General features: G+C 39.6%; 1 protein-coding gene across 1 annotated transcript; it reads left to right on the forward strand.

The window, feature by feature from the left end:
* Positions 1 to 146,623: 146,623 nt before the first annotated feature.
* On the forward strand, positions 146,624 to 148,812 carry LOC129766662 (uncharacterized protein K02A2.6-like). The gene is made up of 2 exons (XM_055767249.1): positions 146,624 to 147,226; positions 148,303 to 148,812. The coding sequence occupies exons 1-2, from the start codon at positions 146,624 to 146,626 to the stop codon at positions 148,810 to 148,812; spliced, it is 1,113 nt and encodes a 370-aa protein (XP_055623224.1).
* The last annotated feature ends 139,546 nt before the right edge of the window (positions 148,813 to 288,358 follow it).

Genomic DNA, 288,358 nt, shown 5'->3' on the forward strand with positions numbered 1-288,358 from the left:
AAAATGCCATTTTAATAGCAATTGTTACTCTCTGTGACTCTTCGAATTCGATTGAAATCAACTCTTTTCATTTACTGTGCAAATAAACTTTCCGATTTCTTTTAATAGCTTCTTAGGGTAAGGTGACATTGGCTCGGAGTACGCACGAAAATTTGATTGTACGAATAGAAACAAACAATTTTGTTCGATAGAAGCTGACGAATTCGAACGAAGCAAGGAGGAACCAATGTAACCACACCAATACAACTCAATGTGGTTGTGTACTTTCGAGATGAAGAATAGAAGGTGGGGAGATTCACGGGTTTTGGTTGTGTTGAACTTTGATTGTGTTAGTAGCCAGGAAGATAGGAAGTTCACATACCAGGCATACCAGTCAGTTACTCAAATGGTACAAAATTGAATGTGTCAACGAATAACGTTGAAAGAGGATGTACAGAAGCTAATTACAGATTTCCAAATCATGTTTTTCGAATTCTGAACAAAAAAAAAACAGAACATATCACGAACTAAAATGTTTATTTTTTTCTTTGATTTCAGAGATAGTATTCTAATGTCTACTATGTTTGAATTCTAGAGCAACTTCATGGAAGTTTGACTTTTGTCAGCAATTGGAATTACTTTTTTCACAATAAGGTTGCTGAAAATTTCACTCGTCTAAAACTAAGGCTCAAGCGGAAAACTTTTCGTTTCAATCTAAGTCATACGGAGTCAATTAAATTTATTTTTGAAGTTCATTTTACATGAAAAAAACTTGCAACCTTTTTTACCATGCACTGTCAAATGTTCAGCCGTCAAAGGAACAAAAGATTGTGTGACTCTGACTTTGTTCGTTTACGTTTTTGGTCGACGTAACGAGAAGTAAAATAGAATTAAATTTAAGTTTGGAACACTTCAAAAATACTGAAATTTCAGTTTCTGTTAAAACGTCGGGCCCTTATGATTTTGAACGCTATCATTGATTTAAAAAAAAACTAGTTCGTTCATTTCATTTGCTTATTGTTACTTTTAATAATAACACTTTTCCTATGTATTGGACTATTATAAGAGAAGTAACATACATTAACAAAATCTGTGACGTCATAGATTTAAAAAATCTTCCCACCTTCCATTTTCCATCTCGGTTTACTTTCACTATTGCATACAATTCGTACGACCACTTTTCTGCATCCAGTGTCATCGACGCCTTAAACATACAGACCTGACGCAGACCAAAACGCAACAAACCTGAGAATAATTTTGAAAAACTTTGGGTCCGTTCTCAAGCTAAGCTACGGATTTAAATTAAATGACGGACACCAAATCCTTTTTAGGGAGCCTCCGTAGCCACATTGGTTGCGCGTTCGCTTAGTAAGCGATCGATCGTGAGTTCGAAACTCAGGGCCCTCATTGACCATCTTTGTGTTGTTACAGAATAACTACGTCCACGCAACAATCATCAGCGATGGAGATCGATCCACGGTCGAAATATGATCGATTCATCCATACAACTGCTCTGCTCTGCGAGACACATCGCGCTGCTGTTCTATAAATAACTCAACAATGATCAATCAACTGTCTCCGCAGTCCGGTCTAACTGGATAATGGAAGAACAGATAGAAAACTCTTACGCCTAAAAATGGCTGGTTACTGTGTAAATGTGTACCATATGGAATGGTATAGAAGGGAATACTCTAACGCCGAAAAATAGTAACTGTGTAATGTGCTAATTATAGATATGATAAATATGTGACATGTACACGATTAAAATTCGGCTCTGTTACAGCTAAAATGCCAATGAGCCTAAAATAAATAAATGGGAGAAAAAAAAATCCTTTTTATTTATATAACGAGCTAACCCGGCGAACTTAGTTCCGCCCAAACTTTTTTTTTTGTTATCAATACCTTTAAAGTGCAGTTCCAAATGAAATCTAACTGAAAATGCAGATTAAAGTTTTTGTTAATAACAAAATTTTTTTTTTCTTTGTGTATATTTTTTTCACAATTGGACATCAATACTTTATAACTCTTTCTAAGACTCATAGTTTTTGACATATAAATTATCCAATATTTATCTTACTTAAATCGATATGCCCTTTTCAAAGGTACACTTTAGTCAAAACATTCCCAAATGCTGTGGAAAACTGATATTTCCTCCAACCCAAACGGAATACAAACTTTCATTCGAATCAAAAACACTCATGTTTTGTCATTTGTCGATTTCATTTGGAATTGCTCTATATAAATCAAACACTTGTCAATCTTACCAGCACCACCTCTATATTAGGTTGGGGAAAAAGCAATCCATTATTATCTCGGTAGATGGCTGTAGTGATCGATATCTTTTCGAACAAATTTTTGCTCGTTGTACAGGTGACATTTCACACCAAAAAAATCTTTTACTGATTTCGTTTCATCTATTCAGTTGTGAGTTACAGGGTGCTAACAATGAATGCCAACAAAGAGAAAATTCGGTACATTTTACAGACTTTCCAAGCCGCAGATATTGTAAATGGTGTTTACGGTGCCGATACTGTGAAAACTAATTACGTGCAATCGATTCCGTTCATAAATTTTTGATGTTAAAGATGCACCTCACACAGGCAGATCCATCGGAAATGTCGATAAAGTCACAGAAAATTCGAAGTTGACCGGCATGGCAGTAGTCGTAGCATCGCCCAGAAGCTAAAGATCGACATTTGCGCAAAGCTGGATTCACTTAAAAAAGCTGGATATTTTGGGTGCCACCCCAATTTACACCAAAAATCATGGTGGATCGAATTTTCATTTGCGAAGCCTTGGCCAAACGGAATGAAATCGACCCATTGCTTAAACGGATAATGTAGCGGACCCGGGCAGTCCAAGGCATTTCCTTTCTCAACTAAAAAATCTGAATTCTTTCAGAAGGTGGATCATATTTGATGAAAAAACATCCTTCTACGCCTATATTCGAAGTTCAACAATGACAGAGATATATAACTTTTTCTCTGTTTCGAGCTCTGTTAGCCTTTAACTGGCTTTAATTCAAAAATTACGCTACGTGGGACAATTCTGTTGCTCCCATTTGAAAGATGAGAAAATATTTCATTTTCGCTTGAAATAAGTCTAAAATTGTATATAATCGAATCATACATAATCGAGTCCGACCTGTATTAATATTATTATTATTAGGAGCCCTTCAATAGTGACTGGGGATGTGAAATGAGTCATATACGATAATATTGTGCGAATACAATATTGTGTTACATTTCTTATATATTTTAGCAATCACCGAAATAGATTCAAGTCTAAGCGTATAAAATGATACTCAAGTAATAGGAATTATAATGAGTATACCCAGGTTTTTTTACGCGGGGATACGTACCTCGTAAAAAACCGCTTTAATTTAATTCAATGATGATGGTCCCACCTCTTTCCCCTGCAAAGGTTTGAGCTGAACGAGATATCTCATTGATAATAATTATATTACGGTATTTATATTTTATTTATATTTTTTTTCAACAACTAACCAGTAGGCAAACTATATTGAAAAGAAAACGGGCTGGTTATCTCACAGGCATAGATTATTAATCGAGAGAACAATTTAACCCGTTATATTAACGTATTTATTCAATGGCATGTCTTGAGAATTTCCAATCCGGGAAGACCCTATACCGATCGGGAATTGAACCCTATACCTATGTCAGTATTAGCCAAGAATTTACAAGGGAATTCTCGCTTTATTAGATCACCGGCCACGATGCATCTTTTCCGAGTTCAAGCAGCTAAGCAAACCCAAGCCTAACTCTAGCCGATACTTCAGGCCCATTACTTATCTCAAGGCATGTGAAGAAAATTTCCAACCCGAAAAAATCCTTGACCGATCAGGAATTAAACCCAATTCCTATGTTAGCATTAGCCTTGAATTTACAATGGAATTCTCGCTTTACTAGATACCCGACACCATTCCGCAAATGCGATTGAGTTACAGCTGAGCAAACCTAAGCCGAATTCCAACCAATACTACATTCAACCTGGAGTATAAACGTATCAACCAGAATCTTCAAAGAGATTTGCCACAACACAGAAAAATCTCGATATAGTTATCTGTTGAGAAGATGAATTTACGAGTATTCCGGTTTAGCTATCCCTAGCTTCGCTCTGGTTTCCACATTATACCCCTTGGAATGCTTTATTTTTTTTCTGCTTTGGCTTATGTTCGATCTAAAGTATTTTTATGTCCATCAACGCGTGCGGGCTCAAACTATTGCAGACTTCACAATTATTTTATTTTTTTAATTAATTGAAAAACTAAAATGAAATAAAAACCAAATCAATCTATACCATCATCAAAGTCTTGAAATAAAACAAAATAAAATTTTAAAAAAAATACACAAACACAGAAGAAAATAATTTACAATATGAAATCATGATGATAGTACCTTTACAAAAGCTTGAGTTGAACTAGTTCCCTTGTTGACAATTATTATATCCGCTTTACTAGATATCCGATAACGACCTGCTAATGCGGTCATTTTCGAGACCAGACAGCTGAGTAAACCTAAGCCTAATTTTAGCCGGTACTTCAGGCCCTACATTCAACCTGGAATATAAACGTATAAACGTGACTCTGCAATGAGATCCGCCACAACACAGAAAAACCTCGTAATAATTATCAGTTGAGAAGATGAATTTACAAGTATTCTGGTTGAGCTATCCCAAGCTTCATTCTGGTTTCCATATTAAGTCCATTGGAATGTTTTTTATTTTATTCGAGAGAAATTGCTTTTACTTATGTTGAATCTCATGCTTCTCTAAGTTTGTCATGTCTGTCAACGCGCGCGGACTCAAACTATTGTATGAAGTTAAATTTGGGTCTACGACCAAAGGAAAAGAATATATTGCAATTAACATACCATCATCATCATAGTCTTAAGATAAGAAACACAAATATCCATTATAATTTCGTCATCTTACACACTAACATTGATTGGCATTGATCACATACTGGGTTAAAAATCTAGATCATGCTTCAAAAACTCTTTACAAATACTACGCAACGTTCGAAGGCTTGTTGCTGTCTTTGCTTCATTTGGTAATGTGTTGTATAGTCTATATCCTTTATAAAAAAGTGAATTTGACATGACATTCGAAAGTTCATTGTTCTGAGGTCGCTTGTTTGTCTTGCATATCTCTTCCATACCTTATCGTGTTTTGTAAATAATTCTGTGTCATCCCGTTAGTCATCTTATGTATGAACGTAAGTGTGCAATATTTAATACGCTTTCCCACTGACATCCACTGCAGGCAATCGAACATAATTCTCCGTGGAGTTAGTCTATCACATCTCAATAGACCGTATGAATAAAAACAAAATTCACCTTTACTTTACTTGATTCGAGCAGTCGAGCAGTGAGATTAAGTTTTTACTACATTTGGTATGAATAAAAGAAACAACAAAGTATTTACATTTCGAAAATGGATCTTTAGCTGATTTCCTATGAATAAAACAGCATTCATCAAGTATTTACTTCGTTATTATCAAGTATGCTCATGAGCATACTTTGGATCTGAAAACACTATCATTCGTTTTGATGTCATATCCGATTTATGTTTAATGCTGCTATCTTGCGCTTGAAGTTAAACAAGTTAACGATCCGCATTGATGGCATTGAGCTTCGTTTACTAGTTTAGGGGAGCGTAAAAAAATTGATTGATTTTCAGGCGGAATGAACACGTTTTTAAAATTTAAATCATGAATGAAAAATAATCTTTACGTACCAATTTGGCATTCTGTTTAAATGAAAAACACTTTTGTTTGCAAGTGGTGAAAAAATCTTGTATGAATATTGTTTTTGAAAACAACTTTATATAATAATGAAAAATTTCAGTAATGATGTTGGAAATGTATAGACAAAGGGTTAAATAAAAGTCGGAAAAAAGTGTTTTTAAGTGATTAAATAACATGATGTGAACATTTTCATTCAAATTTTAACATTTGAAAACTGGCTTCGTGTCTTCTAATATGATAGGTATTACACTAACGAGATAGGGACCCAAACTATGGTCCCTAATAGAAAGTCGTCACCAGACGTCGACACTTTTTCATCGCGAATTCACGCTTTGTCCAAAAAAACGTTTTGAAACGGAACCTAAACAATCAGTTGATAGATGTTTGACAAAGTAAAAACTATGTTCGAATTCGAAAATCAAATTAGTAAAGTGAACTTTTATTCATACGAATTCAAGTAAATACTAGGAAAGTTTACTTTACTTGGAAACGGGCAGAATAAGTAAATACTTTTTTTTATTCATACGACCTAATATCAGGCGCATTGCCTTATTTTGCACAATTTGCATTCTTTGCATTTGCCTCTATTCGCGAGAAATAGCACAATAATCAAAATGTTGAGCGATCAGCGCTTTGTAGATCGTGATTTTACTTTCAAAAGTCAAGAATCGATTTATTCTACAAAGCACTCCATATTTTTTAGCTGCCTTCTTGATACATGCCTGTCCCTTTGGCATGCTCGGATTTCGGATTTAAAAAGACATGCACTAGTCGATGTCTGTCACAAGAGTGTATTTCTCTTACCAACTAACTTACGAGCTAAGTTCGCATATGATATTACATGTTTATTTATTATTATTATTGTTGTCTACAACAAGCGTCGAGCGGGGCGGTATGTTATTGTTGTTAGTTGTTGGAGGTCGTATACAGGGAAGTTTGTCGTGCCATAATAGCGTTCAGCCGATGTTATGAAATCAGTTGGTTTGGGGGATTTCCGTAAGGAAATCAAAAGTTGCAGACGAACAGGTGTTAGGTAGAGATTATGTAAATGTTGTTAAATATGGTATGCGGAAAAGTGGTTATTTGATTTATTTTGATTTATTGATTTATTAATCCATCTGACTCATAGTCTTAATGAAAATAACTTAACCTAATGATGTGGAGGATGTCTAGAGCGGAGGATTTTCTGTCTAAACACTGTCGAAGACATATCGAAATCAAACAAATGTGACACTTCGTTGAATGCTCTTGTTATAGTGGACATCGGCTCAAAGTAACCGAAAAACGAGCGGTGGAATGGAACAGCCAGCATCTGATCCAGAGTTCGTCGTTGAATCCGGGTGGGAGCGTTCAGTGACATTTTCGCAAGTAGGCTGAGACAGTCAGCTTCTCCATTCAAAATCTTCGCTGCAAAGACTGCTTGTTGAACAGAGCGTCGTTGTTCAAGGGTATCCATTCCCAGCAGGCGGCACCGATCAATATAAGGAGGGAGATTAATGCGATCCCTCCAAGGAAGCAAGCGCAGGGCGAAACGAACAAATCGTCGTTGTATGCGTTCAATCCTGTCGATCCAAATAGCTTGATAGGGACTCCAAATCACTGACGAGGATTCAAGGATTGATCGAACCAACGAACAGTAGAGCGTTTTGAGGCAATGCATGTCAGTGAACTCTTTAGTTGTCCGCATGATGAGTCCTAGCAATCTATTGGCACGATCAATAGCTATGGAGCGATGATCATTGAAGGTCAGCCTAGAGTCAAGCCGAACTCCTAAGTCTGTTACTTGATGCATTCGTTCAATAACTATATCATCAATTTGTACTCCCAGTGGATCGGATTGGCAGAGCGACAAAATGTTATCTCGGAGCATTTGTTAATACTGAGCATCATGTTGTTCAGTTTACACCATTCGACAAACAGATTTAACAGGCATTGTAGGTGAACGCAGTCAGCTGGGCTGTCGACTACGTTATAGATTTTGAGGTCATCAGCATACATCAGTCTACAACCAACACCCAATAGAGCTGAGACATCGTTGATGTAGAGTGCGAATAGTAGTGGTCCGAGGTTACTGCCCTGCGGGACGCCGGAATGGTTTTGAAACCATGTTGAACTATATGAGCCAATCTTTACACAAAGCTTCCTGTCGTAAAGGTAGGATTTGAGCCAGTCCACATAAGCAGCCGAGGCACCAAGTTTAGAGAGCTTACATAGCAAAATCCGGTGGTCAATTCTATCGAAGGCGGCTTTCAGATCGGTGTAGATGGCATCAACTTGTTTGCCATTCTCCAGGTGGTTAATACATTCGGAAGTGAATTGGAGCAGATTTGTTGTCACTAACCTACCCGGGTAGAATCCGTGTTGATCCGTAGAGATGTAAGCTTTCGATTGAGAAAATAGATGACCGTACATGATAGTCTCAAACAACTTAGAGCCAGCACATAGAGATGTGATTCCCCTGTAATTGCGCACGTCATGTTTATCGCCTTTCTCATAAACAGGGAACATATAAGATTCCTTCCAGAGCGTGGGAAATTTCTTCTGTTGTAGTGAGAGATTTAATATGCGACACAGTGGCGAAGTTAGAATTTTAATGCATTTTTTGAATACGACAGCTGGAATTCCATCGGGTCCGGGAGCTGTGGACGATTTTAATTTCTTTGCTGCAGTATGTAATATTTCCTCGGTTATGACCGGTAGACTCAAGTCACACATACTACCCGGAACAGCGGATGCAGCAGACTTAGCTTGGCCCATTGTCGCGCTAGCAGTATTGAAAACGCTTACAAAATGCTTTGCGTAGAGTTCACATTTATCCGAAGCATTAGTTGCAACTTCATCAAACAGAGACACCGTAGCAGGCACACCATCGTTACTTTTGCGTTTAGAGTTGAAAAAGTTCCAGAAACGTTTAGGATTTCTATGGAGGCTACTTTGCGTTTTGGCAACGTATTGCTTATAAAGAAAACAGTTGAGAGTCCTGTATGAATCGCTAGCGATTTGGAAACGGAGCTTATGGACCGGGGTTCGTAGTCTCCGGTAATGATGCTGACATGCATTCTTTTTGCGTTTTAGAAAATGAAGATTTGCATTTCCCCAAGGCGGTTTGGCAGGCAATCGCTTTTTTGGAACGTTAGAAGCAAGCCACTGTAAAATAGGATTGCTAAACTTCTCCACGGCAAGGTCCACATCAGTGCAAGACAAAGCATCTGTCCAGTCAATATCGGCCAAAAAAGCATTCAATGCAACGAAGTCAATGCGATTGAAATCCAGTTGGGGAATGTCTTCGTGCTCAAACAATGACTCGCTGCTGCTAAAGACGAGTGTTATTTCTAACGGTGGATGAGGACGATCGATTTTCACTATTGCAACAGCAGCTTCGTGAACAATACATGAATCAGCATTGGAAAACACGATATCAAGAATGTGATTCCAAGGATTCAAAATTCCGCAAAATTGTTTCAGATTCATCAAGGCCATGTTATCTAGCAAGCAGGCACTTGCCGTTTCCACGCGGTTGGTATCAGCAGTTACAAAGTTTGACTCTTCAGATTTGCACAGGAGATTAGCTTGATTGAAATCACCGCATACGATAATTGTATCACCATCGCGGGTACAATCAAGAGCGTTATTGATTGCATCGACAAAACGCCTCATATATAAAACGTTAGCACGCAGTTCGGGTGGGATGTATCCGGCACAAATGAGTAGGTTCGTGTCATCGATTTGGACTTTTGTGAACACTAGTTCGAAATCTAACTCAGCGCTGCACATAGGAGATGAAGCCAATTGACGACGAACGGCGATGAGAACACCTCCTCCAGATTTTTTAGTGCTATTATGCATGTTCCGTTATGGGAAATAAGTAAGAATGCGGAATTGAGGATGAGAAAGAATGTGGGTCAGGATGTTTTGTGTTTAATTGGAATTGAGGTTAGTTAGTATGCTACATAGTTTATATGTTTATCGAAGTGCAGCGTTTCGTCAAGAATAACGCCAAGTTTTGTTCATCTTTGTGTAGCAATCTTGCAATGTCTCAGCAACAACGAATATTACAGTGTCGTCAGCAAATAAGTTTACGTCACTGTCATTTAGCACCTGTTTGATGTCATTGATATAAAGCAAGAAAAGTAACGGACCCAGAACACTTCCTTGAGGCACACCCAGATTCACTGGTCCCGCGGATGATTTACTGCCCCTGCAAATAGTGATTATTTGTGTTTGTCCGTTCAGGTAACTTTCAAACCAGTTCAATACAGGTCCAGTAACATTGTAATTGTAAAGCAAATTTAGTAATTTAATTCGATCTATTGTTTCAAAAGCCCATTTCAAGTTAATAAATACGGCCCATACCATTTTCTTCGCTTCTATAGCCTGTTTCCACTTCAGGAGCAACAAATTGAGAGCCGTTTCACAAGAGTGGTTTTTTCGGAACCCAGATTATTCATCAACCAGTATGTCGATGTCTTTGCCGCCGCCTGGATTACACAATGCGTTGATTTCTTTCAATAGCTTATTCGGATCATGTTGCATTGCATGTATTTCATTTAGGATGAATTTATTCTTAGAATTTTTCAGTTCACGTACATAAATATTCTGTACGTGCTCAGATTTTCAATAGTTTTTGTGCGTTTAGCTATTATTAGGTAATGATCTCGTCTTCCCCTGATGTAAGCCAATGAAGAGTTATACCAGACTTTGTTGCCAATATGTCTGAGTACTGAAATCCCAGTGCGAATACCAGCAATTATCTGGTTCATTGAAGAGCAAAGCGCTTCTTCAAGATTTTTCTGCAACAACATGAAGAGAGATTCGTTCACTAACCGGAGTTATTTTGTTCTAAAGAAAATAAAACCGCTTAAAACGCAATTTTTGGAAAAAATGGGAAAAAATAATTTTTCGGACCACCCTAAATCTGCGAACCACTATATCGATATGGCAGGGGGAGGCTGCATACTCAAATTCGTATAGTTTGGCTAACTCCTTCGCGAAAGAATTGAACACATTTTCATCCAAAAACTTGATGTAGTACGCATGGTCATTTTCGTCTTTGTGTACACTACACGCGCGAATCTCCAGACTACGTGCGCAAAAACGCAGAACACCCCAGTGTTCGGAACTTTTGCTGATAAAACGAAGTTATTTTCAAAGTATTTCTCCTAACGATACGAATCCGGTTTTCTCAATCATAAATCACTGTTCGTCTTCTACCCCTTGCGTTCGAGTTAAACAAAATAAAACGCTGTAAAATCGAGCATGAGTACTTGCTGTAATATATTTGTTGAACTTTAATTAAGAAGACAATAAAATCGGTCGACAATTCAAATGTTCTACATCGAACGTGCCATGAACGCAACACTAAGCAGACTTTACTGAAAAGTCAGCGCACTATTTGTCTTGTCAACAGAACTGAATAAAATTTCATCTGATGCATTCGTCAGTCTTCTGCTATCACCATGTATTACAACCAAATGTAGAGCATGTAAAGTGTTAAATTTACAAGGCAAATATGGCTCCGGGAAACTCTAACCATACTATCGAAACACGCATTCATCATAAACTAACCGAGCGGTGTGTAATAAAGTAACCAAAAACTGAACCATCCTGACACGCACAAATTATGTTCATGCTCTCAGTGATCCAAAACTTTCAATTTTCCGCTCCACGTGAAAATCATCGAACCCAACAAATCCCTTCGTCCGCTCGGACAGGGGCGTTTCGGCGTGGTGTGAAAATGTACACTAGAGAGCCGAAAAGTTAACACAAAAGGCTACCGAAATACACCGCCCAGAACATAGAGCATTTGCATAACAATCATGGCGTCGTCTCGTTCCATCGGGTCCGAGCGAACGTTGCAACCAAAACCGAATAATGAATTTGTACAAAAATGTAACCTTGTTTACGATACCGTACACTCGTCTTTTGTTTGGTCCCGGTTTCCCGAACGTACGTTATTATATCTCAAGGCATCGGAAAAACCGGGTACGAGCTTGGAAATATAGGTTTACATGGATAGCAATCATCTGCAGTTGCAGTAAGCAAAATTGCGAAAATATTTGCTTTCCTGTCCGAGCGCGTCCGTCTCGTTTCTTTGAGCTTCACCGGAAAATTGCACTCTACTGGAGGGCAGACTTCCGGTCCGGATCGGCGCAGCTATAGCCGAGACTGCCACAGAAAGGAAAATCAGTAGTTATCTTGCTGTGTGATGTATAAATAACGATTCTTTTTTATCCAACTTATTTTTCAATGCCGATCCATACTTTCTCGAGAATCAGAAGCATGCAAGCATCCAGGACGAGCGAGGAGGAGATTAAAATGGTATGTATTTACATCGAAAAGTCGAGAAAATGTTGATTTAACAAATACTAATATTTTCGTACGATAATTATGAAAACGTTAAATGCTTGCATGATGTCTCCCGAGGACAAATTTTTAGAAAAAAGTGAAAATGAAAAATAACAAAAAAGATCATTATGATGATGATGATACAATAATCTCTTAATATAGAGCTTCAGAGCTGAGATATTGCTACAAACAATGAATCAGCGGTATAAATTTAGTTATTTTAAATACACAAAAGATTTTTTTTGACGAGATTGAAACATATGATTTCCAGATGAATGACTATTTCGAGTGAAATGTTTTACGTTATATGTTATTATGTTATTAAAAGAAGAACCATGAAAACCAATTCTTATCGTCGGTGCCTCGAAATACATCCATCCATCACCCGATTCGCGCGCAGTTCGTAAACACAACTTCCACACGGCTATTAAAAATAATTATAAACTCAATTTCCCGTAGCAGCTTACTAATTAATTTAAATTAAGTACAGTCCTAAATACTTGATGATCAATTCAATTCGAAACGCAATATGGCATCACCCTTCACCGCATCTTGTGTGCTACCTCCATCCGAAGCGCTTCGGACGGGAAGCTGCTGTCCCTGTTGCTCCAAAATTGAATTTATCTATTTCCCGTCCAGAGGGCGGACCGAAAATTCCCTGCACCGGAGCGCTTTGTCAGCATAAACAATTCAAACTCGCCGAATTAATTGAATTCCATTAGCATTTCACAAATGACACAACGGGAAATTGAATGTCCCATGGAACCTCTCGGTGTGCCCTTTCGATCGCTCCCTCTCTCTATCGTGTTCTTATCGTGACCACTCACTCACTACCGGATATAAATGTGTATTCAGTAAGAATAGCACTCTGTTGTTGATAATCCCTGCACTACACATGTCGGAGAATTAATTTCCTGCTCCGCTGTACTTCTGTACACTCATCAAATTTTCAAAGCCACAGGCATCGAATCGTGTTATTTTTATTACCAACATTGTTGGCTTTATGCGGCTTAGAAAATTACATAATTGCTGGACAGCCAGATTGGTTTGATGCAATGCTAGTAGAATGCGGGATCGGAGCCACAATGACGAAAGTGAGGAATACTCCGATCGTTGGATCTACAGTTTTGCGAGGAAGGTTTGCCCAGGTTCCGTTCCAACACAAAATATCGTACGTGACATTCCGCTTCAAAGCGATTATGAAAAATTTTCAATGGTAGAATTCTCATTTGCCCTTCTTTCGTGTAACAACTCGGCTCCTGGAGTGGATAAGATAAAGTTCAATATATTGAAGAATCTTCCCGATTCCATCAAAAGACGTATGCTGAACTTGTTCAAAAAATTTCTAGAGCTAAATATTGTTCCGCGCGACTGGAGACAAGTTAGAGTTAAGGCCGTTTTATATTATCAGGCACGTAGCGTAAACGGCACGTACCGACACCGGCAGACAAATACATGATGTATTCATATCATCAGGCATAGCAACTTCTCTGTACGGACCGGCAGCGCAGACGGAGCGGAGAAATGCTACTGGTGATTGAACCGATGTCGTACCGAAGAGCGACGAACGCACCCACACCACGAACTTCGACGTTGGGTTTGTATGTATGGTGATACTCGCCCATGTAGTTCGTGCCCGGCACCGGCAAAATATTCTTTTCGAGAATTCCTTCATGCATTTGTCTGAAGCGTGCTGTGTATGCCCGGAGCCGTTCCGCTATATATATGCATGCACATTTGAAACACACGCAATAATATTTGTCTTGCATGAAACGTGCCGTGCCGGTTACGCTACGTGCCTGATAATATAATATTACCTTTATAGCCATACAAAAACCCAACAAGCCAGCCTGCGACCACAATTCATATAGGCCAATCGCAATGCTATCCTGCATTCGTAAATTGCTGGAGAAAATGATTCTTTTTCGTTTAGACCAAGGGTTCTCAAACTGTTTTGGGCAAGAGACCCCTTTTCCTGAATTAAGTCATACCTTAGACCCCCATATCCAAATTTTTTTGAAAATCCTATCTTTAGTTTTTTTTTCTTACTGAATAATTATCACATTGAAAACATTGCGGTTGGTTAAATGAAAAAACTTTACATTATTTTCTCACGGAGGCGGTCTGACGTAATGGTAACATCCGTACTACTCACGCAATAGGTCACAAGTTCAATTCATACTCCCGACATTCTTTCAAAAAATGGATGTAATGTGACAAACCAGCCAAAAATGTTGAAAGTCAGTATCATTCAGAAAAAAAATTACGGTTCAATATTGGCTAGTTAAAGCCTTAAATCTACGCGTTCGTTGATTTTCAAATGGTTTCTTCGGTTTCGCGTTGTTTGTAAACTGAGAGAAAGGAGCCAGCTGAATGACAGATAGTTTGTTTTCTTCTTATTCTTTTTACGCTTACTCATCAAGAAAATTTAAATCGGACAATTTCAATCAAGCTAGTTGTTGTCTTGACTTGAATCTTTGTTTGTGAGCACATTTGTGGGTTTTTTATCCCCGATTTGATTTTTGACGTAGGAATACGTCTAACAGGAATATATGGGGGGTAAACCGAAAATTTGAACACTGATCATGTAGGAATTAATGAAGAATGTGCCAGGTCAGCCCACATCATGACTTCCAGCAGCATCGGCCCACTCAAACAAGTTTTTTTTACTTCTGAAAATTTCCGGATAGCGGTTCTTAAGAATTTTTTCGATGATTTCTAAAAGAATATCCGAAATAATAAGTAAATTTATTTTTATGATTTGTTTGCCTGTAGAGATGTGAATTTATGGGTGTTTTGGGCTCATTTGTGTCTTTTCAGTGTGACATTCAGTTTTCGCGAATTCTTTCATTGTTTCCGATTTAAAAATCAAGCTGGACGCAAAAAAGGCATTTTCCAGCGGCGAGAGCATTATGTAAACATAATGAAGCCTTGTTCGACAAAGAATGATGATGGAAAAACGAGAAGATATTGTTCAGCAATGTCTCACATCGCAGGATACTGTTTTTCAATGTTTCATTTTAACACATGACAACCTTGGTTGTACTCCTGCCTCAGCTGTGCTGATGATAATCAACTTTTCTTGCATTATAACCTTGGCTCATTCCATGAATGTTATATAGTACTGATTTATTATCCATTGAGGAATTATAAAATTTTGAAGATCTAAAAACATTTTAGTAAAATCCTTGTGTAATGCATCGAAGTGAGTGACATATCATAATATAACATGGTCTTGAAGCTTTTGTGATAATTTTGACAAATGCGGAAACTGTGAATGTTCTCTTCTGCTTAAATTTTGTTTTGAAAGTTTTGTCAGAAGGCCAGAAGGTCAAAATTATTGATATTGTTTCAATCAAGTTGAAATCGTCACCCTGCAGCTGAAATACAAATTCAAAAAAAAAATTGAAAACTGAAAATTTTGCTATGCAACGGACTCTTGGTGGTCAGCGAACTTCAGGCTGTAGAAGTAATCGAGTAAAGATTTTGTCGTTTGTCTCATATTGCTGAGCAAATAATCGAGTGTTCAAAGAATTGCTTCAAAGGTTTTTGATAGCACACATAACATATAGTAAGGACTGATACGATCTAGGGTTCAGATTTTTTGCTACTAAATGCTGTCTGTGAATCACGCAGTGAATGGCCAGTACCTTTCGCAGTTGTAACGTTGAGTGAGCTGTAAAACCACGATGACGACCAACAAATAATGGTCTCAATGTTCTTCCATGGAATAGCTTTTTCGATAAAAAAAACCGATCGATTCTTTTCTGGTATCAGTCTTCATATATGTAGCAAAAATAATTTCTTTGCACATATTTTCTTCTTTAATATATCGAACATACAACAGTGCTTCATTGCTGGGTAATGTAGACTCGTCCAGGTGGAGAGAAAATCTGTTGGTGTATAATAAATTGAACAACATTTTTCCCTCTTCGCGACCCACCTCAAGTTTCCTGAAATAGTTAAAAAAAAATTGTTGCGCCATGCACATAGATGACCAAGCATTTTGTAAATTCTTTTGACGTAGGACTACGTCTTTCATTTCTATACCGGGGTGTAAAACCAAAGTTTCGAGAACGAAAGCGTTACGCTGGAGACCGAGATTTTGAGCGTTAATAGCTCTTAAACAACTGAACGAAATGGTATGATAAACACTTCATTTGAAAGATAAAATGTCTACGCGTCATATACTTGTTACTTTTTGATCCAAAAACTTGTTTCAATAGTCTTAAAATTGCTTTCAAAACAGGCTATTGAAATCACCAATCGGTATATAAGCGAGCGCCGCTCGTAAACCCACTCAGTTATGATTGAACAGCGATTGGAGCATGTTGTCGCTGTTGTTGTGAAGCTAATTTCGTTTATCATGAAAACGCTGATGAACGGTGTCACCAAGAGCCTGTTTGTGCACCTAAGGCCAAAAGGGAATCCATCAGGAGGAGAGTGATGCCACGGTTCCGCTTGAAACATCGGAGCAGCCGCCACACACACACACACATACACACATACACGCGCGGAATTCTCGTTGCTATCATCGTTGCTGAAAAATAATCTGCCAGTTCCCCTGGGAATTGAAAAATACATTCATGCGAAAGAGTTTATTTTAATGTTTTCTATCCATATAACACTGCAACCAAATACATTTGGTTTTGTTATTTTTCAATCAATCGCAATTAACAGGAAAGCTTCTGAATATTTTTTTCCCCATCAGTGGAAATTTTCGTATCCAATATTAGATGCATAACATGAAAAACGGAAAATGTTTCACATCGCGAAAATCAAGTCATTTTCGAGCGATTATTTGCTTTCTACTCATATAATGCTGCGAACAAATACATTTCGTTTTGGATTTTTTCAATCAAGTGCGATCAACGTAAGAATGTAAGAATGTAATGAACGTAAGAATGCGAATGTCTTTCTGCAATTTATTAGAGGTGCAATGAATCTTTAGGAATTCCCGCTCTACGCGCACTGGCAAACAATGATTACTCAACAATTTCTCAAACGAGAAATGGGTGTTGTGAGACAGCATTAGCGAACGCGAAAACGACAAACGGGAGAAAGATACGTTTGGAGGTTGAAGGAAATTGGCAGAAAACTTCTTCATTCTATCATTCAAATAATGTGATTCATACCACATCGTTTTGCCAGAAAGAGATTATTAATGTTCAAAGGAGGAATCGAGTCCTCCGAGGAAATTACCCAGCGCAAATTAGAGTCGACTATCGATTGCGGCATTCGTACACAAATAATTTTATAGTGCAGTTTCACCAAAGTGATTTCTTCGGATATATTCACTACATCATGTCATGTATTTCATATTCTTCATTAAGAAATCCATATCCATGGCACCTATCGGTAACGAATTATTATCGAAACCACGATTTTCGCTAAATGCTCCTTTCAGTTCGGCCTGTAAAAAACTTTTCTGTACTCTAATCCATCAAATTTGGAGCCCTGAAAAGGGCCGTTGATTATATGCTAAGCTAATATAGCACGCTCTCCTCGGATACGATGGGCCAGCTGGATGTCCTTGGGCATGATGTGACGCGTTTTGCATGGATAGCACACAAATTGGTATCTTCGAATAAGCCTCCTGCAGCGTCATAGCCGCGGAACTTTGGAAGCGCAAGTCGGTTTTGAAGTCCTGAGCAATTCCACGATCCAAATGCTGCAAAGGTAGCTGCGGATCAGCAATTCGGTCGACTTCTGATAGCGATGAATTTCACGCAAAGTTCCCGGTCGATAGCGATGTGGCTTCTCCACCTATCCTGCTACTGGTGCGCTTATCCGAGCTGGCTTCGTGTGCCTTACCACCGAATGACTAACGAGCTGTCTGCGAAAGACTAACGAGCTCGAGTCCTCACGGTGCGAGAGTAGAGTAAGAAATGAACGAAAGCAAAGGAAGCGTCATTTTATAAACCATAAAAGTATAGAATCTAAATCCCACCCTTATTATATTCGTGAGTATACAGTAAGCTTATACAATAAAGAGGGTGGGGTTTACATTCGATTCTTTTATGTTTTATAAAATGACACTTCCCTTGCTTTCGTTCATTTCTTACTCTACTCTCGCACCGTGAGGACTCGTTTCATCGGGACTAAGCAGACAGCTCGTTAGTCCTTCGGTGGTAAGGCACCACGAAAGCAGCTCGGATAAGCGCACCAGTAGCAGAATAGGTGGAGAAGCCACATCGCTATTGACCGGGAACTTCGCATGAAATTCGTCGCTATCAGAAGTCGACCGAATTGCTGATCCGCAAGCTACCTTTGCAGCATTTGGTTCGTGGAATTGCTCAGGACTTCAAAACCGACTTGCGCTTCCAAAGTTCCGCGATTATGACGCTGCAGGAGGCTTATTCGAAGATACAAATTTGTGTGCTATCCATGCAAAACGCGTCACATCATGCCCAAGGACATCCAGCTGGCCCATCGTATCCGAGGAGAGCGTGCTATATTAGCTTAGCATATAATCAACAGCCCTTTTCAGGGCTCCAAATTTGATGGATTAGAGTTCATAAAAGTTTTTTACAGGCCGAACTGAAAGGAGCATTTAGCGAAAATCGCGGTGTCGATGATAATTCGATACCGATAGGTGCCATGGATATGGATTTCATAATGAAGAATATGAAATACATGACATGATGTAGTGAATATATCCCCATATCGAAGAAATCACTTTGATGAAACTGTTTACCGTTTGTCGTTTTTAAGTGTTGGGAAAGGGCATTATTTTTGCTGAGTAAATTCCAAGAAAAAATCCATTCCTTCTTTAAGCGTGATTCATTCTGCTTCGGATCAACGGAACAGTGATAATCATTTCATACAAAAGATAAAATGTCCAAGAGTTATATGATTGCTATTTATTGAGTCGGAAAATTGTTTCAATAGCTTAATGATAGCTTCGAAAACAGGTTATAAAATGACGCTTCCTTTGCTTTCGTTCATTTCTTACTCTACTCTCGCACCGTGACGACTCGTTTGTTTGGGACCAAGCAGATAGCAGGTTAGTCTTTCAGTGGTAAGGCACACGAAGCGCACCAGCCGCAGGATAGGTGAAGAAGCCACATCGCTATCGACCGGGAACTTTGCGTGAAATTCATCGCTATCGGAAGTCGGCCGAATTGCTGATCCGCAAGCTACCTTTGCAGCTTTTGGTTCGTGGAATTGCTCAGGATTTCAAAACCGACTTGCGCTTCCAAAGTTCCGCGGTTATGACGCTGCAGGAGGCTTATTCGAAGATACAAATTTGTGTGCTATCCACGTAAAACGCGTCACATCATGCCCAAGGACATTCAGCTGGCCCGTCGAATCCAAGGAGAGGGTGCTATATTAGCTTAGCATATAATCAACGGCCCTTTTCAGGGCTCCAAATCTGATGGATTAGAGTTCAGAAAAGTTTGTTGCAGGCCAAACTGAAATGAGAATTTTCGTTTGGATCCCATACAGCATCGAGAAAATTCCGGAAAGATCTAATCGTTGCTGAAAAATAATCTGCCAGTTCCCTGGGAATTGAAGAATACATCCATGCGAAAGAGTTTATTTTAATGTTTTTTAATTATATGGCGAACACAGCGACCAAATACATTTGATTTCGTAATTTTTCAATCAAGTGTAATTAGCTGGAAAGCTTCTGAAGATTATTCTTTCCCATCAGTAGGATATTTTCGTATCCAATATTGGATGCATAACATGAAAAACGGAAAATGTTTCGTATCGCGAAAATTATATAATTTTCAATCGATTATTGCTCAGTCGCCGAAATTTTCATACTCAGAGAGTTCATTCTCCTCTAGTTTGCCTTCCAAATTGCCATCGTAAACCACACCTTCTCTCGATTCAATCACGCACGAAAAGCATACTGAAATGATATTGTGGTGGTGAAACCGATTCATTTTTCGTGAGGCGTCGTGCACAAATTACGTAACGTGATAAGGGGGGAGGGGGTAGATGTTGCGTTACTTTCTGTTTATTAGAGATAGGAAATTGCGTTACGAAAGAGGGGGAGGTTCAAAATCCGGATTTTTGCGTTACGTAATTTGTGCACGGCGCCTGAGGACATCGACAAGACAACATCGTTACTGAACGAGCTGAACGGCGAGGGATCGAGGTATTCATTACCTGGCTTGACCTGACCTGAAATGCAATCAGTTTGTTTTAACTGTGAGGAAGCGCAGAAAAGCCGATCGATCAGAAGGAGAAGAGAAGGTGACCAAGAGAGTATCAGCATCGAAATACGGTTCCTCGGGAAGACATAGAAGCAGCCGCCACACACACACATATACACGCGCGCAACTCTTTTCGTTTGCTGGTTATCGAGAGGAAACCTGGAAAGAAATGATCGTTGCTGAAAAATAATCTGCCAGTTCCCCTTGGAATTGAAAATTACATTCAAGTGAGTTTATTTTAATGTTTTCTATCCATATAATACTGCGACCACATACATTTGGTTTTGTGATTTGTCAATCAAGTGCAGTTAACAGGAAAGCTTCTGAAGATTATTCTTCAGAACAAGGTTTTTTGTATCCAATATTGGATGCATAAAACCTTGAGTCTTCAAAGTAACACTCTCGTTTTTGAAGTCACCCAAATATTTATTTATTCATTCATTCAGGATGGATTTAGATTCAACTTCAAACAAATGATCTCTAAATCAACGATAGTCCTACGTCACCCTTGCGGTTATACCATAGATATAACCCACTTCCTGTTTTTCAATCAATTTATTCTAATTCACTTCATTTAGCTATGTAAATACCTTGCAATCTCTTGAATTAAATTAGAAGTTGAGTACATTATCATTCGAGCTCCAACGTATTTCAGAACGCAGATGAACTTGCAACCTAAGAGCAAGCTTGTTATACAGTAAGATATCAAGAGCATGTTTGGAAATCAATTTGATGATGACTTCATTCGTGTTAAATCGCGTATATGTTTAAAATACAGAGAAATGTGCCTGTGCCATGCCTGAAGAACTCGTACGCTCAAACACATTATCTTGCACGAACCTGTTCACGTTTTTTTGCTTGCCGAATTTTTCATCTTGCATATTTGTGCTTTTTTATTCTCATCTTGTGCACACTCATCGTCTTGCTGAGTTTTCAAAATATACAGAAATAATATTTTCTACTAAGATATTAGTCATTCTCAGGGTTGCCATATATACAGAATATTCTGTATTTTACAGATTTTTCGCCAAATTTCAGATACAGAATCTGTATATACAGAATCACTGATTTTCTGCAAAGATACGTAATATAAAGATATTTTTTTAAATTCAAATTTAAATGTTAAATTAATTACAATAATTACATTTTCTCTGTCTACCTTCTTACTAATAAACATAGGTATTTCGTTGAGTCATGAAGATATGTACAGTGGAACCTCGATAATCCGCGAGCGGATGATCCGTGGTGCGGTTTATCCGTGAAAGCGAGTTCCATAGTAATGCTATGGACTTTCTCGGAAATTATCAGTGGTAGGATTTTGCTTTTTTGTTTTGGTCATGGCTTTCACATTATTTGACTTCTGGTGTACACGAGCTTATAGATGGATAGTTTAATAATTCCTGCTTCGATAAAACATTGTTATCACGCTGAAATATCTTTTTTTTTGTGTGTTTGCATCTCTTTTTTAGTCGTTTATTGCGTTATCCGCGATTTTCGTGATCCGCGGGGACCTAGCCAGACTATTCCGCGAATAATCGGGGTTCTACTGTACCTTGATTTATTATATTTGAAGAATTACATCGTTAATCTCTTTGATAATGATTTGTTTTTGATGTCTCTGTTAGGAAACAGATTTCGGTAGGAACAAAAGTTTCCCCTACTTCCATGTATTTGCAATACCGATTTCCCACAGGCAGCTTAGTTTTGATGTTTCTGTTAGGGAACACATTTCGGTAGGAACAAAAGTTTCCCCTACTTTCATGTATTTGCAATGTCGATTTCCCCCAGGCAGCTTAGTTTTGAGATCTCTGTTAGGGAATACATTTCGGTGGGAACAAAAGCTCCCCCTTCTTTCATGTATTGGCAAAGCCGATTTCCTCTGGGCATCTTGGTTTTGATGTCTCTGTTAGGGACCCGCCGAATGTGTCGTCAATGTCGACCAATCAGTAGTGGGTATTTCCGTTAGGATAGCGGTTGAGATTTTTCAATTGTTCGATAGTTAGTTTCATGAAATATATTATTTTCTTCAATATAAAAAATTGTTATGGAGTGACGAAATCGATTGACGCAAAAATTTCATCAATCCATCATGAAATGACTGAGCAATAAGCGTTTGAAATTGGACATTTTTTACTATGTGCTCGATTTTCATTTTTTAATTTGTACCCCAATATGTTCCCGAAAGACGTTATCCTGCGTCAAAAAATGGAAATTCCGCCGTCGCCATGGCCAAATTGGCGAATTGCGCTGCAAACTTCTGCCCCATCCACCGTATTCTCCCGATTTGGCCCCGTACGACTTTTTTTTTTGTTTCCAAACTTGAAAAAGTCACTTGCCGGGCAGAAATTTGAGTCGAATGAGGAGGTCATCGCCGCCACAGAGGTCTACTTTGCAGACCTTGAGAAAACGTATTTTTCAGATGGATTAAAGAAGTTGTAGCATCGCTGGGTCAAGTGTATCGAGCTAAAAGGAGACTATGTTGAGAAATAAATCGCCACTTTTCCAAAATTTTTGTTTTTTTTTGTAGGCTAAGTACTTATCGGACTGCCCTCGTATGCAGCTAATTTACAAATCCCAAACGAGGGACTAAATGCTCAACTATTACAGTCAGTGAACAGTTTTAATAATCATGGAATTTTTTTTTTTGAAATATCAGAGTCAATAAAAACGATATGATTTACAAAAAAAAAACTAGTCGATGGACTTCTCCAGGGGTCCACTTATAAAAATCAACACAAAAAAGTGTTGTACCGTGTTATTTCTATCATAATTTAGCCAGTATATGGAAAAATGTACACTAAAAACAGAAATTAGTTTGTTTTTTAAAGTTGGTCTATGATTCCGTCGAGTACGAGGAGCACTTGTAAAGCTTCGTGGACCACCATTCAAAAACCCTTTGGACTCTCTCATATTTCTAGGTATGTAAATCCAAAGTTTGTTTTATCCCTTTTGTTTATTTAAGGGTCATTAGCATTTTAGTTGTAACAGAGCCGAATTTTAATCGTGTATATGTCACATTGTTTATCATATCTATAATTAGCACATTACACAGTAGCCATTTTTCGCCATTTCTATACCATTGCACATGGTACATATTTACACAGTAGCCATTTAGGCGTAAGAGTTTTCCTTCTGTTCTTCCATTATCCAGTTAGACCGGACAGCGGAGACAGTTGATTGATCATTGTTGAGTTATTTATAGAACAGCAGCCCGATGTGTCTCGCAGAGCAGAGCAGTTGTATGGATGAATCGATCTTATTTTGACCGTGGATCGATCTCCATCGCTCATGATTGTTGCGTGGACGTAGTTATTCTGTAACAACACAGAGATGTCAATGAGGGCCCTGAGTTTTGAACTCACGATCGATCGCTTATTAAGCGGACGCGCAACCAATGTGGCTACGGAGACCCCCCACAAGCTAAGTTGAATAAAATAAACTAAATCGGTGTTGTACATAGTCACGAGGAGGACAACATTTGTTGAGTGCTAGCAATTTTTTTTGAATGTTATGTGAATGTTCATGTTTTTCGGGAAGAATTGCAATACAAATGATTTTCATTCATTTGTTCATTTTATTCCGGAAGAGATTGGTGTGTCAAATTTGCATATAGGGCTACATTTACACATCTAACAGTCGTAGAACAAGTCGTATGTGCACTCTATAAAAACTTGTTCTAAAATGCAGCATCAATGAATGGAAATCTCCTTCATCATTTGTCTTTCTGCTCCAGTAGCAACAGATGAATTTACGCTGCATGATCTACAACTCCCCAAAAATCCATTTACTGTATTAAGCTGCTAGCAGCTCATTTGAATAATTAATAGGAACACTCTCACAGTTTCCCAAACACTCTAATTTACAAATCCCAAACGAGGGACTAAATGCTCAACTATTACAGTCAGTGAACAGTTTTAATAATCATGGCATTTTTTTTTTTGAAATAGATATCATCCGTTGAAATATCAGAGTCAATAAAAACGATATGATTTACAAAAAAAACTAGTCGATGGACTTCTCCAGGGGTCCAGCATTTTTTAAAATCAACACAAAAAAGTGTTGTACCGTGTTATTTCTATCATAATTTCGCCAGTATATGGAAAAATGTACACTAAAAACAGAAATTAGTTTGTTTTTTAAAGTGGGTCTATGATTCCGTCGAGTACGAGGAGCACTTGTAAAGCTTCGTGGACCACCATTCAAAAACCCTTTGGACTCTCTCATATTTCTAGGTATCTAAATCCAAAGTTTGTTTTATCCCTTTTGTTTATTTAAGGGTCATTAGCATTTTAGTTGTAACAGAGCCGAATTTTAATCGTGTATATGTCACATTGTTTATCATATCTATAATTAGCACATTACACAGTAGCCATTTTTCGCCATTTCTATACCATTGCACATGGTACATATTTACACAGTAGCCATTCAGGCGTAAGAGTTTTCCTTCTGTTCTTCCATTATCCAGTTAGACCGGACAGCGGAGACAGTTGATTGATCATTGTTGAGTTATTTATAGAACAGCAGCCCGATGTGTCTCGCAGAGCAGAGCAGTTGTATGGATGAATCGATCTTATTTTGACCGTGGATCGATCTCCATCGCTGATGATTGTTGCGTGGACGTAGTTATTCTGTAACATAGTCACGAGGAGGACAACATTTGTTGAGTGCTAGCAATTTTTTTTGAATGTTATGTGAATGTTCATGTTTTTCGGGAAGAATTGCAATACAAATGATTTTCATTCATTTGTTCATTTTATTCCGGAAGAGATTGGTGTGTCAAATTTGCATATAGGGCTACATTTACACATCTAACAGTCGTAGAACAAGTCGTATGTGCACTCTATAAAAACTTGTTCTAAAATGCAGCATCAATGAATGGAAATCTCCTTCATCATTTGTCTTTCTGCTCCAGTAGCAACAGATGAATTTACGCTGCATGATCTACAGCTCCCCAAAAATCCATTTACTGTATTAAGCTGCTAGCAGCTCATTTGAATAATTAATAGGAACACTCTCACAGTTCTTTCATCATGACAAGCGCGTTCCCAGTATTTCAGGCTTTGAGTAGTGCTGATTTATAACGTAAAACCTTCAACCCGAACATAACAACACGAACCTCCCTCCCAGAATTGCCGACTACCCAAATTTCCTTTCGTCGTTTGAAAGTTGGCTACCGAAGAGCAAAGTGTAGAGAGTGTAGTTTTCTCTCTATTAGATGAAATCTCGTAAACCACAAAACATAAATAAAACATTAATCCTGGAAGTAGAGCAACGTAAAGCGAGCCACCTCCGACTGTGTGGATTGTGTGGGCGGTAGTGGCGTGTCGACGGGTGCCTTCCCGTCTAGGCTCGCCCCCCTTTTTGCCGAGAGTGTGTTTTCAGATGAGCGATAAGATTTTTCGGTTTTATTTTCTCAACTGCTGCAAAGTTATTTGGGGATGTCGGTTCTAGACGAATTGAGGTCAATGAAAAAGTAGTTTTTAAGGATTGAACGGTAACCTTGACTCGGATAGAAAATCTTAAATTGTTATTTTGGTTTTCATGTAATAGTATTATGATATTATATTACACTAGAAATTTTACAACCATTTTCATAATAATTCAATACAAAAAAATATTTAATTTTCTTCAACTTCAAATGAAAGTTCCTCTAAAAATGTCTTCTTCGTATTTTCAGCATCTTGAAATAGTCTTCGCGAAGTCGTCTTCCGGAAAAGATCTGCTGATATTGTAACATTTCATTTTCTAAAACCATGTTTGTTTAAAATGTTATTGTTGAACATTTGAAAGGAACATATTTCATGTTTTTAGTTTTCCTAATTTGTCTTAAATTATTTTATTTTTCAATCTAAAAATGAATAAAATCCTAAATAGATTTAAAAAAAACCAAAAGACCATCAAAAACTATAAAAATCTTATCTTCTTTATTGGAAAGCGTTGTATTTCTTTACAAGAATATATAAAAATTAATAAATTATAATAAAATATGGAAACTTTTCGGTCTCATTGTAAAATAGTGTTGTTTAGTTCGAATCGAAAATGATCGTTAATACGTTACACGCTAATCGGCAATTTGAGCATCTCTGAACAGAAAACACCAAAATAAAAACAACCTCAGCTGCTACTCGGAACTAAAGCCATCAGGCACCTCTCGTTGGTAACTGTGAAGCCGAAGGAGGTGCACCTTCATTCTCTCTCTCTCTCTGAGTGTGTACTTTTTTATCAGTTCACCAAAAACTGAAAATATTTATTGCTTCCAAGATTTTCCCCCACGAGTGTTCAGGCGTTTCTGTTTCTTTTCAGTCAACACGCAGTTCAGGGCTGTCGGCGAACTCTCCGAACTAGTATGTGTATGCTTCTGTTGTTGCGGGTCTAATTTTGGGGAAGGAATCGTGTGGGAGGTAAACTACTTTCCTATGAGCTATCGGCGCTGCTGCTGCTGCTACTATCGCTGATTTCATTTATGTTTTCTTTTTCGCGGCTTTCCGCGGTGGGAGGCGAGGCGAGGTGGTGAAGTGACGTGGGTAGATGGCATGAGCAAGCTTGTAAAAGTGGTGATGAAATTTTAAAAGTATTTACGCTCTTTTCAAAGTACACTTGGGTATAAAGCTGCCTCCGCTGCTCGATTCGTTGCCCATTCACTCTGTGTTTGGCTTCCGGTTTCCTATTTATTAGCGAGTTCGGAAACTTTTCTGTTGCTTTTCACTAATGGAGTTTGATGTAAAGAGAGTTGAATTTGAAAAGGCAGCAACTTTTAGTTAAATACGATGAATGCATTAAGGGTGAGAGCATGGAATGAAGTGAATAAATAAGCAGCGTATACTTTTGCTAAGTGTGATTTTGTTTGTTTGGTCCGATGTTGATCTCTGTGGATGCTTCTCTTTTGTAATTCTTGGTTACATAACATTTATATGGTGCACCATAAGTCACGAAAAAGATTAATTGCAGAATAAAAGTTCTGTTGTTTGCTAGTGGCTTAAATAAGCAGGATGCTTCTAGAACTATAGAAAATTAAATTGAAATAACAGATGAACTGTGTTTAGTACCATGAATTCTACTTTATTCTAAAGATATATCTTCGCCATTTATATTCGAATATTCAAATGTATGATGGACACCTCAAATGAGTCAAATGTGGAAATTAATTTTCAATCTCTTTTTGCAGCAATGTAAGTACCTTATACCAGCCATTACATATGAAACCGATATAGTGGTTCTCAGACTTTCGTCAAATGTGGTAATTTTGTTTTTTATCGCAAAACATTAGACCCGTATTTTTCTATTTTTTTTATCAGGGGGCCCAATTCTATTTTAGGGTGGTCCGAAAAATCAAATTTTTCGACTTTCTCCCAAATATGAGTTTTTTTGACGTAGGACTACGTCTAACCGGAAGATATAGGGGGTGAAATGGAAATCTAGGCACTGAACAAGTAGGAGAAAATGCAAGATTTGGAACGCTTATAACTCGCGCATTGCTCAATAGATCGCAAAGGTTTTTGCATCAATTGATAGGAAATATATCTACGCATCTATCATAACGAATAACATTTCATTTTTCTTGAGATAAATAATTGAATAATTGTGAAATATCAAGCATTGTCAAGATGCACTATGTGCCCATTTTTGATTGGTCCATTTTGTGCTCCTCAAATCGTACCGACCAAAACGGGCAACCAGAGCAGCAGCGAAATAGAATGAAGCACGATTGGAAAGGAAAAAGAAAAAAATGAACGAAACATTGGTCGTAGTCTCACACATGCGTAATTCTCGAGCCAGCCAGTCAGCAGCGCGTTAGTACCAGTGCACTAGTCCACCTAGCAGGCGACATATAGATTCGGCCGCCGATGTTATCGAGTTAGCTGGCAAAGCACATTCGGTTCGGTGGACATCAAGACAACAGGCAGTTGCAGCGAGTGACGAGTGGCAAACGCAATCGCAAAACGGCAGCAGGTAGTAGAAGAAAAAAGTTTGTTCTTTACACAATCTGCTTTGGTGGCAAATCCAGAACAAGGCGGCATTGAGGGCGTTCGAAATGGTTTTTTTAAAAACCACGAGTACTAAGTTTTCTAAATTGGAACCATTCCATAAAACAAGGCGCTTTTCAGGGCCCTTAAACCTTCCAAAAAAGAGTTTAGGAAATACAGTTCAATGCTTTCTAAAACATTATCCAAAATAATAATAAAACACAAATTGATTTTTTCATCATTTGTTTGCCAGTATCTGATGAGTATGCGAATTTGGCAGTTGTTCTGAGCTTATTGATAGTTGGGGACTTTCCTGATTATTCAATTTTCATCAATTCTTAAATTGTTTCCAGATTGAATGTACAGTAATTTACAATTAGTTCGACATTTAGCTAATTGGACGGACATGTAATGCGACTTATTTAGTTAGACATTTTTGTAAACATAGAAATCCAAATTATGACCCCACATTGAAAGTCGACACTGTACCACTGTCTTCGCAAATGTTCAATTACAGGTTAAAATCGCCTCCAATGCAACACTGAGTGGCGCTTCGGCACGTCGCATTGAATGTAATTTACTGTACAACATGTCACAAAGCTGGATGGGAAGAAATTTTCCAACTGTGAAAGCTGTGGCAAGTGGCAACAAATCGCTAAACAGGAAGGTTTAGCCGAACAAGATGGGAATATCGAGTGATAACAAAACAATAAACTCTTTAGATTGAAGATAATTTTGTGATCCTGGAAAGGACCTTTTTTAGCCTTCATGTGAATCCAACGAGCGAACAAATCGTAATGAATGTATTTTTTTGCCATCGCTCCCTTTTAACGCTCATTCGTTCGTCTCGTTGGACTCGCCCCTCTGGCTGAGTCTGCCGATTTGTCTCTATCCTGTGAGTGTGTACCGCTAGAGTATAAAACACGCGGACCCCAAAAAAATATCTTATTTTCTTTCAAACCGTAAACCCGTGTGGTTGTACGGCATCGGCATCGTGGACGTAACAAAGGAGGACAAGTTAAGGGAAAGGCAAAGTCTCACTCGAACCGTGCAGGTCTCCAGTTCCCTGTTGGTCGCATTCACTGATTGCTCCGCAAGGGTAACTAGGCCGAACGGATTGGTGCCGGAGCACCAGTATACTTAACAGCGATTATAGAGTTTCGGCCGTCGGAGTGCTTTAGTTGGCTTGCAAAGCTGCTCACGACAATCAGAAAACCCGCATCAAGAACAGAGCAGCTTCGGTTCGGCGCTCATCAAGGCAACAATTAGTTTCAGTGAGTGGCAAAGTGTTTCTCCGGCAGGTCGCATTAAATGTAATTTACTGAACAACATGTCACAAGCTGGATGGGAAGAAATTTTCCAACTGTGAAAGCTGTGGCGAGTGGCAAACGCAATAGCTAAACAGGAAGGTTTAACCGAACAAGATGGGAATATCGAGTGATAACAAAAACACAACAACAGCAGGCGATTTTTTTCAGCGAACATGGTGGTTTGTGTATCTTTATAGTGCTGAATTTAAAGTGTTTTTTGTGGGAAATAGACGGCTGGAATTAGAACAAATTTGTTCCACCGACGGCGAATTTTAAATATTATCAGGATAAGTACCTATTGAGTGCATGCTGATAATTGTTGTGCGTTTTTAAATCAAATTTATATCACGGCTCTACGGCTCGCTATCGCTCAGGATAGCCACCGTAGCTGCTTGAGCTGTGTTGTGTATCGTTGTATTGTTTTTTTGTTGTCTCTGCTTTTGCCATTGCTGCCGCGCAGGGCACTCTCGAGATGAGCGAGTGCAAGGCGTGCGACGGCAAAGTAATGATCAGTGATGATCCTGTTGTTTGTGTAGGTAAATGCGGTGTTCGATTTCATCGGCGCTGTACTTCGCTTACAAAAGCAACAGCGAAACTGATAACAGAGAATCCGAACATTCAGTTTATTTGTGATGAATGTTTGTCGGACCAGAAATGTGGCGTGCGAGGTGATGCTTTAGACGTTGGTGGATTGCAAAGGGAGATGGAAAAGATCTCACTTTCGCTCTCTGATGTCCGAGGAAGCTTCACCGAGCAAATAAACATCGCGTTTGAGAATGAGCGAGATAAGCTTATCAGATCTTTCGACGAGCTTTTCAAAGAGAAGATGGCATGCTTCGAGAGCAGTGTTGCCAAAAAGTTGGAAAATATGAAAAGCTTACTCTCTGAAAAAAATAATGTTGACAGAAATTTAGCTGTGATGAACAGGAAGCGACAGGTTAGTCCGAGCTCAATTAGTGCTAATTTGGACACTCCGAGCAAGAAAATTATGTTAACGAATAAAAATAATGATTTGAAAGAAAAAATGTTTAGAAATAATAATAATAATATTGAAAGTTTCGCTAATGTCGTGGCTCGTAAGGCTCGTCCAGTCATTGTGGTAAAGCCAATAGAGTCTGACAAGAAAAATGATGATACAAGAAAAATGTTGAAGACTAAATTAGATCCTAAAATACACAAAATAGAGAATTTCAGGAACGGTAAAGATGGCTCGATTATTGTTGAGTGTGCAGCAGGGGATAATATTGAGCAAGTGAAAAGTGGAATTGAAAGCAATCTTGGAAAAGGGTTTAGTACTTTTATTCCAAAGCCAATAAAACCAAAATTAAAAATTATTGGGATGAGTGATCGATATTCCTCTGATGTTTTCATTGACTACTTAAAGAGTCAAAATGAAAACATTCCGATCAAGGATGTCAAGGTCGTTGTTGAATATGAAAATCCACGCTTGAAGTATAATAAATACAACACGATAATTGAAGTTGACCATGATACTTACAGAAACCTGATGACTGCTAGTAAAGTAAGTGTCGGGTGGGATAAATGTAGCGTGGTTGAGGCCTTTAGTGTTTTGCGCTGTTTTAAATGTGGAGAATTTGGGCATAAGAGCACAGATTGCAAGAAAGAACAAACATGTTCAAGGTGTAATGAGAAACATAAAACATCTGAGTGCTCATCAACTGAATTGAAATGCATAAATTGTATCAAAGTTAATAATGAACAGAAGTTGAATTTGGATGAAAATCATCCAACTTATAGCACCCAGTGTCCTGTCTATCGGAGACTGCTGGAGAAGAAAAAAAGCGTCATTTTTCAAACCAAATAGCAATCCAAAAAAAAAAATGTGTGAATAAGTTAGCAATAATTTATCTGAACATAGCTGGGCTTTCTACAAATTACGCAGAAATGCGATATCTTGTAGAAAGCATGCGTCCTCAGATGGTTTTTCTTTCTGAAACTCACATAATCGATGGAGAATCATATGATCAGTACAAAATTCCGGGCTATAAAGTTGCTTTTTGCTTGTCGCACTCCAAACACACTGGAGGTGTTGCAATTTATGCAATAGAATCAGTCAAATTCAACACTCTTTCAAACGAAGCTGTTGAAAATAACTGGTTCTTGGCTATTTCAGTTGAAAGAGGCATGCAGATGGGAAATTATGGAATTATATATCATTCCCCCAGTTCTAGTGACCAGCGTTTTCTAGATATTTTGGAAAACTGGTGGGAAAGCATTGTTGATTGCAGTAAGTTAAATATAATTGCTGGTGATTTTAACATTGACTGGCTTAATGCCCGAAGTTCGAATCAATTGAAACAATTATCACATTACTTTACCTTAAAACAATCTGTTAACGAAGCCACTAGAATATCTAAATATAGTAGAACTCTAATAGATCACGTGTATTCTAATTTTGCCACTGTCCATTCTTCTACACAGGCCAAATTAAAAATAACTGATCATGAGACAATTTTTGTTTACATTGAGAATGGACAGTATGACCGTGACGGAAATAGAATAAAAATTAAAAACTGGAATAGATATTCCAAAGAAGCCATGTCTCAGCTTGTTTCGACAAGCCTGGATTTTGAAGCAATGACGGGACACCTGAATGATAAAGCAGCTGTTCTGACCGATATTCTGAGAGAGTGTACCAATAAATTAGTGGTTGAAAAATATATTGAATTAAACAATTCGAACAGCTGGTACTCTTTTGATCTGCTGCGTCTCAAACGCAAAAGAGATAAAAAGTACAAAAAGTTTATAAAGACTAATTTAGAAAATGATTGGAATAGGTACACCTTCGCGCGGAATATATATTCACAGGTCTTGAAAAGGACTAGAAGTGAATATATACAGAGGAAAATCGATGAACATCAAAATAATAGCAAAGAACTATGGAAATTATTAAAAAAGTTATTAAATTCTAAAAATAGTACACCGCGATCCATAGTTTTCGAAGGGTCAGAAGAACAGTCAGACCAAACTATTGCCGATAAATTCAACAGTTATTTCGTCAATAGTGTTCTGCTGATCAACCAAAGTATTGACTTGGTCAGCGAACCTGACGAAATAATACAGCCGATTAATATCAATTGTAGACTAGATTGTTTTTCACCCATCACTTTTGCTGAGTTAAGAGATATTTGTTTTTCATTGCAAAAATCGGCTGGTATCGATAATGTCAACGCAAAAGTGATACAAGATTGCTTTCATGTCATTGGACACGATCTACTGGACCTAATTAATGAATCTTTACTAACTGGGCACGTGCCAACGGTTTGGAAGGGATCCCTTGTGATTCCGATCCCCAAAGTTAATGGGACGGATAAAGCCGAAGAGTACCGCCCTATTAACATGTTGCACACATTAGAAAAAATACTAGAACTTGTTGTGAAAGTCCAGCTGATGCATTATGTAGATAACAACAATTTGCTAATACCGGAACAGTCGGGATATCGAGAGAGACACTCTTGTGAAACCGCTCTGAATCTGGTGTTAGCAAAATGGAAAGAGAATATCGAAGCGAAAGAGACTATATTTGCGGTATTTCTGGATCTTAAACGCGCTTTTGAAACAATTTCTAGGCCCTTATTGTTACAAACATTGGAGCGCAATGGAATTGTAGGAATGTCGTACAAATGGTTCGAAAGCTATTTGTGCGACAGAACTCAAAAGACTCGTTTTAATGATTCTATTTCCGATCCCATCGGCAACTCACTCGGGGTGCCGCAGGGAAGTGTCTTAGGGCCCATTTTGTTTATTTTATATATAAATGATCTGCGACGGGTTTTACGATATTGTGATATTAATTTGTTCGCGGATGATACTGTCCTGTTCATCGCAGCTAAGGATATAAAAGAAACCGAGGATCACATAAACGAAGATTTGCATTCTCTGGCTCAGTGGCTTAAATTTAAACAATTGAAATTAAATGTTGGCAAAACAAAATACATGCTGATTTCTTCAGTGAACTCCAGTATTGACGTAAATTTTGAAATAGATGGTGAGACATTAGAACGCGTGAATGAAATCAAATACCTAGGAGTTATCATTGATGACAATTTAACCTTCAAGTCTCACATTAATAATGTCATCAAGAAGATTGCCAAGAAATACGGCGTTTTGTGTCGTTTGAAAAAAGAACTGACGGTGAACAGTAAAATTAAATTGTATAAATCATTGATCTCACCGCACATAGACTTTTGCTCGTCGATCCTATTCCTTGCAAACAATACACAATTAACGAGATTGCAGCGTTTACAAAATAAGATTATGCGTTTGATTTTAAGATGTAGTAGATACACTTCCTCTAATTTGATGTTGGACGCGCTACAGTGGCTATCTGTGAAGCAAAGAATTTATTACTTGACAATGGTGTTCGTCTTCAAAATTTTAAACGGTATGCTGCCTCGATACTTGTGTGATCGAATTGAAAGAGGAAGTGATGTTCATAGATACAATACTAGAAACGCGGATGATGCAAGAACACCTAACTTTATATTCAGTAGGTCGCAGAACTCGTTGTTATACAAAGGAATACATTTTTTCAATTCGATGCCCAGAGAAATAAAACGTGCGGCAACAATGGCAGAGTTTAAGAGAATGTGTATTTCCCACGTAAAATCTGTTTTGTAAACAGGTTCTCGTAATTTTTTGTCAAATGATTTATTTATGTTTAATATCAATTGAAATTAAAAAAATATTTACAGGTATCTCAAACTGCCATGTTCGTACTGATGATGATGATGTTTTTTTTTGTTGTTAAATTTGTATTGTTAAATTTGTTAAAATTGTAGATTATTATTAAAAAAAAAAAAAAAAAAAATTAGCGTTGTCTACGAAAGTTTGAGCCTCGCGCGCGTTTGGTGGGTCTGGACAAATGTTAATAATGAACACTGGCAGAAAACTGACACATAATGAAATTTTTATATAGGGTCTGGAGTGGAAACTGGAATTGGGATAGCTCATTCGGAATTGTCGTAAACTATCTTTCATCAGATGGTTATATCGATTATTTCTGATTGTAGCAGATCTCTTTCATGTTCTAAGTAGAAACTTTTAGATATTGGGTTCAATTCCCAATCAGTCAAGGATCTTCCCGGGTTGGAAATTTTCTTGACATGCCTCAGAAAAAACATTGGGCCTGAAGTTGAGACTATGACTATGGCAATGTCAATATGGATAGGAACATTGTTTGTTTTTTCGCAGTTTGTGCCTATTTTTACTGTTCTATTAATAGATATTTATGCCTGCAACAGATCCAGTTCGCTTCGTTTTTTTTATAATACTGGTCTCTTGATATTTTTAAACTTAATTATTATCTATAAGATAAATCGTCCTGCTCAAACCTTTGTAGGGGTATGAGGTGGGCCATCATCATCATCATCATCATCATCAATCATCAACAACAAAGGTTCTTTTCAGAACCATCAACATATTCATAAAGAGTAAACAGTAAACTAATCCATTTTTCAGGTAGATAGGTAGGTATTCACGTAGGAGTAGAAAATAAAACAATATATTTAAAATATATATTTAACAAAAGCTGTCCCCTTTGTATAGTCCTACGTCACTCCGGTTATGTCCCCGACATTACCCACCCGTCTTTTTAATTCATAATTTTTGAACCACTGAACCGATTTAGATGATCGAAATATCAAATTGAAGCCAATGAGCTAGCCTCTTATCCGGACCACCGGTTAACTTCGAAAAATCATAGAGTAGTGTGGGGCAAAGGTGCGCACCTAACTGTTGTCGTCCAATAACTCTTGAAATAAAAGCAAATAAAATTTAAGTTGCTTACCAAATTGTAACTATATATATAACCTTCGAAACGTAGTACAAGAATTTCTCGAGTTTTGTTTGTAGTTAAACAAAAGCCTATTTTAATACAAAATGGCAAATACGTACTTTTGCCCCATAGTGGGGGCAAAGGTGCGCACTTATTGAATTGTACTTCTGAGGTGACTTGTAACAAAGATAAATTCTTTATCATTACCAGCGGAAGAAGCATCATTACCAGAGTGTGTAGACACCATCCAGTGGGGAGGAGGCGGGGTGCTGTATGATATTTTATGGGTGGAGATGAGTGGATGTTATGGTCGAAAATACCACTTGGAAATTATTGGGAGGAAGGAGACTGACAATAAGAGATATTTGAAAATGTCCAACATTTGAAACAGAATTATTTTTATTAACAAACTGGCTGACCCGGCGAACTTCGTCCCACCCACAATTGATATATTGATATAAATCATTTCGAACACTCAAGTTCCCACAGAAATTATTTCTATAATAATAATACATAATCTATACTCGTGGTATATAATTTATTTTTTGACATATAAACCTGATGCAGACTAAGGCGCGTCAATCCTAATACTGACTGTTTCCGTTGCTCCGTTCTTGAGTTAAATCGTGAAGAACGGACATCAAATCATTTTTATTGTTATAGATCAAGTTTATAAATATATAGTTACCTTCACTTGATTTATTAGAAACTCGTTGTTGAAAAGACAAACAACAGAGAAACTGGTACAAATTCGGTACCCCATTTTGTACTCGAATTCGTTGAAGAACATCAATTTATTGATCCAAATCAGTTTGAGTATTTAAAATCGGCTCACTATTCGATTTTGAATGATTTTTCAAAAGAGGCACATGAAAAATTTTCGAGATTTCAAAAACAAAACTTGATATTTTTCAAAAACACAGATATTTTGGGTTTTTGGCATCTGACGTTTGTTACTACATTACTAGAACACTTTTTTTTATTCACCACCAGAGTGCGTTAATTACCGCCGGAGATCCGGGTGGGTACCAAATTACCCACGGGGTACCGAATTACCAGTTCCTCTATTTATTTGAAGGTCATTGTGAAAACATAAACATAAACGAAACATAACCGTTATTGAATTGAATGCATGATGAAAATAAAAACATTTTTCATTTGGAATTCATTTTGAATTATTTTTAAGCAAGTGTTTATTTTTCTTCCTCATCTTGGATTCGGTTCTGAGGATACCGACGCTTTGCCTTGGAGCGCTGTTGCTTCGTTGTGCTGTTGTGTGGTTCGAAGAGACAGACGATGGTTCCTCGTGCAACTAGAATCCCAATCTCTTCCTGACAGTTTAGCAACTTGATTGAATTTGTGCTGGAGGTTGTTGGCTTCCGCTAAATCAAACGTCAGGCGCCGTCAAATAAGTTTTCTTCTTGTGGGTCCCGTTAAATTTTGGTTGAAAATATTTTATAATTTTTTTTTCAGAGCAAAACACTATTGCGAACTTTTACCCCACAGCCACTGCGCACATTTGCCCCAGAAACAATTTTTGAACTAATCGAATTTTTTCAAAAAGCTCTCAAACTTTTTCACAAAAACGAATACTAGAATAAAGTTTTCCTTGACAGTGTAGTTTCGAACTTTCCAGTTATTTTAGATAAGTAAATCGTCATCTCCAAAACTAAAAAAATGGATCAAAACATCGCAAAACTCTTTTAATTTCATAACTTTATGCCACTTTCATGAAATTTGTGTGAGCTGCTGGTGTAATAATGTATCAAACTAATACACTGTTGCCGAAATTTAATGCTCGTTTGCTTAAAAAGGCCAATGCGCACTTTTGCCCCGTGCGCACCTTTGCTCCGCACTACTCTATCTCAAAAACGAAAAATCATAAATAAGAACAAAATTACCATATTTGACGAAAATCTGAGAACCACTATATCGGTTTGGCATGGAATTGCTGATACGGTAATGTGGTCAGTTGCTTGTTCGGTAATTTGACCATTGACTATTGATACTGTATTTTTTTCATTTGACCAGCAACCTGCACTTCTAAAGTTATATGAATTGATGCTGTATTGATAGTCATCTCACGTTTAAAGAGTTTTATGACTTTTGAACCACCCTGTAGAACTATAACTCAAAACAGATATCACTCTCTCGGTAGCCAATCGGATTTAGTTTTGTGCGCATATTACATGGGGGACCACTAGTACACCCAGGTTTTTTTTACGCGGGGGATACGTACCTCGTAAAAAAAACCGCGTTAATTGGAAAATCCGCGTAAAAAAAACTGCGTTAATTCGAAAATCCGCGTAAAAAAACCGTGTTAATTGGAAAATCCGCGTTAATTGGAAACTCCCCGTAAAGAAAAAAAGGTCACATAAAAATCCTCTTGAGAATCGTGGTGGGGTGCGGCATACGCTCTGAGGGGAGATATGAACTGAGAGAGAGAAGTGATGTTGCTCAGGTTTACGCGCAAAAATAGGAAAATCCGAGAAAAAAAAACCGCGTTAATTGGAAAATCCGAATTCGAGTAAACATTTATTGTAACTCATTAGATGAGCGATTTTAGGGGGTATGACGAAGCGAGGTGGTGTGTGACAAAGTAGTTGTCCAGCCTAAGTTAAATTTTATGGTTTAAATGCTCAAAAAGGTGCGCCTGAGGGAGAGATGTGATATTGCTCAGATTAAAAATAACATAACAAATTAATTCAAAAAAATCCAAATGTTTAATATCTTTGTTTTTTAAATTAATAGAACACAGATTCAACCAAAAACTGATAGAATGTATCGTACAATGCTTAATCGCTATCGTAGATAACACCACATCGTCGGCGTTTCAACGGGCTGTCGACAACCCATTCTTGCACAAGCTTTATGCTATCTCGAGATACTTCTTCTTGCGCTTGCAGATTCATCAGCTAGCGACCCAGCTTGTATTTCTCCTGGAAATGCTTTCTCTGCAGCGCTAATTGCCTCTGTTCCAACTCTAACTGCTTCTGGTCTAATTCTTTCTGTTCTGTCAGGCATTTGCGTTGCAAAATCTGTCCTCCGACTTGACGTGGTCGTACCCATCGAACATGGCATGGGCGGTGGTGAACAACGCGGGCAAATTGAATCTGTGTTCGCTACAGATGCATCGAACCTGGCACATAGGTGCGGCACTAATATCCGTCAATAGCACTAAGTTCCGTCATATGGTCTCAGGAAGCATGAGGGACAGATTTGATATTGCTCAGTTTTTTTTACGCGGTGACCGCGTTAAAAAAACCGCGTTAATTGGAAAATCCGCGTAAAAAAAACCGCGTTAATTGGAAAATCCGCGTAAAAAAAAACCGCGTTAATTGGAAAATCCGCGTGAACCAAAACCGCGTTAATTCGAAAATCCGCGTAAAAAAAACCTCGTAAAAAAAACCGCGTAAAAAAACCGCGTAAAAAAACCTGGGTGTACCAGCTATAAGGTAATGGATGTTCTCTTACGAGGCAAATGGATCGATTCGTGGTTAGCCGACAAACCGGCCGATTATTTCCGCAAAGGGATCCGTGAATTGCCAGAAAGATAAGAAAAAGTTGTGACTAGCGATGAGCAATACTTTGAATCGGGGTCCGAAATCTTCGAAGGTGAAAAAAGAAGACCGACTCTGCTCTCAGTAGCTTCGCTTCGACTAGAATTGCTTCGGCAGTCGCACACAACAAAAAGTGACTTGACTAGGAAATGAATTGACTAGCGTTGACTAGCGAGGATGACTGGTGAACTAGTCCAGTCAGTGGTTATTTTAACTGACTCGACTAATGAATACAAATCTGTCTCCTCATTCAACTGACTTCAATCCCAACTTCCATTTCCCCCTGACACTAATTTTGTACCCGCGTACGCAATCTTAATTTACGTTCGTTCCTTCCAATTGTATTTAGGTACCTGAGAACCTGAGAAGGGGAACGAGATAATTTCTTTAAAACCTATATTCCGTGCGATATGTCGCGCGTACTCTGTATCGAACTTCAATCGCGATGGCGGAGAGTTATCTTTCTTTGCGTACTAGCTATAAATAACAGCTGTTAAAAACGTCCTTCTTGGAGGCTTTGGACCCTCTGCTCTGGTTGTCAATAGTTTCAAGTTGTTTTTCGGGCATGCTTCTATAGAGATCCGTCATTCGCAGGTGGAGTTTTTTTATTACACATCCTTCGTAAATGCGAAAAACATAACAACGAAGTTGTCAAAACATACATTACAGAAATGTTAAAACTCGAGCTTGAATGAAAAAAACAAAGAATTGAGGTTTGGTTTGGCCATGCACCTTTATTGTCGAGCAATAAATACGATTCTTTTCAAGTTCTATCCAAATTTAACCCTATTATAAACCCTATATTTCTATAGAGGTTCTAGAAGAAAAGATCCTAAAATATTGTTTCACGGTAATGTTCGAGTGGTGGGAAACGTTATTTTGATTTGCTCGAACGGTTGATGAATGGTTTATTTCGTTATTCTACATATAAATACTACACGAAGTTTCGAAGGAAGTTCTTTTTCTCAAGCATTGGAATAGGTAAAAAAAAATCATTTTAGAAAAATCAAAGCCAAACTTCTTAAAATAACGATTTTACAGGATCCAGTTTTCTTCCAGTTTTTTTAAGAGCAATCTTCCAGTTTTTTGGAAAAATATTAATGACAATCCTGTGATATAGTCGTGTCGGTAGAGAGAGATAGTGACTTAACGCCCGACTGACTGTTTAGTCGTTCTGGCGGAGGAACTGCGTGAAGAAGCTAAAAGTCATTACTAAATGAATACGGATATAGTCAGTCAGATAGTCAACTGGCTATCCTCAGTTGACTATGACTATGCAGAGCCCTGCTTTGAATATTAAATTTGTAACCATTTTTGCAGAATAGAGCCTTATTTTAAAAAACAGGAAGTGGGTTATATCTATGGTATAACCGCAAGGGTGACGTAGGACTGTCGTTGATTTAGAGATCATTTGTTTGAAGTTGAATCTAAATCCATTCTGAATGAATGAATAAATGAATAATTGGTGGCTTCGAAAACGAGAGCGTTGTACGTTGGAAGCTCAAGGTTTTATGCATCCAATATTGGATACAAAAAACCTTGTTCTGAAGAATAATCTTCAGAAGCTTTCCTGCTAACTGATTGACAAATCACAAAACCAAATGTATGTGGTCGCAGTATTATTACTCATTATTTTTCAGCAACGATTACATCTTTCCGGAATTTTCTCGATGCTGAATGGCATCCAAACGAAATTACTCCTTTCAGTTTGGCCTGCAAAAAACTTTTCTGAACTCTAATCCATCAAATTTGGAGCCCTGAAAAGGGCCGTTGATTATATGCTTAGCTAATATAGCTCGCTCTCCTTGGATTCGACGAGCCAGCTGAATGTCCTTGGACATGATGTGACGCGTTTTGCGTGGATAGCACAGAAATTGGTATCTTCGAATAGGCCTCCTGCAGCGTCATAACCGCGGAACTTTGGAAGCGCAAGTCGGTTTTGAGGTCCTGAGCAATTCCACGAATCAAATGCTGCAAAGGTAGCTTGCGGATCAGCAATTCGGTCTGCTTCTGATAGCGACGAATTTCACGCAAAGTTCCCGGTCGATACTGATGTGGCTTCTTCGCGCTTCCTGCGGCTGGTGCGCTTATCCGAGCTGCTTTCGTGGTGCCTTACCACCGAAAGACTGACGAGCTGTCTGCTTGGTCCCAACAAACGAGTCCTCACGGTGCGAGAGTAGAGTAAGAAATGAGCGAAAGCAAAGGAAGCACCATATTATAAGCCATAAAAGTATAGAATGTAAACCCCACCCTCTTTATTATATAAGCTTACTGTATACTTACTTCGATGTTATTCGTTTCTCTCCCAGGGTAAGCAACGAATATAATAAGGGTGGGGTTTAAATTCTATACTTATTTAGAGGCGAATGAATTGAAAAGTTTAAAGCCTCTTTAATCCAACATCATCATCATTTCTTTGTGTGGACACCGACTGGACAACATCGTTGCTGGACGAGCTGGACGGCGAGGGATCGAGTGCCTTTCTTAAGGCAAGAGAGCGGAGGTGGTAGCGCTGGAGTAGAGTAGTAGAGTAGAGTAGAGTTTTCAAAGGGCCTTTCTCAAGGCTAGAGACGAATGAACTGCAAAAGTTTAAAGTCTTTATAATACAAGACCTTCCTTCCTTTCATCATCATCATTCTATACTTTTATGGTTTATAAAATGGTGCTTCCTTTGCTTTCGTTCATTTCTTACTCTACTCTCGCACCGTGAGGACTCGTTTCATCGGGACTAAGCAGACAGCTCGTTAATATTTTGGTGGTAAGGCACCACGAAAGCAGCTTGGATAAGCGCATCAGCCACAGGAAGCGCGAAGAAGTCACATCGGTATCGACCGGGAACTTTACGTGAAATTCGTCGCTATCAGAAGTCGAGCGAATTGCTAATCCGCAAGCTACCTTTGCAGCATTTGATTCGTGGAATTGCTCAGGACTTCAAAACCGACTTGCGTTTCCAAAGTTCCGTACCAATTTGTGTGCTATCCATGCAAAACGCGTCACATCATGCCCAAAAACATCCAGCTGGCCCATCGTATCCGAGGAGAGCGTGCTATATTAGCTTAGCATATAATCAACGGCCCTTTTCAGGGCTCCACATTTGATGGTTTAGAGTTCAGAAAAGTTTTTTACAGGCCGAGCAGAAAGGAGCATTTAGCGAAATTCGTGGTGTCGATGATAATTCGATACCGATAGGTGCCATGGATATGGATTTTATAATGAAGAATATGAAATATATGACATGATGTAGTGAATATATCCCCATATCGAAGAAATCATTTTGATGAAACTGCATTATAAAATTCTTTGTGTACGAATGCCGCAATCGATAGTCGACTCTAATTTGCGTCCTCCGAGGAGGACTCGATTCCTCCTTTGAGCATCAATAATCTCTTTCTGGCAAAACGAAGTGTTTTTCAAAAGAAGTTTTCTGCCAATTTCCTTCAATCTCCAAACATCTCTTTCTCCCGTTTGTCGTTTTTGCGTTCGCTAATCCTTTCTCACAACACCCATTTCTCGTTTGAGAAAGTGTTGAGTTGACATAGTTTGCCAGTGCGTATAGAGCGGGAATACCTAAATATTCATAGCACCTATAATAAATTGCCAAAAGACGTGGTCTTACGTTGATCGCACTTGATTGAAAAATCCAAAACGAAATGTATTTGGTCGCAGCATTATATGAGTAGGAAGCAAATAATCGCTCGAAGATTACACGATTTTCGCGATGTGAAACATTTTCCGTTTTTCATGTTATGCATCCAATATTGGATACGAAAATTTTCTACTGATGGGGAAAAATAATATTCAGAAGCTTTCCTGCTAATTGAGATTGATTGAAAAATCACAAAACCAAATGTATTTGGTTGCAGGGTTGTATGGATAGAAAAAATTAAAATAAACTCTTTCGCATGAATGTATTATTCAATTCCCAGGGGAACTGGTAGATTATTTTACAGGAACGATGATAACAACGAGGGTTCCGCGCGCGTTTGTGTGAGTTGCTGCTGCTCCGATGTTTCAAGCGAAACCGTGGCATCACTCTCCTCCTGATGGATTCCTCTCTGGCCTAAGGCGCACAAACAGGCTCTTGGTAACACCGTTCATCAGCGCTTTCAAGATAAACGAAGTTAGGTCCACTACAACAGCGACAACATGCTCCAATCGCTGTGCAATTATAACTGAGTGGGATTTCCGAGCGGCGCTCGCTTATATACCGATTGGTGATTTCAATAGCCTGTTTTGAAAGCAATTTAAAGGCTATTGAAACAAGTTTTTTGATGAAAAAGTAACAAGTATATAACGCGTAGACATTTTACCTTTCGAATGAATTGTTCATCATACCATTTCGTTCAGTTGTTTAGGAGTTATTAACGCTCAAAATCGCGGTCTCCGGCGTAACGCTTTCGTTTTCGAAACTTTGATTTTACACCCCGGTATAGAAATGAAAGACGTAGTCCTACGTAAAAAAAACGAAGAAACTTACCGGTACATTGAAATTTTAGAATTTAAGAATTTCAATATTTAAGAGCTTAATATTTGGGAGATGTGCTCCCGTGGCCGAGTGATTAGCGTCCCACACTATCATGCCGGGTGTTCGGGTTCGATTCCCGTTCTGGTTGGGGGATTTTTCGTCAAAGAAAATTCTTCCGGCTTGCACTGTGGTCACGCGTATTCTAGAGCTTGCCACTTTAGAGTACATTCAAGGCGTGTTATTCAGCATAGAAATCTCAACCAAGTATTAATGAACGACGCTAGTTAATGAATACGTTGAGACGGCAAAAGTTCCACAGGGAACGTTAACGCCATTCAAGAAGAAGAAGATATTTGGGAGAACGATTTACAACTTTCTCGAAATTTGGTCATTTTGTTTACTTGACACTGAGTTTTTCACACTCCATACCTTTCCTCTTCATCAGAGCGGTTTCATGATTACTGTTGGAATTTCTTGAATACCCTTCTTCACAATTATAGTACGAACATATGTAATATCTAACAAAATGAGAGTAATTTTTATCCAAAAACATTAATAGAAAGATAACGAGAGATTGACGGGAGAATGTGATTGATGTATTTAGTCTCTATTCTATCTCTATATTTATTCATTTATTATTCAGCATGTATCTGGAAACTAAAGCATGGAATCGATTTCCGAAATTTACAAAAACCCGTGATTTGAAAAACATCTCTGAGAAGAGCAGTGATACATCATGATGCAAAAATTAATATTTGCCCGAGTGTCGTATTCGTTTCACTTTCAATGGGTTTTGAACGTAAACGTAATAAAACAACTTATCTCGCAAGGGTATTCCTGCAATTCCTTCCTCATGGTGATATGTTCACTGCGGTATTCACACACAACACAGATATGTATTTCGCAAACCGCGTCATTTCATTATGGTAGAGAGAACGAAATTCTCCTAACCACCGCACTGCTGCACAAAAAGCCGAAGTTCAAAGTACAAAGTATCAGTCCCGAGCGCGGAAACTTTATTTCACACATACTCGGGCAAGAGAGAAACCCGTCGCGACATGAAACCGAGAGCAAACGAAGTACGACATATTGAAACCAGCGGAAAAAATCGTTAGAATATACAAATGAAAGGGCAAAACTAACTGAACGACTGTTTTCAGTAAATTTATTCGAATAAATGGATAACTTCACTAATAACAGGAAGCACTATTTCATCACGAATCACGAAATAATTCTACCGCCTTAAAACGGGTGACGGAAAAAAATGAAACGCAGAGCGGAACGAAGTAAAATTACATCCGCACCTGACGGCTGTCCGATCGCTTCTCCACTTCCAACGTTCATCAATTTAAACCATTTACAGAATAGGGAGTTGTAATTAAATAGTTAAATAGTTAGTTGATTTCCTAACAACTTTGCTGCATATCATATTTCAATCGAACGTCTTGATTTCGAGTTATGTTTTTTCTATGAAAAAGGTCAGTGATCCTGGATATGCTCTTATAAAACTTTTTCTCATCCCAACAATTCATTTTTCATTCTTTTGAGATTTTTTAAAACGATTAAAGCTCTCGACCCTATTTAAAAATCTTTGGTAATTCACCATTAAGAGCCGTTCCCAATGCATACGCCGAGTCGTCTCCCTTTCGATGCGGCGAAAAGGAACACGACGACCACTCCGACAATACAAGTACTCTATTACAAAACTCTATTGGTTTCGGTTGGTGTCACGACTAACCACTAAACTTTTAAGGTAGCATGTTTTACCTTGACCTTGAACCTAACACTTGTTCCCACACAATAAATAAATAAACAAAAAATCTCTGTACAAACAAAACGAGCAATTGTAAATAAACTTAGGGTATATAAATAAATAAGTAAATAAATAATTGAATAAATAAGTGAATAAATAAATAAAAAATAAATAAATACATAAATAAATTAATTAATAAATTAAATAAAACTAACCTACGAAAAAAATACTCTGTGAAACACGAACCGGGGGGTCTTTTCCTATGACAGTTAATCACAATACCTTTTTCCAATACTCTCAATCAGAGATACTAACCATCCTTATTTTGCAGTATTTTCGGCACGTTCCCTGATATCCTGAGAAACACTCAATTTTAGCAGATTTTATAAAATGATCCTGAGTTTTCCTGATTTTTGTACTTTTTATTTTATCAGAATGAGAATAGGACTATGGACAAGAGACAGAGTGTTGTTTTTTATATTTTTTCTTGATAGCTTACATAACATATCCAAAAATCAGGTATGTGATTTTTGTCGTTTTTTAGTGATGATTTTTCAAAGTTAATATATTTTCAACTTGGGGTGCTCCCTTGGCCGAGTGGTTAGCGTCATAACTAACATGCCGGGTGTTCGGGTTCGATTCCCGTTCTGGTCGGGGGAATTTTTCGTCAAAGAAATTTCCTCCGACTTGCACTGTGATCACGCGTATTCTAGAGCTTGCCACTCAGAATGCATTCAAGGCGTGTTATTTGGCATAGAAATCTCAACTAAGTACTAATAAAAATGAAGCAAGTAATACTACGTTGAGACGGCGAAGTTCCTCTAGGAACGTTAGTGCCATTGAAGAAGAAGAATATATTTTCAACTTCTTTCAATATACCTATGCTCATTCATTTGTGGTTTAGCTTCACTAGTTTATGTTTTTTGACGTGGGACTACGTCTAACCGGAATATATGGAGGGTAAAATGAAAACCTAAACACAGAACATGCAGGAAAAAATGAAAGATTTCGAATGCTTATAGCTCGAACATTTCGTACTGGATAGGAGAGATGTTTGCATCACTTGATAGGGAGTATTTCTACGCATCTATCGCAACTAACAAAATGTTGTTTTGACGTAGGACTACGTCTTTCATTTCTATACCGGGGTGTAAAATCAAAGTTTCGAAAACGAAAGCGTTACGCCGAAGACCGAGATTTTGAGTGTTAATAGCTCCTAAACAACTGAACGAAATGGTATGATAAACACTTCATTCGAAAGATAGAATGTCTACGCGTTCTATACTTGTTACTTTCTGATCCAAAAACTTGTTTCAATAGTCTTAAATTTGCTTTCAAAATAGGCTATTGAAATCACCAATCGGTATATAAGCGAGCGCCGCTCGGAAATCCACTCAGTTTTAATTGAACAGCGATTGGAGCATGTTGTCGCTGTTGTGGTGAAGCTCCTCATTTATCATGAAAGCGCGGATGAACGGTGTCACCAAGAGCCTGTTTGTGCACCTTAGGCCAGAAGGGAATCCATCAGGAGGAGAGTGATGCTACAAACGGTTCCCCGGGAAGATCTCGAAGCAGCCGCTACACACACACATACACGCACGGAATTCTTTCCGTTTGGATCGAGAAAGATCCGGAAAATAATCTGCCAGTTCCTCTAGGAATTTAAAAATACATTCATGTGAAAGAGTTTATTTGAATGTTTTCTATCCATGTAACACTGTGACCAAATATGTTTCAATCAAGTGCTATTAACAGATGGTTATCGAGTTAGCATTAACCACTGGTGGGCTTCCAGTATCGAGGAAAATGTGGAAATATCTAATCGTTACTGAAAATAATCTGCCAGTTCCTCTGGGAATTTAAAATTACATTCATATGAAAGAGTTTATTTTAATGTTTTCTATCCATGTAACACTGTGACCAAATACATTAGGTTTTGTGATTTTTCAATCAATCGCAATCAACAGGATAGCTTCTGAAGATTATTCTTCCCCATCAGTAGGATATTTCCGTATCCAATATTGGATGCATAAAACCTTGTGCCTCCAACGTAACGCTCTCGTTTTCGAAGTTCTCCAAATATTCATTCATTCAGAATGAATTCAGATTCAACTTCATACAAATGATCTCTAAATCAACGATAGTCCTACGTCACCCTTGCGGTTATACCATAGATATAACCCACTTCCTGTTTTTCATTAGATAAACAATTGAATAACTGTAAAATATTAGGCGTTATCTAAACGCCCTAACTGCATCGTTTTGATTGGCCCGATTTACGGTTTCCCTAACACAGCCATCAAAACCAAGCAGCCTTGGGGAAATCGGCATTGCAAATACATGAAAGTAGGGGGACTTTTGTTCTCATCGAAAAATGTTCCCTAACACAGACTTTAAAACCATGCAGCGAAATCGGCATTGCAAACACACGAAAGAGCCTAGAGGCGAGTGAACTGAAAAGTTTAAACCCTCTTAAAGCCAAAAAGAAGAAAAAGAACACACGAAGGTAAGGGGAGCTTTTGTTCCCACCGAAATGTGTTCCCTAATAGAGATTTCTAAACCAAGGTGCCTGGAGAAATCGGTATTTCAAATTCATGCAAGTCGGGGGTATTTTTGTTCCGACTGGAATGTGTTTCCCTAACACAGACTTCAAATCCATGAAGCGTGGGGAAATCGGCATTGCGAATTCATACAAATCGGGGGTATTTTTGTTCCGATTGAAATGTGTTTCCCTAACACAGACTTCAAAACCGAGGTTTCTGGGGAAATCGGCTCTGCAAATAAATGCAAACTGCGAGTACTTTTGTCCTCGCTTGCCTTTGTGCAGAGTGGAATATGTCTGTCCTAACATGATCTTCTAAACTTAGGAACCTGAGAAAATCGTGCAGCCACTAGAAGCGAATGACATATATTTTACACATATATTTTGTTCTAGTCATCATACCAAACGTAAAAGGTCCGTCATTAAATTTACTTGTAACGAAGAACAATCAATCACAATAAATGAATTGACTTTACACGGCATTTGTTCATTTTTTTCACTCACAGAGCAAATATATTGAACTCAATTGAATTTGGAAACTGTTTCATTCAATCAAGAATTTAATCAATACAAACGAATGATTGCTAAGCTAAGGTAGTTCCACGTGAACCTTGCGGTTATATCATAGATATAACCCACTCATTTTTTTCTCCATAAATTGAAATGTTTTTTTCTATTTTGGATCTAGTACAATAAAATCAAATTGAAACTGAAAGTAAAAGCACTAAGATTTCATCCCCACAATTAAAAAGTATTTTCTCTTACAACGAATCCACAAAGAAAACTTCATATTCCCCGCCAACTGTAATCAGATGAACGGTGGAAACTTTTCGTTCCACTGAGAGCTTTGCCTTCGCTTCTCCTATCGCCCCGATGAGAGCATGCGTCACGGAGGCTGTGAGTTCATCCGAACGAGCGCAATCTGTAATGATTGGCAACTGTCGGACTGAAATTGGTACCCGCCGAATGCCGCTGTCGGAGTTGAGACGCAGCAAACCACGTGGAGTTCGTCTCCAGCGGAACAACCGGCCCGCCAGAGAGCCGCTCAGCTGATCGCGAACGCGAAAGGATGTCCGCTCTCAGTTGTTTACAAACACGGACTGGATGGCTTCCGTCGGGGAATGCCTGCCCGTGTGCACAGTTACTGCCGAAGAGTGGGTGAATGTTTTGTGCATCTCTGCGTGGGTGGGAGGCCATAGGTATCAAGAAAAATCTGTACACATCGCTTGCGCTCAAAAAGGTGATCTTAGTGACATTGAATATGAAGCAAAGAAGCCACTGTAGCACGTCTGAACGGCAAGTCGCACTGATCCGATGGTAATACACCGTTCTCATTCAAATATCCGAGTGCATTTTGACGTGGGACTACGTCTAACCGGAATATATGGGGGGTAAAATGAAAACATAAACACTGAACATGCAGGAAATAAATGCAAGATTTCGAATGCTTATAACTCGAACATTTTCTACTGAATCGGAAAGTTATTTGCATCAATTAATAGGGAATATTTCTACGCATCTATCGCAATTAGTAAAGTGTTATTTTCCATTAGGTAAATAATTGAATAACTGTAAAATGTTAAGCGTTATCTAAACACCCTTACTGCCTCGTTTTGATTGGCCCGCTTTACGGTTTCCCCACCACAGACTTCAAAACCAAGCAGCCTTGGGGAAATTCGGAATTGCAAATACATGAAAGTAGGGGGACTTTTGTTCTCTCCGAAATGTGTTCCCTAACACAGACTTCAAAACCAAGCAGTAATGGCGAAACCGACATTACAAATACATGAAAGTAGGGGGAGCTTTTGTTCTCACCGAAATGTGATTCCCTAACACAGACTTCAAATCCAAGGAGCGTGCATGAAGTTGGCATTGCAAATACATGCAAGTCGGGGGTATTTTTGTTCCAACTGAAATGTGTTTCCTTAACACAGACTTCAAATCGAAGGAGCTTGGGAAAATTTGCATTGCGAATTCATTCATTCGGGGGCATTTTTGTTCCGACTGAAATGTGTTTCCCTAACAAAGGCTTCAAAACCAAGGTGTCTAGGAAAATTGGGAATGCAAATTCATGCAGGTCGGGAGTATTTTTGTTCCGACTGAAATCTGATTACCTATGAAGACTTCTAAACCAATGTGTCTGGGGAAATCGGCATTGAAAATACATGCAAACTGCGAGTACTTTTGTACTCGCTTACCTTTGTACAGACTAGAATGCGTTTCCCTAACACGGCCTTCTAAACTTAGGTACCTGGTAAGATCGTGCAGACACTAGAGACATTGCATTTGTTCAAATTTCTTCTCACAACGCAAATATATTGAATTCAATTGAATTCGGAAATTGTTTTATTCAATCAAAAATTTAATCAATACAAACAAATGATTACTAAGCTAAGGTAGTCCCACGTCAACCTTGCGGTAATATCATAGATATAACCCACCCATTTTTTTTTAATTATTAAGTACTTCAAACATGTGCCCCTGCCAGAGTGGTTAGCGTCCCACATTATCATGCCGGGGGCTCGGGTCCAATTCCCGTTTTGGCCGGGGGAGTTTTCGTCAATGGAATTTCTTAGGACTTGCGCTATGGTCACTCGTGTTCTAGTACTTGCCACTCCAGAATACATTCAAGGCGTGTCATTTGGCATAAGAAATCTTGACTAAGTACTACTAATAAAAAATGAAGCAAGAACGTTGAGAAGATAAAAGTCCAGTTAGAAATCAGGGTGTCAAAGAATAAATTGTATAGCGGTTAGAAAGCTTTACTTAGGTTGATAGAAACAAATTATGATTTTTCGGAATAAAATTAATAGTTAAAAACAAATTAATTATATTAAAATGAGTTTTCAATTAACATTAAAAACCACAACTTTTTAAGTTTGTTACGTCAAAACTGTTATTTATATCCACAAATTTAGATATGTCACAACAATTCTGTATTAGATTTTTTAATATTTCAAATGGAAGCAATTGAATTGTCCTACTACGTTTTGAAATAGAGCCAGTTCGAGGCAAACAGAGTACGAAAGAAAAAAAAAGTTCAATAACTCTGTCATTGTTGAAATTCGACCATATGCATAGAAGGATTTTTTCCATCAAAAATGATCCCCTTGAAATATTCCGGACTGTTTTTTTTATGCGAGAAAGGTATTTTCTGATTTTAAGGAAATGAATCAAAAATTCATAACATTAATGTTTTTTTCAGTATCCCATTTTCCGGAAACTGGCTTTTTGAAGCATCTACCATTTACTCAAACCTGAATGTTTTCCTGTGGGAGGTTCAATCGAATGGAATTAAAGTTATACAAAATTAAATGAGATTGTAAGTGAAAGTGTATTCTAAGTTAAATTTAAGAGAAAAATTGAAAGAAAAAACAAGAAAATTTATGAAAATTGCTGTTCGATTTTTCGAACAGCTAGCCGTCAATGGATTAATCATTCTTCGCATTATGGTGGAAATTTCCATCATAATATTGAATGTCCGAAATTATATAAAAGAACAAGTTCACTTTAAGTTGATCGTGTCTAGACCTTGATTTAATTCCCCAATAAAGGAAAAATCATACAAAGAAGGGTTAATATAAAATTTGAACATGTGTTTCTCTTTGATAATATTCTATTCTGCACATAAGCTGCTCGATAAGTTTTGAGTGTACGTTAATGGATGCAAATTATCGTTTAGATAATTAAACAATAAATTTCTCTGTGCTTGTTAATTGTTTCATCGAGAAAATGAAAGCTTTCAAATTGCAGTTAATTAGATATCCTCATTTGGAATATTGATATTAAGTTAGGCTGGATAAGGAAGCTTGGTCAATTTTACATAATTCGTGGGAAGTTCGACAAGATCGTCAAAAATATCCTTTAAATTTTACTTTCACAAAAAAAAATAAAAAGTGCCAAACTAGGTGAATAAAGCGAACTACTTGAGAAACAATTCCTATTGGGACCCAGAAAATGAAATTTCGAAATTTGAAAATTGACAGTAACCTGGCATGTTATCGTGTACAAAAGACAAACTTTCAAGGTATATATTTTTGGAGTTTATGATTAGTTGAAAGTAGCACTCAAGAATTCCAAATTCCCGGCTGACTGGAGATTCAACGTAGATAAAAATGCTGTCTGCATTGTGAATAGTTGGTTTTTGATAGCTGATAATCAGAAAACTTAATTCAATCATATTTTTAGAAGTTCCCAAACCAAAGCGGAAGATTGCAGATTTGAAACAGATATCACACATCTAGAGAAACTATGCATTAATGAATGGGGAAAATCCGTTTGTAGTTCTTCAGGTTATTTGAGGGTTTAAATCGGTTTTTTTTCTGTATTATAGTGACTTTCAACGCTTCTGGCTGGTTCGTCACTTTTACCTTCCATTTTGGAAGAATGTCGGGAGTGAGAATTGAACTCGTGATCTTGAGCGTGAGAAGTATGGATGTTACCTCCACGCCAGATCGGCTCCACAAATCGGTTGTCTATTTTCTGGAATAAAGGGTGTGTCACATCAAATTGCATCACGGAAAAAACGCTGTAGAAATTCGCCCAGTAGACCGATCCTTTTGAAAATTTTAGACAGTAAAATAAAAACTATTAAACAACTTTTGGCATTTTCTTTTTATTCATACTTCGAGCCCAAGCCCGTATGCTCGCAACTTCCTCTTTACCCCGTCCATAAGGTTCTGTACAACGTCAGATTGTAGTTTTTTTGAACAGAAATCCATTTTCTCTTGAAGTCCGCCTCCGATTTGACAACTTTTGGGTTCTTCCGGAGGGCCTGCTTCATAATCGCCCAATATTTCTCTATTGGGCGAAGCTCCGGCGCGTTGGGTGGGTTCATTTCCTTTGGCACGAAGGTGACCCCGTTGGCTTCGTACCACTCCAACACGTCCTTTGAATAGTGGCACGAAGCGAGATCCGGCCAGAAGATGGTCGGGCCCTCGTGCTGCTTCAATAGTGGTAGTAAGCGCTTCTGTAGGCACTCCTTAAGGTAAACCTGCCCGTTTACCGTGCCGGTCATCACGAAGGGGGCGCTCCGCTTTCCGCAAGAGCAGATCGCTTGCCACACCATGTACTTTTTGGCAAACTTGGATAGTTTCTGCTTGCGAATCTCCTCCGGAACGCTGAATTTGTCCTCTGCGGAGAAGAACAACAGGCCCGGCAGCTGACGAAAGTCCGCTTTGACGTAGGTTTCGTCGTCCATTACCAGGCAATGCGGCTTCGTCAGCATTTCGGTGTACAGCTTCCGGGCTCGCGTCTTCCCCACCATGTTTTGCCTTTCGTCGCGGTTAGGAGCCTTCTGAACCTTGTATGTACGCAGGCCCTCCCGCTGCTTGGTCCGCTGGACGAATGAACTTGACAAATTCAGCTTATTGGCGACATCCCGGACCGAACTTCTCGGATCACGTCTAAACTGCTTAACTACGCACTTGTGATCTTTTTCACTGACGGAGCATCCATTTTTGCCGTTCTTCACCTTCCGGTCGATGGTTAGGTTCTCGAAGTATCGTTTTAGTACTCTGCTGACCGTGGATTGGACGATTCCCAGCATCTTACCGATGTCCCGATGTGACAACTCCGGATTCTCGAAATGAGTGCACAGGATTAATTCACGACGCTCTTTTTCGTTCGACGACATTTTTCCAAATTTACGAAAAATTGACAGTGAAGCATGGCCAACATGATCTATACACTCTTATCTGATTATAAGCGAAAGCTGAAGATATAATTCCTAAAAATTAAATTTCTACAGCGTTTTTTCCGTGATGCAATTTGATGTGACACACCCTTTATATGCGACTATCTGATAACTCATTGGCAGGTCATTGGGAATGTTTTCATTACAATTTTAATGTTGTAACTCCATTGCAGCAATAAGTTGCTGCTACTGGACGTGCCTTTTATGGCACATTAGTTTATGTTTCTTTATATCTGAATCTTATTATTATTATTTTTTTTTTCCCAAAATATATTTTTTATTAAGGCACATGTGGCGTTAGCCTGACAGGGCCGGGAGTCCAATATTTTGACAATTTTTGTCTTACAACTATGTTAGTAATATGTAACCGATTACTCGCGGTTGGCTCGAGGTTAGTATTACAAGTGTTCTCATAATTGGTATGTTGCAGTCTTCGGCGCTCTATACGTGTGCCCGACACGGGCTACTTCCTATTGGGATGCAGCTCACCATTAATCAGCAACGCTCCCTAGTCTGTACCCCATATCTAGCGTGGTGCGTCTTTCTCGACTCGAGGAATCCATGATAGAATGGTCACTAGCCGGCGCAATCATCAGTTCGTGTAGAGTTGTCATGAGCGGTACAACCTTTGGCTCTTGTTGAATGATCAGTGGACTGCACAACCTTTGGCCCGTGCATCTGTAAAGAGTGTGTGTATGTATTGCCGCGACTAAGTAAAAGTTTATCGATCGGATAGGAGGGATATGAAACGGGGACACAACGAAGGAAACATCATTAAACGTTGACATCGGCGTTTCTGAGGAACAGGTATAGATGAAGCAGAAGATCAGGATCCCGGCTACCTAAGATATCCCGGACGGGGATATCCGATTGTCTGCCTTTTGCTCTCAGTGCTCTAGAGAGCTGAGAGCGAGCAGCATGGAACCGGATACACGACCAGACAACATGCTCGATGTCGTGGTAGCCATCGCCACAATCACAAAGATTGTTTGCTGCGAGCCCAATGCGATAGAGATGCGCGTTTAGGTTGTAGTGATTGGACATAAGCCGAGATATCACGCGAATGAAATCACGACCTACATTCAATCCCTTGAACCATGCACTCGTCGAGACCTTAGGGATAATCGTATGTAACCAACGACCGAACTCATCTTCACTCCACATGCGCTGCCAACTAACGAGTGTGTCCTGACGAGGAATGTGAAAAAATTCATTATAGGCAATTTGCCTTTCAAAAAGTGTGCCTTCTGAAGCGCCCACCTTAGCTAGCGAGTCCGCTTTCTCATTCCCCGGAATCGAGCAATGAGAGGGAACCCATGCTAAGGTAATCTTGAATAATTTTTCGACCAAAACACTCAATAGTTGTCTTATTCTTGTTAGGAAATAAGATGAGCGTTTATCAACTTTCATTGAGCGGATTGCCTCTATTGAGCTGAGACTGTCTGAAAAAATAAAATAGTGGTCGATGGGCAATGTTTCAATGATCCCTAATGCGTAATATATCGCACCCAGTTCAGCGACATACACGGAACAAGGATCTTTGAGTTTGAAAGAGGCACTGGAATTTTCATTGAAGATGCCGAAGCCAGTGGACCCGTTTATGCATGAACCGTCAGTAAAGAACATTTTATCAGATCCAACTTTCCCATATTTTTCCGAAAATATCGACGGAATAACATTGGAGCGTAGGTGATCTGGTATTCCATGGATTTTTTGTCGCATGGACAGATCAAAAATGACAGAGGAATTGCAAAAGTATGCGAAGCAAACTTGGTTGGAGATCCTGGTGAAGGGTGCACGTCGTGGGTTAGGTTATGGTATAAAGACATAAAACTTGACTGAGGAGTCAGCTGGAGTAGATTTTCGAAGTTATCAATCACCAATGGATTCATGTTCTTGCAACGGATGAGAAATCTGTAGGATAATTCTGTGAACCGAAGAGTAAGCGGGGGTACTCCTGCCAAAACTTCGAGACTCATCGTATGTGTCGAATGCAAACACCCCATGGCTATACGCAAGCAACGATATTGTATCCTCTCTAGCTTGAGAATATAGAATAGGCGCATCTTATTATCTTAGAATAGGCGCATCTTATTATCTTAAATTATGCGATTCCTGCAACCACATTTCCGTTACCAAAAATGGTTACTGCGAGGTCACCTAGAGAAACATAAGGACAAACAGCCCATGAGAAAGCAGTAAAAAGGAACGATCGTCGGAGAAACCAACCGGTCACTTCAGATGATAGTTTTTGTAGAAAATGTGATTTTCAGATGCTGTTGTGCTTCGTGTTCAGTCTGTTCTCATACACTTTTTAATTTCACTGTGTACTGCAGCAGCGCATACACTATCTTTGATTGATGGAACCTTGCATCACGATTACACAATCCATTGACGGATATGTTCGATTATTTTCATTCAGTTTCCGTTGTTTATCAACGATGAAAGTGTTTCGTGCTGTGGTGATTCAGCATACAGTGGAAATGGGGGCATAGTGGTCACCCTATGGAATATGCCCATTTACAGCGTCCACAAACCGCTTCAATTCCCGTTTTTCGAATAATATTATAGTTAAACTCATTGTTGTTCAAGATAGCATTCGGCTTTACTATAAAAATTCAAAATAGTACATTTTTCATCATTAGAAAAAAAGGTGAAAAATCGAACTTTTTTTTTTTTGCTTGGAAGTAAAGTGGTCACCTAGTGGGGGCAAAGTGTTCACTCGCACATATCAAGCTAAATGGGACAGATTTATGCATTTTTGTCGTCCAAATTTGTTCAAATCATACTTGATATAGTAGGTACATGTATGAAATAAGCTTGGCATGTTCACCTAGAGTCTCAATTCATGCATACAAAAATGTAGAAAGAACACATAACGTTCCACATAATAAGGCTTCGTTTAGTTGGAGTGGCATATTTTTCCATGTTCAATGCCACAAAAGAAACCTCTTCAAGAGCAGAATGTGACGAGATATAACAGCTTTAGTAAACAGAACATTGTAAGTGAATAACACCTATGACCACTTTGCCCCCCAACACGAAAGAAAATTCTGTGCTGAGATTGAACAAAATATCTGTTCACCTCTCCTAGAATAGGTGAACAGTTGTTCAAACTGATGATTTGTCCAACATATCAGATTAAATATACTAAATTTCGCGTGAAATTCCTTAGATACCATGCGCACAGAACTATGGACCAAAGGCTATCGGGAGAGGAATTTTTGTTTTAATTCATATTTTGACATTTTGAAAGCTCTACTTAAGTACAGGGTGACTCAAAAGTCATTAAATTCTTCAAACATAAGGTGACTATCAATACGGTTTCAATAGTCAATAGTTATACTGCCAAACAAGCAGGTGACCGCAACATGACCAATTTGCCCCCATTACCTCTATTCTAAGGATATGTTCCTGCTCTTGACCGGCTTATTAGCTTCTGTTTTTTTAGCTTCAACACCGACGTAGGCATGATAGGCATAAAAAACTCTACCTTGGATGTTCAGAAACTTTTCTCAATTTCTGGACTATTTTATCAAAAACCACTTCCGTAATAAAAATCAGTTCAGGGTGCTAAAAAGCCAATTCTATTTATAGAAATTCGGTAAAAGAAAATAGTAGTCTGAAAAAGATAAACGTTTATGATAGCACTATCAAAGTAGAGCTAAACAAACCAAAATTTGGTTGAATCGACGTGTTTCCATCAATATTGGAGTTGGATAAACATTTTCTAATTGACTTTAAACTGCACTTACCGAACAATATAGAGTCCGATGTGCAATGATTTTCGACTTTGTTTCGTATTAAGCTTCTATGTCAATGATACAGCAAAGTCGATATATTCTGTCAGAGAAAAACCGACACCCTCTGATTTTTTCAGCTAGAAACATTTTTTTTGAAAATTTTTCGATGTCCCCTGTACATACTTGTCATTTCTTACGTTTCGAGTCACCCCACAGCTGCGGAAGTCGGTTTGCTGTCAAAACAAACAACAGAACAAAACCTGTTAGCAAACAGGAGACAATCAGTAGGGGAAGATCTTTCGGGACAGTTACTGATTTTTGTCTTAGTTTATATCGGGGACGCTACAAAAGTTTTTTTTTAATAAAACTAAAACGGTTTCGGATATCAATGAAATTCTTCATTCATGTGAAGTACATTTGATGCCATTATGTGTGGACCATAGGCACGCTTGCAGGTGTCCAGGCGCTGAAACCAATTTTCGACGGTTTTCAATCATAAATTGACCGATACTGCTGGAATTTCACGTTCGATATTCGTACGAAGTTCATCAATGACTTGTTGGCATAGACCATAGACTTGAGGTAGCCCCACAGGAAATAGTCTAACGGCGTCAAATCGCACGACCGAGGGGCCAAATGATTGGGTCATTTCGTAGTCAGCACGCTCATCAAACTTGGTTTTCAATAAATCGATTGTTAAATTCGCTGTGTGGCTTGTGGCGCCGTCCTGTTGCAACCACATATTGTCCAAGTCCATAGCATCCAATTTGGGCCAAAACTATTCGGTTATCATTGAGCGGTAGCGAGCGAGATTGCCTGTCTTGATAATCACGGAAGAAGTATGGCTCAATGACGTCGCCGGACCATAAACAGCACCAAACCGTATTTTTTTCGGAATACAATGGTGACTCATGGAGTACGTGTGGATTGCTGCTTGACCAATTCTACATCGTGTAGAAATTTCACTTACATTCTTTTCACTTAAAGAAATGGTTATATCTCGAGAACGGTTAGTTCTAGGATAAAACGTTATAATATATAGTTTTTTCATGTAGAATCGCATGTAGATTCCATTTTTCATGTTACCTTTCTTGCATAGCTTAGATTTAACGAAGTATTGAAACTTCTAAATTTTTCAAAAATTCATTTCATTATTTTGGTGCGTTCACAACGGCACCAAATAGGATTTCCCCTATTTGTTGTGCTACGTATCATTGAGTACATAATAATCTACTACTAAAAAATGTGTAACTTTTGAATGTATAACTTTTTTGGCGTTTTTTCATTAATTTTCGAAATGATAGAAAATACTTTTTATTTTGCTGGCGGGGTAAGAAGGACCACCCGCGGGGTGGACGGATCGATACTATTTTCAAACAGTTTAGTCTAGTAAACATAACAGGAATAGTGTCGTCTAAGGTACTAAATGTTTAGGATTGTTCATAAACTACACACAAACTTTTGAAAAGGCAATCTATATTTCAAGCGCAGAGTATTCAAAAAAATCGTGAAAATTTACCAAATTATCGGACGATTATCTACGTGGATCTGAAATCTCTCAAAATTTGTTCGCGTGAAGTCCTAATGACGCCGAAGTAGATATTTCTAGTTCCGATTCGATATGTTGATATCACAACGTGTGGCCCTTTTACCCCGTCGAAAATGGTCCGTCTTCCCCCCAGAGCACGTTTTGAATTATTTTGCACATTACACGCATTTTATATTATATTTCACATACCTTTTGACGCAGGCAGAACCGGAATAATCTACTGATGGACTGGGATACTGGCAACTAACGGAATATACAGTTTTTGCTGGAGAAATGCTTATTTCGGTTACTTCGAAATTAGATCGCTTGCAACCGTAATAGACGAAAACTTTGTTTTGTTTACAATTTTGATATTTCATGCGCTCAAGTGTTGCAAGGTGTTTCGAAATGACAAAAAATATGCTATCGATGTTTTTTTGCGTAGCATATTTGCCAAAATACTGAGCAATTCTTATAAAACTAGAAGTGGTCCATCTTACCCCGACGGCGGGCTTACCCCGTCTTCCCTTACATTTAAAATGTTATTTTTCCCAAATGGTTCATTTATTTTCTTACAGCTTAGTCAAACATCATATTTTAATCGGACATCTGGATTTTGAGTTACGATTTTTTGAAAAAAAGCTCAATGCTTCTGCATACGCCCCTTCAAAAAATCAGTCGTTATTAAAATTTGGTCATATCGTAATGAAAATTGTGATTTTTGGTAGCTTCCATCATTTGTACCAAATTTCAATAGAATCGAAGAGGGTCGCGTTAAATTTTGCCGTTTTTCGGCTGATTTGGGGTGAAATTGCTCTAATAGATGATAAAGACCCGATCCGGGCTTTCGGATTTAAAGAGTACTCTACTCTACGACATTAAGACTAGGACTAATTTATTTACAGATTTGCTACAACGTTCAACCTTTTCTTCTCTTGCCACGCCAACATGCTTATCTCCGTCTCCTCCGTTTTTGTGGTATTGTGCTTCTGTTTGTGTTCCTCCAGTTTCCATCTTCATCGGTTTGTTTAGGATTCCTGCATTCTCGCTTTCGTCGTGGGAGTCCTTATCGCTGCTGCTTAGATTGTTGTTGGCTATTTGCAATCTTTGGCCTATCTCATGATCCTTGTCATGAATGCGTTGAGAGCATGCATCTTCTAATGTTCCCATTCTTTGTTAACAGCCAGTTGCACAGATGTTTCCTTAACTGATGTATAATAATAAGTCCGATAATATTGTGTTTAACATAGGCTTTATTCTTTCACAATTTTTGTATTAACGATTTAACGCTAAGGAGAATCGGTCTCAACTGAGTCTGAGAAAAAAACTAAACTGTTGTTCCCTACATGTGGCTATGGAAATGGTGCGCGGCTGGAGGTCTATTGACTGGCATCTGTTTATCCTTCAATTGGTTGCGGTCCGTACGCTGCATGCTCGGTGTAGGTACTTATGTTGTTGATTTATGTTTCCTCGTTTATAGGTTCTGGTGCACTTATAACTATATAATTAAGAATATGACTCACTAAAACTAAACCCGTAGAAATGAATGAATAAAAAAAACATCGATCACTTCATCTCTGGAATTCTTCTTCTCCACCACTGACATCAAGCGTATCCACAATGAAATGACGACCAACAAAACCACAAAACTGTGCCAAAAAACAGACTCGCTTCTAACGGTTTACCCACGTCAATTTCCAATCTGCCCTCCATCCAGCGGTCATCCACCGTTTCCGGTCTCTCGCGGGTAGAAGTACGGAGAAAAAAAAATCATATTACTGACAAACTGTTCCAAAATCCACCGAAAGTGGGCCATGGAAGCGCCCAATGAAGAGTCTTTGCACGTAATTGTCACATGCGAATGGCACCGAAATTTAATTCAGAAGCGTCATTAAAATTAAATTAAAACATGAAGGCAAACATGTTTTCGTTCTGCGCTGTGTTCCATTCTCTCCCCCTGTCCCGCCATTCGCCCACACCTGACATCCAATCATGTTGCCGTGGCTGCTGCTGCCGTCTCCCGGGGTGTATGTCTTTTTCCGTTTATCTTGTTTCGGTCTCTTTTCTCTGTTTAAATTATTCACATGAGTTTATTTGCATTTGGTCGCAAAAAGGTGCAAAGAGGATTGCGCTGAGTTGGGGCGAGTAAATGAGTTGATGGGTGGGGGGAACTGTCCCGCGAACTGTTTGCAATTCCAGCAGGACATGCGGCGGTACGGGGAGGGGACGGGAAAATGTTTGCATTTGTCCAAATGCAACGCGTGCGGCGTGGGTGAGAACAAGCATAACAGGACGACGCGGCACACCTTCAGCATCCCAAGTGCAGGCAGGCGGGATAGCAAATGGGTTTGTGTACAACAGCGATGCCACGTGAGCAATCAGGTGCCGCTTCGAAATAAGTGAGACATGTCTGCTGATGGGGGAGTGTAAAGAAACTAGCACCAAGAGAACCACTGCAAAGTGCCATAAAGGATTTAAGAATTATCATTAACGTGACAGGAATTGGATTAGCAGAACGTAAGAGCGCTCGCGGTGACACGTTGTATGACGTGGGGTAGGAGCTCTCGGCTAAATTTGCCACTGTCAGCTACTCTTCACTGCTCTATTAGTTTTTCGATGGATAGAATAAAGTGGTTCTACCACAATATTAATGAAGCGCAATCATTCGTTCATTTTTCCATAGCATCTGAAGATTGTGAATAACTGACGCATAGTGACAGGATTAAATCAGTATGAAAAACACCTACTCGATGTTCGGACAATGAAGTGCTGAAAGCACATTTGCCATTCTAGCTTTTATTGGTTCAAAGTTTCGATTTGAGTCATTCAATCACTGGATGTTTTAAAATAACATTGGATACTCGATTATTTTATTTACAAATTTACACGAGGGACTGTCTTTATGTGAAGAATAATGTGAATTGATAATATTAATATGGACAAGCAGTGACCGCATCTGCGATTGATTATAGAGTGATAATTGCTTCATTTTCCTCCATAGTAAACATAGCTTGTAACATAAACAAACCCGACATCCACCGTAACCCTCATCTCAATTGTTCGATATTTCGGTGCTTATAAAATTAATCGTCTATCAGCAGACCGCCAGATGCGGCATCAATTCTTCTTCGCCCAGTTCCCATCACCCCCTTTCGAACCCTAATCCAAATCAAATTCCCCCCTCACACAGCAATCCACAGCGGCTAATCCGATCGGAAAAGATGCCGCAACCCTCTTCCATCTTGCGTACGCCTGAAGGCACGACCACCGCAGCAGCTGTTACGGGAAAGCCACTTTCGAATAATTCGAAACGTAATCGAATCAACTTGAGCGCACAAGCAAACACACGCGGCTTTCCCGCCCATCCATGGATTGATTTCAATGACCCCTATAAAGCGGAAGTAAACTCGGAAGCTGTATGAAGCAATACCCGACGGGAAGTGGAACATACAATATGGAACCGGTCGGCAGCTAACCAGCTATGATGATTCGTTTAAATTGATCCCGATGTCGATATGATGTTGCGTAGTTACACTCAGAAGAAAAGGAAATCTGGTTGGATACCAACAATATCAGTATCCGGTAAGAGTTTCGTGAAAATGAAAAAGACATGGTTTATTTATGCGATATCAAATCACATTGCGTGATGGTAAGACAAATTGATAACAGAATTCGCTCTGAATACGAGGATGAAACTATGCAGTATACAAAGGACATCCGCAAAGAATAAGATAAAGAGCTTGAGAGAAACTATACGTTTGCATGTATGTCAATTTATGACGGAAAAAAAATGTCCAAGGCAAGCAGCAGCCAACGTGAGATCGCAGAGCACTTGGGACTTTCTACTTGAAAATTCAAATGCAGAAATTTAGGTAATTATAACAAACAAAACACAATTGCTCCTCTTTGTTCAGCGCAGTGCAGCATACAGAAAATGGGAATTATATGAGCAGCGTATCAATGGTTTCTTATATTCATCTATTAGGAAACACTAAGTAACAAGACGCTATCGTGACAGGCATGTTTGGACTCTACAAAAAAATGTGATTTAAATGTAGATTTAGCTTATAACACATAATACAGACAATTGTTGATTTTCGTACGATGTATGAAAGCTGTATGGCATGACAGTTCAGAGATAATACCGTGATCCCAAAAAAAAAAAAAAATAACTGGGATCGGTATTCCCTTGAACTCGAGTCAAAAACTCCAACCTCAAAAATAAGGTCGATTCAGCAGCTTGAACCAGCTTCAAAAGAATAAAACCAAAACGATAGTCTCTGCCTACAACAGCAATTGCCCACTAAGAAAAGTTTCTTCAACAAGAAACGTTCCTTGGGGGAGTAAAAGGCTTGAATAGTTTCGCAAAACAGCGCGGAAACTGTTCAACAGAGCAAAAATTACCTCGGGCTGGTTTCAATACAAAACGGCTCTAACTGAGTACAGCAGAGAACTGAGACGATAAAAAAATCCTGGATATATAACTGCGAAAGCATTGAAAATACTCCAATCGTTGCTAGACTCAATAAGACTCTGGCAAAAGACCACTCGAACTGGCTGAGTTCCCTTAAAAAGGACGACGGAGTAGTAAACGCGGTGAGATCATTTCTACCTTACAAATGTGCAGGTGCAGATGGGATTTTTCCAGCCCTGAATCAAAATGGAGAATCAAACTAATTCCACGTCTTATGGAGACTTTTAAGGCAAGTCTGATACTATTTAGAGCACATTTCTTCGATATGGAGACTAGTTAAAGTAGTTTTCATTCCAAAAGCGGGCAAACGTGACAAATATTTCTGAAAACTATGGAAAGAGTTTTATATGAATACATAAAGTCTGTATTCATGTCCAAATGCCCATAATCTAAATACCAGTTTGCCTATCAATCAGGCAAATCCACATTTGCAATTTCTTCAAAAAAATGTCAGTGAATGTTTGAGTAAGGGCCGTGGTCTGCTGTTCGACGCAACTTTGTCGCGATGCTCTCACAAGAACGTTGTACGGCACTTACGTCCATTTTCCGGAGATTGCCAGACCGCTCGGCTTAAACAAAGGCTTTGAAATACCCAGGTCGGAAATGGCGATGTACAACATAACCTTTTTTTCAAACTTGTGCTTGAACTTGTATTTTACTTCAGGCGGTGTGGATGACTTGTCGCTGGAGTAGTAATTATCATTTCCTGGAATATGCGTTTTGGACAGCGGAAAATAGCTTTCGTCGTCCAGAACGAAAGACGTCCCGCGGTATTTTTTGGTCATCCACCGACACTGTGATTTAACCGTCTCAATCTGCTCCTCCGTGTACTCCGTCGACCTCGTCTTCTTCCTGCAGACGATTCCTTCCATCTTGAGGGTCCGATGGATCAATACGTGGGAGCAGCCATATTTCCGACCGGCGTTTCGTCCTTGTTGTCAAACAGCTTCTTTAACGATGTCTTCCTCTGCTTCGTCATTATCGTCACCGGATGACCACTTCCGACCTTCCGCTCTACGTTCAGGGAACCCAGGAAACGATATACCGTACTGACAGGTACATTTTCTTCCTTAAAATGTGTCACCGTGAACTTTTTTCTTTGTTGGAAATGCGTTTCGTAGAACCGTACAATACGTTCGCGGAGCACGTGCTGTTTCGACGCCATCTTTGCTTTGACTAAATTCAAACTAGCAAAACCAAACACGCCTACTGTTTCTAGGGAGCCCAAAGAGCAATTTTCTTGGAGAAAGAACATTTTACGCTCTTTATTTGAGTTACTAAAGGTATTGAAAAATTTTCATTTTTTATTTAACACCCGTTATTTTACATTTCCTTCTGACATTAATGCACATCTCATGTTTACGCAGTTCTCGAACCGTTAAAGTTCATTCGCCTCTAGAATATGAAATGGCGATTTTCCCAGGCTTCTCAGTTTAAAAGTACGTTTTAGGAAAACGTATTCCGGTCTGCACTACGACAAGCGGGTCCAAAAGTACTCAAAAACGTATCAATAAATACCCCCGACTTGCATGTTTTGACAGAGCGGATTCCCCCCGGCACATTGATTTTGAAGTCCGTGTTGGAGAAACACGGTGGGAACAAAAATACCCCCGATTTGCATGTATATTCGCAAAGCGGATTTCCACAGGTACATCGATTTTGAAGTCTATGTTGGGGAAACCGTAAGTCGGGTCAATCAAAACTTGGCAGTTAGGGCGTTTAGATAACGCTTGACATTTTACACTTATTCAATTGTTCATCTCATGAAAAATTACATTTTATAAATTATGATAGACGCGTAGAAAGGTTTCCTATCAATTGATGCAAACATCTTTCTGATCTGTTAAGAAATGTTCTAGTTATAAGCATTCGAAATACGGATAGGGTTAGCACACAAATCGGCAGAACAAATTTATGAAAAAAAAGGAAGTTCTTCCAGTTTTCATGAATTTAAACCGTTTAGAGATTAGCGAATTGTAATGTATAGCACATCAAACAAATCCTAGAGAATTTCCGATTCGATTGGTATGCAAATCATGAGAACTCGTTCACAGTGAAAATAGTTATGAACGTTAGCTTTATTTCATAAAAACGTGACCCGTTTTCTGATTTGGCACCCTTCCTGAAAGACGTAGTTCTACGTCAAAAAATTACAGGGGGTTGTGTCCAAGATACGACCGCATTGTTGACGTAGAACGACGCTGTTATTTTATATAAGTCGCTTGTATAAGACTTCGGATATTATTCTATAATGCTGTGAAATTTTGGAAATATCTGATTAGCAGAATGGTATGATCGCCCTGAAATAGATTTTGTATTGACGATTGAACGACGATTTTATTGAATTGATTGATGATTCATTCTTGCCCTCGCTAAAAAAGACACTAGCAGATCGTATGTCGCAAATTGTGTTATGTTAATGCATTGTAAATTTACCTCGAACGTTATTCCGGTGGCCTTTTACATTGCAATTTACATATACTCAGCGATTACACACTTGTTGCACCAGCACCATTATTCCACATTTCATAATTACATCAATATATCTTTGGCACCGCATGGAAACAACAACAATGACAATACTTCGCTTCTGTTAATATTACTGGTCTCGAAAAACAGGAAGTGGGTTATATCTATGGTATAACCGCAAGGGTGACGTAGGACTATCGTTGATTTAGAGATCATTTGTTTGAAGTTGAATCTAAATCCATCCTGAATGAATGAATAAATAAATATTTGGGTGACTTCAAAAACGAGAGTGTTACTTTGAAGACTCAAGGTTTTATGCATCCAATATTGGATACAAAAAACCTTGTTCTGAAGAATAATCTTCAGAAGCTTTCCTGTTAACTGCACTTGATTGACAAATCACAAAACCAAATGTATGTGGTCGCAGTATTATATGGATAGAAAACATTAAAATAAACTCGCTTGAATGTAATTTCCAATTCTAAGGGGAACTGGCAGATTATTTTTCAGCAACGATCATTTCTTTCCAGGTTTCCTCTCGATAACCAGCAAACGAAAAGAGTTGCGCGCGTGTATGTGTGTGTGTGTGGCGGCTGCTTCTATGTCTTCCCGAGGAACCGTATTTCGATGCTGATACTCTCTTGGTCACTTTCTCTTCTCCTTCTGATCGATCGGCTTTTCTGCGCTCCCTCACAGTTAAAACAAACTGATTGCATTTCAGGTCAGGTCAAGCCAGGTAATGAATACCTCGATCCCTCGCCGTTCAGCTCGTTCAGTAACGATGTTGTCTTGTCGATGTCCTCAGGCGTCATGCACAAATTACGTAACGCAAAAATCCGGATTTTGAACCTCCCCCCCCCCTTTCGTAACGCAATTTCCTATCTCTAATAAACAGCTAATTACACTTGATTGAAAAATTACGAAATCAAATGTATTTGGTCGCTGTGTTCGCCATATAATTAGAAAACATTAAAATAAACTCTTTCGCATGGATGTATTCTTCAATTCCCAGGGAACTGGCAGATTATTTTTCAGCAACGATTAGATCTTTCCGGAATTTTCTCGATGCTGTATGGCATCCAAACGAAAATTCTCGTTTCAGTTTAGCCTGCAAAAAACTTTTCTGAACTCTAATCCATCAAATTTGGAGCCCTGAAAAGGGCCGTTGATTATATGCTAAGCTAATATAGCACCCTCTCCTTGGATTCGACGGGCCAGCTGAATGTCCTTGGGCATGATGTGACGCGTTTTACGTGGATAGCACACAAATTTGTATCTTCGAATAAGCCTCCTGCAGCGTCATAACCGCGGAACTTTGGAAGCGCAAGTCGGTTTTGAAGTCCTGAGCAATTCCACGATCCAAAAGCTGCAAAGGTAGCTTGCGGATCAGCAATTCGGTCGACTTCCGATAGCGATGAATTTCACGCAAAGTTCCCGGTCGATAGCGATGTGGCTTCTTCACCTATCCTGCGGCTGGTGCGCTTATCCGAGCTGCTTTCGTGTGACTTACCACTGAAAGACTAACTAGCTATCTGCTTGGTCCCAAACAAACGAGTCGTCACGGTGCGAGAGTAGAGTAAGAAATGAACGAAAGCAAAGGAAGCGTCATTTTATAACCTGTTTTCGAAGCTATCATTAAGTTATTGAAACAATTTTCCGACTCAATAAATAGCAATCATATAACTCTTGGACATTTTATCTTTTGTATGAAATGATTATCACTGTTCCGTTGATCCGAAGCAGAATGAATCACGCTTGAAGAAGGAATGGATTTTATCTTGGAATTTACTCAGCAAAAATAATGCCCTTTCCCAACACTTAAAAACGACAAACGGTAAACAGTTTCATCAAAGTGATTTCTTCGATATGGGGATATATTCACTACATCATGTCATGTATTTCATATTCTTCATAATGAAATCCATATCCATGGCACCTATCGGTATTGAATTATCATCGACACCACGATTTTCGCTAAATGCTCCTTTCAGTTCGGCCTGTAAAAAACTTTTCTGAACTCTAATCCATCAAATTTGGAGCCCTGAAAAGGGCTGTTGATTATATGCTAAGCTAATATAGCACGCTCTCCTCGGATACGATGGGCAAGCTGGATGTCCTTGGGCATGATGTGACGCGTTTTGCATGGATAGCACACAAATTGGTATCTTCGAATAAGCCTCCTGCAGCGTCATAACCGCGGAACTTTGGAAGCGCAAGTCGGTTTTGAAGTCCTGAGCAATTCCACGAACCAAATGCTGCAAAGGTAGCTTGCGGATCAGCAATTCGGTCGACTTCTGATAGCAACGAATTTCATGCGAAGTTCCCGGTCGATAGCGATGTGGCTTCTTCACGCTTCCTGCGGCTGGTGCGCTTATCCGAGCTGCTTTCGTGGTGCCTTACCGCCGAAGGACTAACGAGCTGTCTGCTTAGTCCCGATGAAACAAGTCCTCACGGTGCGAAAGTAGAGTAAGAAATGAACGAAAGCAAGGGAAGTGTCATTTTATAAAACATAAAAGAATCGAATGTAATGTAATGTAATGTAAACCCAACCCTCTTTATTATATAAGCTTACTGTATACTCACGAATATAATAAGGGTGGGATTTAGATTCTATACTTTTATGGTTTATAAAATGACGCTTCCTTTGCTTTCGTTCATTTCTTACTCTACTCTCGCACCGTGACGACTCGTTTGTTTGGGACCAAGCAGATAGCTAGTTAGTCTTTCAGTGGTAAGGCACACGAAAGCAGCTCGGATAAGCGCACCAGCCGCAGGATAGGTGAAGAAGCCACATCGCTATCGACCGGGAACTTTGCGTGAAATTCATCGCTATCAGAAGTCGACCGAATTGCTGATCCGCAAGCTACCTTTGCAGCATTTGGTTCGTGGAATTGCTCAGGACTTCAAAACCGACTTGCGCTTCCAAAGTTCCGCGGTTATGACGCTGCAGGAGGCTTATTCGAAGATACCAATTTGTGTGCTATCCATGCAAAACGCGTCACATCATGCCCAAGGACATCCAGCTTGCCCATCGTATCCGAGGAGAGCGTGCTATATTAGCTTAGCATATAATCAACGGCCCTTTTCAGGGCTCCAAATTTGATGGATTAGAGTACAGAAAAGTTTTTTACAGGCCGAACTGAAAGGAGCATTTAGCGAAAATCGTGGTTTCGATAATAATTCGTTACCGATAGGTGCCATGGATATGGATTTCTTATTGAAGAATATGAAATACATGACATGATGTAGTGAATATATCCGAAGAAATCACTTTGGTGAAACTGCATTATAAAATTATTTGTGTACGAATGCCGCAATCGATAGTCGACTCTAATTTGCGCTGGGTAATTTCCTCGGAGGACTCGATTCCTCCTTTGAACATTAATAATCTCTTTCTGGCAAAACGATGTGGTATGAATCACATTATTTGAATGATAGAATGAAGAAGTTTTCTGCCACTTTCCTTCAACCTCCAAACGTATCTTTCTGCCGTTTGTCGTTTTCGCGTTCGCTAATCCTTTCTCACAACACCCATTTCTCGTTTGAGAAATTGTTGAGTAAACATTGTTTGCCAGTGCGCGTAGAGCGGGAATTCCTAAAGATTCATTGCACCTCTAATAAATTACCAAAAGACGTGGTCTTACGTTGATCACACTTGATTGAAAAAATCCAAAACGAAATGTATTTGGTCGCAGCATTATATGAGTAGAAAGCAAATAATCGCTCGAAAATGGCTTGATTTTCGCGATGTGAAACATTTTCCGTTTTTCATGTTATGCATCCAATATTGGATACGAAAATTTCCACTGATGGGGAAAAAAAATATTCAGAAGCTTTCCTGTTAATTGCGATTGATTGAAAAATAACAAAACCAAATGTATTTGGTTGCAGTGTTATATGGATAGAAAACATTAAAATAAACTCTTTCGCATGAATGTATTTTTCAATTCCCAGGGGAACAGATTATTTTTCAGCAACGATGATAGCAACGAGAATTCCGCGCGTGTATGTGTGTGTGTGGCGGCTGCTCCGATGTTTCAAGCGGAACCGTGGCATCACTCTCCTCCTGATGGATTCCCTTTTGGCCTTAGGTGCACAAACAGGCTCTTGGTGACACCGTTCATCAGCGTTTTCATGATAAACGAAATTAGCTCCACAACAACAGCGACAACATGCTCCAATCGCTGTTCAATCATAACTGAGTGGGTTTACGAGCGGCGTTCGCTTATATACCGATTGGTGATTTCAATAGCCTGTTTTGAAAGCAATTTTAAGACTATTGAAACAAGTTTTTGGATGAAAAAGTAACAAGTATATGACGCGTAGACATTTTATCTTTCAAATGAAGTATTTATCATACCATTTCGTTCAGTTGTTTAAGAGCTATTAACGCTCAAAATCTCGGTCTCCAGCGTAACGCTTTCGTTCTCGAAACTTTGGTTTTACACCCCGGTATAGAAATGAGAGACGTAGTCCTACGTCAAAAAGTTGCATTAAGTGCGATTCACATACAACATACACGTCACGTTCACGTCCCGTCACGTCACGATACGTCAATGATTCTACCATGCAATTCTCATGAAAACATTCACATACACCAGCAACGTAACGACCCGTCAGCATACGTTCAACGAAAACGACCGGCAGGGTTTGTAGAAAAGAATAATTGACTGAGACGGACGGCTCGTTTGGTTTTTGTCTGGGCTTTGTGTCTCGGCTTTTGTTTTGATTTGGTTGTACAGTAATTTACATCTACATCGACATTAGGCTAATTGAACAGATCTGTGATGCAACACGTTTAATTAGACATTTTTACCTCTAGTTGGACATTTTTGTAAACATTGAGTTCGAGACCCAAATTATGGCCCCACATTGAAAGTCGCCACCAGTCGCAAATGTCCAATTACTGGTCAAAACCGACTCCAATGCGACACTGAGTGGTGCCTCAGCATATCGCTTTATAAGCAACTTACTGTACTTTTCATGCCAACATATCTCTTAGCTCCAAATTTCGGAGTGAAAATCATTCGCGACTAGTTGAAAGAATTATTCTATTTATTATTATTGTTGCATGAGGGTCGGACTACGGGGTTTAAGCATTTAAATAATTGAATTCAATGATTCTCATTGAATTTTTCAAAATTTAGAACTGATTCTAGGCATGCTGATTTGAAAGAGGACATTGCAATTTAAAATTGTTGTAGGTGGCGACACCATGAATAAAATTAAATAAATCATTCGTTTGGCATTTGACGGGACGGTGCTGGTGGAAGCATTGACTGCATGTGTGAATTGGTGGAGACGTTGACGGAACGTAGACGTTCTTCTCCGTAACGTGCTATGTGAATCGCACATTACTTTCTCATGCTCATGATAAGCGCAGCTGTCACCCTTGGTGGAGAAAGTTTTGCTACTGGAAAGCGAAACCAAATCACATACAACATTCAAGAACGACATTTACTCTCTTGTTGACTAAGTTGCGTGACTACGGGTTATGAAGCACGGGTTATAATTGCCGGTCTAGATATGTTTAGCTTTCATTCTTTGTGGAGTTTTGCTACCGTTATGCGAAATCAAAATTCCAGAGTATTTATTTTTTTGGTGAGCCGACGATAGCCTAGCTTGATGATTTCTCACACAATTGTGTAGCTCGAAACATTGAAGCAATGGCGTCAGTATTATGCAGTGTTTGCAATGCCAGAGACATCTGCGCGTGAGTAATTTGGTCGCGTCCTCAGCTCGATCCGAAACGAAGACATGTGATCACGCAAAACAAGTAAGAACAAGCGATGTTCATTGCTTTGATTACAGAACTGAAAGTTTGCCTCAGCGAGATCCACTGTTTATACTCTAGGCAAATATTCCCCTCCGTTCTTCTTCTTTTCCTTCGTTCACGGACACTTTAAATCTTACGATTTCCCCTTCTTTGCTCGTCGATAAGTTTCTCGTTATTGACGGCTCGGGTAGAAACGCTCATAAATCAGCAGAACAAATGTATGGGAAAATGGAAACGCTTATAGTTTTCATGAATTTTAACCATTTACACACCAGGGGATCGTAATGTATGCATATCAAACAAATCTTAGGGAATTTCCGATTCGTTTGGCATGTAAATCGCCAAAATCCGTTCGCGGCAAAAATAGTTATTAACGTTAGCTTTATTTTAAAAACGTGACCTGTTTTGTGATTTAGCATCCTTAATGAAAGACGTAGTTCTACGTCAAAAACTGACACATCTTGGTGGAGGGAAACAAAAAGCAGCGCTTCACTGCCCATGATTGCATAGGAGACGTAATCGACAACACCATTAGTGTTGGGAAAACGCATTATTGTTGTTTTTTGGCCTACAAGCATAACCATGCAAATTTCCGATGAAATGATCTGTCCAGTTGAAGGATATTACCGGCAAAAAGCGGGCCTAGGTGATTTTGCGGATTATAATATATTTTTTCCATTTGGAAAATGCTTGCGTCTATTTATGCGGACAATCAATCGTTTCAATGAACATTTGTCCACATAGCTAGACGTAAAAACCAGGTTGCCTGTTTGTACCATTAGTATTTACAATTCCGATAAAGGTCAAAACCTCTTCGTCGGTAGTTTCAGTTGTTATAAGGTTTGGAAGAAATTTAGTGAAAAGTCTGGAACAGGTGCTCTTGATTTGTTGCGAGTCTATGATAGTACTTTTTTTCCTGAAAAATACTCTGGGATATGAAAAGAACAACAGGTTCGTGTTTTTTCAATTAATTGAATTTATAAAAGCAATCTGCAATGTTGGTAATACTAGCAACATGATTTACCGATATCACGATCAATCGCATAAAGATGGTGGAGTGACTTACTCCAACGGTATGAGTAAATGCTGAGTATGTGGAATAATTCAAAGTTGAATCCGAGAAGGTGTAATGCTAAGAACCAATATTATTTTAATTTTACTACTGATTTGATTGTTTCATTATCTACTTGAAGATTCAAATGCAGAAATTTAGGTAATTATAACATTAAAAAACACAATTGCTTCTCTTTGTTCATCGTGTACAGAAAATAGTAATTATTTGAGCAGCGTTACAATGGTTTCTTATATTCATCTATTAGGAAACACTATGTAATAAGACACTATCGTGACATACATGTTTGGACTCTACAAAGAATGTGTTTCAAATTTAGATTTAGCTTATAGCACATAATACTGACAATTGTTGATTTTCGAACGATGTATGAAAGCTGTATGGAACTACGTCCGTTATGCGGACAAACAGTGATTTTTCGAAAACGTTTTTTCAAAATTGCTAAAATGTTTTCGAACAAAAAATGTTTGTTTTGATGTTGAGCAAACGTATTACATTGCGTAGAATGCATAACGGTGAAGAAGTCGAGTTTGTTCATTTTGTCGCTTACGTCTCCTATACAAACATGGACAGAGCAGACATCTCTTTCGTTTTTCTTTTTTCATTTCAATTGGGATTGTACCAAAAAAAAATCGATACTATGTCAATGGGGATCGAACCAAGGCCGGCTGGAATGCGAAGCTGTTTCACAAGAACACGCTACCCATATAGCTACTAGTGCTGTTGTATAAAAGCGTGATAATATTACACCTCATTATAAAATGAAGCTGGAAAGTATTTTCTAAGAGGAGAAAAATGAGTATAAACGAGAATATATATCTTTCTCCGTCTGGGCCGTTTAGTTGGCAAACTATACGAATAGCTTTCCTATGCTTGCATTCCAATGTGTTTCCTGTTTCGCTCGCTCATATTGGCTGAAATTGGCTCTAGCATATATAGGGGGAAGTCGGGAAAGACGGACACCCCTGTATAATTGATAAACTACATTTTTATTTTAAATTTTGATGATGTACAAACTTGCAGTACACCTTTCACACTTACCGTATGCACCTAGCTGGCTTTCTGTTAAAATTGTGAATAAAAACAAAAAAGTAGTCTACAAAGAGCAGCTCGAAGTAAATTTTCGCCTACAAAAAATAAGGTTCACATTGTTATCGAAAAATTGTTTGGGGTATTTTTCGTTACATGAATGTTTTACCATCACTTCTCTTCCAGTTTATCGAATCAGCGGTGAAGTTTTCTCATTTTTACTCCAGAAATATTGTCGAAAATAAAATACTAATCAATTCGGGTAAGACGGACACTCCACCGACAAAAGACAAATATTTTGTTTTGAAAACAATTATCTCCTCCTTCTTTTATTAACAGATGTCCACTAACTACGCCTACAAGTGCAATCACAAATAATGGACGAATCAGCAGAGCGGTTTCTAAAACGTAATCCGAATTTGTCATTCCGAATGCCGGAAGCTATTTTAGACATGAAAAAATGAGAAAAATAAAATAAGTAAAAAAAACTTTTTAAGTTAAATGGCTTAATTGTGATTAAAACTAATAATGTACTAAAAGCTAGAACATAATTAGGCAAGTAGCAGTCACACCTCTCCTTTATTAGTCTAGGGCATTGATAAGTCTAAAATAAAATCGACAAATGATGAAGTCCCTAATTGTGGATAATGGAAATCCAACGTGCCCCACGATTTTATTTTAGTCTTATCAATGCCCTAGACTAATGAAGAAGAGGTGTGATAACTGCTAATTGCTACTTGTCTAATTATTTTCTAGCTTTTAGTACATTATTATGTTAATCACAATCAAACCGTTTAACTTAAAAAGTTTTTTTTACTTATTTTATTTTCTAGTTTATAGTACATTATCTGTTTCATTAGAATATTTCTCTACAATAAAACCATTGTACTGTATTGTATCAGTCAAAAAATTTCATTTGATACCTATATTGAGTGGATTGCAGAAAATGCATAGTGTATTCTCCAAGTCAAATTCGTTCTTGTGATACACATATCTCAATCAACCTTTTTTCGAGATGATACGGAATCAGCTTTTTTGTAGCGGCGGCCAAATTGGATTTTTCAAGATAAGCAGTTTTAAAATGACAGCAGAGATAAAGGTATTTTATAAATTCGGTCAGTTCATATCGGTAAAATTTCTGTTAATGTAGGACAACCCTACAAACATACAAACATACATACGAACAGTTCAAGCTAAACAAAACCGTTTAGTAAAGTAATTTACTATTTTGTGTGTTCCTACTAGTCAAGCCGTGTTCTACTAGTTAATACCGTGTTCCGTGTTCTACTAGTCAAGCCCTTCCATTTGATACTCATATTCATGAGGTTTTGAGAAAATATGTAGTCCACCATTTAGTAGTGGCAGCCATCTTGGATTTACATTTATCATAAATAACCGTATTCTACTAGTCAAGCCCTTTTCATTTGATACCCATATTAATGAAGTTTTGAGAAAATATATGATCCGCCATTTTGTAGCGGCCGCCATCTTGGATTTTCAAGATCATGAAATACGCAATTTTATAATGACTACAGAGATAAGGGTGTGTTACAAATTTCAGATCAATCGGTCAACAGGAAGGGGGTCAAATTTCTATTAATGTGGGTCAGCGCTACAAACAAACATGTTACAAACATACAAACAGATTATAGGATAAGCTAAATAAAACCGTTTAATTACAAGCCCTTCTAGGTGATTATTTTTGTTAGATACTTTTAGTTTTTTTAGAGGCTTTTTGTTAGATCATTGGATTTTTCAAGATAAGCAGTTTTAAAATGACAGCAGAGATAAAGGTATTTTATAAATTCGGTCAGTTCATATCGGTAAAATTTCTGTTAATGTAGGACAACCCTACAAACATACAAACATACATACGAACAGTTCAAGCTAAACAAAACCGTTTAGTAAAGTAATTTACTATTTTGTGTGTTCCTACTAGTCAAGCCGTGTTCTACTAGTTAATACCGTGTTCCGTGTTCTACTAGTCAAGCCCTTCCATTTGATACTCATATTCATGAGGTTTTGAGAAAATATGTAGTCCACCATTTAGTAGTGGCAGCCATCTTGGATTTACATTTATCATAAATAACTGTATTCTACTAGTCAAGCCCTTTTCATTTGATACCCATATTAATGAAGTTTTGAGAAAATATATGATCCGCCATTTTGTAGCGGCCGCCATCTTGGATTTTCAAGATCATGAAATACGCAATTTTATAATGACTACAGAGATAAGGGTGTGTTACAAATTTCAGATCAATCGGTCAACAGGAAGGGGGTCAAATTTCTATTAATGTGGGTCAGCGCTACAAACAAACATGTTACAAACATACAAACAGATTATAGGATAAGCTAAATAAAACCGTTTAATTACAAGCCCTTCTAGGTGATTATTTTTGTTAGATACTTTTAGTTTTTTTAGAGGCTTTTTGTTAGATCATTTTTTAAGGGACAAAGGCCTTCAAAACTTATCGAGTACATACACTTGAATTTTCAGTTAGTGCCCGTCTTTCCCACCCCAGGTGTCCGTCTTTCCGCCCAATGTCTTTCCCGACTCAATCTAATTTTTTCAAAGATACCGGACACATTCATTTTGCAAAATTTCTGCCTCAAAGACAAATTTTATTATAAAAATAGGCCCAGACAATCAATTTGTTGTGAGATAGCTATATATTGGGGAAATAGAAATGCCGTATTTCTGATCGAAATTTGACGCTTTATTTAACATAATTAAAATTATCCAATTTAACTCAAATATGCGCCGTTTTGTTCGCAAACTTGTTGCCATTTAGAAGGCAACTTCACCATCCCCCCTTATAAACCACCCCCTTATTTGCAAAAAACTCAGACAGACAGTTTTCGCAAGCCTCTTTTGAGGCCAACTTAGTATCACCAAGAGCGTTTTACATGGACCGGAAGAGATGATAATCACTTGGAGCCAGGTCCGGACTATACGGTGGGTGCAATAGGACATCCCATCCGAGCTCCCGTAGCTTCTGGCGGGTCATCAAAGATGTGTGAGGCCGAGCGTTGTCCTGGTGGAAAACAACACCATTCCTATTGATCATTTCTGGCCGCTTCTGGTCAATCGCCTGCTTCAAATGGTCAAGCTGCTCACAGTAGAGAACCGAGTTGAGGGTCTGGCCATAGTTGAGCAGCTCATAGTAGATGATTCCCTTCCAATCCCACCAAACACACAGCAAAACCTTCCTGGCCGTCAATCCGGGCTTGGCGATGGTTTGGGCCGACTCACCGCGCTTCGACCACGACTTTTTTCGCTTTAGGTTGTCGTACGTGATCCACTTTTCATCACCAGTTACCATCTTCTTCAAAAATGGGCGAGTTCGTTCCGTTTCAGCAGTGCATCGCAGGCGTTGATTCGGTCTAAAAGATTTTTTTGCGTCAACTCGTGTGGCACCCATACATCCATCTTTTTTTGGAATCCAATCTTCTGCAAATGAATCCAAACGGTTTTATGGTCTATACCCAGTTCTTGGCCAATCGAGCGAGTGCTCACATGCCGGTCTACTTGGATGATTTCAACGATTTTATCGGTTTCCACGACGATTGGCCTACCAGTAAGGGGTGTATCTTCGACAGCCACTACACCAGAATGAAATCGATCAAACCAACGCTGTGCTGTGCGAATGGTTACAGTATCGGGTCCATAAACTACAAGATTTTTTTCGGTCGCCTTCGTTGCAGTTTTCCCTCGCAGGTAGTAAAAACGTAAAATATGGCGAATTTGTTGCTTGGTGGACTCCATCTTTGACGCGCTATAACTTGAGACTGAAAAGGACAATCATAACACTGTCAAAACGATACTTGTAGCACAGATTGTTGTCTTTGAATAGCCGTATAGTATGACCCGATACGATAAGTACAACACAAGATATGTTTGAGTGTTGCCATATATTGACAATATACGACATTTCTTTTTCCCCAACCCAATATTTGTTTGTAAAATTCACGAAAAAAATCAACTTTTTCTTAGGCTGTTCATCTTTACCATCCTTCCCCTATTATACAAATGATATACACGTATTGGGGAGTAGAGCATTTTCTGTTATTTTTCGGCTCATTTAATGTAATAAAACGGGATGCCATAACATGTGCTAAAAATTAACTTCGGGTGTACGGTGATCGACATAGGGGTTCAAAAATATTTTTTACAATATTTTCTGTAGAGTTGTTCATTTGGTTCGGGGCACTTTTAACTTCCTTACCCAGCCAGGCCCGTTACGAGAACAGTAAGTCACCATTTCGGTCAGATCGAGCCACATTTTGACTTCTGACGTCTGTGTGTACCACATAGGAACAATATGCAATATGCTCGCCGCTTAGCATACTTATCAAATTCGACTAATCCTATTTCTAGCAATCAGCAGAGCGCTTGGGACTGGTAATTGAGGGATGAACGGAAAATAATGACGCACTGGATGTTGTCGTTATTGTCATTCCTGCGAGCATTCCCGAGGAGTGGAATGGGTTGCGTTGGGTGGGTGCGTCCGTGCGTTTCGTATAGCAACATCATAATACGGGGCCGTGGCATCCGAAGGGCCACGTGAAGCATGATGACAACGACTCTGGCTACCACAATAGCATGCAGACTATGCGCCGATTTTATTGTGAATTAATTTATTCGCAAAACACGACTTCGAATCCAACAGGCGGCTCCGCGTGGATTGGCTTCCGTCGAGTCGCACTGGTACTGAATTTGATCGGATGGAACGACGGCAATGTCCGCTTATAATTATATTGCATAATTGCGGACTGCCGCAATGCCATGCGATGTGTAAATGAGAGCTGATAATGCTTGGTCGTTTATAATGGCACTGATTACCGAATCGAAATCGGGAAATCGTCAGAAGAATGATAGCAAGAATCTGAAATACATTTCAAATCCACAAAACAACAAGAATTATTACCAAACCACCAGCTTAATTTGTTTTCGCACACATAACTATGAACCGTCCAAGACAGTGTTTGCTGTGGATAATCTTCAGCAACTTTAAGTGTCAGGTATTCAGTTGCAATCACACTCTTCGTAGATGTTGCAGACAACAGGGCACATATTTTAGCATGAAGAAGACGTTGCTCTGTGTTCCGTACGTTGTGCGAACATGACCGGTTCCTAAAAGCGGAAGCGATTATTTGGCCGAAGATTTTACGTATAATCTAGGTGAGGGATGCAGAAGGGTGGCGAGTGAGAGAGGGCAAATGTGTGGGAGGCAAATTCATGCCTGACCCAAACAACTATATCACCGGTGCGAGAAATTTGAACTCTTGCCCTGCTTCGTTTCCGGGCTATCGGGACGGTACGATGTGCCTCTATGTTGGCCGGTTGTGCAGGGCTTAGGTGTGACTAGGAAAGCGGAGATGAAAAGAGAAATACGAATGCTGCTGATGCATCTCTCCTGGAAATGTTTTCTACTAAATGCACAAAACATAATTTATCATACTGCGCACTGCAAAAGGACGTGAAATACGGCTGGATAACTCGGTGTGTGGGACAGAGAGAAAAAGCACCACTTGTTGTCTTACGTGTGTTTTTGCAGTTCCAAATTCTCCAAAGTTGAGTGGATATGAACACATTCGGTTCGGAATCTGCACCAGCAAGGGAAATTCTTTCGGTAAACACACTGCTGCAAGGGAGAGTCGCCACGCTAGGTGAGGGTAAATGCAAACATTGAACTTCATACAACGGTCAACAGCGTCTGTGCTGAGTAAGCATATTCCGGGGAGTGCGATAGTCGCATGAAATCGAAATTCTATTTGATGCTGTTGTGTGACAGCATATAAACATACCAGTTTTAACTGTTGGTTGTAAGCAAACCCTCCATGTGGGATATCTGGCGGTTGTCGGTCACTAGAAATACTGTCGTCTCCCCTCGGTGCCACGGCGCCACTGAAATTGTTGTATCACTTGGCACTCTGCGCTACAACGATGGATGCGATGCTTTGGCCTTGTTGTTACGGGTTTGCGTCAACATACCCTATTTAGGTTACAATTTTAGTTCAAAGCTCAAGTTATCTTCATTCAATTATCATTTCAGAAGCACCGTATGCAATAACGGATGATTGTAGGAAGTCTTGTATGATAATTTTGAACATGCCTTACTGCTTCTTTCCATTTCAATATAATTTCTTTTGCCGTAAATTTACGTTGTGGAATGAAAAACTATTATAGTTAATACGTAACGACACAACTGAATATTTTTAACGCTCATTACTGCCCATTTTTAGTACATCGCAGAGATCTGTTGGCGCTAACAATTTGTGCTCCCGGTGAGGCAAAACGACGATGATCCGGAAGTAGGAATCAAAGTTCCGCCGAGGCTCTATAGAGATCTCTGCAGAGAACTCGATTTCCTCGAATGCTAACGAGCTGAAATGTATCATCAGCCTCAGCTCTGCCATAGAAATGAAATACAAATTACAGGGGGCACACAAACAAAAACTTTTGCATAACTCGAGAACAAATCAAGCACAATTTGCGATGTGAGAGATTTTTGGAATGAGAAATGTTTCTATGGTGGTATGACACCCCTTCCTCCCCTGGAATGGAGAGGGGGTCCCTTAAAAATATTACAAATTTTTCAACCAAAAATATTCCAACCAAACATGACAATTGAAAATTTTCAGAAAACTCTGAAGGAAAAATGATGATGATGATGATGGTCCCGCCCCCTTCCCCTACAGAGGTTTGAGCAAGACGAGTTATCTAGAAGCTATTATTTTTTCTAAGTTTTGAAATCAGTTTAACAAAAAAAAACGAACTGATTTTACCTACAGATATAAATTCAAAAGAAATTATTTTATTACATTATCAAAAGAGAAGCAAATACTCAGTCTTGTCCTCCACAGAGCCGATACGGTCCCGACAAGGATTGTGTCACATTTACCCGAAACCCACTCACCCGAATGACAGTTACCCGAAAGACATCAAAATGCATGACATGCATAATTAACCGGGCAAACGTAATGTACCAGGTAAACGTATGCAGTCCTGACTAAAGGATCGTCTCCTATGTTTCAAACAAACCGGGCAATCGGTGGAACACAGGTTTGCTAGTGAGAGGCCGCCGCTTCCGACGGCGGGTCGGCGGCCTACTCGGATTGCGTCACCATGGCGGCTTGGTGCCGCCTCGATTCCTTATCCTCGTTAAATGGGGACTTCGCCCCCATTACATTGATCTCAAAATAAAATTCATCACGAAATAATAAACTCATTATAAAAATTGCGCTGCGGCGGCAAATACGTAAGTACCATTTTTTCTTGTCTATTCTTTTCACATTTTCATTCAAAATTTTTATGTTAAAGTTACCTGTTTAATTTTCGGAATATTTCATAACCCATGCTCATTTCTGAATGATCTTTTGGTTTTAAAGAGCAATACGGAAAGGAAAGAAAACAGCATGTCAATTGTGCCTACACTAATATTCTAAAAATAACACAGCGAAGTCTTCAACATCTTTTTCGAATTTCCTCATTACAATTTCTCAGTTTACTTCGTAACTTCAGATTCGACAAAACTCATAAACTGATTTGTCGGAATTTTTCCTTCTTCGTTCGGGTAAACATCCTATTCGGGTAAATGTCGCATTCGGGTAAACGTTGCATTCGGGTAAATGTTCATTCGGGTAAATGTCCATTCGGGTATATGCTGCATTCGGGTATCTGTTACATTCGGGTATGCGTTACATTCGGGTAAATGTGCTTCGGGTGAATGGGTCACAACCCCCGACAAGGCCCTTGCAGCCAATTGGTCCACCAGTGCACAATGAGTCAATGAGTATCCCCATTCAGAGAAGTCGAGAAATTTTCCTTTACGAAAAAATCCTAGATCGGCTCTCACAAAAACTTTTATTTTATATCCTTTATATCTGTGCGACGCGCACGAGACTCAAACTTTTGTAGACTGCTTTTATTTTTGTATTAAACTAATACAAAAGAAAACAACAAAATAAAAAATAAAAATAGTCCATCATCACCAAGATCATGACAGACATAATACTGATAAATACAAATTTTAAAAAATAATAATAAAAAGAAAACAAATTCTACACTATATAATCCGTTAAAAAACATCGTCAGGTAAAGTATTCATTGAAAAAAAAATATTTAAAGAAAACTGCAATAAACTGTCCACACAAAATTATCCGTTCGTAAAAAACTTCGTCAGTTACTATTTTTCGTCAAAAATTTAAAAAACATTAACTCAACTTTAAAAAAAAATACAGTTCTAATGTGTGAAATACAGTGCCTCTTGAATTCTATAAGTGTTGTAGCGCATTTAATATGTCTTGGCATCGAGTTGAAAACATTTATTCCTTTGAAAAACAGCGAATTTTGTAAAGCACATGTCAAGAAATTGGGTATTCTCAATTCATTCGCGTTTCTAGTATTATATCAATGAAAATCACTTCCTCTTTCAACTCGATCACTCAAATATCGAGGCAGCAAACCGTTAACTACTTTGAAAATGAACACCATAGTTAAATAAACAATTCTTTGCTTCACGGATAACCATTGCAGAGCGTCCAGCATAAAAATATGAGGAAGTGAACCTATTACATTTAAGAATCAATCGCATTATTTTATCCTGCAAGCGCTGTAACCTCGATATTTGTGTGTCATTGGCTAAAAATAGAATGGAAGAACAAAAGTCTAAATGAGGAGAGATGATTGATTTTTACAGTAGTATTTTGCTGTGAAAGGTCAAATCGTTTTTCAATCGACATAAGATTCCATACTTTTTGGCAATTTTCTTGATGACATTGTCAATGTGAGTGTCGAACTTGAGTTTGTCATCAATAATCACGCCAAGATATTTAATTTCCTTAACGCGATCAATAATCTCATCATCAATTACAATAGAGACGTTTTCATTAGAACGATTTCGCGAGATTACCATATATTTAGTTTTACCTATGTTCAATTTTAGCAGCTTATACTTTAACCATATACTTAAAGAATGTAAATCTCAATTCAAATGTACCACGACCTGATTTAAATCATTAGCTGCAATGAATAACACAGTATCATCTGCAAAATGATTGATGTCACAAAATCGTAAAACTCGTCGCATGTCATTGATGTACATAATAAATAAAATGGGCCCTAATACACTTCCCTGAGGTACTCCAAGATTATTCCCTAGGGGACTAGAAATGAAATCATTAAAAATAGTCCGTTGAGTTCTGTCATACAAATAACTTTCAAACCATTTATATGCAGTACTCGCAATTCCAAAGCGCTTAATCGTATTCAACAACAAGGGCCTAGAAATAGTTTCGAAAGCGCGTTTAAGATCCAAAAAAACAGCAATGATGGTATCTTTACATTCTAAATTCTCTTTCCATTTTGTTAACACCAAGTTCAATGCGGTTTCACAGGAATGACCTTCCCGATATCCCGATTGTTCTGGTATTAGCAAAGTGTTAATATTTAAATATTCTAACAGCTGGCCTTTAACAACTAGTTCCAATATTTTCTCTAATGTGTGCAACATGTTGATGGGACGAAACTCTTCGGCTTTAATCGTTCCAGCAACCTTTTGAATAGGAACTATTAGGGATTCTTTCCACGCCAGAGGCACATGCCCAGTTAGCAACGATTTATTAATGAGGTCCAGCAAGATGTAATCAATAACATGAAAGCAATCTTGAATAACTCTAGAATTAACATTATCTACTCCAGCCGTCTTTCTTAAAGAAGAGCAAATAGTCCTAAGTTCGTTTAATGTAATAGGGTGAAAACTTTCAAATCTACAATTACTATTAACCGGCTGTTTTATTTCATCAAGTTCATCGACCAATTCAATAGATTGATTGATCAATGAAACACTATCGACAAAATAATTGTTAAACTTAGCTGCTGTCGCCTGTTCAGATTGTTCAAGAGTGCCATTGAAGGTTATGGACCGCGGTTTGCTGTTACTAGGTCTCAATAAAGTTTCCAAAATTTTCCATAACTCTTTGCTGTTGTTTTGATGCTGATCAATTTTCCTCTGAATATATTCACAACGAGTTTTCTTAATCGATTGTGAATATAAATTGCGCGCGTTCGTATACATATTCCAATGATTTTCATTACTAGTTCTACGAAACTTGTTGTACCATTTGTCTCTCTTACGTCTCTTATGTACCAGCTGTTCGAGTTTTTCAAAGAAACAAACTTTTGCGTAACTAATCGATTTGTACACGTTTTCAAGGCATTAGTTAGAACAACTGCTGATTCGTCTGAATTATCGGCCTCGAGTGGAAAATCCAGGCTTCTCACCACAAGATTCGAAATAGCATATTTCGAATATTTCCTCCAACACTTTAATTTCACGAAATCGTCGTTATCAACGAAATGATCTACAATATTGATAACTAAAGTCTCATGATCGGTTATTTTCAAATTGGTATCTGTGACTGTACTGATAGTTTCAAAATTGGAATAAACATGATCAATTAAAGTTTTACTGTGCCTGGAAATACACGTAAATTCGTCTACTGATTGTTTTAAATTGAAAAAATCTACTAAATGCTTCAAATGGTTTGAATTGTGATTATCACGCCAATTAATATTGAGATCACCAGCTAATATATTTAATTTACTACAATCAAGGAATATTTCGAGCCAGGTTTCTAAAACTGCAATAAAACGCTGGTCGCTAGAGCTGGGAGAGTGATACAAAACACCATAGTTGCCCATCTTCATGCCACGTTCAACTGTAATGCCCAAGAACCAGTTTCCTTTAGAGGTGTGCAAATCAGCTCATCATGATGAACAGCTCTGATCATATCAGCTCATCTAAATGAGCTGTTCTTTATGAACAGCTCTTCAGCTCAGTTGTCAGTGCCGACTTTCAATTTGTTTTCCCAACACGATAGCCACGAAGCCAGTTTTAAAATGTTAAAATTCAAATGAAATTTTTCACACCATATTATTAATTACTTGAAACACGTATTCCAGACTATTATTTACAACAGACTCGGCGAGTACAACATTTCCGACATTTTTACTGAGGCTTTACATTACAATAGAAAGTTTTCTTCAAAAAAAAAATTCTTATGAGATTTTTGCACCGCCTGCAAACAAAGTGTTTTTCATTGAAATAGAATACTCATTTGATACACAGAAGTTAATTTTCATTAATAATTTGAATTTTAAAAACGTGTTCATTCTGCCTGAGAGTCAATTATTATTTTTGGCGCCCCCTAAACTGGTAAACAAAGCTCAATGCCGTCAACGCGAATATAACAGTTGAAAAGACGAGGGACAAATGAAACTAAACTGATGTCTTAACACGAAGAGCGAGAGGCGGTCAGTTCATTTGAGTGTTACAGCTCACACACTCTCTGCAATTCCACAGCTCTTCTCCCTTCTGCATCATTATCATAGTGAGCTGAAGAGCTATTTGTTTTTTTTTGCGAGCTGTTCCGTGTCAACTCACTTCAATGAGTCGATTTTTCGGAACAGCTCATGAGCGAATATCACATCTCTATTTTTCTTCAATAACTTCGTTGAGGCGAAGATTGAATTGAACTGATTCTTTGACATAAATAGCAACACCGCCAGTATGCTTAGAATGTGATAAACAAGCAGCAACATTGTATCCCGGGATACTATACTGATAAAATGACTCAATTTCAACAATGTGTGTTTCCGATAAGAGGACTAGAAGTGGACGCTTTTCTTCAACAATCTGACGCAAAGCTACGTAATTTTTTGACAGTCCCGCAATATTCAAATACAAAATATAACATTGGTTCACAATTCTTCTGGAACCTGGTTAACACATTTCAATACAGTTGACCTGCACTCAGATGTCTTCTGTTTCTGACTACACCTAGAACACGTTTCACAATTTCGTTTGCAATCCGTGCTCTTATGTCCAAATTCTCCGCATTTGAAGCATCTTAACACACTAATCGCAGGAACTATGGAGCACCGATCGAACTCCACATTTACTTTTTTCGCACTCAATAAATATATGTGTCAACATCTACTTCAATTATAGCGTTATACTTGTTGTATTTAAAGCGTGGATTTACGAACATGTTTAAAACTTTGACATCTTTTATTGTGATGGTTTTCATGTTGACTTTTTAAATAATCAACGAAAACATCGGAAGAATACTGATCGCTTATACCCACAATGTTTAATCTAGGGCCCGATGTGGGAACAACAGCATGGTATTTTTCACCCAGATTGCTTTCAATATCATTTTTTACATCTTCAATATTTGCTCCTGTTTCACACTCAACAATGATGGAGCCATCTCTACCATTTCTAAAATTACTAATTTTGACGTAGGATTACGTCCTTCGGAAACATATGGGGGTACAAATTGAAAAACGAAAATCGATCGCATCGTGAAAAATGTCCAATTTCAAACGCTTATTGCTCAGTCATTTCATGGTGGATTAATGAGATTTTTGCATCAAACGATTTCGGCCCTCTATAACAATTTTTCACCTTGAATAAAATAATATATATCATGTAACTAACTATCGAACAATTGAAAATCTCAACCCCTTTCCTAACGGAAATACCCACTTCTGATTGGACGAAATTGACGACACATGCGGCGGGTCCCTAACAGAGACATCTAAACCAAGCTGCCTGGGGGAAATCGACAATGTTAATACATGAAAGTAGAGGGCATTTTTATATTGCAAGTAAGGTGAGTGATACGATTAATTCTAGCAAATAAAATTTAAATTTGGAACTTTAAAGTTGGTTGCTTCGTGAAATTTCATTTCAATGACCGATCGTGTATTGTGAAAAATATAGCACAATTGTAAGTGTACAATTGTACATGGTAGCATTTGTGTTAAAATGACTTGATATATGAAACGATTTATTTCAATTTTCATGAATAAAAACCAAGGTGTGTTCCCGCACAAGAACGGGTCGATTGGGAAAGGGAAAGGGAAAGTTTATATGACGAGAAAGAGTGGAAAAGTGAAGAAATAGTAGAAAAAGTGATTTCCCATATGCTCTACATATAGTATTAGGTGATGTTCGCCCAATTAAAATTTGCATTGGGTTGAATAAACACTCAGAAAGTAAAAATTATAAAAGAAAATTACTTTTCCATTTCAAATATGATTTCTCTATATTAAAGTAACATGTTTTTACTGATGAGAAAAAATGATAATTGTGTTCGGTATTGGTAATTATCTTATGTTACATTGGTGAGTTTTTTTTTCATTATTTCATCCATACATAACACAGGAGGCATCTCGTCTAGGATCACAGAGAGCGGTTCTCATCATATCTCGTTCCACTTTGGTATCTTTTGTCTGATACGTACCATCCAACGACTGTTTACCATCCTTCTGTCATCATTACTCGGTAAACACTGGTGGAGTGAACAAACAATACCCAACAACCAAACAAAACGACCTTTTTTCAGGGCACCGAATCATTATCAAAGAGTTTAACGATGTAATTCTTCAAACATACCCAAAATCAACAGATAGCCTAACGGAATCCTACGTCAACTATGCGGTCGTGTCTCGGACACAACCCTCCTGTGTCTTTTGTGTGTTCTCGGATCTAGTTTTGTTTTCAAATGCTTACGAGTATCCTCGCAAGCTTGTTTGGACTCTTTGGGTTTTATTACAATCACCAACTGAGTCTTACGATTTTTTGCTTGATACTATTACTCGTTACTTTATTGTCGATAACAATGTTTGAACCTTTAACTATATCCGCGAAACTTATGTTATTTTGAATGACATCACCATTCTCATTGTTTTGAAATTTACGTTCCTTTCGATTAGGAACATTTTAGTGCGATTCAGAAAGAATTGTACCAGGTTGAATGAGTGAATTATTCTTTGCAGCTTAATTATTTTGCGCGTTAATTGTCAAAACTGAACTTGTCATAGAATCCAATTTCACACATATCAATCTTTCAAGAGACCCATTCAAATTCTGTCTCAATTCTTCCATACCGCACTTTACCGCGCTGTCAAACTGAGCAACAATGTGATCTCGTATATCCGTAAGCGAGGCCGAGAGTGAGAACAATTTCATCATCTCTTTCTTTATCTTTCGCATATCCGAGATAACATCACTTTGCTCACCACAATTCTGGTCTGATAGACAGTCAATACCTTTGAAAAAAACATTCACATTCTACGTGATAAGTTTTGCCGACGCTTTAGTAAGCGAAGTACATCGGTAGTGAAATACACCGCTACCCTTGCCAATACAGGAAAGCGGCAGATCACTTACCACTATCCCCATTTTACACGTGGTACATTCCATTGCCAACACAGATTAAGGTGAAGGTGGAAGCTAGCCACAAATGGCTGCCACAATGGCGCTCATTTCTTTCATCTCCCTCCCTCGCCCCTCGCCCGAATAATTTTTCGAAACAGTGTGAAGAAAATGATCGTTTTCGCACACTTTCCATCAAGTAATATCAACCAAATTCTAATCGATTAATCACAAGATGTTAAATTTTCATCTGCTGTCTCACTGTATAGTGAAAAACGTCGGAAAACTCGACCAAGTGCTCTGAAAGTTAAATTTTCGTTTTTCAATCTTCGGCAATGGTTTTGTTTGTATTTGTGAAAGCATCGTTATTTTTTCGACTCTGATGCCAGACAACATCATCGCAACAGCTATAAAAACCACTCAATAAAATGTTATCCCTGAGTCATATCGTTCCTTGTCATGAAAATCAATAGAATAAAATGGTGTTGATATCAATACAATTATTATTTTTACGTTTGATGGGTATATAATGTAAGTTTTAGCAACTTTAACATTGGGTAAGAAAATTGTATTGCAGAGCTCGGAACACTGCCACGGCTGCCTATGCTTTCAAAAACAGTAAACGGAAAAGTATTACATTCAATCAAAATGCCTCGGCCAACGAAGAGAAGGGTTAAGGCTCCCCAACGTGAATGTGTGAAAACAATACGATCAACGAAGGAAAATATTAAGGAATTATCAACATCGAGTTACTATGCGAAAGAACTTTTTTTTTCCAAAATATATATTTTTATCAAGGCTCATATGGCGTTAGCCTGACAGTTTTTTTTATTATCTATGTTAGTAATATGTAACCGATTACTCGCGGTTGGCTCGAGGTTAGTATTACAAGTGTTTCCTATTGGGATGCAGCTGACCATTAATCAGCAACGCCCCCCTAGTCTGTACCTCATATCTAGCGCGGTGCGTCTTTCTCGACTCGAGGAATCCAGGATAGAATGGTCATTAGCCGGCGCAATCATCAGTTCGTGTAGAGTTGTCATGAGCGGTACAACCTTTGGCTCTTGTTGAATGATCAGTGGACTGCACAACCTTTGGCCCGTGTGTCTGTAAAGAGTGTGTGTATGTATTGCCGCGACTAAGTAAAAGTTTATCGATCGGATAGGAGGGATATGAAACGGGGACACAACGAAGGAAACATCATTAAACGTTGACATCGGCGTTTCTGAGGAACAGGTATAGATGAAGCAGAAGATCAGGATCGCGGCTACCTAAGATATCCCGGACGGGGATATCCGATTGTCTGCCTTGTGCTCTTAGTGCTCTAGAGAGCTGAGAGCGAGCAGCATGGAACCGGATACACGACCAGACAACATGCTCGATGTCGTGGTAGCCATCGCCACAATCACAAAGATTGTTTGCTGCGAGTCCAATGCGATAGAGATGCGCGTTTAGGTTGTAGTGATTGGACATAAGCCGAGATATCACGCGAATGAAATCACGACCTACATTCAATCCCTTGAACCATGCCCTCGTCGAGACCTTAGGGATAATCGTGTGTAACGAACGACCGAACTCATCTCCACTCCACATGCGCTGCCAACTTACGAGCGTATACTGACGAGGAATGTGGAAAAATTCATTATAAGCAATTTGCCTTTCAAAAAGAGTGCCTTCTAAAGCTCCCATCTTAGCTAGCGAGTCCGCTTTCTCATTCCCCGGAATCGAGCAATGAGAGGGAACCCATGCTAAGGTAATCTTGAATAATTTTTCGACCAAAACACTCAATAGTTGTCTTATTCTTGTTAGGAAATAAGATGAGCGTTTATCAACCTTCATTGAGCGGATTGCCTCTAATGAGCTGAGACTGTCTGAAAAAATAAAATAGTGGTCGATGGGCAATGTTTCAATGATTCCCAGTGCGTAGTATATCGCACCCAGTTCAGCAACATACACGGAACAAGGATCTTTGAGTTTGAAAGAGGCACTGGAATTTTCATTGAAGATGCCAAAGCCAGTGGACCCGTTTATGAATGAACCGTCAGTAAAGAACATTTTATCAGATCTAACTATGCCCCCATATTCTGCCGAAAATATCGGCGGAATAGAATCTGAGCGTAGATGATCTGGGATTCCATGGATTTTTTGTCGCATGGACAGATCAAAAATGACAGAGGAATTGCAAAAGTATGGGAAGCAAACTTGGTTGGAGATACCTGGTGAAGGGTGCACGTCGTGGGTAAGGTACTCATGGTATAAAGACATAAAACTTGACTGAGGAGTCAGTTGTAGTAGATTTTCGAAGTTATCAATCACCAATGGATTCATGATCTTGCAACGGATGAGAAATCTGTAGGATAATTCTGTGAACCGAAGAGTAAGCGGGGGTACTCCTGCCAAAACTTCGAGACTCATCGTATGTGTCGAATGCAAACACCCCATTGCTATACGCAAGCAACGATATTGTATTCTCTCCAGCTTGAGAATATGAATCCTGGCAGCTGATCGGAAGCAAAAACTGCCATATTCTAACACTGATAATATCGTTGTTTTGTATAACTGAATGAGGTCTCCTGGATGGGCACCCCACCATGTTCCGGTTATTGTTTGGAGAAAATTGATTCTTTGCTGGCATTTCTGTTTCAAATACGCAATGTGTATTCCCCAGGTACATTTAGAGTCAAAATATACTCCAAGGTATTTGAAAAACATCGAGTGCTTGATCGTTTTGCCGGATAGGTGAAGCTGGAATTGGGCGGGTTCGTGCTTCCTAGAAAAAACGACCATTTCGGTTTTCTCCGTAGAGAATTCGATACCCAGCTTGAGAGCCCACGTGAACAGGTTGTTCAGGGTATCTTGCAAGGATTTTTGCAGAACGGCGGGATTAGTACCCGTGATGGAAATAACTCCATCGTCTGCAAGTTGTCTCAACGTGCAGTCTCTAGTTAGACAATCATCTATATCATTGACGTAAAAACTGTACAAGAGGGGGCTTAGGCAGGAGCCTTGTGGTAGACCCATAAAACTGTATCGAGAAGATTTCAAGCTGCCATGATTGAAAAACATGTGCTTTTCTGACAGTAAATTGTACAGGAAATTATTCAGAATTGGTGAAAGTCCACGATTATGAAGTTTCTCTGAGAGAATTTCCATGGAAACTGAATCAAATGCCCCTTTGATATCGAGAAAAACGGAAGCCATTTGTTCTTTGCGAGCAAATGCGATTTGGATTTCAGAAGATAGCAGCGCGAGACAATCATTTGTCCCTTTACCTCAGCGGAAGCCAAACTGCGTATTTGACAGCAAATTGTTCGCTTCAACCCACTTGTCCAAACGAAGTAGAATCATTTTCTCTAACAATTTACGAATACAGGATAACATTGCAATCGGCCTATACGAGTTATGATCGCAAGCCGGCTTGTTGGGTTTTCGTATGGCTATCACTCTCACTTGTCTCCAGTCATGCGGGACAATATTCAGCTCCAGAAACTTGTTGAACAAGTTCAGCAAACGCTGTTTCGCCAAGTCGGGAAGATTCTTCAACAAGTTGAATTTAATCTTGTCCAACCCAGGAGCTGAATTGTTACATGAGAGGAGGGCAATTGAGAATTCTACCATCGAAAAATTCTCATAATCGCATTGGAGCGGAATGTCGCGTACGACGTTTTGTGCAGGAACGGAATCGGGACAAACCTTTCTTGCAAATTTGAAAATCCAACGGTCAGAGTATTCCTCACTTTCATTTGTATGGTTCCAGCCACGCATTCTCCTAGCAGTATTCCAAAGAGTGCTCATAGCTGTCTCCCTTGACAAACCATTGACGAATTTCCGCCAATATCCACGCTTTTTTGCTTTAATCAGACCTTTTAGTTTGGCTTCTAGAGCTTGGTACTCTCGAAACCATTCCACTAATCCAGTTTTCCTGAATTTTTTGAAAGCGGATGATTTTTCAAGGTAGACCTTTGAGCACTCCTTGTCCCACCAAAGTGATGGAGGACGACGTCGGAAAGTGGTAGCAGGAACACGTTTCTTTTGAGCTTGAAGTGCGCTTTCGTAAATCAAACTCGATATAAAGTTATACTCTTCCAGTGGAGGAAGTTCATGCATTGAAACAAGTGCTTCAGATATTGTTTCTGCAAATTTTCTCCAGTCAATATTTTTCGTGAGGTCATACGCAATATCGACTGACTCACGAGAACCTGATTCATTGGCGATCGATAAAATTATTGGCAGGTGGTCACTACCGTGGGGATCTTGGATTACCTTCCACGTGCAATCCAGGGATAACGAAGAAGAGCAAAGTGATATGTCTAGCATACTTGCCGTGCAGGAGGGTTGGCTATCCTAGTTGCTTCCCCTGTATTTAAAACTGTCATGTTGAAGTTGTCGCACAGATCATAAATCAACGTGGGACGGCTGTCATCATAGTGTGACCCCCATGCTGTTCCATGGGAGTTGAGGTCACCTAAGATTAGCCGCGGCTCCGGCAGTGCCTCGATGATATCAAAAAACTGATGGCGGCCAACAATAGTTCTTGGAGGAATATATATCGAGGCAATGCAGAGGTCTTTGCCATTGATTTGCGTCTGGCAAGCGACAACTTCAATGCCTGTCATCGATGGGAGAGTGACTCTATAGAAGGAGTGACATTTTTTGATCCCCAATAGTACGCCACCAAACGAGTCATTTCGATCGAGGCGAATAATGTTGAAATCGTGGAAATTCAGTTCGTCGGCTGAAGAAAGCCATGTTTCACAGAGGGAAAATACATCACAGTTAGAACTATGAATTAAAAATTTAAATTGATCTAGTTTAGGGATGATGCTTCTGCAATTCCACTGTATTACAGTGGTCAAATCCTTGACCTCTTGCACTGAATCAGGCATCGAGGGAAATGAACGCTGCTAAAAAACCACATTTTTCTTTCAAAAATGTGCTCACAATCGGAAGCAAACATAATACTATGCTTTTAAGAGGGTCATTTATATTTAAAGCATTTAAAATATTGTCCACCAGGTCAGAAAGCGCAAGCAAGCCAGATTGTGGCTGTTGCCCCGACCGCGAAAAAGGAACAGACGTGTTGGGCTCTGCCCCGGCTGAGGACCCCTGGTGCGTAGAAGAACCGCTTAAACCAGGAGGTACTTGCTTCGGTCTATTCTCAGCACGTTCGATACGAGGTTTCATTCCAACTTGGGAAGTTTCGGTCTTCTTTCTGGGGAGTGATGGAAAAGAAGTAATTTTTCTTTTCCTAATGGTACCCTGCGATGTACCGGAACTTCCTGCATTGGGAGCGTCTGCAACAGGCTCGTCGTACTGCAGAATGGAGTAGGGATTGTCCTGAGTCGTTGAAGCGGAACTCTTAAGCATTTCTGCATAAGTCCGCTTGGAACGTTCCTTTAAGGAACGCTTGAGTTTTTCCCCTCGTTGTATGTACACCGGGCATTGAGAAAGATCATGGGGGGCCCCGTCGCAATGAAGACACTTGCGCTCTTTTGCGCAAGAAGTCCCATCATGACTCTCTCCACAATCTGCGCAACGTTGTTTATTGCAACAATAGGCGGCCGTGTGACCGAGTTGCATACATTTGTTGCATTTCATTACCCGGGGTACAAACAACCGAACAGGTAAACGAAGAGCACCTATTGCAACGTAGTTTGGAAGAGCGGAACCCTCAAATGTCACTCGAAAAGAGTTTGTCCGATTGAGAACTCGTTTGTCATTTTTAAGTGACACAGACTTCAGTCGATCGCATTCAAGAATCTTCACACTTTTAAGTGAGGAATTCTTGAAGCGACCGACACCATCGAGTATCTCTTTTCGAGTCAAACCGTTTTCGTTTATTACACCGTCTATTTCAACGTTGCAACAGGGTACGTATACGCGATACTCAATCGCAAAGAGATAACAGCGCGTTATTGCATTCGCTTGGGTCCTGCAAGAGACGACAACTCGTAATTTGTCTGGTCCCATCCGAGTAATTTCAGTAACTTTGGAAAATTTCTGCGTTAGTTTTTTTGAGATGCGAATGACATTAAGAGGTTTTGATTTTCGTCTAAAGTATACAATGAATGGACCTTTGAATCCCTCCGGGTATTCCTTTAGACGAAAATCATGTTTTTCATCAATTTCCTCATCTTCAGAACTTTCTACTTCATACACAGAATTTTCCTCCTCAACGTCTGCTTCATCCTCCTGCTCTTCAGGAGGTGGGTCAGCATCAGAAACATTCAATGACGTGGATGGGGGATCCTCCCCACCCTCAGCCATAATAATGAATTAGTCACCTGTTCGATGTGAACAGTGTAGAATAATAATAAAAAATAGAAAAAAATAAATGAGTAAATAAATTATATTTGTATTCAAGGTATATATAAATTATATTTATTTAAATTTTTTATTGTATAAAATTCAAAAATGAAAAAAAGTTTCAACAAAAGTTCAACGGTAATGTAAGAAAGATGTACACCCCTAATGCCAACGCTTGCCGATTTGGTAAACACAATGTTGGACAATGGTGTAAATCGTACACAGGAGGTTGAAGGAATGATATATGGAACAATAGAAAAATAAACTTCTACTTGCCGCTGCTGTGTAGCGTGTGATGAATGTGTGTTGATCTGAACTGGATCCTCAGCGTCTCGATCGTGCACCACTTTTAATTGAGCTCGCTTCACTCGCAAGCACTGATGAAAAAAAAGCACAATATAGATCTGCGTGAAAAAAAACACCGTTATCGGATCGATTCTCAAACTTGTCCGATCAGCTCGCGAGTTCTCGAACGAATCCCCTATACTATTGTTTAAAGTTAAATTTGTATGTTCGACTGAAAGAAAAAAAAAGTACGACTAAAGTTCCCCAAACGAATAACATACCATCATCATCATAGTCATAAGATAAGAAACACAAATATCCGTTATAACTTCGTCATCTTACATGCTAACATTGATTAACATTGATTCTATACTGGGTTAAAAATCCAAATCATACTTCAAAAATCTTTACAAATACTACGGAACATTCGAAGACTTGTTGCTGTCTTTGCTTCATTTGGTAATGTATTGTAAAGCCGATATCCTTTGTAAAGAAGTGAATTTTGGGTACAGGACATTCGGAAGTTCATGGTTCTGAGGTCACTTGCTTGTCTTGTGTTATATCGGTGAATATCTCTCCCATACGTTATCGTGTTTTGTAGATAGTTCGGTGTCATACCGTTAGTCATCTTATATATGAACGTAAGCGTGCAGTACTTAATACACTGACTCACTGACATCCATTGCAGGCATTCGAGCATAAATCTTCGTGGAGTTAGTCGATCACATCTCAATATCAGACGCATCGCCTTGTTTTGCACAATTTGCATTATTTGCATTTGCCTCTTATTTGCAAGAAATAGCACAGATGCACAATAATCAAAATGTGGAGCAATAAGTGATTTATAGATCGTGATTTTACTTTCAAAGGTCAAGAATCGATCAATTCTACAAAGCACTCCATATTTTTGAGCTGCTTTCTTTATAGTATAGTTTATATGCTCGTTGAAGTGCAGCGTTTCGTCAAGAATAACGCCAATATATTTGATCGATGATGCTCTTTCCACCGTTTGCCCATCAATAGTTATATTAAGACCTTCGCTGTCAAGATTTCGTGTGGATACTACCATGTACTTCGTTTTGTTTATGTTTAACTTAAGTTTCTTCCATTTCAACCATTCGTCTAAGTTTAGCAGTTCATGGTTCATCTTTATGTAGCAATCTTGCAATGTGTCAGCTACAACGAATATAACAGTGTCGTCAGCAAACAAGTTTACGTCACTGCCATTTAACACCTGTTTAATGTCATTGATATAAAGCAAGAAGAGCAGCGGCCCCAGAACACTTCCTTGAGGCACACCCAGATTCACTGGTACCGCCGATGATTTACTGTCCCTATAAATAGTGATTTGTGTTCGCCCTTTCAGGTAACTTCCAAACCAGTTCAATACAGGTCCAGTTACATTATAATTGGAAAGCAAGTTTAGTAACTTATGTCGATCTATTGTTTCAAAAGCTCGTTTCAAATCAATGAAAACACCCAGTACTACTTTCTTCGCCTCTATAGCCTGTTTCCACTTCAAGAGCAACAAGTTGAGAGCCGTTTCGAATAGTTTTTCCAGCACTTATAAAACTTTTTATTCATTTCGGTAAAGTTAACAAAGTCATCCGAGAAGATAGAGATAAAACCAATTCAGAAATTTTGCTGTCATGAAGAATCTCGATAACACCATCGTCAAAATTAGTAAAAACTAAATCAATAGTCGTCGAAGTTGTTCTTGTTATCCTGGTGTGATCATTGATTCTTTGTCTGAATCCAGCAGCTTGGGTGATAGCCTTTAATTCATGAGACTTCCGATGTTCAATCCAATCAATATTAAAATCCCCGGTAATGACGATTCTTTTTTGTTCATGAACTTGTATATGTTGCAACCAAACATCTTCCAGAAATTCTAGGAAATCCTTGTCGCTACTACTTGGGGAATGGTATATTCCAGCACAGATTCCAGATATTTTCGAACTTCTAATTTCTACAGCTAGAAACCAGTTGTCCCTGTATGTATCATTGTGAATTTCTTTAAACTTCAAAAGGCCGGAAATGTACATAGATACGCCTCCAGTATGCACAGACCTCGACAAGCAATTTACCATTGTGTACCCAGTTACATTGAATTCATTTAGATCAATTGATTCCGTCAAATGTGTTTCAACCATTATTAATATTTTCGGTTTTTTGCTAGATATCAAGATTTCTATTTCATCGAAATTAGTGCGTAATCCTGCCACATTTAAATAAACAATATCATATCCTTGATATGCTCCTTTCTTGGATGGCTAGACCCGTGTATCTGTTAAGAGTGTGTGTATGTATTGCCGCGACTAAGTAAAAGTTTATCGATCGGATAGGAGGGATATGATACAGGGATAGAACGGAGGAAACATCATTAAACGTTGACATCGGCGTTTCCGACGAACAGGTATAGATGAAGCAGAAGATCAGGATCACGGCTACCTAAGATATCCCGGACGGGGATATCCGATTGTCTACCTTTTACTCTCAGTGCTCTAGAAAGAGCAACGACCGAACTCATCTTCACTCCACATGCGCTGCCAACTAATGAGTGTGTGCTGACGAGGAATCTGAAAAAATGTGCCTTCTGAAGCGCCCATCTTAGCTAGCGAGCGCTTTCTCATTCCCCGGAATCGAGCAATGAGAGGGAACCCATGCTAAGGTAATCTTGAATAATTTTTCGACCAAAACACTCAATAGATGTCTTATTCTTGTTAAGAAATAAGATGAGCGTTTATCAACTTTCATTGAGCGGATTGCCTCTATTGAGCTGAGACTGTCTGAAAAAATTGTCCGATTTAGGGCTGTCTTTATTCTATCATATTTTCTGTATAAAACATTTATTCCCTGTAACGGAGGAACGTGTTATTTGCAAGTGATTGAAAAATCTTGAAGGAGAATTGTGTCTGAAAATAATCTGATATTATAATGATGAGATTTGTTAGAAATACTAGGAATTTTATAGTAAAATGTAAATTCAACGGGGTCGATTAGAAGATCAATCAATGAACAGTTCTGCGATTAAATCCATGCACTTGCTCATAGTAAGAAAACGTGAATTTTTGAAGATATTGATAACAAAAAATAAATGTTGGGCGGAACGAAGTTTGCCGGGTCGGCTAATAACCGAAATAGCGCTTTTTTTCGAAGTTGCGTTAGGGTTACCGTGAAAAAAAAAATAGTTCGACAATGTTGTAGGCCCAGTTATTTTGATCAGAACAAAATTTTGTAGAACAAATCTTTTCTCTATCTTTTAAAACAGGGTTTTCCATTTCGGGCTTCCGAAAGTATACAGCCCTGCGCTGACAACCGTTTGACATAGCTGTCAACCAAAGCGTCATATCGTTAGTTGAATGACTGCCATTTTACAATATGGATCGTTTTAGCATCACACAACGTGTTAATTTTGTTAAATTATACTATAAAAATGATGAAAAGCCGGCAAATGTTTTTCGAGCATTACGGACGGATTTTGGTCGTCATGGACGGCCTACAGAGCACACAATCGCTAATGTAGTGCGTAAATTCGAACAAACTGGATCCGTAGCGGATATTGCGAAACCTGTGCATCATCGTGATGTGCGTTCGGCCGAAAATATTGCTGCTGTTGCTGCTAGTGTGAAGGATGACCCGAATGTTTCGATTCCACGGCGTGCTCAGCAATTGGGCTTGTCAAACACATCATTGTGGCGAATTTTGCATTTGGACTTGCACCTACATCCATATAAAGTCCAACGGGTACAAAAATTAGATCGTGGTGACCATGGAATGCGTCGGGCATACGTTGATTGGGTGAACGAACAACAGCAGCAAAATGCTGAATTTTCGCATCAAATTTTCTTCAGCGATGAGGCACATTTCGAGCTCGGTGGCTATGTGAACACCCAAAATTTCCGTATGTGGGGCTCAGAAAATCCACACGTGATTGTTGAGAGGCCATTGCATCCGCCAAAAGTCATTATTTGGTGCGCATTATGGTCTGGTGGAGTCATCGGGCCGTATTTCTTTGAAAATGAGGACGGCGAGACGGTAACTATGAATGGTGAGCGCTATGGCCGAATGTTAACCGATTTTTTTTGCCACAAATTGAGTGGTGCACGATCGAGACGCTGAGGATCCAGTTCAGATCAACACACATTCATCACACGCTACATAGCAGCGACAAGTAGAAGTTTATTTTTCTATTGTTCCATTTATTATTCCTTCAACCTCCTGTGTACGATTTACACCATTGTCCAACATTGTGTTTACCAAATCGGCAAGCGTTGGCATTAGGGGTGTACATTTTTCTTACATTACCGTTGAACTTTTGTTGAAACTTTTTTTCATTTTTGAATTTATACAATAAAAAATTGAAATAAATATAATTTATATATACCTTGAATACAAATATAATTTATTTACTCATTAATTTTTTTCTATTTTTTTATTATTATTCTATACTGTTCACATCGAACAGGTGACTAATTTATTATTATGGCTGAGGGCGGGGAGAATCCCCCCTCCACGTCATTGAATGTTTCTGATGCTGACCCACCTCCTGAAGAGCAGGAGGATGAAGCAGACGTTGAGGAGGAAAATTCTGTGTATGAAGTAGAAAGTTCTGAAGATGAGGAAATTGATGAAAAACATGATTTTCGTCTAAAGGAATACCCGGAGGGATTCAAAGGTCCATTCATTGTATACTTTAGACGAAAATCAAAACCTCTTAATGTCATTCGCATCTCAAAAGAACTAACGCAGAAATTTTCCAAAGTTACTGAAATTACTCGGATGGGGCCAGACAAATTACGAGTTGTCGTCTCTTGCAGGACCCAAGCGAATGCAATAATGCGCTGTGATCTCTTTGCGATTGAGTATCGCGTATACGTACCCTGTTGCAACGTTGAAATAGACGGTGTAATAAACGAAAAGGGTTTGACTCGAAAAGAGATACTCGATGGTGTCGGTCGCTTCAAGAACTCCTCACTTAAAAGTGTGAAGATTCTTGAATGCGATCGACTGAAGTCTGTGTCACTTAAAAATGACAAACGAGTTCTCAATCGGACAAACTCTTTTCGTGTGACATTTGAGGGTTCCGCTCTTCCTAACTACGTTGCAATAGGTGCACTTCGTTTACCTGTTCGGTTGTTTGTACCCCGGGTAATGAAATGCAACAAATGTATGCAACTCGGTCACACGGCCGCCTATTGTTGCAATAAACAACGTTGCGCAGATTGTGGAGAGAGTCATGATGGGACTTCTTGCGCAAAAGAGCGCAAGTGTCTTCATTGCGACGAGGCTCCACATGATCTTTCTCAATGCCCGGTGTACAAACAACGAGGGGAAAAACTCAAGCGTTCCAAGCGGACTTATGCAGAAATGCTTAAGAGTTCCGCTTCAACGACTCAGGACAATCCCTACTCCATTCTGCAGAACGACGAGCCTGTTGCTGACGCTTCCAATGCAGTAAGTTCTGGTACATCGCAGGGTGCCATTAGGAAAAGAAAAATTACTTCTTTTCCATCACTCCCCAGAAAGAAGACCGAAACTTCCCAAATTGGAATGAAACCTCGTATCGATCGTGCTGAGAATAGACCGAAGCAAGTACCTCCTGGTTTAAGCGGTTCTCCTACGCACCAGGGGTCCTCAGCACTTCCCGGAGCAGAGCCCAACAAGTCTGTTCCTTTTTCGCGGTCGAGGCAACAGCCACAATCTGGCTTGCTTGCGCTTTCTGACCTGGTGGACAATATTTTAAATGCTTTAAATATAAATGACCCTCTTAAAAGCATAGTATTATGTTTGCTCCCGATTGTGAGAACATTTTTGAAAGAAAAATGTGGTTTTTTAGCAGCGTTCATTTCCCTCGATGCCTGATTCAGTGCAAGAGGTCAAGGATTTGACCACTGTAATACAGTGGAATTGCAGAAGCATCATCCCTAAACTAGATCAATTTAAATTTTTAATTCATAGTTCTAACTGTGATGTATTTTCCCTCTGTGAAACATGGCTTTCTTCAGCCGACGAACTGAATTTCCACGATTTCAACATTATTCGCCTCGATCGAAATGACTCGTTTGGTGGCGTACTATTGGGGATCAAAAAATGTCACTCCTTCTATAGAGTCACTCTCCCATCGATGACAGGCATTGAAGTTGTCGCTTGCCAGACGCAAATCAATGGCAAAGACCTCTGCATTGCCTCGATATATATTCCTCCAAGAACTATGGTTGGCCGCCATCAGTTTTTTGATATCATCGAGGCACTGCCGGAGCCGCGGCTAATCTTAGGTGACCTCAACTCCCATGGAACAGCATGGGGTTCACTCTACGATGACAACCGTGTCACTTTGATTTATGATCTGTGCGACAACTTCAAATTGACAGTTTTGAATACTGGGGAAGCAACTAGAATAGTCAACCCTCCTGCACGGGCAAGTATGCTAGACATATCACTTTGCTCTTCTTCGTTATCACTGGATTGCACGCGGAAGGTAATCCAAGATCCCCACGGTAGTGACCACCTGCCAATAATTTTATCGATCGCCAATGAATCAGGTTCTCGTGAGTCAGTCGATATTGCGTATGACCTCACGAAAAATATTGACTGGAGAAAATTTGCAGAAATAATATCTGAAGCACTTGTTTTAATGCATGAACTTCCTCCACTCGAAGAGTATAATTTTATATCGAGTTTGATTTACGAAAGCGCACTTCAAGCTCAAAAGAAACGTGTTCCTGCTACCACTTTCCGACGTCGTCCTCCATCACTTTGATGGGACAAGGAATGTTCAAAGGTCTACCTTGAAAAATCATCCGCTTTCAAAAAATTCCGGAAAACTGGACTAGTGGAATGGTTTCGAAAGTACCAAGCTCTAGAAGCCAAACTAAAAGGTCTGATTAAAGCAAAAAAGTGTGGATATTGGCGAAAGTTCGTCAATGGTTTGTCAAGGGAGACCGCTATGAGCACTCTTTGGAGTACGGCTAGGAGAATGCGTGGCTGGAACCATACAAATGAAAGTGAGGAATACTCTGACCGTTGGATTTTCAAATTTGCAAGAAAGGTTTGTCCCGATTCCGTTCCTGCACAAAGCGTCGTACGCGACATTCCGCTCCAATGCGACTATGAGAATTTTTCGATGGTAGAATTCTCAATTGCCCTCCTCTCATGTAACAATTCAGCTCCTGGGTCGGACAAGATTAAATTCAACTTGTTGAAGAATCTTCCCGACTTGGCGAAACAGCGTTTGCTGAACTTGTTCAACAAGTTTCTGGAGCTGAATATTGTCCCGCATGACTGGAGACAAGTGAGAGTGATAGCCATACGAAAACCCAACAAGCCGGCTTGCGATCATCACTCGTATAGGCCGATTGCAATGTTATCCTGTATTCGTAAATTGTTAGAGAAAATGATTCTACTTCGTTTGGACAAGTGGGTTGAAGCGAACAATTTGCTGTCAAATACGCAGTTTGGCTTCCGCCGAGGTAAAGGGACGAACGATTGTCTCGCGCTGCTATCTTCTGAAATCCAAATAGCATTTGCTCGTAAAGAACAAATGGCTTCCGTTTTTCTCGATATCAAAGGGGCATTTGATTCAGTTTCCATGGAAATTCTCTCAGAGAAACTTCATAATCGTGGACTTTCGCCAATTCTGAATAATTTCCTGTACAATTTACTCTCAGAAAAGCACATGTTTTTCAATCATGGCAGCTTGAAATCTTCTCGATACAGTTTTATGGGTCTACCACAAGGCTCCTGCCTAAGCCCCCTCTTGTACAGTTTTTACGTCAATGATATAGATGATTGTCTAACTAGAGATTGCACGTTGAGACAACTTGCAGACGATGGAGTTATTTCCATCACGGGTACTAATCCCGTCGTTCTGCAAAAGTCGATGCAAGATACCCTGAACAATCTGTTCACGTGGGCCCTCAAGCTGGGTATCGAATTCTCTACGGAGAAAACCGAAATGGTCGTTTTTTCTAGGAAGCACGAACCCACCCAATTCCAGCTTCACCTATCCGGCAAAACGATCAAGCACTCGATGTTTTTCAAATACCTTGGAGTATATTTTGACTCTAAATGTACCTGGGGAATACACATTACGTATTTGAAACAGAAATGCCAGCAAAGAATCAATTTTCTCCAAACAATAACCGGAACATGGTGGGGTGCCCATCCAGGAGACCTCATTCAGTTGTACAAAACAACGATATTATCAGTGTTAGAATATGGCAGTTTTTGCTTCCGATCAGCTGCCAGGATTCATATTCTCAAGCTGGAGAGAATACAATATCGTTGCCTGCGTATAGCCATGGGGTGTTTGCATTCGACACATACGATGAGTCTCGAAGTTTTGGCAGGAGTACCCCCGCTTACTCTTCGGTTCACAGAATTATCCTACAGATTTCTCATCCGTTGCAAGATCATGAATCCATTGGTGATTGATAACTTCGAAAATCTACTCCAACTGATTCTTCAGTCAAGTTTTATGTTTTTATACCCCTTACCTTACCCACGACGTGCACCCTTCACCAGGCATCTCCAACCAAGTTTGCTTCCCATACTTTTGCAATTCCTCTGTCATTTTTGATCTGTCCATGCGACAAAAAATCCATGGAATCCCAGATCATCTACGCTCAGATTCTATTCCGCCGATATTTTCGGCAGAATATGGGAAAGTTAGATCTGATAAAATGTTCTTTACTGACGGTTCATACATAAACCACTGGCTTCGGCATCTTCAATGAAAATTCCAGTGCCTCTTTCAAACTCAAAGATCCTTGTTCCGTGTATGTTGCTGAACTGGGTGCGATATACTACGCACTGGGGATCATTGAAACATTGCCCATCGACCACCATTTTATTTTTTCAGACAGTCTCAGCTCAATAGAGGCAATCCGCTCAATGAAGGTTGATAAACGCTCATCTTATTTCTTAACTAGAATAAGACAACTATTGAGTGTTTTGGTCGAAAAATTATTCAAGATTACCTTAGCATGGGTTCCCTCTCATTGCTCGATTCCGGGGAATGAGAAAGCGGACTCGCTAGCTAAGGTGGGCGCTTCAGAAGGCACACTTTTTGAAAGGCAAATTGCCTATAATGAATTTTTTCACATTCCTCGTCAGGACACACTCGTTAGTTGGCAGCGCATGTGGAGTGAAGATGAGTTCGGTCGCTGGTTACACACGATTATCCCTAAGGTTTCGACGAAAGCTTGGTTTAAGGGATTGAATGTAGGTCGTGATTTCATTCGCGTGATATCTCGGCTCATGTCCAATCACTACAACCTAAACGCGCATCTCTATCGCATTGGGCTCGCAGCAAACAATCTTTGTGATTGTGGCGATGGCTACCAGGACATCGAGCATGTTGTCTGGTCGTGTATCCGGTTTCATACTGCTCGCTCTCAGCTCTCTAGAGCACTGAGAGCACAAGGCAGACAATCGGAGATCCCCGTCCGGGATATCTTAGGTAGCCGTGATCCTGATCTTCTGCTTCATCTATACCTGTTCCTCAGGAACGCCGATGTCAACGTTTAATGATGTTTCCTTCGTTGTGTCCCCGTTTTATATCCCTCCTATCCGATCGATAAACTTTTACTTAGTCGCGGCAATACATACACACACTCTTTACAGATACACGGGCCAAAGGTTGTGCAATTCACTGATCATTCAACAAGAGCCAAAGGTTGTACCGCTCATGACAACTCTACATGAACTGATGATTGCGCCGGCTAGTGACCATTCTATCCTGGATTCCTCGAGTCGAGAAAGACGCACCACGCTAGATATGAGGTACAGACTAGGGGGGCGTTGCTGATTAAGGGTCAGCTGCATCCCAATAGGAAGTATCCCGTGTCGGGCACACGTACAGAGCATTGGAGACAGCAACATCCGAATTACGAAAACACTTGTAATACTAACCTCGAGCCAACCGCGAGTAATCGGTTACATATTACTAACATAGATAATAAGAAAAATTGTCAAAGTATTGAACTCCCGGCCCCGTGAGGCTAACGCCATATGAGCCTTGATAAAAATATATATTTTGGAAAAAAAAAACACAAATTTTTGCATTACCCGAGAATTAATCAAGCAAATTAAACCAAATTAGGCATATGGAAACTTTAGGGTACAATGAATGTTTCTATGGTGGTTAGATACCCCTCCCCCCTCTCTTAGGGGTGGTTGCCATACAAATAAAACACAAATTTCTGCATTACTCGAGAATTAATCAAGTAAATGGGCGGGACGAAGTTTGCCGGGTTAGCTAGTATATGTATAAAACTTCCCCTATAATTTTGGTTTGATTCTAAACATTATAAGGAAATTGGCATGACATTTTTGGTGTCGCAATAATTTCGTGTTCGCCCTTTATAAAGATAAAAAAGATTGATTTTTTATCTCATTGAAAATTTTGGTCACCCTATTTTGGACAACATAAAAATGAGCGCTCTATCATATGCAACAACTTTGTTGAAGACAGTTTGTGTCTAGAGAATAAGTGTCGAGCTCTAATTGCCACTTGAATGCACCTCTTGGACCATGGAAGCTACTGAATGGGAATTGACAAAAATTGAAAACGAACCAAAACAGGTGCAAGCAAAACAGCTGTCAAAAAAGTAATAACATGTAGAATTGCCGAATTTGTCAGCATGAGCGAGAGACATAACAACATAACACCACAAAAAAATCGAATATGCGCAACGTCGCGATACATTCTTATCAGACCTCGTATTTTTCGACCTGGTCAAAATTTGTACAAAATTTAACATGTTAGCAATAAAAACTTTTAACAAAAATCAGGAAGCCACAAATTAGACGTTTTGTGTTTACAAATTAGAATGGGCATTACGAATCAATTTTTAATCTCATATCGAACAATGACCAGCACTTTTTTTAGTTGTAACAACTGAACAACTAAAGCACTGGCAAACTGGAATGGAATTCCAAACATAGCGCAGCAGCAGCTTCCAGCTCGGATTCTTGCAATAACACTTCACATACATTGGATTTGATTAAATCAAATAAATTTGCTCCAATTATTTTCTATCAGAAGCCCATCGCTGCCTTCGAGCCGTTTCAAATTAAATCTCAATCCTAATTAAATTATCCCCTTTTCCCTAACTTACTGCCGCCATAAAATTAATCGGCCATCAACAACCCATCAGGAACAGTTCAGTGTTTACAATCACGATTGACGTGGGCTGCGGTGACTGAGGGAGGAGTTCTCGGATCAGCGTGAAACCAAATCTAAATCGAGTTTTCAATATTTTCACCCTCCCGAAAACCAGACGGCAAACCGAAATTGACAGCAGCTGTTGCTCCTGTTCTGTTCTCTCCCTCTGTTTCGCTCTCTTGTTCGCTCGCCTTCCGGAAATCTACTTCCGGCCGCTCAGCCGTGGAGCTGTGTAGCTGTCGGAATGTAATCGAATCAAACGCACTCCAACTTAACATCCAACTCACACACAAAGTCCTTACCGCGTGCTGACTCGAGAGGCATTCACAAAGTTGAATGTGCGGTTCGAAGGTTTAAATTTCGTTTGGCACGGTTCGTTTTTTTCTCGATTTTGTGTTCTGCTGTTGAAGAAATGGTCTCAGAAGGTCTCGCTGAGTTTGGGGATCATTTCGATTGGATTTTATCGCGACAAGACGCAAAACAAATCGGACAGATTGTGAGAATGTGGGAAACGCTTGCGAAGGACACACAATACAAATTCACAATTTTATTTCATCTCGACATCCGACTGGTTTCCTATGGTGCACACAATTTAGAATGTATGTTACCTAGCTATCCCTTCAATTAAGAGGTGCACAAATTTGGTACTGTGGTACTCGACAAAAAGCTGCAGTTACTGGCATCGTTTTTCGAAGGACGGAATTCCATTCTGTTTTGGCCAAAAGTTTGATGGAATTCCCATGACAATCATGAATTCTGTATTGCACTAGTAAACACAACCCGGATGCTGGAAAAGGCAAAATTTTAGTTACTGCTCAGTAAAATGTTTCAAATGGATGCAGTTTTAGCATGAACTGCGGATAAATTTCAATTGTATGGTCGGAAATTTAGTTGCAATATACAGGTAGGCTTAGCAACAAAAATACCTGTACAAAAAATGTCAACAACGAAAACCACTTTAACAATGACTACCGATTGTTTGAACCATAACAACGTTCGGGAATAGTCTGCCCTACGCTCTACGAGAGCTACAAAGTTTCATTTAATTTCACAACGCATATCGGTGCTCCCGATTTGGTTCGTAGCATTCACTACAATTACTGTGGCAGTGTTGAAATGGATACGTGATTTTGAAATGTGTCGTTATTCGCAATATTAAACTTCTTATTATATCGCCCAATCACTTCAGTAGTAAAATCTGATGTGATCGGGTATAAAATAAAATCGTTGACACTCAATCATCGAAGCAGGGACGAATGACCATCAGATTAAAGTCCCTTAAAACCAAAAACTGAAAACTCTATAATCGAATTATGAAGACCCAGAAAAATGAATTTACGTATTAACAATCCTTTTGTGACGTTCCTAAACCTAAAATAAATATTTAGCACATTTGACATCCTTATTTATTACATCAAATGAACTTAAAAGTAACAATGGTGCTTGTTGCACAAATGCTGCGATTCTTCTTGTTCAAGATTTTTCAACCTCTTGCAAATAACATGTTTCTCCCATACATGGAATAAATGTTTGATACAGAAAATATGATAGAATAAAGACAGACCCCTCCGCTCTTCTCCCCTTAGAGAGGGGGGAGGAGTGTCTATTCACCATAGAAACGTTTCGTGTCCCCTAAAATCTGCACATGCCAAATTTGGCTCCAAATTTGGCGAATTATGCAGAAAATTGTTTTTCATTTGTATGACAGCCCACCCTAAGAGAGGAGAGAGGAGTGTCGAACCACCATGAGACATTTATTGCATCCTAAAACCTCCACATATCAAATTTGGTTTCGTTTGCTTGATTAGTTCTCGAGTTATGAATAAATTTGTGTTTCATTTTTATGGGAACCCCCCCTTAGAGAGGGGGAGGAGTGTCGAACCACCTTAGAAATGTTTCTTCCTCATAAAAGCTCCACATGCCTAATTTAGTTAAGTTTGCTTGATTAGTTCTTGAATTATGCAGAAATCATTTGAACGGCAGCCCCCTCCTCCCTCAGAGAGATGGGAGGAGTGTCTATTCACCATACAAACATTTTGTGTCCCCTAAAACCTTCGCATGCCAAATTTGATACTTTCCTGGTTAGTTTTTGAGTTATGAGAAATTTGTCTTTCATTTGCATGACAGCTCCCCCTTTGAGAGGGGGGTGGAGTGTCTAACTACCGTGAAAACATCTATTGCGCCCTAAAACCTCCATATACCTAATTTGGTTTCGTTTGCTTGATAAATTTCCGAGTAATGCAGAAATTTGTTTTTCCTTTGTATGGCAGCCACCCCTTAGAGAGATTTCTATATAGGGGGAGGGGGAAAAATGTAACGATTCATTAAGAGTTTTCAAATGCATATTACGCAAAATCGTTATTGCGACATATCTCGTGATACACTGGTGGAAATATATATATAACGCCACAATCATTTTTGATGTTAGCTTTTGCATCAGTGTAACTGTCAATTCCGTAGGTTTATTATTGTACGCACACTAGTATACACAGCCAAATAATGGAAACCTTTTGAGCTTTAACTGTGTGTGAGCAAAGAGCACTTGTTTTGTGATTTTTTTTTTAAATCGTTTATTTTTACAGGCTCAGTTACATAAGTTTAAAGGAGCCAAACTCCTATCTGTATAGTTACAAATATATATATACATTTTTTATTAATTCTAATGTTAAGGAAGTAGAGAACCGATTACTCGCGACTTGCTCGAGTTTAGAAGGGTGACATTTTGTTTCAGGAAAATGATGGGATATAAGGATATGTTGACAATGTTCACACTCACATTCGCACTCACATTCATCATACTCAATTCTTAAGCCTATCTTATATCTAACATGTATCTACATTTCACCTTATTCTATTGTTAGTAAGAAGGGATTTGATTTCTCGCGAAGGAAAAGGAAAAGGAGAATATAAGGATATAAGGACAATCACACACGAAGATCGATAGCTTTTAGGAAGACATATATTTGGGACATGTAATCAAGGTCTAACCGAGCCAACACATCTCTCACCGGCATATGGGCTGCCTTCCTCTAGCCCGAAGAGAGTTTTCTAAATTCAATCTGGCAACAAGATACTCCTCGCACGACCAAACAACGTGTTCGATGTCGTGGTAACCTTGGCCACAAGCACAGATATTGCCATCGGCAAGATTAAAACGAAAGAGTAGCGCGTCTAACGAACAGTGATTGGACATGAGTCGAGAGAAGGTGCGAATAAAGTCCCGACTTAAGTCCAGACTTTTGAACCATGGTTTGAGGCTAACCTCAGGGATAATCGAGTGAAGCCACCGACCCAATTCATCTTCGTTCCACTTACGTTGCCAGTTAGCGATGGTATTTTTACGGACTAAAGAATAAAATTCATTGAAAGCGATTTGACGCTGATAAATATCGCCTTCAATTGCGCCTACCTTTGCCAATGAGTCAGCCCTCTCGTTACCCGGAATTGAGCAATGTGAAGGGACCCAGACAAAGGTAATGACATAACAGCGTCTGGTTAAAGCACTCAAATTTTCTCGTATTCTCTCAAGGAAGTACGGCGAGTGCTTTTCCGGCCTCACTGAACGGATAGCTTCGACAGAGCTAAGACTATCCGTTACAATGTAATAGTGTTCAGCAGGTCGTGAGGCGACGCTGTCCAGCGCCCAATGTATTACTGCCAATTCAGCAATATACACAGAGCAAGGATTCTGAAGACTGTGGGAGGTGCTAAAAATTTCGTTGAACACTCCAAATCCTGTGGACTCATTCATAGAGGACCCATCAGTAAAGTACATATTATCACAATTGATATCCCCATACTTTGCATCGAAGATCGTTGGAACGATCCTCGATCGAAGATAATCTGATGTTCCATTGATATCCTGCTTCATGGACAGATCAAAATGCACAGAGGAATTGATGTAGTCAGGAAAACAAACACGGTTGGGAATATACGAAGAAAGATCAACCTGCATGGAGATGAATTCATGATATGGACTCATGAACCCAGATTGAAAATTTAGCTCGATCAGCTGTTCAAAATTTCCGATCACCAATGGGTTCATAACCTTACACCGGATGAGGAACCGAAGAGATAATAAATTGAAGCGATCTTTTAGTGGGAGTACGCCTGCCAAAACCTCGAGACTCATGGTATGCGTTGAGGGCATACATTCCAACGCAATACGGAGACAAAGATACTGAATTCGCTCGAGTTTAATTAGGTGTGTTTTGGCAGCTGATTGAAAACAGAAACTGCCATACTCCATCACTGAGAGAATAGTTGTTCGACACAAAATTATAAGATCTTCGGGATGGGCTCCCCACCATGTGCCGGTAATTGTACGGAGAAAGTTTATTCTTTGTTGACATTTTTTACTCAGATACCTAATATGGGCCCCCAAGTACATTTGGAGTCGAACCAAACCCCAAGATACTTGAATGACATAGCATGAGTGATCGGTTTACCCAAAAGTTGAAGCTTTGGTTTTGCTGGTCTATGCTTCCTAGAAAAAACCCCCATTTCTGTTTTCTCCGTGGAGAATTCGATCCCTAGCCCAATGGCCCAGGTTGAAAAATTGTTCAAAGTATCTTGTAAGGGTCCTTGCAGGTCGGATTCGTTTGATCCTACGACAGACACCACTCCGTCATCTGCAAGTTGTCTTAGGCTGCAATTTTGTGTAAGACAATTGTCGATGTCGCTTACATAGAAGTTGTACAAAAGGGGACTTAAACATGAGCCCTGGGGGAGGCCCATGTAGGAGACCCGATTTACTGTCGAATCCCCGTGAGAAAAATTCAACTGTTTCTCACAAAGCAAGTTATATAACATATTATTCAACAGAGGCGGCAGACCCCGAGAGTGTAATTTGTCTGACAAAACCTCTATTGAAACAGAATCAAAGGCCCCCTTTATGTCCAAGAATACTGAAGCCATTTGTTTTTTTCGGCGTAAGCCATTTGAATTTCTGAAGAAAGCAACGCAAGACAATCATTCGTCCGCTTGCCCCTGCGGAACCCATATTGTGTATCTGAGAGTAAGCCATTCGTTTCAACCCAACGATCAAGGCGAAACAAGATCATTTTCTCCAACAATTTCCGTATACAAGACAGCATTTCTATTGGGCGGTACGAATTGAAGTCGGACGCGGGTTTTCCGGGTTTTTGAATAGCTATAATTCGCACTTGTCTCCAATCATCTGGAACAATATTATGCTCCAGAAACCGATTGAATAAATTCAACAAGCGATGTTTCGCCACATCAGGGAGGTTTTTTAACAAGTTGAACTTAATTCTATCCGTTCCTGGAGCCGAATTGTTACAAGAAAGGAGAGCAAGAGAGAATTTTACCATCGAAAACTCGGAATCAAGATCGCACCTATCTTGTGGTATATCTCGAACAATTTTTTGCACAGGAGCGGAATCGGGACAAACCTTCCGTGCAAAATTAAAAATCCATCGATGTGAATATTCTTCGCTTTCATTCGTTGAAAAGCTTTAAATGCGTTCGATTTATCCTGATAAAGCTTGGAACATTGGCTATCCCACCATAGATTGGGAGGCCTTTGACGAATAGTGGAGCCTGGGATGGGTTTCGTTTGAGCGCGAACCGCGCTGTCATATATCAAACGAGAAATGAAGTTATACTCCTCCAATGGAGGCAAACCATCTCTGGAATTGATGGCTAGAGCAATTGCGTCCGCATATTTTTTCCAGTCAATGTGTCTTGTGAGGTCATATGCCATGTTTATAGATTCAGAAGAATTCGAACCAATGGTGATGGAAATTTTGATTGGCAAGTGGTCACTGCCGTTGGGGTCCTGGATTACATTCCACTTGCAATCTAACGATAGTGAATTCGAGCAAATCGAGAGGTCAAGAGCATTTGGGTTAGCAGGAGGTTTAGGTACACGTGTTGTTTCCCCAGTGTTCAAAACGGTCATATTGAAGCTGTTACAAAGGTCATATATCAACAATGAACGATTGTCGTCGTACTGTTCCCCCCAGGCAGTTCCGTGAGAGCTGAAGTCTCCCAAGATTAATCGTGGCTCAGGAATGAGTGAGCACATGTCAACAAGTTGATTGCGGCTAACCGCAGCTCTCGGAGGCCAATACAAGCTGACAATACAGAGGTCTTTGCCTCTGATGTTTGCATGACAAGCAACAGCTTCGATCCCTCCAATAGATGGAAGGTCAGTTCGAAAAAATGAGTGGCACTTATTGATACCCAATAGCACCCCTCCGTATCTGTCATCACGGTCCAAGCGTATGATATTAAAATCGTGGAAAGAGAGATCATCTCGCGAAGAAAGCCAAGTTTCGGACAGAGCAAAAACATCACAATTGAGCTTATGAATTAAAAATTTGAATGTATCCAATTTAGGGATAAGACTACGACAATTCCACTGTAAAACAGTGATATCTCCGACCTCTCTATTTAAATTAGACATCAAGAGAGATAATCATTGCAAGGAGGGGCCATGTTTGCATCAATTGTTGCAAAATTGTCTTTAATACTGGAAGCATTGAAATGACAATGGTTCTGATGGAGTCGGAAACATTAAAACACTTGAAGATTTGGTCCAAAAGGTCAGACAACTTTATAAATCCCGATTGGGAAGTTGAACTGGACGGAAAAACAGGGACAGTTGGGGTTTTTGATGTCCCCTCGAGTGCTGGGCCATTCGAAGGTGAATTATTCCCACGGAAACCAGGAGGAACCTGATTTTGCTTGTCCGCTGCACTCGATTTTTTAGGCATGCTAACACCGGAGGTATCATCGGAGGGGCTTGTCCTTGAACTTTGGGAGTGGTCACATTTTTGCGCCGGGGATTCCCTTGGAAAATGAACGGTGTGCCCCCGTTAGCTGTGTCCGCTTCTATTTCGTCAACGGGCAACGTGGCGAAGACATTTTGTGTGTTGATTGGTTGTTGTTGTTGGGCCAGTGGAGAAGCGCCCTTTAAAATATCCGCAAAAGTGCGTTTCGAGCGTTCCTTCAAAGAGCGCTTCTGTTTCTCCCAGCGACTCTTGTAAGTTTCACAAACTGAGAGCTCGTGTGGGGATCCCCCGCAATATGGACATTTATGCTCAGTCGCACTGCAGGATTTCCCCTCATGTTGCTCTCCGCAAGTGGCACAGCGCTCCTTGTTGGCACAATAATCTGAAGTGTGACCAACTGACTTGCATTTTGGCAAGTCATGGGCTTTGGCACGAAGAGTCGCACAGGCAATCTCAATTTGCCCACCATGACGTAGTCAGGTAGAGCGGAACCAGCAAAAGTTACTCGAAATGAGTCTGACGGCGTGAATTTAGTTTTTCCCTCTTCTTGGGATACTTTTCCTAGTTGGCGGCTGTCCAAAATTTTAACACCCACCAACGGGAGTCTTTTAAATTTACCAACTCCTTCTTTTATCATTTCGCACGTCAGACCAGTTTCTGTTACCACCCCCGAGATTTCTACGTCATGGGAGGGCACGTAGACGCGATACTCTAGGGAGAATCTCTCGTCGATCACAATTGCATTCGCGTGTTTCCGATCACTCACGACAACACGCAGTTTGTTCGGTCTAACCTTAGAGATTTCGACCACGGAGGAATATAATCTTACCAGATCTTTCGAAACCTGAATGACATTAATTGACTTTCCTTTTGGTTTAGGCCGGAAAAAAACAACCCATGGACCAGCTCCAAGTGCATCGTCTGGATAGACCTTGACACGAGGAGAGGAAACAACTGAGGGGGAGGACGAGGTCGATTGTTGAACGGGAGCGGGATCAGTAGGGCTGGGAGGCAAGTTCGGTAGTAGAGCGGAAGCTGGAGCGGGGGATTGAGGGGGCGAAGAGGAAAAGTTTGCCAATTTTCTTGAGGGGGGCTTGTTAAGGTAGATTACCTCTTTCTCTGAAGAGACATCTTCTGAGGGGGGAACGCGTTTAAGCGACTTCCCAGCCCCCGTTGTATCTAGTGAGGAGGAAACAGTAGTTTCAATCTCCATGTCAACATGACCTTCTGCCATTACGGCAGATATAAAATAATATAATTTTTTTTGTATTTCTAAACCTAATATATATTATACCTAAATCGCACACCAATGCGAATGAAATGAAACGGTGTCCCAATCGAACCGCGTGGCAATCGCTCGGCACAGATGCAACGGTATATCGCACCACAACACGATGATGGAATCGATGACGATGCTAAAGCACACACAGCGATGATACGGCACACGCACCGTGTCCGCCGTGGAGGACTTCTTCCTCACGCTGGTAGTGATTACTGCTCTCCTCACTCGCGCAATAAAGAGAACCCCGTTAGGGCGAAATAATTTCACCAGCCACGAACTGATAACGGTATAATCTCCACTCTATAATAGACGCGAACAAATTTGCGACCGATGTGTTCGGACTGCGTGAGCTGAATCCTTTTGTGTATTTTGAGATGGAAATATTTATAGCGCCACCATGTCGTTTACATAGCTTAGCTCGTTTACTTACGCTTAACGTTAGTGTGATTCGAAAATAACTGGGAGTCAAGTCAAAGGTTGTTAGCAATTTGAGAAAAGCATAGGCACATTTTAAGTAATATATTTTTCCAATTTTCAAGGACCATGCCGAAGGGAACGATTTTAACGGAGAAGGAGGGAGTTAAAATCGATGTTTTGAAGGAGGAAGGATTTTCTCTCCGCGATATAGCGCGTAGAATTGGAAGGAGCAGAGATGCCGTGACAAACTATATCCGGTTGGGTGCTCAGTACGCCACAAAGAAGCGTCCCGGACGACATCCTCGCTTAACAGATAGGGACAAACGACATATCAAGCGCCTCGCTGTTGAGTCTAAACTTTCATCAGCAAAAATAAAAGCTGAAATGAATATTCCAGTAACCAGTCGTCGTATCCGTCAAGTTCTAAGCTCCGACACGAACCTTTCGTACAGGAAATCCATACCTGTACCGCGACTACTTCCTCCGCATTAGAAGGCACCACTGAATTTCGCCGAGAAATTCCAATTCTGGGATGGAGAGTGGTCTAGAGTGGTTTTCAGCGATGAGAAAAAATTTAATTTTGACGGTCCTGACGGTTCTGCTGACTGTTGGCAAGATAAACGAAAGAAAAAACCAACAAGAGAATCTCGCAACTTCGGAGGAGGAACCGTAATGGTTTGGGCAGGCATCAGTGACGCTGGGAAAACATCAATCTGCTTCATATTAACAAGAATTAATTCCGAGAAGTACTGCGAATTGTTGGAGGTTTTGATTCCTCTTATAGAAGACGTTATGGACGGAAATGCTATTTTTCAGCAAGATAACGCTTCATGTCATGCAGCAAATAACACCAAAAACTTTCTAACGGCCCATAACATTCCTGCTCTTGATTGGCCACCGTGTAGTCCGGACTTAAATCCCATTGAGAATGCTTGGGGAATTTTGTCAGCAAATGTATTCGCACAGGGCAAGAAATTTGAAACTGCTGGACATCTGAAAAAAACTATCATCAACGAGTGGGCTAAAATTACTCCGAACACGGTAAAATCCCTCATTCAGTCTATGCCAAGGAGGCTGCAAGAGGTTATTGTGAAGAAAGGCGAAGCATCACACTACTAATTACATTTGTTTCGATTTTAGACTGGAAATAAAGTGAATAAATACTTACTTTCAAAGTGGTGTGATATTTAATTCCACCTCAAAATAACGAAATAAACCAACACTTTATGCATAGCCAATTGCTCAACCGGATCCAAATGATAGGTAATCGTTCTAAGATTCTAAAAATACAATAACAAAATATCGTTGATCGTGAACTTTGCAAAAAAGCACTATAACAGGGATGGTGTTATATATATTTCCACCAGTGTATATACCATTAGACAGGAAATTTATCTAGCTTTTTTTTTTGCTTGAAACACGAACAGGATATATAGTAAAATAGTTAAACTATTTGACGATTGAAATGAGTATGTTTTTCCGATCGCACTAACAGCTCGCTTCCCTCCCAGACGCCTACATACGGGCGCAAGCTCACATTGCGAGTCGTTACATGTTATGAATTATTTTCCATTTGCCGAAAATAGACATTAAACCAGTGTTTGGATTTCGATCAAAATCGAATGATACACAATGTGTCATGCAAGTAAACTTTCACGAACATATAACCAAATATGAGAGGATCATTCAGATACTTGTATGAATGTCAGTAATCACTTGTGTAATATTTAGTGATTAAACTGAGAGAGGAACGAAGACTGTTGATTGCATATCCGATCTGTATCAAACATCGCATACCATTTTCGAAGCCTGCATACAAGTTTGAACCGCATATATCGTCCCATTTTACTATAGCGAAACCCACTGCACAGACAAGTGCAAAGCAATAAATGATACAAGAAAAATTACGTCATCATTACGTCACCATTTGCGGAGAGCAGCGAATGGGAAAAGAGATAAAACGCGAGAGTTTTTGCTTCTCACTGGAGCGGTGTTGCTAGTAAAACTATGCGGTCTATATGAATATACACATTTCAAGGGATAGAAGCGTTAAAAATGGAAAATATAATCTGACTACCCTTCCCTTAGCCTCTATCGAGCTAAATAATCATATAAAGGGTGTGTCACATCAAATTGCATCACGGAAAAAACGCTGTAGAAATTTAATTTTTAGGAATTATATCTTCAGCTTTCGCTTATAATCAGATAAGAGTGTATAGATCACGTTGGCCATGCTTCACTGTCAATTTTTCGTAAATTTGGAAAAATGTCGTCGAACGAAAAAGAGAGCCGTGAATTAATCCTGTGCACTCATTTCGAGAATCCGGAGTTGTCACATCGGGACATCGGTAAGATGCTGGGAATCGTCCATTCCACGGTCAGCAGAGTACTAAAACGATACTTCGAGAACCTAACCATCGACCGGAAGGTGAAGAACGGCAAAAATGGATGCTCCGTCAGTGAAAAAGATCACAAGCGCGTAGTTAAGCAGTTTAGACGTGGTCCGAGAAGTTCGGTCCGGGATGTCGCCAATAAGCTGAATTTGTCAAGTTCATTCGTCCAGCGGACCAAGCAGCGGGAGGGCCTGCGTACATACAAGGTTCAGAAGGCTCCTAACCGCGACGAAAGGCAAAACATGATGGGGAAGACGCGAGCCCGGAAGCTGTACACCGAAATGCTGACGAAGCCGCATTGCCTGGTAATGGACGACGAAACCTACGTCAAAGCGGACTTTCGTCAGCTGCCGGGCCTGTTGTTCTTCTCCGCAGAGGACAAATTCAGCGTTCCGGAGGAGATTCACAAGCAGAAACTATCCAAGTTTGCCAAAAAGTACATGGTGTGGCAAGCGATCTGCTCTTGCGGAAAGAGGAGCGCCCCCTTCGTGATGACCGGCACGGTAAACGGGCAGGTTTACCTTAAGGAGTGCCTACAGAAGCGCTTACTACCACTATTGAAGCAGCACGAGGGCCCGACCATCTTCTGGCCGGATCTCGCTTCGTGCCACTATTCAAAGGACGTGTTGGAGTGGTACGAAGCCAACGGGGTCACCTTCGTGCCAAAGGAAATGAACCCGCAACGCGAAAAATATTGGGCGATTATGAAGCAGGCCCTCTTGAAGAACCCAAAAGTTGTCAAATCGGAGGCGGACTTTAAGAGAAAATGGATTTCTGTTCAAAAAAAAACTACAACCTGACGTTGTACAGAACCTTATGGACGGGGTAAAGAGGAAGGTGCGAGCATACGGGCTTGGGCTCGAAGTATGAATAAAAAGAAAATGCCAAAAGTTGTTTTATAGTTTTTATTTTACTGTCTAAAATTTTCAAAAGGATCGGTCTACTGGGCGAATTTCTACAGCGTTTTTTCCGTGATGCAATTTGATGTGACACACCCTTTAGTTTGCACTCTCTGAGACTTAAAAATCAGGATCTGCTACATTAGCTGAATATGAATCTTTCGCTTTGCGTTATCCGTACGATCCTGCTGTTTCATGATGCATGGAGAGGTCGGTATGCATATGTTAGAGGCAAAGAAGAAAAAAAGCTTTCTGCACCGAAAGCGTATATGATAGCTTTGCTTGCATGCTGGTGTGCAATGAAGTGCGAGCCGATGCAGAGTTGTCTCGTTCTCTTTTGTGTCGTGATTTGCAGCACATAACAACAATAGAATACCGCTGGGGGAAATGTTTCCTGAAAGATCATATTTGAACGAACGAAAGCGATTTTGACGTGGGACTACGTCTAACCGGAATATATGGAGGGTAAAATGAAAACCTAAACACAGAACATGCAGGAAAAAATGAATGATTTCGAATGCTTATAGCTCGAACATTTCGTACTGGATAGGAGAGATGTTTGCATCACTTGATAGGGAATATTTCTACGCATCTATCGCAACTAACAAAATGTTGTTTTTCATTAGATAAACAATTGAATAACTGTAAAATATTAGGCGTTATCTAAACGCCCTAACTGCATCGTTTTGATTGGCCCGATTTACGGTTTCCCTAACACAGCCATCAAAACCAAGCAGCCTTGGGGAAATCGGCATTGCAAATACATGAAAGTAGGGGGACTTTTGTTCTCATCGAAAAATGTTCCCTAACACAGACTTTAAAACCAAGCAGCGAAATCGGCATTGCAAGCACACGAAAGAGCCTAGAGGCGAGTGAACTGAAAAGTTTAAACCCTCTTAAAGCCAAAAAGAAGAAAAAGAACACACGAAAGTAGGGGGAGCTTTTGTTCCCACCGAAATGTGTTCCCTAATAGAGATTTCTAAACCAAGGTGCCTGGAGAAATCGGTATTTCAAATTCATGCAAGTCGGGGGTATTTTTGTTCCGACTGGAATGTGTTTCCCTAACACAGACTTCAAATCCATGAAGCGTGGGGAAATCGGCATTGCGAATTCATACAAATCGGGGGTATTTTTGTTCCGATTGAAATGTGTTTCCCTAACACAGACTTCAAAACCGAGGTTTCTGGGGAAATCGGCTCTGCAAATAAATGCAAACTGCGAGTACTTTTGTCCTCGCTTGCCTTTGTGCAGAGTGGAATATGTCTGTCCTAACATGATCTTCTAAACTTAGGAACCTGGGAAAATCGTGCAGCCACTAGAAGCGAATGAACTTCCCAGTTTCAAGCAAATTCGAGATTCGAGAAGTATGTACACTTTTGGGATGTAAACTTCAGAGGGAAATGTAAAATAAAATAATCGTTTGATAATTTTGTTGTTGTCTTTATTGGAAAGATTTTCAGCCTTAGGCTGGTTCATCAAACGTTTGATAATTCTTCCGTACATATATTTTGTTCTAGTCATCATACCAAACGTAAAAGGTCCGTCATTAAATTTACTTGTAACGAAGAACAATCAATCACAATAAATGAATTGACTTTACACGGCATTTGTTCATTTTTTTCACTCACAGAGCAAATATATTGAACTCAATTGAATTTGGAAACTGTTTCATTCAATCAAGAATTTAATCAATACAAACGAATGATTGCTCAGCTAAGGTAGTTCCACGTTAACCTTGCGGTTATATCATAGATATAACCCACTAATTTTTTTTCAATGAGTGGATCATTTGGCAAACACTGCATTAAACAGATGACAGAATCAATGAAGGTGTGATCTCGAATGATGTTTTTGCTCTATTATCCCCAAAATTCAATTCGGGCTCATTCACGTCTTTATCGTGTCGGTCTTGCTACTAACAACTTATGTATTTGTGGTCCAGGACGTCATAATATCGAGCATGTTGTTTGGTTAAGTAAAATGCACTTCATGAATATAACTTTTTTGTGTACATTTTTGAACAGAATGTGGTTCCGGATTCTATCATGTTATCTCATCTAACTCGTTTAAAGGATACAAGTTTAAACAGGAAACGGTTTTTCCATGGTTTCTTTTTTATGTATCAAAAAGAGAAAAAAATTACAGATTTTGAACAATGAAAACACTCAATTCAAATACAATTACTACACATATCAGTCCTATATCAAAATCCCGTCCACGTTCCTAGGCTCAGACCCATTAACTTTTTAGGCATCAACATTTTGTCCAACAATCCCACACACGCTCGTCTCCTGAATCTGTGATTTTCTTTACGGAGTAATTTTACCTTCTCCATCTCTTGTATATTCCCATCGTAGAACACTCGAAACACCATTTTCCTGAGTAACCTCGCGGACTCGATTATATACAGTTTGGAAAAAAATATTTTTTCTGACGTAGGATTACGTCTAGGATTACGATTACGTCGGGAACATATTGGGGTACAAATTGAAAATCGAAAATCGAGCACATCGTGAAAATTGTCCAATTTCAAACGCTTATTGCTCAGCCATTTCATGATGGATTGATTCAATTTGTGCATCAATCGATTTCGGTACTCCATAACAATTTTTTATATTGAATAAAATAATATATGTCATGAGTCTCTAACAGAGATATCAGAATCAAGGTGCCCGGGGGAAATCGGCATTGCAAATATATCCAAGTCGGGGACATTTTTATATTGCAAGTAAAGTGAGTGATACGATCAATCCTAGTAAATAAGATTTCAATTTGGAACTTTAATGTTGGTTGCTGCGTTAAATTCCATATCAATGACCGATCGTATATTGTGAAAAATTTAGCACAAGTGTAAGTGTAAAATTGTATATGGTTATGTTAAAAATGAAAAATGTTAAAAAATGTTTTTCAATTTTCATAAATAAAAACCAAGGTGTGTTCCCGCTCGAGAACAGGTCGTTTGGTTTAAGCTGTCTGTTTTGTTGTGTTAAACTTTCCTTGCGCATGTGCATGTAATGCGCAAGGAAAGTTTATACGGCGAGAAAAATTGGAAAAGTGAAGAAATACTAGAAAAAGTGATTTTCCATATTCTCTACGTATAGTATTAGTTGTTTTTAGTCCAATTCAAATTCGCATTGGGTTAAATAAACACTCAGAAAGTAAAAATTATAAAAGAATATAACCTTTTCTATTTAAAATATGTTTTCTCTATATTTAGGTAACATGTTTTCACTGATGAGAAAAATAGATTATTTTATATTACATTGGCGAGTTTTTTTTTAGTTCATCCATACATAACACAGGAGGCATCTCGTCTAGGATCACAGAGGGCGGTTTTCATCATACTTCGTTCCATTTCGGTATCTTTTATCTGACACGCACCATCCAACGACTGTTTACCATCATTCTGTCATCATCACTCGGTAAACACTGGTGGAGTGAACAAACAATCAAAGCAAAACGGCCCTTTTCAGAGCCACCAAATCTTTATCAAAGAGTTTAACAATGTAATTCTTCAAACATATCCAAAATCAACATATAGCCTAACGTAATCCTACGTCAACTATGCGGTCGTGTCTCGGAAACAACCCTCCTGTGACTTTTTTATATTTCAAATATGACTTATTTCAAGAAGAAATGTTACCTTTCAACGTTAAGGTGAAATTTAAGTGGCTATTACATGTGGGGTAAAAATCGTGATTTTTGAAGATTTTACTTGAATTTTCACCAGGGATAGTTTATATCGATATTGCAACGAAATTAAGTGAGATAGAAGTTAAGTGTCAAAAAACAAATTGTAGATCAATTAGAGAGCTTCAATTTAACACATAGAAATAATCTAGTTTAATGCAATTTTTAGGATAAAATGAACAATAACACATTAAAAATAATTAACTTAGTTTAACTAAGCTTTTCACTTCCAAAATGTTATTAAAATCCACTAATTTAGTTGTTTAACTACTATATCATGCACTAAATTTTCTCATCTTTCAAATAAAAGCATTAGAATCGTCTTCTGTAGCGTACTTTTTAATGTAGAGCCAGTTTGAAGCAACACAGTCCGAAACAAAAAAAAGTCCTATAACTCTGACATTGTTGAAATTCGGACATATGCGTAGAAGTTTTTTTTTCATCAAATATGATCATCTATCACCTTCTGAGAGAACCTTTTTTTTTCATGAGAGAAATGCGTTTTCTGATTTTAAGGGGATGAATCAAAAATCAAATTTCTCTTTTATATTCAAAAAACAAAAAATACATGCAAAAAAACGAATAAAAAATATTTTTTGACTCGATTATATACAGTAAAAAGAAATCAAAAACTATGTATAATCGAGTCCGTCCTGTATAGGTATTTGTGTCCCTCAAAAAACGCTTAAGATAGCCAGGGATTCTCTCACATGCATAACTAGCACACAAGACCAGTGAATGCCATGTACATTTGACGACTAATAAATCTGGGCAATCGATTTTTATCAAGCGCATTACGGAATTAGAAACCCCCATCATCACGGTCCCGCCGTCCGATGCGAATCCTTCAGACGATTCTTGTAAGAAATTCCGTCCTAATGAAACTGATCAATTATTGCATTGTAAATACTTCTATGATCGGCCGCATCAAGCGATACTGCGGCGTAAAAGTCGACATGTACCTTAATGTTGCATTGTTCAAATGTAAGAAATTTCACATGCGTAAAAAATCTGTACCAATCTGTACTTTTTGACGAAAATCTGTACCGTACAGAATCTGCACCAAAATAGCGAGAAAATCCGCACCTTTCCAGATAAATCTGTACGTGTGGCAACACTGGATGCAACCATCTCCGCGATCTATCAAGGAATGATCGGCTTATAAGCGTTTGGATTTTTTGACGTAGGACTACGTCTAACCGGAAGATATAGGGGGTGAAATGGAAATCTAGGCACTGAACAAGTAGGAAAAAATGCAAGATTTGGAACGCTTATAACTCGAGCATTTCTCAATAGATCGCAAAGGTTTTTGCATCAATTGATAGGAAATATATCTACGCATCTATCATAACGAATAACATTTCATTTTTCTTGAGATAAATAATTGAATAATTGTGAAATATCAAGCATTCTCAAAATTCACTATGTGCCCATTTTGTGCTCCTCAAATCGTACCGACCAAAACGGGCAACCAGAGCAGCAACGAAATAGAATGAAGCACGATTGGAAAGGAAAAAGAAAAAAATTAACGAAACATTGGTCGCAGTCTCACACATGCGGAATTCACGAGCCAGCCAGTCAGCTTAAAAATCCCCGCTCCGCTGCCGTAACGATCATTCTCATTCAAACCGTACACCACATCGGTTCGCATCACAACACATCAACAAACCAACCCAAGCACCCATGTCTGGACATGGTAAAGGAGGAAAAGTGAAGGGAAAGGCAAAATCCCGCTCGAACCGTGTTGATATGGAGTTCCCCGCAAGGGTAGCTAGGCCGAGCGCGTTAGTACCAGTGCACCAGTCCACCTAGCCGCCGTTATATAGTTTCGGCCGCCGAAGTGATCGAGTTGGCTGGTAAAGCTGCTCGCGACGATAAGAAAAACCGCGTTCAGAACAGAACACATCAAGACAACAACAGGCAGTTGCAGCGAGTGGCGAGTGGCAAACGCAATCGCAAAACGGCAGCAGGTAGCAGAAGAAAAAAGTTTGTTCTTTTTACAATCTGCTTTGGTGGCAAATCCAGAACAAGGCGGCATCGAGGGCGTTCGAAATGGTTTTTTTTCAAAACCACGAGTACTAAGTTTTCTAAATTGGAACTATTCCATAAAACAAGGCGCTTTTCAGGGCCATTAAACCTTCCAAAAAAGAGTTTAGGAAATACAGTTCAATGCTTTCTAAAACAATATCCAAAATAATAATAAAACACAAATTGATTTTTTCATAATTTGTTTGCCAGGATATGATGAGTATGTGAATTTGGCAGTTGTTCTGAGCTTATTGATAGTTGGGGACTTTCAAGATTATTAAATTTTCACCAACTCTTGAATTGTTTCCAGATTGAAAGTACAGTAATTTACAATTAGTTCGACATTTAGCTAATTGGACGGAAATGTAATGCGACTTATTTAGTTGGACATTTTTGTAAACATAGAGATCCAAATTATGACCGCACATTGAAAGTCGACACTGTACCACTGTCATAGCAAATGTTCAATTACAGGTTCAAATCGCCTCCAATGCGACACTGAATGGCGCTTCGGTACGTTGCATTGAATGTAATTTACTGTAAAATATGTCACAAGCTGGATGGGAAGAAATTTTCGAACTGTGAAAGCTGAGGCGAGTGGCAAATGCAATCGCTAAACAGAAAGGTTTAGCCGAACAAGATGGGGATATCGAGTGACAACAAAACAATAAACTCTTTAGATTGAAGATACTTTTGTGATCCTGAAAAGGACCCTTTTTAGCCTGCATGTGAATCCAACGAGCGAACAAATCGTAATGAATGTATTTTTTTGCCATCGCTCCCTTTTAACGTTCATTCGTTCGTCTCGTTGGACTCACCCCTCTGGCTGAGTCTGCCGATTTGTCTCTATCCTGTGAGTGTGTACCGCTAGGTATAAAACACGCGGACCCCAAAAAAATATCTTATTTTCTTTCAAACCGTAAACCTGTGTGGTTGTACGGCATCGGCATCGTGGACGTAACAAAGGAGGACAAGTTAAGTGAAAGGCAAAGTCTCACTCGAACCGTGCAGGTCTCCAGTTCCCTGTTGGTCGCATTCACTGATTGCTCCGCAAGGGTAACTAGGCCGACCGGATTGGTGCCGGAGCACCAGTATACCTAACAGCGATTATAGAGTTTCGGCCGTCGGAGTGCTCGAGTTGGCTTGCAAAGCTGCTCACGACAATCAGAAAACCCGCATCAAGAACAGAGCAGCTTCGGTTCGGCGCTCATCAAGGCAACAATTAGTTTCAGTGAGTGGCAAAGTGCTTCTCCGGCACGTCGCATTAAATGTAATTTACTGAACAATATGTCACAAGTTGGATAGGAAGAAATTTTCCAACTGTGGAAGCTGTGGCGAGTGGCAAACGCAATAGCTAAACAGAAAGGTTTAACCGAACAAGATGGGAATATCGAGTGATAACGAAAACACAACACCAAAGGTTCTTTTCAACCCTCAACATATTCATAAAGAGTAAACAGTAAACTAATCCATTTTTCAGGTAGATAGGTAGGTATTCACGTAGGAGAAGAAAATAAAACAATATATTTAAAATATATATTTAACAAAAGCTGTCCCCTTTGTATAGTCCTACGTCACTCCGGTTATGTCCAAGACATTACCCACCCGTCTTTTTTGACGTAGAACTACGTCTTTCAGGCACCCTTCCAGGTAACAAAAACAGGTAACGTTTTTACGAAAGTTAACGGTAATAACTATTTTCACTGTTAATGAATTCTCATGATTTGCATACCAATCAAATCGGAAATTCTCTAAGATTTGTTTGATATGCTATACATTACACTTCGCTGATCTCTAAACGGTTTAAATTCATGAAAATTGGAAGAACTTCCTTTTTTCCCATACATTTGTTATGCGGATTTTTGTGCTAACCCTACCCGTATTTCTTATGCTTATAACTCGAACGTTTCTTAACAGATCAGAAAGATGTTTGCATCAATTGATAGGAAATATTTCTACGCGTCTATCACAATTAATAAAATGTTATTTTTCATGAGATGAACAATTGAATAACTGTAAAATGTCAAGCGTTATCTAAACGCCCTAACTTCCAAGTTTTGATTGGCCCGATCTATGGTTTCCCCAAAACAGACTTCAAAATCGATGTACCTGTGGGAATCCGCTTTGCAATTATACATGCAAGTCGGGGGTATTTTTGTTCCCGCCGAGCTGTCTTTCCCTAACACGGACTTCAAAATAAATGTGCCTGGGGGAATCCGCTTTGCAAATACATGTCGGGGGTATTTTGTGGTGTTGAGTACTTTTGTACTCGCTTGTCATTGTTCAGACCGGAATATGTTTCCTTAAAACGTACTTTTAAACTGAGAACCCTGGGAAAATCATTTCAGATACTAGAGGCGAATGAACTTTCGTGGTTCGAGAACTACGTAAACATGAGATGTGCAATAATTTCAGAGAAAAATGTAAAATACAATGATCGTTTGACAGTTCTCCCGTTCACATATTTTGGTAGTCCTAGGCATCATATCAAACGTAAAAGGACGTTTATCAAATTTATTTGTAACTAGCTGACCCGGCAAACTTTGTTCCGCCCACAATTACTTTTCTGATTTAAATAATTTCGAACACCCACGTTCCCGAAAATTATTTTTCTGTGTGCGATCTATATTGGCTGTATATAATTTCTTTCTTGACATATACACCTGACGCAGACTGAGACACTTCAATCCTGATACTGACTGTTTAAATCCGTTACTCCGTTCTTGAGTTTAATCGTGAGGAACGGACACCAAATCATTTTTATTTATATAGACGAAGAACATAATCTAAAGGGTGTGTCACATCAAATTGCATCACGGAAAAAACGCTGTAGAAATTCGCCCAGTAGACCGATCCTTTTGAAAATTTTAGACAGTAAAATAAAAACTATTAAACAACTTTTGGCATTTTCTTTTTATTCATACTTCGAGCCCAAGCCCGTATGCTCGCACCTTCCTCTTTACCCCGTCCATAAGGTTCTGTACAACGTCAGGTTGTAGTTTTTTTTGAACAGAAATCCATTTTCTCTTGAAGTCCGCCTCCGATTTGACAACTTTTGGGTTCTTCCGGAGGGCCTGCTTCATAATCGCCCAATATTTCTCTATTGGGCGAAGCTCGGGCGCGTTGGGCGGGTTCATTTACTTTGGCACGAAGGTGACCCCGTTGGCTTCGTACCACTCCAACACGTCCTTTGAATAGTGGCACGAAGCGAGATCCGGCCAGAAGATGGTCGGGCCTTCGTGCTGCTTCAATAGTGGTAGTAAGCGCTTCTGTAGGCACTCCTTAAGGTAAACCTACCCGTTTACCGTGCCGGTAATCACGAAGGGGGCGCTCCGCTTTCTGCAAGAGCAGATCGCTTACCACACCATATACTTTTTGGCAAACTTGGATAGTTTCTGCTTGCGAATCTCCTCCGGAACGCTGAATTTGTCCTCTGCGGAGAAGAACAACAGGCCCGGCAGCTGACGAAAGTCCGCTTTGACGTAGGTTTCGTCGTCCATTACCAGGCAATGCGGCTTCGTCAGCATTTCGGTGTACAGCTTCCGGACTCGCGTCTTCCCCACCATGTTTTGCCTTTCGTCGCGGTTAGGAGCCTTCTGAACCTTGTATGTACGCAGGCCCTCCCGCTGCTTGGTCCACTGGACGAATGAACTTGACAAATTCAGCTTATTGACGACATCCCGGACCGAACTTCTCGGATCACGTCTAAACTGCTTAACTACGCGCTTGTGATCTTTTTCACTGACGGAGCATCCATTTTTGCCGTTCTTCACCTTCCGGTCGATGGTTAGGTTCTCGAAGTATCGTTTTAGTACTCTGCTGACCGTGGATTGGACGATTCTCAGCATCTTACCGATGTCCCGATGTGACAACACCGGATTCTCGAAATGAGTGCACATGATTAATTCACGACGCTCTTTTTCGTTCGACGACATTTTTCCAAATTTACGAAAAATTGACAGTGAAGCATGGCCAACGTGATCTATACACTCTTATCTGATTATAAGCGGAAGCTGAAGATATAATTCCTAAAAATTAAATTTCTACAGCGTTTTTTCCGTGATGCAATTTGATGTGACACACCCTTTATTACAATAATTTAGATGCATTATAACAGAATACACCCATACCTCGCTTTACGGCCTAGATACGTTCCACGAAACTCGGCCGCTTAGCGAAAAGCCGTACAAGGAATCAGTTATTCTAATACAAATTCATAAAAATTCAATCGGATCGGTTTCAAATTTGTTTAATATGTAACATGGTTTATCATTCAAAATGGACCTTTTTTCTATTTGATTTAAATCAAAAATACATACATAACGAGCACATATATTTGTACATAAAATAATAACAGACTCCAAGAACCAATCAAATCTATAAACAAACATGAAATGATACATAAAATAACTAACTTTTATAAGCCTATTTATAACTTTGAATGAAGTCCGATTGAGCTGATATTTTGCATAGCGTAGTTTTTTGAGGAAATCAACATTTTTAAGAATGTTCCGTTTGAAAATTCAGGGTGACCATTTTCATTGACACTCTGATATAAACCTACCTAGATATATCAACGTCGGAAAAATGTTTTTTTGGCGTTATAGCAAAACATTTTAGGCCGTAAATCGAAAACGTGCCTTAATTGAAGAGGGCCGTTTTAGCGAAATGCCGTATAAAGAGCGGCCGTATAGAGAGGTATGGGTGTATTCGGAGTGATAAACAAGTGGATTGAATAATGTAATTGCGTAGTTCTACGTCGAAAATATGCGGTCATGTCCTAGATACAACCCCTTACATTTTTTTTTTGTTATATGTTCACTTTTCAAATTTTTATTTTACACTTTGTACCTTTCTGCGTCTCGTAGTCCTCCGTTCAACTCAAACCGCGACACAGGTAGAAAACGAACTACAAAACGACTATCGGCGTCACCTCATCTGACGACTGTATCTGCGGTTTGAATGCACATTACTTACTGGGATACGCAATTACAGTCCCACACCAGTGACTCATTTTAAATGTAATTCAAGATGACTGGTTTGTAATGATACTAAACATTATGCAGATCAAATACTACTGAACGCACAAGGTTTGACGTCGTTATTATCCGTTGTCATTAGAATTTATGTTTCCACAAATAATTGATGCTAAGGAAGTTTCAGATCAGCATTTTGTTCCTATTGAAAATTGAATGCTGAGTGTAGAGTAATTACAACCAAATCCAATCACAATTTTAGCTGGACATTTTCAATACAACCTGAAACTATTCGAATTATTTTGCGGGTTGCGGATGTTTTTGAATAAGTAATTTGCATTATTAACGAACCCATCGAATGTCTAAAACGGGCCCGGCTAGATATGAAAGTTGGCCTAATCCCATCTTTTCTGGTGAAAGTTCAATCACAAAATGTCACCTTCGTCTGTAAATATAAATACATATCTCAAACCCTTGACAAAGAGCAACCCATCTGCAGAATCCCACCCATCCTCGATGATGCCTCGGCACCAAAGGAAATGATTGTGTCAGGCATGTGTGACAAGGGTCCAATGGAATCAGGTGTCGAGACAAGGAAACGCACAGAGCGCTTTGTAGTGTAGGAGGCCGTATGTGTGCAGACTGTGTACATACAGTTCGAAATCACAAAGAATCCTGTCCTTCCCGCCCCCTCCTGCCACCCTGCCCCACATACATTTTATATGAAGCAAATAAGCACGCTTTCTTCCCGCCAGCTCTCACTTCATCGGAGCGACCGTGTGAACCATTGAGTACATAAAATAAAATGTAAATATTTTGATAAGGGATTCTAACGCTATTGTTATATGAGGTGTTCTCCTGCCATGCCTCAGATGTTCTCAAGGGCTGTGCCACACCTCGCCAAGAGACTCTCAGTCTCGATTTAAATACACTCTTCACATCATCATCATCATCACCATCATCGTCACCGCCACCATCACCATCAGCATCGTCAACGGCGGCGGCAACATTAGCATGGTTCCGAGCATCGCAGGAGCGATTAATCTTCCATACGAGTGACGGGTGTGCCATCAGTTCACCTTGTGAAAGAATTCTTCTTCGCATATGTGTCACACTCCGGCAGCAGTTTTGGGGTTCGAGGGACAAGCGAAAACAAAATAAAGCTTCCCACTTGCGCCCACTTGATGAGATTAGGATGAATTAATCTTCTAATCAAAGCAGAAGTAGAAGTGAAAGGGTAAGGCGGAAGGCTACAGAGGACGATGCGAATTGGAAAGGGGAGTTGTTCGAACACGCCGGAAAAAATACACAAAAAATCTCCCCCACAATTATGGATCATATAAAAGAAATGTATGAATCAATAAAAAAAAAGACGGGTGGGTAATGTCGGTGACATAACCGGAGTGACGTAGGACTATACAAAGGGGACAGCTTTTGCTAAATATATATTTTAAATATATTGTTTTATTTTCTTCTCCTACGTGAATACCTACCTATCTACCTGAAAAATGGATTAGTTTACTGTTTACTCTTTATGAACATGTTGGGGGTTCTGGAAAGAACCTTTGGTGTTGTGTTTTTGCGTTTTTTTTTTACAAACTTGATTCTTGATTTTTTTCTGAAGGCTTTGTACTTATTAAATGTTCAACGTCGGGCATCTTTCGGCGTATACACATATCGTACAATCAAAATGATGGCTGTGATAGGGAATGCATAGGTGGTCATCAGCTCGTTCACTATCATATATTTCACTATTGAGCACATTACCGTACCTAAAGCTGTGGTTTCGGAGACGAATGAATTTTAAGATTTGTAGTCTCCGCAAACAAAATAAATAAAAATGAAAAAGACGGGTGGGTAATGTCGGGACATAACCGGAGTGACGTAGGACTATACAAAGGGGACAGCTTTTGTTAAATATATATTTTAAATATATTGTTTTATTTTCTTCTCCTACGTGAATACCTATCTTGTTCGGTTAAACCTTCCTGTTTAGCTATTGCGTTTGCCACTCGCCACAGCTTTCACAGTTGGAAAATTTCTTCCCATCCAGCTTGTGACATGTTGTTCAGTAAATTACATTTAACGTGCCGGAGAAACATTTTGCCACTCACTGAAACTAATTGTTGCCTTGATGAGCGCCGAACCGAAGCTGCTCTGTTCTTGATGCGGGTTTTCTGATTGTCGTGAGCAGCTTTGCAAGCCAACTCGAGCACTCCGACGGCCGAAACTCTATAATCGCTGTTAGGTATACCGGTGCTCCGGCACCAATCCGTTCGGCCTAGTTACCCTTGCGGAGCAATCAGTGAATGCGACCAACAGGGAACTGGAGACCTGTACGGTTCGAGTGAGACTTTGCCTTTCCCTTAACTTGTCCTCCTTTGTTACGTCCACGATGCCGATGCCGTACAACCACACGGGTTTACGGTTTGAAAGATAATAAGATATTTTTTTGGGGTCCGCGTGTTTTATACTCTAGCGGTACACACTCACAGGATAGAACCAAAACGGCAGACTCAGCCAGAGGGGCGAGTCCAACGAGACGAACGAATGAACGTTAAAAGGGAGCGATGGCAAAAAAAAGACGGGTGGGTAATGTCGGGGACATAACCGGAGTGACGTAGGACTATACAAAGGGGACAGCTTTTGTTAAATATATATTTTAAATATATTGTTTTATTTTCTTCTCCTACGTGAATACCTACCTACCTGAAAAATGGATTAGTTCACTGTTTACTCTTTATGAATATGTTGATGGTTCTGAAAAGAACCTTTGGTGTTGTGTTTTTGTTATCACTCGATATTCCCATCTTGTTCGGTTAAACCTTCCTGTTTAGCTATTGCGTTTGCCACTCGCCACAGCTTTCACAGTTGGAAAATTTCGTCCCATCCAGCTTGTGACATGTTGTTCAGTAAATTACATTTAATGGGACGTGCCGAAGAAACACTTTGCCACTCACTGAAACTAATTGTTGCCTTGATGAGCGCCGAACCGAAGCTGCTCTGTTCTTGATGCGGGTTTTCTGATTATCGTGAACAGCTTTGCAAGCGAACTCGAGCACTCCGACGGCCGAAACTCTATAAACTCTATAATCGCTGTTAGGTATACTGGTGCTCCGGCACCAATCCGTTCGGCCTAGTTACCCTTGCGGAGCAATCAGTGAATGCGACCAACAGGGAACTGGAGACCTGCACGGTTCGAGTGAGACTTTGCCTTTCCCTTAACTTGTCCTCCATTGTTACGTCTACGATGCCGATGCCGTACAACCACACGGGTTTACGGTTTGAAAGAAAATAAGATATTTTTTTGGGGTCCGCGTGTTTTATACTCTAGCGGTACACACTCACAGCATAGAGACAAATCGGCAGACTCAGCCAGAGGGGCGAGTCCAACGAGACGAACGAATGAGCGTTAAAAGGGAGCGATGGCAAAAAAACACATCAAGGTGCTACTGACATTCAACCGATTCGGTCGTGTTTTTAGCGCCCTTGTAAAAGAGTACGGAAAAATAGGAGTTTTCTCGCACAACTAATCAAATGCTTAGAGCAGCCTTTCTGAAGGCTTGATTAGTCCTAAATACAAATTGATTTTCAGCATCGCAACCCGAGGATAGCAGAAGAGGATATCAACAAACGTTCACTGCGGTGGCGGTGCTCACCGGTTCGCCGGAAAAAGCGCGCGCTTTTTCGGCGTCACCGACGCCACGCCCTCTTTTTCTTTCGGGCAGTGTTGCCAGTTTTTTTCTGTAGTGCTAATAGTGAATCTTAATTATTAAATAAAATCTAAAAAGAAAAAAAAAACACGCATACAAACAGTGAAGTGACTGAAGCAATTATTAGATTAAGTGTAATTTGAAATTTTCTGCACCTGTTGGTGGCTTTTCAAAGTGCTTTATCGGAACAAAGTGTGATTTTCTGGGAAAATACCCCTTAGTGAATATCCCCCATAAGGAATTTTAGTGGTTTTATATCCGTACCTGCTGACTATAACCTAGGTATAGTCAAGCAGAAGCATGGCTTCAAGTAGCTCCGGGCCTCCGGGAGGCCGGGCTACAAATTTGTACGAGGGTAAACCTACCCAACGTACTGCTCCAAGGTGGGCCGACCCACTGAACGGCAACCTTCAGATCCTGTTACTTCGTGCCACAGGAGAGAACGCGATCCCGACTAACCCGTTCGTCGTGAGTAAGACGATCGCCAACGCTGTAGGAAAGAAATACTACACAGCGCGACCGCAACGGGACGACAAAAAGAGGACGCAATATATCCTTACGGCCAAGGACGAGGATATAATTGGTAAGCTCCTTTTAATCAACAAATTGATCGATGAAACCCCTATCGAAGTAATTTACCACCCTACTCTAAATCAACGTAAATGCGTTGTTACTTGCCGTGATGTAATTGACATCAAAGAATCCGAACTGGTGACAGAGCTTTCCGATCAAGGTGTGATCGATGTCAAGCGAATCACCAGGAAGGAGAATAACATTGTTATCCCAACCGCTACTCTCATTTTGACAATTCGTGGAACTGTTGTTCCCGATTTTATTAACTTCGGATTTATTCGGGCTGGGACTAGAAATTTCTATCCCAACCCAATGCAATGTTTCAAATGCTATAAATTTGGACATACGAGCAAGCGATGCAAACGCGAGAACCCGCTTTGCCGAAATTGTGGACAGGAACATCCAGAACAAAAGGATGGAATTAAAACCTGCAATGCTTCAGCATTTTGCTTGAATTGCCAAGGGGACCATTCCTCCTCGAATAGGAAATGCCCCGTATGGCAAACTGAGAACAACATCACAAAATTAAGAATCGACTATGGTATCTCCTACAAAGAGGCGAAAGAAAAATACAACGGTCAAAATAATGGACCAACTTTTGCAAGTGTTCTGCAAGACAGACTCTCCAACTTGCAAAAACCAACACCCAGCTGCAACTGCAAATGCAACTGCGCCTCGGCCGCTTCGGCCTCTTCTAGCCGCGAAAGCACTCCCCCAATTGACACTACAATCGATACTTCTATGACAGAGTCGACAACCGACAGCTCAACAACGGAATCCGAATCCGAATCAGTCATTTCAATGGACACTTCTGATGTTCCAAACAAAAATAAAAATAAACGGAAAATGGCGAAAGGATCATCTTCTGATTCAGATCAAAAATCCGAAGATGAAATCCAAAATAAAAAGGACAAGAAAAGAACAAAAAACGAACAAAGAACTACACCACCAACAAATAACAACACAACACCAACAAAAAACAACAACAACAACACACATCAAACAAAAAACAACAATAACAACAACAGCAACGCACATTCAACAAAAAACAACACAAACACAACAAACACTCCAAAGACTTCTACACCAAACAAAAACAACACCAATACCTCAAAGAAAGCTTCTCTTTCCAAGGGTAAAGGACCATCGAACTAATTCTCTTTGAATAGTTCAAACATACACACAATTAAGACTTAGGAATTAGAGTTAAAAACACCAACACATTCACTCCAACACAGAAATTCGGGATACAATGGAACATCAGAAGTATCCGACGAAATATTCTAGAACTGAAAATGCTTATTTCAAACTCTAATCCCACAGTCATAGCCCTTCAAGAAACTATGACTCCAAACAACTTCGATAAACACTTCATCTCAAAATATATCACATATTTCAAAGAGGGTCCCAACCCCTCAAAAAACGGAGTTGCAATCGCAATCAAAGATGGCACTCCACATGATCTTCTTCCCATTACCACTGATCTTCAGGCAGTGGTAGTGCGCATTAAACACCCCTTTCCAATCACCGTCGTTAGCATCTACATCACTAATGATTCCGATCCGAACACTCTACGCGGACAACTGGACCATCTGTTCGCCCAACTTCCCGCCCCAATCATGCTTATGGGTGATTTCAACGCCCACTCATACGCCTGGGGAGGTGCATACCTCGATCGAAAAGGATCCATCATTGAGGATTTCATATCCGATCATTCTCTTCTCCTTCTTAACAACGGCCAACACACCAGAACCCATTATTCTGGTACTACTTCAGCCATCGATCTCACTATAGTATCAGACAAACTATCTTCAAAACTTTCTTGGAACATCCACGATGATACTTGCGGAAGCGATCATTTTCCAATCTTCACCTCCTTCGGCCAAACTTCTCCAGAGTTTTCAACAAGGCCAAGATGGAAATTTGAATACGCTGACTGGGCTGGCTATCAGTTTGACATTGAAAACCGCCTCTCCGCTAAACGAGATTGGACAGCCGAGGAATTCTCCAAAGTTGTCCTAGAAGTTGCAATGGTGCACATCCCCAGAACCAGTGGCATCCCTGGCAGGAAATGTGTCCCATGGTGGTCACCTGAGCTGAAGGCAGCGATCAAAGGTCGACGTAAGGCCCTACGCAAATTAAGAAAGGCCCATCCGGACAGCCCACTGAGACCCACTCTGCTTGCAGAGTTCCAAAGGGCTCGCAAAGAAGCTAAGACTGCTATCAACACAGCCAAGCACAACAGTTGGGTTAAATTCGTCAGCGAAATTAATCCCAACGCGTCAACAAAGGAGTTATGGAGTAAGATTGGCAGGCTTCATGGAAAGAAAAGAAGCAAAGAATATAATCTTCTAATTAACGGTCAATACACCAATGACCGGAAAATCATCGCCGAGGCGTTTGGAGTTTTTTTTGCTTCCGCCTCCTCCAATCAAAACTACGACCAAACCTTTCTAACCCACAAAACGGAATGCGAAAGAATTCCCATCGATTTTCATACCGATGTGGAATTTGACTTCAACAAAAACCTCTCCCTCAAAGAGCTCGATTGGGTACTGAACAAAGTCAAACAAGGATCCACAGGACCTGATGACATCAGCTACCCTATGCTTAAGAATCTACCCCATCTCGGGAAAAAAGCACTTCTGAAGCTCCTCAACAAAGTCTGGGACAGTGGAACCCTCCCCAGTTGCTGGAAAGAGGGTTTAATGATCTGTATCCCGAAACCAGACATGAACAATCATCTTCTTGACAATTTCCGCCCCATCACTCTCCTAAGTTGTGTTGGGAAAGTCTTGGAAAAAATGGTCAATCGACGCTTAACGACTTTTCTAGAGTCAAATAAGCTGATTGATCCCAGACAATTCGCATTCCGTGCGGGAAAAGGTACAGAAGATTGCCTTGTAGCAATCGAAAAAATCCTAGACGACGCAACTGAAAAATTACACCACATTGATATTGTTTCCCTGGATTTATCCAAGGCCTTCGATCGGGCATGAAGGTACCCAGTGCTGAAAAGCCTTTTCGACTGGGGGATTCGTGGGAGATTAGGTCTCTTCGTTAAAAGTTTTCTAGAAAACCGGTCTTTCAAAACCGTTATTAACAACCACCAATCTTCTCTAAAAATCCCAGAAAACGGCTTCCCACAAGGCTCAGCACTTTCACCAACCCTCTTCAACATTGCCATGCAATCTCTATTCGAGATTATCCCGGACCATATAAAGGTCATAGTCTATGCAGATGACATTACTCTTATCTCTACGAGCTGCTTCGGCTTAATTCAGAGAAAGAGGCTTCAAAAAACCTTAGACTCCATCCAAAACTGGGCTCTAAAAACAGGTTTTAAAATTTCCCCGGAGAAATCCAAACACATACATATCGGAAAAGCTCTCAGAAGGAGAACCTATCTTCAGCTCAACAAAATCCCGATCCCTACAATGAGGACATTGAAAATACTAGGGGTTACTTTCGACAAGAAACTCAACTTCCTATCACATTCCCAAAAGACCAAAATAGCCACCAGAAAGAAACTGAACATCATCAAGGCTATCGCAGGCAACCTAGCCTCTGGTCATAGAAAGACGCTGCTAAATGTTGTAAATGTTTGGTTGGTCCCACAAATCCTGTACGGAATAGGCACCTTCAGCCGTGGAGGGGACAGGGTGTTAAACACCATTCAACCAATTTACAATAAAGCAATTCGGCTCGCAATTGGCGCTTTTCCCACCAGTCCTACTCTTGCTGTAATGGCAGAAAGTGGGCAACTTCCCTTCACCCACCTGGTAACAAAAGCCATCACCAATAAAGCCATCCGTCACTTGTCACTCCCCGAAAACGACCACAATGTCCCATTAATACATAGGGCTAAAACATGGTTCAAAAATCTCACGAACAAAGATCTTCCCGATATATGTGAACGTTCATCTGCGACGGGAAGAAATTGGAACGTCAAACCGCCGAACATTAACCTTGAACTTCTCAAGGCAGTTCGGGCGGGAGACCCTTCTCCAAAAGTCAAAGCCTGCTTCAATAACCTCGTTGCATCCAATTTTCAAATCAACCACCAGGTATACACAGATGGTTCAGTCAGTGCCGATGGAGTTGGATGTGGAATCTTTGAGAGTAGATACACTGGTAGCTTTTCTCTTCCACCGCAATGCTCCATCTTCAGTGCGGAAGCTTTCGCCCTTTTAATAGCTACCCAAGAATGCACCCATGAGTTTCTTCCTACCACAATATTCTCAGACTCAGCTAGCTGTCTCCACGATCTTCTAAGTGGAAACAGCAAACACCCATGGATTAAGCAAACAGAAGAGGCTGCTTCAAATAAAAACATCTCCTTCTGCTGGGTTCCTGGTCACTCAGGAATCCGCGGAAACACAGCCGCCGACATACTGGCCGGCAAGGGCAGCAAAATAGATCCCCCAGACATGCCCTGTCCTCCATCTGACATTGTCCGCTGGGTAAAACAGCAAGTCCGTGAAAGCTGGGACATAGGCTGGATAAACAGCCGTCCCACTCATCTTCATAAAATTAAAAATTCCACTCTCCCTTGGGATGACCGCCTCAATAGTAGGGAAAGGCAAGTCCTTACCCGTCTTCGAATTGGGCACACTAACTTCACCCACTCACACTTGTTCTGCAGAGCCGAAAAACCCCAATGTGCTTGCAACGAAGCTCCGGTTTCCGTTAGCCATCTTTTACTTGAATGTCAACATACCAAAGATGCTCGAGTCCGACACAACATAGGTCAGAGTCTCCGAGATATCCTCAGTAGAGACGAGACCCAAGAAACCAATTTAATTGCGTTTCTGAAAGAAACCGACTTCTTTGGTAAAATCTAAACCGAAATACTAAATACCTTGGAAATTGCTTATTAAAGTTCGCCACTTCACAGTCATGTATGCGTGTTTATGTGTGTATACACATGTATGTACGGGTCGGAAGGAAGGTTTTCATACATGTATATACACGCATTCAATAATAATAAATAACAAATAATATAATATATACTTTCATCCCCACATCTATCTTCTATCCATTACATTATACTTTAATCAACTTCCTATTCCTACAGCCACACTCACCAAGGAGGATAAATTCATTAAATAAACCTCTCCATTTTTCAGCTATACTATATGCCATTAAATTCAAAACCACTATATTTTATTATCTATTCAAACTGTATTTCATTTCATTTCACCCCACCCCACACCCACTCCTCCCCTCTTTCCTTCCCATACCACTCCCACCCCCTCCCACTCCACTAATCCCACCCAAATCCTTTCCACTCCTTTCCTTCCTATCCTCCTGAGAAGGGCCTTTTTGTTTTTTGGCTTTGGAACACGCCTTTCGCTGGGTCACTTGTGCTTCGTTACTGCTTTGGTCCTCGGATCAGTAAATTTTTACTTTTCTTTACAGCATATATTAAATATCTTATGAAGCATAGGATCCCTTCCTACCTTCTTCTTTAACCGAGAGTCGAGCGGACAGGTCTGATGAGTGATTTTGTTTGGTTTCCCTTTCGCCAGTCCTCTCTGGGCTGGTTTTATTGTGGCTCTTCACTGGGCTAGAGGCGAATGAACTGCAAAGTTTAAAGCCTCTTAAAAACAAAGAAACAAACAAACAAAAACACATTCATTACGATTTATTCGCTCGTTGGATTCACATGCAGACTAAAAAGGGTCCTTTTCAGGATCACAAAATTATCTTCAATCTAAAGAGTTTATTGCTTTGTTATCACTCGATATCCCCATCTTGTTCGGCTAAACCTTCCTGTTTAGCGATTTGTTGCCACTCGCCACAGCTTTCACAGTTGGAAAATTTCTTCCCATCCAGCTTTGTGACTTGTTTTACAGTAAATTACATTCAATGCGACGTTCCGAAGCACCACTCAGTGTCGCATTGGAGGCGATTTTAACCTGTAATTGAACATTTGCGATGACAGTGGTACAGTGTCGACTTTCAATGTGGGGTCATAATTTGGATCTCTATGTTTACAAAAATGTCCAACTAAATAAGTCGCATTACATGTCCGTCCAATTAGCTAAATGTCGAACTAATTGTAAATTACTGTACTTTCAATCTGGAAACAATTTAAGAATTGGTGAAAATTGAATAATCAGGAAAGTCCCCAACTATCAATAAGCTCAGAACAACTGCCAAATTCACATACTCATCAGATCCTGACAAACAAATTATGAAAAAATCAATTTGTGTTTTATTATTATTTTGGATAATGTTTTAGAAAGCATTGAACTGTATTTCCTAAACTCTTTTTTGGAAGGTTTAATGGCCCTGAAAAGCGCCTTGTTTTATGGAATGATTCCAATTTAGAAAACTTAGTACTCGTGGTTTTGAAAAAAAACCATTTCGAACGCCCTCGATGCCTGCCTTGTTCTGGATTTGCCACCAAAGCAGTTTGTATAAAGAACAAACTTTTTTCTTCTGCTACCTGATGCCGTTTTGCGATTGCATTTGCCACTCGCCACTCGCTGCAACTGCCTGTTGTCTCGATGTCCATCGAACCGAATGTGTTCTGTTCCGAATGCGGGTTTTCTTATCGTCGCGAGCAGCTTTGCCGGCTAACTCGATCACTTCGGCGGCCGAAACTATATAACTCCAGATCAACACGGTTCGAGCGGGATTTTGCCTTTCCCTTCACTTTTCCTCCTTTACCATGTCCAGACATGGCTGCTTGGGTTGGTTTGTTGATGTGTTGTGATGCGAACCGATGTGGTGTACGGTTTGAATGAGAATGATCGTTACGGCAGCGGAGCGGGGATTTTTAAGCTGACTGGCTGGCTCGAGAATTACGCATGTGTGAGACTGCGACCAATGTTTCGTTCATTTTTTTTTCTTTTTCCTTTCCAATAGTGCTTCATTCTATTTCGCTGCTGCTCTGGTTGCCCGTTTTGGTCGGTACGATTTGAGGAGCACAAAATAGACCAATCAAAAATGGGCACAAAGTGCATTTTGACAATGCTTGATATTTCACAATTATTCAATTATTTATCTCAAGAAAAATGAAATGTTATTCGTTATGATAGATGCGTAGATATATTTCCTATCAATTGATGCAAACACCTTTGCGATCTATTGAGAAATGCTCGAGATATAAGCGTTTCAAATCTTGCATTTTTTCCTACTTGTTCAGTGCCTAGATTTCCATTTCACCCCCTATATCTTCCGGTTAGACGTAGTCCTACGTCAAAAAAACATTCATTACGATTTGTTCGCTCGTTGGATTCACATGCAGGCTAAAAAGGGTTCTTTTCAGGATCACAAAATTATCTTCAATCTAAAGAGTTTATTGTTTTGTTATCACTCGATATCCCCATCTTGTTCGGCTAAACCTTTCTGTTTAGCGATTGCATTTGCCACTCGCCACAGCTTTCACAGTTCGAAAATTTCTTCCCATCCAGCTTGTGACATATTTTACAGTAAATTACATTCAATGGCACGTCGCATTACCACCACTCAGTGTCGGATTGGAGGTAATTTTAACCTGTAATTGAACATTTGTGATGACAGTGGTACAGTGTCGACTTTCAATGTGGGGTCATAATTTGGACCCCGAACTCTATGTTTACAAAAATGTCCAACTAAATATGTCGCATTACAGGTCCGTCCAATTAGCTAAATATCAAGATAAGTGTAAATTACTGTACTTTCAATCTAGAAGCAATTTAAGAATTTGTGAAAATCAATAAGCTCAGAACAACTGCCAAATTCACATACTCATCATATCCTGGCAAACAAATTATGAAAAAATTAATTTGTGTTTTATTATTATTTTGGATATTGTTTTAGAAAGCATTGAACTGTATTTCCTAAACTCTTTTTTGGAAGGTTTAATGGCCCTGAAAAGCGCATTGTTTTATGGAATGGTTCCAATTCAGAAAACTTAGTACTCGTGGTTTTGAAAAAACCATTTCGAACGCCCTCGATGCCGCCTCGTTCTGGATTTGCCACCAAAGCATTTTGTATAAAGAATAAACTTTTTTCTTCTGCTACCTGATGCCGTTTTGCGATTGCGTTTGCCACTCGCCACTCGCTGCAACTGCCTGTTGTCTTGATGTCCACCGAACCGAATGTGTTCTGTTCCGAATGCGGGGTTTCTTATCGTCGCGAGCAGCTTTGCCAGCCAACTCGATCACTTCGGCGGCCGAAACTATATAACGCCGGCTAAGTGGACTGGTGCACTGGTACTAACGCGCTCGGCCTAGCTACCCTTGCGGGGAACTTCAGATCAACACGGTTCGAGCGGGATTTTGCCTTTCCCTTCACTTTTCGTCCTTTGCCATGTCCAACCATGGCTGCTTGTGTTGGTTTGTTGATCTGATGTGATGCGAACCGATGTGGTGTACGGTTTCGATGAGAATGATCGTTACGGCAGCGGAGCGGGGATTTTTAAGCTGACTGGCTGGCTCGAGAATTACGCATGTATGAGACTGCGACAAATGTTTCGTTCAATTTTTTTCTTTTTCCTTTCCAATCGTGCTTCATTCTATTTCGCTGCTGCTCTGGTTGCCCGTTTTGGTCGGTACGATTTGAGGAGCACAAAATGGACCAATCAAAAATGGGCACATAGTGCATCTGGACAATGCTTGATATTTCACAATAATTCAATTATTTATCTCAAGAAAAGTGAAATGTTATTCGTAATGATAGATGCGTAGATATATTTCCTATCAATTGATGCAAAAAACTTTGCGATCTATTGAGAAATGCTCGAGTTATAAGCGTTCCAAATCTTGCATTTTTTCCTACTTGTTCAGTGCCTAGATTTCCATTTCACCCCCTATATCTTCCGGTTAGACGTAGTCCTAAAAATTAGTGGGTTATATCTATGATATAACCGCAAGGATCACGTGGAACTACCTTAGCTGAGCAATCATTCGTTTGTATTGATTAAACTCTTGATTGAATGAAACAGTTTCCAAATTCAATTGAGTTCAATATATTTGCTCTGTGAGTGAAAAAAATGAACAAATGCCGTGTAAAGTCAATTCATTTATTGTGATTGATTGTTCTTCGTTACAAGTAAATTTAATGACGGACCTTTGGTATGATGACTAGAACAAAATATATGTCCGGAAGAATTATCAAACGTTTGATGAACCAGCCTAAGGCTGAAAATCTTTCCAATAAAGACAAAAAAAAATTATCAAACGATTATTTTATTTTACATTTCCCTCTGAAGTTTACATCCCAAAAGTGTACATACTTCTCGAATCTCGAATTTGCTTGAAACTGGGAAGTTCATTCGCTTCTAGTGGCTGCACGATTTTCCCAGGTTCCTAAGTTTAGAAGATCATGTTAGGACAGACATATTCCACTCTGCACAAAGGCAAGCGAGGACAAAAGTACTCGCAGTTTGCATTTATTTGCAGAGCCGATTTCCCCAGAAACCTCGGTTTTGAAGTCTGTGTTAGGGAAACACATTTCAATCGGAACAAAAATACCCCCGATTTGTATGAATTCGCAATGCCGATTTCCCCACGCTTCATGGATTTGAAGTCTGTGTTAGGGAAACACATTCCAGTCGGAACAAAAATACCCCCGACTTGCATGAATTTGAAATACCGATTTCTCCAGGCACCTTGGTTTAGAAATCTCTATTAGGGAACACATTTCGGTGGGAACAAAAGCTCCCCCTACTTTCGTGTGTTCTTTTTCTTCTTTTTGGCTTTAAGAGGGTTTAAACTTTTCAGTTCACTCGCCTCTAGGCTCTTTCGTGTGCTTGCAATGCCGATTTCGCTGCTTGGTTTTAAAGTCTGTGTTAGGGAACATTTTTCGATGAGAACAAAAGTCCCCCTACTTTCATGTATTTGCAATGCCGATTTCCCCAAGGTTGCTTGGTTTTGATGGCTGTGTTAGGGAAACCGTAAATCGGGCCAATCAAAACGATGCAGTTAGGGCGTTTAGATAGCGCCTAATATTTTACAGTTATTCAATTGTGTATCTAATGAAAAACAACATTTTGTTAGTTGCGATAGATGCGTAGAAATATTCCCTATCAAGTGATGCAAACATCTCTCCTATCCAGTACGAAATGTTCGAGCTATAAGCATTCGAAATCTTTCATTTTTTCCTGCATGTTCTGTGTTTTGGTTTTCATTTTACCCTCCATATATTCCGGTTAGACGTAGTCCCACGTCAAAACCAACAGTAAATACAGGGACGGATGACCTTCGGATTAAAGTCCAAAATACATAGCTCATCGTTTTGCTACTTAGTTATTTCTCTATGCAATGCAGATGTAACGTCAGTCAATTTTCAACATCAGTTATCAACCAAAGAAAGCAGTTCTTGCTACCGAGAAAATTCGTTAATGTCATCCTGCATACAATGTGTTGTAATTTGAAGCCACTTTTAATTCGGAAACCACACATGAGTGTTTTCACAAAATATGAATGATAAATTTAAAAGACCCCAACCACCAATAAGTTCAAGAACAAGCATAAACAAAAAAAGCAGTTTATATTATATGTCATATTATGTCACTTTAGAATGCATTGGTATTGTGAAAAACTTTTAATAACTCTTCTTTGAAAGGTTTAATGGCCCTGAAAAGCGTCGTGTTTTACGGTGGCTGGTTTTGCCACCAAAGCAGTCTGTATAAACAAAAAAATGCCGTACAACCACACGGGTTTACGGTTTGTAAGAAAATGAGATATTTTTTTGAGGTCCGCGCGGTTTGTACTGTAGCGGTACACGCTCACAGGATAGAGACAAATCGGCAGACTCAGCCAAAGGGGCGAGTCCAACGAGACGAACGAATGAGCGTTAAAAGGCAGCGATGGCAAAAAAAATACATTCATTACGATTTGTTCGCTCGTTGGATTCACATGCAGGCTAAATACATTTGCGATGACAGTGGTACAGTGTCGAATTTCAATGTGGGGTCATAATTTGGATTTCTATGTTTACAAAAATGTCTAACTAAATTTGTCGCATTACATGTCCGTCCAATTAGCTAAATGTCGAACTAATTATAAATTACTGTACTTTCAATCTGGAAACATTTTAAGAATTGATGAAAATTGAATAATCAGCAAAGTCCCCAACTATCAATATGCTCAGAACAACTGCCAAATTCACATACTCATCAGATCCTGGCAAACAAATTATGAAAAAATCAGTTTGTGTTTTATTATTATTTTGGATATTATTTTAGAAAGCATTGAACTGTATTTCGTAAACTCTTTTTTGAATGGTTTAATGGCCCTGATAAGCGCCGTGTTTTATGGAATGTGTTACATTAATTTTTAGTCGGGTACTCATCTGATTCACCCTTTCATTCACACCTTGTATTCACCATCTTGATTCCCGCTCTAACTTGTATCAGTTCAATAAAGCTCTTTGTATCGAACAGTCGCGCTAGTATTTTGCTCTGAACCATATCCGAAACATGGTGTCAGAAGTTTTCGCGGTATAGAGTTCGAGAAACGTTCGAAATCGTCGGGCATTGCACAACCCGAGATCGCATAACATTTTATAAAAGAAAGCGATTAAAACTTTCTTCACGTAATAGCTCTAAATCAAGATGGAGGAGCTAACTAAATTGTTGGAACACCAAAACAAAATTTTCGAGAAGCTTCTCAACCAGCGGCGCGAACCCCAAGCGGTAGCACTAGTACCACAAAATGTGCCGCTCCCGCCGCCATTATGTCTCGAGGGCGATATGGATGAAAATTTCTCATTTTTCAATGACAACTGGAAAAATTATGCCACTGCGGTTGGCATGGACAACTGGCCTGCTGAAGAAAATGCAAAGAAAGTGAGTTTTCTGCTATCAGTTGTTGGCTCGGAGGCACTCAAAAAGTTTTGCAACTTTGACCTGACAGCAGCAGACAGAATATCGCCGGATACTGTACTTGCAGCCATTAAGCTCAAAGTGACACGTACAAGAAACATCATTGTGGATAGACTGGATTTCTTCACGGCTAGCCAGACAGCAGTGGAAAGTATCGACGACTATGTGGTTCGTTTGAAGAGTCTAGCAAAGCCGGGCAAGTTTGCAGCCCTGGAAAACGAAATGATTACCTATAAGCTGGCTACCTCCACCAAGTGGCCACATCTTCGATCGAAGATGCTCACGATGACGGACATTACATCGGCAAAAGCGATAGACTTGTGTCGTGTAGAAGAGATTACGACTAAACACGTACAAACACTTTCAGTAGACACGATGTCAGTGGTAAACAAGATCAAAGCGTCATCATCGAAGGCCCGTTTATGTAAATTCTGTGGTGACTGGCGAGGTTCATGTCCAGCATACGGTAAGAAATGTAAGCTTTGTTCCGGAAAGAATCACTTCGAGAAAGTTTGCCGAAAAAACCCATCGAGTTCGTCAAAACGCAATCGCGTACGCAGAGTGAAGAAAATAAACGAAGACACCTCGGATGACAGCGATTCAGAAAACGAGTACAGTGAGCAGTCAGAGGAATCGGAAATGGAAGGGGAAATCGGCAAGATCTTCGACAAATCTAAGAAAGGAGGAAATGTCCTGGCGGAAGGGTTTCTGAAAATTAAAGACGAGTGGAGAAGTGTCAAATGCGAGCTGGATACAGGTGCCAATACCAGTTTAATTGGGTACGATTGGCTGTGTAAGTTGACTGGTGAAACCGATCCGGAATTACTCCCGTCACCGTACAAGCTTCAAGCTTTTGGTGGTGGCACTATCAACGTTCTTGGTCTAGTCAAACTAGCTTGCAAGTGCTAATCGATGAAGTATATACTCGTATTGCAAGTCGTCGACGTTAGCCACAGGCCACTGCTGTCCTTGAAGGTGTGCACAACGTTTGGTTTGATAAAGTTTTGTAACTCCGTCAGCATGGTACCTGCTCTACCAACGGGAGAAACTGAACAAAATGTGCTTAAAATATATCGTATCAAAGCTGAGAAAATCATTGAAGAGTACGGAGACGTTTTTGAAGGATATGGGAAAATGAACGGGGAAGTTACATTGGAAATCGATAATAGTGTTACACCGGTAATCCAGCAGCCACGCCGGGTTCCAATCGCTCTTCGACCAATGCTGAAGGCAGAATTGGATCAGCTGCAACGAGATGGAATCATCACGAGGGAATATCACCATACAGAGTGGGTGAGTAACATCCTTATTGTTAGACGTGGTATTCCAGGATCCGAGTCAATCCGCATTTGCTTGGACCCTATTCCGTTAAACAAGGCATTGAGAAGGCCCAATCTCCAATTCGTTACTCTGGATGAAATTTTACCAGAGCTGGACCAGGCTAAGGTATTCTCAACAGTTGACGAACGTAAGGGTTTCTGGCACGTAGTATTGGAAGAGGCGAGCAGCAAACTAACGTCGTTTTGGTCCCTTTCGGACGCTACCGCTGGCTAAGACTTCCTTTCGGTATCTCATCTGCGCCCGAAATCTTCCAATCCAAGCTGCAAGAGATAATTCAAGGATTAAATGGCGTAGAGTGTCTGGCAGACGATCTTTTGATCTATGGCCGTGGTTCAACCAATGAAGAAGCACTTTGCGACCACAACGCTAATCTGGAGATGCTACTGTCACGTCTGAAAGGGAACCACGTGAAGCTTAACAAATCAAAGCTCAAATTCTGTGAAACTTCTGTAAAATTTTTTGGACACGTGCTTTCGAACGAGGGTTTACAACCGGATCACACCAAAATTTCGTCGATCAAGCATTACCCGGTTCCAGCAACCAGGACCGAATTGCATCGGTTTATTGGAATGGTCACGTACCTCAGCCGTTTCATTCCCAACTTAAGCGCAAATTTTTCGAAGCTGCGACGGTTGATTTCGGAGAAGGAGCCGTGGCAATGGACACAGGTAGAGGATGAAGAATTTTCAAAAATGAAGTCTCTTGTCTCCGATGTAACAACTCTGCGATACTACAACGTACGTGAGCCTCTGACAATCGAATATGATGCGAGCTCCTTCGGTCTTGGAGTGGCCATATTCCAGAAAGACGGAGTAGTTTGTTACGCTTCAAGAACGCTAACGAACACAGAAAAAAAACTACGCGCAAATAGAGAAAGAGCTGCTTGCCATTTTGTTTGCATGCGTACGCTTTGATCAATTAATCGTTGGGAACCCCTGTGTAACCGTTAAGACAGATCATAAACCTCTTATCAATATATTCAGCAAACCACTATTAACAGCTCCGAAAAGATTGCAGCACATGCTTTTAAATTTACAGCGGTACCAACTAAAGCTGCAATTTGGTACCGGAAAGGAAAATGTTGTGGCGGATGCGATCTCTCGTGCCCCATACGACGATTCAAGGGAACACAGCGAATATCGAAAGCTTAACATCTATAAGATATTCCAGCAGCTCGAGGACTGCAACGTGAGCAGCTACTTGAGTATATCCGACAACTGTTTGGATGGAATCATGAAAGCCACAGAACAGATGGATTGGTCTTCAGAAACGATCGAATTCTAATCCCAAGTGCACTTCAGCGATCCATGATCCACAAGGTACATGTAAGTCACAATGGCATCGAATCGACATTGAAGCTTGCACGGGAAAACATCTTCTGGCCAGGTATGAGCGCGCAAATTACGGATGTGGTGAAGGAATGTTCGATCTGCGCAAAATTTGCTCCGAGTCAGCAGAAACCTCCTATGCAGAGTCATGCTATCCCAATTTACCCTTGGCAGATAGTCTCGATGGATGTATTTTTTGCATTCTATCAAGGCAAGAAACACCAGTTCCTCGTAACAGTCGACCATTACTCGGACTACATGGAGCTAGATGGTCTCAAGGATATGTCCGCCAAAACTTTATCTGAAACCTGTAAAAGAAATTTCTCTCGCCACGGAATACCACAGATCGTCAACACCGACAACGGAACCAATTTCGTGAACGAGGAGATGAAGAATATGGCTATCAAGTGGAACTTCAAGCATTCGACATCGTCTCCTCATCATCAACAAAGCAACGGAAAGGCGGAAGCAGCAGTCAAGATCGCGAAGCGGTTACTTCAGACGGCAGATGAAACGGGTCAGGATATTTGGTACGTACTGCTCCATTGGCGGAATATTCCAAACAAGATTGGAAGCAGCCCAGTAAGTAGATTGTTCTCACGCAGCACTAGGTGCGGAGTGCCCGCTTCGTTCGAAAAATACTCTCCTCGTGTCGTACCGAATGTTCCAGAATCGATCCTAGAAAACAAGAAAAAAGTGAAGTATTATTACGATATAAAAAAAATAGTGGGTTATATCTATGATATAACCGCAAGGTTCACGTGGAACTACCTTAGCTTAGCAATCATTCGTTTGTATTGATTAAATTCTTGATTGAATGAAACAGTTTCCAAATTCAATTGAGTTCAATATATTTGCTCTGTGAGTGAAAAAAATGAACAAATGCCGTGTAAAGTCAATTCATTTATTGTGATTGATTGTTCTTCGTTACAAGTAAATTTAATGACGGACCTTTTACGTTTGGTATGATGACTAGAACAAAATATATGTACGGAAGAATTATCAAACGTTTGATGAACCAGCCTAAGGCTGAAAATCTTTCCAATAAAGACAAAAAAAAATTATCAAACGATTATTTTATTTTACATTTCCCTCTGAAGTTTACATCCCAAAAGTGTACATACTTCTCGAATCTCGAATTTGCTTGAAACTGGGAAGTTCATTCGCTTCTAGTGTCTGCACGATTTTCCCAGGTTCCTAAGTTTAGAAGATCATGTTAGGACAGACAAAAGTACTCGCAGTTTGCAGAGCCGATTTCCCCAGAAACCTCGGTTTTGAAGTCTGTGTTAGGGAAACACATTTCAATCGGAACAAAAATACCCCCGATTTGTATGAATTTGCAATGCCGATTTCCCCTAGGCTGCTTGGTTTTGATGGCTGTGTTAGGGAAACCGTAAATCGGGCCAATCAAAACGATGCAGTTAGGGCGTTTAGATAACGCCTAATATTTTACAGTTATTCAATTGTTTATCTAATGAAAAACAACATTTTGTTAGTTGCGATAGATGCGTAGAAATATTCCCTATCAAGTGATGCAAACATCTCTCCTATCCAGTACGAAATGTTCGAGCTATAAGCATTCGAAATCTTTCATTTTTTCCTGCATGTTCTGTGTTTAGGTTTTCATTTTACCCTCCATATATTCTGGTTAGACGTAGTCCCACGTCAAAACACGTAACTTACCTGTATTGCAAACGGGTTCACCAGTTTACATCCAAGCTCATCCCGAAAGCAATAAATTATGGACTCCAGCCGTTGTACATGAGAAGCTGAACGATCGCTCTTATGTGGTGGGCGCGAACGGTTCCTTCAACCGAAGAGACCTGGTAAACATAAAGCCGCGTAAAGAACCAGCAACAAGCTCTCTTGATCCGAATCCAGAACGTTCACAACAGGACAAACAGCATACCATTTTGAGAACACAGTTTGAACCACAAGTAACTAATGGGATGGAAATCGTCGAAAAAGCAACACCATTGACAACTGTCATGCGAGCTGATGATGCACTCGCTGATGCACCGACACCATTGCGTGGAAATGACAGTAGGGATAAGTCAGTTAGGCCGACTGAAATCAGCACACCCAAGAAGAACACAGATGCGACGAACAGACCAAAACGTGAGAGAAAATTGCCAAGCAAATATGATGAGTTTGTCATGGAAAATTAATTTTATAAAGAAGGGAAGATGTTACATTAGTTTTTAGTCGGGTACTCATCTGATTCACCCTTTCATTCACACCTTGTATTCACCATCTTGATTCCCGCTCTAACTTGTATCAGTTCAATAAAGCTCTTTGTATCGAACAGTCGCGCTAGTATTTTGCTCTGAACCATATCCGAAACAGAATGGTTCCAATTTAGAAAACTTAGTAATCGTGGTTTTGAAAAAAAAACCATTTCGAACGCCCTCGATGCCGCCTTATTCTGGATTTGCCACCAAAGCAGATTGTATAAAGAACAAAGTTTTTTCTTCTGCTACCAGCTGCCGTTTTGCGATTGCGTTTGCCACTCGCCACTCGCTGCAAATGCCTGTTGTCTTGATGTCCACCGGACCGAATGTGTTCTGTTCTGAATGCGGGTTTTCTTATCGTCGCGAGCAGCTTTACCAGCTAACTCGATCACTTCGGCGGCCGAAACTATATAACGCCGACTAGGTGGACTGGTGCACTGGTACTAACGCGCTCGTCCTAGCTACCCTTGTGGAGCAATTGGCGGATATACCTACGGGGAATTGCAGACCAACACGGTTCGAGCGGAATTTTGCCTTTCCCTTCACATTTCCCTTCTTTGTCATGTCCAGACATGGCTGCTTGTTGGTTTGTTGATGTGTTGTGATGCGAACTGATGTGGTGTACGGTTTGAATGAGAATGATCATTACGGAAGGAAGGAAGGTCTTGTATTATAGAGACTTTAAACTTTTGCAGTTCATTCGTCTCTAGCCTTGAGAAAGGCCCTTTGAAAACTCTACTCTACTCTACTCCAGCGCTACCACCTCCACTCTCTTGCCTTGAGAAAGGCACTCGATCCCTCGCCGTCCAGCTCGTCCAGCAACGATGTTGTCCAGTCGGTGTCCACACAAAGAATGGATCGTTACGGTAGCTGAGCGGGGATTTTTAAGCTGACTGGCTGACTCGAGAACTACGCATGCGTGAGACTGCGACCAATGTTTCGTTCATTTTTTTTGACGTAGGACTACGTCTTTCATTTCTATACCGGGGTGTAAAATCAAAGTTTCGAAAACGAAAGCGTTACGCCGGAGACCGAGATTTTGAGCGTTAATAGCTCATCAACAACTGAACGAAATGGTATGATAAACACTTCATTCGAAAGATAAAATGTCTACGCGTTCTATACTTGTTACTTTTTGATCCAAAAACTTGTTTCAATAGTCTTAAAATTGCTTTCAAAATAGGCTATTGAAATCACCAATCGGTATATAAGCGAGCGCCGCTCGGATATCCACTCAGTTCTAATTGAACAGCGATTGGAGCATGTTGTCGCTATTGTGGTGAAGCTCTTCGTTTATCATGAAAGCGCGGATGAACGGTATCACCAAGAGCCTGTTTGTGCACCCTAGGCCAGAAGGGAATCCATCAGGAGGAGAGTGATGCCACAAACGGTTCCCCGGGAAGACATCGCTACACACACATACACGCGCGGAATTCTTTCCGTTTGGATGCCATTCAGCATTGAGAAAGTTCCGGAAAGATCTAATCTTTTCTGGAAAATAATCTGCCAGTTCCTCTGGGAATTTAAAAATACATTCATGTGAAAGAGTTTATTTGAATGTTTTCTATCCATGTAACACTGTGACCAAATACATTTGGTTTTGTGATTTTTCAATCAATCGCAATTAACAGGATAGCTTCAGAAGATTATTCTTCCCCATCAGTAGGATATTTCCGTATCCAATATTGTATGCGCCCGCAATCGATTATTGCTCAGCCGCCGAAAGTTCCGAGCTCAGAGAGTTCATTCCCCTCTAGTTTGCCTTCCAAATTGCCATCGTAAACCACACCTTCTCTCGTTTCAATCACACACAAAAAGCATACTTAAGCGATATTCTGGTGGTGAGACACATTCATTTTTCGTGAGGACATCGACAAGACAACATCGTTGCCTAACGTGCTGGAGGAGGTGGACGGCGAAGGATCGACGCATACACGCGCAGAATTCTTTGGATGCCATTCAGCATCGAGAAAGTTCCGGAAAGATCTAATCATTGCTGGAATATAATTTGCCAGTTCCTCTGGGAATTCAAAAATACATTCATGTGAAAGAGTTTATTTGAATGTTTTCTATCCGTGTAACACTGTGACCAAATATTTTTCAATCAAGTACTATTAACAGGTGGTTATCGAGTTAGTATTAACCACTGGTGGGCTTCCAGTATCGAAGAAAATGTGGAAATATCTAATCGTTGCTGGAAAATAATCTGCCAGTTCCCCTTGGAATTGAAAATTACATTCAAGCGAAAGAGTTTATTTTAATGTTTTCTATCCATAAAATATCCATATAATACATTTGGGTTTGTGATTTGTCAATCAAGTACAGTTAGCAGGTTAGCTTCTGAAGATTATTCTTCAGAACAAGGTTTTTCGTATCCTATATTGGATGCATAAAATCTTGTGCCTCCAACGTAACGCTCTCGTTTTCGAAGTCCCCCAAATATTCATTTATTCATTCATTCAGAATGGATTTAGATTCAACTTCGAACAAATGATCTCTAAATCAACGATAGTCCTACGTCACCCTTGCGGTTATACCATAGATATAACCCACTTCCTGTTTTTCTTTTTCCTTTCCAATCGTGCTTCATTCTATTCCGCTGCTGCTATGGTTGCCCGTTTTGGTCGGTACGATTTGAGGAGCACAAAATGGACCAATCAAAAATGGGCACATAGTGCATTTGGACAATGCTTGATATTTCACAATTATTCATTTATTTATCTCAAGAAAAATGAAATATTATTCGTTATGATAGATGCGTAGATATATTTCCTATAAATTGATGCAAAAACTTTTGCGATCTATTGAGAAATGCTCGAGTTATAAGCGTTCCAAATCTTGCATTTTTTCCTACTTGTTCAGTGCCTAGATTTCCATTTCACCCCCTATATCTTCCGGTTAGACGTAGTCCTACGTCAATATAAATAAGTTTACGTCATGCGATGATATTTTGACACCTGGGATAAATTTTTAGAATGACATTTATCAATGTTTCAATTTTACATCCAGAATCATTCGCTACTATTCATATATTACAGTAAGTTGATAAACATTAAAAAATATCATCGACGCTTCCGAGATGGATTTTTGGGCGCCGTAAATTGAACGAACTGATTCTTAAGCCTGTCCACGTTGAATTTCGGACACCAAGATGATGCCAGTAAAACAAAAATTCACGTAATACAACAAAACCGAATGTTTATTTCAGTGAAATAGACTTATATCTAAAACAAGGAAAGCTTACTTCGATGTTAATTAGGTTGTCTGTAAAATTCACGAACTTTCTTGGGAACAACTGCCATTACAGTATCCTCAGATATGCTGGCGGCGGCGCTTTTCCATCTCCTCTTGAAATCATTAATGCCATTCGCTTTCTTCTTAGTTTCGAATAGTTTTCGCCTAATCAGAGCCCAGTACTTTTCCATTGGGCGAAGTTCTGGACAGTTTGGTGGATTTGCTGATTTTGGCACATATTTAACCTCATGTATATTATACCATTCCAGGTTGGATTTTGCATAGTGACAAGAGGCCAAATCTGGGAAAAACAACGCTGGAGAGTCGTGGCTTCTTATGAATGGTAGCAACCGCTTCTGGAGACATTCCTTCTCGTAAACATCTTTGTTGATAGTACCGGTAGAGACGAAAGATTTAGATTTTCGGCCACAACTGCATATGGGCTGCCAAACCAAGTACTTTTTAAGGAATTTAGACTGCTTCTTGATCCGGAAACATTCGGCTACGGCATTTCCTTGCATTGCAGTATAAAAAGCGAAACCCGGAAGCTGTTTGAAGTCTTCGAGAACATAAGTTTCATCGTCCATTATGGTGCATGACATTTTTGCAAAAACAGTATGTAGAGCACCTTAGCACGGGTTTTTGCAGTGAAATTTTACTTATCATCACGATTGGACACCTTTTTCACTTTGTATGCCTTCAGTCCATGCCTCTACTTCTCTTTTTGTACATATGATTTTGACTTTCCAACCTTTCGAGCCACATTTTTAACTGAAAGGTTAGAATGTTTCTCAATAATGGCAACCACCTTTCGGTCCATCTGTCGTGAACATACTTTTCGATTTGTTCCGCTTCCAACTTTCCGATCCACAGTTAAGCGCTGGTCAAACGATTTGCACATACTAAACACGATACGGCAGTTTTAGCTTTTTGGCGAGATCGCGTACCGACAGTGTTGGATTTTGCTGCCGTTCGCACAAAATGCGTTTGCGTACTTCCACTTGATTCGACGCCATTTTAACAAACTGAAGAAGAATGTAAACATGTTGGACTTCGAAATAAAGAGAATAGTTTCAGCTGTCATATAAGTGAAATATTTCATTGATTAGTGAAATATTTCATAAACTACACTGAATGAAAAGTGTCCGAATTTTAACGTGGACAGACTTTATCAGCTTCTACTGATAATCACGGTTTTCTGTTACAACGATTCAATATTTCGTTATACTATAAGAGTACCCGCACACAGCAGACTTTTTTTCAGACGATAGTTTGGTCAAGTTGGGTTGCTAGTGCGCACACCGAGCCAACCAAACAGCGCAAGTCGTTGTACTATAGGTGGACCGGAATGTCAAAATTGCTGTTCGGCCATCGCTCGTGAAAAAAAAACAAATTTGTTTACAAAATTAGTTGTCTTTTGTGTTGCTAATTTGCCATATATTACAGGAAAGTAACCAGTTGCGATGGATGTTTCAATCAAAGGAGATCCTGAGCCTTGAATTTTGTGTTTTGGAATTCTGCGTTACAAGAATAGGTTTGAACAAAATAGCGCGCTAAATGTTGTAATGCTAGGTTTTGTAAACACCGTGGCAATACTGCTGGTATTTGACATATAAAATAGATTAAGAGAATGTCGTTTCTCAAACGGAATGAAAGAAATATGCTGGTATAGCACCTTGAAAGCTACGTCTCGCTACTCGTCTCACGTCTTGTCAAGAACGATACACCTATCGTTTCAGCATCTTGGTCAAGAGTGCGCACACTAGCCAACTGTCGGCCGAATATACTCGAACAACTTCACCCGCGATAACAGCTGTACAGTGTCGACGTCTGGTGACGACCTTTTAGTTCGGCCCATTATTTGGGTCCCAAACTCGAAAGTGTAATTCTCTTCTTCCGCTGACGAATACAGATGGAAGTTGTTGGACCAGCTTCGTCATCATCCTCAACATTTTCTTGAGAATTCTTCTCCTCCAGGTTACCTTCAGTATGCTGATTTTCCATGCATGGAAGTAAAAATAATAACTGTTCGTTGTAGACATATTTACGCCTCTTGAACGCAGCTTGTCCCGACTCAGTGTTCCTTTGTGCGTTTAATTCTCGACAAAAGCAAATCCTTAAATTAGCCCATTTATTTTGCACATCGCGATGTGAAAAATATTAAGATAAAAAATTAGTGGGTTATATCTATGATATAACCGCAAGGTTCACGTGGAACTACCTTAGCTTAGCAATCATTCGTTTGTATTGATTAAATTCTTGATTGAATGAAACAGTTTCCAAATTCAATTGAGTTCAATATATTTGCTCTGTGAGTGAAAAAAATGAACAAATGCCGTGTTGTGTGTTCATTTATTGTGATTGATTGTTCTTCGTTACAAGTAAATTTAATGACGGACCTTTTACGTTTGGTATGATGACTAGAACAAAATATATGTACGGAAGAATTATCAAACGTTTGATGAACCAGCCTAAGGCTGAAAATCTTTCCAATAAAGACAAAACAAAATTATCAAACGATTATTTTATTTTACATTTCCCTCTGAAGTTTACATCCCAAAAGTGTACATACTTCTCGAATCTCGAATTTGCTTGAAACTGGGAAGTTCATTCGCTTCTAGTGGCTGCACGATTTTCCCAGGTTCCTAAGTTTAGAAGATCATGTTAGGACAGACATATTCCACTCTGCACAAAGGCAAGCGAGGACAAAAGTACTCGCAGTTTGCATTTATTTGCAGAGCCGATTTCCCCAGAAACCTCGGTTTTGAAGTCTGTGTTAGGGAAACACATTTCAATCGGAACAAAAATACCCCCGATTTGTATGAATTCGCAATGCCGATTTCCCCACGCTTCATGGATTTGAAGTCTGTGTTAGGGAAACACATTCCAGTCGGAACAAAAATACCCCCGACTTGCATGAATTTGAAATACCGATTTCTCCAGGCACCTTGGTTTAGAAATCTCTATTAGGGAACACATTTCGGTGAGAACAAAAGCTCCCCCTACTTTCGTGTGTTCTTTTTCTTCTTTTTGGCTTTAAGAGGGTTTAAACTTTTCAGTTCACTCGCCTCTAGGCTCTTTCGTGTGCTTGCAATGCCGATTTCGCTGCTTGGTTTTAAAGTCTGTGTTAGGGAACATTTTTCGATGAGAACAAAAGTCCCCCTACTTTCATGTATTTGCAATGCCGATTTCCCCAAGGCTGCTTGGTTTTGATGGCTGTGTTAGGGAAACCGTAAATCGGGCCAATCAAAACGATGCAGTTAGGGCGTTTAGATAACGCCTAATATTTTACAGTTATTCAATTGTTTATCTAATGAAAAACAACATTTTGTTAGTTGCGATAGATGCGTAGAAATATTCCCTATCAAGTGATGCAAACATCTCTCCTATCCAGTACGAAATGTTCGAGCTATAAACATTCGAAATCTTTCATTTTTTCCTGAATGTTCTGTGTTTAGGTTTTCATTTTACCCTCCATATATTCCGGTTAGACGTAGTCCCACGTCAAAATTAATTTTATAATGTATTTCTTCACAGATATTTAGCTACCGGAGCTAGTTTCAATACATTATCTTTTGATTATCTGATGGGAGCTTCTACAATACGAGATATTACTAAAGCTACATATGAACAAATATGGAACAAACATACGTACATGTCAACCAAACAAGAAGGTGACTGGATTAAAATCGCAGATAAATTATAGAATTGCCTGTTCTGTTCTGAATGCGGGTTTTCTTATCGTCGCGAGCAGCTTTACCAGCTAACTCGATCACTTCGGCGGCCGAAACTATATAACGCCGACTAGGTGGACTGGTGCACTGGACTATAGAGTCGCACAAATTTTCCTAACGTGATTTGAACAATAGATGGCAAACATATCCGGATGATACGACTAGGACACTCCGGTTCCTCATATTTCAACTACGAAAAGTTCTTTTCCTGCGTGTTGATGGCTTGGACAGACGCAGATTATAAATTTGTATATATTGACGTTGATTCTTATGGAGCAGCTAGTGATTCGGAAATATTTAAATCATCAGAAATGGGTTAACGGCTTTCCGAAAACCGATTAAACATTCTCTCTGGAAGACAGTTGCCTAATGATGATGATGGAGATGTTATTCCATTCTCTGTCGTAGGGGAAGATGCGTTTGGACTTGAAAATCATATATTACGTCCATATGCAAAAAGAAATTTAAACTACACCAAACGAATTTTCAATTACAGATATACGCGAGCTCGACGAACGGTTGAGTGTACTTTTTGGATTCTTTTTCACCGACCAATTGATGTCAAACTCAATTTTTGTGTTCGAATTATGGAAGCTAGCTGCATTCTGCATAATTCTGTGAGAATCAAAGATGAAATGAATTTCTCAGAAACTCTCTATAGTTACTCCATGAATAACTTAACTACAAACGAAGACAACAGAGGAAGACATGATTTGAATAACGTGCGATAGTACATGTCGTCATATTTTATTTCTTCTGGAGGCGCAATTCCATGTCAATATAACAAAGTTTTATAATGTTATTAATTAATGTAGTAATCAATGTTGTTATTATTCAGTTCTACGTAAATGAAATAAAAATTCACATAAATCGTTACGTACCTTTCTCTGCTCTGTCCTCGGCACTAAGCTGACTCCAACCAACAACAACTGCTTCGCAAATTTCCTCCCACAGCTTTTTCTTGACATTTGCGTCGGAATATTCTTTTAAAATTTTTTTGTTCATAAAGAGCAGGTCTTTTCTCGACTTCTTTAATTAAGTCTTAAAAGGGCGTATCAACAATCAATAATTGTAAATTTGACGATTCCATTACGAAAAAATATGCACGACACCGATGTCTGGAAATGAAAATAATGAAGGCACGGCACAACTGTCAGATGCCAAAACTCAACGATCTTAGACATTTACCAAGTATGCTAGAAAAGTCCACGCGTTAGTATTGCTCAATAACATGCAAAATTGTCTAAATTTGCGAGGAATTTTAAATAGCATTAAAGTTCAATTTATCTTCGAGTTCAATTTTGTGAAGAAAAAAAACGGGTTATAAGAAGAAGATTCACAAATTTGTTAGAGTTTCTAAGCAAAAAACTACACGTAATTTGGTATGTGTGAGTAATTTCCGGGTGCGATATAAAAAAATCTAGCTCACCTGTATATGCCAAACCGAGTGGGCCAAAGCGAAGGGCGAAATGAACGATTCGCATTGACGACATTGAGCTTCCCACTCTACATTGTTGTGTCGAATTGGTCCCAACAAACGGTGTCGACAACGATACCGATATCGTGCCATATTGCAACGATTTTGTCGACCTACCCTTCGTATTCGACAACCAATTTCGAGCCAAACCTGTGCCAATCTGGCACCGCGTCGACTGATTGCAGTAATGCTCAACCGTTTTTATGGCTGTGTGTTTTCAAAAAGTTTAATGTTAAGCAAAAAAAAAACAAAAAAATTGCGTTGTTTACAAATATTTATTTATAATAAATTCATACAATTGTGCACTGTTGATGTATACTATTAGCAGCCATTATACCGTCATCAGTAAACTCCCGACAGCTACAAATTTCTTCATCGGAATCGCAGTCGGCTCAATTATTTTTGTCCTTTTCGTTCCCTCTAGCAGACACACCTAACTTCGTGGGCAATCATGACTGTTGAGATGGATGAGTTTTTTACTCTGAAATGAAATCAAGAGATCAAAATTCATATCATAAGTAAAAATTAAAACCAGTCATACTTACGGGTATTCAAATTGGTTACGCCCGTGTTAAAGTTGTTGTTGGTGATTATGGTGAGATGAGCGCTTTGGTCTGATCCCAAAAACAATACTTTACCGAAGCTGCAAACTCCGTTTTCATTCCATTCAGATCACCGCTATTCTTTCATTTTCATTTATACATTTCTGCTGTTGCTGCTGCTTTCCTTCCTTTGACGCGATACATCAACAATGACTAGCTGCGTTCACCACACGTTCTGTATGTTGTGTTGTTGATTTTGTTACTGAAATTAATCAAGGAAACATCATTTATATTTTATCATTAAATATCAAAATTAACCTTACTTACAAAATTTAGTTCTCGAGTCATTCTCTGTTATGTTTTGAATGACAATTTAGAGAGAAAGAGAAAAAGCAATCTCTACAGTGATGCCGTTTCGCTCAGTACCAAAAAATTGCATACAATTATAGTTCAACTATAAACAGTGCTGCCTGCGGGGGGTAAGGCGGAGGTAGATTTCAGCACTTTTGTAGCATGTTACTTCGTTTCGGTCGACATCGGACCAATGACTGCTCGATTATGTTTGGAACTGGGTTCGTTTACGAGTTTAGGGGAGCGTCAAAGATGACAATTGATTTTCAGGCGGAATGAAGACGTTTTTAAAATTAATATTATGAATGAAAATTAACTTCTCCTTATCAAATAAGTATTCTTTTTAAATGACACACACTTTTTTCGCAGGTGATGGAAAATCTCATACGAAGAATGTTCCTTAAGACTATTTTGTATTGTAATGAAAAGTTTCAGTAAAAATATCGGAAATGTATAGACAAATGGTTAAATAAGAGTCAGGAATACGTGTTTCAAGTAATTAAATAACACGATGTAGATATTTTCATTTAAATTTTAACATTTTAGAATTGGCTCCGTGCCTCCGAATCTGATAGAGTGCGAGTTTGGGACCCAAATTATGACCGTAAATCAAAAGTTGTCACCTGATGTCGACACTGTACAACTGTTATCACAAATCGGCCGATAATAATCGTCATGTGTGTGTATGCCGAAGTAGACCAATACTGAATAACCTGTTGGCAGATTGTGTGCCGACAGAATAGTTTGAATGCAATCGGGAAGCACATTAAACTTTTTTATCGGGTGATACTGAATCAGTGTAGTGTGCGCATATGCATATCGATCCGTACTGATTAAGTCGGCTAACCAAACTATCGGCCAGCAAAAGTCTGCAGTCTGCGGGGGCCCTAAAATTTTTTCATTGCGTGTATTTTATGAGCACTCTCAATCGTCTTTCTAGTCGGGAAATGATTCACCATTTAAGCGATCATTTCATCTACCTTATTCTGTCTTCACTTTCATGATTTTCTAATCTGCTTCTTTCGTTATCCTTTCCTCTATATATTCATCATTGTTCATTTTTAATCTTGTCTTTACTTCCTTTGCATCCTATCCTTTCTCTCATTCCAGGTGTTATGTGAATGTGTATAAGTTATTTTACCTAGTTCCTTATCGTTTTGTAAGTATTCTGAAAAAATAAATATATATATATATATATATATATATATATATATATATATATATATATATAATCTACCGGTATTCATCTTATCGGTATCGGTATCGACAACATTCTTATTTTAAGGAGAAATGCGAGAGCGTTTAATGGAAGTCTGAGGTCAAGGTCAAGGTCACCTGGATCAACATCTCGTGCCGAACGGTCGGAGCGATCTACCAAACGCTGAAGAAGTACCCGTTCAAACGAAAACGTTTATCCGGAAGCGTCAGTCGAGGCCGCCATGTCTGAGCTGCAAGCAATCACCAAGAAGGAGTGATTGAAATAGTCTTAATGGACAACGAGTCCTAATCAACGCTGGGCGGCAACGGCTTTCAGGGGACCGGGAACTTTACGTCCCCCACCAAGGAGGTAAGTGATGACGACAAATATATCCTACTAAAAGTTGCCGAATAATGTCTCTCTGTGGCTGATGATTAGCGAGAAGGGAATGTCCATGCCGTTGTTCACTTTTTCTGGGCTTGCGGTGTCCGCCGGAAGTTACCGCCTTCGAGAAGTATCACGCGAAAGTGGATGTGATCTTTTGTCCGTAAGAATTTTTGTGGAAGAATTAATAAACGTAGGATTTGAAGATAATTTATTCTATCAAATTATCTTTTGTAGTTGTTTTTCATCGCCATCCGAATTTAGCTCATTTTGGACGTAGGATTACATCTTACGAGAACATATTGGGGGTACAAATTGAAAAACTAAAATCGATCGTATCGTGAAAATTGTCCAATTTATATCTCTTATTGATCGGTTATTTCATGATGGATCGGTGAGATTTTTGCGTAAATCGATTTGGACACTCCAAAACAATTTTGACGTATGGCTACGGTTTTCATTTCTATACTGGGATGTAAGTTTTGAGAACGAGAGCGTTGCTTCGGAACAATAACATTTTGAGTGTTAATACCTCTTTGCCGGCATTCGAAAAATAAAATGTTTACGCGTAATATGCTTGTTAATTATTGACCCGAAAACTTGTTTCAATAGCGTAAAAATTGCTTTGAAAACAGACTATTGAAATCACACAAATCTGTATATAAGCTGGCGCTTGCTCGGAAATCCATTCAGTTGTGATTGCAAAGTGACGGAAAGATGGTCTCGCTCGCTCGCCTAAACACTTCGCTGTTCTAACAAAGGCTCTAGCGTAAAACTAAGTCTCGATTATCATTTGTTGATGAATATCCCAATCGATTGATGATCCTAATTGGCAGGGTGGGGTATTATTTGTGTTTGGTATTTTCGATTTGAAATCGATTCCACCTTTTTAATTATTTTCCAGCTTAACGAAGTGGTATTGTAATCGTTTTACTCGAAAGATGAAATGTCTAAGAGTTATATGCTTATTAATTATTGACCCGAAAACTTGTCTCAATAGCTTAAAAATTGCTTTGAAAATAGGCTAATAAAATCACACACATAAACTGGTGCCCGCCTGGAATTTCATTTCAAGAACGAGGAGCGTCGAACGACAATGAAATTTTTTTCGTCAAGGCAGGTGGAGAAGAAGTTTTGATTGTGTTGTCCCTGAGGACGAATGAACTGCAAACGTTTAAAGTCTCTATAATTCAAAAAGAAGAAGAAGAAGAATCTGTCTCGTTGTGATTTCGAAGTGACATAAAGATGGTCTCGCTAGCACTATGCTCTATGCATATATGGTCTCGCCAAGCACTATGCTCCTCTCTCCCAATCCCATTTGTTTTCAGCCGCCGGACTGAACGGAGCTGCAATGTTTGGAGGAAGCAGCAGTTCTGTATTATTTGCGCTGGGTATTTCCAAGGAGGAATCGTTTCATGCTTTGAGTGTTAATAACTCTTTTCCGGCTAAACCAAGTGGTATGATAATTACTATGATATGATATCTTTATGATAAAATATTTAAGAGTTATATACTTGTTACTAATTGATTAGTAGTCCTTCATCCACATTGCGGTTATATCACAGTTTTCTACATTGAATGAAATAATATATATCATGAAACTAACTATCAAACAATTGAAAATCTGAAGCATTCTCCAACCGAAAATTCCGTTTCTGATTGATCGATTGATTGATCTGCATTCTGTTGAAATTATAATATGGAACTGCGTAATGAAATATGAATTTAATGTTTGATTTTCTGCTGATGTGCGTATGTTATATGTTTTTAAAAACCAAGAATCCAGTTACAGTTGCCGTTCTTGTGGTGATATAATCAAGCTGCGGTGGCTCTAGTACTCAATCGAGAAATTTTCGCATTTTCATATTTGCACCAAATCGCTAGGTGTTCAGTCTCAGAGGCGATTGAACTGAACAAATTTAAAGCCTAGGAAGGCTTTAGCGGGAACGGAAAAACGGAAACGAGGGGCATTTTGAGCAGTGAAGCAATTCACTAAAGAAATTGAAGGAACTCAAAAGAGTAGCAAAATAATATCTATACTACATATATACAGCGATAGACATGAAAAAAAGCCCATCTTGGATGTTTAGAAACTTTTCTCATTTTCTGGACTATTTTATCAAAACCTACTACCGTAATTTTATACAATTGTTAGGTCACTATTACTCTTACAAATGAGGGGCTTAGAATGAAAGGGGTGTAAGTGATTTGATCGATTTCTGTACATCGACTTTCTATTTTGGTCATAATTTAGCAGCAAATACATTCCCAGCTGTATTTTACAATGTGGAAGATAGGTCAGAACCTCGTCTATCGGATTTTATAGCAAACTTAAATTGGAACGTTTTTGCAATTGAGTTATTAACTAAAGAAAAAGATGATGAAGTGAAATCGATCAAGTCACTTACACCCCTTGCATTCTAAGCCCCTCAAATAATTAACAAGTTTTGCCATTTTTGTTAGATTTTGTAAGGCAGACAAGATTTCTTCAATGTGTGCGTTGATAAAAATAAAAGATCACCCCCAAAAATTATATTAAAATCACTCAAAACCTTTGAGTAACACCTCGCTTCTTCATATTATGACAGTTAGAGCTGTGCGGTATTGTTAGCAATCGATATTGAGGTATTGCATTAGAAACAACATTGGATAACGATTTCCTCAATTTTGTTTGAATAAAAAAACAATTTTATTAGGTAAAAATAGCAATTTCATGAGTACTTATTTTAAAAAACCCACATTTTCACATTTTTCAACCATCACATTCATAATCTAGAAACAAAGGTTTTATTTCAATGGCACGCAAAATAAAAATAGGATACAAGTATAAAAGCCCTAGTTCGAGAAATAACAAATCACAAAATAAATACAAAAAAGTTAAAAGCCTAAATATTTAGTGTGGCTTCCTGAAGCTTCAATGACCTGTTGAAGACCAAGTTCTGGAGGTACTAAGGGTCGGTTTCGTTCCACGCCTTCTGGAGAGCCGTGAAATAAGTGTCCTTATTAGTGTCACCAGCTTTCACCACTTTGTTGTCGAGAATGGTCCACATGTTCTCAATCGGATTGACATCAGCACTCTGTGCGGACCATTCAAGGGGTTTTATTTTGCGTGAAAGGAAATAGGCGAACTTATTGAGCAACCTGTAGACATCTGCTGTCATAATTCTGTGAACTCGTACCAGATTTCCAACACCAGCCCAGGAAAAGCATCCCCACGCCATTACATTGCTTGACAGTAGCCAATAGACAGTTGACAAATACTTTTGGAGATTTCTTCACTTCCCGGATGATTCGTTGATCCGACTTATTCCGAACTTCTCTGCAATCTTCCGCAGTGAAATCTGCTGCAAATGATCATGAACAACAAGTTTGCGGAATGTATGCTGATTTTCTTTCCACCCATTTTGATTTTGTTGAAAACTCGTTGTGTAGACAACAACAATCGACTTTTATGTGCCAACGTAAACAACACATTGTTTATATCGCGTCAACTGATTCACTGAGAGGTTGTAAATAATATCACACAGCCCTAGCTATCATAACATGTCAAAACGAGGGGTTACTCAAAGGTTTTGAATGATTTTAATATTATTTTCTTTGGGGTGGTTTTAAGGAAGTAAACAAAATCTAACAAAAACAGCAAAACTTATTAATTACTTTAGGAGTAATAGTTAATATACAATTACGGTAATAGTTTTTGATGAAATGGTTCAGAAATTGAGAAAAGTTTTAAAATATGCAAGGTGGATTTTTTATGCCTATTATGCCTATCATTGTGCATTCGTGGCCGAGTGGTTAGCGTCTCACATTATCATGGCGAGTGTTCGGGTTCGATTCCCGTTCTGGCCGGGGGATTTTTCGTCAAAGAAATTTCCTTCGACTTGCACTGTGGTCACGCGTATGCTAGAGCTTGCCCCTCGGAATACATTCAAGGCGTGTTATTTGACTTAAGAAATCTCAACTAAGTATTAATGAATGACGCTAGTTGATGCATACGTTGAGACGGCAAAAATACCACAGGGAACGTTAACGCCATTCAAAAAGAAGAAGAAGATGCCTATCAATATGCCTGTAAAAGTAATTTCCACATGATCTGTCGTAAGGTTGCGGTAGGCGTTTTTCATATACACTCCGTTTCAAATCTATAGAACCGCTTAATTTTCTTGAGCTTCTATAAATGCGAAAGAGAACGATCTAAATGATAAAATGATGTACAATGCCTATCTTCGTTTATGTAACTGGCGTTGAAACCTTTATTGTTTTGATAAAGCGCGAAACATTTATAGAAGAACATGTCCCGGTTTTTCATAACTATAGAATCAGATAATACTCCTCCTTTAAAATTATTACTTCTTTGCTAAATTAACTTTAATCTGCATTGTTTGCATCAACTTTATAATGTATGGGCTCTCTTTGTTCTCGATCAGCTTAAAAAAAATTTTCGGCATGCTTCCAAGCATGCTCCGGAATGTTGAAATTTGAACATCGAGAGCGGTTCGTCCGATTTGAGCTGTTTTTTTGTGTTCGTCCCCGCCCAAGGGAGGTTTATACCGCGTGAAAAAATGGAAAGTGACGAAAAATTCGAGAAAAGGTTTTCCATATGTTCAGCCGTGAGAACGTTGTAGGCGTTGTTAGTCTAACAAAATTCGCGTTGACGTATTTAGCTTCGTTTATCATTGGTTTGAATCGAAAATACCGTTCTGAATCATATTTCGGCCAACATCATATTTCGGACATTTTGTTCTAATATCTTGGAATGCTTAATGCATCGATGATATAACTATAAAATTAATATCACAATTGCTTTTTTAGAGTAATCCCTTGGTTTCACTATCGCTTCATTTGAGAATTACATTTGAATTATTACATAGTAGGAAAAAATCCATCCAAAATCCAAAATCCACTCATTATCGTTTGTGTTTGACGTTTGTTTAGCGTGAGCACGTAGAATTTATCCCTTCATCAATATTTAAATTTCTCTCGTGTTTCATCAGTTCTCATCATCGTTATCAGGTTACTGTGATTGCTTGGTAAGTGTTTCACAGTTGACTATGAAATATAATCAAGTGTAATGTAATTTTCTTCTAAAAAATTACAAAATAAAGTGTCCGAAATTTGAATTCAATCTGTCCGAAATTTGATTTAGTGTCCGAAGTTTGATTCTTATTCGCTTCATTTGAAAAGCATTCTATTCGATGATTTTTTTATGTTTTCAATCAAACAGGTACCAAAGTAGAACGCTTAAAAGCATATTGAACTATTTTATTGAAAATATCAACCAAATAATACCTGTGCAAAAAGCTTAGATCTGTTTTCTGCATCATATGCCTTAAGGGTCCGAAATATGATTCAGAACGGTACCATTGGAGAAATTATTTTTTCACTCTCCATATATCCTTTTTATTATTTTATCCACACAGAACTCAGGATCCATCTCGTTCAGAGCCACAGGAGGTGGTTTTCAGCATATCTCATTCCACATCGGTATCTTCATCGTGATATGCATGAATCACCTTCCTTCTGCCATCATCACTCGATTGTATCATTGATGGACTGAACGAACAATACCTAAGAATCATTCTCTAACCCAACCACAACAACCTTTTTGCAACTTTTTTTAATGCATACGTTTTTGTGCAACACTTCCTGACATGAATTTACTTTTATAAGAAAAAAATTTCCGCAGTGGGTCAGATAACCGGTAACCGAAGTGTCGCTGTGATTAGAACGTTAATCAAAAGCGAAATTCAGTACGCGAATCAGCTTCTAATAATCCACTTTATTTTTATGCGCTTCCTAGTCATACTTATTCCGATACGATCTCTAGCCCGCAATCATTCGATCGTTCGAAATTCAATTTTCCACCTATCAGCATAATACTGATACAAATCAGCTGTGTCGGCGAAAGCATGTTCAATTTCTTCTGTAAACATTTACCAATCATGAGCAAATTTTGCCATAATCAGATTTCAGTTCACGTCAATTTCAAACAGTACAAAGCGGCAGGATTACGTTTCGAATGCCTTCGAGCGTAATCACATATTTGGGGATTTCCCTGACACCCTCCCGCCACTCTTTCCATAAATACACATACATTCACTCCTATACGCCCACACTGTTTTTGGGGATTGATCTTTTGGGCTGGAAATATGTCTCCACGGTGAAATCGCGAAGCAGCACCGCGTGGGAGAGGAAAATGTTTACAGAACCGCAGAACCACGTTCCCGGATCAGCAGCACTGTAAACGTGATTTCGTGGAGCCGCTATTGTTTGTTTGAATATGATAAATGGCTGATGGCGTCAGAGAGGGAGAGAGAAAGATACACACACACACATACGCATGCAGACATCCGAATAGATAAATATAGGGCGAAGCTATGTAAACCATTTTGGCACCATAGCTTTGTTTGCTGAGGCCAGATCAGGTCGTATTATATGAACTGGTGTATTTGTCTGCTCCAGGTAAATATTTAACGAGCATCGTGTTGTACGAGAGTGTCTCGTTGGGCGGGTAAATAATTTGCGGAGAAATTATATTGTGGTCCAGCGATGACTTATTTGATATTTGGGAGAGTTTCTTCTAGTTTTAGCCAATTAAAATGAAAGAATAATAATGCAAAGTAATTTTCATCATGAAACTGGCTGATCCGGCAAACTTCGTCCCGCCCAAAAAATATTTTTCGTTATCACATCCACGTTTTCTTACTGAGCGCATGGGTCCAATCGTGGAATTGTTCATTGATTGATCTCCTAATCTACCCTTTAACATTATTTTTTACTATAAGATTTCAGCACTACTACCAAAACTCGACATTATAATATCAGATTAATTTCAGACACAATTCTCGTTCAAGATTTTTCATCCACTTGCAAATAACACGTTTCTCCGTTACATGGAATAAATGTTTGATACAGAAAATATGATGGAATGAAGACAGCCCTAAATCGGACAATTCTTTTCTCGAGTTTGGAGTATCTATCCACCATAGAACCATTTATTGCACTTTAAAACTTCCACATGCCAAATTTCGTTTCATTTGCTTGATTAATTCCCGAGTTATGACAGAAATTTGTGTTTCATTTGTATGGCACCTCCCCCTTAGAGAGGGGGTGGAGTGTCTAACCACCGTAAAAACATTTATTGCACCCTTAAACCTCCACATGCCAAAGGGCCTGGCCGTGTAAGGGAGTAAAAAGTGCATCCAAACCAAATCTCTAGTTGTATGGCAAATATTGTATAGGATATTAAATAAGAAATTTTACCATTTTTTTTTGAACCCCTATGTGGCTTAACATAGAATCTATAGTGAAAAACGTACATTTTCGTTTATTTCATGCCATCCTCAAAAGCTTCGAGATAAAAATTTAAAAAAAAATGCTGAATGAAAATCTCACTAAGCTGTATCAAAAAAATTATCAAAAAAAAAATTTCATCAAAAATATTGAAATTTGGATTTTTTTTGGATTTAGAGATTCAGTACTACTCTAATTCATATTTAAATGTGTTCCCATGGCTTTTCTAGATATGTGTGATTTTTTTCAGATTTTTTCCAGTGTTGCGCGAGACAATTTTTTTTTATATTTCCAAAGGGCCTGGCTGGGTAAGGGAGTAAAAAGTGCCCCCAAATCAAATCATCAGATGTATGGAAAATATTGTGTAGGGTACTATATAAAACATGTTGGCAGTAGTACCATATGTTTGAGTTGAGAAATGCACCTTTTCGTTGTTTTTGTTTACATGTGGCATATTTTTTTCCTGAATTTTTAAGAGCATGGCGAGACACAAAAATATTTTTTTTCATCGTCTGCATTATTGTTTTTATTTGCTTGAAATCGATTATTTTATTGTATTCGTGATTTTCAATTGGAAGATTAAAACAAAAAAAAATTATAATTTGGATTTTTGTGTTCTTCTCATTAATCCGAATGATCTGTCCACAAGGCAGCCCCCCTAAGAGAGGCGGGAGGTGTATCTTACCACCATAGAACCATTTATTGGACCTTAAAACCTCCGCATGCCAAATTTCGTTTCATTTTCTTGATTAATTCTCGAGTAATGCAAGAATTTTGTGTTTCATTTGTATGGCAGAGCCTCCCCCCACCCCCCTTAGAGAGGGGGTGGAGTGTCTAACCATCATAGAAACATTTATAGCTCCCTAAACCCTGCGTATGCCAAATTTGGTTCCATTTGCTTGATCAGTTCTCGAGTTATGCAGAAATTTGCGTTTTTTAGGATCCACAGTGCAGTTACAAATAAATAAAATACATGGTGATGTATTTGATGAAAAAATCAGATTTCAATTTTGTTCTTTGAAAGTCTAAATAAAAAAATATCTTCTTTCGCTGTACTAGAAATATTGTTTAGAAACATTGTTTAGATATTGTGGAAACTAGGCAACGAATCGACTCCAACTTCACAAAACATGCGATCCTTACATGCGAAATAACACATATTTACCTTTAAAAAAAAAAATGAAACAGTTGAAAAAATTGGTGGCAATATAAAGGGTGTGTCACATCAAATTGCATCATGGAAAAAACGCTGTAGAAATTTGCCCAGTAGACCGATCCTTTTGAAAAATTTAGACAGTAAAATAAAAACTATTAAACAACTTTTGGCATTTTCTTTTTATTCATACTTCGAGACCAAGCCCGTATGCTCGCACCTTCCTCTTTACCCCGTCCATAAGGTTCTGTACAACGTCAGGTTGTAGTTTTTTTTGAACAGAAATCCATTTTCTCTTGAAGTCCGCCTCCGATTTGACAACTTTTGGGTTCTTCCGGAGGGCCTGCTTCATAATCGCCCAATATATCTCTATTGGGCGAAGCTCCGGCGCGTTGGGCGGGTGCATTTCCTTTGGCACGCAGGTGACCCCGTTGGCTTCGTACCACTCCAACACGTCCTTTGAATAGTGGCACGAAGCGAGATCCGGCCAGAAGATGGTCGGGCCCTCGTGCTGCTTTAATAGTGGTAGTAAGCGCTTCTGTAGGCACTCCTTAAGGTAAACCTGCCCGTTTACCGTGCCGGTCATCACGAAGGGGGCGCTCCGCTTTCCGCAAGAGCAGATCGCTTGCCACACCATGTACTTTTTGGCAAACTTGGATAGTTTCTGCTTGCGAATCTCCTCCGGAACGCTGAATTTGTCCTCTGCGGAGAAGAATAACAGGCCCGGCAGCTGACGAAAGTCCGCTTTGACGTAGGTTTCGTCGTCCATTACCAGGCAATGCGGCTTCGTCAGCATTTCGGTATACAGCTTCCGGGATCGCGTCTTCCCCACCATGTTTTGCCTTTCGTCGCGGTTAGGAGCCTTCTGAACCTTGTATGTACGCAGGCCCTCCCGCTGCTTGGTCCGCTGGACGAATGAACTTGACAAATTCAGCTTTTGGCGACATCCCGGACCGAACTTCTCGAATCACGCATAAATTGCTTAACTACGCGCTTGTGATCTTTTTCACTAACGGAGCATCCATTTTTGCCGTTCTTCACCTTCCGGTCGATGGTTAGGTTCTCGAAGTATCGTTTTAGTACTCTGCTGACCGTGGATTGGACGATTCCAAGCATCTTACCGATGTCCCGATGTGACAACTCCGGATTCTCGAAATGAGTGTACAGGATTAATTCACGACGCTCTTTTTCGTTCGACGACATTTTTCCAAATTTACGAAAAATTTACAGTGAAGCATGGCCAACGTGATCTATACACTCTTATCTGATTATAAGCGAAAGCTGAAGATATAATTCCTAAAAATTAAATTTCTACAGCGTTTTTTCCGTGATGCAATTTGATGTGACACACCCTTTAGTTGCCACTGCCCGTTAACCCCAAAAACACTGCCTTGTAAATTCACTTTATTGTGCCTTTGGTTATGCAAAAATCAACACAATATTTCTAGCGTTGAATCGAAAAAAAATGGTTTTTTTATTATACAGTTTGAAAATTTGAATTTTTCCCTCAAATACACAATTTATTTTATTGAAGAAACTACATGATCTTATACAGTGGATCCTAAGTAGTTTGTTTGCAGTGAAAAATTTATCAGCTTGTTCCATTTTCGACGAATTTAAACAGAATTTTCTGCCGGCGCTCCAAAATCATGTTTTTGAGGTAGGACTACGTCTTTCATTTCTGTACCGGGGTGTAAGTTCAAAGTTTCGAAAACGAGAGAGTGACGCTGGAGTGCAAGGTTTTGCACGTTAATACCTTTTTACCGACTGAATGGAGCGGTATAATAATCACTTCATCCGAAAGATAAAATGTCAACGAGTTATATGATTGTCACTTATTGGTCCAAAAAATCGTATCAATAGCTTGAAAATTGTTTTGAAACCAAGCTATTGAAATCATCATTGCTCATTGATGATGATTGGTGATCGCAATGTGCTCCCACATTGCGATCACATTGTAATAAATAAGGCAAATAGTGTGTTAAGCTTTGTCAAACGCTGCTCACATAACTTCCAGGACCCATACACAATCAAGCTTTTATATAACACATACGTAAGGCCCATTCTGGAATACTGTAACATCGTTTGGAACCCGCATATGGTCGTACACGAAGAACGCATTGAGTCAGTCCAGAAACAGTTTCTCTTATTTGCACTCCGTAAGATGAACTGGACCTCATTTACACTTCCTTCATATGAAGCACGCTGCATGCTCATAAACATCCAAGCACTAAAGGAACGCCATAAATTTGCAATGCTTTCTTTTGTTAATGATTTAATTTCGCAACGAGTACAATCAGCTGAATTACTAGAAAAAATAAATTTCTATGAACCTGAGCGTCAACTAAGAACACGCAATTTGTTTCTAACCAAAACATCCAGAACAAATTATGCAAACAACGCTCCTATCAATCGCATGATGCGTATATACAATCAGCACTGCGAATTAATTGACACAACAATGAATACAAAACAGCTAAAAAGAAACATGTACCGTAGGAATAATATTTACCTCAAGAAAACATTGTAACATTAATATATAAGTATGTAGTCTACATTTGCTTGACGAAAAATGAATAATTAAATTCACAAACACGGACGCAAAATCTAGGCGCCTGGAGAAACCGTCATAGCGAACACATGCAAGCTGCGACTTCTTTTGCTCGCTTGCATTAGTGTTTGTGAAACCATAGCGAACACATGCTAGGCGTGAGTACTTTTACTCGCATCAGTTTCAGTTCTGCTGTCGCATGGAACAGTCATGAAAAATTGTTTGCGTGTGAATGCGTCTAAGCGAAGGAATATTCGCATTTACGGATTTGACTTGGTGTTCCCGTGATGCAATCCAATTGACGAATTTACACAAAGCTGAATCAGCTCATGCGATACCTACATTAGAGTTTAGAACCACAAAAGTGATGATGTTTGTTTATTCTACCCACTGAAAAGCAATATTCGGTCATGATTATTCATTTTATTTCTATTTAGATTCATTTCAACCGTCAAATGTCTTCAGTATATGGTAAGAAAGTTAGGGCTTTGTATATTTACGATGATTTCAACACGCGATTGGACCAAAGTCATTGATAATCTTCGAAAATTTTGAGTTTGATAGTGCATACAGGTTATGAATACTGTGGATAATGGTGAGGAAATCGATATCATATCAAGTTGGATTATATAATTGTTAATGTAAGGGCCGATACAAGAAGGATTTGCAGTATTTTTAGCGCAACACATGCTATTCATCGTTTATCTAGTTGAAAAAAACAAAGTTACAACACTCATACCAAGTCATTCTTCAAAATATACATACCACATTGTAAAATGGCGTTTTTTAACCTTCTTAGCGTAGAAAGAATACGTGAAACCGGGAAATTTGAAGATAAATTCTGATTTTCCTAAAAAAAAATTGAACGCCCAAATAAACAAAACATCATCATTTTACTCGCTGCGCAATCTGGTTGTAAATCTAACGTAAATTCGTCAATAGTATCAGTTTATGTTCTGCTTTCGTATGGAACAATCGTGGAAAATTGCCACATAACTATAGAAACTTTTTTATGCAAAAATTAATTTTATGCAAGGTTATATAGACTTTATTTCGTTTTCACCGTGAAGTGGCGCCTTCAGTTTCTATTCTGCGCATGGAGTGATCATGAAAACTTTCAGCAATCTTTCATAATATTCATTCATTCATTCATTTAGAATTGATGCAGATGCAATTTCAAATAAATGATTACCGAACCAATAGTAGTCCTACGTCTACCTTGCGGTTACATCACTGATATAACCCACTTCTTGTTTTTTAAATAAAATTTTATAAAAAATTAACATCGTTCATTTTTAGCAGCCCAGAAAAAAAAGAAGTATTGCCAGATAACTTTAGAGGTTTTGGGTTAGTAAAATATTGAAATAAAAGACGGGTGGGTAATGTCGGGGACATAACCGGAGTGACGTAGGACTATACAAAGAGAACAGCTTTTGTTAAATATATATTTTAAATATATTGTTTTATTTTCTTCTCCTACGTGAATACCTACCTATCTACCTGAAAAATGAATTAGTTTACTGTTTACTCTTTATGAACATGTTGATGGTTCTGAAAAGAACCTTTGGTGTTGTGTTTTTGTTATCACTCGATATTCCCATCTTGTTCGGTTAAACCTTCCTGTTTAGCTATTGCGTTTGCCACTCGCCACAGCTTTCACAGTTGGAAAATTTCTTCCTATCCAGCTTGTACATGTTGTTCAGTAAATTACATTTAATGCGACATGCCGGAGAAACACTTTGCCACTCACTGAAACTAATTGTTGCCTTGATGAGCGCCGAACCAAAGCTGCTATGTTCTTAATGCGGGTTTTCTGATTGTCGTGAGCAGCTGCAAGCCAACTCGAGCACTCCGACGGCCGAAACTCTATAATCGCTGCTAGGTATATTGGTGCTCCGGCACCAATCCGTTCGACCTAGTTACCCTTGCGGAGCAATCAGTGAATGCGACCAACAGGGAACTGGAGACCTGCACGGTTCGAGTAAGACTTTGCCTTTCCCTTAACTTGTCCTCCTTTGTTACGTCCACGATGCCGATGCCGTACAACCACACGGGTTTACGGTTTGAAAGAAAATAAGATATTTTTTTGGGGTCCGCGTGTTTTATACTCTAGCGGTACACACTCACAGAATAGAGACAAATCGGCAGACTCAGCCAGAGGGGCGAGTCCAACGAGACGAACGAATGAGCGTTAAAAGGGAGCGATGGCAAAAAAATACATTCATTACGATTTGTTCGCTCGTTGGATTCACATGCAGGCTAAAAAGGGTCCTTTTCAGGATCACAAAATTATCTTCAATCTAAAGAGTTTATTGTTTTGTTATCACTCGATATCCCCATCTTGTTCCGCTAAACCTTTCTGTTTAGCGATTGCGTTTGCCACTCGCCACGGCTTTCACAGTTGGAAAATTTCATCCCATCCAGCTTTGTGACATGTTGTACAGTAAATCACATTCAATGCGACGTGTCAAAGCGCCACTCAGTGTCGCATTGGAGGCGATTTTAACCTGTAATTGAACATTTGCGATGACAGTGGTACAGTGTCGACTATCAATGTGGGGTCATAATTTGGATCTCTATGTTTACAAAAATGTCCAACTAAATAAGTCGCATTACATGTCCGTCCAATTAGCTAACTGTCGAACTAATTGTAAATTGCTGTACTTTCAATCTGGAAACAATTTAAGAATTGGTGAAAATTGAATAATCAGGAAAGTCCCCAACTATCAATAAGCTCAGAACAACTGCCAAATTCACATACTCATCAGATCCTGGCAAACAAATTATGAAAAAATCAATTTGTGTTTTATTTTTATTTTGGATAATGTTTTAGAAAGCATTGAACTGTATTTCGTAAACTCTTTTTTGGAAGGTTTAATGGCCCTGAAAAGCGCCTTGTTTTATGGAATGGTTCCAATTTAGACAACTTAGTACTCGTGGTTTCGAAAAGAACCATTTCGAATGCCCTCGATGCCGCCTTGTTCTGGATTTGCCACCAAAGCAGTTTGTATAAAGAACAAACTTTTTTCTTCTGCTACCTGATGCCGTTTTGCGATTGCGTATGCCACTCGCCACTCGCTGCAACTGCCTGTTGTCTTGATGTCCACCGAACCAAATGTGTTCTGTTCCGAATGCGGGTTTTCTTATCGTCGCGAGCAGCTTTGCCAGCTAACTCGATCACTTCGGCGGCCGAAACTAAACACGGTTCGAGCGGAATTTTGCCTTTCCCTTCATTTTTCCTCCTTTACCATGTCCAGACATGGCTGCTTGGGTTGATTTGTTGATGTGTTGTGATGCGAACCGATGTGGTGTACGGTTTGAATGAGAATGATCGTTACGGCAGCGGAGCGGGGATTTTTAAGCTGACTGGCTGGCTCGAGAATTACGCATGTGTGAGACTGCGACCAATGTTTCGTTAATTTTTTTTCTTTTTCTTTTCCAATCGTGCTTCATTCTATTTCGCTGCTGCTCTGGTTGCCCGTTTTGGTCGGTACGATTTGAGGAGCACAAAATGGACCAATCAAAAATGGGCACAAAGTGCATTTTGACCACGCTTGATATTTCACAATTATTCAATTATTTATCTCAAGAAAAATGAAATGTTATTCGTTATGATAGATGCGTAGATATATTTCCTATCAATTGATGCAAAAACCTTTGCGATCTATTGAGAAATGCTCGAGTTATAAGCGTTCCAAATCTTGCATTTTTTCCTACTTGTTCAGTGCCTAGATTTCCATTTCACCCCCTATATCTTCCGGTTAGACGTAGTCCTACGTCAATATTCCGAATGCAGCGAAAAAACTTTTTTTTTTCGGTGGCAATTTAGTTGCCACTACCCGTAAAAGCGTTAAAAACAAACGCTAGTCTTCTCGTCTCCTGCTGTTTCTCTGTTTCTCTCAAATTAAAATAATACGACAAATAAACAGATATCAATTGAGTCTTGATCACTACTTCTATTGACAGGGACAAAAGTTGATATGCAGCCTGAATGAAGAAGCGGGTAATCAAACGATTAGAAGGAATACAGTGAGAAGAGAGCATGCCCATTCGTAAAATCAGCTCATGGACCCGCGATGTTCGTGATGAAAAGATGCGTTGTCAAGCTTGACTGATGGTAATTGTTCGTTCGAATTTTAATGAATGATGTGATTATTTGTCGCACTGTGCGACACGCTGTTCGATAACTGGATTTCAAATTTTAGAAAATTTCACTAATCAATATGAATGTTTTTGGCTAGCATTACGAATACTTATATCATTGAACTTATTGCTGATACAATCAAGACATATTATCAGACAACGAAGTCTCAACCAAGTGACGCTCAAGTAATACTTCGTCGAGAAGGATTGAATCGAGTACAAGACCAAGATAACGAAACTTACTTCGAGAATCTAAGTACCTAATTTTATTAAAATTCCGAACCACATCACACTCGTTCCTTGCATCCGGTGTTCCATTTTCTCCGAGCACAAGCATTCATTTTTCATTTCGTCCGAACCATACCTCAGTATCGCACGAGAGACGCGCTTTGTCATGGAACATAAAATTTTCTGTTTTACACCCATTATTATTGTTCTCCATGAAATATTAAACATCGGCACCGCAATAAAACGTCCATCAATTGCTCCAATTTCCTGCATCACTCTCACTGGCAGGACCGGAGGTTCCCTTGCTGAAAGCTGCATGCCCACATACTGCACTGCCCTTCCAGGACCTGACGCTTGGTGGCCAACATCACATATACATATACCACCGCAGCCAGCACCATGTTCCCTTGCGTCCTTGCATGACAGTACTTCATTTATGCTTTGATCCGAACCGAATAACACCAAAAACCGTAAACATTCAACCAATCCACTGCATGCGAAATGAACGATTGCTGTCAACGCTGCGTTTGACTTTGGGTGGTTCATATTGCACATATATTTCTTCATCAGCGGTTAAATTAAGGAAATGGATCCGTCAATCACACCTGCACCCAATACTGCTCCGATGCAATTTGTCTTTTGCGTCAGAGAAACTATACTGCTAGCCACCCTATTTCCAGCGTCACCTCTCACCTAGTTTTTACACTTTTACGCTAGGACCCCGGAGGGAAGAAGCGGAAAACACCGATGTTGCTAAATTGAATTTCCCATTTTTACAATATCTCAACAACCAGAACCGGTGTAGCGTAGCATTAAATGAATGAAAAGCTATGAGAGGTCGCTTCATGACCGAACCATTGCATGGCAGTGGCTGTGGCTGGTGCGGAAGCGAAAAGCGATGGATTGAAAAATGTTTTTCCCGGGGAAAATCATAACTTCACTTAGCAATAACAAAGCCGAGCGAGAGAGTTTTTTTTTTCAATTTCAGATGTAATGTATGGTGTTTGAGGTGTTTTGATTGATGGATAATATTCCAATTTCAATGTTGGGAGGGAAGTGTACAAATCTATCGTTGAACCGCAGACAAAAATAGTATACCCATGTGTAATTATCAGTAACGCAATGGTGGTGGAAATGGTTCAGTATTGAACGATGGTTATTACGATTGAATGTTTTGTTGATTATTTAGGGCAATGATAATGTAATACTGAAGACTACAATTACCATTTATTCGTTATTTTTGTAGTTATTCATTTAAGCTCATCACAGCAAATGCAATATTTTTTTTTGTTAACGTATTTATTCAACCAAAACTTAGCTGTTTCATGAATAAAGTAAAACACGATAAAACGAAATCATTGTGAAATTTAGAAAATTGTCTATATTTTCACTACAACGTTTCAAGACTTTAATGCATTAGAGCTGTTACACCGCAAATGATTTTTTTTTTTCATAAATATTTTTGTATTAATTTTTTTTATCCCATGTGTTTATTTATATAGGCTCATTAGCATTTTAACTGTAACAGAGCCGGATTTTAATCGTGTACATGTCACATGTCTATAAATCTATCTACAAATAGCACATTACACAGTTGTCATATTAGGCGTAAGAGTATTCCTTCTATACCATTGCCTATGGTACATTACACAGTAGCCATTTGGGCGTAAGTGTATTCCTTCTGTTCTTCTATTTTCCAGTTAGACCGGACAGCGGAGACAGTTGATTTGATCATTGATGTTCTCGCGCGATACTTGCGCCCAAAATCGTAACGTGTATACTCACAGACTTTGTGTATCTCTGTGATATTGCTATTGTGTATTTATAGGCGTTATTGAGGCTTTGATTTGGCTCAAATTTTAAACATGCATTCTTTATGACCAAAAAGAACAATTTGCATCATCGGTTTGCCATTTTCGCTCTAGCCTTATTTTTGAGAAGGGTCTAAATAAGGATTGCTTGAAAATTTTCAAAAAAAAATATAACTCAGAAACGGTTAACCCAATTCATTTAGTGTCTTCCGCAATGTTTTAGGTTATTTTTGGGGCCAGGTTTTTTTATGGGCCATTTTCATTTTATTCCGAAAATTACACTTAAAACTCATTTTTTTCAAAAAACGGTGTTTTTAAATTCTATTTTATACATACCAAATTTGCAGCGGATAACTATATTTTTGTCCTTGTTGGATGTGAACCACTGCATCCATTACTTTAAGGGGGTATTCTAGTCTAGAAATCTGAAAAAATCGAAATTTTTTTTTTTACCATATTTCTGTAGTTTAAGTATCTAAGAATATATCCTGTACAGGATTTTTCGAAATTCTCATTATTTACTGAGTTATGGCCATTTTAGTGACGCGGTATCTAACCTGGTACGGCCAGAACAATGAACTTCAAACGCGTTTTTCTCGAAACTAGTTTTTTCAAACTGGCGTACACGATATCTCAAGTTCTACTGAACCGATTTATGTCAAATTTATATGAAAATAATCTGCATACATCTCTCTATCGCATGAACTAATAAAAAATTATAACTTTTTAATTTTACTATTTTTAAAAAATCGGTAAACGCAAAAAAAAAACGTTTTAAACAGCATTTTTGTTTTCAAACGGCCGCCATTTTGTTAAAACCCATGTTTTTGACTTGTCCGAGGTTCATGCCATAGCGACATCTTTACTGATTCAGAATCTGTTCGATTTTTTTGTTTCAGATAACCAGAAGGACTGGAATCGTGTACGCCATGGCACAACTTTTTTTTGAACACCCTCACTTCACCAGCATGTAACTATTCTAATTATGAATATTTTTTTTCCGTCCTATTTTTGTTTTATTGTTGAAAGATAGATAAACGAATAATGATATAATGGATAGTAAAAATATTCTTTGTTTTATTTTTACGGAGTTCGAAAAAACGTCCGAAATTCGTGTCTCTACACTAGAATACCCCCTTAAACTATAGTGGTATGCCCCATTTTTTCTACTACGCTTCAAGCTTATCTACTGCTTATTGATGAAGAAGTAGACTGAAGGCTATAGCGAGATACGTGCCAATCAGGAATAATATGTTTGATGAAATTTATAGTCCTGATCGGCGACATAGACCAAGCTTCCTTGGGCTCCAAAATAGTCTTATCAAGGTGTTGAAGTCTGCGTCTTGTTAGAGCTCCGCAATTGCAGAGTAAATGTTCCGAGGTTTCGCTTTCGGCATTACAAAAGCGACAAATATCGTCGTGTGCTGAGCCCATGTTTTTGAGACGGTATTTACTCGGAAAGTGTCCTGTTATAAGACCAGTGAATGTGCTGAAGTCTCTCTTATTAAGACTCAACAATTGTTGAGTAATTTGATATACTCGGCGTGATAATTTTTTTTACTGGTTAAATTGTACAGCCAGTTGTACAGTTGACCGTCACTTCCCGGTTTTTCCATTTCTTCAGCCCACACTTCAACACACATTCAGAAATTCTACAGAAGGGTTCTGGACCAGTGAAGGATGAGCTTGAGCCGCGTCTTAAGAGTTCATCTGCTTGTTCATCTACCTTTATACCGCAATGACAAGGAATCCAGTACAGTTGTACCGAACTTATCTGACATAGTTGCCGTGAAAGGCAAATGCATTCCCAGACAACTAATTATGTTTACTGCACAGTGTGCCAAAACGATTAATTTATAGACAAAACAAAGTTATTTTTTTCAAATCGGATTTTTGGAAATTGTTGAAATGTTTCATATAATTGTTTTGATACCCGATTCTAGAGAAGTACGCATAATTTTCAGTCTAAAAGGTATGCGGCAAAATTTTGCTAAATGCTACCGTTTCTGAGATACAGTTTAAAATAAAATTCACTAAAAATTCTCAAATTTGGTCGTTTATTGATGTTTTTTGAGTCTTTTTAATCTTTTTTTTTTTTTTTTAAGAAAATTTTCCTAAAAGAGTAGATAATTTTCGACTGAAATGCTTGAAATTATTAAGTGAAGTGGTTCATTTTTATGATTTAAGATTGTGTAAAAAAATATGCATTATAACAAATTTTATTATTTTTTTTATTTTTCGAGAAGAATTTTCTCTTTTGATGCTAGAATTGTTTTGGATGTTGCAGCGCATAAGAAATATTGCTTATTGCGAAGTGGACCAATATGGAAAAAAGCGCGCACAACAATATTATAAATTCATAAAATTATAAAACCACGAATAAAAAGTAATCAATTTGTGAAATATATTAAAACCGATTGACCCCTTCCCGTTTTATTCAATACGTCACACATCAAGTGATTCCACTAACCTGCTGAACATTCTAGCGCCCTATGTTATTCAAGTACCCACGAGTGAGACTCGATGTTGTACGGGAAAGGGTTAAGATAATGACATATGTTCTGATTGAAAATAATAACTTGATGAGAGCTCTTCTAACATCAAAAGATTATTTTCTGAGAAAATTCTTCTCGAAAAAAATAATAAGATTTGCTAAAGTGTATATTTTCTTACACAACCTTATTGCTAAAAATTAACAATATCACTTGAACATTTTATGCATTGGAGTCGAGAATCATATACTCTTTTACCAAAATTTACTTCTAGGTGGAAAAAGACTCGAAAAACATTCAAAAACGACCAAAAGTTGAGAATTTTCAGTAAATTTTATTTTAAAATCACTGTATCTCAGAAACGGTAGCATTTAGCAAAATTTTACCGGACACCTTTATAACTGCAAATTATGCGTACATTCATAAAATCGAGTCCGAAAACAATTTGTCCATAATTTATCTATTTTGGCGCACTGGGCAATAAACCTCGTTAGTTGTCCGCTGCAATATTTGATATCTATATCTATATTTATAAAAATCTCGTGTCGTGGTGTTTGTGCTCGAACCAATCCGAAACGGATTGACCGATTTTAATGAAATTATACACGAAAAACTTGGTAAGTATCAGCATAGGTCGCAAACTATATAACATACCGCTAGGATACCGATTACTGTATATTTAATACCGATTAGGGTGGCCCTATACAGAAAAAAAAATAATTTCTCCAAATATATATTTTTTGAGCATATTGGTTTGGCTTCAAAACATGAATAAAACTTAGAATTTTCACTCTATTACCCCCACCGCCAACTTTTTTATAGTAATTTTAGAGTTTTTATATAAACCTTACTCAAATAATTTCATTTGTTTCTCAAACAGAACGCATTTATTTACATTGTTCAATGAAAAATGGTGCTATGTGGAGGCGATATGGCGTAATGGTAACATCCGCACCTTTTACGCCAAATGTCACGATTTCAATTCTCACTCCCTACATTCTTCTGAAGTGAAAATAAAGTGATGAACCAACCAAAAGTGTTGAAAGTCACTATAATACAGAAAACAATGTGGCCACGTCTGCTACATCGAACACTTTCATCCACACATGCCCAGATGACTTCAATCCGCCTAAAGTCCGCCGGTGGGTTGGAAGCCTTATTGAAGGACCACAATGAATTATTAAAATTCTTCAAATCACACATGCTCGGATTGCAAAATGACCATAACGGTATTGCCATGAATGCCAACGACTGCGATTCCTACGACACAATCAACAGAAACGGCGTGAAGGAAACATACATTCACTTGTGATATGCTATCATGAGCAACACCGACACAGCCTCTTGCCAGACTTAAATACAATACATCATCATGATAGCAAGTATGTCCAAACAAAAAAATAAAGCCTTTAATGAGCTTCATTGCAATATCATCACGATTCAACGCATTTTTCTGGAAGTGAATGGACTAACCCATACAAAAATTTGTTAGCTTGGTTAGTCGTCAGAATACGCCTTGGAAACTTCAGATTCGTTTACTTATCAACTACTCACCCTCCTTCTAAAGTCCGAACGAGTGAAAATTGTCCTGACGGACCGCAGTTTTACATTCTGTAATCTGTTTGGCTTAAGTCCAAACGAGTAATGTAAATGTAGCAACTTCGCCACGTATTTCGACAAAGACCACATTGAATGTCGTGTTCCCGTTCTATTAAAACCGAAAAGGGTGATGGATTTTCGGGTGAAATAAAAACGCTCTTAAAACAAAAGTTCTAAATGACAAACGTCTCTACTGTTTTTTTTAATATTCTCTAATATGTGTTCTTTGAACAAGATCAACACATTCTCTGCAAGTGGGTAAAAACCAAGAACGAAATTTTCTCTCATATTGATTTTATATTATGGTTAAAGTTTTGGCGGAATACCAGAAGATTTTTAGAAAAATAGCCAAGTTAGGAATTTGACCGAGGTTTGAATAACTCGGATTTCATTATATGGGTGACTGTTCGATATTATTACCACAACAATGTTTCTAAGACTTTTATCGCCTTGCGTGGCAGATGGATATACAAAGCCTTTTCCTAAAGATTTCCAAATACAAGATCGCAAGCGAAGAAGGATGTCCAATGTATTAGCGACAACCATTCACAAATATCAACAACGCAGCAATTGTCATTGACAATTGTTGAGTAGTGCGATATTCGCCTCAGTTGAGAAAAATATTCAATGCTAATGTTAGTGTTGAGTTCGGTGAAGAGCAATAAATACATTTGCAAGTCCGTGAATAAAGGAAAAAGGGCTGTGTTTCAAATTCAGAATACTGATGTGAATACTCTTTGATTGAATGACAACGACAAAATAATGCACCACCAAATTGACCGGTTCTTCAGCTCCTATTAACTTATCGGAACCCAGCAGTTCTAAATTCAGCCGTCCATCTTGAAAATGGCAAGCGCGTTTTCTGCACCAACGAGACAGCAACTGAACGAAATTAATATGGATTTTATTTATTCCATTATGTTGCCTTACGCTAGAATATTTTACTTCTTTTCATTTTTTATTTAACTTTTAAGAGATCAAACATGTCAGTTACGTTAATGAAATACACTTAACTAAGAAAAGGAATGGTTTGGGTTTTTTATGTTTTGTCGTTATTCTATTATTTTGTATAGTTATTTTTTATTTAGCAACTAACATATTCACTATGTATAAATATTAGGGTGGCAGCTAAAATGGTCATGTCAAATTTCAAAAACCGACCAGATACATTTTGTTTATTGGCCCATAAAAATGACCTGCCAAAATTTTTTTTTCGACGTGACACCAGATCTCGACGTTTGATGCATTTTTAAGTCATTTAGCATGGGGAAAAATTTCGATTTTCCAAGTTTCCTTTACGAAGACTTAAAACATGTTAAATTTGAAAAATTATATCTCAAAACGGAAAAAAAACAAAATAATAGCATCTCTGATAACGATATGTGTTATGTAAAAAAACGTGTTGTGTAAAAGTTTGCAGAAAAAATATAAAAAATATATAGTGCCCTCTATCTTTAGCCGAGTACATTATGAACTAACTCAATCAATAATTATAAAAATGAAAATCCAACAAAATCGCAAAAACAGTATTTAAAAAAAAACTAAATCATAAGCATCAATTTAATATGTTGGTCATTTGAATCGGTTCAGTAGTTCAAAAGTTATGAATTTTTATAGTGGGAAAAGGAGGAAAAATTGTTTATTTCGATCTATCGGTTAACTTTGAAAAATTATATCTCAAAAACGAAAAAAATAGCCTCTCTGATATCGAAATATGTTACGTAAAAAATCACCAGCTTTCAAGAAAAAAATATAGCTCCCTCTAGTCCAAAGCTATGAGAACAATAAAAAACGACTACAATGAAGAATTATGAAAATAAAATCCATTTTTTGCAAGTTCAATATGGCGTTTACGGTAGGCTAGCTTATTGGATTCAATTAGATATATCGATCATCTAAATCGGTTCAGTGATTCAAAAATTAGGAATTTTTGAAAAAAGTCATTTTTGGGAAAAAAAAAGATTTTTCGGACCACCCTAAAATGAAAATGGCACCCTAATAAAAAAATAAAATATACGGGTCTAATGTTTTGCAATAAAGAACAAAATTACCACTTTTGACGAAAATCTGAGAACCACTATATCGGTTTGGCATGGAATGGCTGTATATGTATATGGCAGCGTTTACCGGGTCAGCTAGTATACTGAAAAAAAAACAAAAACAACTTTTTTGAGAAAATTGAGTTTTAAGTGTTATTTTTGAATAAAATAAAAATAAAACTTTTTTAGCAGTGCATGCTATCTCCATATAGCCCGAATAATAACCCAAAATATTACTGAAGACATCAAATCAATCGGACCAACCGTTTCTGAGTTATTTTTTTTTTGAAAAATTTCAAGTAATTTTTGTTTAAACCTGTCTCAAAAGTAAGGCTAGAGTCAAAATGAAAAACCGATGATACAAATTGTCCAAATATTTTTATACAAGAACGTAAGTAAAACTACTCAATTACGAAGTGTATAATCCCTCCTTTCCATTCCATCATCACAACTAAAATGAAGATCCCAAGTACACTGACATCTGGACACTAGCAGCTGCGTCCAACTGATTGCTGGAAAACTTGATCGTTATCTAAAATACAGTTCTCGTACCCCCTCCCACCCCATACATCCGGGGTGCAAGGTGAAAATAAGATAAACGCTTGGCCAAGATATCTTTAGCAAATTGGAGAAAAATCTGCTCTGGTGAGACAAAAACCGAAATACAATTTATTGGCTGTCACACTTATCACGTCCTCGGGTGCACGTTTCCGAACGGACCAGTCTGGTTCTCGTTGCGTTGGTGGAAAAGAAGAAGCACATCAGCCAGAAGGATAGCTAGAGCTGTTGAGTCCTCTGCACTCCCGAGGACAACAATGAAAAATTTGTTCAGCCAGCTTACGCTGGAGGATTCGCACTCGTTGTGTGCCGTTGGTTTGCTACTCCAAGATGAGACAGGAGCAGGTTAGTAAATTTAATTTTCACTCCCACATGGTGCCAGTGGGGTTATCTCTTGTCATCAGCTGGAACTGGGAGAGAGCAAAATTTAGAATGAGAAGTATTCAATTGTTGAAACATTTTGAAGGCAATTAAAGCTGGGAAAGATTTAATGCCGTTTAGTATTCCTGGAACAAAATTCAATCATTTCAGGGATGGATATATTTGTTAGTGAAGAATTATTGAATTATAGTATCAAGGAACGATTAGTAATGTTCCATTCCCAGAATCCCAGACAACATCAGGTGGAAGAAAACGAGAAACGGTAAATTCACCAATCAATCGAATATTTCTTCATGCCCATATTGACCCTTCCGCTCTCGGATATCATCAATCAAAACCGAATGTCTCTGCGAATACATCGGAGCTTGCGTCTGTGACAAGATTGATCATAGCAAGAAAGATAATTAAACATCAAAAATCGCTCAACACCGCACAACGCATCGAACTCATCTGGTCGACAGCCATCAGAAAGTAATATTTCACCCATTTCCTGTTAAAGTTGTAAGCAGCACTCAAGACACTCCACTCTCTCCCATGAATAAATTTCATTAAAAAGCTATTAGTATGTTTTGGAGGTTGGAAATTAAGTTATGTTTGCCCGTTTTATAGGCAATCTTCCCATGGAACGATGCTCTGCAGTGAGCAAAATCAAAACATCAGGATCAAAGGTAGCAGCATCCAAGGACCGAAGTATAGCATCTTCCCGTACCATTGGCACTCTATTTTCCAGCATCATGATGGAAAATAGCACTACACATACGCAGCGCACGGAACCCGGGGCATCTCATGCCACACCAAGGTGAGCCAAGGGTGGGTGATTGAGACTTGAATCTAACGCAAAGAATGAGACTGCCACCTTCACTGCTTCGATCGCAAGAAGTGCTCCTGAGAGTGAATCATAAAGCAATCAGGCAGCAATTTTCCTCCACAGTTCGCTTTTTTTGTCTTCCTCCTCCTGGATGCTGCTCAATTTTCCTGCAATTGATTTCGCCTCAAGGGACTCACTGTCACAGATGAAGCGGCAAGCAGCCACAGGCGTAGATTTTTCACATTCTTCACCTTCTCGACTCTGCGTGCTTTCCGTAGTGGACACTCCTCCTTCTGGGAGGAAAGGGCGGTGGGAAACGTTTCATTGAATGTTATAACGTTGTCAACAATCGGAAGGTTGAGCAGGGAAGTGTTGTGTTAATTTCAATTCACAGACATTTTCAATGGCGAAATCATATAACGGGAATTGGAAGCGCTGAGAAAGACACCAAAATCTTGAAACAAATTGTGATATTGCTTTCAACCCACATTTTAGTAACATTCTTCTGTCTCCGCTTCGAAACCTTCGTCAAGTAATGTGACAAATAATCGTTATCATGCTAATTAATCACTCATTCCGATTCCCATTTTTTTAGCATAATATATTTCAGGGTTCGATAAATTTAAGGCTCATTATTGGAAGAAGCACCTTCGCGCGCTACGTATCTCTGAATGGATGGGTATCAGGTATGGGTAAGGTTGGTAAATGACTGGACTAAGCGTACCATCGGTACTTCGCGTACCTGCAGGCATAAAATAGACCCCATTCGTGGTCCATAGCTTCCTGTCCAGTAACTCCTATCTCTACCTCCCCGTGGTGCCGGCTGGGGTACGAGTAACCATAGTGAAGATCGGGTAACCAACCCCGGTAGGATCTTGGTCGTATGCTGACAGGGAAGGGGGCCTATCCGAGCGTCTGTTCACCATGGAGGTGCGGCTCAAAACCGTGTCCGATCCCCATGTCAGGGGCGGCTGATCACTGTCTTCGTGCCAGCGGGGACTCTGAAAAGAGCTGTGCACGATGGTCCTCCAGCGAGACAAGGGGTTGGTGCTGGCCCTGCAAGCCATCCGTGAAAATGAAACACATAGGAAAATTCACAAAGAAATTCAAGGCAGGACAATCGGACTAGACCCACACAAAGAACACGGACTAGTGATTGGAAACTCGGAACATGGAACTGCAAGTCTCTCGACTTCCCCAATTCTTTCGGAAATATTGAGAGCCCGCAATTTCAACATCGTAGCGCTGCAGGAGGTGTGCTGGAAAGGTTCGATAGTGCGATCGTTCCATGGTGAGAATACCATATACCAGAGCTGCGGCAACACACACGAGCTGGGTACAGCTTCCATCGTGATGGGGGAGGTGCAGAAACGATTAATTGGCTGGTGGCCGATCAATGAAAGATTGTGCAGATTGACGATACGAGGCCACTTCTTCAAAATAAGCATTATTAATGTCCACAGCCCCCATCCAGCTAGCACCGAGAACGACAAGGAAGAATTCTACGCACAGCTAGATCATGTGAAAGTTGTCTATGATCTAGGTTCGATCTTCATTTAATAATTTATCCATACATTGAGACCCGCAAGGAACTCAGAAACGTCGCGTTGGGTGACAAACGTGTTAAAAGCAGCAATTAGCAGCACAGCAGAGACCATCATCGGGTATGAACAACGAGGACAACGGAACGAATGGTTTGACGTCGAGTGCCAAGTGCTCCTGAACGAGAAGGACGCATCACGCGCAGCCATGCTGCAACGAGCGACTCGACAAAACGTGGAACGATACAAACTGAAGCGAAGGCACTCATCTCTTTCGGGAAAAAAAGCGCCGCCTGGAAGAGAAAGAGTGTGAGGAGATGGAACTGCTTTATCGTTCTCGAGAATCACGGAAGTTCTTCAAGAAACTAAACGCCTCGCACAAAGGCTTTGTGCCGCGGACCGAAATGTGCAGAAACAAGGAAGGAGAAATCTTGACGAACGAACGCGAGATGATCGAAAGGTGGAGGCAGCACTACGATGAACACCTGAACAGTGCGCAGACAGAAGACCAAAACGATGACGTATCACCCCCGACGATAAGTGAAGTTAGGAAGGCCATTAATCAGCTAAAGAACCACAAAGCAGCTGGCAAGGATGGCCTCGTAGCGGAGCTCTTCAAGGGTAGTCCGGGAAAATTTTTAGAGTGTATGCACCGGTTGTTGGTAGCTGTTCTGGGACACAGAACAGCTACCGGAGGAGTGGGAGGACGGGGTAATCTGCCCCATATATAAATAAGGTGACAAGCTGGATTCTGGTAACTATCGTGCCATCACAATCCTGAATGGTGCCTACAAAATTCTGTCTCAGATCCACTTTTGCCGTCTATCGCCAATAGTAAGTAGATTTGTGGGAAGTTATCAGGCTGGATTCATGCCCGGTTGCTCGACGACGGACCAGATTTTTAAACTGCGGCAGATCCTCCAAAAGTGCCGCGAGTACCAGATCCCTACGCACCACATCTTCCACATCGACTTGTATACCCGACTGAAACACGAAGCAGGGCTGATTGGGCTTGGAATCAATGCGTGAAAGACTAAATACATGATAGCAGGAGGGACTGATCGCAACAAAGTTCTTCTTGGTGTTGTGATCGATGGCGACGAGCTCGAGGTGGTAGAGGAATTTGTTTACCTTGGCTCGTTGATAACAACAACAACAGCCGTGAAATTCGAAGACGCATAGTCAATGGAAGTCGTACCTACTATGGGCTCCGCAAATCCTGAACATCAAGGAAATCCGCAAATCCTGAACCTCAGACTCCCCGTACGAAGTATACCATGCACAAATCCCTAATTCGACCGGTTGTTTTCTATGGGTGCGAAGCATGAACGATCCTTGAAGAGGGCTCACAAGCGCTCGGTGTTTTCGAACACCGAGTGCTCAGAACAATATACAGTGGAGTACAGGAAAACGGAGTATGAAGAAGGAGAATGAACCACGAACTGACGCAACTCTACGGCGAACCCAGCATCCAGAAAGTCACCAAGGCTGGACGAGTGCGATGGGCAGGGTATGTTGCAAGATTATCGGACAGCAGTCCTGCTAAGATAGTATTCGCATCAAATCCGGTAGGAACAAGAAGGAGAGTAGCCCAGCGAGCGAAGTGGTTGGACCAGGTGGAGCAGGACTTGGTAAGAATCGCTGCATCCGGGAGTTGGAGAATTGCAGCCATGGATCGGGTTTATTGGCGAAAAGTTGTGAATAAGATCTAAACTCTCAATGGGATGTTGAATCATTGTAAATAAATAAATAGCAAATCAGGTATGGGAATCATAACTAGACAAAATTTCACTAAGGTTTCAGAGTAAGCTCTGTAAAATCGCCTTTGCTCTCTGTATGGATAACAGTAGTTCAACATAAAATAAATTCAACAAGCTATGTGAGTCAGCAGCGAGCACATGTAAAACATCTACATCGATCATCGATGGAAGAATTCCAAGGCCAATCCGGATGTTGTAACGCAGCGAAGACGATTGCATATATTCTGCGGCAACATAAACAAAGCCCATGAAGCTCTTACACGAATTCATCATGAAATCTAAAGTTCAATTATAATTTGGTACATTGTTTGCTTCGCTTTTTTAGACCAACACATAGTATTAGTTAGTATAAGGTAGTTAGTTCCCCTTCCCTTGTCCATTCTTTTGTATGCGAGAATGAAAGCTATCGAATGTTTGGAAAGTATGTGTGTGAGTGTGTTCGGAACTAACCCCTAGTAAGCCGCGGGTAATCGTTTCCTTAAAGCTATTTTTTTATTTTTAGGTTTATGTTATGTATATACTATAATGGTTGATTGGCCAAAATTTGCTCTATGGGAGAGCTGAGCCTAATTTATGTTATAAAGGAAAAAAAAACGTGAACAAAAGCAAAGCGTTAGGTAGGTATCGTTATCCATTATGACCACGACGTCGTACTTTGCCGGAAAGATGTTTTTCACCAACACCTTCAGCCGCTCCTTCTGGATAATTGCCTGCTGTTCAGATACGGCCAGCTCCGTCTGACGATTCTGTGTGAAAATGTACAATTTGGTCAAATACAGGGTGGGCCATTTATAGTGGAAGCATCTGGCAACCCCATAACTTTTGACAGAGATGTCAGATTAACAAATGTCATACCGCGTTGGAAGCGTCATTTCAGTACAATTTTAACCATGGAACAATACACACCTAAACAACGCGCTGAAATTGTTCAGTTGTACATTCAAAATAACTTCTCAATTGTCTTAACTAAACGTGCGTGGAAAAATAAAAATGATAACCGATTTTTTATTGCCATTTGTTCGTGAAAATGAATTGGACAATTACTGGTTCCAACAGGACGGCGCTACATGCCATACAGCGGCTGCCACGACCAAATTAATGCGCGAAATGTTCCCCGGAAGATTAATATCGAAAAACGGCGATTATGACTGGCCACCGAGATCACCTGATTTGACGCCTCCTGACTTTTTTATGGGGATATTTAAAATCCAAGGTATACACTGGTAAACCAAGGACCCTGGCTGCGCTGAAAGACAATATCCGACAAGAAATTGCTGCCATATCGGCCGAAACATTGGGCAAAGTGATGGAAAATGCCGAAAAAAGGGCACATTTTGCGGTCAAGGCCAGAGGCGGTCATTTACGAGATATCATAATCAAAAAGTAGTTAGAACAAATCTCCTTGGACCAAAATGAATGAATTTAAAAAAAATTTTTTTTTAAATTCCACTTCTTTACTTTGCTATTGCAAAAACAAATCCTTCCACTTTAAATGGCCCACCCTGTACTTCTTGGCCTTTTGGTGCGGTCGAAGGCACGGAACGATGAGACCACCTTGGTTCCGGACTTTTACTGTACTATACTACTATACGATCACGCAACACTATCGGGCGGCCGGAACAAGTGTTCCGTTCGACGCTCTCGCCTCTCTCCAGAAGAGGAAGTTCTGAATGCCGGATCGGTTATATATGGCGGCCACGAAATACCTCACGATGTCAAACTTCTTCGCTCCACGGTGGAGATGACAGTATGAACAAAGCATCGAGCGTATTTACTTGACTGTTTTCGCTAACCTTCAAGCGAAGCATTTTTGTAGAAGGTAGAACTTCAGGAGAATTTGGTCCATTAAATTTTCTTTTGCAGTATTTTCATCGTCATCCGAAACAAGCCCATTCAAAAAAAACATAAAAAACATAATTGAAGTGAGCGCCACCCGATGAGCGAGGTATCTGCAAGGCATTGATGATAAGTAACGGAGTGAACGCGTTAAATAATTAGAAATCAAAAATAAAGCGTCGGTTTACGACCAACTTTCTATAGGTCGGTTCCGGGCCTCCTTGATATTTTGACGTAGGACTGCGTCTTTCAGTAAGGGGCCAAATCAGAAAACTAATGAAACAGAACAAACGCTAATAACATTTTTCATTACGATTGAATGAATTGCATGCCAATGTCATACCAAATTGCACCTACGGTTTAAATTAATGCAAATTTGAATTATCCATTTTCCCATACATTTATTCTGCGCATTTGCGTACAGTACCACCGTCAGTAACTCGACATCGGTGACTTTTTTCAGAAATTCATAATTTTTGAACAACTGAACCGAATTAGATGATCGACATATCGAATCACATATCAGAGATGTTTTTTTTTTCGTGTTTGAGATATGATTTTACGTAAGTGTAACATGTTTTCAGAAAAAATGGAGGGCACTGTGTTTTTTATATTTTTTTTAAAGCTGAGGTTTTTTTACATAACATACCCTAAAGGCGTGTTTTTTTCGTTTTTGAGTTATGATTTTTCAAAGTTAACCGATGGTACAAAAATAATTTTCCCATTTTCTCCACTACAAAAATTCATAACTCTTGAACTACTGGCCCGATTCAGATGATCGACATATCAAATTGAAGCTAATGAGTTGGTTTTCTTTGAAAAAATATTACTTTTCCAAAAAATGGATTTCTGTTATTATTGATTAAGTTAGTTTTACATAGTTTTCTCTGTTAAAGATAGAGGGCGCTATATTTTTTTATATTTTTTCTGGAAATCTGAGGTTTTTTTACATAATACAGGGTTTCCCATTTCGGGCTTCCGAAAGTATACAGCCCTGCGCTGACAACCGTTTGACATAGCTGTCAACCAAAGCGTCATATCGTTAGTTGAATGTCTGCCATTTTACAATATGGATCGTTTTAGCATCGCACAACGTGTTAATTTTGTTAAATTATACTATAAAAATGATGAAAAACCTGCAAATGTTTTTCGAGCATTACGGACGGATTTTGGTCGTCATGGACGGCCTACAGAGCACACAATCGCTAATGTAGTGCGTAAATTCGAACAAACTGGATCCGTAGCGGATTTTGTGAAACCTGTGCATCATCGTAATGTGCGTTCGGCCGAAAATATTGCTGCTGTTGCTGCCAGTGTGGAGGATGACCCGAATGTTTTGATTCCACGGTGTGCTCAGCAATTGGGCTTGTCAAACACATCATTGTGGCGAATTTTGCATTTGGACTTGCACCTACATCCATATAAAGTCCAACTGGTACAAAAATTAGAGCGTGGTGACCATGGAATGCGTCGGGCATACGTCGATTGGGTGAACGAACAACAGCAGCTTAATGCTGAATTTTCGCATCAAATTTTCTTCAGCGATGAGGCACATTTCGAGCTCGGTGGCTATGTGAACACCCAAAATTTCCGTATATGGGACTCAGAAAATCCACACGTGATTGTTGAGAGGCCATTGCATCCGCCAAAAGTTACTGTTTGGTGCGCATTATGGTCTGGTGGAGTCATCGGGCCGTATTTCTTTGAAAATGAGGACGGCGAAACGGTAACTATGAATGGTGAGCGCTATGGCCGCATGTTAACCGATTTTTTTTGCCACAAATTGAAGATATGGATACGGATGACATGTGGTTTCAGCAGGACAGCGCCACGTGCCACACAACACGACCGAACATGGCCATATTGCGAACGAAATTTGAGGGACGCATAATTTCGCGTTTTGGTGATGCCAATTGGCCGTCCAGATCATGCGATTTGAACCGCTAGACTATTTTTCGTGGGGTTATGTGAAAGACCGTGTCTATGCCAACTCTCCGCAAACTCTTGAACATTTGAAAGACAACATTCGTGAAGTTATGACCGAGATACCGCCCCATATGTGCCGAAAAGTCATCGAAAATTACCTGTTCCGGATGAAGGTGTGCGAGGAAACCCTAGGTGGGCATTTGAATGATGTTGTATTTCACACATAATGGCATAAACCAAACTTTAATTTGAAATAAAAGTTTCATCAAAATTCGAATTCTAAGTGTGTTTTATTTCAATTTACTTTCGGAATTTAAAGTTGGAAAACCCTGTATATCCGAAAATCAGAGAGGTGTTATTTTTCGTTTCTGAGTTATCATTTTGAAAATTTAACATTATTTAATTCTTCGTTCAATGACTCTAGGTTACTAGACCTGACCTATGCGACTACAATCTTCTCACAAGTGTGATAATTTTTCAAAGAAGGCTAACTCATTGGCTTCAATTTAATATGTCGATCATTTGAATCGGTTAAGTAGTTGTTATGTAAATGTTATGATTTTTTTGCAAAAAGTCATTTTCGGATAAAACGGAAAAATGACTTTTCGGAGCATTGGTTAACTTTGAAAAATCATATATCAAAAACGAAAAAAAAAAGCATCTCTGATACTAGGATATGTTATGTAAAAAATCCTCAGCTTTAAAGAAAAAATGTAGGCCAAAGCAATGAAAACAATACAAAATCAATACAATCGATAATTACGAAAATAAAATCAATTTTTTTTGCAAGTTCAATATTTTTTCAATAGAAGGCTGGCTCATTGGAAAAGTTATGAATTTTTGAAAAAAGTTATTTTTGGGAAAAAGTGGAAAAAAAATATTTATCGGAACACCCTAAAATGAAAATGGGCAATCTAATTATATGAATAAATAAATACGGGTCTAATGATTTGGGATAAAGAAAAAATTAAAAAAAATTAAAAAAAAATTAAAATTAAATAATTATTTTATTCTTTAAGTTCCTCCAAGTTTTGTGGCTAATTAACATAGCAACGGTCCTTCACGTACCCGCAGAGGAAGTAATCGATGACGAGAAATGTTGAAATTCTTAGCATAAGAGGACAAAGGTTCATTAAGGCTTCGGTTGCTCGAGTAATACGATTTCACTAAAAATACACGTTCTCGTAAATTGTACATCTTGACACTAAAAACCATCCGATCAGACTGAACGAGTAGCCGAATATTATCATCCCGGAATGGGGAATGCAGTTTTACCATCGACGGAGCGGAAAAAAAAATTGACGTAGGACTTCGTCTTCAATTTCTATATAGGGGGGTCACCCTACGAAAAATGTAACGTTTATTAAGAGTTTTCAAATGCATATTATGCAGAATCGTTCTTACGATATATGTTATAATATATACCATTAGACAGCAAATTTATCCAGCATTTTTTTCGCCTGAGATATCAACAATGGAAATAATAAAACAAGTGAGCAATTTAACAAATAAAATAGGTATGTTTTACAAGCGGATGCGTGCAATAATTCATTCTTTTTAACAAATTAGCAAGCTGTTCTAGTAATCAGATGCAAGATGGCATGCATCACTCAAACTTCATGCAAGATTTCATCATAGCAACAAGGAAAGTGTCACCCATACAGTGATCGTTCATTTATTAGGAGGAGGCATTGAGATCGGCATATCATCGCATCACAAAAATGAAACGAAATGAAATATTAATATTGTGAATGACTCAATTCCTTCTATGATCAATTGAGCAGTAGAACCAATACGACTTGATTGTGATAGTCTGCAAACGAACATTATTTCACCGAAAAAGCTACTGCTCCTGATGCCTAATAATAAGAACAAGACAATGGAAAGAAATCACAATACCAAAGCTATCCATTAAAAATAAAGCAACTTCATGATTTCATGTGTGTTTTACCTCAAAATATCACGAAACCGTAAGTATTTTCAACTTATTTTTTCGTTTCTTCCCCATAAATTCCATATTCAATGTAATCAATGACGATATTTTTGTTTTGTTTGCCGTTTCACATATACTTCATCTACCATTCCATCCTGCTATGTGTCCCACTGATATTCAATAATAATTTTCAGTTAGACAGTTGAACATCCTGCCAGAAGCTTATTGTCTTTCTTTGTTCTTTACAAACCGTTTGAAGGGCTATTATTTAGAGTTCCTAAGAGTTAAACGAACAGATTTCTGAACAATTAAAAGAATTACATTTCAAATAACCAAGTGTTCTGAGCAATCAAAGTCCTACGTCAAACTTCCGTCCGTGCCCGTTGGCTCAGACCCTTCTACTTTTATAAGGAGTTATACCTTTTTTTGCGTTTAATTTGAAAGACCCTGTACAATTTAATTTTATAATGTGGTGGAAGATTTTAAAACACGGCACCAGTGGCCGTGTGGTCGACTTTGGTTCAATCCGTGCTTAGCTTCATTTGGTATTTCTTTTAGGGTACAATTCCAAGCTGACATTCGATCTGAGAGAACGAAAGGTCTGCAAAATACATACAAACATTTTAACACTCTCAAAAAGGTGCTTTTATTTGTACATTTGATGCTTTGACACTATAAAAAGCATCTTTCCTGCCAAGAACGCTGTCCTGTTTTAACATAGGACTATGTCTTTGATTTCTATATAGGGGGATCACTTTACGAAAAATATAACGATTGACTAAGAGTTGTCAAACGCATATTCCTCAAAATCGTTATTGTGACATATGTTGTGTTATATACCATTAGACAGGAAATTTATCCAGCATTTTTTTTTTTTTGCTTAAAACATGAACAGTGAATATAGAAAAAAAGTTATCAATTTAACGATTAAAATGGGTATGTTTTTTTTTGATTGCACTAACCACTCACTTTCCTCCGCGACGCAATGAACAACGAGGCCTTTTTGCCTAAATTCAGGCGTTAGCTCACAATATGAGTTAATGCGTATAATGAATATTTCTCCATTTACCGATAATATGCAGTGTTATAGCGTTATTTTTCTCCATAATATAATTCTGTAGTCATAGATTTATTTGACTTAGGCTTACATTTATGTAGATCCTAACTATTTAGACTTGTGTTTACAAATGATACATGATGACTCTTTGTCTTCTTTTGCATAATTGCATAAACAGAAGAATGGGGTAGTGATGGCTTTGGTATTTGTTGTACATTTTTGGACGAAGTGGGGTTCCGGAATCTATCACGTTATCTCATCTAACCCGTTAAAGGTAACAAGTTTATACAGGAAACGGTTTTTTCAAGGCTTCCATATCATGTATCAAAAGAAAAAAAATTACAGATTTTGAATAATGAAAAAAAAAACAATTCAAATGAAATTACTACACACAATCACAGTCCTATATCAAGATCCCATCCGTGCCCTTAGACCCAGACACATTAACTTTTTTGAGTTTTAAAAGCATCGAATGAGTTGATCTTCGGACAATATCAAAATCAAGTGAAACTCATGAATCTCTCTCCTTAATGGGTTCCTTATGGCAGGTTTACATTAGGGAGATCTATAGCTATAGATGAATTGATTCACCCGAAAATAGATGTAAACGGGTGAGAATATATATGATACACTTCTTCGAGGTATATACGTGTAGAATGTATAGAATAAATTCAGGTATATGTAAACACTGGTGAATTTCTCACTGGTGAGAAATCACTAAAGTTTGATGCAGTTCTATTTCAGGTGAATAATTTCACCGAAAATATTAATATATTTATTATATAAGTTCGCGCTAGTGTTAACGGTTGATGCGATTTCTATAAGGCCCATCATATTTCTTCACATGAATATATCACTAGTCTAAACCCACCCTTAGATATAGATTTTTTTTCCCCTGAAACATGCCCATTTTGTGATGTATGAAAGCGCTAGTGTTAACGGTTCTTCCATGAAATAAATCAGCTATTTCTATAATGATTTTAATTTTTACAACTCTTTTTTCATTCTAATTTTTTTCAAAATCAAAAATTAGGAAATTTACGAATTACGTTGCAGACACATGGGATACATTTTTATGGGCGTAGCTTTTTCGGTTTATAAAGAAATGTGTGTATAAAGTTACGCCTTTTCCAGATAACAGCCTAAATTTGTATATTAGTTTCAACATAAGTTGTTCTGGTATAAATTGAATTATGGCTGTTATTCGCCAAATCATAAATATTGGAATACAATAGAGAGGTTTTTCTACAAATTTTGAACATCAAATACTCTGATTATATTATTCAAATTAAATTCCCTACTTTCTATCAGTATAGAAAAGGATGATACTCCGATGGGTGTATATTTTCTGAACTACACTTACCGAAATATAAACACCAAAATATACTGCAAAAATAACTTAAATTCTTGAATTTTGAACCCACTTCGCCACATCTCTTCCACCGCTTAAACTCCATCAACGCGGTCGGATGTAGATTCCCTGAAATCGATAGTCCTGCCCTTTTTCTCCGGTAAAACCACTTCCTCTATCTACCGACAGCAGCAACAAAAAAAAAAGAAAGAATTTGCTTTCCATATCGGTATGCGGATAATACTTCCCCCCCTTATACTTGAAACTCCCCATAAGGTTGTTGATCCGCAATTTTCGGCTTCCGTGGGAGAAAAAAGTTTTCCATGAGCTCACACAATAGAGGCAGAGGGTGTGGAGTCTGTTACATGTATCTGAGATGAAAGTTTAAAGCAATATAAGCCTTCATTATTTATACAGTGAATGTGATATTGATTTTATTCTTATGTTCCGTTCGAAATGCGAAAGGCAGTCTCCCGGTGCTTTTTTCGTCACTAGTTCAAATCTGAACCAACAGGAATGAACTGTAAACAGACTGCTAAGACTACTGCGGCCAGGGGCTGCGGGGGAGGAAAATGTCGGACGCATCAAGACAGAGAAGCTGTATGGAGTGAAATTGTCGGTGGTTCAAATTATGGAGCGATATCTCTATTCTTGTTTTCGAATCCGGTTGTTTTTGGCAATGCTGTCATAAATGTAGAGGATGTTTTGCCGAAAGCGGGGGTTTCAAACAAGGGGTTAGGTTTTCATCAATTCAGTTTATCTAGTTTGTTGATGATGTGGAAATAGCAAGGAAAACATTGAAGATAGAAGCTGAATTGGACTGAAAGCAAAACACAATGCGTTTCGACGATTAAAAGACTTTCAAATATTCTAGTTGTGTCACCTGTCAATGGTTGCGAGTTTGGAAAGCAAAAACGAGTTTAATAACCCGTGCAACAGAATGTTGATAAAAATCAACATACCGAGCTCTAATCCTTTCTTACGGGGAACAAACACTCAAAATGACGTCCAATGGGTTGGAGAACACGCGAAGCTTTCTGACTCAGCGGGAATGTATCATTATTATCCCACATATCATCGAGGGCCGTAGTCTTGCTGGGTAACCGGCTATTACGGTGGTACATTGGGAGAAAGTGCACACCGTGTGGAAAGGAGATATGGGTATTTTCAACATGACAAACGAAAGTCAAGCACGTCGTTATTTTTTTTTCGTCTTCTCCCGTCTCATATCAAATACGCGCGCCTGGGTGTGGATGAGCACTGGGACGGGACTGGATTATAAAAGACGTGAGTGCCTTTATGAAATGCAATAATTCTGCATGCACCTGACAGCAGCCGCCTCCGCCATCACGTTACAGAGATGCACCGAACCCGGAGAAGAGATTGCACTGAGATATAAAAAGGCAAATTCAGTTCAGCAGAAAACTTGACAGCCAGCGGAAAATTTGACATGTGAAGTAGATAAATGTTTGAGGATAGGGCAAATTTGTTCATTTCGAAGTCGCCATTGTGTAGTTGATGCACGTTCCGAAGCAACGATAGTAATATTACGGTATCATATATGGCTGAGATTCGCCGGGAAGCACAAACTAATGCTGCAGAGATCGTTTTAGAGGGCATATGTCAGATGTGTGTTTTCGCAATGGCAGAATACGCGAAACAAATAGTACACATCGATGGGAACTGTGTCGTGCTCGAATATCAATTTAAGGACTTATTTCTGTCTCAATAAATTGATTTGAGATTTCTCGCAAAGTGGAAAAGTTGGATCGCTCCAATCAAAATTCATTGATTGATTTTCAACCGAGATGACAAAGTAAATTGCAAAATAGTTTTACTTGAACTATCAGTTGGTAAAAAAAAGTTTCCACAATTTTTTTTCCCAAATACTTCGTTTTTAGAGGTTGATTTGATAGAAAATATTATATCGGTGCCTGTTTCCACTTCAGTCTGTGTGCTACAGTTCTCTTTCTTCTTTCAAATTGTACAAATGAGTTAACAGTTCCCACTAAGCTTATCCTTTGGCCTTTGGCCGACTTTCAGTAGCCAAAATATTCCGACACTCCAAAATATTCTAAGGACTGAGCACACTTTTTTTAGGTAATTAGAATGAGCACGTATTCTCATTAACTGGTCAAAATCATCAAAAGATTCGATAACAAACTGGATGCAATCGTTTTACCATAGTACCTATTCATAATCAGTGATCTCAACCAGGGTTGCCACATATACCGAATATTCTGTATTTTACAGATTTTTTCCCAAATTACAGATACAGAATCTGTATATACAGAATTACCGATTTGCAGAATTGATTGAAAAGATGCATTCATTTTTCCATTCATTATTGCCCCAGTGTTCAAAACCCTTGTCTTCTCTCCACTACTCCACAGATGTCTTGCTAAATCTACCTACGGGCAAATTAATCTGCGTAAATAACTTTGAGCCTACCCGCAACACCCCATTTACGCTAGGCTTTTTTTACCAGCTCGAATGGAAAAGTGCTGGAGCAAGATAGCAAATACCGTTACCAGTAGTACTGTGCCGAATAACATGGTTGGAAAAGTTTGGAAATTCACCCGAACATAAATAAAAAACTCGAGGGGTTGTATCCAAGACATGACCGCTTAGGACGTAGGACTACGCAATTTTTTTTTTCTTTTTAAATTTGTTGGTTTATGATTTGCGATATTCTTTGCGAATACGTGTAAATTTCATAAATAACTTTTTAGTAAAAAGTTTCGGGGACCCTAAAAAGGTTTCATCGCTTGCGTGGTTTTGTAGAATCAATTCGAGAAGCAACGATTCTTTCTAGACTTTTCGAGAATAATACAATACAATACAATACAATACAATACAATGCAATCCAATCCAATCCAATCCAATCCAATCCAATCCAATCCAATCCAATCCAATCCAATCCAATCCAATCCAATCCAATCCAATCCAATCCAATCCAATCCAATCCAATCCAATCCAATCCAATCCAATCCAATCCAATCCAATCCAATCCAATCCAATCCAATCCAATCCAATCCAATCCAATCCAATCCAATCCAATCCAATCCAATCCAATCCAATCCAATCCAATCCAATCCAATCCAATCCAATCCAATCCAATCCAATCCAATCCAATCCAATCCAATCCAATCCAATCCAATCCAATCCAATCCAATCCAATCCAATCCAATCCAATCCAATCCAATCCAATCCAATCCAATCCAATCCAATCCAATCCAATCCAATCCAATCCAATCCAATCCAATCCAATCCAATCCAATCCAATCCAATCCAATCCAATCCAATCCAATCCAATCCAATCCAATCCAATCCAATCCAATCCAATCCAATCCAATCCAATCCAATCCAATCCAATCCAATCCAATCCAATCCAATCCAATCCAATCCAATCCAATCCAATCCAATCCAATCCAATCCAATCCAATCCAATCCAATCCAATCCAATCCAATCCAATCCAATCCAATCCAATCCAATCCAATCCAATCCAATCCAATCCAATCCAATCCAATCCAATCCAATCCAATCCAATCCAATCCAATCCAATCCAATCCAATCCAATCCAATCCAATCCAATCCAATCCAATCCAATCCAATCCAATCCAATCCAATCCAATCCAATCCAATCCAATCCAATCCAATCCAATCCAATCCAATCCAATCCAATCCAATCCAATCCAATCCAATCCAATCCAATCCAATCCAATCCAATCCAATCCAATCCAATCCAATCCAATCCAATCCAATCCAATCCAATCCAATCCAATCCAATCCAATCCAATCCAATCCAATCCAATCCAATCCAATCCAATCCAATCCAATCCAATCCAATCCAATCCAATCCAATCCAATCCAATCCAATCCAATCCAATCCAATCCAATCCAATCCAATCCAATCCAATCCAATCCAATCCAATCCAATCCAATCCAATCCAATCCAATCCAATCCAATCCAATCCAATCCAATCCAATCCAATCCAATCCAATCCAATCCAATCCAATCCAATCCAATCCAATCCAATCCAATCCAATCCAATCCAATCCAATCCAATCCAATCCAATCCAATCCAATCCAATCCAATCCAATCCAATCCAATCCAATCCAATCCAATCCAATCCAATCCAATCCAATCCAATCCAATCCAATCCAATCCAATCCAATCCAATCCAATCCAATCCAATCCAATCCAATCCAATCCAATCCAATCCAATCCAATCCAATCCAATCCAATCCAATCCAATCCAATCCAATCCAATCCAATCCAATCCAATCCAATCCAATCCAATCCAATCCAATCCAATCCAATCCAATCCAATCCAATCCAATCCAATCCAATCCAATCCAATCCAATCCAATCCAATCCAATCCAATCCAATCCAATCCAATCCAATCCAATCCAATCCAATCCAATCCAATCCAATCCAATCCAATCCAATCCAATCCAATCCAATCCAATCCAATCCAATCCAATCCAATCCAATCCAATCCAATCCAATCCAATCCAATCCAATCCAATCCAATCCAATCCAATCCAATCCAATCCAATCCAATCCAATCCAATCCAATCCAATCCAATCCAATCCAATCCAATCCAATCCAATCCAATCCAATCCAATCCAATCCAATCCAATCCAATCCAATCCAATCCAATCCAATCCAATCCAATCCAATCCAATCCAATCCAATCCAATCCAATCCAATCCAATCCAATCCAATCCAATCCAATCCAATCCAATCCAATCCAATCCAATCCAATCCAATCCAATCCAATCCAATCCAATCCAATCCAATCCAATCCAATCCAATCCAATCCAATCCAATCCAATCCAATCCAATCCAATCCAATCCAATCCAATCCAATCCAATCCAATCCAATCCAATCCAATCCAATCCAATCCAATCCAATCCAATCCAATCCAATCCAATCCAATCCAATCCAATCCAATCCAATCCAATCCAATCCAATCCAATCCAATCCAATCCAATCCAATCCAATCCAATCCAATCCAATCCAATCCAATCCAATCCAATCCAATCCAATCCAATCCAATCCAATCCAATCCAATCCAATCCAATCCAATCCAATCCAATCCAATCCAATCCAATCCAATCCAATCCAATCCAATCCAATCCAATCCAATCCAATCCAATCCAATCCAATCCAATCCAATCCAATCCAATCCAATCCAATCCAATCCAATCCAATCCAATCCAATCCAATCCAATCCAATCCAATCCAATCCAATCCAATCCAATCCATCTCTTTCCTGCCACCGGATTGAATATTATTTCTTTTCTCTCATAATCCCATTTCTTTCCTGCCATCGGATTGAATAGTATTGCTCTTCTCTCACAATCCCATTTCTTTCCTGCCACCGGCCATCGGATTGAATATTATTGCTCTTCTCTCATAATCCCATCTCTTTCCTGCCATTGGATTGAATAGTATTGCTCTTCTTTCACAATCCCATTTCTTTCCTGCCACCGGATTGAATATTATTGCTCTTCTCTCCCAATCCCATCTATTTCCTGCCATCGGATTGAATATTATTGCTCTTCTCTCATAATCCCATCCATTTCCTGCCATCGGATTGAATATTATTGCTCTTCTCTCCCAATCCCATCTATTTCCTGCCATCGGATTGAATATTATTGCTCTTCTCTCACAATCCCATTTCTTTCCTGCCATCGGATTGAATATTATTGCTCTTCTCTCCCAATCCCATTTCTTTCCTGCCACCGGATTGAATATTATTGCTTTTCTCTCATAATCCCATCTGTTTCCTGCCACCGGATTGAATAGTATTGCTCTTCTCTCACAATCCCATTTCTTTCCTGCCACTGGATTGCATATTATTGCTTTTCTCTCACAATCCCATTTCTTTCCTGCCACCGGATTGAATATAATTGCTTTTCTCTCATAATCCCATCTATTTCCTGCCACCGGATTGAATATTATTGCTTTTCTCTCATAATCCCATCTTTTTTCAGCCATCGGATTGAATATTGTTGCTTTTCTCTCATAATCCCATCTCTTTCCTGCCACCGGATTGAATAGTATTGCTCTTCTCTCATAATCCCATCTATTTCCTGCCATCGGATTGAATAGTATTGCTCTTCTCTCACAATCCCATTTCTTTCCTGCCATCGGATTGAATATTATTGCTTTTCTCTCATAATCCCATTTCTTTCCTGCCATCGGATTGAATAGTATTGCTCTTCTCTCATAATCCCATTTCTTTCCTGCCACCGGATTGACTATTATTGCTTTTCTCTTATAATCCCATCTATTTCCTGCCACCGGATTGAATAGTATTGCTCTTCTCTCACAATCCCATTTCTTTCCTGCCATCGGATTGAATATTATTGCTTTTCTCTCATAATCCCATTTCTTTCCTGCCATCGGATTGAATATTATTGCTCTTCTCTCCCAATCCCATTTCTTTCCTGCCACCGGATTGAATATTATTGCTTTTCTCTTATAATCCCATCTATTTCCTGCCACCGGATTGAATATTATTGCTTTTCTCTCATAATCCCATCTTTTTTCTGCCATCGGATTGAATATTATTGCTCTTCTTTCACAATCCCATTTCTCTCCTGCCACCGGATTGAATATTATTGCTCTTCTCTCATAATCCCATCTATTTCCTGCCATCGGATTGAATATTATTGCTCTTCTCTCCCAATCCCATTTCTTTCCTGCCACCGGATTGAATATTATTGCATTTCTCTCATAATCCCATCTATTTACTGCCATCGGATTGAATATTATTGCTCTTCTCTCCCAATCCCATTTCTTTCCTGCCACCGGATTGAATATTATTGCTTTTCTCTCATAATCCCATTTCTTTCCTGCCATCGGATTGAATAGTATTGCTCTTCTCTCATAATCCCATTTCTTTCCTGCCATCGGATTGAATAGTATTGCTCTTCTCTCACAATCCCATTTCTTTCCTGCCACCGGCCATCGGATTGAATATTATTGCTTTTCTCTCATAATCCCATCTCTTTCCTGCCACCGGATTGAATATTATTGCTCTTCTCTCCCAATCCCATTTCTTTCCTGCCACCGGATTGAATATTATTGCATTTCTCTCATAATCCCATCTATTTACTGCCATCGGATTGAATATTATTGCTCTTCTCTCCCAATCCCATTTCTTTCCTGCCACCGGATTGAATATTATTGCTTTTCTCTCATAATCCCATTTCTTTCCTGCCATCGGATTGAATATTATTGCTTTTCTCTCATAATCCCATCTTTTTTCTGCCATCGGATTGAATATTATTGCTCTTCTTTCACAATCCCATTTCTTTCCTGCCACCGGATTGAATATTATTGCTCTTCTCTCATAATCCCATCTATTTCCTGCCATCGGATTGAATATTATTGCTCTTCTCTCCCAATCCCATTTCTTTCCTGCCACCGGATTGAATATTATTGCATTTCTCTCATAATCCCATCTATTTACTGCCATCGGATTGAATATTATTGCTCTTCTCTCACAATCCCATTTCTTTCCTGCCATCGGATTGAATATTATTGCTTTTCTCTCATAATCCCATTTCTTTCCTGCCATCGGATTGAATATTATTGCTTTTCTCTCACAATCCCATTACTTTCCTGCCACCGGATTGAATATTATTGCTTTTCTCTCATAATCCCATCTATTTCCTGCCACCGGATTGAATATTATTGCTTTTCTCTTATAATCCCATCTTTTTTCTGCCATCGGATTGAATATTATTGCTCTTCTCTCACAATCCCATTTCTTTCCTGCCACCGGATTGAATATTATTGCTCTTCTCTCATAATCCCATCTATTTCCTGCCATCGGATTGAATATTATTGCTCTTCTCTCCCAATCCCATTTCTTTCCTGCCACCGGATTGAATATTATTGCTTTTCTCTCATAATCCCATTTCTTTCCTGCCATCGGATTGAATAGTATTGCTCTTCTCTCATAATCCCATTTCTTTCCTGCCACCGGATTGACTATTATTGCTTTTCTCTTATAATCCCATCTATTTCCTGCCACCGGATTGAATAGTATTGCTCTTCTCTCACAATTCCATTTCTTTCCTGCCATCGGATTGAATATTATTGATTTCTCTCATAATCCCATTTCTTTCCTGCCATCGGATTGAATAGTATTGTTCTTCTCTCACAATCCCATTTCTTTCCTGCCATCGGATTGAATAGTATTGCTCTTCTCTCACAATCCCATTTCTTTCCTGCCATCGGATTGAATAGTATTGCTCTTCTCTCACAATCCCATTTCTTTCCTGCCATCGGATTGAATAGTATTGCTCTTCTCTCACAATCCCATTTCTTTCCTGCCACCGGATTGAATATTATTGCTTTTCTCTCATAATCCCATCTTTTTCCTGCCATCGGATTGAATATTATTGCTTTTCTCTCATAATCCCATCTATTTCCTGCCATCGGATTGAATAGTATTGCTCTTCTCTCACAATCCCATTTCTTTTCTGCCACCGGATTGAACAGTATTGCTGTTCTCTCATAATCCCATTTCTTTCCTGCCACCGGATTGAATAGTATTGCTCTTCTCTCACAATCCCATTTCTTTCCTGCCATCGGATTGAATAGTATTGCTCTTCTCTCACAATCCCATTTCTTTCCTGCCACCGGATTGAATAGTATTGCTTTTCTCTCATAATCCCATCTATTTCCTGCCACCGGATTGAATATTATTGCTTTTCTCTCATAATCCCATCTATTTCCTGCCATCGGATTGAATAGTATTGCTCTTCTCTCACAATCCCATTTCTTTTCTGCCACCGGATTGAACAGTATTGCTGTTCTCTCATAATCCCATTTCTTTCCTGCCACCGGATTGAATAGTATTGCTCTTCTCTCACAATCCCATTTCTTTCCTGCCACCGGATTGAATATTATTGCTTTTCTCTCATAATCCCATCTATTTCCTGCCATCGGATTAAATATTATTGCTCTTCTCTCCCAATCCCATTTCTTTCCTGCCACCGGATTGAATATTATTGCTCTTCTCTCCCAATCCCATTTCTTTCCTGCCACCGGATTGAATATTATTGCTTTTCTCTCATAATCCCATTTCTTTCCTGCCATCGGATTGAATAGTATTGCTCTTCTCTCATAATCCCATTTCTTTCCTGCCACCGGATTGACTATTATTGCTTTTCTCTTATAATCCCATCTATTTCCTGCCACCGGATTGAATAGTATTGCTCTTCTCTCACAATTCCATTTCTTTCCTGCCATCGGATTGAATATTATTGATTTCGCTCATAATCCCATTTCTTTCCTGCCATCGGATTGAATAGTATTGTTCTTCTCTCACAATCCCATTTCTTTCCTGCCATCGGATTGAATAGTATTGCTCTTCTCTCACAATCCCATTTCTTTCCTGCCACCGGATTGAATAGTATTGCTCTTCTCTCACAATCCCATTTCTTTCCTGCCATCGGATTGAATAGTATTGCTCTTCTCTCACAATCCCATTTCTTTCCTGCCACCGGATTGAATATTATTGCTTTTCTCTCATAATCCCATCTTTTTCCTGCCATCGGATTGAATATTATTGCTTTTCTCTCATAATCCCATCTATTTCCTGCCATCGGATTGAATAGTATTGCTCTTCTCTCACAATCCCATTTCTTTTCTGCCACCGGATTGAACAGTATTGCTGTTCTCTCATAATCCCATTTCTTTCCTGCCACCGGATTGAATAGTATTGCTCTTCTCTCACAATCCCATTTCTTTCCTGCCATCGGATTGAATAGTATTGCTCTTCTCTCACAATCCCATTTCTTTCCTGCCACCGGATTGAATAGTATTGCTTTTCTCTCATAATCCCATCTATTTCCTGCCACCGGATTGAATATTATTGCTTTTCTCTCATAATCCCATCTATTTCCTGCCATCGGATTGAATAGTATTGCTCTTCTCTCACAATCCCATTTCTTTTCTGCCACCGGATTGAACAGTATTGCTGTTCTCTCATAATCCCATTTCTTTCCTGCCACCGGATTGAATAGTATTGCTCTTCTCTCACAATCCCATTTCTTTCCTGCCACCGGATTGAATATTATTGCTTTTCTCTCATAATCCCATTTCTTTCCTGCCACCGGATTGAATAGTATTGCTCTTCTCTCACAATCCCATTTCTTTCCTGCCACCGGATTGAATATTATTGCTTTTCTCTCATAATCCCATTTCTGTTTTGCCACCATATTGAACAGTATTGCTGTTCTCTCACAATCCTAATTCTTTTCTGCCACCGGATTGAATATTATTGCTCTTCTCTCACAATCCCATTTCTTTCCTGCCACCGGATTGAATATTATTGCTTTTCTCTCATAATCCCATCTATTTCCTGCCATCGGATTGAATATTATTGCTCTTCTCTCCCAATCCCATTTCTTTCCTGCCACCGGATTGAATATTATTGCTCTTCTCTCACAATCCCATTTCTTTCCTGCCACCGGATTGACTATTATTGCTTTTCTCTTATAATCCCATCTATTTCCTGCCACCGGATTGAATAGTATTGCTCTTCTCTCACAATCCCATTTCTTTCCTGCCATCGGATTGAATATTATTGCTTTTCTCTCATAATCCCATTTCTTTCCTGCCATCGGATTGAATAGTATTGCTCTTCTCTCACAATCCCATTTCTTTCCTGCCACCGGATTGAATATTATTGCTTTTCTCTCATAATCCCATCTATTTCCTGCCATCGGATTGAATATTATTGCTCTTCTCTCCCAATCCCATTTCTTTCCTGCCACCGGATTGAATATTATTGCTTTTCTCTCATAATCCCATTTCTTTCCTGCCATCGGATTGAATAGTATTGCTCTTCTCTCATAATCCCATTTCTTTCCTGCCACCGGATTGACTATTATTGCTTTTCTCTCACAATCCCATTTCTTTTCTGCCACCGGATTGAATAGTATTGCTCTTCTCTCACAATTCCATTTCTTTCCTGCCACCGGATTGAATATTATTGCTTTTCTCTCATAATCCCATCTATTTCCTGCCATCGGATTGAATATTATTGCTCTTCTCTCCCAATCCCATTTCTTTCCTGCCACCGGATTGAATAGTATTGCTCTTCTCTCACAATTCCATTTCTTTCCTGCCATCGGATTGAATATTATTGCTCTTCTCTCACAATCCCATTTCTTTTCTGTCACCAGATTGAACAGCATTGCTGTTCTCTCACAATCCTATTTCTTTTCTGCCACCGAATTGAATATTATTGCTCTTCTCTCACAATCCCATTTCTTTCCTGCCACCGGATTGAATATTATTGCTTTTCTCTCATACTCCCATCTATTTCCTGCCATCGGATTGAATATTATTGCTCTTCTCTCCCAATCCCATTTCTTTCCTGCCACCGGATTGAATAGTATTGCTCTTCTCTCACAATCCCATTTTGTTCCTGCCATCGGATTGAATATTATTGCTTTTCTATCATAATCCCATTTCTTTCCTGCCATCGGATTGAATAGTATTGCTCTTCTCTCACAATCCCATTTCTTTCCTGCCACCGGATTGAATATTATTGCTTTTGTCTCATAATCCCATCTATTTCTTGCCACCGGATTGAATATTATTGCTTTTCTCTCATACTCCCATCTATTTCCTACCATCGGATTGAATATTACTGCTCTTCTCTCCCAATCCCATTTCTTTCCTGCCACCGGATTGAATAGTATTGCTCTTCTCTCACAATCCCATTTTGTTCCTGCCATCGGATTGAATATTATTGCTTTTCTCTCATAATCCCATTTCTTTCCTGCCATCGGATTGAATAGTATTGCTTTTCTCTTATAATCCCATCTATTTCCTGCCATCGGATTGAATAGTATTGCTTTTCTCTCATAATCCCATCTATTTCTTGCCACCGGATTGAATATTATTGCTTTTCTCTCATAATCCCATCTATTTCCTGCCATCGGATTGAATAGTATTGCTCTTCTCTCACAATCCCATTTATTTTTTGCCACCAGATTGAACAGTATTGCTGTTCTCTCACAATCCTATTTCTTTTCTGCCACCGGATTGAATATTATTGCCCTTCTCTCACAATCCCATTTCTTTCCTGCCACCGGATTGAATATTATTGCTTTTCTCTCATAATCCCATCTATTTCCTGCCACCGGATTGAATAGTATTGCTCTTCTCTCACAATCCCATTTCTTTCCTGCCACCGGATTGAATATTATTGCTTTTCTCTCATAATCCCATCTATTTCCTGCCATCGGATTGAATATTATTGCTCTTCTCTCCCAATCCCATTTCTTTCCTGCCACCGGATTGAATAGTATTGCTCTTCTCTCACAATCCCATTTCTTTCCTGCCACCGGATTGAATATTATTGCTTTTCTCTTAAAATCCCATCTATTTCCTGCCATCGGATTGAATAGTATTGCTTTTCTCTCATAATCCCATCTATTTCTTGCCACCGGATTGAATATTATTGCTTTTCTCTCATAATCCCATCTATTTCCTGCCATCGGATTGAATAGTATTGCTCTTCTCTCACAATCCCATTTCTTTTCTGCCACCAGATTGAACAGTATTGCTGTTCTCTCACAATCCTATTTCTTTTCTGCCACCGGATTGAATATTATTGCTCTTCTCTCACAATCCCATTTCTTTCCTGCCACCGGATTGAATATTATTGCTTTTCTCTCATAATCCCATCTATTTCCTGCCATCGGATTGAATATTATTGCTCTTCTCTCCCAATCCCATTTCTTTCCTGCCACCGGATTGAATAGTATTGCTCTTCTCTCACAATCCCATTTTTTTCCTGCCATCGGATTGAATATTATTGCTTTTCTCTCATAATCCCATTTCTTTCCTGCCATCGGATTGAATAGTATTGTTCTTCTCTCACAATCCCATTTCTTTCCTGCCACCGGATTGAATATTATTGCTTTTGTCTCATAATCCCATCTATTTCCTGCCATCGGATTGAATAGTATTGCTATTCTCTTATAATCCCATCTATTTCCTGCCATCAGATTGAATAGTATTGCTTTCTCTCATAATCCCATCTATTTCTTGCCACCGGATTGAATATTATTGCTTTTCTCTCATAATCCCATCTATTTCCTGCCATCGGATTGAATAGTATTGCTCTTCTCTCACAATCCCATTTCTTTTCTGCCACCAGATTGAACAGTATTGCTGTTCTCTCACAATCCTATTTCTTTTCTGCTACCGGATTGAATATTATTGCTCTTCTCTCACAATCCCATTTCTTTCCTGCCACCGGATTGAATATTATTGCTTTTCTCTCACAATCCTATTTCTTTTCTGCTACCGGATTGAATATTATTGCTTTTCTCTCATAATCCCATCTATTTCCTGCCATCGGATTGAATATTACTGCTCTTCTCTCCCAATCCCATTTCGTTCCTGCCACCGGATTGAATAGTATTGCTTTTCTCTCACAATCCCATTTCTTTCCTGCCACCGGATTGAATATTATTGCTTTTCTCTTATAATCCCATCTATTTCCTGCCATCGGATTGAATAGTATTGCTTTTCTCTCATAATTCCATCTATTTCTTGCCACCGGATTGAATATTATTGCTTTTCTCTCATAATCCCATCTATTTCCTGCCATCGGATTGAATAGTATCGCTCTTCTCTCACAATCCCATTTCTTTTCTGTCACCAGATTGAACAGTATTGCTGTTCTCTCACAATCCTATTTCTTTTCTGCCACCGGATTGAATATTATTGCTCTTCTCTCACAATCCCATTTCTTTCCTGCAACCGGATTGAATATTATTGCTTTTCTCTCATAATCCCATCTATTTCCTGCCATCGGATTGAATATTATTGCTTTTCTATCATAATCCCATTTCTTTCCTGCCATCGGATTGAATAGTATTGTTCTTCTCTCACAATCCCATTTCTTTCCTGCCACCGGATTGAATATTATTGCTTTTCTCTCATAATCCCATCTATTTCCTGCCATCGGATTGAATAGTATTGCTTTTCTCTTATAATCCCATCTATTTCCTGCCATCGGATTGAATAGTATTGCTTTTCTCTCATAATCCCATCTATTTCTTGCCACCGGATTGAATATTTTTGCTTTTCTCTCATAATCCCATCTATTTCCTGCCATCGGATTGAATATTATTGCTCTTCTCTCCCAATCCCATTTCTTTCCTGCCACCGGATTGAATAGTATTGCTCTTCTCTCACAATCCCATTTTTTTCCTGCCATCGGATTGAATATTATTGCTTTTCTATCATAATCCCATTTCTTTCCTGCCATCGGATTGAATAGTATTGCTCTTCTCTCACAATCCCATTTCTTTCCTGCCACCGGATTGAATATTATTGCTTTTCTCTCATAATCCCATCTATTTCCTGCCATCGGATTGAATATTATTGCTCTTCTCTCCCAATCCCATTTCTTTCCTGCCACCGGATGGAATAGTATTGCTCTTCTCTCACAATCCCATCTATTTCTTGCCACCGGATTGAATATTATTGCTTTTCTCTCATAATCCCATCTATTTCCTGCCATCGGATTGAATATTATTGCTCTTCTCTCCCAATCCCATTTCTTTCCTGCCACCGGATTGAATAGTATTGCTCTTCTCTCACAATCCCATTTTTTTCCTGCCATCGGATTGAATATTATTGCTTTTCTATCATAATCCCATTTTTTTCCTGCCATCGGATTGAATAGTATTGCTCTTCTCTCACAATCCCATTTCTTTCCTGCCACCGGATTGAATATTATTGCTTTTCTCTCATAATCCCATCTATTTCCTGCCATCGGATTGAATATTATTGCTCTTCTCTCCCAATCCCATTTCTTTCCTGCCACCAGATTGAATAGTATTGCTTTTCTCTCATAATCCCATCTATTTCTTGCCACCGGATTGAATATTATTGCTTTTCTCTCATAATCCCATCTATTTCCTGCCATCGGATTGAATATTATTGCTCTTCTCTCCCAATCCCATTTCTTTCCTGCCACCGGATTGAATAGTATTGCTCTTCTCTCACAATCCCATTTTTTTCCTGCCATCGGATTGAATATTATTGCTTTTCTATCATAATCCCATTTCTTTCCTGCCATCGGATTGAATAGTATTGCTCTTCTCTCACAATCCCATTTCTTTCCTGCCACCGGATTGAATATTATTGCTTTTCTCTCATAATCCCATCTATTTCCTGCCATCGGATTGAATATTATTGCTCTTCTCTCCCAATCCCATTTCTTTCCTGCCATCGGATTGAATAGTATTGCTCTTCTCTCACAATCCCATTTCTTTCCTGCCACCGGATTGAATATTATTGCTTTTCTCTCATAATCCCATCTATTTCCTGCCATCGGATTGAATATTATTGCTTTTCTATCATAATCCCATTTCTTTCCTGCCATCGGATTGTATAGTATTGCTCTTCTCTCACAATCCCATTTCTTTCCTGCCACCGGTTTGAATATTATTGCTTATCTCTTATAATCCCATCTATTTCCTGCCATCGGATTGAATAGTATTGCTTTTCTCTCATAATCCCATCTATTTCTTGCCACCGGATTGAATATTATTGCTTTTCTCTCATAATCCCATCTATTTCCTGCCATCGGATTGAATAGTACTGCTCTTCTCTCACAATCCCATTTCTTTCCTGCCACCGGATTGAATATTATTGCTTTTCTCTCATAATCCCATCTATTTCCTGCCATCGGATTGAATATTATTGCTCTTCTCTCACAATCCCATTTATTTCCTGCCATCGGATTGAATAGTATTGCTCTTCTCTCCCAATCCCATTTCTTTCCTGCCACCGGATTGAATATTATTGCTCTTCTCTCACAATCCCATTTTTTCCTGCCACCGGATTGAATATTATTGCTTTTCTCTCATAATCCCATCTATTTCCTGCCAACGGATTGAATATTATTGCTCTTCTCTCCCAATCACATTTCTTTCCTGCCACCGGATTGAATAGTATTGCTCTTCTCTCACAATTCCATTTCTTTCCTGCCATCGGATTGAATATTATTGCTTTTCTCTCATAATCCCATTTCTTTCCTGCCATCGGATTGAATAGTATTGTTCTTCTCTCACAATCCCATTTCTTTCCTGACATCGGATTGAATAGTATTGCTCTTCTCTCACAATCCCATTTCTTTTCTGCCACCGGATTGAATATTATTGCTCTTCTCTCACAATCCCATTTCTTTCCTGGCACCGGATTGAATATTATTGCTTTTCTCTCATAATCCCATCTATTTCCTGCCATCGGATTGAATATTATTGCTCTTCTCTCCCAATCCCATTTCTTTCCTGCCACCGGATTGAATAGTATTGCTCTTCTCTCACAATCCCATTTTTTTCCTGTCATCGGATTGAATATTATTGCTTTTCTATCATAATCCCATTTATTTCCTGCCATCGGATTGAATAGTATTGTTCTTCTCTCACAATCCCATTTCTTTCCTGCCATCGGATTGAATAGTATTGCTCTTCTCTCACAATCCCATTTCTTTCCTGCCACCGGATTGAATATTATTGCTTTTGTCTCATAATCCCATCTATTTCCTGCCATCGGATTGAATAGTATTGCTTTTCTCTCATAATCCCATCTATTTCCTGCCACCGGATTGAATATTATTGCTTTTCTCTCATAATCCCATATATTTCCTGCCATCGGATTGAATAGTATTGCTCTTCTCTCACAATCCCATTTCTTTTCTGCCACCGGATTGAACAGTATTGCTGTTCTCTCATAATCCCATTTCTTTCCTGCCACCGGATTGAATAGTATTGCTCTTCTCTCACAATCCCATTTCTTTCCTGCAACCGGATTGAATATTATTGCTTTTCTCTCATAATCCCATCTATTTCCTGCCATCGGATTGAACATTATTGCTCTTCTCTCCCAATCCCATTTCTTTCCTGCCACCGGATTGAATAGTATTGCTCTTCTCTCACAATTCCATTTCTTTCCTGCCATCGGATTGAATATTATTGCTTTTCTCTCATAATCCCATTTCTTTCCTGCCATCGGATTGAATAGTATTGTTCTTCTCTCACAATCCCATTTCTTTCCTGCCATCGGATTGAATAGTATTGCTCTTCTCTCACAATCCCATTTCTTTTCTGCCACCAGATTGAACAGTATTGCTGTTCTCTCACAATCCTATTTCTTTTCTGCCACCGGATTGAATATTATTGCTCTTCTCTCACAATCCCATTTCTTTCCTGGCACCGGATTTTCTCTCATAATCCCATCTATTTCCTGCCATCGGATTGAATATTATTGCTCTTCCCTCCCAATCCCATTTCTTTCCTGCCACCGGATTGAATAGTATTGCTCTTCTCTCACAATCCCATTTTTTTCCTGCCATCGGATTGAATATTATTGCTTTTCTATCATAATCCCATTTATTTCCTGCCATCGGATTGAATAGTATTGTTCTTCTCTCACAATCCCATTTCTTTCCTGCCACCGGATTGAATATTATTGCTCTTCTCTCACAATCCCATTTCTTTCCTGCCACCGGATTGAATATTATTGCTTTTCTCTCATAATCCCATCTATTTCCTGCCATCGGATTGAATATTATTGCTCTTCTCTCCCAATCCCATTTCTTTCCTGCCACCGGATTGAATAGTATTGCTCTTCTCTCACAATTCCATTTCTTTCCTGCCATCGGATTGAATATTATTGCTTTTCTCTCATAATCCCATTTCTTTCCTGCCATCGGATTGAATAGTATTGTTCTTCTCTCACAATCCCATTTGTTTGCGACTATTATTACACCCGGTGCATATCACCCTGGACAAATCAGCTGTGTTGTCTGGTGTGAACGACCAGCAAATACCAGACAAACAAAAACGACATACAAAACATGGCAAACAAAACGTAGCAAACAGAAACAACGGAACCAACCCAACCATGTGCGAAAAGGAGACGAAAACAACATCGGAGAACAGCAACAACAAATAGAAATCTCACCACACCCGAAGATCAGCGGAGAGTAAAACATCGCACATGGGAGAAACAACATCAGTGCGCTGTGAAATCGTACTCCGGTGGAGCGATCGCAGTCGGGATTTGACCATGGAGGAATGATTTTAATGTACTGTATACGCGTCGAATGATTGTCGGTCGAATAAGTCTCAAGTAATCCACCACGGGAAACACAGAGTGTATTGATTGTATGTCAGTGTCGTTCGTTTCGAATATTAATGTAAATTATAATATTGTGAAATGTGAATTGTAAATATATTGTAGAAGTGTTTAAATGGATTAGATGTATAGTTGTACCAGCACTGTCTGTTTTCAATTAAGAGGAAGAACCCTCCGCGGTTGATTGTGCTGATTGTTCGTGGATTAATGTTTGCCTGGGCACTGCGTGAATATAGTGGTTTTTATGTGTGTTCACCGACGTTAGAGGAACACTATTTTTGTGGGGAAAGGACTTTCCCAAGCAGTGTTGGGTGTCAGGAATAACTGAGCTTTCGAAGTGGGCCGGACACCCAACATTTTGGTCCTTCGTGCCGGATTCGGATTGGCAAATATCAGCGAATTTGAATTTGAACAATTGGCGGAAATACAATTGAGGAGTGCTATAGAGGCAATCGCTTTCACAAATCACTTTTGATTCGCGTGAAAGGGTGAATCGCCATGATTGAGAGTGCACAATATGCCTTTATGAGTAACAACATCATAAAAGGGTATTTTCTACGGACAATCACCGACATATTGCATTAAAACAATGGTGGAACTGGAATTCTATTACGCATTCGCCATAATTTGGAGAGTGAATTTGAACATTGGATACAATCGATCACTTAAAATTGGACATCCGACCTGAGTGGACGTGGACATATCCGGATCCGACAAGCTGGCTGATACACTTTCAGCACGGAACAATTTTCTTGAGGTAAATGCTACATATACAGTGTATGTTCAGCCGAAGCTTGATCGATCAAATACTAACGGCGTATTTCGACGCATTTGCTTTCTAACTGGAGCGGTCTGGAAATTTATCCGGTGGAACATACGACCAACCAAGGAATTTTGGGTTTGCTGGACATACTTCGGACAATTGGTGGATCATATCGATACTTTTGGACAATTGGTGGACCATATCATTGGATTTTCTGTCGACTGAGACGTCACTTACTTTGGAGGAGCATCAATCCTGACCACTTTTGGCGGCAAGAAGAGGAGGCGCAGCAATTTATTCTGTTCGGTGAGTGAACTGGTATATGCCAGCCGAAGTTCATAGATAATACACATTGTAATAAATTGTATAATCCTCTTCGTTGACCTGCCACGCCATTTGGATGACGTCATTGTGTTCATTAACGAGAAGATAATAATTGAAGTGCTTGCAACTTGATATAAATCCATTCATTGATGAAGCAAATAATCGCGTGGATCACGATTCTGGAATTTTAATGTTGCTGTTGATTGTGCAACGGAAATTTGGCGCTATTGTTTGTCCAGTTAATAAGAAACGATCGCCATACTTGCCCATCTTCCACTGGGGCACTTGAACTACAACATTGGAAGGAATTCTTTGGGTTTCAACTATTAGTTTGTACAGGTGAGACACATAGTATATGGTCCGCCGGGGCCGGACACGATCGATACTACACTGGTTCTCTTCTCCTCTACTCTGCAACCTCAAATTATCTGGAGCTGTTCGGCGAGACGTGTGCTTTACTCTGACTTACATTTATTTGGGCAACGTATTTTTTTCGTCAGGTAAAACTAACAGTATATGCCTGGCGAAGCTAGGCCCAATCGATATTACACTGGTTCTTTTCTCCTCTACTCTGCAACCTCGAATTATCTGGAGCTGTTTGACGAGACGTGTGCTATTACTCTGACTTGAATCTATTTGGGGCGACATATAAGTTTTCTCCAGGTAAAGCTAGCAGTATATGCCTGGCGAAGCTAGGCCCAATCGCAGAATATTACACAGTAGTTTTTTTCCGTTGCTGTTTTTCGAGTTGCCATGCCTACACCAGCTGGGTCTACGGCTACTAGGCCACCGTCGTTGAGGTTGCTGATTGCCAAACTGAAGGACATCCAGTCATCGTTTAATGATATACGACGTTTTATTGCGAACTTTCGCAGTGACACCAGCAATTCTAATGTTGAAATTCGATTGGAAAAGCTGGATGAACTTTGGGAACGGTTTGGAAACATTGTGGTAGAGATTAGTATTCACGAGGACTATGAGGAGTCAGAGGACCTGGAAAGGGATAGGGAAGACTTCAGCGACAAGTACTATGAAGCTAAGTCTTTCCTCGTGGACAAGCTGAAAGAAAGAGAGATTATAACCACGTCTGAACAATCTTTTCGGAATCCTGATGCGTCGATGCAGGGAACCTTTGAGCACGTGAGACTTCCCCAAATAAAGCTTCAGACATTTACTGGGGATATTGATGAGTGGCTAAGCTTCAGAGACTTGTTTAAGTCGCTCATCCATAACAAAACGGACTTGCCTGATGTGGAGAAGCTCCACTATCTAAAGGGTTGTTTGCAGGGCGAGCCTAAGAGTCTGATCGATCCGCTCCAGATAACCGCAGGCAATTACCGAATTGCGTGGGACTGCTTGCTGAAGAAATACAACAACAGCAAGCAGCTCAAGAAGCGTCAAATTCAAGCGTTGATGAAGCTACCAACGCTCACGAAGGAATCACCTGGAGAACTACATACGTTGGTTGAAGGGTTGGAGAGAACAATAAAGACATTGGACCAGATAGTGCAGCCTGGTGATTACAAGGACCTCCTATTAATCAACATCGTTACTACGCGCCTGGACCCGGTGACTCGGAGGGGCTGGGAGGAGTTCTCGGCGACCAAGGAGCAGGAAACGTACAATGACTTGATCGATTTCCTTCAGCGACGAGTTCAGGTGTTGGATTCTTTGCCGGCCAGGGTGATAGAGGGAAGATACCAGCAGCAAACACAACCACAAACGAGACAAAAATCAGTTGTTTCGAAAACTAGCTTAAATACGGTGCAAGGTTCTGGGTTCCGCTGTTTCGTTTGCGCAGGCAACCATTATCTCTACCAATGTGTTACGTTTCAAAAAATGTCAGTGGATGATAGGGAAAAGGTATTGCGTACGCATTCTCTCTGCCGCAACTGTTTCCGCAAGGGCCACCGTGCGAAGAATTGCCAATCAAAAATTTCGTGTCGAAGATGTAAGGGTCGACACCATACTCTTGTGTGCTTCAGAACAGAGGAGGATACTCATTCAAGATTCGTGACAGTCTCAAGGAGCCTCAACAGAAATCAAACTAAGGAAAACCAGGGACCATCGTGTTCGGCGTCTTCTCAGTCTTCGCAAGTTATAAATCTCTCAGCTAAGAAGGTCATCGCAGGTGAAACGATATCGAAACATTCAACAAAGGTACTTTTGGCAACTGCCGTGGTGATGGTGAGGGACACCAATGGTAATCAGTATCCAGCCCGTGCTCTCTTGGATTCGGGCTCAGAGAGCAACTTCATGACTGAAAGGTTGAGTCAAAAATTAAGGGTGACTCGTGAACGGGTTAACATTCCGGTCCTTGGTATTGGTGAAGTAGCTTCTAAGGTGAAGCAACGGATTCGAGCTACAATATTATCTCGCGTATCCGGATTCTCCCGAGAAATGGAATTCTTAATTTTGCCCAAGGTCACGGTGAATCTCCCGACTACATCGATCAACACAAGAGGATGGGCAATACCCGAAGGAATTCAACTTGCTGACCCCACGTTCGGGGTACCCACTGCTGTGGATATGGTACTCGGTATCGAGTCATTCTTTGACTTCTTTGAATCCGGAAGAAAGGTTGCATTGGGTGATAATTTACCAATACTAAAGGAGACAGTCTTCGGATGGGTCGTCTGTGGAGGATTGGCAGATTCTACTCAGGTTTCAAGAGTTAATTGTAATGTGTCAACTACGAAGAATTTGGAGTCGTTAATAAGCAAATTTTGGTCCTGTGAGGAAATTAATTCAACAAACGACTATTCACTGGAGGAAGCCCGCTGCGAGGAATGGTTCGTACAGTCAGTTGTTCGAGATGATGATGGGCGATACACGGTTTCATTGCCAATGGAAAGGGATGCTTTGTCGCGACTAGGTGAATCCAAGAACATTGCTCTTCGACGCTTACAATCAACTGAACGCAGATTAACAAGGGATGCTAGCTTACGGGAAGAGTACATCTCATTTATGGAGGAATATCTGCAGCTAGGGCATATGCGGAAGGTTGATGGAACTTCTAGGGAATCAGGCAAACGGTGTTTTCTTCCGCATCATCCGGTGGTGAAGGAGAGTAGTACGACAACTAAGGTTCGAGTCGTATTCGACGCATCCTGCAAAACTTCTTCTGGGGTTTCCCTGAACGATGTATTATTGACAGGGCCGGTAGTACAGGAGGATTTGAGGTCGATTATTTTACGATGCCGAATCAAACAGATAATGTTGGTCGCTGATGTGGAGAAAATGTTCCGCCAAATATATATTCATCCAGAGGAAAGGCCACTTCAATCCATTCTGTGGCGTGCATCACCTAAGGAGGAGGTTTGCACGTACGAATTAAATACAGTAACTTATGGTACAAGGCCAGCACCATTTTTGGCAACCAGAACACTCAAGCAGTTGGCAACGGATGAAAGGGAAAAATATCCACTCGCATATAAGTCAATTATTGAGGACACCTACATGGACGACGTGATTACTGGCTCAGATAATGTTGAAGCAGCCATTAACTTAAGTTTTCAATTAAATCACATGATGGAGGACGGTGGATTTCGGCTGAGGAAATGGGCTTCCAATTGTGAAGCGGTGTTGAACACTATTCCCGAAGAAAATTTGGCCATACGAGATACAGAGGGAATCAATCTAGATCCAGATAGCTATGTACGTACTCTAGGACTTACTTGGATTCCCAAAATGGATGTCTTTCGATTCCAATTCAGCGTTCCACCTATTGACGAGGACAGCTCAATAACGAAACGTCAGGTTCTTTCAATAATTGCATCACTTTTCGATCCCCTGGGGCTTATAGGAGCCACCATTGTCACGGCAAAGATATTTATGCAACTGCTTTGGACTCTGCGTGACAACAACAAACACGTTTGGAGTTGGGACCAGCCTTTACCTTCAACGGTGTGTGAGGCTTGGAAAAGGTATCACAAGCAACTTCCTGGCCTCAATAAAATTGAAATCGAGCGATGCGTCATGATTCCAAAGGCGGTTCACATACAATTTCATTGTTTTTCTGATGCTTCTGAGAAGGCATACGGCGGTTGTATTTACATTCGAAGCCAGGACACTGAAGGTACAGTAAAGGTTCATCTGCTTACTTCAAAATCAAAGGTTGCGCCTTTGAAGTGCCAAACAATACCGAGATTAGAACTCTGTGGAGCTCTGTTGGTAGCTCAGCTCTACGAAAAGGTCCAACAATCGACAAAAACAACAGCAACGGGCCATTTTTGGACAGATTCTACCTGTGTTCTGCGCTGGATTCAGGCTTCTCCCACTACCTGGTCAACCTTCGTCGCAAACAGGGTCTCGAAAATACAATCGCTTACGGAAGGAAGTCAATGGAATCACGTGCCCGGTATTTGTAACCCGGCGGATCTAATTTCCAGGGGAATCACACCAGAGGATATTTTTAATAACGAATTCTGGTGGCATGGGCCGAAATGGCTGGCAGAAGAACCAAACAAATGGCCGAACAAAATTCTGGATGAAGTAGAAGAGCTGGCGGAAGAAGAAAGGCGTCGTACTGCCATTGTAATCGCAACCGAAGTGGAAGTTAATGATTTCAACAATTGGTATTTGTCAACGTGTTCAAATTACACCGTCCTGATTCGCCGAACTGCTATTTACCTACGACTGATAGGACTTCTTCGTTCACCTTCCAAGAGTTGTTTCAAGGGTTTCATTACCACAGCAGAACTAAATGAGGCAGAACGGGTGTTGATTCATCGAATACAGCAAGAGTCGTTTCCTGTCGAATTGAGGCTATTGGAGAAGAAGGAATCGGTTCAGAGAAGTTCTCCTTTGCGATGGTACAACCCATTTATTTCAGAGGATGAATTGCTGAGGATAGGTGGAAGATTAGAGTATTCCGTTCAGAGTGAGAACATAAAACATCCCGTAGTATTACCAGCCAATCATCGTTTCACAAGGATGATTTTCCAACATTATCACGAGAAGCTTCTACATGCTGGCCCGCAATTGCTGTTAGGGGTAGTTAGACTCCGTTACTGGCCGTTAGGAGGAAGAAATGTGGCTAGACAAGTCGTTCACCAATATCACAAATGCTTCAGAGCCAAACCGACCGCCGTAAAACAATTCATGGGAGAGTTACCAGCGTCCAGAATCACAATGTCTCGACCCTTCTCAATAACAGGAGTCGATTATTTTGGACCAGTATATGTAAGGCCCGGACCGCGTCGAACAGCAGTGAAGGCATATGTCTCAATATTCGTCTGTTTTTGTACCAAAGCGATTCACATGGAGCTGGTTTCGGATTTATCCACTGAACGGTTCTTGCAAGCGCTGCGTAGGTTTATATCCCGCAGAGGAAGGTCTAGCGATATATACTCTGACAACGGGACTAATTTCGTAGGCGCTCGAAACAAACTCAGAGAATTTCTACGATTACTGAAGGATCGTCAACATCACACTAAGGTTTCCAAATTTTGTGCAGATGAGGGAATTCAATGGCATTTCAGTCCTCCGAGAGCTCCACATTTTGGAGGATTGTGGGAGGCGGCGGTAAGATCCGCTAAACATCATTTATTGCGAGTCTTGGGGGAAACAACGGTTTCATTCGAGGATATGAACACATTACTTATCCAGATTGAAGGATGCTTGAATTCTCGGCCCATTACCCCTTTATCAGACGATCCAACTGATTTAGAGCCATTAACTCCTGCACATTTTCTGATAGGCTCTTCACTACAGACAGTTCCAGAACCAGATCTTCAAGCTATTCATGCTAACAGGCTTAAACAATGGCAACTGACGCAGCAAAAACTTCAAATATTTTGGAAGAGATGGCACAGAGAATATCTGTGCCAATTACAAGGCAGAAATAAACGTTGGCGGCCACCGATTCCAATCGAAGTGGGCCGTCTGGTGGTTATTTGCGACGAAAATTGTCCTCCTTTTCAATGGAAGCTAGGTCGTATTGAAGAAATTCATCCTGGAAAAGATAACGTTGTTGTGGAGCCGATCTGGCGTGGAGGTAACATCCATACTTCTCACGCTCAAGATCACGAGTTCAATTCTCACTCCCGACATTCTTCCAAAATGGAAGGTAAAAGTGACGAACCAGCCAGAAGCGTTGAAAGTCACTATAATACAGAAAAAAAAAAAAAAAAAAAAAAGATAACGTTGTACGGGTCGTTACACTGAAAACGGCCACCGGTACCTTTAAACGACCGGTTGAAAAAATATGCCTACTACCTCGATTAGACAGCATAAACGATATCGCAAGCTCAGATCAACCCGTTTCCTAATCCCATCCTATCACCCATCCAGACGAAGAGGAGTTTTTGTTCTATTTTCAGAAATGGTATTTCTGGGTGGGTGAGGATGTTTGCGACTATTATTACACCCGGTGCATATCACCCTGGACAAATCAGCTGTGTTGTCTGGTGTGAACGACCAGCAAATACCAGACAAACAAAAACGACATACAAAACATGGCAAACAAAACGTAGCAAACAGAAACAACGGAACCAACCCAACCATGTGCGAAAAGGAGACGAAAACAACATCGGAGAACAGCAACAACAAATAGAAATCTCACCACACCCGAAGATCAGCGGAGAGTAAAACATCGCACATGGGAGAAACAACATCAGTGCGCTGTGAAATCGTACTCCGGTGGAGCGATCGCAGTCGGGATTTGACCATGGAGGAATGATTTTAATGTACTGTATACGCGTCGAATGATTGTCGGTCGAATAAGTCTCAAGTAATCCACCACGGGAAACACAGAGTGTATTGATTGTATGTCAGTGTCGTTCGTTTCGAATATTAATGTAAATTATAATATTGTGAAATGTGAATTGTAAATATATTGTAGAAGTGTTTAAATGGATTAGATGTATAGTTGTACCAGCACTGTCTGTTTTCAATTAAGAAGAAGAACCCTCCGCGGTTGATTGTGCTGATTGTTCGTGGATTAATGTTTGCCTGGGCACTGCGTGAATATAGTGGTTTTTATGTGTGTCCACCGACGTTAGAGGAACACTATTTTGGTGGGGAAAGGACTTTCCCAAGCAGTGTTGGGTGTCAGGAATAACTGAGCTTTCGAAGTGGGCCGGACACCCAACACCATTTCTTTCCTGCCATCGGATTGAATAGTATTGCTCTTCTCTCACAATCCCATTTCTTTCCTGCCACCGGATTGAATAGTATTGCTCTTCTCTCACAATCCCATTTTTTTCCTGCTATCGGATTGAATATTATTGCTTTTCTATCATAATCCCATTTATTTCCTGCCATCGGATTGAATAGTATTGTTCTTCTCTCACAATCCCATTTCTTTCCTACCACCGGATTGAATAGTATTGCTCTTCTCTCACAATCCCATTTCTTTCCTGCCACCGGATTGAATATTATTGCTTTTCTCTCATAATCCCATCTATTTCCTGCCATCGGATTGAATAGTATTGCTTTTCTCTCATAATCCCATCTATTTCCTGCCACCGGATTGAATATTATTGCTTTTCTCTCATAATCCCATCTATTTCCTGCCATCGGATTGAATAGTATTGCTTTTCTCTCACAATCCCATTTCTTTTCTGCCACCGGATTGAACAGTATTGCTGTTCTCTCATAATCCCATTTCTTTCCTGCCACCGGATTGAATAGTATTGCTCTTCTCTCACAATCCCATTTCTTTCTTGCCACCGGATTGAATATTATTGCTTTTCTCTCATAATCCCATCTATTTCCTGCCATCGGATTGAATATTATTGCTCTTCTCTCCCAATCCCATTTCTTTCCTGCCACCGGATTGAATAGTATTGCTCTTCTCTCACAATCCCATTTCTTTCCTGCCACCAGATTGAATATTATTGCTTTTCTCTTATAATCCCATCTATTTCCTGCCATCGGATTGAATAGTATTGCTTTTCTCTCATAATCCCATCTATTTCTTGCCACCGGATTGAATATTATTGCTTTTCTCTCATAATCCCATCTATTTCCTGCCATCGGATTGAATAGTATTGCTCTTTTCTCACAATCCCATTTCTTTTCTGCCACCAGATTGAACAGTATTGCTGTTCTCTCACAATCCTATTTCTTTTCTGCCACCGGATTGAATATTATTGCTCTTCTCTCACAATCCCATTTCTTTCCTGCCACAGGATTGAATATTATTGCTCTTCTCTCCCAATCCCATTTCTTTCCTGCCACCGGATTGAATAGTATTGCTCTTCTCTCACAATTCCATTTCTTTCCTGCCATCGGATTGAATATTATTGCTTTTCTCTCATAATCCCATTTCTTTCCTGCCATCGGATTGAATAGTATTGTTCTTCTCTCACAATCCCATTTCTTTCCTGCCACCGGATTGAATATTATTGCTCTTCTCTCACAATCCCATTTCTTTCCTGGCACCGGATTGAATATTGTTGCTTTTCTCTCATAATCCCATCTATTTCCTGCCATCGGATTGAATATTATTGCTCTTCTCTCCCAATCCCATTTCTCTCCTGCCACCGGATTGAATAGTATTGCTCTTCTCTCACAATCCCATTTTTTTCCTGCCATCGGATTGAATATTATTGCTTTTCTATCATAATCCCATTTATTTCCTGCCATCGGATTGAATAGTATTGTTCTTCTCTCACAATCCCATTTCATTCCTGCCATCGGATTGAATAGTATTGCTCTTCTCTCACAATCCCATTTCTTTCCTGCCACCGGATTGAATATTATTGCTTTTCTCTCATAATCCCATCTATTTCCTGCCATCGGATTGAATATTATTGCTCTTCTCTCCCAATCCCATTTCTTTCCTGCCACCGGATTGAATAGTATTGCTCTTCTCTCACAATCCCATTTCTTTCCTGCCACCGGATTGAATATTATTGCTCTTCTCTCACAATCCCATTTCTTTCCTGGCACCGGATTGAATATTGTTGCTTTTCTCTCATAATCCCATCTATTTCCTGCCATCGGATTGAATATTATTGCTCTTCTCTCCCAATCCTATTTCTCTCCTGCCACCGGATTGAATAGTATTGCTCTTCTCTCACAATCCCATTTTTTTCCTGCCATCGGATTGAATATTATTGCTTTTCTATCATAATCCCATTTATTTCCTGCCATCGGATTGAATAGTATTGTTCTTCTCTCACAATCCCATTTCATTCCTGCCATCGGATTGAATAGTATTGCTCTTCTCTCACAATCCCATTTCTTTCCTGCCACCGGATTGAATATTATTGCTTTTGTCTCATAATCCCATCTATTTCCTGCCATCGGATTGTATAGTATTGCTTTTCTCTCATAATCCCATCTATTTCCTGCCACCGGATTGAATATTATTGCTTTTCTCTCATAATCCCATATATTTCCTGCCATCGGATTGAATAGTATTGCTCTTCTCTCACAATCCCATTTCTTTTCTGCCACTGGATTGAACAGTATTGCTGTTCTCTCATAATCCCATTTCTTTCCTGCCACCGGATTGGATAGTATTGCTCTTCTCTCACAATCCCATTTCTTTCCTGCCACCGGATTGAATATTATTGCTTTTCTCTCATAATCCCATCTATTTCCTGCCATCGGATTGAATATTATTGCTCTTCTCTCCCAATCCCATTTCTTTCCTGCCACCGGATTGAATAGTATTGTTCTTCTCTCACAATTCCATTTCTTTCCTGCCATCGGATTGAATATTATTGCTTTTCTCTCATAATCCCATCTATTTCCTGCCATCGGATTGAATAGTATTGCTTTTCTCTCATAATCCCATCTATTTCCTGCCACCGGATTGAATATTATTGCTTTTCTCTCATAATCCCATATATTTCCTGCCATCGGATTGAATAGTATTGCTCTTCTCTCACAATCCCATTTCTTTTCTGCCACTGGATTGAACAGTATTGCTGTTCTCTCATAATCCCATTTCTTTCCTGCCACCGGATTGAATAGTATTGCTCTTCTCTCACAATCCCATTTCTTTCCTGCCACCGGATTGAATATTATTGCTTTTCTCTCATAATCCCATCTATTTCCTGCCATCGGATTGAATATTATTGCTCTTCTCTCCCAATCCCATTTCTTTCCTGCCACCGGATTGAATAGTATTGTTCTTCTCTCACAATCCCATTTATTTCCTGCCATCGGATTGAATAGTATTGCTCTTCTCTCACAATCCCATTTCTTTTCTGCCACCATATTGAACAGTATTGCTGTTCTCTCACAATCCTATTTCTTTTCTGCCACCGGATTGAATATTATTGCTCTTCTCTCACAATCCCATTTCTTTCCTGGCACCGGATTGAATATTATTGCTTTTCTCTCATAATCCCATCTATTTCCTGCCATCGGATTGAATATTATTGCTCTTCTCTCCCAATCCCATTTCTTTCCTGCCACCGGATTGAATAGTATTGCTCTTCTCTCACAATCCCATTTTTTTCCTGCCATCGGATTGAATATTATTGCTTTTCTATCATAATCCCATTTATTTCCTGCCATCGGATTGAATAGTATTGTTCTTCTCTCACAATCCCATTTATTTCCTGCCATCGGATTGAATAGTATTGCTCTTCTCTCACAATCCCATTTCTTTCCTGCCACCGGATTGAATATTATTGCTCTTCTCTCACAATCCCATTTCTTTCCTGCCACCGGATTGAATATTATTGCTTTTCTCTCATAATCCCATCTATTTCCTGCCATCGGATTGAATATTATTGCTCTTCTCTCCCAATCCCATTTCTTTCCTGCCACCGGATTGAATAGTATTGCTTTTCTCTCATAATCCCATTTCTTTCCTGCCATCGGATTGAATATTATTGCTCTTCTCTCACAATTCCATTTCTTTCCTGCCATCGGATTGAATATTATTGCTTTTCTCTCATAATCCCATTTCTTTCCTGCCATCGGATTGAATAGTATTGTTCTTCTCTCACAATCCCATTTCTTTCCTGCCATCAGATTGAATAGTATTGTTCTTCTCTCACAATCCCATTTCTTTCCTGCCATCGGATTGAATAGTATTGCTCTTCTCTCACAATCCCATTTCTTTCCTGCCACCGGATTGAATAGTATTGCTCTTCTCTCACAATCCCATTTTTTCCTGCCACCGGATTGAATAGTATTGCTCTTCTCTCCCAATCCCATTTCTTTCCTGCCACCGGATTGAATAGTATTGCTCTTCTCTCATAATCCCATTTCTTTCCTGCCACCGGATTGAATATTATTGCTTTTCTCTTATAATCCCATCTATTTCCTGCCGTCGGATTGAATAGTATTGCTTTTCTCTCATAATCCCATCTATTTCTTGCCACCGGATTGAATATTATTGCTTTTCTCTCACAATCCCATTTCTTTTCTGCCACCGGATCGAACAGTATTGCTGTTCTCTCACAATCCCATTTCTTTCCTGCCACCGGATTGAATAGTATTGCTCTTCTCTCACAATCCCATTTTTTCCTGCCACCGGATTGAATAGTATTGCTCTTCTCTCCCAATCCCATTTCTTTCCTGCCACCGGATTGAATAGTATTGCTCTTCTCTCACAATCCCATTTCTTTCCTGCCACCGGATTGAATATTATTGCTTTTCTCTCATAATCCCATCTATTTCCTGCCATCGGATTGAATAGTATTGCTTTTCTCTCATAATCCCATCTATTTCCTGCCACCGGATTGAATATTATTGCTTTTCTCTCATAATCCCATCTATTTCCTGCCATCGGATTGAATAGTATTGCTTTTCTCTCACAATCCCATTTCTTTTCTGCCACCGGATTGAACAGTACTGCTGTTCTCTCATAATCCCATTTCTTTCCTGCCACCGGATTGAATAGTATTGCTCTTCTCTCACAATCCCATTTCTTTCCTGCCACCGGATTGAATATTATTGCTTTTCTCTCATAATCCCATCTATTTCCTGCCATCGGATTGAATATTATTGCTCTTCTCTCCCAATCCCATTTCTTTCCTGCCACCGGATTGAATATTATTGCTCTTCTCTCACAATCCCATTTCTTTCCTGCCACCGGATTGAATATTATTGCTTTTCTCTTATAATCCCATCTATTTCCTGCCATCGGATTGAATAGTATTGCTTTTCTCTCATAATCCCATCTATTTCTTGCCACCGGATTGAATATTATTGCTTTTCTCTCATAATCCCATCTATTTCCTGCCATCGGATTGAATAGTATTGCTCTTCTCTCACAATCCAATTTCTTTTCTGCCACCAGATTGAACAGTATTGCTATTCTCTCACAATCCTATTTCTTTTCTGCCACCGGATTGAATATTATTGCGCTTCTCTCACAATCCCATTTCTTTCCTGCCACCGGATTGAATATTATTGCTTTTCTCTCATAATCCCATCTATTTCCTGCCATCGGATTGAATATTATTGCTCTTCTCTCCCAATCCCATCTATTTCCTGCCACCGGATTGAATAGTATTGCTCTTCTCTCATAATCCCATTTCTTTCCTGCCACCGGATTGAATATTATTGCTTTTCTCTTATAATCCCATCTATTTCCTGCCGTCGGATTGAATAGTATTGCTTTTCTCTCATAATCCCATCTATTTCTTGCCACCGGATTGAATATTATTGCTTTTCTCTCACAATCCCATTTCTTTTCTGCCACCGGATCGAACAGTATTGCTGTTCTCTCACAATCCCATTTCTTTCCTGCCACCGGATTGAATAGTATTGCTCTTCTCTCACAATCCCATTTTTTCCTGCCACCGGATTGAATAGTATTGCTCTTCTCTCCCAATCCCATTTCTTTCCTGCCACCGGATTGAATAGTATTGCTCTTCTCTCACAATCCCATTTCTTTCCTGCCACCGGATTGAATATTATTGCTTTTCTCTCATAATCCCATCTATTTCCTGCCATCGGATTGAATAGTATTGCTTTTCTCTCATAATCCCATCTATTTCCTGCCACCGGATTGAATATTATTGCTTTTCTCTCATAATCCCATCTATTTCCTGCCATCGGATTGAATAGTATTGCTTTTCTCTCATAATCCCATCTATTTCCTGCCACCGGATTGAATATTATTGCTTTTCTCTCATAATCCCATCTATTTCCTGCCATCGGATTGAATATTATTGCTCTTCTCTCCCAATCCCATTTCTTTCCTGCCACCGGATTGAATATTATTGCTCTTCTCTCACAATCCCATTTCTTTCCTGCCACCGGATTGAATATTATTGCTTTTCTCTTATAATCCCATCTATTTCCTGCCATCGGATTGAATAGTATTGCTTTTCTCTCATAATCCCATCTATTTCTTGCCACCGGATTGAATATTATTGCTTTTCTCTCATAATCCCATCTATTTCCTGCCATCGGATTGAATAGTATTGCTCTTCTCTCACAATCCCATTTCTTTTCTGCCACCAGATTGAACAGTATTGCTATTCTCTCACAATCCTATTTCTTTTCTGCCACCGGATTGAATATTATTGCTCTTCTCTCACAATCCCATTTCTTTCCTGCCACCGGATTGAATATTATTGCTTTTCTCTCATAATCCCATCTATTTCCTGCCATCGGATTGAATATTATTGCTCTTCTCTCCCAATCCCATCTATTTCCTGCCACCGGATTGAATATTATTGCTTTTCTCTCATAATCCCATCTATTTCCTGCCATCGGATTGAATAGTATTGCTCTTCTCTCACAATCCCATTTATTTTCTGCCACCGGATTGAACAGTATTGCTGTTCTCTCATAATCCCATTTCTTTCCTGCCACCGGATTGAATAGTATTGCTCTTCTCTCACAATCCCATTTCTTTCCTGCCACCGGATTGAATATTATTGCTTTTCTCTCATAATCCCATCTATTTCCTGCCATCGGATTGAATATTGTTGCTCTTCTCTCCCAATCCCATTTCTTTCCTGCCACCGGATTGAATATTATTGCTTTTCTCTTATAATTCCATCTATTTCCTGCCATCGGATTGAATAGTATTGCTTTTCTCTCATAATCCCATCTATTTCTTGCCACCGGATTGAATATTATTGCTTTTCTCTCATAATCCCATCTATTTCCTGCCATCGGATTGAATAGTATTGCTCTTCTCTCACAATCCCATTTCTTTTCTGCCACCAGATTGAACAGTATTGCTGTTCTCTCACAATCCTATTTCTTTTCTGCCACCGGATTGAATATTATTGCTCTTCTCTCACAATCCCATTTCTTTCCTGCCACCGGATTGGATATTATTGCTTTTCTCTCATAATCCCATCTATTTCCTGCCATCGGATTGAATATTATTGCTCTTCTCTCACAATCCCATTTCTTTCCTGCCACCGGATTGAATATTATTGCATTTCTCTCATAATCCCATCTATTTCCTGCCACCGGATTGAATATTATTGCTTTTCTCTCATAATCCCATCTATTTCCTGCCATCGGATTGAATATTATTGCTCTTCTCTCTCAATCCCATTTCTTTCCTGCCACCGGATTGAATAGTATTGCTCTTCTCTCACAATCCCACTTCTTTCCTTCCATCGGATTGAACAGTATTGCTCTTCTCTCACAATCCCATTTCTTTTCTGCCATCCAATACAATCCAATCAAATACAATACAATACAATCCAATACAATCCAAAACAATCCAATACAATACAATACAATACAATACAATACAATACAATACAATACAATACAATACAATACAATACAATACAATACAATTCAATACAATTCAATACAATACAATACAATACAATACAATACAATACAATACAATACAATACAATACAATACAATACAATACAATACAATACAATACAATACAATACAATACAATACAATACAATACAATACAATACAATACAATACAATACAATACAATACAATACAATACAATACAATACAATACAATACAATACAATACAATACAATACAATACAATACAATACAATACAATACAATACAATACAATACAATACAATACAATACAATACAATACAATACAATACAATACAATACAATACAATACAATACAATACAATACAATACAATACAATACAATACAATACAATACAATACAATACAATACAATACAATACAATACAATACAATACAATACAATACAATACAATACAATACAATACAATACAATACAATACAATACAATACAATACAATACAATACAATACAATACAATACAATACAATACAATACAATACAATACAATACAATACAATACAATACAATACAATACAATACAATACAATACAATACAATACAATACAATACAATACAATACAATACAATACAATACAATACAATACAATACAATACAATACAATACAATACAATACAATACAATACAATACAATACAATACAATACAATACAATACAATACAATACAATACAATACAATACAATACAATACAATACAATACAATACAATACAATACAATACAATACAATACAATACAATACAATACAATACAATACAATACAATACAATACAATACAATACAATACAATACAATACAATACAATACAATACAATACAATACAATACAATACAATACAATACAATACAATACAATACAATACAATACAATACAATACAATACAATACAATACAATACAATACAATACAATACAATACAATACAATACAATACAATACAATACAATACAATACAATACAATACAATACAATACAATACAATACAATACAATACAATACAATACAATACAATACAATACAATACAATACAATACAATACAATACAATACAATACAATACAATACAATACAATACAATACAATACAATACAATACAATACAATACAATACAATACAATACAATACAATACAATACAATACAATACAATACAATACAATACAATACAATACAATACAATACAATACAATACAATACAATACAATACAATACAATACAATACAATACAATACAATACAATACAATACAATACAATACAATACAATACAATACAATACAATACAATACAATACAATACAATACAATACAATACAATACAATACAATACAATACAATACAATACAATACAATACAATACAATACAATACAATACAATACAATACAATACAATACAATACAATACAATACAATACAATACAATACAATACAATACAATACAATACAATACAATACAATACAATACAATACAATACAATACAATACAATACAATACAATACAATACAATACAATACAATACAATACAATACAATACAATACAATACAATACAATACAATACAATACAATACAATACAATACAATACAATACAATACAATACAATACAATACAATACAATACAATACAATACAATACAATACAATACAATACAATACAATACAATACAATACAATACAATACAATACAATACAATACAATACAATACAATACAATACAATACAATACAATACAATACAATACAATACAATACAATACAATACAATACAATACAATACAATACAATACAATACAATACAATACAATACAATACAATACAATACAATACAATACAATACAATACAATACAATACAATACAATACAATACAATACAATACAATACAATACAATACAATACAATACAATACAATACAATACAATACAATACAATACAATACAATACAATACAATACAATACAATACAATACAATACAATACAATACAATACAATACAATACAATACAATACAATACAATACAATACAATACAATACAATACAATACAATACAATACAATACAATACAATACAATACAATACAATACAATACAATACAATACAATACAATACAATACAATACAATACAATACAATACAATACAATACAATACAATACAATACAATACAATACAATACAATACAATACAATACAATACAATACAATACAATACAATACAATACAATACAATACAATACAATACAATACAATACAATACAATACAATACAATACAATACAATACAATACAATACAATACAATACAATACAATACAATACAATACAATACAATACAATACAATACAATACAATACAATACAATACAATACAATACAATACAATACAATACAATACAATACAATACAATACAATACAATACAATACAATACAATACAATACAATACAATACAATACAATACAATACAATACAATACAATACAATACAATACAATACAATACAATACAATACAATACAATACAATACAATACAATACAATACTATACAATACAATACGATACAATACAATACAATCGAAACCGTCAACAAAGATAGGAACTTGTGACATCAGAACAGAGCCGATGCGCACGAGAGTAAATACAAATGGCAACATAATAAACAACCTTTGTTGTTTCGGGCACAGAAAGATTCTGAGAATTTTCCTCAGAGGAGATGCAATACTTATACGCTAGCGACATCTTACTTACTATGCCAGGGTGGAGTTACTTCGCAAATATTCTCTTCTCACTATCCCCTTTCTTTTTCTATTCTAGCGGCTGCATAAGTTTTCCGTTTTGACAGCTCTGTTCGGGAAGGCAAACAAATGGACAGAACAAATGTATGGGGAAATGGAAATGCTTCCAATTTTCATTAATTTAAACCATATAAAGATTATGGGATTATAATGTATAGAATATCAAACAAATCTTAGAAAATTTCCGATTTGATTGATATGCAAATCGTTAAAATTCGTTCGCTGCAAATATAGTTATTAACGTTAACTTTATTTCATAAAAACGTGACCTGTTTTCTGATTTGGCACCCTTAATGTAAGACGTAGTCCTACGTCAAAAATTTCGCTTAATTTTTAGATACAGATTTTTTTGCTAAAATTACAGATATACAGATTTTTTTTCAGAAAAAAATACAGAATTTAATGTGGCAACACTTTCCACGTTTCCACTACGCTTACATCTCACTTCACTTTTTTGCAATTATTCCCGTTTCCTCCGATCGTGAAGTGTAAAAATGAACTTCGTGTAGGAAGTGGAGTAAATAACAATGTTCATTTCCTAAGAGAAATCAGTTGTATTTTGATTTGTTTATTCTCGAGTTGTGTCGCTTCACCCAGAAAATGGATTACTAAAAAAAGCTTCCAAATTATTTGTAATGCAAACATTAGTAGGATGTACATATTTTCTATAAATATTACCAATCGTTTGTAAAATGAATGTCAGATGCAATACACATCCCTACCAATGAATGATTCATTTTACTACGCGGTATTAGTAACTTTTATGATTGTCATTACCGACAACCGCGAAGAAAATGTAAATATAACATTGTAAGCTTAATTACTGTGTTGTTAATTGAGTTGAACGGCACTACTTTCCTCCAATCTTCTGCTAATGGTTCCAAACGGTTTTATGGTCTATACCCAGTTTCTGGCCAATCGAGCGAGTGCTCACATGCCGGTCTACTTGGTTGATTTCAACGATTTTATCGGTTTCCACGACGATTGGCCTACTAGTACGGGGTGTATCTTCGACAGCCACTACACCAGAACGAAATCGATCAAACCAACGCTGTGCTGTGCGAATCGTTACAGTATCGGGTCCATAAACTACACGAATTTTTTCGGCCGCCTTCGTTGCAGTTTTACCTCGCAGGTAGTAAAACGTAAAATATGGCGAATTTCTTGCTTGGTGGACTCCATCTTTGACGTGCTATAACTCGAGACTGAAAAGGACAATGACAACACTGTCAAAACGACACTTGTAGCACAAATTGTCGTCTTGAAATAGCCGGATAGTATGACCCGATGTGATAAGTACAACACAAGATATGTTTAAGTGTTGCCATATATTGATTTATTGATTATTCTTTTTCCCCAACCCAATACATAACGGTACTAAGTATAAACAAAAGTTGTCACTCATGCTTGAGGAATGGCTTAATGAAAAACTCCATATATTGCGGCAAAGAGCATTGCTTGTTCAAACAGATAGATAAAAGGCGAAAGACGCCAAACTTATTATTTTGGTGATACATGCGAACACCTGAACTGCATTTCGGGTAATGTTTCGGAAGATTTTTTAAGAATTATAGCATATATATTTTTTCTATGAAAACAACACATTAAAAAATAATGTTTAGTAAATAATTATCGGAAGTTTACATAAATCTGGTTCATCTTTCATAATCTCAAAGGTTATGATGATTTTTTGGACCATCGGGTAGCTTTGAAAAATCATAACTCAAAAACGAAAAAAAAGGTTCCCTGGGTTCGAGATATGTTATATGAAAAATCCTCAGCTTTCCAGAAAAAAATATAAAAAAAACCATAGCGCCTTTGGTCCCGAGACTATGAAAACAATAAAAAACGAATACAATTAATAATAACTAGAGCAGAATTCAAATTTTCTGCAGGTATAATGTTTTTTTAAAAAAGACCAGGTGAAAAAATCATTTTCCCCTTTTTTCCCAAAAATGACTTTCTTCAAAAATTTCTTACTTTTGAACTACTGAACCGATTCAGATGATCGATATATCAAATTAAAGCCTACTAGCTAGCTTTTTTTTTTGAAAAATTACACATTTGCCAATTAATTGGATCATAATCACATACATCCAGTCTAGTCGCATAGAAATGTTGAACGAAAACTTAAAACATGTTAACTTTGAAAAATCATAACTTAAAAACGAAAAATAACACCTCTCTGGTATTCGGATATATTATATAAAAAAAACCTCAGCTTTCAGGAAAAAATATAAAAAAAATTTGGCACCCTTGGTCCCAAAACGATGTAAGCTATAAAAACGAATATAATCAAACATAACGAAAACAAAATCCATTTTTATTCAAAGTGTAATATTTTTTCAAACAAGACTAGCTCATTGACTTTAATTTGATATGTTGATCGTCTGAATCGGCCCATTGATCAAAAGTTATGATTTTTTGTAGTGGGGAAAATGGGGAAAAAATGATTTTTTGGACCATCGGTTAAATTTGAAAAATCATAACTCAAAAACGAAATGAGATGTTTCGAGATGTGCCCATTTCCAATGTATGGATGATTTGTTGGAAATTGTAAGGGCTATCCACACAATTTATTAAGAATTTCAAAAAAACTTTTTTGATAAAACTGAATTTCACTTCTGAAAATAACTTTTTTTCAGTGTAATTTTTATTTCATTTTTTTTGGGTATTTTTTTAATTGAAACAATTTTCACATTTCATTCTTTGATCAGAATTTTGTAGGTGTTATAGTTTTCGAGTTATATTTTTTGTAAAAAATTGAGGAAAAAAAATTCCGTTTTCAAAAAGTAGTCTAATTCTTTTTTGTAGATTTGAAGTATCCAAAAATGAAGTATCCACAACATTTCACTGTTATAAGAGATGGTGCTGCCAATGGCCAATCGAGTTAGCGTGAAATTCTTCTATACAGCCATTCCATGCCAAACCGATATAGTGATTCTCAGATTTTCGTCAAAAGTGGTAGTTTTGTTCTACATCGCAAATTATGAGACCCGTATTTTTTTATTTTTGTTAGGGTGACCATTTCTATTTTAGGGTGGTCAAAAAAAACATTTTTCGCCTTTTTGCCAAAAATGATTTTTTTCAAAACCTACCTATCCTAACGACCTGTCAAATTAAAGTCAATAATTTTTGTTTGAAAAAATATTACACTCTGAATAAAAATGGATTTTGTTTACGTAATTATTGATTATATTTGTTTTTTATAGCTTACATCGTTTCGGGACCAAGTGTGCCATATGTTTTTAAATTTTTTCTGAAAAGCTGAGGTTTTTTCCACATAATATATACGAATACCATAGAGGTGTTATTGTTCGTTTTTAAGTTTTGATTTTTCAAAATTAACATGTTTTAAGTTTTCGTTCAACATTTCTATGCGACTAGACTGGATGTATTTGATTATAATCCAATTAATTGGCAAATGTGTTATTTTTTCAAAAAAAGCTAGCAGCTAGCTAGTAGGCTTTAATTTGATATGTCGATCATCTGAATCGGTTATGAATTTTTGAAAAAAGTCATTTTTGGAAAAAATGCGAAAAAATTGTTTTTTTTGGACCACCCTAAAATGGAAATGGTCACCCTAACAAAAAAAATTAAATAAAAAAAATGCGGGTCTCATAATTTGCGAGAGAGGCTCGGACAGTCATCGCGTGCAGACGTGTTTTTGTTAGCTCATGTTTATTTCGTATGTTTTTTTTGGTTTCTGCTGCTTATCTGTGCTTTTTTTTTAAATGGAGTTTTGTGTGTTGGATTGTGAAAGTGAGCATAGATTCGTAAGTTGAGCGAAACCATTTTTTCCGACTTCGCAATTGTTAGTGAAAACTATGCGATCCTATTTGTTTCTAATCGTCGCGCGCTCGGTTCCGCGTGTGTGTTATTTTGACGTAGGACTACGTCTAACCGGAAGATATAGGGGGTGAAATGGAAATCTAGGCACTGAACAAGTAGGAAAAAATGCAAGATTTGGAACGCTTATTACTCGAGCATTTCTCAATAGATCGCAAAGGTTTTTGCATCAATTGGCATCACTGCTTTGTGTGGACTTCTGTTTTTTCTACAGTCCTGTTTATTTACGTTTTTTACGTGTATTTTTACCCCGTTTGTTCTCGCCCATAAGATTACGAAGCTTCTCTATCGGTCCTGTGCTGTATCTGTGTTTTTGTATATCGCACCGTAATGCCGTTGTGATATAGTATCACTTTTCGCGAGTGTTGTGTTTTTGTTTGGTTTTACTAATCAACAAAAGCGTACTACTATTCACGCCGATTTTTTCGTCCGAAGCGACATCTGCCGTGAAAGATTTATACTACAAAGCTTGCATCTTGGTATAAATCACGAATAAGCTCGGTGGTCATCTAACTGTAGGCGCATCACATCTAAGTTACGCGATCTTTTATAGAAAACTAAGGTGTTTTTTGCTGCCTGAGAATGGCAAAGAGATGCGAAGCGAACCCTTGCTTTACAGCATCTGCTCGTAGCAGCAGAATCGCATGCTGGAAATGCGATAAGCCATACCATCTTAAGTGCGCCGGTGTCTCGGGCAATCAGTACAAAATTATCCGAGATTGTCCCGGTGCAGAATGGATGTGCGCACACTGTCGCAACTCCAAAGCTATCGTAGACCAACATTCGCTAGCGTTATTTCAAATGAACGAACGTCTCTCGTCCATCATCCGACTAATCAATGCACAGATCGATGCGACCCGCTCCCTCTGTCGTGCATACGGCCAAAATCTACCACGCTCCAGCTACTGTAATCACCTCGGACCACGATCAAATGTACAACATGACTCGCGCAATTTCGAGGAAGAAATTAACAACATGCAGCTTGAATTCAGTAAAGTGTTTGATTCATTCCTCATCGACCGCCCTGCTAATGTTAACGCTGGCAAGCGTAATAGAACGAGCAGCAGTTCTCCTGCTCATTTAGCACCTTCCATGATTAGAAAGAGGATCAGGGCTGAGGCTTCTGTCGACACATCGATCAACGTAAATCCGACCCTTCCCGCATTGAACGGCAGACATCCACCTGCCGGTGCCCGATTTACTTCTATACACAAGAAGCTTTCCAGTTCAGCTCCTGAACTATTTTCTTCTTGTGCAAAAAACATCACACATAGTACCCAGAACAATAAATCAGTTTTGCCGATTTTATCAACTGTCAATGGTAAGACTCCTGCTAGTATATGTCCGGCCGTTGCCAGACAAGATACTACACCACTGATATGTGATTCAATTATGCAGACCTCACCTGTACCAGCGCCACCGCCAATTGTTACAACCAACGTGTATGACAAGAGATCTGCCAACGACGTTCGACGTGAATTTAACGGTGTTATTTCATCAGAGTCACCACTGCCTAGCAACATTTATAACCAACGTGCGGTGGCTTCAACGAGCTCGGCTGTTCCAGTATTTAACACACAACTACCCACGTCAATACGTCAGCATATCTTATCGAGCGACCACCACCCTACACCTAAATCAACGAGAACTCAAGGGTTGGTCGTACCGACCAAAACGGGCAACCAGAGCAGCAGCGAAATAGAATGAAGCACGATTGGAAAGGAAAAAGAAAAAAATTAACGAAACATTGGTCGCAGTCTCACACATGCGTAATTCTCGAGCCAGCCAGTCAGCTTAAAAATCCCCGCTCCGCTGCCGTAACGATCCCTTTTTTTCAGTTATCATTCTTTGTGTGGACACCGACTGGACAACATCGTTGCTGGACGAGCTGGACGGCGAGGGATCGAGTGCCTTTCTCAAGGCAAGAGGGCGGAGGTGGTAGCGCTGGAGTAGAATAGAGTAGAGTTTTCAAAGGGCCTTTCTCAAGGCTAGAGACGAATGAACTGCAAAAGTTTAAAGTCTCTATAATACAATACCTTCCTTCCTTCCGTAACGATCATTCTCATTCAAACCGTACACCACATCGGTTCGCATCACAACACATCAACAAACCAACCCAAGCAGCCATGTCTGGACATGGTAAAGGAGGAAAAGTGAAGGGAAAGGCAAAATCCCGCTCGAACCGTGTTGGTCTGGAGTTCCCCGCAAGGGTAGCTAGGCCGAGCGCGTTAGTAACAGTGCACCAGTCCACCTAGCCGGCGTTATATAGTTTCGGCCGCCGAAGTGATCGAGTTGGCTGGTAAAGCTGCTCGCGACGATAAGAAAAACCGCATTCAGAACAGAACAAATCAAGACAACAACAGGCAGTTGCAGCGAGTGGCGGATGGCAAACGCAATCGCAGAACGGCAGCAGGTAGCAGAAGAAAAAAGTTTGTTCTTTATACAAACTGCTTTGGTGACAAATCCAGAACAAGGCGGCATCGAGGGCGTTCGAAATGGTTTTTTTCAAAACCACGAGTACTAAGTTTTCTAAATTTTAACCATTCCATAAAACAAGGCGCTTTTCAGGGCCATTAAAACTTCCAAAAAAGAGTTTAGGAAATACAGTTTAATGCTTTCTAAAACAATATCCAAAATAATAATAAAACACAAATTGATTTTTTCATAATTTGTTTGCCAGGATATGATGAGTATGTGAATTTGGCAGTTGTTCTGAGCTTATTGATTTTCACCAATTCTTAAATTGCTTCTAGATTGAAAGTACAGTAATTTACACTTATCTCGACATTCAGCTAATTGGACGGACCTGTAATGCGAGATATTTAGTTGGACATTTTTGTAAACATAGAGTTCGGGGTCCAAATTATGACCCCACATTGAAAGTCGACACTGTACCACTGTCATCGCAAATGTTCAATTACAGGTTAAAATTATCTCCAATCCGACACTGAGTGGTGGTAATGCGACGTGCCATTGAATGTAATTTACCGTAAAATATGTCACAAGCTGGATGGGAAGAAATTTTCCAACTGTGAAAGCTGTGGCGAGTGGCAATCGCAATCGCTAAACAGAAAGGTTTAGCCGAACAAGATGGGGATATCGAGTGATAACAAAACAATAAACTCTTTAGATTGAAGATAATGTTGTGTTCCTGAAAAGGACCCTTTTTAGCCTGCATGTGAAACCAACGAGCGAACAAATCGTAATGAATGTATTTTTTTGCCATCGCTCCCTTTTAACGCTCATTCGTTCGTCTCGTTGGACTCGCCCCTCTGGCTGAGTCTGCCGATTTGTCTCTATCCTGTGAGTGTGTACCGCTAGAGTATAAAACACGCGGACCCCAAAAAAATATCTTATTTTCTTTCAAACCGTAAACCCGTGTGGTTGTACGGCATCGGCATCGTGGACGTAACAAAGGAGGACAAGTTAAGGGAAAGGCAAAGTCTCACTCGAACCGTGCTGGTCTCCAGTTCCCTGTTGGTCGCATTCACTGATTGCTCCGCAAGGGTAACTAGGCCGAACGGATTGGTGCCGGAGCACCAGTATACCTAACAGCGATTATAGAGTTTCGGCCGTCGGAGTGCTCGAGTTGGCTTGCAAAGCTGCTCACGACAATCAGAAAACCCGCATCAAGAACAGAGCAGCTTCGGTTCGGCGCTCATCAAGGCAACAATTAGTTTCAGTGAGTGGCAAAGTGTTTCTCCGGCACGTCGCATTAAATGTAATTTACTGAACAACATGTCACAAGCTGGATGGGAAGAAATTTTCCAACTGTGAAAGCTGTGGCGAGTGGCAAACGCAATAGCTAAACAAGAAGGTTTAACCGAACAAGATGGGAATATCGAGTGATAACAAAAACACAACACCAAAGGTTCTTTTCAGAACCATCAACATGTTCATAAAGAGTAAACAGTAAACTAATCCATTTTTCAGGTAGAAATAAAACAATATATTTAAAATATATATTTAACAAAAGCTGTCCCCTTTGTATAGTCCTACGTCACTCCGGTTATGTCCCCGACATTACCCACCCGTCTTTTTTTTTCCAATAATGAGTGCGGATCATCCATATGGTAGTGTGCGTATCACCATAGTAGGAAACGCTGACATAGTTGGGCTGAATGGAAAGCTACAATGAGCTAAGTTCTCTCTTTCTCTTCTCTTTCTTATATAGAATTTCTAGGGGACTCAGTTGGGAGGGGTGATTATAGTTTTCTCTTTCAGATATCACTCTATTACCGTTGGTGCCTACTCACTCATCAATCTTCATCTCAGAGTTCGATTACAGATTTGGATTCTGTATACGCAGTAGGATTCTACATAAAAGTTTCAACGTTTGAACTTAATTCCATTGATGGGTAGCGGGTTCGGATTTGAATATTTTTAATTGTTCATTCTATATGAGAGGCCCAGAAGGAGGGGGGGTTGGGTTGGCAAGTTCGATTTTTTCTTCATCGACTCTCTCTCTCTCTCTCTCTCTTCAGTTGTGTTTGACGATGTGGAAGATAGATCATACCCTCATTCATACGTTTCTATAGCTAAATCAGATTCGAACGTTTTTGTAGCTGAGTTGTTAACGGCGGTGAGGATTGGTGGGGGAGGGGCTCAATCAAGAAACTTGCACCCCTTTCCTTTTGAAGCCGTCATATAATGTTTGTGTTGTAAATATTGAATTTTAAGAAAGAATGCGCGCGATGAATAACTAATGGTGTCGCTGGTCTGACTAGTTTTATAGGAGTTCCTTATAAGGTTTCCCAAAAATAACTCTCCGAAGTCCCGATTGGAGCTCAATGAATATAACGCGTAATAAATAACGTAGCATATCGCTGGTCCGATTACTTTTAGTAGAATTCTCTCGGTTACCTTCTCAGGTTTCCCAAATATAACTCTCCGCCGTCGGTATTGGATTTCGATAAACGTGTCATATATGGTCGGTCCATTCAACTGCCTCTTCAGTCTACCTAAAAGATAATTTAAATATGTTAACATGTAAAATGTTAAATGTAATAAGCGTGATGGATAGTAAAATATATCATCGGTTCGACAGGTTCTGAAGGAATTTTATCTGTGACCTTCTTAGGTTGCTTAGGTTCTTGGATAAAATATATAGATCGAGAGCTTTTAAAGGAATTTTTTATAATATTTTTATTTATCTTCTTAGGTCAGGAATAATATCTATGTATCATAATTTGCGATAAAGAACAAAACTACAACTTTTGGCGAAAATCTGAGAACCACTATATCGGTTTGGCATGGAATGGCTATATAAGCAGACAGAGGTACGGTATGATGATTTCCCACAAATTTGCCTCACTTTTGTTGACATGCGTTCGTTCTAGAAGGCGCGTATGACTTTTCTACAAATTTTTCCGAATATTTCGGATCGCAAAAACATTCAGGGTATCGATAATGAGTTCAGGGAGTTTGGAAACTTAGATTTTACTGACTTCACTGTAAACGAAAACAAGGATGTGTCTTTTTTTAGAATAAAATTTTATCATTAAAAGGTATGACAATCATTTTGCTTTTCCCAAATTGAGAAAAAATATTATAACAACTCTGATTCTGCTGCATACCTCTGTAATCGTTAAACGGTTGTTTTCAGAAAACAAACTAAGAAGTATATGCGAGTAATTCTAGCTTCCAAAAATTATGTAGTCATGCATATAGAGAAGTTAGGGTTAGTGTGAATGACATAAAATGTAAAACAAAATTATAATGGTAAAAAGTATGATCACAAACAGGATAATGGAAATTAAAAATACTACATTACTGACACTGTCACTGTTGCTACTGGGCGCACTGCCTCAGATTCATTATCAGCGAAATAATCATAAATGCCTTGCAGGAAAGGAAAACGTAGTGACAGAGGAGAATTGTCATAACAGTAGGAGAAAGAGAAAGCTTTCGGAGAATTGTTGATAGTCGGAAATTAGAAAGAAGAGTTGAAAGGAAATTAGCAAGAGAATAGTTGGATTGAATCGCCATTTTAGAGGGAAAGACCTCAGGAACAACGATAGAAGATAGGATCGAAAGTAATTGCTACAGGAAGAGAATCCTAGCATAAATAAGCGACACCACTAGTGTAAGTTGAATTTGTTTGAAATAATTATTGTTGATGTTGAATATGAATTAAATTTCAGTTTAAAGCTACACAAAAATAGACAGAGTGTTGCTAAAAACTCGGTGTCCGAAATCTGAAATTTCTACGCCAACAAACTTTAAAACTAGTGCCGCGATGGATACGCGTGCTGATACCGATCCGACGACGCCGATAACAGGAAGGTCGGGAAGCTGCGTTAATTGTTCGCGCCCCGACGAGTACGACAATTTCGTACAATGCGATAAATGCGATGCTTGGTGGCATATGAGTTGTGCAGAGGTCACACCGACGATTGCGGAACGGCCTTGGACGTGCCGCAAATGCCTGCCTGTTCAGGTTACATCTCATGCTGGCTCATCGACAGGAGCAATGTCCAATGCTTCGGCTCGAGCAACATTGAAGTTAAAGCTGATGGAGGAAGAACGTGAAATACAGAGGCGTGAGTTCGAGTATGAAAAAGAGATGCTACGGAAAAAGTACGAGATTCTGGAACAGCAGCTAGAAGAAACCGAAAGAAAAAGCGGTCGAAGTCGGATAAGCAGGAAGACCAGTATGGAACAGGTACAACAGTGGGTAGCGAAACACGGAGTTGGTGTCGATGCTGTGGGAGATCAACAGAAAGGTCCGGGCGTGATCAGAAAGCCAGCTGGGACTGAAAAGGAGAAACATCATGAGGACGTTCAGCCAGCAGTAAAACCACTGGAGAAGGGACAGCTGTGTGAGCCACAACGGAAGCTTCAGCAATTCGAAATTCATCGGGTAGATCTCCCCATGGCCAGTGGAGTTATTTCTGGAGCAGTTCCGAAAACATATGCGAAGGAAACAGGTAGCATAAAACCACCCATCCCCCCACCGGTAAGCAAGCGTAACTATCCAGCCCTCGTGCCCCCCGAAATACCACAAGGTAAGCCACATGTAAATCCACATTTTGATGCAATAAAAGCACGCACTACACCACTGATAGGTGAGAATTATTATGAGAAAATGATTTCCAAATTTGGGACAACTGACCTCGTACAAGATCCTTTATGCTCAAGGTCATTCCGCGATGAAATTTCACACGTTCACGATACAACAGCATGCTTGGACCCAGGTTTATCACACCCTAGGAACAACCATGAAAATTTTGTCCCTTTACAAAATATTGGAGGAGTCTCACAGAACAATATGAACTCCCACTGTCAATTGAACGCGTTTGCACCGCGCGATATTCAGCTACCCCCTCATCTAGTACCCACCCCCTCGCAGCTGGCAGCTCGTCAAGTACTTCCTCGCGATTTGCCTTTCTTCGGCGGAGATCCGGAAGATTGGCCGATCTTTATCAGCAGTTTCTTGAATTCAACTGTCGCGTGCGGATTTAATAGCGCAGAAAATCTCGCGCGACTCCAAAGGTGTTTGAAAAGTGTTGCTTACGAGTCCGTGAAAAGTCGCCTTCTCCTTCCTGAATCAGTGCCGCATGTGATCAACACACTATACCTCCTTTATGGACGTCCGGAACTACTAGTCAATACCCTACTGGAAAAGGTTCGTGCAGTGCAACCACCGAAGGCGGAGAAACTCGAAACATTAATCGAATTCGGGATGGTGGTTCAAAGTCTTTGTGACCACCTGGAAGCAGCCGGTCAACAGGCGCATCTGTCAAATCCTTCCCTACTAATGGAATTGGTGGGAAAACTACCAGCACACACAAAATTGGAGTGGGCCACCTTCATGCAACAATTTCCTGAGGTAAATCTGAAAACGTTCGGGATGTTCATGAGTGGAATAGTGGTTTCAGCAAGTAAGGTTACGTTATATTCAGGAGCGAAGGTCCAGAAGAAGAGTGATACAGCAGATCGTCCGAAACATAGATTGGGGGCCTCCATAAACGCGCACGCGCTTGAACCAGAACCTGAATCGGGAACAGAACGTTCTTGCTACGTATGCAGAAGGCAAGATCATCGAGTTCGTGATTGCAGCACCTTTCGAACATTGTCAATAGACGATCGGTGGAAAGCGATACAAGAGCATGCATTGTGTCGCAGTTGCCTTAATTCGCATGGCAGAAGAGCCTGCCGGAATACAAACCCATGCGGAGTAGCTGGTTGCCGTTTTCGCCATCATCCTCTACTGCACTCAAGTCGTTACGATCGAGCTATGGAGAGCGCTGAGATAGCGGGTAATCACACACACAGTCTGTCCGAACAACAACTGCTGTTTCGCATTCTACCAGTGACAATTCATGGTCCTCGAAAGGCAGTCACTGTATACGCGTTCCTGGATGACGGTTCGTCAATTACACTAGTGGAGGAGTCATTGATGAAGGATCTCGAATTGACGGGGGAAAGAGTACCCTTATGTCTTACGTGGACAGGTAATGTGACACGTATGGAAGCGGACTCCCGGAAATTACAACTAGAAGTGTCACGATTAAATAATTCGAAGAGATTATCTCTGCGCGACGTTCGTACTGTGAAAAAGTTGGCATTACCGGGGCAGTCGTTGTGTCCCGAGGAGTATTCGGCAAGATATCGGCATCTGAGAGGATTGCCATTAGTGGGTTACGACAAAGCAGTCCCCCAACTACTAATTGGTCTCAACAATCTTAAGCTGACCGTGCCGTTGAAGGTCAGGGAAGGAGACAGTAATGATCCAATCGCTGTGCAAACACGTCTAGGATGGTGTATCTATGGAGGCGGTGAGATCTCATCGAAACATTTTGTACAATATCATGCCTGTAGCCGCGATAATGATGATGAATTGCATAATATGGTGAAGGAATATTTTACTTTGGAAGATGTGGGTGCTAAAATTGTGGACAACTTGGAGTCACCAGAGGACAAAAGAGCTAAATGGATGTTAGAACAGACGACGAAGCGGGTCGGAAATAGATACGAGACAGGCCTCCTGTGGAAGCGTGATGATGTGAAACTTCCGGATAATTACGACATGGCGCTAAGGCGGCTTGAATGTTTGGAACGACGAATGCAGAAGGACTTGCTGTTGAAGAAAAGTATACATGAACAATTGGCCGAATATCAGGCCAAGGGCTACGCGCATCGGGCTACTCAGAAAGAGTTGAGTTGCGCTGATCCAGATCGGATTTGGTACCTCCCCTTGGGAGCGGTAACAAACCCGAAGAAACCGGGAAAGGTGCGGCTAATCTGGGATGCGGCGGCGATGAAGAATGGAATGTCGCTTAATACGCTTCTACTCAAAGGACCCGACCAACTCACATTGTTACCGTCAGTACTGATGCGGTTTAGACAATACCCGGTGGGTGTCTCGGCCGATATTAAGGAGATGTTTCACCAGATCTTGATTTGCCCTCGTGATCGACACTCGCAGCGGTTTTTATGGCGTAGCAAGCCAAGTGAGGCACCTTCAGTTTTCCTCATGGATGTAGCTACATTCGGGTCTTCAAGTTCACCTTCATCTGCTCAGTTTATTAAAAACAAGAACGCACGCGAATTCATTGATTTATACCCTCGTGCAGTGCATGCTATACTGACTAACCATTATGTGGACGACTATTTGGATAGTTTCCAATCCGCGGAAGAAGCCATTGAAGTTTCTAACCAAGTGAAGATGATCCACTTAAAGGCTGGATTCGACCTGAGAGGTTGGCAGTCCAATGTGGTAACGGTGCTTAAAAGCTTGGGCGAAAATGAAGTGGAGGAGAAGGAACACCGCTTCCTGGATAAAACCCAACAATATGAACGTGTACTCGGAATGCTATGGCGAACTGAATGTGACATGCTTTGTTTTTCGACTCCGATTAATGCAGAAATTCAACAACTTATAAACAACGACAATCGACCAACTAAAAGACAGGTCTTGAAATGCTTGATGAGTTTCTTCGATCCCCTTGGATTGCTGAGCTGTCTTTTGGTTCATGGCAAAATCCTTCTGCAGGAGATATGGCGCACCGGAATACAGTGGGACCAAGAAATCACGACGGAGGCCTGGCAACGATGGCGAAAGTGGTCTGAAGCCCTTAGGGAGGTTGATAAAATCCACATACCTAGATGCTATTTCGACGGGGCAAACAGCCAATTGTATGATTACCTGCAGCTACACATATTCGTCGACGCAAGTGAATCAGCGTATGCTGCCGTAGCATATTTTCGTGTTATTAATACAGATGGGAAAACAGAATGCTCCCTCGTCGCTGCCAAAACCAGAGTAGCTCCACTGAAACCCTTGTCAATACCCCGCATGGAGCTGCAAGCCGCGGTATTGGGAGTAAGGCTTATGCAGTTCGTCTTGGAAAGCCATACAGTGACTGTATCTAAACGCTATTTTTGGAGTGATTCGGCTACGGTCCTAGCCTGGATCCGATCCGACCCACGCAAGTATAAGCAATATGTGGCATGTAGAATCGGAGAAATGTTGTCTGTAACAGACGTCAATGAGTGGAGATGGGTCCCATCAAAACTGAACCCGGCCGATCTCGCTACTAAATGGGGCAAGACCCACCTTCTAAGTGGAGATAACACATGGTTTAAAGGACCTCGTTTTCTATATCTTGAGGTTCAAGACTGGCCCAAACAAAATGTACAACATCAAACTGAAGAAGAATTACGTGTGAGTCTGATGCACAGTGAAGTTCACATAACTATTCCTATAGTCGACTTCGGGCGTTTTTCACGATGGACCCGCTTACTAAGATCGATCGGATTCGTACTACGCTTCATCTTAAAATTACGCAAAGAGAATACGATGACTTGCTACAATCACCTAAGTCAAGAAGAACTGAATCGAGCTCAAAATTGTTTATTTAAAATGGTGCAATGGCAAGCATATCCAACGGAAATGGCAAAATTATCCAGCCATATAAGAGATACGTCCAATAGCCAGCAGGTGGATCGGCAAAGCATAATATACCAATTGTGTCCCTTCCTGGATGAAAACGGAGTTCTGCGGGCCGACAGTCGCATAGGCGCTGCACCGCATATGGATGCCGAGGCAAAGTTCCCGATCATACTGCCGAAGAAACATCGAGTAACGTTTTTAATAATAGACGAATATCATCGATCCTTGAGACACGGTAACACGGAGACAGTTGTAAACGAAGTTCGCCAGCGGTTCCACGTTCAGCAGCTGCGGTCATTTGTTAGACAAGTTGCACAGGCATGCCAGTGGTGCAAGATTAGAAAGGCCAAACCAAATGTTCCTAGAATGGCGCCCCTTCCGTTAGCCCGATTAGCATCATTCACTAGACCGTTCACTTACGTCGGACTAGACTTCTTCGGTCCGCTGCAAGTAAAAATCGGCAGAAGTAGTGTAAAAAGATGGATTGCTCTCTTCACCTGTCTCACCATAAGGGCCGTGCATTTAGAAGTAGCCTTCAGCATGTCAACGGAATCATGTATCCATTGCGTTCGACGGTTCGTGTGCCGTCGAGGCTCGCCGATTGAAATTTACTCGGACAACGGTACAAACTTTGTAGGAGCAGAGAGACTACTGGCTGAGCAAATAGCAGAGGGATTGGCAGTCACGTTCACTGGAACCAATACCAAGTGGATGTTCATTCCCCCTGCCACGCCACACATGGGAGGCGCGTGGGAGCGAATGGTGCGTTCAGTGAAGACGGCAATGGAGACAGCATACAACAACGATCGTAAGTTGAATGACGAAGCATTGCAAACACTGATTATCGAAGCAGAAGCGATTGTAAATAGTAGACCGCTCACATATCTACCATTGGATTCAGAGGAATCTGAAGCGTTAACGCCAAACCACTTTCTTCAAGGAAGCTCGAGCGGAATTCGTCAACCTGCAATGTCAGCGATAAATAATACGCGTGCACTTTCGAACTCTTTGTGCATGGTACAACAGCAGTTGGATAAGTTCTGGAGGCGATGGACTAGAGAGTACTTACCGACATTGACTAAACGGCCAAAGTGGTTTGGGGAAGTGCGACCATTAGCAGTTGGTGACGTGGTGTTGGTAGTAGAAGGAAGTAGCAGAAACAGCTGGACGCGTGGACGTGTTAAGGAAATTGTGAGAGGAGAAGATGGAAGAGTTCGACAAGCTTTCGTGGATACTGCGAGGGGAGTGTTGAGAAGGGCTGCGTCGAAGTTAGCATTGCTGGAAATCAATGACGAATGTGGTAACCCTGATACCTGTGGCCAGAGTTACGGGGGGGAGGGTGTTGCTACTGGGCGCACTGCCTCAGATTCATTATCAGCGAAATAATCATAAATGCCTTGCAGGAAAGGAAAACGTAGTGACAGAGGAGAATTGTCATAACAGTAGGAGAAAGAGAAAGCTTTCGGAGAATTGTTGATAGTCGGAAATTAGAAAGAAGAGTTGAAAGGAAATTAGCAAGAGAATAGTTGGATTGAATCGCCATTTTAGAGGGAAAGACCTCAGGAACAACGATAGAAGATAGGATCGAAAGTAATTGCTACAGGAAGAGAATCCTAGCATAAATAAGCGACACCACTAGTGTAAGTTGAATTTGTTTGAAATAATTATTGTTGATGTTGAATATGAATTAAATTTCAGTTTAAAGCTACACAAAAATAGACAGAGTGTTGCTAAAAACTCGGTGTCCGAAATCTGAAATTTCTACGCCAACAGTCACTGTATATCACCATTTTTTTTTCTTGCTAATACAGGTCGGACTCGATTATCTGGAGTATTTTATTTTAGATTTTTATTATTTTTAGATCGGAATTTTTGAATAATTTTTATAATAATTCCCCATTGAATAATCAATATGGGCATCAAATGAAAGGGCTTGACTAGCAAAACAGTTATTTATGAAACACGTCAATCCAAGATGGAGGCCTGATCACTTATTGATCTGAATATTTGGAACATACCTTTAATTCTACTGTCATTATAAAATTTTTAAAATTTTCACGATGGCTTCATTGCGTGCTTGAATCTACCGTCTAACAGCGTCAGCGTGTTCAAGTCGCATTATTCACTACGCTCGTTTTCCGACGGTTTATTTTTTCGCACCTTCAGGCTAGTTGGTGACAATGTGACAATAAAAATTCCAATTCAAGAGTCAAAGTTTATCATCGAAAATTCATGTCGCTCTTTCACTCCACACGAAGAAGCCCTTATCGGCAACGCACTTATCGTGATCGTAACGTTATTGAATTAAAAAGTTTACGATTATGATTTCACTTCCCCAGCTCTGCGGATGAGAAACTTCTTCCGCTTGAGGCGACGTAAAAGAGGAAACTTTGACAATGCGTGAAGGGGAGATTAGGAGAGACAGAAAAAAAAACGAATCGTCTGCACGGATTTCGGAGACAGATTTTTGGGTCCCTTCAGTGCTAAAAACATTTCTGCGGGGGAAGGTTGGGAGTGTTTCATGATCCACTGTGGAGAGGAATTTGACTTGGCAGCATTTCGGTTGGAAGGACCCTCCCCTCTTCGAGACCAATATTAGGAACCCACTTGATAATTCAACGGCATGTTAACAATCGCACAAGGGCCATTAAATTGTCCACAAATTGAGAAATTAATTATGGAGTTCCAATTAATTTCTTCCTCCGCCTCAGCGCTGAGTCCAATTGATATTGATTTTCGCTTACCCTGGCGGTACCTTTGAAAGCGATATACCCAAACCACCCACAAACACATATACACTGCAGAGTTTCCTCCCCGTTGTGACCGCTGTAGATATGTTTGGCAGGACATGGGGGTGCCCCGTTCGGATCAGAGAACTAATTGCGGAATCAGCTTTGTGCTGGCATCCGAATCAAACCGAACGGACGCGCAAGTTATTTGCACCGGAAAACCGCAAAGCTGATTGCGGTTGGACCAGTAATTTGCAAGCGCAATTTAGTTCGGTTGATTTTTTCCTCTTCACTTCTTAACTCACATCAAAGTTTAATTGGTGAATGTACTTCCCGATTGATGACATGTTAGGGAAGTTGATAATGACGATCTCAAGGAAGAACTAGGCTCGTTGGACGTTGGTTTTTTTCTTTGAATCGTCAGTTTTTGACGTAGGACTACGTCTTTCATTTCTATACCGGGGTGTAAAATCAAAGTTTCGAAAACGAAAGCGTTACGCCGAAGACCGAGATTTTGAGTGTTAATAGCTCCTAAACAACTGAACGAAATGGTATGATAAACACTTCATTCGAAAGATAAAATGTCTACGCGTTCTATACTTGTTACTTTCTGATCCAAAAACTTGTTTCAATAGTCTTAAATTTGCTTTCAAATAGGCTATTGAAATCACCAATCGGTATATAAGCGAGCGTCGCTCGGAAATCCACTCAGTTCTAATTGAACAGCGATTGGAGCATGTTGTCGCTGTTGTGGTGAAGCTCTTCATTTATCATGAAAGCGCGGATGAACGGTGTCACCAAGAGTCTGTTTGTGCACCTTAGGCCAGAAGGGAATCCATCAGGAGGAGAGTGATGCTACAAACGGTTCCCCGGGAAGATCTCGAAGCAGCCGCTACACACACACATACACGCACGGAATTCTTTCCGTTTGTATCGAGAAAGATCCGGAAAATAATCTGCCAGTTCCTCTAGGAATTTAAAAATACATTCATGTGAAAGAGTTTATTTGAATGTTTTCTATCCATGTAACACTGTGACCAAATATGTTTCAATCAAGTGCTATTAACAGATGGTTATCGAGTTAGCATTAACCACTGGTGGGCTTCCAGTATCGAGGAAAATGTGGAAATATCTAATCGTTACTGAAAATAATCTGCCAGTTCCTCTGGGAATTTAAAATTACATTCATATGAAAGAGTTTATTTTAATGTTTTCTATCAATGTAACACTGTGACCAAATACATTAGGTTTTGTGATTTTGCAATCAATCGCAATCAACAGGATAGCTTCTGAAGATTATTCTTCCCCATCAGTAGGATATTTCCGTATCCAATATTGGATGCATAAAACCTTGTGCCTCCAACGTAACGCTCTCGTTTTCGAAGTTCTCCAAATATTCATTCATTCAGAATGAATTCAGATTCAACTTCATACAAATGATCTCTAAATCAACGATAGTCCTACGTCACCCTTGCGGTTATACCATAGATATAACCCACTTCCTGTTTTTTTACTTCATAAAATATAATTTGTAATAGATACAAAATACAAATGAACAAATTATGTGAGGAATAAGTATCCAGCACATTTCCCATGTTCATTTAGCTTGTTAAAATTGTTATCATCGATGCAGTTTGCGCTTGTTGTGCCGTCATTATCTTTTTTCTATTTAGATGGAAATTTCATTCATAGAGTGATGTATGAGAAAAGTTGTGTAGTGTAAAGGCTAAAAAGTTGTAAAACTGTAACTATATCACTACCAGAATATTGAGCATTCCTTTTCCAGATTGGTTTTGGAACACTATGTTCATAAAGTTTCATTCCAGAACGTTGACCGTGAATGAAAGCGAAATGATTGTTTTTCCGTCAGTAACGCACAATCTGTTCAACATTACAACTCCACCAATAATCGAAGATTCGCCTCCATTCGTTTCTCGCTAGATCCCCGATTCATGACTCCTACGGGAACGATACAACTTATAATTGAATAGACTACTCACTGATGGCTGAGAGTGGGGTTGTAGCTGGCAGGAGGAAGGAAAGAAGGATTCGGCACAAGGTACATGCGACGAGAGACTAACTTCTTTCCTTCCGAATAAAAAGTTCACACTTACAATAATGGCTTACAGCGCTGAAAGGCTTCCGTTCCGTTTGTTGGAGTGTGCTATTATTTGAGTTCGGGAATCTTTTAATCCAATAATAGAGATCCCCGAGGGTACATTATATCGATTTCCGCGCTGTGGGGATACCCCGAGCCGAGTGACTTGTTGTTTGTAATTCGAGATTGAAGATCCCCCGTATTTGGGTTTCTCATTATTGTGTTTATTGGGTATATCCGTTCCATCACAATGTTTCGTTACACTTTCGAATGATAGTCATATCAGGTTTTAGCAAGCATCGAAATAATTTTGGTTTAAATTACAGAAGTTTTTGACGTTTTTACGTTTTTGTCCTAGTCCAATCTTTCAATATAGGTCCATTCAATGTTCCCGGTAGAAAAAGCGCATAAATTGTAAATATGAATCTCTCTTTCTTTAACTAATGGATGAATTTTAATTCCAAATACACAAATTCTAAGGAAATATCTCCAGAATTTTTTTTGCCTAAAAAACGTTTTCGATAAAACTATTCAGTTTTGAAAATAACTTTTCAGTGTAATTTTTATTCAATTTTTTTTGGGTATTTTTTTAATTGAAACAATTTTCACATTTCATTCTTTGATCAGAATTTTGTAGGTGTTATAGTTTTCGAGTTATATTTTTTTTTGTAAAAAATTGAGGAAAAAATATTTGGCCCGTTTTCAAAAAGTAGTCTAATTCTTTTTTTTGTAGATTTCAAGTATCCAAAAATGCTTAAATGTCCAATATATTTACACCCACAACATTTCACTGTTATAAGAGATGATGCTGCCAATGGCCAATCGAGTTAGCGTGAAATTCTCCTATACATCCATTCCATGCCAAACCGATATAGTGATTCTCAGATTTTCGTCAAAAGTGGTAGTTTTGTTCTACATCGCAAATTATGAGACCCGTATTTTTTATTTTTTTGTTAGGGTGACCATTTCAATTTTAGGGTGGTCCAAAAAAAAAACATTTTTTCGCCTTTTTGCCAAAAATGATTTTTTTCAAAACCTATCTATCCTAACGACCTATCAAATTAAAGCCAATAATCTTTGTTTGAAAAAATATTACACTCTGAATAAAAATGGATTTTGTTTACGTAATTATTGATTATATTTGTTTTTTATAGCTTACATCGTTTCGGGACCAAGTACGCCATATGTTTTTATATTTTTTCTGAAAAGCTGAGGTTTTTTCCACATAGTATATCCGAATACCATAGAGGTGTTATTGTTCGTTTTTAAGTTATGATTTTTCAAAATTAACATGTTTTAAGTTTTCGTTCAACATTTCTATGCGACTAGACTGGATGTATTTGATTATAATCCAATTAATTGGCAAATGTGTTATTTTTTCAAAAAAAGCTAGCAGCTAGCTAGTAGGCTTTAATTTGATGTGTCGATCATCCGAATCGGTCCAGTATTTCAAAAGTAATGAATTATTATTATTTTTTTTTTTTTATTTAAGTCATTTATTTCATTCGGTAATCGGTAGTCATTCGTATCGGATGTATTTATTGATAGCTCCTGCGGTGGTTAGAACGAAAACGTCCATCATCGTTCTTTCTTAAGTCGAAGTGGTTTCTTTTGTTGTGGTTTCTTTTCTTTCGCATCAGACTGTGTTAGAACAATTGAGTTGGTGAATTGAGTTAGCCAGTGGTGCGTTCCGTACACGAAAGCGAAAACGCGCCCCGACTGCGTGCACCGGACCACATACGTGAATAAGTGGAGTGCGCAAGCAAATCTCAGTCAACGAGAGGAGAAATTATTCCACAGCGAGCGCTGTAATCTTTTGTTCGTGCATCGGCATTGATTGCCCGTTCGACACCAATACACTGACGATAGTGTGGAGAGCGTGGTCAGCGGAAGCAGTCATTGAATCATACGCACTGTGTGCAAATTTAGGTATAGTCATAAAAAAATAATTATAAGATATAGTTTTTTTTTGTTTTTTTCATTATTTTTATTTCATTATTATTTTCTATATATTATATACAAAAATCATAATTAGAATTAAAGTTCCACGTAATGGCAGAGGGTGGTGGGGAGTCTCCTTATATGGAGATCTCCGACATGGAAACAAGTGACTCCCCCTTATGTATGAAAAAGGAAACAGGAAGAGCACTCAAACGCGATAACTCTTCCGGGGACGAGTCAACTCACCCTACTAAGCCCCCCGCGAAAAAACTCGCAAGTCTCCCTCCCCAACTTTCCGATTCTCCCACTCTCCCTCCTCAGCCCTCCAATACTCCCACTCTCCCTCCCCCTTCCTCGGTTTCGCTTCCTCCTTCTGATATTACCGTTACAACTCAATCCTCGTCCTCGTCTTCTCCCTCTGTTGTCTCCGCTCCACGTATCAGAGTCTATCCAGAAGATGCACCTGGAACTGGCCCGTGGGTTGTTTTCTTCCGGCCAAAACCAAATGGAAAAGGCCTTAACGTGATTCAGATCATGAAAGATCTGACCAGATACACTTCCGTAGAAGAAATTTTCAAGGTCAGACCGAACAAATTACGAGTTGTCGTGTCTGAACGGAAGGATGCAAACAAGATTGTTGCTGATAAGCATTTCATCCTCGAATATCGCGTATGGATTCCCTCCAATGACGTAGAAATCGGGGGGGTGATAACTGAAACGGGTCTGACGTGCGAAAAAATTAGAAGTGAAGGAGTTGGCAAGTTCAAGAAGCTCCCTTCGGCGGAAGTCATAATCTTGGACTGTCGCCAACTCGGTAAAGTCTCCCAAGAAAAGGAAATAACAAAATTCACGCCGTCCGACTCGTTTAGAGTAACTTTTGCTGGTTCCGCTCTCCCGGACTACGTTATGGTGGACAAATTGAGGCTACCGGTGCGACTCTTCGTGCCAAAGCCCATGACTTGCCAAAAATGCAAGTCAGTCGGCCACACTTCAGCTTATTGTGGCAACAAGGAGCGCTGTGCAACTTGCGGAGAGCAACATGTGGGCGAATCTTGCAGTGCGACTGAGCATAAGTGTCCATATTGTGGGGGGACTCCACATGTGCTCTCAGCTTGTGAAACTTACAAGAGTCGCTGGGAGAAACAGAAGCGCTCTTTAAAGGAACGCTCGAAGCGCACTTTTGCGGAATTTTTGAAGGGCGCTTCTCCACTGGCCCAACAACAACAACAATCAATATCGACACACAATACCTTTTCCACGTTGTCAGTTGACGAAATGGAAGCGGACACAGCTAGCGGGGGCACACCGTGTATTTTCAAAGGGAATCCCCGGCGCACAAATGTGACCACTCCCAAATTTCAAGAACAAGTCCCCCCGGTGAAAACCCCTGTTAGCTTGCCTAAAAAATGGAGTGCAGCGGACAAGCCAAATCAGGTTCCTCCTGGCTTCCGTGGGAATAGTTCACCTTCGAACGACCCAGCACTCGAGGGGACATCAAAAACCCCAAATGTCCCTTTTTTTGCGTCCAGCTCAACTTCCCAATCCGGATTTATAAAGTTGACTGACCTTGTGGATCAAATCTTCACGTGTTTTAATGTTTCCGACTCCATGAGAACCATTGTCATCTCAATGCTTCCAGTATTAAAGACAATTCTGCAACAATTGATGCAAACATGGCCCCTCCTTGCAATGATTATCTCTCTTGATGTCTAATTCAAATAGAGAGGTCGGAGATATCACTGTTTTACAGTGGAATTGTCGTAGTCTTATACCTAAATTGGATACGTTCAAATTTTTAATTCATAACTTCAACTGTGATGTTTTTGCTCTGTCCGAAACTTGACTCTCTTCTCAAAATGATCTCTCTTTCCACGATTTTAATATTATACGCTTGGACCGTGATGACAGATACGGAGGGGTGCTATTGGGGATCAATAAGTGCCACTCATTTTTTCGAATTGACCTTCCACCTATTGGAGGGATCGAAGCTGTTGCTTGTCATGCAAACATCAGAGGCAAAGACCTCTGTATTGTCAGCTTGTATTGGCTTCCGAGAGCTGCGGTTTGCCGCAAGCAACTTGCTGACATGTGCTCACTCCTTCCTGAGCCACGATTGATCTTGGGAGACTTCAACTCTCACGGAACTGCCTGGGGGGAACAGTACGATGACAATCGTTCATTGTTGATCTATGACCTTTGTAACAGCTTCAATATGACCGTTTTAAACACTGGGGAAACAACACGTGTACCTAAACCTCCTGCTAAACCAAGTGCTCTTGACCTCTCGCTTTGCTCGAATTCACTATCGTTAGATTGCAAGTGGAATGTAATCCAGGACCCCAACGGTAGTGATCACTTGCCAATCAAAATTTCCATCACCATTGGGTCGAATTCTTCAGAATCTATAAACATGGCATATGACCTCACAAGACACATTGACTGGAAAAAATATGCGGACGCGATTGCTCTAGCCATCAATTCCAGAGATGGTTTGCCTCCATTGGAGGAGTATAACTTCATTTCTCGTTTGATATATGACAGCGCGGTTCGCGCTCAAACGAAACCCATCCCAGGCTCCACTATTCGTCGAAGGCCTCCCAATCCATGGTGGGATAGCCAATGTTCCAAGCTTTATCAGGATAAATCGAATGCATTTAAAGCTTTTCGGAAACGTGGAACCCCTGAAAATTTTCAAACGTATTTAGCCCTTGAGAATCAGTTCAAAAATTTGATCAAAGGGAAAAAACGTGCTTATTGGCGAAATTTCGTGGGAGGTTTATCACGAGAAACGTCAATGAAAAAATTATGGAAAGTGGCTCGAAACATGAGAAATCGCTCTTCAACGAATGAAAGCGAGGAATATTCACATCGATGGATTTTTAATTTTGCACGGAAGGTTTGTCCTGATTCCGCACCTGTGCAAAAAATTGTTCGAGGTATACCACAAGATAGGTACGATCTTGATTCCGAGTTTTCGATGGTAGAATTCTCTCTTGCTCTCCTTTCTTGTAACAATTCTGCTCCGGGATCGGATAGAATTAAGTTCAACTTGCTGAAAAACCTCCCTGATGTGGCGAAACATCGCTTGTTGAATTTATTCAATCAGTTTCTGGAGCATAATATTGTTCCAGATGATTGGAGACAAGTGCGAGTTATAGCTATTAAAAAACCCGGAAAACCCGCGTCCGACTTCAATTCGTACCGCCCAATAGCAATGCTGTCTTGTATACGGAAATTGTTGGAGAAAATGATTTTGTTTCGCCTTGATCGATGGGTTGAAACGAATGGCCTACTCTCAGGTACACAATATGGGTTCCGCAGGGGCAAGGGAACGAATGATTGTCTTGCGTTGCTTTCTTCAGAAATTCAAATGGCTTACGCCGAAAAAAAAACAAATGGCTTCAGTATTCTTGGACATAAAGGGGGCCTTTGATTCTGTTTCAATAGAGGTTTTGTCAGACAAATTACACTCTCGGGGTCTGCCGCCTCTATTGAATAATATGTTATATAACTTGCTTTGTGAGAAACATTTGAACTTTTCTCACGGAGATTCGGCAGTAAGTCGGTTCTCTTACATGGGCCTCCCCCAGGGCTCATGTTTAAGCCCCCTTTTGTACAACTTCTATGTAAGCGACATCGACAATTGCCTTACACAAAATTGCAGCCTAAGACAACTTGCAGATGATGGAGTGGTGTCTGTCGTAGGATCAAACGAATCCGACCTGCAAGGACCCTTACAAGATACTTTGAACAATTTTTCAACCTGGGCCATTGGGCTAGGGATCGAATTCTCCACGGAGAAAACAGAGATGGTGGTTTTTTCTAGGAAGCATAGACCAGCAAAACCAAACTTCAACTTTTGGGTAAACCGATCACTCATGCTATGTCATTCAAGTATCTTGGGGTCTGGTTCGACTCCAAATGTACTTGGGGGGCCCATATTAGGTATCTGAGTAAAAAATGTCAACAAAGAATAAACTTTCTCCGTACAATTACCGGCACCTGGTGGGGAGCCCATCCCGAAGATCTTATAATGTTGTATCGAACAACTATTCTCTCAGTGATGGAGTATGGCAGTTTCTGTTTTCAATCAGCTGCCAAAACACACCTCATTAAACTCGAGCGAATTCAGTATCTCTGTCTCCGTATTGCGTTGGGATGTATGCCCTCAACGCATACCATGAGTCTCGAGGTTTTGGCAGGCGTAATCCCACTAAAAGATCGCTTCAAATTATTATCTCTTCGGTTCTTCATCCGGTGTAAGGTCATGAACCCATTGGTGATCGGAAATTTTGAGCAGCTGATCGAGCTAAATTTTCACTCCGGATTCATGAGTTCATATCATGAATTCATCTCCATGCAGGTTGATCCTTCTTCGTATATTCCCAACCGTGTTTGTTTCCCTGACTACATCAATTCCTCTGTGCATTTTTATCTGTCCATGAAGCAAGATATCCATGGATATTCAGATTACCAACGATCGAGGATCGCTCCAACGATCTTCGATGAAAAATAGAAAAATATAGGGGTATCAATTGTGATAATATGTACTTTACTGATGGGTCCACTATAAATGAGTCCACAGGATTTGGAGTGTTCAACGAATTTGTTAGCACCTCACACAGTCTTCAGAATCCTTGCTCAGTGTATATTGCTGAATTGGCAGCAATTCATTGGGCGCTGGACAGCGTCGCCTCACGACCTGTTGAACACTATTACATTGTAACGGATAGTCTTAGCTCTGTCGAAGCTATCCGTTCAGTGAGGCCGGAAAAGCACTCGCCGTACTTCCTTGAGAGAATACGAGAAATTTTGAGTGCTTTATCCAGACGCTGTTATGTCATTACCTTTATCTGGGTCCCTTCACATTGCTCCATTCCGGGTAATGAGAGGGCTGACTCATTAGCAAAGGTAGGTGCAATTGAAGGCGATATTTATCAGCGTCAAATCGCCTTCAATGAATTTTATTCTTTAGTCCGCAAAAATACCATCGCTAACTGGCAACGCAAGTGGAATGAAGATGAATTGGGCCGTTGGTTTCACTCGATTATCCCTAAGGTTAGCCTCAATCCGTGGTTCAAAAGTCTGGAATTGAGTCGGGACTTTATTCGCACCTTCTCCCGACTCATGTCCAATCACTGTTCTTTAGATGCACTACTCTTTCGTTTCAATCTTGCCAGCAGCAATCTCTGTGTTTGTGGCCAAGGTTATCGCGACATCGAGCATGTTGTTTGGTCGTGCGAGGTGTATCTGGTCGCCAGATCGAATTTAGAAAACTCCCTTCGGGCCCGAGGAAGACAGCCCAATGTGCCGGTGAGAGATGTGTTGGCTCGGTTAGACCTTGATTACATGTCCCATATATATGTTTTCCTTAAAGCTATCGATCTTCGTGTGTGATTGTCCCTACGTCCTTATACCCTCCTTTCCTTCCTTTGCGGGTAATTCGTCCCCTTGCTATAAATAGTATAATAAGTTGAAATGTAAAAACACTATAGATATACAAACAGATTTAAGAATTGAGTGTTCGTCAACATTGTTACAGTTTTCTTATACCCCATCCTTCTCCTAAAAATATGTCACCCTTCTAAACTCGAGTACACCGCGAGTAATCGGTTTTCCACCTTACTAACCATAGATGTAAGAAAATTGTTTATATATATAGTTTTCAAATTATATTTAAGAATTCGGCTCCTTTAAACTTAAGTTACTGAGCCTGCAAAAATAAACGAATTAATAAAAGAAAAAAAAGTCATTTATTTTTACAGGCTGTTACATAGGTTTAAAGGAGCCGAACTCTTAGCTATACTTTTATTAGTATTTATCGACATGTTTCCTTATATCTAGGGTTAATAAAGTAGGAAACCGATTACTCGTGGTCGACTCGAGATTAGAAGGGTGACATAGTTTCTTTTGGAAAAGGAGGGGATATAAGGATATTGTACAATGTTCACACTCGTATTCACACTCACGCTCATCATACTCAATTCTTAAATCTATTATTATATCTATTATGTATATACATTTCAGCTTATTCTATAGTTAGTCAGAAGGGAAACAGTCGCTCGCGAAGGAAAAAAAAAGGAGAGGATAAGGGTGTACGGACAATCACATACGAAGATCGATAGTTTTAAGGAAAACATATATTAGGGACATGTAATCGAGGTCTAACCGAGCCAACACATCTCTCACCGGTACATTGGGCTGTCTACCTCGGATCAGAAGGGAGTTTTCTAAATATGATCTGGCAACAAGATACACCTCGCACGACCAAACAACGTGCTTGGCCACAAACACAGAGATTGCTACTGGCAAGATTGAAACGAAAGAGTAGCGCATCTAACGATCAGTGATTGGACATGAGTCGGGAGAAGGTGCGAATAAAGTCCCGACTCAAGTCCAGACTTTTGAACCACGGTTTGAGGCTAACCTTAGGGGAAATTGAGTGAAACCACCGGCCCAATTCATCTTCATTCCATTTGCGTTGCCAATTAGCGATGGTATTTTTACGGACTAAAGAATAAAATTCATTGAAGGCGATTTGACGCTAATAAATGCCGCCCTCAATCGCACCTACCTTTGCTAATGAGTCAGCCCTCTCATTACTCGGAATTGAGCAATGTGAAGAGACCCAAACAAAGGTAATGACATAACAGCGTCTGGATAAAGCACTCAAAATTTCTCGTATTCTCTCAAGGAAGTACGGCGAGTGCTTTTCCGACACTCGCCTTAGCTTCGTCTTAGCTTCGACAGAGCTAAGACTATCCGTTACAATGTAATAGTGTTCAACAGGTCGTGAGGCGACGCTGTCCAGCGCCCAATGAATTGCTGCAAATTCAGCAATATACACTGAGCAAGGATTCTGAAGACTGTGTGAGGTGCTAAAAAATTTGTTGAACACTCCAAATCCTGTGGACTCGTTTATAGTGGACCCATCAGTAAAGTACATATTATCACAATTGATGCCCCCATACTTTGAATCGAAGATCGTTGGAGCGATCCTCGATCGTTGGTAATCTGAATATCCATGGATATCTTGCTTCATGGACAGATAAAAATGCACAGAGGAATTGATGTAGTCAGGGAAACAAACACGGTTGGGAATATACGAAGAAGGATCAACCTGCATGGAGATGAATTCATGATATGAACTCATGAATCCCGAGTGAAAATTTAGCTCGATCAGCTGCTCAAAATTTCCGATCACCAATGGGTTCATAACCTTACACCGGATGAAGAACCGAAGAGATAATAAATTGAAGCGATCTTTTAGTGGGATTACGCCTGCCAAAACCACGAGTATGCGTTGAGGGCATACATCCCAAAGCGATACGGAGACAAAGATACTGAATTCGCTCGAGTTTAATGAGGTGTGTTTTGGCAGCTGATTGAAAACAGAAACTGCCATACTCCATCACTGAGAGAATAGTTGTTCGATACAACATTATAAGATCTTCGGGATGGGCTCCCCACCAGGTGCCGGTAATTGTACGGAGAAAGTTTATTCTTTGTTGACATTTTTTACTCAGATACCTAATATGGGCCCCCCAAGTACATTTGGAGTCGAACCAGACCCCAAGATACTTGAATGACATAGCATGAGTGATCGGTTTACCCAAAAGTTGAAGCTTTGGTTTTGCTGGTCTATGCTTCCTAGAAAAAACCACCATCTCTGTTTTCTCTTGCCTAAGACAAATATAGAGGAAATAGTAAAACAAATAAGCAATGTAACGAATAAAATAGGTAGGTCTTTCCGATTTTACTAGTCACTCATATTCTTCCACAATGTAACAAGTATGGTTTGTATGCCTTTCAGTCGTTAGTTTACATGGTATTGTTTACTTCTTCGATGCCACGTTGCATCGATCAAAATGTACATAACTGCTACGCTTTATGGTTTCGATTTAGAGACGAATGATCTACGAAGTTCAGAGTCGATCTAATACCAATAAGGAGACAAGGTTTCTATTTGATCAGTCAACACCACGTGTTATGGTATTTTTACGAACTAAAGAATAAAATTCATTGAAGGCGATTTGACGCTGAAAATTTTCGCCTTCAATTGCACCTACCTTTGCTAATGAGTCAGCCCTCTCATTACCCGGAATTGAGCAATGTGAAGGGACCCAGACAAAGGTAATGACATAACAGCGTCTGGATAAAGCACTCAAAATTTCTCGTATTCTCTCAAGGAAGTACGGCGAGTGCTTTTCCGGCCTCACTGAACGGATAGCTTCGACAGAGCTAAGACTATCCGTTACAATGTGATAGTGTTCAACAGGTCGTGAGGCCAGCGCCCAGTGTATTGCTGCCAATTCAGCAATATACACTGAGCAAGGATACTGAAGACTGTGTGAGGTGCTAAAAAATTTGTTGAACACTCCAAATCCTGTGGACTCATTCATAGAGGACCCATCAGTAAAGTACATATTATCACAATTGACACGCCCATACTTTGCTTCGAAAATCGTAGGAACGATCCCCGATCGATGATAATCTGGAATTCCATGGATATCCTGCATCATGGACAGATCAAAATGCACAGAGGAATTGATGTAGTCAGGAAAACAAACACGGTTGGGAATATACGAAGAAGGATCAACCTGCAAGGAGACGAATTCATGATATGAGCTCATGAATCCAGAATGAAAATTTAGCTCGATCAGCTGCTCAAAATTTCCGATCACCAATGGGTTCATAACCTTACACCGAATGAAGAACCGAAGAGATAATAAATTGAAGCGATCTTTTAGTGGGAGTACGCCTGCCAAAACCTCGAGACTCATGGTATGCGTTGAGGGCATACATCCCAACGCAATACGGAGACAAAGATACTGAATTCGCTCGAGTTTAATGAGGTGTGTTTTGGCAGCTGATTGAAAACAGAAACTGCCATACTCCATCACTGAGAGAATAGTTGTTCGATACAACATTAGAAGATCTTCGGGATGGGCTCCCCACCAGGTGCCGGTAATTGTACGGAGAAAGTTTATTCTTTGTTGGCATTTTTTACTCAGATACCTAATATGGGCCCCCCAAGTACATTTGGAGTCGAACCAGACCCCAAGATACTTGAAAGACATAGCATGAGTGATCGGTTTACCCAAAAGTTGAAGCTTTGGTTTTGCTGGTCTATGCTTCCTAGAAAAAACCACCATCTCTGTTTTCTCCGTGGAGAATTCGATCCCTAGCCCAATGGCCCAGGTTGAAAAATTGTTCAAAGTATCTTGTAAGGGTCCTTGCAGGTCGGATTCGTTTGATCCTACGACAGACACCACTCCATCATCTGCAAGTTGTCTTAGGCTGCAATTTTGTGTAAGGCAATTGTCGATGTCGCTTACATAGAAGTTGTACAAAAGGGGGCTTAAACATGAGCCCTGGGGGAGTCCCATGTAGGAGACCCGACTTACTGTCGAATCTCCGTGAGAAAAATTCAAATGTTTCTCACAAAGCAAGTTATATAACATATTATTCAATAGAGGCGGCAGACCCCGAGAGTGTAATTTGTCTGACAGGACCTCTATTGAAACAGAATCAAAGGCCCCCTTTATGTCCAAGAATACTGAAGCCATTTGTTTTTTTTCGGCGTAAGCCAATTGAATTTCTGAAGAAAGCAACGCAAGACAATCATTCGTCCCCTTGCCCCTGCGGAACCCATATTGTGTATCTGAGAGTAGGCCATTCGTTTCAACCCATCGATCAAGGCGAAACAAGATCATTTTCTCCAACAATTTCCGTATACAAGACAGCATTGCTATTGGGCGGTACGAATTGAAGTCGGACGCGGGGTTTCCGGGTTTTTGAATAGCTATAACTCGTACTTGTCTCCAATCATCTGGAACAATATTATGCTCCAGAAACCGATTGAATAAGTTCAACAAGCGATGTTTCGCCACATCAGGGAGATTTTTCAGCAAGTTGAACTTAATTCTATCCGATCCCGGAGCAGAATTGTTACATGAAAGGAGAGCAAGAGAGAATTCTACCATCGAAAACTCGGAATCAAGATCGCACCTATCTTGTGGTATATCTCGAACAAATTTTTGCACAGGAGCTGAATCAGGACAAACCTTTCGTGCAAAATTAAAGATCCATCGATGTGAATATTCCTCGCTTTCATTGGATGAAGAGCGATTTCTCATGTTTCGAGCCACTTTCCATAATTTTTTCATTGACGTTTCTCGTGACAAACCTCCCACGAAATTTCGCCAATAAGCACGTTTTTTCCCTTTGATCAAATTTTTGAACTGATTCTCAAGGGCTAAATACGTTTGAAAATTTACAGGAGTACCACGTTTCCGAAAAGCTTTAAATGCATTCGATTTTTCTACATAAAGCTTGGAACATTGGCTATCCCACCATAGATTGGGAGGCCTTCGGAAAATGGTGGAACCTGGATTGGGTTTCGTTTGAGCGAGAACTGCGCTGTCATAGATCAAACGAGAAAGGAAGTTATACTCCTCCAATGGAGGTAAACCATCTCTGGAATTGATGGCTAGAGTAATCGCGTCCGCATATTTTTTTCAGTCAATGTGTCTTGTGAGGTCATATGCCATGTTTATAGATTCAGAAGAATTCGACCCAATGGTGATGGAAATTTTGATTGGCAAGTGATCACTACCGTTGGGGTCCTGGATTACATCCCACTTGCAATCTAACGATAGTGAATTCGAGCAAAGCGAGAGGTCAAGAGCACTTGGGTTAGCAGGAGGTTTAGGTACACGTGTTGTTTCCCCAGTGTTCAAAACGGTCATATTGAAGCTGTTACAAAGGTCATATATCAACAATGAACGATTGTCGTCGTACTGTTCCCCCCAGGCAGTTCCGTGAGAGTTGAAGTCTCCCAAGATCAATCGTGGCTCAGGAAGGAGTGAGCACATGTCAACAAGTTGCTTGCGGCTAACCGCAGCTCTCGGAGGCCAATACAAGCTGACAATACAGAGGTCTTTGCCTCTGATGTTTGCATGACAAGCAACAGCTTCAATCCCTCCAATAGGTGGAAGGTCAATTCGAAAAAATGAGTGGCACTTATTGATCCCCAATAGCACCCCTCCGTATCTGTCATCACGGTCCAAGCGTACAATATTGAAATCATGGAAAGAGAGATCATCTCGCGAAGAAAGCCAAGTTTCGGACAGAGCAAAAACATCACAATTGAACTTATGAATTAAAAATTTGAATGTATCCAATTTAGGGATGAGACTACGACAATTCCACTGTAAAACAGTGATATCTCCGACCTCTCTATTTGAATTAGACATCAAGAGAGATAATCATTGCAAGGAGGGGCCATGTTTGCATCAATTGTTGCAAAATTGTCTTTAATACTGGAAGCATTGAAATGACAATGGTTCTGATGGAGTCGGAAACGTTAAAACACTTGAAGATTTGATCCAAAAGGTCAGACAACTTTATAAATCCCGATTGGGAAGTTGAGCTGGACGGAAAAATAGGAACAGTTGGGGTTTTTGATGTCCCCTCGAGTGCTGGGTCGTTCGAAGGTGAACTATTCCCACGGAAGCCAGGAGGAACCTGATTTTGCTTGTCCGCTGCACTCGTTTTTTTAGGCAAGCTAACAGGGGATATCACCGGAGGGACTTGTGATTGAATTTTGGGAGTGGTCACATTTTTGCGCCGGGGATTCCCTTGGGAAATAAACGGTGTACCCCCGTGAGCTGTGTCCGCTTCCATTTCGTCAACTGGCAACGTGGAAAAGATATTGTGTGAGGAGATTGGATGTTGTTGTTGTTGGGCCTGTGGAGAAGCGCCCTTTAAAATTTCCGCAAAAGTGCGTTTCGAGCGTTCCTTTAAAGAGCGCTTCTGTTTCTCCCAGCGACTCTTGTAATTTTCACAAGCTGAGAGCTCATGTGGGGTCCCCCCGCAATATGGACACTTATGCTCAGTCGCACTGCAGGATTTGCCCACATGTTGCTCTCCGCAAGTGGCACAGCGCTCCTTGTTGGCGCAGTAGTCTGCTGTGTGACCAACTGACTTGCATTTGTTGCAAGTCATGGGCTTTGGCACGAAGAGACGCAGCGGAAGCCTCAATTTGTCCACCATAACGTAGTCAGGGAGGGAACCAGCAAAAGTTACTCGAAACGAGTCGGACGGCGTGAATTTTGTTTTTCCCTCTTCCTGGGACACTTTTCCTAATTGATGGCAGTCCAAAATTTTAACTTTCGTCAAAGGGAGCTTTTTAAATCTGCCATCTCCCTCTTTTATTAATGCGCTCGTCAGACCCGTTTCTGTGATCACCCCCGAAATTTCTACGTTATGGCAGGGCACATAGACGCGATATTCTAGTACGAACCTATTGTCGACAACAATCTCGTTAGCTTGCTTCCGATCAGCCACGACAACACGCAGTTTGTTCGGTCGAACCTTTCTAATTTCGACCACGGAGGAATAATTTTTTGTCAGATCTTTCATGATCTGAATGACGTTGAGCGATTTCCCGTTGGGTTTTGACCGGAAGAAAACAACCCATGGGCCAGATCCAGATGCATCTTCTGGATAGACCTTGACACGCGGAGAGGGGACAACTGCGGGGGAGGACGAGGTCGATTGTTGAGCGGGAGCGGGAACAGTTGGGCTGGGAGGCAAGTTCGGGAGATAATCGGAAGCGGGAGCGGGAAATTGAGGGGGCGAAGTGGAAAAGTTTGCCAATTTTCTTGAAGGGGGCTTGTTGAGGTTGATTAACTCTTCCTCTGAAAAGACATCGTCTGAGGGGGGAACGCGTTTAAGCGACTTCCCAGTAGTTAGTGAGGAGGAAACATCAGATTCAATGTCCATATCAAGAGGATCGCACTCTGCCATTATGGCAGATATACAATTATACTTTTTCTTTTTTTTTTTAAATCCTTAACCTAATATATATATAAACTAAAATACTTGAAGCGCACGGTAACGGTGCTCCAATCGAACCACGTGATGATCGCTTGGCACAACAGCAATGGTGTATCGCACCACAATACGATGACGAGGAACGGCACACGCTCACAGCGCCCGCAGTGGAGGACTTCTCCCTCCCGCTGGTTGTGATTACTTATCACTTCACTCTCGCAATAAAGAAAACACCGTTAGAGCGACACAATCACTTCAGCGAAACCGATAACGGTATTGTTCCAACACAATAACGGACACGAACAACTTTGCGTCCGGCGGCTTCGGACTGCGCGAGCTGACTGAATATGAATGTATTGAGCCTGATGAAAACAAAAACAGAAAAACCTGTTGTTGTGCGGTTTTTTTGTGCGATTTTTTTTGTGCGGTATATGAAAAGAAACATATTTGACGAAGTTATCGTCCATTTATTTATTTTTCGATGGTTTATAAGCATTTCAGTGCAAAAAAAAAAAGCATATTTGCGTCTTTTGCCGTCTCAACCTATGAATTAATTAGCGTCATTTATTAATACTTAGTTGAGATTTCTTAAGCCAAATAACACGCCTTGGATGTATTCCGAGGGGCAAGCTCTAGAATACGCGTGACCACTGTGCAAGTCAAAGGAAATTTCTCTGACGGAAAATCCCCCGGCCAGAACGGGAATCGAACCCGAACACCCGGCATGATAATGTGAGACGCTAACCACTCGGTCGCAGGTGCACTAATCTAATTAATCTTAATCTGTACCAGAAGCGTTAAAAATCTTTCTCAGCTGTACTTTTTCTTACTAAATTATGTACCATCGAAAATATTCATTATAGAGAAAAACAAAACTCTATTTTGTCAGCATCAAAAAAATATTCATTTATTGATCAAAAACACTACATTTACATTCCCAAATCATTCGTGTGTTTGATGAAGCCTATATATAGTTTTCCGGAATCTATATTGCTAGATTGCGATACTGCGGCATAAATGTAGTCTTGTACCTTAATGTTGCATTGTTCATCAATCATCAAATTCGAATTCATTGTCGCTAGAGTATAAATCGAACTCTGAAATAATACATTTTGCGATCATTCACACTGAAGATCAGCATTTTTCACTGATCCGTTCAGTCAGAGTGGACTAAGTTTATTTTTTAATATACTAAGAATGTTTATATTTTATACTAACGGGTTCGAGCACATTTCAACAGGTACCTATTAGCTTCAAAAACAAGTTTTGTTGATTTGAATTCGGCGCTTAAAAATGGTTCAAATTCAATATAGAAATGACTAGCTGACCAGGCAAACTTCGTTCCGCCCAAAATTTGTTTTTTGTTATCAATACCTTCAAACATTCACGTTCTCTTACTAAGCGCAAGTTCATGAGTCCAATCGCAGCACTGTTCACCTTTTACCTTTTACTAACAAGTTCCTAGTACTTCTACCAAAACTAATCATTATAATATCAGATTATTTTCAGACACAATTCTCGTTCATGATTTTTCAACCACTTGCAAGTAACATGTTTCTCCGTTACATGGAACAAATGTTTCATACAGAAAATATGATAGAATAAAGACAGATCCCTCCCCTCTTCTCCCCTTTGAGAGGAAGAGGAGTGTCTTTTCACCATAGAAACGTTTCGTGCCCCCTAAAATCTTCACTTGCCAAATTTGGCTCCCTTTGCTTGATTAGCTTTCGAGTTATGCAGAATTTTTTGTTTCATTTGTATGGCAGCCCCCTCTTAGAGAGGGAGGGTGGAGTGTCTAACCACCATAGACACATTTATTGTACCCTAAAACCTCCATATGACTAATTTGGTTTCATTTACTTGATTAATTCTCGAGTAATGCAGAAATTTGTGTTTCATTTATATGACAGACCATCACCAAACCAACACACCCCCCCCCCCACCTTTAGAGAAGGGGTTGGAGTGTCTAATCACCATAGACACATTTATTGTACCCTAAAACCTCCATATGACTAATTTGGTTTCCTTTGCTTAATTAATTCTCGAGTAATGCAGAAATTTATGTTTCATTTGTATGGCAGCCTCCCCCTCCCTTTAGAGATGGAGGAGGGGTCTCAAACTATCATGAAAACCTTCCCGGCCCCAAAGACCTCCAACTACCAATTTTCATGTCGATCGGTTCAGTGACTGTATGCGTGATTTTGGCTTACATAATGCTTAACCAAATGTGCTCAATAACTCGAAATTTTCAATTTCGCTACTCCCCTCTGATTTAATACGGACCAATTTAACTAAGATAATTTTTATCCCTAAAAACCGCAAACAATTATGAACAACTGCTTTTTGTTTTGTGAAATACTGAAGTGTGCTGTTGATTTTCAAAAATCAATTGTGATTCTGTGGATAGCGCCGTACAAATCTCTAGAACTGTTCCCCCTAATTTGAAGCTTCGTATGATCGGATATAGATTCCTTGTTCGCTTGAATCGTCTACAACTTTAGATAATTCCCAATCACCAGAAATAACCTTCGGAGCAGCCAAAACGACAAGTTGGTCAGCCCAAGAAGTGAACTAAATAACAACAAATACCGACACACTTTTCAATTCTTTCCAAAGTCTCCGTGTTCGCACTTCAAGTGTCAAAGTTTGCCAGGAGTGGAATTCCTTACCACCAAGTATCGGAGCTGACTGAATTATTTGCTGTGACACAAAGTTACGGTTCGGCTTTTTTTCCTGTTCTTGCCCGCCTATCGGCCTTGCTAAAAGACGAAGAACTTAGCCGTCCTCTTCCATGCTCAAGTGATACCAACTTTTGTTTACTGACTGTGTTTTGCTCCGCCAGAGTCTCTTCGTTTGTGCGACAAACTCTGGTCAAAGTTGGGCAATATTTTTTGCCTTACTTTTACGCACCGTCTGTTTTGGAATCCCTCGGTCTCGGTCTTCTCCCCTCCCAACATAAGTCACAATTAATTTTCTGCAAAATGCCACAATTAGCTGTGATTGAGATTGATGCGGTGGAAGGCGCGAACACTGGAGGCAAACCTTGGGATGGCTTCTTCCACGGCTTGTTTAGCAACGCCGCCAGTTGATTGAAACATTAATTATGTAGGTGCTTTTAGGGTACTCGGGAAAAACTTTAAGTGATCATTTGAAGCGAAAAAAAAACTTTCTGCTCCAAAAAGAAAACAAGATCTCGTAAGAATTCCATTGTCGCCGTAATTTTCGCACCACAATTTAATTTGAGCCAACAAAAGGATTATACTATTTACCGAATAAATTATCCCTGCCGAACGTTTGTCGACGTTTCTTTGCACACACCCCATCAAATATTGACATACTTGCCTATGTTGGAATGGAATTTGAACTTGCCACAAACCTTCGAACATCGAGAGAACATGGTTGGTACTCTGCACAGAACGGCTCCGACACATCACAATCGATGCAGCTAGGAGATGTGCAGCTTCAAATTCAAACCAGAATCGACTACAGTCGGTGAGCACATTTTCAGCTGTTTGCCTATCAAAATGCATATGCAAATATAGAAAGTTTCCACTCATACCATCGATGTGTCTCTCTCTTCCAAACGAAACGACGTCCCATCTTTATATGGGTGAATTCGTTTTTCCCGATAGCAAAATGCATATGCTGATGACATTCTGCAACTTGCACACCCAGTGCAATGTGGGAGGGAAATCGGTTAAAGTATTCGATTGAAGGAAGGAAGACGCGGGCGGCGGGAACGGAACACACGATATCTGGTGTAAAGTGTCGGAATGAAGTGACGAACTCCAGGAAGGCACTGCATAATTCGAACGTTGGGATATGGGAATACTTAAAATTCAATGGAATGGTCCTTAACTCGTATCAATTGTTGGAGTACTCTCAACCAGTGACATCCTTGGGGCGGCCTGTTTCACTCAGAATATTGAAAAGAACTGACCAACAGACCATGTGCGTATAAGTTGTGTAGTTTCAATGAGAGCGATTGTTTTTGAAGCAAATTGCAATTATGTAACATTCATTTAGGCGGATAACAAAGTGCTACGACTTGGTTATGTAACAAACCTATGAGCTCGCTTCGCAAATCGATTGGTAGCTAGGTTGCTACGCCGATGAATACTCGTTTCAATTTTTACAAGGAAATAATTTTATTGTTCTTCATTGCCAACTTAATGACTGAATTTTCTGAGAGTTTATAGAGTCCTTCAGATACAATGCACCATACAAACGGCGTATGTTATTTATTTTTATTTATTTTATTTTTATTTTATATTACACTGACCCGGCAAACTTCGTCCCGCTCAAAATTTGTTTTCCAATCGCAGAACTGTTCATTGATTGATCTTCTAATCGACCCCGTTGAATTTTGTATGGCAGCTCCCCCCTAGAGAGGGGGGAGGAGTGTCTAACCACTATAAAAACATTTATTGCACCCTAAAACCTCCGCATGCCAAATTTGGTTTGTTCTGCTTGATTAATTCTCGAGTTATGCAGAAATTTGAGTTTCATTTGTATGGCAGCTCCCCCTTAGAGAGGGGGTGGAGGATCTAACCACCGTAATTTGATTTCATTTTCTCGATTAATTCTCGATGTTACAGAGACGGTTCGGATTCCTCAAGGCAAACTCGTTTTTTTGAGCAAGCTTTTAGCTGAAATTTTTTTATTTTTATTTTAATTCGTATTCGTATTCATGGTTCACTTACAATTTATGTTCCTTTGTTTACTTATTCGTCTACTTGTAACCGTTTTCTTAGTATAAATGTTGAGTTCTGTAAGCTGTCTTTTAGTTAATTGTGTTCAATTCTTAGAATAATATATTACATACAACTAAATAGAAAAAATCGTATTCACCAATCGATTTAGTTTATAAATTTCGATTAACTTTGTACTCCTGCGCTATTACTGTTGTGTTGTTGTAATTGTTGTAATCTGTATTTGACGTATTCACAACGAATGACAGTGACGCGTTAGTTTCGTATAATTTATATAAATGGGAAAGAATCAGGAGCGTTTTACGTTGACGAGGGGTTTTGTACCGTTGCGCACATACCCCCACCCGTATTGCTCGAAGTTTTTTCAGCCATACTCTCAGTATCTAGCATATCCAAAACTGCCAGTTTCGTTAACGCTCTCTGAACGATGCCTGTCGACATCTTCACATATGCGCTTCGTATACGCCCATCCTTCCCCGGATACAGCTTGACAACTCTTCCTCTTTCCCAACTGTTTCTTCTCATTTCGTTCACTAAATCTCCAATATGTATCGGTTTTACTTCCCCGAACCACTTGGACTGCCTTGAAATTACTGGAAGGAACTCCTTGATCCACCGGCTCCAGAAACGATCGAGCATGACCTGTACATGCTTCCAATTTGAACGAATAGCTGACGTGCTATTCGACTGCATGGTTACTGGTTGGCATACTCCGTTTGAACTGAGAAGCAAAAAGTGATTTGGAGTCAGTGCTTCTTTTTCCTCCGAATCCAATGGAATCCAATGGAACGTAAGTGGGCGACTATTTATTAGGGACTCTGCTTCTGCTAACGCCGTGATGAGGGTTTCTTCATCCGGATTCCTGGACATATCCATTGCCACCAAGGCTGCTTTCACCGACCGTACAAGTCTTTCCCAGGTACCTCCCATATGCGGGGCATAGGGAGGATTCAGTTTCCACTGCGTCGCCGCATTCGTAAATGTTGCAGCAAGTTCATGGTTCAACTTGTTTATTTCTTGTTGCAGTTCTTTCCTAGCTCCTTGAAAATTCGTTCCCTGATCCGAGTATATCTCCAAAGGGGCACCGTGACGTGCAATGAATCTTCGCACAGCTAGCTTGCAGGATTCCGTAGCCAAAGTGAATGCCAACTCTCAATGAACTGCCCTGGTCGTGAGACAGGTAAACAATGCCACCCAACGCTTAACACAACTACGTCCTAATCTGATGGAGATGGGACCAAAATAATCTAGACCTGTAAATGTGAATGGTCTGACGTATGGATTTGACCGTGACTCCGGAAGCGGACCCATGCGAGGAGGATGTGGGCTTGCCTTACGAACTTTGCACTTCCTACAATTATCTGACATCTTTCTAACAGCCGATCTGTTCTCGGACACATGAAACCGCTGCCTCAATTCATTCACAACCGTCTCGTTGTTCGCGTGGCCGAACTTACGGTGATAACTGTGGATGATAAGTGTTGTCACGTATTGGTTTTTGGGCAAAATCGCCGGAAATTTTGCTTCATATGACAACCAGGGTGCGGCACCGATTCTTCCGTCCTTCCGTATCACACCGTCACCTCCAAGAAAGGGACACAGTTTGTATAGTTTGCTGTTCTTATCAATTAACTTCCGCTGTTCCATCGGAACTTGTTGGTTGGACACCAGTGTAGCGTATTCGTTTGCGAAAGATTCACGTTGGATCAGCCTCACCATAGTTAACTCTGCTTCCAGAAGTTCTTCTCTGCTCAATATCTCAGAGTCTGGGAGCGTTAATTCATTCTTTTTCTTCTGGCAGTTATATCGAAATCTTCTAACGTACGCAGCAGTCCTCAGCAAGCGTTCCCATTTGGAGAACCGTTCAAATTTTAATATTTCCTCAATTCCTGTACGATGATGTAGGTTAACAATTCGCATCTCCTCGGAAGTGACCCAGTTCTTCTCTTGTTCTGGCCGATCCCGTTCATCTTTGTACAACTCTGGTCCTCGTTGCCACCTACACGTCTCAGAAGCAACTGGACCATTACCCCATTTCGTTGATTCATCTGATTCGTTCCACCTTGTTGGCACCTTTCTCCAATCGGATGATTCGGATTGTTCCAGGATTTTCCCGACCCTGAAAGCCACGAATTGATGAAATTTGTGTTGATCAGAACGAAGCCAAGCTAGAACGGTGTTTGAATCGCTCCAGAGAATTTATCTTCTAATCGGAAATGTATGGCTTTCAATGATGGTTTTCATCAGTCTTGTACCGATGACAGCAGCTTGCAACTCTAACCTAGGCACTGATAGTTGCTTGAGCGGTGCAACGTTGGTTTTGGAAGCTACTAGAGTACAACGGACAGTCTCGCGATTGATTATCCGGAAATAAGCAGCTGCGGCATAAGCGGACATACTAGCATCTACGAAAACATGCATCTCTATTCTCTCGAGGGACTTCGGATCGTATCCGGGAAAATAACAGCGATTTATTCTTACACAGCTTAATTCTTGCAAAGCTAAAATCCATCGGTTCCACATTGGATAGATAGCCTCTGGTATGGTTTCATCCCATTCTATACCCGATCAACAAACATCTTGTACCAAGACTTTACCATGTATCACGACGTTAGCCACCAGGCCAAGAGGATCAAATATGCTCATTACCAGACTGAGCAGTTCTCTTTTAGTAGGGTAGCCATCTCCGTCCACCAGTTTTTTAGGTCACTACGAAATTGTACCGCAAAGGAAAATATGTCCTCTTGTGGTATCCTAATCATACCCAAAATCCGTTCTGAGTTCATTTTCCCATTACGAAGTTCTTTGAAGATTCAGACGATTCCTCACCGATCCGCTCCAGTACTTCCAGGGCGTTCGACAACCAGTGTCATTGTTTTGACCTCCTCAGCCAACTGCACCGCTTCTTCGACGGTATCGACGCTGTCCAAATAATCGTCCACATAGTGGTTCTCAATTACCACGGTTGCGGCCCTTGGAAACTCGGTGGAATGCTCACTTGCTCAACCACAATGCTCAACCAAATATAGCGACATTCATTACAAACACTTGCACTGCCTCTGACGGCTGATTCCGCCAGAGAAATCGTAGTGCTTGCCGATCTTCCGGCCTGATGAGCACCTGATGGAACATCTCTTTGATGTCAGCGTTGATTGCCACCTCTTTTTGTCGAAACCTACACAATACGGTTGGGAGTGACTGAAGCAGATCCGGACCTTTCAGAAGAACCGAGGTCAGGGAAACGCCTTTCACAGATGCTGCGGCGTCTCACACAATACGAAGCTTTTCCGGCTTCTTTGGGTTGGTCACTACACCAAGGGGTAGATACCAAACATCACTTGCCTTGGTCTCTTTTAATTCTAATTCCGTTGCTTTATGCGCGTATCCTTTGGCTATGTAATCAGCTATTTGTTTACGAACATTCTCATATAATTTCGGTTCTTTCGACAATCGTTTTTCGAGAAATTGTAGTCTTTTTTCCGCCATAGCCCTGCTGTCAAGAAATTCCACCTTGTCGTGCCTTCGACCGTGAAGAAGTTTTTTACCATTTCATGGAGTTCATTATTTGTCGGACGATTGCAGACGTGCATAACTCGATGAAACAAATCAACATTCGCATGACTCGATCTCCCATAGAGCGTCCTTCAGGCGTGTCTTTGCTGCAACTGGTTCGTCGCCTTTACCTTCTCGCAGTTTGAGAGGCGTCTTCATTCTGGTGTTATCTAATCCGATTAGTAGTCCCGGTACCGCATCCTCGTAACTTGAAACAGGAAGCCCTTTCAGATGAGGGAATTTCGCCTGCATTTCCCTGAAGTCGATGGTTTGATGTGGTAAATCCGAACTGGATACTGTGTGCATTCCATTCAACAAAAAGCGTTTATTAGAGCTAGTTCCGGAAATCTAAAACTGTAAACGTTGCGAATTTTCCTCGGTACGTTTAACACCGTTTGTCCACTGCATCCACAATGGACACACTGGTCCGGTGACACCGAGCTTTTTCGCTATCGAATTCTCTAGCAATGTTGAATCTGAGTCTCCATCAAGGAATGCGAAAGTATCCACGGTTTTCCCGTTGATATGAAGCGAAATCGGAATGATGCGGAACAGTATTCGCTGATGTTGGTGTTGATGGACTGTTACTACACCTCTACTTGTTTTCATTAACGATCTTCCAGAATGCTCAGCGTCTTGCGGATTCCCTGGATGTAGGAATCTGTGATGGTGTTTTTGGCAACCATCCGATCCGCATACCGAAGCTCTACACGGCCATTTGCCATGCGGATATAAGCATTTCCTACACAAATGTGCTTCTTGAACTGCTTTCCAACGATCTTCTGAATTCTTCGCTTTGAAAGTGGGACATTCCTTCGGTTTATGTCCAGGGGATTGACATACCGCACATGGGCGTACTTCGGGAACTGTTGATGCTTGAACCGCACTATGTTTTTCGTCATTGGTGATGTTGTTTTTCTCAGAATGCTCTTCTCCACTCTCGGATCGCACTGAATTCACAAACGCATTTCCCTTCTGTCGCTCTGATTTATTACATTCAGAAGGTCCATGGCTGACACTACTTGCAGCCGTGATTATAACGTTCATGTAATCTGCAAAGGCACGTAAGTCTTCCACTATAACGGATTGCTTGTGCATCGCCCATCCCAATTTCATGTTAGCGGGTAACTTGTCCACGAATTCTTGGAGGAGTATAGGATTTGACAAATGTTGCTCCTGGCCGACTGATATCAAATGTGCACAAAGGTTGCGCACCACTATTCCAAAGTTCACTACGGTCTCAAGCCTCTCCGGTTTGTGTGCGGGGGTTGTTCGGATGTCATTTAGAAGTGAACCAATGATGATGGTCGCCCATACAACATACGTAGTGTTGAAATAATCTCTCTTACATTCGATGGGTGTGACAGAAAACTGCTAACCGCTTTTCTTGCTTCACCTCTCAAGCAACGCTGTAATCTCAAGAGATTTTCAGGGTCCGTGTACCCACACATTTGTGTCGATGTCTCGTAACTACTGCTGAACAATGGCCACTCCGCTGGATTTCCCCCAAATGATGGGAGGTTCTTTGGAACTACGTGGCGGGCAGCCAATTGTTGACTAGTTGGCCCTGTGGTTACCTCCGATAAATGTTGTTGCTCCGTAAAGTTTGTATAGGAATTGCTGGTTACACCAGCATAGTTCATCTTTGAACGAGTACCCGTTGGTACTAATTGCGAAACAGATAAGACAGGCTGATTGAAACCTTGTACGTTATACCTACTACTCGTCACCTTCAATGGTGGAATATATTAACCTACTTCTTGACTGGTCAACACATTTTGGCCATTGTACATGCTCTGCCTAATCATCGACGTTGACGTATTCATAACCGGGATAATTTGCTGTATCGTCTGTACCAAACTACTTGCTACTGGAAACTCCCCAAGCCTGCTTGTTGGTGTTGAGTGGTGATGTGGTGGACTGAAATACTGCTGTCCAATCGAGGAAGCAGTAGCGGTTGGTAAGGGCTCCACGTACGGTAGATGTGATGGTACTGGACCAGCTGCATATGTTGTTAACTTCGGTTGATGTGGTTGGTACGGAATTGTTGGTGCGAAAGCAGGATATTGTGCGTGTGATAGATCCGGGATAATTCGTGGCAATAAAGGTAGCGTGGTTGGTACCGTCGTTGTTGCTGAAATCTCGAATATATTGTTGGCGTTCGTTGTGGTGGATACATTAACCTCCCATGGTGTTGGTATCGGTCTTCCTTGGTTTCACTGCATTACGGTTGCTGTTATTGGTGGAGATGGCAGCGGTTGCTGAACGGATGAATGAGGTTGTGAAGATACTTGTTGCGATGTGGCGAATGCCAAAGAGCTCACTGGTGAATAAGATAACCTCTGGTCACACTAGGAGTGGTTAGCGATGCTTGTTGCGCTATACTGCTTCCATCCGCTGCGGTAGTCATCGCTGAGGATATTCGGAATGAACTTTTTGGTACCTCCGTTGGTAACGAGAGCCCAGTGGAACTACACCCAGTATTGGCACTCACGATTACTTGTGGGTTCCGTTTTATCCAATCTTGAACCTTGCTATTACCTTGACTGCGGCGGCTGCGAATACCCGCTGCATCATCGCCTTCTTCTAGCTGATTGTGAAGGAGATCATATTTCTTCTTAATAAATTCCTTCTCCAAAGCAAACATCGCCGTAATCGTTTTATCCCTTCGTTCTCTCTCTATCCAAACGAAGCGTCATTTCCAGCAGCTCCCTGTCCTGTTTCCCCTTTCCCCTTGCAACCGTTCCTGTAATTGTTTTTCCTCTGCCAGACGCTGCATTTCTAGCTGTAATCGGGACTCGCGAGTACTAGCGGATGTTGAAACTACTGAGCCGGGGTGTGGAGCAGTACAAGCCTTGCACACGAAACTTCGGTCATCGTTTTTGATGCCTTCGTTGACACCGGCACATGTGAAATGGCACCAATGTATACATGCCTCGCATTGCACCATTTTTCGATCTGCATCTTTGCAATCTACCGGGCAAATAATACATTGGTGCTTTGATGATTCAGCCAAATTTGCGAGGTTAGTTTGCGACATGGTTATGTGCAACTATCGATGTGCTTCCGCGTTTAGAAATAAATTCTAAAAGTTTGTTACAGAGACGGTTCGGATTCCTCAAGGCAAACTCGTTTTTTTGAGTAAGCTTTTAGCTGAAATATTTTTATTTTTATTTTAATTCGTATTCGTATTCATGGTTCACTTACAATTAATGTTCCTTTGTTTACTTATTCGTCTACTTGTAACCGTTTTCTTAGTATAAATGTTGAGTTTCGTAAGCTGTCTTTTAGTTAGTTGTGTTCAATTTTTAGAATAATATATCACTTACAACTAAATAGAAAAAATCGTATTCACCAATCGATTTAGTTTATAAATTTCGATCAACTTTGTACTCCTGCGCTATTACTGTTGTGTTGTTGTAATTGTTGTAATCTGTATCTGACGTATTCAGAACGAATGACAGTGAAGCGTTAGTTTCGTATAAAGAATTTATATAAATGGGAAAGAATCAAGAGCGTTTTACGTTGACAAGGGGTTTTGTACCGTTGCGCACACTCGAGTTATGCAGAAATTTGAGTTATGGGGGAAGGGGATAAGTTGTCCAGCCTAGCTTTCTCAGGGCGAATAATAAAAATGGTTTTTGTACTGATTCTATTCGATTGGAGTGCAGTTCTTGATAGGGTGCCCATACAACACTGCAATATTCTAAAATAGATCTTACAAAACTTATATACAATGTTTCTATTGTGTATGGTTTATGAAACCGAGCAAACTACAGGTCGGACTCGATTATATACAGTAGCGAAGTAAATTTTTTTAAATTTTTTTTCCAAATATGCCTTATTTAAGCTAAATTTTCATAATAGATTTAGAAAATGTATAGGGGAAGGTGGTCCTATTCCGACCGGAAGTCCTGAAGCGTCTTCCCTTGGAACTCGGGAATGATGCTACCTACCAAATTGTTAGTAGTGTCAAATGAAAGGTGGTAAAACTGCCTTTTCGTCTCCGTTTCCGTTTCCGTTTCCGTTTCCATTTTCGTTTCCGTTTCCGTTTCCGTTTCCGTTTCCATTTTCGTTTCAGTTTCGTTACCGTTTACGTTTGTACATGAGCTCTTTTGCTACCACCATTTCGGTCTAACACTTTCTTTGTCAAACTCGATTCCATCTTTTCCGGTCTATTAAGGTTTTATTTTAGGGTTTTCATTGAACCGGAAGTCACCATCTTCGTTTCCAAAATGGCATTGGAATGCGATATTCGACGTTCGTTGGTAAAATCCTTACGTTCAATACCCATATCGTAGGGGATTTCCATCATTTTGAATACTTAGAACCATTTACAGCAAACCGGAAGCAGAAACAAGATACCGCTCGTCAGTTATTTTTATATTTTACGGATATAATTTGGGGGGGTCACGTTACATCAAAGAAGGGGCTGCAAAGGATTAATAGTTTGTTGCGGAAAAGGATAGTTTTAAATACTGTTTCTGAATTATTTTCAATAATTGAGGGGCTTAGAATGAAAGGGGTGTAAGTGATTTGATCGATTTCTCTACATCGACTCTCTCTTTTGGTCATGGCTTAGCCTCAAATACATTCCCAGCTGTATTTGAAAATGTGGAAGATAGGTCAGAACCTCATCTATCAGATTCTATAGCAAACTTAAATTGGAACGTTTTTGCAATTGAGTTATTAACTAAAGAAAAAGTTGATGAAGAGAAATCGATCAAGTCACTTACACAGTCTAAGCCCCTCAATTGTAATGTGTCAACCTTAAATGCATTTTGTTGATTGGAATGAGCGTTATGAAAAATCTTTTTAATTTCTGTTATTGCATACTTATAAAAATGAATCAAATCATTTCAGCTTAATTCAAGCATTGGTATTCCGTGAACTAACGATTTTCTCTAGGATGTTTCCAAGAAGCTCTCGCAGCAAAAATTGTCTCTCCAATGACAAACGGTTTTCCTCCGCCCAAGAGATAACTGTATCGATGCTGCGCAACGCCGATTCATTTGAAATGCGTTGTCCTGAATCCTTTTCTATGTCAATCGAATGGGATTCCATTGCCGATGAAGCATTTGTATCTTGCGTAGTCGAACATGTATTGTCACCATCATAAAACGACGTGTTTGGATGTAAAACGCTGTTAACTATTTCCTCGTCGTTCATGACATCGAACTCCACGTCCTCTTCTAGCACGGTGTTGTCTTGCTCCGTTAGTTGTTGTTGAATCGATTGTAGGCGTTCTTTCATAACCGATAGCGGAATATCATCGTCATCTTCGAACTCCGTTCCATTACATAGCATTTTCCATGATTTTGCAATAAAACAACCGGCACTGCATTCCACGCCTCAGCTACCCAAAATATAGCATCTTTCATGTTGATTTGTTTAATTTTGTCATCAAACTCTTCAGGACGGCTAAGAATTTCACGCATCAGCTTCTGTCGGTAGTTTGATTTCACCATCTGGATAATATACTGGTCCATCGGCTGTAGCAATGCTGTAGTATTCGGCGGTAAGAACGTTGTAGAGATTGCACCATCGGCAGTTCGAAGATCGTCAGAGCTGCAGTGCGCTGAACAATTGTCCAACACTAACATAGCCTGAACTGGAAGTTGAGCGGCCTCCAAAAAAGATGTCACCTTGGGAACGAACTCATTGAAAAACCATTCTCTGAAAAGCTGCCATCCATGCATTTTTCTGTCATCCATGCATTTTTCGATGCCGTATAATAAACAGGTAAGTCATGGACATTTTTCAATGCTCTTGATTGCTTGGATTCACCAATAACCATGAGCGGAAGCTTGTATGAACTATCAGCATTGTTGCAGGGCATAAAAGTTACTCACTCCTTGTTCCCTTTCCGTCCGGGTGCCGATGACTCGTCCATTGAGACAAATGTGGACGACTTTCATCGGCGTTGAATATTTGGCTGGGAGACAGATGACGCTGACGCACTATGATCGAAAATTGTTCAATGTATGCCTCAATGCATGCAGCATTGTTGGACAATTTTTCGCCGGTTATTTTTAAAAACCTTATGTTGTGTCTCCTAATGAAGTTGATGACGTATCCACGACTACCTTTGAACTTTCCATCGTGGTAGAGTTGATCGTACAATTTCTTTGCTTGGATTGTCAATATGTCCTGGCTAATAGTAACATGGCGTTCACGTTTCTGTAGAAACCATATGTTCAATGCATCATCAAGCAGTGGATGCTTCGCCTTCTTGAAAGTTTTTCGCTTGTCTGTATAAATTATTATTTTAATAAAAAAATCTTTTACTTAGAGCCGGGTAATTTAACGAAACTTTGTACAACTTACCCATTCGGATTTGCCGCTGTGATCGACAGCCCATGGTCGAGATCAAAGAGTATTTTTCTTTTTTCAGTAAAAGTTAAAACATTGCTTCGCTTTCTGATTTTTGAAACAATCTCCATTATAGGTTTTTAGTTGCTCGTAAACAACAAGACGAATTCAAATAACGGGTTGCAGTTTAGGATTGAAAGCAAACGAATCAAAATACACTGAACACTGATTGCAATGAGTGATGACACTCACACATGTACACACGCATTCTCACAAATGCATATATAATCTCATAAAAACGAAAGTTGTTTTGCCGGCGTGAGAACAGTAAAGTTGAATTCGTTTTTTTAAGGTATTTAATGATAATATCAACAAAAGTAAGAGAGATAACAGTATGATGTAAAAGGATGAATTGTAGAGCGGGCTGAAAGCTTTAATTTGATTGATAGAAACAATCCAATTTATTTTGCATTTTTGGGAAAAAATGTTTAAACCCCCCTAAAAACAATTACTTTCAAGCTTTAAACTTCTTAAATGATATTTATTTCAATTAATTGAGATGTTTTATAACTTCATTCGATACCAAATTTTCTCATCTCTCAAATTAAAGTAACGGAATCGTTCTAAGTAGACTACTTTTTAAATTATAGCCATCTTAAGGCAAACATAGTCTAAAAAAAGAAAAGTTCAATAACTTTGTTATTGTTGAGATTCGATCATGTGCGCAGAAGGATTTTTTTCATCAAATATGATCCTCTATCACCTTCTGAAAGAATGCGGATTTTTTATGTGAGAAAGGTATTTTCTGACTTTAAGGGAATGAATCAAAAATTAAGTTCTACTTTTATATTCAAAAAACAAAAAATATATGCATATAAAACAATAAAAAAAATTTTTTTTTGACTCGATTATATACAGGATTCGATTATATACAGTGAAAAAAATCTGGAGACTGTATATAATCGAGTCCGGGCTGTATTTGCTTTATTGATCATTGTATTGTAATGTTCGCCAAAAGTGAGTTTCGAATCAAGAATTATACCTAAATCTCTTATTTTGACGCATCTCTCTACAGTTTCAAATCCTAGAGAACATATGAAGTCATAAGTTTCATGTTTTCAAGTATACGATATAATATTACATTTTTTTACATTAATATCTAAAAGACTTTTCACGCACCATTCGAAGAAAACGTCTACTTCTTGTTGAAAAGTCACAATATCACTACATTTGGTTACTTCTATGTACAATTCCATATCATCAGCATATATTAGAATGTTGAGGTTAGTTAATACTAATGACACATCATTTACGAATATGATGAAAAGTAAGGGGCCTATGTGAGAACCTTGTGGAACTCCGGATGTGAAATTCACTGGACTAGAGATTTTTCCTCTAAAGCGAACAAACTGTGTTCTATTGGTGAGGTAAGATTCTACCCACTTCAATAGAGTTCCAGTTACTCCCATACGTTGGAGCTTGAAAATAAGCATTGAAATATCTACTCTGTCGAAAGCCTTGCTGAAGTCTGTATAAAGAGTCTCGACAACGTTACCTCTATCCTTTACCGCAAGAGAATAGGATACAAATTCTAATAGATTTGTGGCAGTGGATCTTCCTTTAGAAAATCCATGTTGATTCGGTGAAATATTAGGCTGTCAAAAAAGTCCTGCGGTATTTCCGCGAGGTGTCGTTGTAAGCGCGTAGTTCTAGTTGTGTTCATTGTATCGAGTCATACTATAGCTTGTTGGAAAGGTATTAATATAGTCCTTGACAGTGTTTTGTTTGGTTAAGTCGTTCGTGAGTTATAGTGTCGCAAATATGGAGCAAAATAAAGAGAAAATCCGACATATTTTACAGTACTACTATGACAAAGGCAAAAATGCATCTCAAGCTGCCAATAAAATTTGTGCAGTTTATGGACCCGATACAGTTTCCATTTCCACCGCACAACGATGGTTTCAACGTTTTCGTTCTGGTGTAGAGGTCGTCGAAGATGCGCCACGCTCCGGAAGGCCTGTCGTCGAAAATTGCGACAAAATCGCTGAATTAGCCGAGAAAGACCGGCATAGTAGCAGCCGTAGCATCGGCCAAGAGCTGGGGATAAGTCATCAAACCGTTATTAACCATTTGAAGAAGCTTGAAAGCTTGAAGAAGTATGGGTGCCACACACGTTGACGCAAAAAAACATCTTTGACCGTATCGACGCATGTGAATCGCTGCTGAATCGCAACAAAATCGACCAGTTTCTGAAGCGGATGGTGACTGGCGATGAAAAGTGGGTCACTTACGACAACGCGAAGCGCAAACGGTCGTGGTCGAAGCCCGCTGAAGCGGCTCAGACGGTGGCCAAGCCCTCATTAACGGCCAGGAAGGTTCTGCTGTGTGTTTGGTGGGATTGTCAAGGAATAATCTATTATGAGCTGCTTCCCTATGGCCAAACGCTCAATTCGGACCTGTACTGCCAACAACTGGACCGCTTGAAGGTAGCACTCATGATAAAGAGGCCATCTTTGATAAACAGAGGCCGCATTGTCTTCCATCAGGACAACGCCAGGCCACACACTTTTTTGGTGACGCGCCAGAAGCTCCGGGAGCTCGGATGGGAGGTTCTTTTGCATCCGCCGTATAGTCCGGACCTTGCACCAAGTGACTACCACCTGTTTTTGTCCATGGCGAACGAGCTAGGTAGTCAGAAGCTAGCCACAAAAGAGGCCTGTGAAAATTGGCTATCCGAGTTTTTTGCCAATAAGGAAGCGAGCTTCTATAACACGGGTATTATGAAGTTGGCATCTCGTTGGGAACAAGTCATCGAACAAAACGGCGCATATTTGACTTAAAACAGATGATTGTAACTAATTTTGTGAACAAATGAAAACTCAAAAAAAAAATACCTCAAAAAATAACTCACGAACCAAACAAAACACTGTCAAGCACTAAATTATAGCGCGCAAAAATACCTTTCCAACAAGCTATAGTATGAATCGATACAATGAATACAACTAGAACTACGCGCTTACAACGACACCTCGCGGAAATATCGCAGGACTTTTTTGACAGCCTAATAACTTGACATTGACAATTGCCTTACACAAACTTGCAGCCTAAGACAACTTGCAGATGATGGAGTGGTGTCTGTCGTAGGATCAAACGAATCCGACCTGCAAGAACCCTTACAAGATACATTGAACAATTTTTCAACCTGGGCCATTGGGCTAGGGATCGAATTCTCCACGGAAAAAACAGAGATGGTGGTTTTTTCTAGGAAGCATAGACCAGCAAAACCAAAGTTTCAACTTTTGGGTAAACCGATCACTCATGCTATGTCATTCAAGTATCTTGGGGTCTGGTTCGACTCCAAATGCACTTGGGGGACCCATATTAGGTATCTGAGTAAAAAATGTCAACAAAGAATAAACTTTCTCCGTACAATTACCGGCACCTGGTGGGGAGCCCATCCCGAAGATCTTATAATGTTGTATCGAACAACTATTCTCTCAGTGATGGAGTATGGCAGTTTCTGTTTTCAATCAGCTGCCAAAACACACCTCATTAAACTCGAGCGAATTCAGTATCTTTGTCTCCGTATCGCGTTGGGATGTATGCGCTCAACGCATACCATGAGCCTCGAGGTTTTGGCAGGCGTACTCCCACTAAAAGATCGCTTCAATTTATTATCACTTCGGTTCCTCATCCGGTGTAAGGTTATGAACCCATTGGTGATCGGAAATTTTGAACAGCTGATCGAGCTAAATTTTCAATCTGGGTTCATGAGTCCATATCATGAATTCATCTCCATGCAAGTTGATCCTTCTTCGTATATTCCCAACCGTGTTAGTTTTCCTGACTACATCAATTCCTCTGTGCATTTTGATCTGTCCATGAAGCAGGATATCCATGGAACATCAGATTATCTTGGATCGAAAATCGTTCCAACGATCTTCGATGCAAAGTATGGGGATATCAATTGTGATAATATGTACGTTACTAATGGGTCCTCTATGAATGAGTTCACAGGATTTGGAGTGTTCAACGAATTTTTTAGCACCTCCCACAGTCTTCAGAATCCTTGCTCAGTGTATATTGATGAATTGGCAGCGATACACTGGGCGCTGGACAGCGTCGCCTCATGACCTGTTGAACACTATTACATTGTAACGGATAGTCTTAGCTCTGTCGAAGCTATCCGTTCAGTGAGGCCGGAAAAGCACTCGCCGTACTTCCTTGAGAGAATACGAGAAATTTTGAGTGCTTTATCCAGACGCTGTTATGTCATTACCTTCGTCTGGGTCCCTTCAGATTGCTCAATTCCGGGTAATGAGAGGGCTGACTCATTAGCAAAGGTAGGTGCGATTGAAGGCGATATTTATCAGCGTCAAATCGCCTTCAATGAATTTTACTCTTTAGTCCGTAAAAATACCATCGCTAACTGGCAACGCAAATGGAACGAAGATGAATTGGGCCGGTGGCTCCACTCGATTATCCCAAAGGTTAGCCTCAAACTATGGTTCAAAAGTCAGGACTTGAGTTGGGACTTTATTCGCACCTTCTCCCGACTCATGTCCAATCACTGTTCGTTAGATGCGCTACTCTTTCGTATTAATCTTGCCGACAACAATCTTTGTGTTTGTGGCCAAGGTTACCACGACATCGAGCACGTTGTTTGGTCGTGCGAGCTGTATCTTGTCGCCAGATCGAATTTAGAAGACACCCTTCGGGCCCGAGGAAGGCAGCCCATGGTGCCGGTGAGAGACGTGTTGGCTCGGTTAGACCTTGATTACATGTCCCAAATATATGTATTCCTTAAAGCTATCGATCTCCGTGTGTGATTGTCCTTATACCCTTAGTTTTTCCTTTTCCTTTGTGAGAGATCGGATCCCTTCTTAAGAATAAGATGAAATGTAAATACAAATTAGATATAAGATAGGTTTAAGAATTGAGTGTGATGAGTGTGATTGAGAGTGTGAGTGAGATCATTGTCAACATATCCTCATATCCCCTCCTTCTCCTGAAGAAAATATGTCACCCTTCTAAACTCGAGTCGACCGCGAGTAATCGGTTTCCTATATTATTAACATTAGAATTAAGGAAAAATGTATATATACTAGTAACAATACAGTACGGAGTCCGGCTCCTTTAAATTTATGTAACTGAACCTGTAAAAATAAACGATTTGAATAATAAAAAAAAATTGGATCGATTCGTGGTTTGCCGACAAACTGGCCGATTATTTCCGCAAAAGGATACGTGAATTGCCAGAAAGATGAGAAAAAGTTGTGACTAGCGATTGGAAATACTTTGAATATTTAATTTGTAACCATTTTTGCAAAATAAAGCATTAAAAAAATCGAAGAAACTTACCGGTACTCCTATTAAATTGCACGTATTTTACTGTTACAGTAACAGTAACACCATTCACAATTCCAGCGGCCTTGCTTACGTTTTCGCCTTTATAAAAGAAAAAGTGTAAAATGTACCCATTTTTTTCATTGTTGACTTGCATTGTTAACACCCTGCAACCCACAACTGAATGGAACAAAAAAAACAAAAGTTTTTTTTTAGTGTGAAATGTCACCTTTACATCAAGCCTAACATGATGTCGTATGATCGATATTACGCGAGATATTGTTCACTAAAGCCAGCTACCAAAAAAATAATGGATTACTTTTTCCCCAATCCATTTTTTTTTTTCATTAAAACTGTATTTTGCGTGCCATTAAATTGAAAGTCTATTTTCGATTAAATTGACTATTTGTTCATCATAACGAGTTAATCAACATGCACAAATTGAATTGGCTAAGTAATGAGAATATCAATACAAACACAAAACAAAGAACTTACGCTATCTTATAGTATTAATTCAATTAACACGTAACAATGCCACCGAATAATCCGTCGGGTACACTGATTGATAAGGGTGATTATTTCAAATTAAACTCCGCCAGCTTGGGCAGCAAATTCAATAGGTGTCCGACACCATATCGAGCATATCGGCTGTGTTGAGTGGAACTGTCCACCAGAAATCACACCTGTTCCATATACACACACACTCTACCACAAATCACTCAAATCTCGTCGGCAAACTTTCTGATTAAATTCGTCTATTTGCATTCGCCGGTAAACTATTCTCCACTTATTCCCCCACAGATAGACGAGTTCATCGCTTATTCCATTCGTCCAGTACATTTGTATCAGCTGCTTACATAACCCACTTTCGATACGATAGTTTCCGCCGGTTGTCCGAAATCATTGGACTCTCGAAAACTCGGGAGTTTATATACCCACACACACACATCCATACCCAGATTCGATTTCCGTATTTCCTCGGTTCCTCCAGTCCACTTTCCATTATCTGTACACTTTTTGGCTCGATGAAGTTTTTCCTAAAATAA

The sequence above is a fragment of the Toxorhynchites rutilus genome, chromosome 2 (genome assembly GCF_029784135.1).
Source record: "Toxorhynchites rutilus septentrionalis strain SRP chromosome 2, ASM2978413v1, whole genome shotgun sequence".
Taxonomy (NCBI): domain Eukaryota; kingdom Metazoa; phylum Arthropoda; class Insecta; order Diptera; family Culicidae; genus Toxorhynchites; species Toxorhynchites rutilus.

Bases quoted from the DNA above. Each gene is read 5' to 3' on its own strand.
- LOC129766662 (XM_055767249.1), top strand. From the start codon at position 146,624: ATGATCCACAAGGTACATGTAAGTCACAATGGCATCGAATCGACATTG. The intron at 147,227-148,302 runs GTAAGTAGATTG...GGTTAGACGTAG, and splicing joins ACAAGATTGGAAGCAGCCCA to TCCCACGTCAAAACACGTAA.